Source organism: Lepisosteus oculatus, chromosome 6 (assembly GCF_040954835.1).
Source record: "Lepisosteus oculatus isolate fLepOcu1 chromosome 6, fLepOcu1.hap2, whole genome shotgun sequence".
NCBI classification, from domain to species: Eukaryota; Metazoa; Chordata; class Actinopteri; order Semionotiformes; family Lepisosteidae; genus Lepisosteus; species Lepisosteus oculatus.
This window is the reverse complement of record NC_090701.1, coordinates 34,300,456-34,538,867: the sequence shown is the minus strand read 5'-3', so window position 1 is coordinate 34,538,867 and position 238,412 is coordinate 34,300,456. Positions and strand designations below refer to the sequence as shown.

At 37.1% G+C, this 238,412-nt stretch overlaps 4 protein-coding genes and 2 non-coding genes across 7 annotated transcripts; 5 read left to right on the top strand and 1 right to left on the bottom strand.

The window, feature by feature from the left end:
* The first annotated feature begins 94,907 nt into the window (after window positions 1–94,907).
* gars1 (glycyl-tRNA synthetase 1) lies at window positions 94,908–120,516 on the top strand. The gene is made up of 17 exons (XM_069191211.1): window positions 94,908–95,204; window positions 96,895–96,996; window positions 100,237–100,339; window positions 101,578–101,719; window positions 102,743–102,831; window positions 103,493–103,569; window positions 107,336–107,481; window positions 109,015–109,164; window positions 110,519–110,681; window positions 110,807–110,971; window positions 111,366–111,474; window positions 114,184–114,328; window positions 115,244–115,329; window positions 116,811–116,920; window positions 117,054–117,147; window positions 117,550–117,740; window positions 119,462–120,516. Exons 1-17 carry the CDS (start codon window positions 94,956–94,958, stop codon window positions 119,585–119,587), a joined length of 2,247 nt encoding a protein of 748 aa, XP_069047312.1. The 5' UTR covers window positions 94,908–94,955; the 3' UTR covers window positions 119,588–120,516.
* LOC138239479 (small nucleolar RNA SNORA84) lies at window positions 99,290–99,426 on the top strand. Its single transcript, XR_011189970.1, has one exon. It is a non-coding gene; the product is annotated as a small nucleolar RNA SNORA84 (small nucleolar RNA).
* LOC138239480 (small nucleolar RNA SNORA84) lies at window positions 102,177–102,310 on the top strand. Its single transcript, XR_011189971.1, has one exon. It is a non-coding gene; the product is annotated as a small nucleolar RNA SNORA84 (small nucleolar RNA).
* Window positions 120,517–123,314: 2,798 nt separating the features above from the next.
* hhatlb (hedgehog acyltransferase like, b) lies at window positions 123,315–144,060 on the top strand. Its single transcript, XM_006634258.3, has 12 exons — window positions 123,315–123,517; window positions 125,903–126,050; window positions 132,267–132,334; window positions 132,648–132,761; window positions 135,354–135,548; window positions 135,752–135,961; window positions 137,244–137,415; window positions 137,696–137,840; window positions 139,152–139,187; window positions 140,580–140,781; window positions 142,159–142,300; window positions 143,629–144,060. The coding sequence occupies exons 2-12, from the start codon at window positions 125,945–125,947 to the stop codon at window positions 143,748–143,750; spliced, it is 1,512 nt and encodes a 503-aa protein (XP_006634321.2). The 5' UTR covers window positions 123,315–123,517; window positions 125,903–125,944; the 3' UTR covers window positions 143,751–144,060.
* A 3,215-nt stretch (window positions 144,061–147,275) lies between these two features.
* Window positions 147,276–154,475, top strand: klhl40b (kelch-like family member 40b). The gene is made up of 6 exons (XM_006634191.3): window positions 147,276–148,618; window positions 149,308–149,468; window positions 150,034–150,141; window positions 151,281–151,466; window positions 152,281–152,427; window positions 152,680–154,475. The coding sequence occupies exons 1-6, from the start codon at window positions 147,506–147,508 to the stop codon at window positions 152,789–152,791; spliced, it is 1,827 nt and encodes a 608-aa protein (XP_006634254.2). The 5' UTR covers window positions 147,276–147,505; the 3' UTR covers window positions 152,792–154,475.
* A 4,963-nt stretch (window positions 154,476–159,438) lies between these two features.
* On the bottom strand, window positions 159,439–234,908 carry zbtb47b (zinc finger and BTB domain containing 47b). 2 transcript variants are annotated; one of them, XM_015354268.2, is made up of 7 exons: window positions 234,697–234,908; window positions 213,599–213,713; window positions 187,852–189,216; window positions 179,125–179,272; window positions 173,619–173,734; window positions 168,669–168,813; window positions 159,439–168,073 (listed from the first exon to the last, which is right to left on the bottom strand). In XM_015354268.2, exons 2-7 carry the CDS (start codon window positions 213,605–213,607, stop codon window positions 167,664–167,666), a joined length of 2,193 nt encoding a protein of 730 aa, XP_015209754.1. In that variant the 5' UTR covers window positions 213,608–213,713; window positions 234,697–234,908; the 3' UTR covers window positions 159,439–167,663. The 2 variants fall into 2 exon arrangements, with proteins under 2 accessions (XP_015209754.1, XP_006634320.2); XM_006634257.3 differs by lacking the exon at window positions 213,599–213,713.
* Between the last annotated feature and the right edge of the window lie 3,504 nt (window positions 234,909–238,412).

The window sequence follows — 238,412 nt, the reverse complement described above, 5'->3', positions numbered from 1 at the left end:
ATATACACTGGAACGACAAATAATCAAAGTTTAGTTTTAAATTAACTTTTAAGTAAGGTGTAAAGATCTAGTCTGCATCCTACATTGGAATGCTAAACATATACGGGAGAAACGAGTTCTCCCCAAATGTTTGCATAATTAAGTTATCCTTATAACTACAATGGTGTTTCTTGAAACATTCCTGAAGCTCTACTTACAGTAGTTGGATCACTTCAGAAATTACATTACTCTTAATGTACATTTTAAGATTGTTTATGTAATTTGTAACTGGAGAAAAGATCATTTAATACCCTTGTGTAATTACCAAACAGCAAATAATATTTCCCCAAAATAAAAATGTATATAATTCATAATAAAACTAAGTTACTTTACATGTATTTGTTGAATGTTATGTACGTTGAAGAAATAATAGATATCTCCTGAATATCTATTATCTATTAACAGGCTGTTCCATGCTTGTGATAAGTACCTTACCACATACTATAAGAACAGGGCCAGTCAGGGGAAGTCTCACTGTGAAGACAGAGATGAACACAGTAACTCATGGGCTTTGAAAATATTGCACTAACTCCCATTGCTCTTTCACATTGATCCCTTATCAGTCAGAATTGCTGTCCTAAAGGCAAAGGCCACTGCTTTCATCAATGCTGTTTCTACATTGTATAAAGCAAAAGTAAATAACAAAAAGAAACAAGTCTCCACTAATAAATGTCCAGTGCTCCATGAATCGTTCTCAAATAAATGGTTGTTCTCAAAAGACTGTACTTACAGATATTTTCTAATTTATTTAATAACACACAGTTGTTTCTTTAAAAGTTATTTTTTGTTCTCAACACATTTACAGCAACCATAAAATAAGAAATATACAGAATCAAGGGATACACAGCATATTTTAAAATTTTCAGAATGCAACAAAACTAAGAGCTGTAAGATTTTAAAACTGCAGTTAATCTGAATTCAGAAATGCGGGACAGATTATAATTTTAAAGTGCTTTTAGCATTTGCTAATCTTATGCTAAAGAAATATTGGTTATCTCACCTGACTGTCACTCGTTCATGGAGCTAGGAGGGTAAACTACCTGCCAAACAAGACAGCAGTTACATCAATTTTTCCATCACAACTTCTGCCATGATAACTTTTAACAATTCACACTGCTGACTTATTTAATATTGTATAAATTCATTTGTAATCCATCATCCTTCTGGCGAAAGTTGTAGCTAAAGTAATTTAATGGCCTTATGCCAGCACTGCAGTGAGACCAGAATAATTCCTTTAACCTGTCACCTGCATTGCTGCTCGTCATCCACAGCAAACACACAGTTCATTAAGTTCATTTTGGCCCAAAGGCAAAAAATAAATATTTTCCATCCTCTGCGTACCTTCATATATATCAGCCAGAATATGGCTAATATAAATTAAGGTAACATATTTATGACCTTGCAAACTGTATGTAGAAGTTTCTAGCACCAATTAAGGCATTGTTATTATCGTTATCATTATCAGTCCTTTTCAGACAACTGCCAGATTAATTAAGGCAAACTGTTGCCTCATGGTCATTCATATTCTCAACTGAAGGTATTTTATAAAATTACATTGGATCTTTCTTTTGTAGTTAAGGGATTAAGGCACCAACTAAACTGTTCAATGCCAGTAGAGTTTGTGCCATTACAGTATTTTGACACCAGTTGCTTAATTTTTTACAATACAATATGTTTTATTAAACTGGCTTGGAAACAAACTCAGTTTTTTAAATATTTCCAATTGTTACTGTTAGTATAAAGAGTAAAGTGTTGGCTCTTTTCGTTTTGGGGGAAGGTGTGTGATTAAGTTTTTAAAAAACAGCCAAGGCTAGCTGAAAACTGATGAGAGACTTTTTAATATTTTATGGTATATTTATCCTTCAGTTTTTGCACATATAGATTAATTTCAACCACAGTAGTAAATAATGCAAATAAAGGAATGTTTTTTATGCCTTAAAATATGCTTACAAGAAGTGCCATGTTGTTTTAATGTACATTTACCCGTTTTCTAACCTCCTTATCCAATACAGGGTCACAGAGAGGCACAAGGCAGGATACACCTTGAATGGGACTCCAGTCCATCGCAGGACACACACCGACACAAACACTCAAACTCATGCTAACTGTCCCTGAGGCCAGTTAACCTACCAGTATATCTTTAGTCTATGGGTGGAAACTGGAGCACACAGAGGACTTGAAGAAAACATACTCCATGCAGAAAGTACCTCATGTCTGCAGCTGAACCCGGGACCCCAGCCCTGCCAGACAGCAATGCTAACCGCAGTGCTACCAACATTTTAAATCATATTGGTGAATAACAGAATCCCTCAAGAAGAAACTGTGCGTTAAATGGGTATCCTCTACAAAGCTGTCACCACCCTCAGGACCAGTGATATGAAGGGGTTGTTTGTTGGTACTTCTTAAATAGAGGTTTCCCATACCCAGACCTGTCAGCTTTCATTTCAATGCTGCTTTTAACAGTCTCATTGAACTAATTATTGGCTTAATTGGAGTAGTTTAACAGATTTTTCCTGCTCTCTGTATGCTTCTAATTTAAAGAGATCTATAAAGCCTCCTTTAATGTAGATCCCCCAGGATGTGAGCTGAGAACTCCTTTCCTCCTTAAGGAAAACTTGAATGCTTGAATGCCCAGTGCTTTCACCCTGCTTACACCTGCAGCTTCCTTGCTTTCAGCTATCCATCCCAGGTCCTCTGTAAAGACCATGCTGAAGAAACGCACTTTGTTTCTTAAGGATTATCCAACAGGCAATCCTTTTTTTAACAGTAGCCTCTTGCTATGCAACTTTTCTTTGCTAGATCCAGCTCCTAGCTGTAAGTCATTCCAATTGTCTCCAGTTCCAAACTGATATTGCTCTACAATTTAAAAATAAACTCCTTAAAATCACTGTAAACGCTGTTCTTTATTTGTGAAAGAAACATCAGAATGTTTGTTCAGGAGATGTTACCTTGAATGGAGGTTCATTTCCCTGAATAAAACTGCGAAAGGATCAAGTGCACTAGTTTAGAATACATTCGTAATGTGCTGGTTATTCCTTCCACTTTCAACCATGATTACATTACCCAGTGTTTGTAACTCACAGTATCAACAGGAAATTAATTCCTAATAAAATTAAGCTTCAAGAACTGACACCTTGGAATCGTACCTCTCTACGTCTTTAAGCACATTTAAGCACAGTTGGGTTTGGATAGTGCTGAAACAGTAAGGTAACGATCCAGTAAAGGTTAAGGTATGTCACCAAAAGTGCTATCGCTGGAGTTGTCAGTGATAGATGGATGAATCTACGTACAAATTCAAAATGACAGAGGAAGAAAATCTCAACTTGAAACATACACAAGGACCAGTTAATACAGAATAATTCATCGCCAAATAAGTCCCAAAGCATAAAAATGTACATCTCTCATTTATTTACTGTGTAATTTAATCACCAAAAGGTTTCTGATTGAAATGGACCTAAGCAATGCTTTGGAAACAGTAGATAACTATTTTATTCTGGTACTGTTTACTGTTGTTGCTGGGACAATATGGAAAGAGCTCCAAAACATGACAACAGCAACAGCAACAATAATAATAATAGTAATATTTATTAAAGTGCAGGGTGGCGCAGATGGTACCTATCGGGGTTAGCTGCCTCTCAGCACAGAGGCCCTGGGTTCAGTTCCTGGGATGCTACTTGCATGGCATTTGTATATTTTCCCTGTGCTCCCATGGATTTTCGCCAGGTGCTCTAGTTTCCTCCTACAGTCCAAAGACATACTGGCAGGTTAACTGGCTTCTGGGAAAATTGGGCCTGGTGTGAGTGTGTGTCTGTGTGTGCCCTAGGATGGACTGGCATCCTCTCCAGGGTGTATCCCACCTTTTTTTGGGGGGAGGCTGTGACTCCCCCACAACCATGTATTGGATACACTGCCATGAAAAAGTATTTGCCCCCTTACTCTGGTCTCACCCGAAGAAGGCTCCACAGCCGAAACGTTGTGTTTTCTTTCTTCTCGTTTTAGCATGGAATAAACCTACTACTCGTTCCTTTGCAGCCTACACATGCTGACCCAGCTACCCACCTGAACTATATCAATAACAACTGTACACTAAGCTGTCTTGTTTGGCGAGAGCCTTCCTGTTTTGCAGCTAATCGATTGAGTTTCCAGTTAGTGAGAATAAAGAACATGCCTGTGTTCTCATTCTGATCAATTGGCCTGTACAACAACATAAGAAACGTTACAAATGTGAAGATGCCATTCAGACCATCTAGCCTGTATGGTAGTTAGTAGTTAATTGACGCAAAGATCACTCTAAAAATGCTTCTCGAAAGTGGCCCAAGCGAGGCAGGCCCAAATATTTCACATTCATGCATTGTTTAAAATGACTACATTCGTTTAAAAAAGTAACATTCAAAATTAAAAAAGGAAAATAAAAAAGCACTAAAATGAACGGATGTTTTGTGCATGTGCAGTAAGTGCACCCATAAGTCATTCATTGTATAAAATGGTAATTTTGTGACTTTTTATCATTGATTTAATGGGATTATAAGAATAATGAAAATTCTCAGACCTTTATTAATTACAGTAAATTCCACAGATGGTGTGGTTCACACTCCTGGATTCGAATTTTATCAGTCCATGGTGAGTGATAGATGGAGAATGTGTTGGGCAATTTAATACTAGTTAATTTTCAGTGGCAAAGAAACAGCTTATGTTGCTTCATTGCAGATATATGTTGTAATGAAATTGATTTAGGCTAGTGAACTTTGTGATGTTTGTCAATCTAACAAATTGACATTCTATCATGGTGTTTTCAGGCCAGATCCACTGCTGACACAAATGACATCCCATGATCTATTTGAGCGGGTGGGGAATGACCTTTGTACAGCAGAGCACTGAAGTTAAGTGTATCAATCCAAAGGAAAGCAATTACTAGAAAGGACACTTATACCACTAATGTATGTGTCGCTCGAGCATGTACTGTATGCTAACACTGATAAATAAAAAGAAGGTGACTGAACATCTTTTTGTCTCAAAAGGTGAAAATCTAACTTGAGCAAATAGTTTCCATTCTAGACTCAATTCTGGGATTGAAAGCAATCATCTTGTCTTTGTTTTCTACAACCACTGACACAGTACTAATAAAATGGTTTGAGTCTGGATTAAATGTTACAGAACAGTGTTTGCCCTTGGATTTAGTATCGCCTAGCCCACAGATTAAGACAAAACTATTTTTTAGTGGTCTGTAAAACTAAAAGGAAGCCATGAAATCTAATCTTGTGCTAAGTGTTTTGACATTTTGCAGAAATTTTCCATAAAGTCCATAAAGAAATACCATGAGATAAACACATTGCTCAAACATAAAAAATCATGTAAGATACAAGATGTTTTCATTTTTAACTGAACCAATTTCAATCCTTTTTGATACAGCATATCTTATATATCTTTTTAAGCACACTGAGTCTTCCTACTTAGAAATTTAAATATTTGATATAAATTTTATAGTACGTCTGCCTAATCATTTACAAGAAGCTTTTCATCTGAGGGTAAATAAGTTTTAAAGAATGCATTTATTATATTTTCATTGGTTTGTTTAAAAATATTAATACAAATTCAATATCTTTTACACTGTACACACCAATGCACTATATAAATTATGTAGATTCTGTAGACAATTTTAAGATCATACAATGTTAATTGTAGATTAATGATGGAAATCTCTTTAGTTTCCATTGTAGGTCGATTTTTTATTTAAGTATCAACATACTATACACTGAGTATTATTGTTGCATGAGTTTAGTTATACACAGAACATCCACAGGTTTTCTTCCACTTATTTAGTGTTTTTGCCTTTTTATTTATACTAAAAAATAAAAATTCAATAAATAATACCACAACTAACTGTTAATTAGTTGCTTATTGATTTGTATGCAAATTTAATGCATGAATCCTCTTGGCTCAAACCTAGTTGCCTAGTGGCCAGCAGCCTGGCTCTTGCTGTGGGGATGCAGCTGTTAAAAACAACTGCATTAAGGACTGAGGATGCTATTTTAAGGAGCAGTTGCAAGGACAGTGTCATTTTTAAATTCATTATCCATCTGACTGCCGGGATCTTAATGATTCAAGAGCCACTATGAGTTGCTTCTGGAGCAAAATGATTTAATTTTACTTCACAGTGTGTCTCAATAGTGTTACGAACTTGTAGCATCCATGAGAGAGTCATAAAAATGTCAGTTAACATCTTTTTGCCAAAACAGAGTGTAAAAACAATAAGTTTCATCTGAAGTGTTAACCTAGCAGTAGGTGAGCTTACCAGAAGGTAAATACAGATAATAAAAAGAAGGTTTTCGGGTAAAATACTTTGGTTAATCATAATTAACCTTCTCTTACCCTAAGCTTATACCATGTCTATTTACAGTGCTTTACAAAAGTATTCACACCATGTAAAATGTCCACATTTTGTTCTGAGATTGCTGTCATCACATTTTCAGATAAGTCATTATCAAACCAAAGCAGTGAAGCTACAAATGGTGCCAGATTCTATATATATATAATTATATTAAGGTTTTTAAATAAAATTGAAAAATTCTCAACTGCATACATATTTAACCCTAAATCAGTTCAAATGCAAAAAGAATAGTAATGAAGGTCACAAAATTAGTGTGTCCCTCTGTTGATGGGGACACTATACTGTAAACAGGTGCTGTCCTTTGGATGAGATGTAAAACTGAGGTCCTGACTCTCTGTGGCCATTAAAAATCCCAGGGCATTTCTCAAAAAGAGCAGGGGTGTAATCCCGGCATCCTGGCCAAATTTCTCATTGGCCCTTACCAATCATGACCTCCTAATAATCCCCATCTATGACTTGGCTTCATTACTCTGCTCACCTCCCCACTGATAGCTGGTGTGTGGTGAGCGTTCTGGTGCACTATGGCTGTCATCGCATGATCCTTTGAGTGGAGTGTCCAGAAAAGCACTATATAAGTGTAAGTAATTATAATTAATTATTATTTTAATTATCTATCCATTTTCTCATCCATGAACCTCTTCATTCAATACAAGATTGAGGGGAAGTCAGAGTCTCACCCATTAAAAGTATTGTGTTTTAATCAAACTTGTTTAATCTGATGTTAGAGAAAATGGGTCTGTCTCTGTATGTTTCCTCAGATATTGAATTTTAGATCACAACTCTCTGAAAGAACACATCCACCATAATGCCCCTGAAACTTTCAAAATAAATCAGGGATATAATGTAATGGTAGAGAAGCAAAGATTAAGAGGAAGTTGCTCATCCTTTTGAGAACAGTGAAGGTCAACATTTAAAAGTGATACTGGAACTACTGAGGGACACAACTGTATCAAGTAATTATAGACTAATTAGTCTCACATCTACTACACATAACATGATGTAAACAATTTATAGAACTAAACTAGAAGATTGCTTACAGAATTTGGAAAACAGATTTAGTATCTAGAGTAGTCAGAATGGTTATAGAAAAGATTTTACATAATCTACTCTGTAGAGGTCCTTGAACAAGCAAAAATAATAAAGTGATATGATATGGTGAATTTACTTCATGGCAGTAATAATGGTTTTATATCTTGGAGGTTTTTTATTCATTACCTTGTACAAAAAAAGAAAAGCAGAGGGAAATCCAGATGTTGAAGATACCAATTAAGCATTAAAATGTGCGCTGATGTACACTCTAAATTAAGCAAGTCAGGATGTAAAGGACAGATAAGTGAAAATGAGCCTTTATGTTATCAAAAGCTGCTCATTTCTACGGTAGAATTGACAGCTCCTCTATGTCACATACTGCACGCAAGCACTTAATTGTCACCACCTACCCACAAGCACCTCTCACCGTAAACATCCACGCACTAATTAATCAATTATCACACACGCTCTTCCCTATCTATACCCTCTCACTCCACTCAGTTTCTGCTTCCCTCTTCCGAGCTCAACCCTCGCTTTACCTTTCTTCGAAAGAACACTTTAAACCTAATCGTCTTTGGGCCCTCAAATCCTTTGCTCAATCGCTTTGCGTTTTTAGGATTTGGTTACTTTTGGAACTTTACGGAACCTTTCCAGGGTTAATCTACCACAGCCTCGCATAGGGTCCTAACCAGTCGCTTCGCTGCAACTCCTGACACTCATTGAATGTAAAATCACAGAAACAACCATATCAGGAGGAATGCAATAATACAGTGTTAGACATTGCATAATATCAATTACATAACATTTCTGTCGATGCTGCTTCCAGCTTCCTAAAGCTGTGCAGCAGGAGTCAAAAACCTTAAGCTGAGGAATGTTGAACATTTTACAGTCTACATTTAAGCTATCTATGTGTCAGGCAGATCTAGAACAGAGCACTGTCTTACTACAGAGACTTGACACTGCATTACCATGGTAGTAGTTATATACATTCTTCTTTCTCACTTGTTTTATTACATATTTTGGGATCATAAAAATGAATGATCTTGCTATTTTAACCCTATATTCTAAGATAATGTAAGCATGAGGTATGAGCTGATTAACAACCGAATAGTGAAATGCATTTTGTAAACTTTGTAAAGAACATAAACATGCAATAGAGTATAACATACAATTAGAGTTTCAAATATATTTTGAATGATGTTTCTTGAGTTCTCAAGTTGCATCAATTATGTTAAGTCCCATCTACTTAAGGAAACTAACAGAACTAACAGGTTCACCCTGCTCTTATCAAATGAATATGAATTGGATTAACTGCAAGCAAAACCACAAGCAGTGAGACTCAAGGATTCAGTGTCTGACATGTGTCACTGAAGTACAGGTGATAACCAGGATACTGTCTTTGCCCCTTTCCTTCTAACCTTATTTACCAATGTTTTCAAGTACAATAAACTTTTCTGTCATCTTCAAAAATTTTCAGATAATTCACAGTAGTTGGCCTCATTACTAAAGACAATAGTACTTGGTATAGAGAGCGGATTTGTGGCTTGGAGTAAGGACAACTGTTTACAATTTAACATCTGCAAGACTAAAGAACGTGTGGATTACTTTAGAAAGAAAATACCTCCTAATGTTCCCATTAACATCCACAGGTACTGATGTAGAGACTGGGAGATCATTGTTGTACAGGTACTGTACATCCGGATAAGAACTTGAACTAGGGCAGAAATTTGGATTTTGTGTATAAGAAGGGCCAGGCGAGGCTTTTTTATGATAAAATGTTCAATGATTGCAGCAAGATGCTGCCTATAGTTTACCAGAGTGTGGTGGCTAGTGTGCATCTGTGTGTTGGAGAAGTAACATACTGTACAGTCTGTGGAAGACAGTACAAAAGTGTATCCTGAGGAAGGCCACACTTACAGTAGGAAATGAGTGGCATCCTCTCTACACATTGATTTTGGATAACAAAAGTCTAATCGATGGTCACTTTTAATCTCTCCAATGCACTACAGAGAGTTTCGGGAGATTACTTTTACCCCTGGCCATTCATGCACTGAATAGCTCCAAAGCTCTTTATACTCCTTATCTTGGACTTGTACTTTTTTAGTGTTCTTGTTTTAATAATAGTGCTGCATGGTGTCAATTGTATTATGTTATACATCTGTTGTGAAATAATTGTCATGTATGTGTTGTGTTTTTACGCTCTTTGGGCTGTATTGGCAATTTAATTTTGGAAGTTAACAAAGTGTCAAATCACAAATACCAAGAGAATTTACAGTACATGGGAAACATTTCTCTTAAGAAAATGTCAAAATGTTACACCATCCTGTTTATCTAATTTTATATTCCAAAGAAATGAGAAAATACTATGGTTCATACACAGAGTATATTTGATTTCCAACTGAGCTAGTGTATTTTGACCTAATTCTGCAGTAAAATCTGCAGTAAATAGATGAAGAAGTGCCATGTGTTATAATTATCATTTAATGCAAACAGCAGAATTCCCACCTTATAGCCTGATCTTGTTTGGGTCTGGTAAGTACTGGGAAAAGTGCCTATCCATCCATTTTCTAATTGATTTATCCAATTCAGTGTTATGGGGGAGCAGGGGTATAGGGTATATCTTTTGATGAGATGTTACACCAAGGGTCCAGACTGCTTGGTCATTTAAACTACTTCATTTTACAAATTAATTGCATTGTTCATAAGAGTAGGGATGTTAATCCCGGTGTCCACCAGGTTTCCACCAAATGACCTACCTCAAGTCCTCGTAAATTCTATCAATGAAATAATTTCTTGCTTCCCTTCCTGATGTGCTGTTGGTGCAGAATGCTGCGCTTCATGAAGAGGAACCCCTGTTATATACAAAGAACTTTGACATCTTTCATAATGAAAACCTCTGTATAAATCCAAGCAATTAATTCTAAAAATGTACATACTGGAGAGTAATAAGCCACAACAGATGAAGGCTCCTACTTATCTGGGTTGCAATAATACTGAAGGTCTGAGAGAGAATGAATAATGGTTATTAAAAAGTCACCAGTATAATATTAAATAAATAAAGTGTTCACTTTTTGTTACTAAAATATTGGCAACTTTTCATTTGCATTAGATATCAATCATAATGTATGCATGATATATACCAATGAGAAAAAATAAAATGATAAATGATAATATGGCACATTTATTAATGCATTGTTCCTTAGCTACACTACAAACCACGCCCCCCAGCTTCTGGTTAGCTGGAGGGCCAATATCTTAAAAGTTGACTGCAGAGATTTTTGGGAAATGTCCTAAGTAACATTGCTGACTGCTTCTATTGTGCCTACTGCTGAGAAGAAGACAAAGATATTGTTCCCTGGAAAGCTATATTATGCGATCTGTACAGTAGCTTGACTCCATGATTTTGCACATCTTTTCAGGACTGTATTGAAACACTGATCCTGAAGTGGATCACGCTTCTTTGTAATATTTACCCCCGGAAAGAATACACCAGATCATTCCGAATAGCTTATGTCAGATATTTTTTTTCCATTCCAATATGTAATGCCTCATTATCAGAGCTGACCATTCTTGTTTGCATAAGGCATAAGCGCACATCATTGCCTCAGAGTACTTGTACCTCTATCGATTCCCAAAGACAAAATCATCTTTTTATAGAGGATAATGGGAATAAGAAATAGAATGGCAATTAATAACAAATGCTACTTGCCTGTATTAACACCATTTAGTAGCTACTCTGTAGCTTCTGTATTTCCTTTATATGTGCACCACACACTATGGTCTTGGAAAATATTTCAAACATTTTATGCACTTTATCCTTTATTTATCCACTGCTGGATAAAGGATCCCCAGGGATTCTTTCACACGCTCTAATATTTGGTTCAGATCGCCCAACTTGCCCCTTCAAATTTATTAATTCCATTGTTTGTCTTAATATGTACAGATACATATACTCTATAGTTCAGGTGGGTAGCTGCGTCAGCATGCGTAGGCTGCAAAGGAACAAGTAATTGGTTTATTCCATGCTGAAAAGAGAAGAGAGAAAACACAACATTTTGGCCGTGGAGCCTTCTCACACCTGAAGAAAGCTCCAGGACCAAAACGTGTTTTCTTTTTTCTCTTTTCAGCATGGAATAAACCTTTCACTTGTTCATATACTTTAAATGTGCTCTCCTTTTCATGGGGCCTTTATCCTCCAGATATTTTCACTCCCCATACAACTATGTTTGACTGACAAAGGATACTAACACAATTTTACAACTCCATCTACATCACAGCTTGACTTTCTTGTACAAAATAATTTACAATGGAGGCTAACATTTTAAAAAAAGAAACTATGCACAATAAGGCTGTGCAGATTAGGTGGTTATTGGTATCATAATACTATTTGTCCTCAGTCCACATCCATGTCTGAAGCCTCTGTATCACCTGCAAGCACATATCCAACAGCACATACTGTACTGTATATGCATTGTAGTTCAAGTAGGTAGCTGCATCAGCATGCATAGGCTGCAAAGGATCAGGTAAAGGTTTATTCCATGCTGGAAAGAGCAGAAAAGAAACACAACGTTTCGGCTGTGGAGCCTTCTTCGGGTGTCTAAATTATCCAATATGCTACGGCATGATCTTAATCTTTGGTTAAACCGAAGAAGGCTCCACAGCCGAAACGTTGTTTTTTTTTCTCTTTTCTGCATGGAATAAGCCTTTACTTGTTCCTGTATATGCACTGTCTCAGTGGGGTATTTCATGGTCATCCAAAGTGTGTCACGCTTGTCCAGCAATCCTTTGTATTACATTTCTTGCAGTAAAAGTGCTTTGACACTTATTTTGGGGAACAGAAAGAAGAGTGGCCATTTCAGGGGACATATCCAGAGCAGTGAGGATTAACGTTGCTAACATAGAGCATTCATGTTTTGAAGAAAAAAGTCATTCTCATCACTAATACACATCATTTGTCATTCCTCAAAATGGGATAATGAAATATTAGGGGTGAATATTTTTGTATGGCGCTATACAGATGTCTGCCCTCAAAGCTTCCCCTGAAATATGTCTCCTAGATTTCCAAATCTTTTGGTCCCCTTTCTCTCCTCTACACATCTGTTCTCACATTCTCTTTCTTTTGTTCACATTTCCCTACTCTCTCTCTCATTCCCCGGCACACCCAAAGAAGGCTCAACAGCCTAAATATTGTTTTTTTTTTATTTCTTTTTATTAATTAGTCTGGACATTGCTCCTTTGCTTGTGCAGCTCCTTGCTCCAGTGATTTAAGGTGGTTTTGTTTCATAATTCTGCTGCAGAATGTTTCAGCCTTTAAGAAAATAATTATGTACCCAGGGATTTTAGTCTGCTTAACAGTAGGTTTTCATATGAGGCTGAAGCTCCGTAACCTCCTTTCCTACTTTGTAGATGTGTTTCTCTCTGGAAACATCTAACCATTGCTATCTGATTCTATCTGATTTCATTCTTTGCTCACCTCAGCTAGAAAGCCATTAGAGCAGAAAGAAACCTACAGTGAACTTAAAGTTAAAAAAAAGCAAATGGCTCTGATGTCATGTAGTGACACGTCATTTATTGTATGGTGATATACCAAATGCGTATGTACTGAATAATAGAGGGGAATAAATACACATATGCAGAGCCATATACAAATATAGTTTTGTTCAAAACTATATACATTATAAAAGTTGAAAACTATGGAATAGAATTTTTCAGACAGTTAGTATGTTTTTTATATACAGTGTAAACTGGCCAACTCCTGTGAGTCAAAATTCAACCATTTACGTCCACCCATCCACATTCTAACTACTTCATCCATTTCTGGGTCATAGGGGAGTCAGATCCTATTCCCCATACACACTCACACCTGGAGCCAATTTTCCCACAAGTCAGTTAGGCTACCAGTATGTTCTGGACTATGGGAGGAAACCCACGTGAACAAGGGAGAACATACAGTATTAGCCCCACACAGATACAGTAGCAGCTCAGGTTCAGATTTTAACCCAGTGCCCCAGCGCTGCAAGGCAGGAATGGTAATCTCTGATCTTACAATCCAAAATAAATAATATATTTTCGTACAATGATCATTTCAATTACTGGGTGGAAAACTAAATGGTCTTGTTTAAGGATATTCATATTCCTTAAGCTAGGATACTGTTCTACCACTAGCACATGCATAGTGGTCAACAGTTTGTCATGTGAGAAACTATTTTATTTAAGCCTTTGGGGACTGAAGATTAAGAAGATATTCACAGTATTCAAAGTGATGTAGATAAATAATGGAGTAATGCTGAGTGCTCAGCTGTCAACCTGTGAGTTATTATAAACCCGAGAGTAATAAAATATAAGGGTTCTGTGTGCTGCTAGTTTATCCTCAGAGAAAATGACACTGATAAATACATAAAAGAGGTTCTAAGGGAGAGGAGGCCATTTGGCCAGCTGTTCCATTGGTTGCTGATAGCTAATTGATTCAAGGCTCGCATTTCTTCAAAGAAGCTAGGGTATCGGCTTCGGCCAAAGGGCTGAAGAGCTTGTCCCACACTCCCTCAACTCTTTACATAAAGGCGTACCTCAGGAACCTCAAGTTCTCAATATTAAATGCACTGCCACACAGTTTCCACTCATGTCCTTTGGTTTGTGTTTTGCTGCTGTTTCTGTCTATCAGGTCAGCTTTGTCAGTGCCTTTGACAGTTTGAATACTTCCATCAGGTCCACTCATAGTCTTTTCTTTGCTTGGTCAATTCATTTAGCCTGTTAGTATGAAACATCCTTTAAAGCGTCTCTGGTTGTTCGTCTGTAGATTGATGCCACATCCGCAGTATCTTTCTTGTAACGTGGAAACTCCTTCAGAGAAATTAATAAAGAGAATGCAATGGTATGAGAAACTGCCTCTTACTATCATCTCACAGGTCATCATGGTGTCCAATGGTATATTCATGACCAGGCAGGGAATGCACTTGAGGTGTGGACACTTTCCGATAAGATTCATGTACAGTAGGTGAACTGTGCTACAGCCTCAGAACTCCCAGAGTGTCCTTGGTCACCCTTTTTCACAGAATTCACATAATTTGAAAACAAATGGGATTAGTTTTTAAGCTGACAGCAATGCCATCTGCTGTAGCAGAATTCTTAGCATCCAGAGGCTCTTTTTTTCCAGGAGTGTAATAGGATGTCCCAGCCACTCGTCCTGAGTGAATCAGTGGGTCCATGCTGCTTTGCTTTCTTTACCTCTGACAGGCAACACCTTCTGGAACTTATGACCCCTGATAAAGCACAGTCACAGGTAGTTAATGCTTATTGTGTTATTCCACCCATCCTGGTAAGCAATGGGTACAAGGCAGGACACACCCTGGACAGAATGCCAGTACATCCCAGGTCACACACATTGACATGCAAACACTCACACTAGGGTCAATTTTCCCAAAAGCCAATTAACCTACAAGTAGGTCTTTGGATTTGTGAGAGGAAACCAGAACACCTGGAAGAAACCCACATGAACATGGGAGAACATATAAAGTCCATGCCGATAGCAGCCAAGGTTTGGAATTGAACCCATGGCCCCAGCACAGCGAAGCAGCAATAATAATCACTGCTCCACCATTCTCACAGTATGCTATATATAAAATATTCTTCAGTATATTTTATTTCAAAATTAATTCTTTCAGCTATCCATTGAAAAACAAGAAAAACATGAATCATATTTGACTATAATTAATGAATGTGCAGTAACTTTGGCTTGTCTGCTTCATGCTGACATTCAGTATGCATTTCATCCTTTTCCCTTGTAGAAATTTGAAGCTGTGAATTATTACAGAATGAGTGCATGTGACACAAAATCTGTAACTGTGTTTAAAAAGAAGACAAGCAAAGTTTTTTTTTGCAATTTTATTAGGATATTAGAAGGTCATATATAAAGCAATTCTCTGTTATGTGTCTTTCCACTTTTAAATAGATAGGAAATTTAGATAGGTCTATTCTTCTAAAAATTGCCCTTTGAAGTCTTGCATTCCAGATCCGTTGCTTGCAGTTTAGAAGATGTGAAAAATGTGCCACTGACAGATTTGGTGACAGGCTATGAGAAAACACAAATAAAAACTGTTATGTGCAGTGGAGTAAGGCAGACAAGAGGTTTACAGTTCAATTAGCCCAACAGAATAAATTCAAAAACGTCAAGATGACTTCAGCCTTTCTTTTAAGAATAAAGGCAGGCCATGCTTTTTTCTTTAAATCACCTTGTGGATGGCGTATATTGTTCATATGTATACAAGATGAAAAAGGCGGCAATGACTTCCAATTATCCTTCAGCACACATTTTATTTCAGGTTGGCAGCAGCAACAGATTTTCACCAAACCTACTGTATTTGAGGTCACATTGAAATCTTTAAGATATCTGAATTGGCACTCAAAGAACCTTTTGCTGATAATGTGCAGGAAGGTCAAGGCCAGAATCAATATGGTGTCTACAATAGTATATCTGAACAGTATAATAGGTTGCCAGTTGCCAGCAGAACTAAACAAATAGATGTGCACTGTACAGATAGGTTATGCTGTATACCTGACAGCTATGCTTCTCCAGCACAAATCCACATCAATCCACATACATAAGACTTTATAATAATGTTACTATAAAAGTGAAGCATTGTCAAAGACTCACACTTTTTCAAGCCCCTGATGGGATGGGCAATATTACTATTCATTTAAGAACTGATTTCATATGCACTAGGAAAGGGGATACCATTGTGTTCTGCCAGCTATATTCTTATATATCTAATTTTGGTGCTTCATTGACTAACATCCATAAACAGTTTACATTCATCTCCCCCATAAAGTCTCCAAATTGTAAGATTCTTCGTGTTTCATGTGATAATGTTTTTAAGCCAAACCTGTATGTTTCCCAGCGGTCAAGGTGAAGTGACTAGGGAGACAATTTTCGCAATGGCTGTTCTTCTTTCTGAATTAAGCAGTCTAGGTTGAGTCTTTGTTTTGGGTCACTGTTATCTTGAAAGAAACAAAACGCCCCCAAGTCTAGCCACCAGTAATAAACACACACTTGAGATAATTGGGGAGAATTGAACAATAACAAACTGCTATATTTCCAGCTGTGTCTGTTGACATTTGGGGATAGACTAATGACAATAATTTACAATAAAAACAACAAAACATATGCTGCATTTCTTTTGAGAAAGTTTACATTTTTTACATAGCATACATGACTTGTTTATTCTGATTCAGCCTTTTCTAATCGCATTTCCATAAAATCCCCAGGTGTCACATTATTTGAACTGATAGTGTAAACTGATGAAAGCTATTGTGCTGAGTTTATTCTTACCACACTGTTGAGCTCTTCATACTTAGCTGAATCAGGTTCAGGTATCTATGATTCAATAAGAAGCTTAATCTCTAATTTGTGTGACATTCCATCTACAGAATACGTACAACAACAAAAGAAGTATTGTGCTGTTATTAACTGTTATTGTTATATTAACTGTTGTGCTGTTATTAACAACAATTAAATGATTTCAGAACCAAAAAGACTAATTGTCTTTATTTTAAAGAGTAACTTTAATGTAGAACTATATTAAAAAAACATTATGTGTGCTAAACCAGCAATCCTTCTGGCAATAACAGTCATCCATGGATTTTATCATTTATTATTCCCAAGAGGTTTGCTACAGTACTGTATGTATCTTGCAGCACGCTTTCATTGTGCATCTTTCTTCAAAAGTCAAATGCAATTTCATATGCCTCACAAGTTAAAATGAGCACTGAATAAATAATATGTGCAAAGATTCACATTGTATTTGTAGCATTATTTTTTTTTCTGGAGACAGCCAACAAAATAGCACTCACTCACACCCACTTTGTAATGCAGGTTAAGTCAAATGACCTTCCTGAGTAATGGAATAATATGTCTCCAGGATGTCTAGATCTAGAAATTAAGGGAAAATAAATGACATGTTGTACAGTACATGCATATTAATTGGGGGCCATCAATGACTTATTTGAATTATACTAGATAATACAAAATAACATTTAGCAAATCCATCTCCAGATTTGTTCCCTCTCAGCAACTGCAACAACATTAAGATCTGATCATTTTTCTCACCTACTTAGTATTAAGATGTGTATTTCTACAACTGTCTTTATACCTTACATTAAAATCGTATGTCCTGCTGGTACTCTATGCTTTAACTACAGCTTTGGATTTCTCAGTTCTTTAAAATCAGTTATGTGGGAGTTCCTTCCATCCTTTACGTAATGTATTGCCTAGTCATTCTTCAAAGCAATGCACTGTTTTTGCTTACAGGATGTTCAATTCATGAAACACATGAACACATGAATCTGAAACTCAAAGGCAAAATTCTACTCTCTGTGCAAAACTTTCCTCTAAGGGCCTACCTGCATAGCAGTTGCAATATGGAGAGTACTGCTCAAAAATGCATTGTAATTCCCCCGACAACCTTTTTTCTTCATGCCTATTACCTGGACTTCACCCTGCCTGGAATAACTAACCACTCTACCTCGTTGCCTGCTTGGATACCTCAGCTTCCGGACCTCCCCGGGAGACCCGCACAGGGTTCGTGAATAACACCGTCCTTACATAAGTGTCCTTAAGAAATGATCCATTAATACATAATTTCAAATTTAGGACTATCACCGAAAAGTATAGCACATGAAATGTACAAAAAGAAGGATGATAAAGATGATTTGATTCATAAAATCATGTGACAGTGAGATAAATATGAATTTATGCATGTACTGTATGTAGAGTAAGAGGATGTTATAATCTGGGTCACAAAATTATCAGTTACAAAAAATAAATTAGCTATGCAGAGGGCTTATAAATAATCCTGCAAGTACAGACAAAATCAATCTAATAAACTCAAGTTATGCAGTTTAACATGGGCCAGATGACCCGTAGTGCATGGAGAGAGGTGGAAAATTGAAGAGCATTTAAGATCATGAACATTTCATGAATTTTTCATACAAAGTGTGGAAGTTTGAAACACTCCCACAGCAATATTGTTGAATCTGACACCCTAGGATCTTTTGGCCAGTAATATCTTCAGAACATCTCATGTAATTGTAAGATATCCAATACAATCAACCTATGCACACAAACAAATTGCATAACCTTCATTAAAATTCTGTGTTGCAGTTGTTATTACTTTGCTGCCCATCTTCATGCTTAAAAAGTCCTTCACCTTTTCCTCACCCCTGTATGTCTGGCTCAACAGCATCTTAAATGTAGAAATTCGATTTCTAGGGGTGCTGTCACAATATTGCCGACCCCAGTTGCAGTATACAGAACAGGTCTGAGAAGAAGACGAAGATATGTCCTGGCATAGTGTTGCTGACAGCCAGGTGCAAGATGTTCCTTGCAGCAATAATATTGCACACAATTTTAGTAAAATCCTGTTTTTTTCTCATATATGTGGGGCAGCATAACAAACAACACTGATATTTTCAAGTATTAAGTAAAGTAATCAAGTAAATCAAGCTCTCAATGCTTTGGCAAGAACTATGCACATTTGCCTAATAAACCAACTCCCACAACGTTTTAAATCTTGCAAGGCACTTATCACATATTGTTTTCTTCATCAAATGGCCAAGTACCATTAGGCTCCCTGGCCAAAGCTCAATTTCAGCTAGGAAAAAATAAAAGCTGAAAAGTCCACATCTTTGTGTGTAATTTGCAACAGGACTACAGAAAGACAACCTTGGGAACAAGAAAAAGAATAAAAGAAGAAAATATAAATACATTCAGATATGTATGTTTTGTGACAAATTAAGTGTAACAGGTTAGCTGTGGGAGGTCAGGTCACTTCACTCTCAATTGACTGGTTATCCAAATCAGGGTCATGAGTACCCACAAGCTGGGATACATCCTTGAAAGGACTCCAGTTCATCGCAGGGCACACAACATACACAATCACACCAGAGCCATCATTTTTTTACAGAAGCCAATTAACCTGCTTGCATGTCTTTGGACTGTGGGAGGAACCCAGGGCACCCAGAGGAAACCCATATGAACATGCAAACTCCATCTAGATAGGAATCCCAGGAATGGAACCCAAGGTCCCAGTGCTGGGAGAGAGACAGCAATGCTACCCCCAGTATCACCACGCCCCACACTATTGGAGAATTATATATGATTCTTTTGAAATTAATGATAAAGTTAAACAAATAATGAACTTTTGAGAATTAATTATTATTGTTACAAATATGGGGGGGGGGTTATGAAAATGGTGAAAATCAGGAATGGACCGAGCGGTTTAGTCAATCAGTAAAATAATTATTCATAACCCCCAACTTGTAAGTGATTTCTCCAGAATATACCCGAATGTCTGGTATAATTAGAGGCACATTAATTCTTTATTCTCAGGCACAGCTTTGGTGAGAGGAGTAATAATCCAGGCACACTTGGATAAACAAATATTTGTTACAATGAGAGGACACAAGTTACTATTTCCACACTATGTACAAACAAGGTGTTTCAGAGGCCTAACATCCTAATCACCCAGAAAGCTTCCAGACTTCTACTAAGTAATAAACACTTAATGCCTGCAGAGGCCAAATAAGAGATAAATAGCCTTCTGACTAAATGCAATGCAACCTGCAGTTAAATCTCTGTTTCTCTCTGCACCCTTGATGCCACAAAATAAATGGGAGCCTATATCCCTACCCATAAAAATGCACCCTAAAGAGGAAAGACGTTTCTAACACAGGTATCCTTTACCCAGCAACTTACTGTAAGTTTCCTAAAAACTTAGAATACCATGCTGTCTCTAGAATGGTTCTAATACTTCACTCCAGTTAGGTTTGGTTTGGATGATCATGAAGTAGGGGCTCACACCTGGTTCAAGCTTCAAGTTCCAACTCTCTGGACGCTTGTCTGTCCTCTCCTCACTCAATCCTTCCTTGTTGTCTTTCTGTCGTCTTAATGTGATCTTATATATTAACCCATAACTTACCTATTCTAGGTATACCAAGGTAAACTTTAGAATTGCTTTTGCTCAAGGGATCCCCCACATCTCAGCAAACTTCCTCTCACCTCTCTGTCACAAACTTTATCTAAACTCCAAGAGAGACTTCCTAATCACCTAAGGCTGTAACATTATTAAAATGATCTTTTTCAAGTAGCCACTTGCATTCTTGGGAAAAACTTCACTAAAAAAACATTCCTTATCATAGCCATGTTTTCTGTTAACCTTTCAACTGAAAAGCAAAGAGACAGTAAAAGCATTAAGAAGCAGTGTGACACTACTTCATTCCATTACCTTATCAGGGACTTCTGAATGACTGTAAATGTGATTCAGAAAAGAAGGGTAAATGGCCTGCTATTACTGTGGCAATTCTGAAGTAATTTGTGCTTGTACTTGGCAGTTAACATAGAGCTTTTTAATGATTTTTAATTGGAAAGAATTCATTTTCTTCAGTTCATTGGACTGCTGTCATCAGTCATGCAAGTCGGGTCGCTTTGCGCATTAGCTCTTTGAGAAAACAAGTTAACAAAGAGGTCAGCTTCTTGGAGGTCACACGAGAATGATCTCATCAGTTGCCAGGGTGGCTTAACATACAAGTGCTGTGGTGCATTGACCATCCTCTATCTTCAACCACACCTTCCATCCATGCTGTTGTCAACAGTGGGTCTGAGCTGTCCATCAGCTGTTTTTTTTTAAGTGGAAATAATCTGATTTTGAAGTTGAAATGCCTAGTTTTAAATTATGGATCTGATGAAGAGAAATGTCGTTGTCTCAGATTACCTCTGGTAAGGCCTAATGTAGTCTGTGCACATGTCCTTACACACATGCCTGTATACAAACATGTTCTATACTCAGTTGTGTTTCATTTGTTTTGGCATTGTTTTTTTTTGTACTGTTCCATTTGCTGATATTATAAATCTGGAGGAATCATTAGCATGTGTGAGGCTATTGGGACAATACAAAAAAAAGACATTTCCACAAGTTGTCTGAGAGGTCATTGGACTGAGGTTTTCAAGACTATAAAGGGAACATGTAAGGTTTGCCCTATTAATATCAAATTAAGTCCATTAAGCAGAAAATGAGAAAAAACTCTAAAAAGAAATCTCTAAAAAGTCGATTTGACTCTGATACCAAAAAAACATGATTCATCAATGCATGGGATAGATTATCAATCCATATTACAGGGACTGTGATTTTTCCAAACCCAATCCCAGCAATGTGATGCAATATATAGTAAGATAGTGATGTATGTCATGTTCTCCTAATGAAATTGTCTCATGTTCTTGTACTGTGTGTTCTTGAATATTTGAAGGCAAAAACTAATGTTTGAAATTTGAGAAGATTATTTTTTGTTTATCATATGGCTTTATTTAACATAGATATGTGGATTTGGATATGTGGGAATATAGCTTGCTAAATTGTCTTCATCTGAAAATGTATTCCAAATATTTGGGATATTTTTACAGTACATACTGTTAAAACTTTCACATTCCTTTATAATGTAATTTATCTTACGTCTGAGCATGTTTTTCACATGTTTTAAGTATCATCTAAATAAAGGTTGTGGTAAGTGAGTGACGTTATGTAATTCAAGGACTTTTTGTTCGCTGGGAGACTCTGGACTCAGAGTTCATTTGGATTCTTCTAAAATGGCATCACATGTTTAGATATGTTAATAAATATACATTATTTTCTCAAACTAGTTAGACATTTCTTTTATTGATTTTACTAGTATTTACCCTATGATACAGTATGATATAAAATGTTGACCAGCCAATAACCAAACCTTGTAACAGCATTTGCAACCTCTCTTAGTAAAACAGTGATAAAAAGTATAGACATCATTACATTCAACTTGGTTTGTCTCAAGATACTCAACTGCTACAGTACGTAACTCCATAATAGGACTCATACGTTCTATGTTTTTTTTCATTTCTACTGAAGCTTCCCAAGAACAATTTCTGACAAATCAATTTCTTGGTCCAAGTCTTTCCAGCATTTAGATAGCATGACTGGACACGATACAAAAGGATTAAAATATTTTTAAGTAAAAAAATACACAAAACACTAATCCTTCAATTTGAATTGATATCTAAAAGCATTTTTATACGAGAGTGTAGGAAATACGTTGTTTAAAGAAGTAGGAAATGTCTTCCTCATAAATTCTCAGAAATTGATTTAAGTCATGTTTTCATCAAAAACACAAGAAATATTGTTATTGTGAACTCCTCTCAGATCTTCAAGTCAATATTAACCTGATTAAAAGACTACTAATTCAGTTTGTTGTTGTCGCTGTGGAAAACTTTATTCCAATTTGTATTATTTGGCGAGAACTTTCACAAGGATACCTTTGTGTCTAGTCTTTTTCTTTTTTAAAAAAGAAACATTATATGGAAAACAAGTGCAAGTAATTGAATGACCATGAATAAGTGACTTGGCCACATGCCATTGGTCTGAAGACAAGAGCAGGCAGTGGAATTAAGGTTATTTTGAGTGCACTGAATGATCTAATCTTTTATCTTATCACAAAGCTCAGTGTCAGATGAAAGAAATTTAGTGAATTTCTAGTACTTAGATATATGTACAGTGTTATCTGACACAATCTCCAAGAAACCTGGTAGGAGAGCCAATTCTATAAAAATACTGAAGCAAAGTGTTCCTGGGGAATTAAATAGTTATCTAGGTGGGAGTAAGATTTACAGTGTGAGAATGGGAAAAGGTGTAGTCCTTGGTTTGACGATTTTAACTCTTTTTAAAAAAGAGGTCCAGAAGACCTGCTTTTATAGAGTGGATTAGTGAATACCATTAGAAATACTGTAGGTCTGAGAGGATTTACCATGATTACTGTTAGGAATGCAGTTAAATCTCGGACCAAGACTCCCAAACCCACATAGTTTTAAGCGAGGCACGATAAACACATCTACCATCAATTTCCAGCTGTCTTTTTTAGGTACTGTACATATACTGTATAATCAATCATTTTTATGACTACAGATCCATCCACAAATCCTGCCTTCCAGGAAAGGAATGGTTCTCATTCAGGGGCAGAGATAAGTTTCACTATGTGAAAGGATACTGAAAAAGAAAACAAACAGCAGGGGTATGTGTCAAGTGCAATAAGGATTTGACCCCATAAGCAGAACTGAAAAGCAATTTAGAAATTCTAGTATGAAATCAATGGCAGTACAGTAAAGGCTGAAAGAGGAATCCTAAGCACATTCATTTATATTATGGAGATAATAAATTCAAAGAGAAATTGGAAATGGTCCCATTTGATCTGTTGTCAAATCCATGACACATAAGATACGATCACTTTATTGGCCATATACAATTTCTTGTATTAGGAATTTGTTTTCCTAATACACAGACACAGACAGGGAGAGAAGCTTGGTGTCAGAGCACAGGATCAGCCATTTATACAGCACCCGTAGAGCAGTTGGGGTTAAGGGCCTTGCACAGGGGCTCAACAGAGTAGGATTCCTCTACCAGCCGTGGGGCAAGAACCAGCAGCCTTCTAGCCACAGGGACAGATCCTTAGCCCATCAAATCCATGACCCATACAATATACAGCCAGGTAAATGGTGTTAAGTAAAAAAACGAACTTATAAAATTAAACACTTACCTGTATAATTAAATAAAAAAATAGCAGTAAAAAAACATTCCTAAGTTTCATACTGGTAAGATTAGAGTTGGAAGCTGAATGAGAATTGCAAAGGTACAAGTAAAGGTTAAATCCAGGATGACATGCAAGAAGCAAAAACATTTCACAAAATATTTGTGTGATTACCTCCTTGTTATTTAAGGGTTTTTCTAATGTGAGACCATTCTTTCTCTATCAAAGATTTTAATGAACTCAGGCTCTGTTTTGAATTGATTTGTAATGAAGGTGATTTGACAGGACAAATATATATTTTTTCAAGATAAGATTCCAAAACATTAACATAAACTCAAATTCAATGTACTGAATGCAGCCAAGGCACCCTGACCTTTAACTGCTAATTGTGGTGCGGTGCCTGAGATCTACAAAGCTGTGTGATTACATGCATGCTTTGGTTCCTCAGTAGTTCGATTTCTTAATGCCCACATTTTATCCTTGTTTCATTTATCATAAGAACTTAACCATTTGCTATGGCATTTTATTCTTCTTCCAAAATTGTATGTCTTTACGTCAAGGAGTAGAGCATTTATACAAACCCAGTGCTGGTGCTGGTTTATGAGAATCAAATTCAAGCTATGAAGGCACCAGTGAACATACATTTCATTAGATTCCTTTTTCTACATTCAAGCTCCCTTGATTTGATGTCTGAAAGGTGGTCAGGCATAGTCCAAGCACTAACTTAGACACGCGTCAGGGCAACATTAAGACAACATTTGGTTGTGAGAGTGTGTATCAATAAATCACATAATGCAGCAGTGATGCTGGGCAGCTAGCATTATGAGCTTTAAGAAGTGATCAACACCTTGGCTAGTTTTAGTAACACGAGGAAAATCGGTAGTATCAATCTTCAGATCCATGATAACCAAATTAAACTTTGCTTGTTTGACCTCATCAGTTAATTCTTTTGGAATTTCCTGTGCAAGAGACAGTATTAAATCATTTTGCATGCAGAGATTGAGATGTTTGCTTTGGGTTAGACTTCCAAGATAGACAACATTAACTTTAGCAGTTACAGAAAATTATTGTTGATATTGCCTGAAGCTCCTAATCCAGTGTGTATCCTGTGGACTCTAAAAATCAACCCTTGCTTGTCTGAGAAGAGTGTAGCATCTATAGTCCTTTGCTGTTTGTTCTCTTTCTGTTTTCACAAGACCAGCAAGTACACTTTGGTCCTTAGTAGTCTGATAATCAGTTGAAATGCATTTTTAGCTTCACATTAGATTTGAGATTTTTCCTGCATTTTTAACTTTTCAGTCACCTTGAAAAAAACTGAAAACTTACAATTAGGGTTAGCCCATGCATCTGAGTAATGTTCACTTCTTCTTTCAGCAAAAGAAGCAACGTCAGCAGCCCTACTCCTCAGACTACAGGACAGGTACCATTTTCCACATTCCTGTACTGAGAAACATTAAATCATCAATGATTGTCGTCATTCGTCATAAGGTCAGGTTTACTGGGCCAGATTAGATGAGAGTTTGTTTTGTGGAAAGCGATATAAACTCACCTTTAAAAAAATCTGTTTTAAATGGTTCTTACATGTTTAGTTTAAACACCACCTACACCTCATCTTGCTGAATAATGTCATACAATTCATCCCCACAGTTATTATCAGAGGTTTCTGAATTGCTTACAGTGGGTGTCTCATGTGTGTCTAGGGAGTCATAGGCCTTTTTTAATAAAAGGTTCAGTATCTCAAGCGAGTGCAACCTCTCTCATGCTTTCTCCTGAAAACAGTCAGAGATTTCTTAAATGACTGTCACAAGACAGTCTAGAGACATTATAATCTTTCCAAATCACATCATTTAACAAGCACGACCTTTACTGTAACAATATTCCATATGTTACTTGGTTTTAAATTTTCTGACAGTTTAAAAGATTTCAGTGCTGTGGATAACCATAATAGGTTTGCCTCTACTAATCAGCCTGCCCACACTGGATATTTAACTAAATGGCTTTGTTTTTGATTGTTTTTTTTTTCCTATAGTGGATACCACATGTGACTGCTTGTACAGTGCAAGTTATTTTTTCTTAGATGCCTGGAATACATCTTAGATTAAATATATTTATAAAGGATTGTGCCTTAGATAAATCAGGTGGCAGTAATTGGGCTCTTTACCTTGTTAGGCACCCACTTGTTCAGTGGGTGATTGAAGTAAACATGCATATGGAAGTTTCAATTGAGTAATAGTGTTAGCAAGGGGCTGTTAACAAACCCTGTGCAGGTCTTGAGACGAGGTCCGAAAGCTAAGATGTCCGAGATGGGAGACGAACAAGAGTGGCCGGTAATTCCAAGCGAGGTCAAATCCAGGTAGTCAGAACGTAGTCAGACAAACAAATTCGAGAGGGACACGACGAGAGAGAAGTACAGAAAAATCCAAACCAAAGAGTCGTAGGTGAGGGTATCCAGGCGAGGGCGAGGGCGAGGGCGAGGGCGAGGGCGAGGGCGAGGGCGAGGGCGGATGAAATCCTAATACCAAGCGCCAGTAGCGTGAGCAGAGAGTTTAAATAGCTGCAGTGAAAAGGTGTGGAATGAAGATTGAATTATTTGGAGTTAATTGGTGCCGGCTGTGCTCATAACAAATAGAGCTCTTTCATATGTTTTCGCTGCATATAAAAGATAGGCTTCTGCAGAGGACCATCTTGGATGCACGTACTGTATAGCTGGATCCAAGTCCAAGTGGTTTTTGTCTGTCATACCTGAAAGATCAAGTATTATGGATATACAGGTAGGAGATGAAAGATAGCAATTGCACAAGAATCAGTTTCACCTTAGATGTTTCAGAGTGTATTTAGCTTCAGGCTTTAACTAGAAGTAGGGAGGAGATATTCATTTTTTTCTGAAAACAATTCTTAGAATTAAACTAGCGGATTATCAGGCAGAGTAGTGGCACAGTGCACAGCCTGAGGTGCTACCTGCCTCCTCTTAGTGCTCTGGTTTCCTACCACAGTCCAAAGACACACTGGTCAATCTGCTTCCTGGAAAACTGGTCCTGGTGTGAGTGTATCTTTGTGTTTGTGCGCGTCTTGCATTGGACTGGGTGTATTCCTGACCAGGATGTATTCCTTGCACCTATTGCTTGCTGCGATAAGCTCCGGCTCTCCCACAGCCCTGTATAGTATAAAGTGAATAGACGGATGATAGAAAGTCACCTTATGAAAATAATATCCTAGTGAATAAATGTGGATTTAGAACTGGTAAGTCTTTGCTAATGTTAGAATTCTTTGAACAAGTAGCAACAGTAATGGACACACACAGGGCATATATTTGGTATTTAGATTTTCAGAAATATTTTGATAAATTTCCCCACAAAAGATTAATCCTTAAATAACAGATGGAAAGCATTAAATGTAATACAGTATGATTACTGATTATTAATAAATAGGCAATAAAGATTACAGATAATGGGTAAATGCTCACATTGGGCTGATGTCATCAGTGGAGTACCACAAGATCTAGGGTCACTGTAAATACTATACTATATAGGGTCACTTATAAACTATAAATACAATTTAGGAAACAAATTATGAAAAAGACTTGGATGTTTGTTGACACATTGTTTACATCTTCCAGACAATGTGGGGAAGCAGTAAAAAAGGCAAACAAAATGTTAGTTATGCACTTCAAAGCATGGAACTCAAATCAAGGGATGTCATGTTGAAATTGTATAATGAACTAGTTAAGCCTTATTAATTCTGAATACTGTGTACAATTTTATTTACCATGATACAAAAAAGATATTGTGGAATCAGCACAGATAAGAGCAACCAGATGCATTCTGGAACTTCAAGGAATATCCTACACTGATGGGCTGAAATAACAAAACTATTTTAGTCTTGAACAAAGAAGACTATGAGGGGATCTGAAAGAAATATTCAAAATCCTTAAACAAAATCAACCCCGTTTTTTTAAAATAGTGAAACATGAACCACAGGGCACAGGTGAGAACCATGCAGTGATACATGTAAAAGCAAGAATAGGAGCCATTTCTGTACACAAGTTGTTGTGGGAGTATGCAATAAGTTACTGTACCTAGCCATGTTATTGAAACTGATATTTTGGCTTCATTCAGAAAAATGTCTGGAACTAATCCTCGGATCAATTAACTACTTATCAAATGTCTTCCTCTCATTTGTTCTGCTATTATAGTATGTTCTTAATGTTAATGTTTGAAAACAATTCACTATATGTACTATATATTTTTTGATGATCAAATGAATAAAATATCATCCTGTGTGCACTGAATATCCTGCCAGTATACAGTAGGTCAAACAAAATACCTGTAAACTAGTGTAAAATGTATAATTCTGAAAATTTTATTTAAAACAATTTTTTAAGTGAGAGAATACTGCTATCTATTAAAATAATACTTTGTAGTTTGTTGGCATATTCTCTGACAGCTACAGTATACAGTAGTTTGCTCCAATTGCTTGAGAGCATACTGTATATATACAGTATATTACTGTATATACTGTATGTGCACTATACTTTTTTTAACATTACTGAAGGTGAGATGAATTGCAATTATTAAAAAGAACACAACACTGAGGTATATAGAAATTTGCAGTGGTCTGTGCTATATAATAAAGCATTTGCAAAGAGGTTACAGTACATAATTATAAGCAGTCATGAATTACTTATTGGGTCTGTGTAGGATGTAGCTGACGTGACTCGCAAACTAAAATGTTAGCTCTTGTAGTTTTCTCTAAGATTGCAAAATTAAAGGTAAAAAAAAACTTCACTCTTTCTTATTTTTTCCCAGTGTCTACTAGGCAAATGTCGTATAGCTACAGTACCAGCTATCACTGAGATTTTCAAATTTCAGTAATTTGTATGGTACTATCATGTGTAGTACATTTATTTGACTATATAATAATGGTAGCTTTCAGTACAAAGTTTACATATTTGGAACGTTGTAACAGAAAGATGTAGTTATCGGCTTTTTGTGGTGTAGTAAACACACAGAGATATGGGAATACATGAAACATTTTGTCTTTTGATAACATAACTACAAAGCTCTTATTGCTATCAAAAATCTTCAGAAATTGCCTTTTGAGATCATAAAAAAAACACTAGGTAGAGTTTCAGTGACACAAATGGCAGTTTTGCTGCTGAGATTTTCTCCAGAATTTGGAGGAGGAGTTTGGAGGAGGTGTGTGCACGGGTCTTGCCCTGAGAATTTTTGTTCCACCAATTTCGTGCTACGACGTGCCCCTGTCAAAGTATATCTCTTATGAAAACACACAGGGGTGGTGTGATGGGATAGAGGCAGAGAACCAAAGGGAGCAATGTGTGTGTGAATTGTAGTAACATCCCCAGAGGTGCCTGTTTCTTGTTTGGGCTATGCAGGCTCAGACAAGATGTAATTTGAATCCAGGCCAATCATTCTGACCTCAGCTGCCACACAGGCCAAACAAATGAATGTGTTTAATAATCTTGACCTAAGACATTTAGGTAATATAAAGGATGTAGATATATTTTTAAATTGAAATCTGATTATTCATGCAAAACTTCAGTTGAACTTATGAAACGCCATCAATTGTTTATCGTTTTGCGCTCAAGGGCACTGAGAGGAACACTAATACAATGTGTTTTTTAGAAGTAAATACTTCTTTTTTGTTTTATCATCAAATATTCTTTTAGAGTGCATTACCTTTTTTTCTTAAATTAAATAAGAAACTTCTGGGAAATGTGCAGTTCTAATTTTTGTCCTGTAGAGAACATAAAATATACTAAGTGATTGTAATCAAGCATCAAGCTTTAGGACTACAACTATTTATATTTACTGATGTGCAAAGACTTAGACAACTTATGCGCAATCAGGAGTATATACCGTATGCATGAATTGACTGTTGACTGTTTTCAGTCAAAACTAAAAACCACTATTTTTATTTTAACTACTACAAAAAAATACTATTTTGACTGTTTTTCTTTAGAAATCATTAACTCACATTGATCAGAATTTTCAAAAGCTTGATCACAGCAACAGGGTACAAGAGCAGCCGTTTTGAAGTGTTTTAGTGGCAAATTTGTCATGTTTACAAATCAGTTCTAATGAAATATCTAAGATTTTGAGCTGCATGTGCACTTTACCACTCGTACATGTATGTTAGAAAATAAAAATGAACACAACCGTATCAAGCCATATCTAGTCAATGTTTCCCATAGCATATTGGCAAAACTATAACACGGTACAACACCTGTCTGAAATAAGTCATTTCAGTAAAGCAAAAACAATCCAAAATATATGAACCACTTCAACACTAACACAACAAAACATGACAAACCCATGGCAGAACGCTAATAGCGCTTGGGAAAGAAAGAAGAATGTACTCCAATCAAAGTCCTTAAAGAAGCAAAGAAATATGCCAGCTCTTGTCAGCCATGTGTGAATGACATTCCATTTTAGAACACAAAAATTGCTTCATCCAAGCCTTTTCTTATGAGCATTGAATCTCTGGTATTTAATTGAAAATTATTCCTTTGAAAGTTGAATCCTCTACAGAAATTAATCTGGTCTCTGTTTAAAAAGTTGTATTCCATATAGTGCAACGTATATACATGATTTCCTTTGAAATTATGAACACTGTAAGATTTTGGTTTGATCTGGTTGTGCTTTATATATTAGCTATGTCTTCATATAAGCAGTTGCAAATTATACAACTTTTGTGTACTTACAAAAGGTCTACAGTATATACAGTAGCTGTAAAACATACATAGAGTGACTCCACAGAAACATAATACACTTTATATAAGTAGTATTCCATTTTTCCTCTCCTAAATCTTGGATGCAGCAATTAAATTCAGCAAAATTATAATTTCAAACAATAATTGTGTATATAATCTATAATTCTTACAAGGCGTTTTTATAAAAAGGGGGAAATAGCATAGCAAACTACAATAGATATTTCTCTGTTATTTTTCCACTATATTTTTCCACTATATCTGTCAGAAAAAATACGTTACAACATCCAATACAATAAGCAGACCATTTTGCTGATGACAGTAAATATGAGATAAATATTGTATGAAATGGTTCAGAATGCAGTATTCTATTTATAGTTTATGAGTACTTTATCAGTTTAACTTAATTCACTTTGGTTTATTGTACTCAACATGAGCTCTGTTAATGTTTTCTCAAGTGGGCTGTGCTGTCAAAGAGACAGCCGTTAGCTTTTTTGTTTTATATGACTCAAACTCATATATTTTTTCTGATTTGTGGTAACCTAGCAACCAGCAGGAGTTCTTGTTTATGGGGTGGGAGTAGATGAAGAATGGCTCAGGAAGAGGCCTCTCATGAGGAAAAAAAAAGCTTGGAAGGGTTTTATCTCTTGTTTTCAGTGAAAACTGGAACAAACTTCTGCTTTTGGGCATCAGTGTTATACAGCACACACTAAATTCACTGCATTCATCAATATGTTTGTGACTGTACATCATGGAGCACACATTCCATGCCAGGTAACGTGGAGACAGTTTAATTTCTTTATACAGTACTTACATTTAGCTTAGATCAGGATCACCGTGCCACTCCTCTAAGTGGGCTTCCCTGGTAAAGGGATAAACTATTAAAGGCTGTTGTTTTATATATAAAGCAAACTGTTCTTAATTATATAATCATCCCCCCAGAATCTGCTGTGTGCAGTGCTACTACGATTACAGTATGGCTTTAAAATGATTTCAGCAGGGCAAATCAACGACATTCAGTTAACACTGTTGGTTTTACAGTTTACAGTTTTTGTAACGGACAGTTTTATATTAGCTGCACTGTTCGCTTGTTCTTTCCTTACTGGTTCCTACATTTCTACATCTTTATGTATTGGGTGCCAAAATGATTCGTCTGTCGGACAACTTTAGGGAGCACTTAAGATTGTTTCTCTTAAGTATGCTTTCCATTAAGGCTAGAAAGCCGTTTTTTACTGCTGTCTATGCCAAAATCTGTCATCATGATTTTGTTTTGTTTTTCCTGCATCCCAATCATATTATTCAGGAGAATCATCCGTCTTGGATAATTCTATTAAAGTAGACAGCTGCATGGCCAGCCTATACTCTCTGTTCATGAAGAATGAACTGAATGTGCAGTTGTAGTTGGCATTCTCACAGACAGAGGCAGCAGACTTTCTAAGTTGCAAAGTATTTCTTTTAAAAAGTAGCAGTTGTATCGACACAAAGTACAGTAAGCCTAGGAAAGGGTAGCATCTGGATTATTCATAAGTGTCTCGTTAAAAAAGACACTGGTTGAATGGAGATATCTAAGGAAGTGAGCATCCAGATGGTGTGATGTATTCAGATCAACATTGTAAAATCAACATGTTCTCTCACTAATCATTTTTCCTCCTATTACTTGGAACACCTTAATTATTTTATTGCAGAACTGTTGCCGTGCAATATTGTTTTTAATATTCTAGTACCAATATTGGCTTTGTACTGTACCTTTTATTATTTTTTCACTTTGCTGTTGGTTAAATTGTGTTTCCCTATTGAAAAGTAGTTCACTAAGCAACACAGTTGGAACACACTAGCCTGCAGGATATAAAAGGTTAGTTCTGAGTGAGGTGCTCAACTTGGAAAGGTACCTACAGGCCCACCTGCTCAGTAGGGGCTGGACTAGGAGAACAGTTATTGAACTTTCAAAGGAGTTGATAGGAGTGGAGGTGACCTGAACTCTACTATTCAAAACTACTAATCAAGTATTCCAGTGAATTGTTTTTGCTAGGTATCACACTCAAAAGGATGCACAGTAGCACAGTGATTAGCATTGCAGGCCTTGGGTTCACATCCAGACCTGGGGTGCTGTCTCTCTGGAGTTTGTATGTTCTCCTCGTGTTCGTGTGGGTTTCCTCATACAGTCCGAAGACATGCTAGGAGATCCATTAGCTTTTCGTAAAAATGGCCCTGGTGTGAGTGTGTGCATGTTTGTGTCTGTGTGTGCCCTGTGATAGACTTGTGTACTGTCCATGGTGTACCCTGCCTTGCGCCCACTGCTTGCCAGAATAGTCTCCAGTTCCTTTGAGACCCTGAATTGGATGAAGCAATTAGAAACTGGATAGAAGGATGAATTTCTCTCAACAATAATAAATTCATTTTTTTCTTTTTCTTTATTTCTCTTTTGCTTTTTGACTAAAACGTATTTAAAAAAAAGTTTTGTAATTGCTTCTTTATTTCTGTATTTCCTATCCCATGGGGATGGAGTTTAAAGAGCTAAAGGTAAAATACAATATACAGTACATACCAAAATAACAATAAATTGCATGATTGATACAGTTATCCCTCAATAAACTTTATATAAATTGGAAGCTACATTGGAAGTGTGTGTAGGATTAAGAGGATCCTGTTCCCATGTGACGGATGTCTCCATAGAAAATAAAATGCTTATCATGCATCATCCACAATTTCTCATAAAAAAGCAACCCATTTGTGTTAATTAAACTGAATGTCCCCGGATGTGGAAGTAGTACTGTTCTAATGATAGTTCAAGTGGGTAGCTGCATCAGCATGTGTAGGCTGCAAAGGGACTAGTAAAGGTTTATTCCTTGCTGAAAAGAGAAGAAAAGAAACACAATGTTTCAGCTGCGGAGCCTTATTCAGCATGCAATAAACCTTTACTTGTTCCTCTGTTCTGATGACGATCGCTTACAGTACAGTACATTGGAATTTAATAAAATATAAATGACAAAAAATTGTAAGTTAAATCAGTACTGCTATTGCAGTGTACTGACTGAAATGTGTAATTTTTTGTGGGGCACATTTAATACAGTACATTGAAGTTGTTCTAAATGATAAATACACACAACTGCAATGAAAACCTGCCAGGCAGTGGGTGCACATGCATGTGAAATTCAAGTGGGTAGGGGTTCCTTGAAACAGTCTCTCCCAGAGTGTCAGAAAGGAGCCTGTGGAATGTGGCCCAGTGGTGTAAGGGGAGGGAACTTTAAATGTAGACAGTTCAATACAGCAACCAATCAGTGTTCTGAATTGAATGTTAAACAACTTTCCCTCATTCCAGCAAACATGACTCCTAATCAGAATGAGATGGGTGTGGTGTTGAGAATGTGGTAAATATTTTGATAATTGTACTTTACCTATTGTAATGATAAATGATGATAAAAACTACACAAACAAGGAGCTAATTTTATTTAAGAGGGCAGAAAATCTATTCTCTATACATAGACGTATATAGAGAATCTATATATTTTTATCATCCACACGCATTTGCTGTTTTCTTTCGTACTTCATGATAGGTAAATGCATGTTTGCTTATTTTTTCTCTTGGATGTTCTTTGTATTAAGCAAAATGCAAACTTTCAGCAATAAAAAAATCTTTATATATTTTGTTTGGCATACAAACTTTTCTTTGTTTTCATACTTTTTTCATGTTTTTTTACTTATGTTGGGTAAACAAACTAATGTACAATTATAAGTGTCTATAATGGGGAAAAATGTGGGAAAGTCCTGTAATATCACTTTCATGTATTTCTGTTGAAAAATACAATAACAATACTTGTCTAAGAAAATCTAAACTGAATTTTGAAACTTAAATTTCAGAAACATATAGTTGTTTAAAATAAAATAAAACACAAAATCTTAATTGCAGATGCAAAGGGATTTAAGGCAAAGGTAAGGTATTAAAACTTTGAAACATTTTTGCATTTTACACTGCAGGTTGAATATAAAGTCTGCTGTTACATATAATATATTACATGAAATATAACCTTTGTAACCTTGTTTGATGGCTGACATAATTTTGAGGAAAGCTTTGTCTTTATGACCAAATTAATAATAGATATTTCTGTGTTCTTAGAAATTTGCATATGTAAAACAATAATCTATTTAAGTTTGAATCACCCTAATCATCCAATTAGTTTGAAAGTATTAGAAAAAATAGTAGTAACAAAACCACAGATTTTTATATCTTTGCAAATGACTGTGAAGCTTAAGGCTGTGCAAAAGGGAAATATTGGTCCAGATAAAACTTAATTGGCCCAATTTAACATTTTTCCCAGGTAAGGAGCTGCTCATAACTTTTGGAGTCATAGAAAATCTGCTAAATTTCCGGACACTCATAATGGGAGTTAGGAACCCCTAATTTAGAACCTGGGTGTTTTTTCACTCATGAGTAAGGGTCAGAGCCTAGCAGGTTTTATAAGCCTCTATAAACCATCAGCCTTTAAAAGTGTTTAATTGTGACAGAAAAAGTAATGATTTGCTCAATTAGGTCATTAGGTTATTCAGAGATGGAAGAAAACCTGCTGACACTATTGTCTACAGTTATGTGGGGCTAATTTAAACACAAGTACTCAGGTATCTCAGGTGCTAACTGGCATTTCTTAAAAAGGATATAATCTTGATAGAAGTGGAGAGGTTGCAATCATTTTTAAATCTGAAAAAACATTTTGATACAGTCAATAATCAAATCGTGCCTTCAAAGCCAACAGTAAACTTAAAAACTGTACAGGTATGTAAAAGTAATATTACACCTTTACACTGTTGATCTAACTTAAAATAGCCCACCCATAGCAGTTATCTGGTTAGAGTGTTGTTACTTGAACATACAAATGTTTGTATAAACCAATTTAACAACTGCCTTTTTAAAAAAAGAAGCACAAATTTGTTAAAATATGAAATCCGTATTTTATGTCCTGTGTGTTCAATATTAAAACATACAATGTGTAATTTAAACTGTATATAACTGTATATAATTAGATGTGCATTAAACAATAAACTACAAATTATATATGGTGCCAATATTCCTCTGCACTTGAGTTTTTCGTTATGAAGAAGGTTACTGAAAAAAAACTTGTATACCACAGGGTTAAAGGCAATCGTGGTCACAGATGAACTCAAAAAAAGTTGATTATGCTGTCAAAAGAAAGCATAATCATGGAGAATGGTTAGCTGGGTAGAGTTAGAAATGCTTAAGCTTACATTAAATTGAATTATGTATTATTATAGCCCATCTGTTAAATGGAGTAGGTAAATCAATACCAAAGAATAAAAAAGGCTCATTTTTTTCTCCCATCTAAATTCCATCTGAAACATGAAACTACTTTTGTGGAAGATGGTGAAATAGAAAAAAAGAATGAAATTATCTTGTTCAGTGAAGACTCTTCTGGCCACAACACTTTTCTGTCCACCCATTTGTTTAATCCAGTAAGGAGGTTTTGTCCATAGGTATAAATGTCAACTTGTTTGTTATTAAATTGGGAAATCTGTATCTGCCTGAGGGGAGTAATTGCAATTTTATTAACACAGGGTCTGAAGGGTCATCTGGGATACACAGGACTCATACTGTAACTGTAATACTTGGGGTAGGATTGAAAGATCAGCACAAACGACTTGACAGACTGACAGAGTCTGACAATTCTCCACAGTGTGTACTTACTCCTAAGATTAAAATTCCCAAACTAACAGAACAGGGCAAGAGCCAAAGCAGATTCATTGAAAAACTAATAAAACATAACATCAAAGAATTATCAACCTTAAACTGTTTAAGCTTTCTTAAGAAAACAAAATGCTGTTGCCCTTTTTTGAAAAGCCTTGAAATTTAGCTTTGAAGTCCAGAATAGTCCCTAAATACTTATCAACCATTTCCACTGATTCACCCATGATGCAGGTGTGAGTGGGGTATGAGGGTTCTTCCTGAAATGAATTGCCTAGTATTTGGTTTAGAGACATTGAACTTGAAACAGTTTTGTTCACATCAAGTGGCAAACCTATCTACAACTAGCTCATGGCTCCAGTCATCTGCTTGCAGGAAACTAACAATAACAGTGGTCTGCAAATTTAATTATGTGATAACTCTGACTCTGATAAGTCATTTACGTACGTACAGGAGGTGGGGAAACAAAAGTAAGAGCAGCAGGTAGATTAAGGAGAACATGCAAGCTTAACACACAAGTTAAGCAGTACCAAAAAGATGTGAAGAAAAAGCATCATCACCACCCCAGTAAAATCAAATACATAAAATTAAAATTCTTGCAATGTGATTTGGAAAGCTATCATAATCAATTTACAGCTATTCAGTTTGAAGTTCATTTAATTCTGCATAAGTTAATTAAATGCTTGTTAACCAAACAATTGATAAGAACAAATGAAATTATGAAGCTAGTATCTTTAACAGTATCTTAATTAAAACATAAAATTAAATTATAATACTTCAATTGGTCCAGTAGTTGTTGAATTTCTTTTCTCATGAAACCTTCACAAATAAAAAAGACATCCATTCAGTGTTTGCTGTTAAAACCTTAATCTGTTTTAAACCAGACTGTGGAATCTTAATGGCAATTTGTGGCATTATGAGAAAAAAATGATAATTGCACTTTTTATTTGGATGCTTTGTCGAGAAAAGCAACAGGTATTGCCTATATGATGCAGCCCTGCAAGTGTGGAGTTTGTCTGCATCCCCAGATCAATTGTTTAAATGCAAAAATTGTAATAAATAAATATTACGGCATAGAATTAAAATCTGTTATCTACTTTAATGTTCTACAGGTGCAGATAAGAAAATGAATGTTTGCGGACACTTTAATTATCTCACTGAAGGCTGAGGGCACACGCTGTAGTAATAGGATTTGTAAGTACATGAAATATTTGAATAGAACATTAACCAAGGAGAAATCCCATTGGAATGTTATCTAACCTTCTGCACTTTGGCATTTGATTTACCCTACCACTGACAATTGAAGCCTGTGGAACAGGTTTTCAATTAAATGACAGCTTGAAAACAGAAAACTGAATATAATAATCTGTTAAGATTTTGACAAAATGCAAAAAAAATATTTTTTGAGTAAACGTGTAAACATGAGTGTAATACTTGATCATTCTTTGTAGAAGGGGAAAAAACAGTCTGTGAAATGCTTTTAAGAGAACTCAATGACAGCATTTCGAAGTTCTTGCCTTCACTTGCTATTATTACCAATTGTGTAGATTCTTCTGTAGATTGCCCCATGTACTGAATTTCAGCACAGTGATTGCCATACTGCAAGAAAGGTTGGCACCTCCTGAGTGATCTCAGGTGTACAACAATTTAGAACAAATTGGCACTCGGCAGCTATTTGAGAGGATGAGACACAATCTTGGTACAGCACCTTTGTTTTTCCCTCCCTGCGCCATGTGTTTCTTGAAAATTGTATAGGTAATTATAATTAATATTAATTAACATTCATTAACACTCTGAACAAAAGCAGCTTATAGGGATGCAATGTGGGCACTCAAGAATGAGCTTTAACACATAAATGGAAATATTAGCACAGAATGAGAACACTCCGACTTCTTTTTTTTTTACAGCTTCAATTTAATTACTGTACACATACAGTTTTGGGTATGGATACCTTTCACTTTATATGATCGCCAAGATCAAAATCTAGAGAACCTTATCTTCTGCTAATGATAAATGAATGAGTCTGATATTTGGGAGGAAGCCCAGAAGCCCAATCTTGTGCTAAATATTTTAGAGGATTTGTTGTGAATAAAAGGTATTGCTAGAATATTAGTTACCAAATAGGCCCTTAAAATACCTTGAGATGCAACCATACAAAGTGGCATGCAATCCGATGTAAGACTTAAATTTAAGGCTGTGTTTCAGGAAAGATTGATTTTTTCTTACCCACCAATCAGAGCTTGCATCTGTAAAATACCATATTCTGTGTAAAACAACAGTACCCACAATTTGGAATCGGGCTTAGAGAGCAGTGGAGGCTTTTTCTTATGTGGTGAGAGCAGCTCTGCTCTGCCCTTGATTTGATTATAGTTCTTTATGAGCTTAGATCGAAAACACACCACTTCTTAGACAATAGCTTTACTGAACCAACTAAACTGGTTCTTTTGTCCTTTTTAGGTTTCATGTTTTAGGTTTCACTTTTATAATATTCTCTATCAACTGAGCGTTGTTATACTTTCCTATATGGCTAATTTGGAACAATAGTTTCAGGAAAAAAAACTGCTTCCATTAGTTATTTGAACACGGGTGTAAAGGAAGCAGTGTTGAAGGCACAGCTGGTATTTAAAGAGTAAGTTTAATCTTGATCAATTGGAAAGGTTTAAATGTGTGTTTCTGTTGTCCTAGTGTCTCACTTGATTGTAGTACAGTTTATCCAAGCAACAAGCTGTCTGTTTAAATTTGGAAGACTAGTACCAGAGTACTGCTTATATTCAGTTCTGTACTGTCTGAGATCAGTCTTCATTAATGGGCTGGTTGTAAACACATTTGGCTTTGGCCCACATGTGAGATGTTCAGCTCCCTCTTCTTGAAAATCTGGACATATTCCATCTCCCACCTTAGTAGCGTGGTGTGTGGCAATGGTGTCCTGAAAAGAGGTTTTTGTTCTGGAGAACATATTATGTCAGTGTCCTTTAAACCCGTTAGAAACTGGCAAAAGCCATTTTGCTGAGTCCACATTTCTGAACCACCTGGTTTTAGATCCAATATTTTCATTTTGTCTGTAAGTAAACATTTTCTCTCTTTATTCTGTATCTTAACAGCACAGAGTGTTCAAATCTAGACCTTAAGACTCATGAGTTTTTTTTAATTTGTGTTATATTAGCTCTCATTTACTTAATTTACGTATTTGATCTGTAATATGTTTCCTGAAAACATTCAGGACTTGCAGCTTTACGGACCCAGTTTATGGATTCCCCTGGAAAACTAAATAAACAAATCAGCTCAAGCATACAAAGAACTAAGAAAAAAATAAATCATCATAAGAAATGCACAAGGAACTGTAGCTTTGCAGTGTCTCCTGAATGTGCAAAGAAGTGGAAAAAGATATTGATGTGCACAAAATAAATACAACACTCAAGTCTAATGGATAGAATTGATTCTTTAAAAACATATTTTAAAAGATTGACAAAAATATGTTTAAAATTATGATATGTTTTCAGAATGAGACATGACTCACTGCCACAATGACTTATTTCAGAGTTAGATTGAGTATGACCTCCCCGAGCAGCAATACAGTCCTGGTAGTGTCAACCTAATGAGTGTCTGGACAGAGTTCTCTGGGATATTCCTCGCTACTTTTGCAGATGCCCTCTGTTGATGGCGTTGGTGAGTTGGTCCTACATAGTAACGAGTAAAATCTGGCACCAACAACATCTTGATATGCTGTAATTTTCTTCATGTCATGTCATAGTAGCATAACATAACGTAGTTTTACACTGTGTTAAGAGAAAAAAGATGCTTCCAGTTTATCTCACAGGAATGAAAGGGTTCGCTCTCAGATTTCATCAATAAATTTCTGAACAGTAAGATTGTCCTCAATGTTATAGGATCTTGTGTCATTTACGGGAGATTCCTCCCCACATCATCATCTTTCCACTGCTCCATCAGATGGCTCGATCAATGCAGCAAACAGCATAATACTCACCACAGTTTCTTCACATACGTTGATTTCTGTCAGATCTGTGGAAGGAAGAACAACATTCTTCAGTAAATAAAACACTGCACTCTTCTTACTGCTGCCACCTCAGATGTTCTCCAGCCCAAATAAGTCAGCAATTAGTTTGTTAGCTGTCAATGTTATGCCTGAGCAACTTCTGTGTGTGCAGAAGATTATTTTTATATAGATAGCAAGCTACAGTCACTCTGCTCGTGGGCAGGTTATGTCTCCTGGAATTTTCTTGTGTTGTTGTAGTAGCCACTGCAGCTTGGAAATGATTATTCAGATGAATCAGACAGAAGTGATGGCCCGGGGATAATGTGGACTCTCTGCCTTCCAGGAGTGACCTGTCACTCACAAAACCAGCTGTCCTTGTTTCTCTGGACTCTGTGTCTGCTGATTTTTGAAGCAAAACGTTTAATTCTATGGGCAGCATCTCTGCCAGACAGGCAGCCTTCAATTATGCTGATAGCAATCAGGTAATTCTCATTATTCAAATAGGACATGTCACTTCTTCTGCAGTTATTGTGTGGAGCAAAATTAATAAAAAAAAATCCTAAGTAACAATGCCCCTCAAACAACCAAAAATTCTGCTTGCTAGGTTTAAGTTTCATACTATTAGCATATACATGTTGACAAAGTGCACGTGATGAGAAAGGCAGAGGGAAAAAAAATATTCCTCAAGTTGAAGTTCATTTCCTGTTGGAATTAAAAAAACTATTAATTAGAAGTTTTGAACTCATTTTGTCAAGGTGTACTGTAGCACATTATAAAGCGTTTTATCCACATCTGCTCTTGAATCCCCAACTATGCAGTTTAATTAGTAGTTACATTTAATTTATTTTGCTCATAGTTAGAACAAAAAAAATCGTTTTATTTAAATAACCTTTTTTAAATGTTCTGTTTTTCCTGTAATCTTTGTTGTTTTGACCTTAAACACAGAACCAAGAACAGAAAAACACCGCGAGTACTCTCTCGTTTTACAAGATTTCTTTATGCCAAAGGTTTTGAAACATTAAAGGGGTATAATACAAATGTGGCTTTGCACATTACAGAAACACAGAATTATTTGAAACTCTCACAAAACATCTACTGACCTTGAGCTTAATAGCGGCAGACATTTTAAATGAATTGCAATTAAAGCAAGTCAATCACTGAGGAGGCTGCTGCTTGTTATTCTTTTAGTGAAGGCCAATACTGATTAAGTCAAGCCAGGATTTCGGAGGAGTAAAATATAGCTTTAATAATTAAAGTTTACAAAAGTAATTTAGTGGTGAATCAATAAAGAGCCAGAAGGATTCTGCCTTTTTAGTTGGTGAGAAACAAATGAAAGAAGATGATGAATGGGTGTAAAATTAACAACCCAAGATGCACTACTTTTTAAAAAATTCAGTCATTTACAGTACGTTTAAAGAGGCCTGACTGGAAGATTGCAAGTTATTGCCTTCAGTGAAACAGGACTAGGATTAATTACAGTGCTGAAAATTTTAAAGGGAGCTTAGAATGCCTATGAATGGTGGCTTGCTTTAGTTTAATTTAATAATAACCATCCAGAATGTAAAAAAGTGATACTGTAGTACAAATACCAGTTCAGGTGTCCCCATAGTCAAGCTACTGTATGTTGATTTTTGTGTTTTACAGTTTTGCCAAAGTAATAATATTCAATTAACCACACTTAGGAAAAAGTCCTGGCAATATTAAACAATGAAAACTAAAATCTGTCAATAAAATTTGATGTAATCACAATTATTTTATAGATACTGCATACTAATGTTTTATTTGTAGGAAAGAATAAGGCTTCTGATAAAGGAAGTGTGTTTTTTGTTGTTTATTGTTTAGTGTTTCTTTAGAGCATCTTTAATGAAAGAAATCAAATTTTATATGAGTTTTAGTGAATGAATCATTATATCATATATGGAGTGCTTTGTATTAATTATTTAATTAATAAATACTGCAAAGGCCTCTGATGAAAGTTATATAAAGGTGTTTTTAAAGTTGACATTCTTGCTGTACTTGACGTTCACTTCCTCCACACCAATCTCTACCTGCTTTCCTGGGGTTCAAAACTGATGATCAAAACTCTATTAGGTACTATGACCTAAGCAATGGCCTTACATAAAGGCCACCCCAAAAGGTGAGGTCAAAGGCCAATGCATTTTAGCATCTAATAAATAACAAGTAATATTTCCTGTGAGAATCACTGCTTAATTTAGATGTGTGTGCCATGTGTGTCAAAAAACGGCACAGGAAAAAATGCCCCTAATTTTATAATAAAGGTCTATTAAAGTGCTTAAATAAACTGAAGCTCAAGTAAGAAACCAGAAAACAAAATAAAAAACACATCTCTGTAACCAAAGAAAGAATTTAATCTTTTATTTTATGTTGATGTGGATGGTAGAAGAAATATACTTGGTTTACTGAAAATGTAATCAGGACTAAACAGGTTCTGGAAAGAAAAACCTTCTCAAGAGTATCATGTAAAGGGATGTGATGAATGACTTAAGTCAAAGGAAACAAAACCTGGGAAGTAGTACCATGAGGTTGGAATTCATGAGTGGGTGTTATCTTCTCAAGAGAAGCTGATGGATTTGAAGCCTTCATTATAGCAAGGCAGACATTTGAAATAAAAAAAAACAGGAGAGAGGAATATCTGAAAGCATCAGAGTCACAACATCGCAGCTGGTGCTGAAGCCATGAAATAAATCTCCGAAGCTGAGAAGAGGTATTATGACATGCATAATGAATAGTGCATTATAAAATGGGAAAGTGATATGAAGAGTAACAGCTACGGGGTTTTCAAACAGTGATTTCATAAAAGTTCACATTAAATAGGTCAGCCAATTATGCTTAATTAATGTGCACAGTGTCGTTCTCAACTGTTAAAATGATTGCAGATTACCTCCTTGAAAGATGATGTTCACTTTACAGCATGCAGCTGTCCTCCGTAGTGCTGAGCGTACAGCACTGTGAGAGTGCAGTCGTGCCAGCTGGTTAACAGCATAATATGTGTGGCTGAGTGTTTCAGTCAGAAAAGCTGTGTTTATTACAGCACCACTGCTGGTGTTTAAAATGTCACTTCTTAGAAATAACAGGGTCTGACCAAAAGTGTATTAGCAATGGAAACTGCAAATTAATAAATTTACAGATTTTAGGATTAGGACAGATTTGAGAAGAGTAACATCACAAAATATACAGGTGATATTCTTAAAATGAAAAAGCTGTAACTCTTTTACCACAAAACCTTTTTAATCAACAAATGTGGAAACGAATGTTTTGATCAGGGATTCCAATGGTTCTATGTTTAGTTTAGTGGTATTGTAATAATGTCTTGTGAAGTGTGCCAAATATTTTTTGACACACACGTTTATTATTAAATTACTAAATAAACAAACTAACACTATTGCAAAAATTGTGTTTCAGACTGCTAGACTGCGTAGTATTGGAATTCATCTCTCCCATTTTCATCTTTCTCACCTTCCTTTTGATATTCGTGCCCACCCCTTTACATCATATTTCTACTCTCTTTCTTATTTCCCCACACACTTAAAGAAGGCCCCAAAGCCAAAATGTTGCATGTTTTCCTTTCTTCTAACTTTTCAATGTGGAATTAATGTCTACTGTACTTGTTGCTGGCTCAGCTCCCTGGTCTAAACACTTCAGCATACTCTGTATACTTACCTGTACATTGTGATGATTTTCTACAGAATGTTAATGTAGTGTTACAGAAAAGGTAACACCAATGTAAAGTTTTGTAATAGTGTGTTGGGTCACCATTCCTCTCAGCACAACCTGTATACTCCAAGGCAGAGCCAAAGGCAATTCTGCAGGAGGGATGCAGCATTATTCTTCCACAAGAAAGCAAGAAAGTCAATCAACCCATGGCAGGTTAATGGAAGTGTAAACCATTTTCTCAAGTGTCATATCCCACAAACGTCACAGTAAATTGGATTCAGATCTGATAACTGAACATCAGTGTTATGCTCATCAAACCACTGAGCAACCACATGTGTTCTTATCATGGATGATAGCCTTCCAGAGGAAGGAAATAAATCCTAGAACATTAGGTGAAGATGATCACTCAAAAGCAGTAATGATTAGCACCTTGTCCTATAAAGGACTGATTTCACACAAGGGTGACCTACAACACGATGGAACAACCAAAGTCCTTCACTGTTGGTCTGTGGAAAACATTAGGTTGGTACCACACATATACTCATACATTTGTTGAGGACATGGTGAAGGATGATTCATCATTCATTTTTTTCGCTTGCACTTCAAATGAATATGTGGATATCATGATCCTGGAGTGTGTGCTGCTGCCCATGGTTGCCATTTGCTGTTTTAATTTCCTCAGATTTCTTTACTGACATTGCCTTAGAAATCCTTCAGTAAGATGAGTTGTCTTGGTCAATCACTCTGCTTTTAAAGTCACTGAGGTATCCTATTGCAACCATTGTATTTATAATTATGACCCTAAGCATGCTGGGAAGTAAGCATGTATGTTTATATCACAAGCTACACCTCTGTGGAAGCCCTTACTTAATATACTTGGTGTGCTTTTTATCCACTACCTGTATTACCTGTTAGAATTTAATGGATTTTGGTGTGCCTGGCCCTATGCTTTGAGTTGAGTATGAGACAAATGCCAGTGCTGAATTTTTGTTTTCCCTTAGCATTTTAGATAGTTCTGGGGTGTAGTGGTACTTGGTTTCATTTTGGGTATCTGTGTTTTTTCATAACGGATTGGAGACTGTAAAAAAAAATAGGCTGTATGGAAGATTAATTTGAGTATGAAATTTGAGTACGAAAATTAAACTGTCATGCATAAACTTTTGTCAAACATTAAACTTAATCTTGTCGGTGTCCCCGTAAGGTTTCATTGGGAGTGCTTAAGTACAGGACACCCCTGGGTCATGTGGAGGCACCATCTTTGTTAGTCCCTTTGAGGATTCTGAATAATGTATATTACATTGTACAGTTTTATGCATTGGCTAGGCACAGTAATTAGTGCAAAATACATATACAGTAGCACAAGCACCGCTAAAATTGGACATGTCTCCGTTCTTAACTCATCCAACACATCATGCAGTGTTCTAGTACAGGGAAATTTGACAGCATTTTGACCAAGCTGGTCACAAAAGGCCAGCCTGAATCCTTATATGATTTAAAGGTATGGCTTAATTTGACAGGATGAAAGACATTTATTTCTTTATCCAACTAAAGTTTGTATACAACTCGCTTATGGCCACAGTCACTACTACTGAAACAACGTCACAGAGTTTCACACTATATACAGGGGGTACCAGGCAAGGATGCCCACTCTCAACTTCTTTTTTGTCCTTTTTATTGAGCCTCTTGATGCTGCGATATGGCAAAACATAAACATCAAGGGAATTCCATCCCTCAAAAATCTGACTTTATGCAGACAATGTACTATTATACAGTATTTACAAGACCCATAAACGCCCTATAAGAACCCATCAAGTTCATGAACGCATTCTCTAAATTATCTCATTGCTCTATAAACTGGACTAATTCTACAATTCTACCACTCAGTGGTGATGGCTGGAATGCTCTGGCACAAAAACCCTTTCACTTTAACATTAGGTATTTACAGTAGGTATCCACATTTCCTTTTCAACTAAATTTTAACCTTCTAAATTAATAGAAGATGACTTACTCCACTAGATGAACTTAATTGTCCGAATAGCAACTGTTAAAATTATCATTCTACCTAAAATCAATTATCTCTTCACAATGAATCAGACCCAACGTAAAGTTGTTAATTAAACATTGTAAAATTATTTTTTTTTCCATTCGATTCTATTACAACTGAATTCTACTGGATAAACAAAAAACCTAACCTAACCACCATACAGAAACATAAAACTCAAGGAAGATTAGAAACATCCCATTTGTACAAGTACTACCTAGCAAACCAGCTACAGTACTTCACTAAAGGGCTCCACCCTTACCAAGAGAATAATCTTTGCACAGAAATAGAACACTTAGAATGCAAGGGAATTGCACTCTCTGACTTACCGTTTTTTAATGCTAGTATAAAACATCACGATTGCTTTAAGAATACTTTAATCTCTACAATCCTGACAGTTTGATGGAAAATCAACAAAAATACAAAATCTGCATTAATACCCTGTAAATACACTCCATTCTGCCATAACGCTCACAATCAACTTGTATTGTTGTATTACACTGTAGTGTGCTCTCTGAAGGCACCAGTTCTGTAGGGTTTTGGCATTTACTGGGACAATCATTAATTGTAACAGTAAATCACAACATTGATTATTTTGATGGCTTTAGAATCCAACCATGCGATATAACTCAAACAACGCACACACACAGGTACTAATACACGAGGATACATTTATTAATACATAGAATATGCATGTAAAACTAACAGATCTTATCGAGAGGGTTATCAGAATACAAAAGATATATATTCATTCAGTTACAAAGAGTTACACACATCAAGAGGACATACGTTCAGTATATCATTCATTTAGACCGTTTCGTAAATGAACTTGGTTATAACTTCTACATTAGATACTCAAAACAAGTACATAACTCTTAGGAATTAAATTGATATCAACTGGTTGGGATAACAATTGAATTCTCGAGCTGTAATGCATTGAAGTTGAATACTCATCCAATCTCTGGGGATTCAGATCCCCTGCGGGCACAAAGAAACAGTTGCAGGCTGTTGCTGTCCAATCCGCACTCTCTGGCTCGGTGCCAGGCTGTGCTGTGCGGCTTGCAACGGTGCGCTGCAGATGCTCACTGACCGGCTAGCAAAGTTTGCGCACAGGAGAAAAGATGACTGTGGGTCCCAGCAAGTCAAGAAGAGGACCGGTTCGTTCCTGATGAAGAGCTAGTTCTGAATAGTGATTCAGCTGTCGTGTATTAGCACCTGTGTGTGTGCGTTGTTTGAGTTATGTCGCATGGTTGGATTCTAAAGCCATCAAAAGAATCAATTTTGTGATTTACTGTTACAATTAATAATTGTCCCAGTAAATGCCCAAACCCTACAGAACTGGTGCCTTCAGAGAGCCACTACATTTACATTTTGGCTATAGGAACATTACACACTTTACATACACCTTGATTAAAAGAAGAAATCAACAAAATGTGAACTTCTGAGAAAACCCTTACTAAATTATACAAACGTTGTTGACTCAACAATATTTCCCCCCAATTACAAAGTGGGAAATAGATTTATCACTCCCAATACCAACCTTCTCAATTAATTATACTACTTATATAAAATAATTCAGTATGAGGTAAATCACAGAGCACTTCTTATCCATTGTGAGATGTATAGAATGGGTTTCATAAATTCAGATACACATTCAGACTGCACACTGAACATTCCAGATAGCTATATCCATGCCATTTGACTCTGTTCTGTTCTTACGTTCTGACCTGTTCTACAACACATCGTTTCTGGCTGTCAGTCATTGATAGAGTGTGCTGCAGCATTTCATGGTCTTAAACACTTAACACTACACAATGGCTAATTTTTTCAGATAGTACACATCAGTGGAGGAATGACATCCTCTATTAAAAATCAAACCATGCATTTCAAATAATTTGGGCTCCACTTATTGGTAATCTAATTTTTTAGTGCACACTTACATATATTGTACATACAGACACATATACATGTACACTTTGAAAATAATGCATCACCTACATAACCCACTTTTTTTTTTAGGGGTCTTATCATTTCTGTTTTTTTGTTAGATTTATCTTTCTTGTTTATGTAATAGGCACACTATGCTGATTTAGCCATCAAGTTTCCCTCTTAAGCTGTACACTTACATCCTGTCTTGCTGTGCTGTTATACTGTCCTGTTTTATTCTACTTGTCTGTTTATTAAATTTTTACAGTCTTGCTGACTCTGCATGAAAATAAAGTAAAGAGAAAAAAGTATTTAGCCTGAAACAAAGTTTGTAACTTGTTCCTATTCAGCCATAACATGCTGATTCAAGATGTTAACAGCCAAACTGGACTGAAATCTTGTTGACACACCATTCTTTCATGACAAAGATTGGGATCCCTAAGACTAAGAGATATATCTTTCACAATAAGAAAGAAAAACAAAAAAACACCACAAGATCCTTTATACACCAGACATTCCACTAATTAGACCCATGTGAGAATGTGACTTCTAAAATTGAAATTATCTAATTAATTATCACACAGTTTTTCTATTTACAAATACTAGAGTCCTTAATGACTTTTAGTTGCAGGTCTGATGTTGAATGCACTTACACTTAATCTCTACTTCTGACCTTGTGTCTTTGTTTCCTTGTTCATCTTGAAACATTCCTTTCAGTCTGACTTTGTCAATATATTTTGAGATTTTGTAACCTTGAATCAAATCCCTTTGTTATGTTCAAATCAACAGAGTTTATGTTCCCTTTACCTGTATCTCTTTGTGAATGACACACTTGAAAGATCAGAACTTATTCTGATTCCTCTACTTAATACTCTTTCCGTATTCTTCCAATGACCAAAACGGAGCAGTCAATTCCAGTAATATCGTTTAACACCCTTGTCTCTGAAAATGTTTTTCTACATCAATTGCAATGACCAAATTCACTGCACAGCTTTGAAAGATAAGAGAGACCACAGTGATAACAACTCAGAAGTGAAAACCGCCATTGTTTGAAGAGCTACTGTACACTTGCATTCACCTCACATTCAGTGCTGATGTCAAGTAAGAGCAGCTTTAGTTACCCTTGTGTCAGAAGTCTCCTTTTATTCCTTGTGCAAGTAGTAGTTTGTCATGTCCCCAGTTTAGAGACATCATATCCCTTGTGCTGGTAAGGAAGTGATGGGGACCTTCTTGTTTCCTCTGAAACATGAATGGTCAAAGAAGAGTGAGCATTCAGTACAAGATTGGCCTGACAGTACAATCCTTACTGAAAGTACTGGTGCAGCCATTCTCAGCTGCAAGGTTGCTCTTGTGTGAGGATACATACACTGAGAATACTCTGACTCACACCACCTGGGAAATTCTAGTTACAGGTGGCTAATGGCATAATGATTCAACCACTTAGTATATGTTATAGTAGACATTTTTTAAAATCTGGATTTGTCATCAACATGACCCCATCTTAAACATTTGTAAATGTTATGTAGTTTTATTTGAAATAGCCATTTGTGGTAAACATCTTGTTAGGAGGAGTTTTTCAACTTTCCTGTTCATAATACAATACTTTGTCAGGTAGTGTATTGAGAAATTTTGTTTGCATTTAGAAGTGAAATGATAAATTGCTCCTTGACATTGCAATTGACAAGCATTTATAAAACTGGATGTAAAATGGTTTTTCAGACTTTTCTTTCTGTTAGAATTTTGATAGCCTTGTAGTCGTTTTCAGATCTTTTAAAAAGATCCCAGTTATGAACTAAGGTTTCAGAACCTGTTCACAACATTCCATACTTTAACACAATGTTGCAGATACAATTCCTGAAATTCCTTGTACATTCAAAGCTATTGCACCTACTGTATAAGTTACATGAAAATTGTAAGTTATGTGATACCAAGTCACACTGCTGGATTGGCTGTTTTGTTTGTGTTGGGCATTAAATCTACTGTTATTACCTCCTACACAGATTCCTTACATATTGTATACTGCCAGCTTTACTTGAATCATCTGCCAGCCTAAGCTATTTTGAATCTCAGTTGCCTTTTCATTACAGTTCTTTGCAACAGTGTTTAATTGTTTTCTTCTTTTAACCTGCTTGTAACCTAAATATTGTCCTTAGGCACAAGTAGATCAGTGAACTGCAATCTTCAGAAACCATGTCTTTTCTGCATATTGATACTCTGCTAAAAAAAACACCTGATTAAATGGATTTTAATGTTCCACATCACTCAAACTAATATACTGTAACACAACATGACAATTATTGTTTTCACTATTTAGTACCTTTTAATCCTGTGCATTGTGATACAGTAAAGATTAATCAAAACCTATATTTAAATATTTTTTATCACTGAAATATTAGATGCTATGGACACCAACTGATTTTCTGTATCTTTACAGAAGGCAGAATGGTCAGCAATGATAAGACTAACATTGCCTCCTATTCAGAAAACATATCATAGTTCAGCACATACTGTATGGGTGTTTACAAAGTCCATTTACAGTATGTCTTACCTAAGCTGAAAAAATAATTTCTCATAAACATTAAACCTAAACCTAAAGTCTTTTTTAGCATAAAACATTTTTTCTAAGCCTCTTTAAGTGCTGTCATTACAAGTATAACAATTCTGTCTCTTTATGCAGGCATAACCCAGAAGTTGCCTCAGTGCAAATGACTTATACCATAATGAGGAGGTTCACAACAAATAATAAACATTAAAATACACAGTTAACCTTCATATTCTACTGTAAATAACTAAGACAGTTAAATAACTTCTGCTCATGCATGTCCTGGATGCCTAGAAACAGACAATTTTCATATGAAGGGCATGGGCATGTGAAATATGTGAATATCTACAAATTTCTCAATGGCAACCATTAAATTGTATCCTAGTCTACCCTTTACTTCAGTGTAAATCACTAGCTGTAACAAGAAACAAAGATGGTATTCTGTCCTTTTGCTTTAAACAACATGGTCGTTTTGTTCTGCTCTGTCCCAGGATGTTAATGCTTGTAGACAGTGGTCATGGCATGGAGCCAACCAGTGCAGAAGGTTTAGAACATAAGCATGGAAGTTAGGTTACAAACAAGAAGAGGCTGTTTAGCCCATCTAGCTTATTGGTTGTTAGTGGCTAAGTGGTCTGTGGATCCCTTCCAGATGCTTCTTGAAAGATTATCAGTTTTGACAACATGACTAGGTAGCTTGTTCCTGACTCCCACAGCCATTTGTATAAAAACCTGTCTACTGGTCTCAGATTTAAACGCACTTCCCTGTAATTACCATTTGTGTCTTCTATTTTGCGTTTGAAAAAAATTCTATTAGATTGATTGGCCAATGCCTTTGAGGATTTTGAATACTATAATCAGGTTCCCTTGTGATCTTCTCTGTTCCTTTAAGCTCCTGAATATATCTGGTCACTCTTCTATTAATTGATTCTGGAACAGCAATAATCGATTTTTTTTTTGCAATGTGGTGACCACAATTGTACTCAATATTCTCAAAGAAGTCTTACTTGTCCATTGTATTGTAACGCTTACGGCTGACAGGCACTGTGTAAGAGCCGGCGTACCAGAGCAGGTGATGTCACCGCCCTTCCCTGTGATAGCAGGACTACAGCTACTGGGCTGTAGAGAGATCTCTCTTTGGCTCACGGGGCTGGGTCACTGCAGAGAGACGAGGGAGTCCCGGGTTCAAGCTCCCGACGGTGGGGGGCCGACCTAATGCGGCAAGGGCGCCCGCCTGAGCCCCCGTTGCGTTACAGTATAATTTTATTACAACATCGCTTAATTTTTAAATTTCTTACGATATAAGAAGATGATTATATTATATCTCATCATAAACACAAAGTCTTTTTCATAAATAGTTTGTTGAAATTATCCATGGTTTGTGTTTTGGCATCAGTAGTGAACTTCCCTACAAATTATACTGTACCAGAATCGAGGTTGTGAGAAATTTAAGGAAGAGCAACGGTTCTAATAAAGATTGCCTGTGGTACTCCATGAATCACAACACTGGAATCTTAGCATTGACCCCTTGCCGAGTACTCTAACTGTCCCTTCTGCTTCCCATCCACTTCTCCATCCATCCATTTTCTAACTGCTTCATCCTGTTCAGGGTCGCAGGGGGAGCCAGAGATATCTGGGCAGCGGGCACAGGGTGGGGAACACCCTGGACAGGATGCCAGTCCTTCGCAGTGTTTCCTATCCATTATCTAATCTTTACTCCAAGGACATGCTATAGCTTGATTACCTAATGCCTGCAATGTCTATATGAACAGAGCCTCCTGAGCCTCCTGAGTGACTCAATCAGTAAAGTAGATGTCCCAGCGCAGGCTGAGCTCAATGAGGGATTTGAGTCTATAGCCAGGAACTGTCTAAACTTCCTCATTGTCCCTGGTTGCAGGTTTTGCAATCAGAAACCAAGATTTAAAAAAGACAGAAATTGAATTCCAAATATTATGTATTTATGTAATTTATTTAAAAATATTTTCTTTTAAGAATTTTCAGAGTACTAAATTACCAGTATTCTGTTCAATGGTTATTACCCCTGTTTCCGTAGAATGTAGATGTCATGTTGCAGTTTACAAATGGGGCACTCTCCCTTAAGGGTGCACCGGCTCTTTCACATTTTACCTGATCCCCTGCACCTGCTTCCTTTTCCAGCCTCCCCTTTAAAAGCCAGATGCTCCCACTATTCCAGGCTAAGCTTTGGAAGCCACAAGGCTTGACTATTTTCCGGGTTGTCAGAAGTCAAGCCTTTTCCCTGACGTCCTGACCATCTGGGTCCGGGATTTGGAGCGCCTGGCCCCGTTAACCTTTTTACTCCCCCAACCCTTCTCCGGATCTAACTCCGGCTTTTAACTTTGTCTCGTCTTTGGACCACCCGGCTCAGGACATTTGCATCCCCTGGATTTCCTACGAATACCCCTCGGACTTTTTTGCCTTGGACCACGCCTCCCCGAGCACCGGCGCACATTGGACATTTGCATCCCCTGGATTTCCTACGAATACCCCTCGGACTTGTTTGCCTTGGACCACACCTCCCCGAGCACCGGCGCACATTGGACACGCCCCCCTGTACTTCTGTCCTTTTTTCCCCTGTGTTTCTCACTCCCCTCTGGATTATGCCATCTGCATAGGGTCCTGAAAGATGCTTTGTAACAGCAAGGCTCTGTGGAGCAACTGTAGCTTCATCATCTTGAGTTCACAGGAAGTATATACAGTACAGTACATCTATGTTAATAGTCATTTGTCCATTGGGGATAATATTATTTTTAGAAGACATTTTGTTGAACAATAGGGCAACATGGTAGTTAGCATTGGAGACTTGCAGCACTAGGGCACTGGGTTCAATTCTGGACCTGGGGTTTGTACGTTCACCCCTTATTTGCATGGGTTTCCTCCATTGGTTTGTTCTTGTTTCCTGTGTCCTTGAGAGTGTGTACGAGATAGGGTCAAGACAACAGACACAAGGGAGTTCTCAAAGAAATCCAATCTCTTAGGCAATGTCATGGTCAAAGAACAGGCAGAGAGGTCTAAATCCAAAAGAGATGATCAGAGACGGCAGGCTAAAATGCGAGGTAGAAGCTCAAGACGAGAAACTAATACTGAGCCTAGAGCAGTGTGTACAAAATGTTTAAGTACAGTGTGTACTGGATAGGAATTGATGAGGAACCGCCATAGGTGATAGTCAACACATGCGGTAGTGCTTGTCATTAATAGGTATGTGCTGAAGCTCATTTGCGAGAAATACTCAGAGGACCGGTGATTGTAACACCTGCCATGCACTGGTTGTTACTGGGATAGGCTCTGGCACCCCAACACTGGATGAATGGATTTGTGAAACCCAATTGCACACCAATGTCTAATTTAAGATGGACAGTGGAAGTGTAACATTTTTGCCAAAGTTTGGACTTAGCTAAGATTAGAATACCCCTTCTGGATCGTTACCTCATCGCGGTGAAGGGGCTTGCATATCTCAGTGAAGCTATGAGCTACAGTATACTGTGAAGGGCTACCCATGGCAGAGAGACTAGAGTAAATACAGTCCACTAGAGAATGTAATGGCAATCCACTCCAGTATTTGCCAAGAAAATCTGATGTTGGGAAAGATTGAAAGGAAAAGAAGGGGGTGGAATGTCAAGCTAGAACTGACTGCGGAGGATAGGGATCCTATGCGAGGCTCTAGAGTGAGGATCAAGGTTCAGAGATGATAGGCGAAGGCGTAGTCGGGGAAGTATCCGAGTCCAGAATCCGGGTAGGTGTTGAGGGAGCGTCGGTACAAAATCAGCAGGCATAGGCATAGTCGAGGAAGCAGGCAGGGTTTGGGATCCGGGCAGGCGTAGACGGAGCGGGAGTACCGAATCAGGAGAAGTAGGGGTCGTCGATGAAGAAAGGCAGGGTCCAAATATCAGGAGAGTGTAGAAGGAGCGACAGTACAAATCCAGCAGGCAAGGCGTAATCGAAGGAGAAGGTCAGTGTCAAAACCCAGAAGTCAAACCTTAGAATCAGGAGAAACATTCGTGGGAATAGAGCTCAAGGAGAAGATCTCAATTGTGAGCAATTAAAAGGGGGTCTGGTGAAGGTTTAAATAGAGGAGAAGTTGGTGCGTGCACGTTTGAGAAGGGAAGAGCTCGTGGGAATGCAGGATCGCTTGCACGCGTGAGTGCGATTCGTGACATGGAAGAGGTTAAGATGGATAGATAGAATTACTGAAGTAATTAATTTGATTTTGCAAGAGCTCAGAGAAGCAGTTGTTGACAGACAGGTCTGGCATGCTAAAGTCCATGAGTTCACGAAGAGTTGGACTCAACTAAATGACTAAACACACACACAAGATTAGAATAAATGTGGGCTACCTGATGACTAAAAATGTAATAAAAATAAACTTGGCAGAACTTTTTAAAAAATCCCTCTGTATTCAGATGCAGTAATACACAATCTCAACATCTCGTATGGCTTCATTTATATAGATAAATTAAACTATTTATACCTATTAACACAGACATAGATTTACCCCACTAAAACATTACAAATGCTAGGTGTGGTTCCAAATTAAGATACTTTTTAAACATAAATGTTTATGTTATTTCTGTATTTTTTTTGTATGATAAAGTATGCGTCAAAGCTCATCAAAAGCACAAGTAAAAACAGTCACCATGTGAACCTGATTTTAAGCATTCTTTTAAAAACCTTCAAAATAATATAGCAATTCAATTAGTCATGTTTACAAGTATGGTGGCATTACTTTTGCCATTTCCTCCTCTCACTACATTCTTTGGAGCCTCTGATTTAGCCCTCAGCTGGTTGAAAGGCTGAAATCTGACATTCACCATGTGGGTCTCAAGATCTTAGGCATTTTCACTGAGCAGAGCAGTTGCTTGTTCACTTCAGAATAAGAACTCAGTTGGAAATCTCAGTCAGCACCAATTTTTATGCAGAACTAAATGTAAAATTTATACCAGCTTTTTTCTTTGGTCCTTTCTTTACAACCCTTAAATTAACATATACTCTACTTATTGGCATACTATTTCACTCGTGACATGCTTAGAGCACCTCATGTGGGGATGCCTTCCTAGATAATTTTAAACAGCTAACTTAAGCCGTTGAATTGTGGTTATTTCTGTGTTAATGTCACATAGAGAGAATACTGTGCTTCACAAACTGAACTAATTTTAATTTTGAATAAGAAAACTACAGTTTTAAGAAACACTATGTTGTGTCATTGGAAGCAGTGAATGCTAATGAGTGAATCAGAGCCTAATGAATTTACCAGCAATTTAGCAATGTATTGATAGATTTGTAATTTTCCTAATGGAGTTGTGTCTCAGCCACACGGTCAGCATATTTAACCTGGGCCCTGACATCCTGTGTCCTACTCACTGTCTTATATATGGAACTACAGCCATCCCAGTGCCTTCTCGCAGTAGCAGAAATTACATTAACCTCAGGCATTAAAAACAAGCAATTAAAAGAAAAGCACCCAAAAGTAGGTTTATTTGGAGCCATACTCGAGGTTTTCTTTCTCCTTGTTCATAAACAATATCAGAAGCCCCTTGTACTGGCATAAGAGAAGCTCGATCCATATGTCTCACTATTGCACTGGAGTTTCCAAGTTATGAAGCAAAGAATATGTCTTCACACAGAAAAGAGAAGTCAACAAAAAAGGGAAAATCAACAAACCAGCAAAACAGGTCAAATCAATTATAGTGAACACTGGTATACAATTTCCTGAACCATTAAAATTGCCTTCTAAAACAGGGTGTTAAGACTGCAAGGCACACTGGTTTCATGAAATTAAATTATTGGCTGCTTTGTGGAATGAAGGGGATGGTGGTCACACTGTAGTACTGAAATTCTCAGATCAATATGAGCTTGCATACTTTGTGTGGCACATTATAAAATGTGTTGTGTTAGGAAATTACACATTAATTAATTATAGTATTCAAAATTTGCTTTCACTTTTTCAAGAAATTAGATTCTAAAAACATAAATATTTAGCATCCAATTCCAAAACTGTCCTTTTATGTCTATAACTGTATAGCATATTCTGGGCTAATTCAGCCTAAATAAGCTTTCATAGCATGGGTGAAGGAGAAAGACAAACACTATAATTAAATATTGCTCTTTTTAGTTCAGGTGGGTAGCTACGTCAGCATGCATAGGCTGCAAAGGAACAAGTAATAGGTTTATTCCATGGTGAAAAGAGAAGAAAGAAAACACAACGTTTAGGCCGTGGAGCCTTCTACCAGTGCGAGAAAGACAATGGCAATGTAACATAGTAGAACAAAAGCTGGGAGAGAGGAGGGGCAGGAGGCGGGAGCAGAGGACAGACAGATAGTGTGAAGTCAGGATAGGTGAAGAGAAGTGTGAAATGAAACCTACTATGAATAGAGAGAATTTAGAAGAAGTCGTTGAGAGAAGGGGAAAGGTATGATCTTAGCTGCAGGATAATTTTAGTTTCTGTAGTCTTTCTCATGTGGGAGATAGGAAAACCATCTTTGAGAACACAGACAGAGAGATTAGTATGATCACAGCCGTCAGAGGGGAAATGAGAAACAATAGGCTTGAAGAAATCTTTAATATTCACAGCCCTTACATGTTCTCTGAAGTGGCTTCTGAGTCTCCTTCCTGTTTCCCCAATGTAGATAGGTGGGCATTTACTGCAAGAGATACAGTAAATAAGGTACAAAGTAGAGGTACAAGATGTCATCTGAGTGTTCCGGAATTGTCCTGAGTGGCCTTGAATAAGTGTGGTGTTAGATATGTACTTGCAGGTGATACAGCGAATCACACTCATTCAAGGCCCCTCAGGACACTTCCAGGATATGGGTGGAAGAAAAACCTTGTTTGCCTCATTCACAAAAAGAGGTCAAATCTAGACTGCTCGAATTACCGCGAGATCTTCCTGCTGAATGTTCCATATAAGGTTTTCTCGAAAGTACTAGCCAGTTGCTTAGAAGCCCACGCTAAGCAAGTACTTGGAGACTACCAGTGTGGGTTTCGATGTAACTGGTCAACGACAGCTCATACATTCACTATCAGATGCATCTTAGAGAAGTGCTATGAATATAACATTGATGTCCATCAACTATTTGTAGATTACAAGGAAGCATATGATAGTGTGGACATAGCATACTTGAACCAGATGTTACAACAGCATAGAAGTTGATAAGACTAGTAAAGATGACCATGACCAAAACAAGTGGTAAGGTGAAGGTGCAGAACCAGGTATCACGTGAGTTTAAGATGAGGCCTTAGATAACGAGATGTTTACAATTCAACTTGGTTCTAGAATCAGGGATACAGAACATCGATATCAACAGAGGAGGAACATTACTGAATAGATTGGGACAGTATTTAGCCTATGCGGATGACGTCGATTTGTTGGGTAGGAACGTCCAAACACTTAAAGAAAACTTTATTCAGCTGGAAGAAGCATCGACCAGGGCTGGGCTGACCATCAAAATGGTGAAGACCAAATACATGGTGATGACCAGGAAGGGCACCATCACCAGCGATACACTGCTCGAAATCTAGGGCTACCAGTTTGAGAAAGTCCGAACATTTAAATACCTGGGTTTGCTGATCTCCATGAAAAATGTAATAAGCCTGGAAAGAGAATCAATGCAGGAAATCGATGCTACTTTAGTGTGCAGGACCTGATGAAGACCAGACATTTGTCAAGGAGGGCAAAGCAGGTAATATATCGAACCATTATCTGCCCTGTGGTGCCCATGTCAATGATAATGTTGCCCCTGCCCAGTCAAACACTTGATGAGTTGTAGAGTTTTATAGCAGGAGGAATAACCTTCTGTAGCACTCCCTGTCACACCGTGGTTGGATTAGCCTATTGCTGAACGTGTTCTTCATTCTCACAAGCATGTAATAGAGGGGATGGGAGACATTGTCCATGATGGCCATTAATTTGGACACCATTCTCCTCTCAGCCACTACCTCCAGGGGGTCTAGGGCAGGCCCAATGACAGAGCTTACTCTTTTGATGCTCTAATCCCAGAGCCCCAGCGGACCACTCCGTAGAAAATAGAGCTCTCCATAACTGACTGATAGAACATATGAAGCACCTTACTACACACATTAAAGGACTACTCAAGAAGTAAAGTCGGCCCAGACCCTTCTTGTAGATGGTTTCGGTGTTCTTATACCATTCCAGTCTATCGTCGATGTGCACTCCCAGGTACTTGTACGAGTCCACTATCTCCACGCCACTCCCATGGATGTAGATATGACCCTCTTCCTCCTGAAATCTATCACCAGCTCTTTTGTCTTTGCCACGTTCAATTGCAGGTGGTTCTCCCCACACCATTCCACAAAGCTGTTGATCAGTCCTCTGTACTCTTCCTCCTGCCCACCCTTGATACATCCCACAATTGCAGAGTTGTCTGAGAACTTCTGCAGGTGGCACGACTTTGAGTTGTATTTAAAGTCCGAATTATAGAGGGTGAAGAGCAATGGAGAAAGAACTCTCCCTTGAGCAGCCCCTGTGTTACTCACTACCTGTTCAGACACACAGTTCTGCAGTCTCTGTGGTCTGCCTGTCAGATTCTAAAACTGTATGCTACCTGCAGTGGAAACAGATTTCATAATTTAAAAGCAACACAGGTTTAGGCCAGCCTTGCACATTGTATACATTCAGGACAAACAGACATTTACTGTACTATCTTATGACATAAATTTTGGAAACTAGTGCTGGGCTCAAACAGGATATCCAAGACATCCATATACACACTCATGCATTACATTCATTGAAGGAATGTCTGCCCACTTTATGTATGAGATCTGTAGTAAAGAAGGGTCTTCCATTATTAATTTTCCCAAGTTGTTTAAAGTTTTCACGATACAGTAGGTACTAAAGTCTTGATAAATTAGTATGGCTTGGAACAAGTGTTAACAGTGCAGGTCAGTGTAATACAGTGGATTAAGTACATTTATCATGTAGATTTAGTGTATTGTTAACTGATTGTTAAGAAATTCCTGTTTTTTATTTTCTACTACTTTCTAATATTTTCCAGTATCAGCTGTTCCAAATTATTATGGGAAGTGGGTACTGTGTTGCATTTTAAATTATTACCTGACAAATGAATTGACTGACCACTTGGGCTCTTTGGTTTTGACTTAAGACTCTCCACTAATTATCCTCTTCTGGACAACATGTACCACTCTCCTGTTGTGGGATAGAATTTGGCAGAGTCACATACTGAACTATGTGCTGTTTTATTCATGGTTTCATAACACTTGATTGAGGATGGACACATTTTAGCAAGTTAAGCCAAATATAGAAACATTCCAGTTGCCACAAAAATTCAAATTCAGATCTGTGGTCACTGCTGTCCCTTGTTACTGTGAACAACAAGAATCTCCACCTTATGATTATTAACAGGCAATAAGGCAAACTAAGAAGATACGTTTTTTCCCACCGAGTTAGGTTTCACGCCGTTTGAAGCAGTTAGGATCTCATTATACACTTAAAACACTTACTGTCTGAATTTTAGTTTTCATCTATCCAAGACAAATGCATAAGAAAAAAGCAACAGCTTTACACATCTTTCTTTCCTAAAACTTTATCTCTTTTTCTTAAAGAACTTTACCAGCCACTATCTGTGGGAGGTTTTGGAATGATTTAAAGGTTTCATTTAAAGATATCATTTAAAGATGCCTTACTTTCAGGACTGATGAAATATAAGAATGGTAAAAAAAGAATTTTCATGTAATCTTAGCCAAGCAAAAAAACATTGAATTAAGCCAAGGCAGATCGAAAATAATTAAATATGTTACTGTACATGTCACAGGCATTTTATAACAGGTAGAGTATTTTGAAACAAAAAAAACAAACTTTACTGTGTTATAGTAAAAAAAAATCCTCATTTAACACTGTGAAAAATAGCAACTGGAAAGAAAGAAAAGTAATAGTTTACTAATATAACTTATTGTCTCCTGGATAAGGGTGTCTGGTAAGCACATACATTACATCATAAAGTAATTATATGCAGTATCACATTAGTCACTTGTATTCAGTTTAATTTCTAAAAAAGTCATTTCAGTATGCACAATGACAAGTGTAAAGGAGAAATAAGCTCCAGGTCTAAGTTTTGTACAGAGGAAGTGTGGTCCCAGTTCTGATCTCATCTTAATTCCAAAGCAACGTTTCCAAAGCAACGTTTTTTTAAGGTTGATGTTTGGGGGATGGCAACAGGATGCCAAGACTGACACCAAAGGAAAATCCATTCTAAATGAATGATGATCACCTTACTGTCCTAAACTGTCCTATACAGTACGTTGAGACATCTCCCATATTACTACTGAACAAAAAACTTACTACCTCACAGTGCTGGGGCCCTGGATTTAATTCTTGGGGTGCTATCTGTGTGGAGATTGTCTGTTCTCCCAGTCTTTGTGTGGGTTTCCTCCAGGTGCTCTGGTTTCTTCCAACAGTTGAGAGCATACTGGTCGGTTAATTGAAAAAATTGGCTCTGATGTGATGTGTGTATCTTTATCTGTGTCTGCCCTCTGATGGTCTGGCATGTTGTCCAGGGTACAGTATATCCTGTCTTGCAGCTGTTGCTTGCTGGGATAGGCTCCTGCTCCCCTGTGATCCTGTTTTGGACAAAGCGGTTAGAAAATGGATACAAAGATGGATGGATAGTACATAGAGACAACAAACACTCTTATCAGAAGTGGTCTATGCCTGAGTAGTATCTGTATTAGGTGTTTTTGCTGTTCAATTGACTCAAACTACCATATTTCTGATCTGCAATAGAAATGCATGTTTTGGTGCCTTTCTAAAGTCCATATTACAAAGTGCAATGAAAATCATTGGCGCATGAGCTATTGAAATTAGCTGTACATTAATTCTGTATTGGGGAAAAAAATTATTATACGGAAAAAAATAAAAAAAATGTTATGGAAATTACAGATGGTGTAGACATCAGTTGCTTTCCCAAATTTCATCAGCTAAGATTGCCCTAACTTTTTCCCACCATCCATCTTTTGACATGATCAATTCTGCTAAGGTCTGTCCTAAGCACTCACTGTAAGGTAGGACTACAGCCTGAACAGGACACTAGTCCATTACAGGGCACACAAACACCAGCGCAGATTAACTATTTAGAGGCTAGCCAGCATATTTTTGGGAGGTGGAACAAAAAAGTAGTACCATAAGAATACCTGTGTGGACACATGAAGAAGATGCAAACTCCACACAGAATGCACTCCAGTGCACAACAGCACTGCTGCCACACCACTGTTACTGCCCACATCCTCTCACCAGCTGAAGAACAAAATCTCTTACTGTGGTTCTGGAAGATGTCTGTGAATTCACACAGAAAATATACACTTACAGTAGATCATCTTCAATAAGAAATGTTAGCAAAAAAACGCTTAATACATTCCATTCCATTATTTCAGGTTTGCTTTTGAAATGATAAATATCCTCCTGCACATGAAAATAATAAAAATAAGTCTTTTTTTCTGTAGGGAATATGCGAAGGGAATAAAATAGCTTCACATATGCAGACTAAGCCGTTCTGTGAAAGGCAGACTACATTATCTAAGAACTCACAGTAAAGGAGATGTACTTGACCTGTCGTACTTCTCAGGTGGTTATGGTCTCTGATAAGCAGCTCATTAAAATGTACGTGAAGGATGGGGGGTGCCGGAGGATCAAATCAGCCCATGTTCTCAAAGACAACAGGCCCAGCTGCTCAGGTTCACCTGTTTGTTGTTGCTTTCTTGCAAAAACAGACAGAAAACAAGACAGTTTTAACAATAGAGCAATAGATTCCATTGAAGTGAGATATAACACTATTCAAGAAGGTCAATTCAAGAAGTGCACTACAGTATGCTGAAGTATAAAAAATACATACTGTACCTTTTTTAAAAAACTTCAGTGGGGCAATTGTTATCCTTTTTTATTCCCACCCCCTTTAAATTTTGAACTGGTAATTGTTCTGTTCTGATTCACAATTCCAATCCTCTCTCTCTCACCACTGCAAGCTCATACAGTACATACCCCACACGTCACAAGGATCACATTTGTGTAGTTAGTCAAGAATACCCCAGTTAATTCAAGCCCATCCCACCTCAGGGACACTCAGATAATTTTCTACTGCCACAAGAAGGAATGTCTCAACTATAAAGATCAATCAACACTCAGTATAAGTACACATATCCTGATTGAACCACTTCAGAGTCTCGATTCCTTCAATTTTATACTTTATTTTTAATCTTTATTGCTTGCACTTTTCTTTTCTGTAGTAATTTTGTTCCCACATCCTTTCTGTAATGTATACTGCTCTGTACAATTAAAAGGTTACTTTAGAGTACAACTGTTCTTGTTCATTGTTTAAATTAACATGTACCAGTACCATACATGTGCGACTGATACGGAAATTCCTTTTCCCGGTTGTTAGATAGGAGTCTTAAATGTTTCTGGAGCTTGTGGTGTATCTGATGTGATGACACTGTAGTGCGAATGGCTGCTGCATTCCAGCCCAGTGTAAAACAGAGAGGGAAATGGCTTTGTTTTAGAGAGAGGATCACAGTAAAAACAAGTACTACATTTTGTTCACTGGAGATGTAAAATTATTTGCTTCCTCTAGAACTGGCTTTGTGGATATGGCTATTTGGTTACGGTTTGATGAAAGTAAAACTTATAGAATTAAGAAGCACTGGTAAGTTGATTTTTTTAATTCAGATAACTCTAGAAATGTGTGTTCAAACTACAGTATGTCTTTCAGTAACTGTGGTTTAGTAGCGCTATACAATTTGCATTATGCTGTTTTGTTAGTGGACAACAGAAATAAAACATTATAGAGACTCCAAAATAAGTAAACTGCTCATATAACAAGTCTAAGGATTTAGTTTAGAAAACAAAGAATAAAAAAACAATACCTTTATGTTAAAACATAGACCACAAAAAAATAATATATCCATAAATTAATTTGAGGCAAATTACAGACTGAAAGCTAAAGGTAAATGCAATCAAAAAACACTGGAACTGGGAAAATTCACCTACTGTAGTTACAAATTAGATGGAGCTTGTGAGGGAGCACTAATGCTGCTTTAAAGGTATTCCTGACAGGAAGTTTTAATGAAGTCTGTGAAGTGTGTTGAAATCATTTAGAATTCAAATAAGAAGCCAATGTTCGCATTACCAGTAATGAATACTGGAAACGATGCTAAAATGAAAGAAAAAGTATGGGATTTCCATGACTTGACATGTTTCATCAGGTTTCCCCGAGTATAAATTAATACCTGATTTCTATCACTTATTTAAGGGGTGGAGAAGTAGGATTTTTTTTGATGGTCCAGTTTGCACATTCTCCGAAGAGTGTGACACTGGCTATCCAGAAGGACGCTCTTGTCCCTTTAGAAGTTAAAGAGCTTTACTACTTCAGTATTAAAATATTGAAATTGTATTCCTGGCCTTGAGGCTAACAAGGAAGCTGGTGACCTACAGGTCAAATCATTAAAAATCGTTATTCTGCACAGAACTGATAGACAGAGCCTAACTCTTAACAGGATTCGGGAACTGGCATTGTTCCTTAATATTTAGTTGTTTTTTCAAAAACATTACACACATTAAGACAAATTTCTCAACCACCTGTTTTATGATATACTTGAAGAGCAAAAGTCTAAATTCATTGCATGTTCAGAAAGCACACACTGTTCAGGTTGCATTCAATGATTCTAGATTTGTAAACTTTAAAGTTTATGAGCCTATTTTTGTCTTTTTTCTACTCCAGCTCAGCGTCTTAAAATGCTAACTGTATGATCTGCAAAGCAAAAATCTTCCATTAAAATATCATAACTACTATTCTCCAAGTAACTTTGTGTTCTGTACAGACCAAAGGACACTTACAAGGAAATCTTTCATATAAATTGGTTGTCAATTAGGAAAACGTTGATTCAATCTGAATGTGGCAGAGAACTGTGTTCATTTTTTTAAAATTGACATACACGCTAATAGTATATAGCATATATCCTGCTAATATCATTCATAGCGTTCTCAACATTATAAGTATAACTACTTCACTTCATTATTTGTCTTTGGTCAGTTTTGTGTTTTCATCAAAGCTCTTGCCACCATTACTGTTACGGTATGATGCAGTGTTTCATTAAAAAAAAGAGACACTGCTAACCTTACCCTGTTGAGTTAAGCTGTGAATCAAGTCATACTGTACATAAGTTTGTTTCTGTCTTAATGACACGCAGCCATTTCTGATTAAAATGGTACTGCAAGCTCTTTCAGTTTTTACAAATAAGAGCACATACAGTAACACCAAGTGTTATCAGACCAAAACAGGTAAACAGGTAAAGACTGAGACATAGGATACAATTTGGGACAATACCTAACTAAATGTGCAATATTCTACTGAAAACAATAAAGCTACTCATAAAGCTACTACATCCAAAGCTATATAACAAACAGTTTTGTGCTGGACAGATATGTTACTAATTACTTCGGAGGTTTATTATTTTGGAGCCACACTGGAGTAGTCACTTTGTAAAAGCTCTGCAGGGCAGACCTTTACATTTACAGTACCAGCATGTTACGTTGCTTCTGACACCATGATATGATCCCTGACTGCCTACATCTCTAAGGGCATGGGTCATGGCAAGCAACCACTCATAATTCTCAGTACTCTGTCACAGTTTATGGGGGGATGAAGCATCTTGTTCTGTCACAGAATACTGCTGGAAAAGTGGATGAGACTGAATACCTCATCATGCTTAGTAAAGGTTTTAGGGAAACTGCCATATAAAGAGTGACAAAACAAGCAAGGAGTAAAAAGTCATTAATATTTCACCACCAATGTGCAATGCAGTAAATTAGACTTGCCAAAGGATTTAATTACGTTCTTGGGTTTACAATTACAGCTCACAGTCTAACCCCATCATAATATCTGCATTGATACGTTTTTTTTTTGGTTTCTTAGAAGGTTAAAAAAGGAAAAAAATAAGACCCTATAAATGTAATTTAAAATGAATTTAAATAACATAAGTTTTTTTTTACCAAGGGCTTACAAAGATGGATAACTTTTTATATAAAGCACTTGTCATGACAATGGGGAAAAATCTTTTGGGTCTGTTCTCTGAATAAGAATGCTTTTTTATCTAATAGTAGCCAATTCTAAGGAACCCTTATCAGGCTTTAGTGGTGAATAATGAATGTCAATTTTTTATGGTAGAAATAATGTGGAATAAGCATGCTGTTGTGCATTCATTCATCTGCATCATTTATTGCCACAACCATGAGATGTTTTAAGATATAAATGCATGGATATTTCTCTTGTTTCTATGCTATTATTCTATCAAACATGTTTGCTCTATATACAACAAGAGGAAGTCAAATATGTTCTTGAACTCTGGATGTTTAAACAATAGCAAAGTTTAATAATAAGAAATAAGAAAGACAGTGGTGTGTTCCTGTGAGGGGGAGGATTAAGGCTGAGAATTTTGTAATTGTTCTTCTTTGTATGTTCATTTTTTGTTTGTTTCTAAAATATAAAGAAAAAAAATGATTACAGAAAAAGAAAGATAGCCATTACTATTTGTAGGCTATCTTTGTATGAAAAAAGTCTGGACTCCTTCTTACTGTATTACTACTGTATTGTACTACTACTATATTGTTAGAAATGTGTATTAAGACTAGTTAAAGCAGAGACATACTATAGATCTGAGGATTTGGTTATGGAGCATAAACATTTAGTTAGAATAAAATAAGGAAAATACTGATGATGACACGGGTTAAAAACAAATATAACCTCATACAGTGTTCAACAGAGTTTTAATCCTGCAAAAACTATCTATTCAAACCTGGGTGTCCTGGGTATTTGGAAGAATAAACAGAGTGAACAGTTTTATTCTTGGACTGCAGAGTTTATTTAATGACGTACAGTAATCCATCTTTTACACACAGTAGTTAATTGTTTCAGTTTTGGGCATTCTCTTCTCTAACCTGATACTGGTTGAAGGTTCATGGGCCACAGCTTTTGCCCTTTTGCACAATGTCCTGCCTTCCCAGCCTTTCCCATATTTAAATTATGCCTTGTTATACTGTGTTTTTGATTCGCAGACAGTATGGACATTTAATATACAGTAATAGAGATTTTGAAGAGAAAAAGAATAAAATAATGATTGATTCATACAGGAGTAGAAGAGAAAGATGCAGGTTTTAGTTTACAACACAGTGTTTAACACAATTGTATTTACACCTGGGGTCTTAAATGTTTAACTGTAGTATGTGTTATATACAGTATGTACAGTATATACAAATTTATTGGAGTGCATACATTTAATCTCAGACAAGTCTGGTACTCACCCAAAGACAAACTCCAACAAAGTCTGTTCTGACGTAATGAAGTAATGAAAGTCTCTATGCTATCCACAACAGCAGTTATTGAACCATAGACTTTAATGTCTCTGTGATCTCTGTGCTCCAGTGTTGGTTCTGCTGAACACCTTCACATGACCAGATGTTCTTCCTATTCCTGGCCTGCAATATGCAATAACCTAGGATGACAGTGGTCCTATTTCATATATGTCCAGTGTAAGTTAGACCCCAAATTGCCATAATGATGGATAGGCAGAAAAAGTCCAGTTCCATGGCCTACATAATCATCAGACCATATATCCGTAGTCCTCTTCCCTGGGGAAACTAAAAGTCATGGATTTATAGCTGTGAACCTCACAACATAAATGAGCTTAGGAAACCAATTTCCAAAGCCATTGTTGTGATTGATGCTGTAACACAGCAGAGTGTAAAATGCCCTGATACCAACACAATGATAAATGCTCATAATAAGATGGAGGTCATTTTGGACAGATGTTGCAAATTAAGGATCTTAAAAGTATTGTGTTGTTTTCATTATTCTCAATCAACAACAGATTTTCGCAATGTTAAACAGCCCTGTGATTGTGAAATGGAGCATCACAGTTTGGGGCTCTCGTGAGACATGTAGTTTTCCTTGGTATGTTTCCTTTCACAGAGCTCCCAGTTAACTGTGACACCTCTATGTGATTTATAAATCATGTCTATATTCATGTATATTATTTATTTTCATTAATAATTTATTTCAAGAAACGAAAACGTACAGTAAGGCTAATTTATCCATTGGATTCTTTGTTTGTTTGTTTTTACTTGTTGCTTCTACAGCCATCTCACAGCTCTTCAATTACATCTGAGACAAAGAAGTTGATTTTTGCCAATTTCATTTTTTGGCCCATGGCCTTGATAATCAATTTTACTAATAATGATGCATGAAAAGATCAGTCGAAATCTAGTGTTACAAAAAGTATTTTTGCCTGTTTTAAACAAGGATATTTAGAAATGTATTCCAAATGTATTATTTACCATTATTTTTTCCATTTCCTATATTTTATTGTTTTAATAATGGAGTGTTTTAATTGTTTTACACTTTGTCAAACACATGCTTGCTATTAAAACTTGATTTTGTAACAAAAATAATGCAGCTGGTATTGCCAATATAGATTGACAATGTTACATAAAGGCAATATACAGCATGTCAGGATGACAGAGGAAGCAAGATGGCAACTACATTCCCTTGACATCCATGAGGAATGACCCATTTCATTAGCTGCCATCATCCAACCTTTCAGAGGAATAAAATTGGTCAAGTGTTGAAATAAGAACAAGAAACAAAGTTTCCAAAGTATTTTCCATGTCTTTCTGCACTGCAGAGCAGAGCCTTGCAGTGCGTTACATCATGGAGTGCGGGTGAGAGGACAGTAGTTTCAGACAGGATGGCAGCTGTTGTCTGAATGACAGCACGGTCTGCAGAAAGCTGTGGGAAATGACCCGCCATCCTCAGTCACCTGACGAAATGATGTAAGACAAAAGCAAAACAACATTAAAAGCCAGGAAACTGAGGCTTCCCGTGTCAAGTCAACATCAGCCTTCTGAAGACAGAGAGCAGATCATCCTGATAGGAAAATGGCACAAAAGGGAAAGAGGGAAGGAAGCAACTGACTGACCAACCAAGCTACTGATGGAACGATACTGAGTTTTGGAGTTTCAGAGGAAAATGTATAGTTTGGAGCTTAGCTTATCTTAGAAAGATATAAGATGTGAAGAAGGGGTTAACTGATTCCTTCTGCACAAGGACTGGACTTCTTGTGACACAGGACATTCCAGGCTTAGAGTTATGCAGGAAAGGGGGATAACTGATAAGGATTCCAGATGCCCCCCTTCACAAGGAAGGAAACCTAACACTGACCATTTGGCCAAAGTCTGTGAACTGTCCAAACACCGTGACCTCTCCCCATTACCATAGTAATGAGCTACGTCAAAAGTGGCAGAAAAGGGCTTTATAAACTGGAAGTTTTGTACCGGCACTTTGAACAAAACTTCGGTTTTATTGATCCTTGCATGCAATAAAATTAATCTGTTTAACTTCATCTTGGGATACAGAACTTATTTGTCTGTTACAACAATGCTAATGAAGAGGACTGACGTAAATGTCTGGAGAGAAGCTTAAAAATGGACATAGGCTTTTGTTAAACTTGTGAGTTCTGCAGTCTTATTTTGCCTCTCACAATAAATAATAGTGCACTATCTCTTTACCTGACAGTTGGTTTGTGTGCCTGTTTTACCTAGACCTGCCTGTGAATGATCCTGTTTATGACACCCTGCTCCAGGGTGTATCACAGGAGGATAGAGCTAAAGACTTAACTTCCACAGACACACAGAATTTTTCTCCATAATAAGCAAGCATTTCTATGAAGCTGGTAAGCTAAAATGAAACCAAAAAATAATTGTTTTCTTTTCCCTCTCAGCATTGTATATAACAAGTACCCATATTGCCATCTCTTTGTCATGATCGTATTCCCTCCTCTTAAGGGTGCTCATGCACCTGCCCCCTGTTTTGTCAATCTTTATGTAAGGTGGGTGCTCCCGCTATGCCTGGCTCAGCATTGGAAGATGGATACCCAGAAGCCTGCCTACCAGCGGGTCCAGGAGGGACCCAACAGCATAGGCTTCATCACAGCGTCCTGACCATCTGTGTCCGGGGCTCAGAGCGCCTGGCCTCATTACCTTGGCTTTATTCCCTGTCCCTGTTCCAGATCCCGTTCCAGATTTTAACCATGTTTTGTCTCGTCTTGGATGGATCACCCGGTTTTGGACTTCGGATTGCGCCCTGTTTTTACTTTTTGGATTCCCAATGGACTTGTTTGCCTGCACCATGCCCCCTGAGCACCAGATCACAGCCGTCATGCCCCATCTGTTTTCCCGTCCTGCTCCTGCTGTGTTTCCTTAGAAGTCTTTTTCCAGTCACTTCCGGATTATACCGTCTGCACAGGGATCTAAACTACGCACCGTGACACTCTCCCTGTCTGCAGCTTACCTAAGTTTAAGATAGTAGGTTGTTGTCTTGGGCACAATACACTGTAGAAGCAAGTACTGTGAGGTAAATTAAGATTAATTTACCTCACTTAAATTAAGATAAGTAAAACAGATCCTGGAGAGGCTAATCTTGGAAAGACAATCTGATACACTAGATGGCATTGGTGAACTGGTGTTAGGGTTGTGTTAGCTTTTTTAACATAGCCTATTCTTCCCACCCAAAGCATTGTTACATTTTAATTTGCAACACGGCAAAAGGAAGTGAAAAGATGACTTGCAACCAGTGGAAATGGCTACGTCACTGGCTGCTCAAAGTCAGGTTTAAAAAATATTTCATATATCCACAAGTTTTTACAACACTTTTTTCATTCTTCATTAAATCGTTTTACTCCAGAAATGTGCCTTTGTACAGTGTGGAATGTGTTTACCATATTCAAAATGGCTTTGCACATGAGATATACAGAGCTGTAGCATTGTCAACCTTAGTTCAAATCAGCTCCTTTCATTAAATATTCAAGGACTTTTGAATACATCTTTAAATCAGAAATGAACTTTTCATATACTGCATTTTTCAGGTCACTAAAACCCATTAGGTTTCAGAATGTGCATACGTATTATCTTTTCAGTTTATATAAGTATGTTGGTTGTTCCCTCAAAGATTATGTTACCTGCAAATTGATATCAGAAGCTAGACCATTAATTTAATTTAGAGAGAACAAGGAGTACAAATATTGACCCCTGGTGTATCCCAGTAATTAAAAAACTCAATGTGGAGGTTTATCACCTTACAAATGTTCTCTATTTTGTCTCATTAAGTTTCAATCCACATCATTATACCAACTTGATACCTGACCTACAGTAAATATGAAATACACAGACTCGCTTACTTCTAATGTTTACATTCCTAGATTAGACACAGATTTAATTTTTAGTTTTTAATGAAAAGCTTATTAACACACAGCTTTTAATTAAGAGACAATAATAATTGTTTCAATATTGTAACAATAAGAATGGATAAACAGTTATTACCTGAAATTGAAAAAATAGTGTATCATAGTGTTTATTTTTATCGATATAATGGTTTATCCGTGGTAATATATCATTAAGTTTGATTGTTGATATCTACTGTACTATACAGAGGGGATTTAGTTTTCAAATAAAGAAATGCTCATTAAATTTCTGAATTTGTTGTTTCACAGACTTGAGTATTTCTTGGAAGTTACACAACTAGAGGTACACACAAGTTTACTTTTCTTGGTTGTAGCTTCAGATGTCAGAATGGGTCTTTGCATGCTCAGTTGAAGGCATCTATTCTTTATCAGTGGGGCAAGACTAAATGTTTATCTTATTTTGCTGGCCTGAAGACAAATATCCAGCACAATTCAAAAGAAAATGCACTTTTCGCTTAACATCTTTTGATGCTCCATTAGGGTAAACGTAACACTCGGCATGTGTGATGAAGATCTTGGCTGAACTTTGCATAACAGCCCTGCTCTGCCCAATTTAGAACAGCTTTCCTGGCTGATTTTCTGCCATTAGGCTCCTTCAGCCTTCTCGCAGAAGCCTTGAAATGTTGTGTGAGCCCTCAACCAGAAGAGACAGCTTGTTTCCGCTTTTCTGTTCTGGGCCCCAGAGTGTAGATTGCGTTTCACTCTCTGACCTGAAGACATCTTGGCTCTTGGTAAGCCATTGCAAAGGACAGTACACATTTTGTCATCATCATTTAATCATGTTGACTTCACAGAAATAGGAAATGGAGTCATTTTAGCACAAATAAATAATTCTAATATCTCTACATCGAAAAGAGTAGCAATTTTAAGGTAAAATTACCAAGCACTGCTCCATTTAAATTTCTTGTCTTTTAATATAGTAAAAATTTACAAACTATATAATGTACATTGCTCCAAATGTTAAAAAGGTAAGTATTTTAGCTTCAATGTGATCAAAACGTACATATAATGCTCTCCAAAAGAAGTGGGACTGCAATGTTGGCTGAGATGACTAAATATGTCCAGGCTACTCCATTGATATTATGCCTCATAATTTACCCTGAAGTACAAAAATGAGCCATGAGATTTTTGGAATTATGTTTTATGGACACAAGAGACCAATATAAACATTAAAGAGATGGAAAGGTTAAAGTGTGGAGAAAATATGGAGAATGGAACTGCAGGTGTTCCAAAGAACCCCACTCATTTATAAAGAATGGCAGTGCTTGGGCATGCCTGCCTCTGGAACTGACTCACTCATCCTGCTTGACTTGGTAAATAATGATGCCAGCAGCTGCTTATGCAGTACAAAATGCTTCCATTATTATCGGTTGGTGCTTCACCATGCAGCATGACAGTGACCCAAACCACCATGCAGCCTAAACAGCCATGGAGTTCATTAGGAGAAAAAAAGTGACAAATCTACACTGACCAAGTCAATCTCCTGATTTAAATCCAATTGAACAGCATTTTACCTTCTGAATAAAAAAAAGAACACCCCAAATATAGGCAAGAGCTCTGCAGGAAAGTGCTGCAAATTATGACACAAAGAGTTCATACTACATGGAACAATTCCTTCAAGAGGTATGCAGCTATACTAATTTTCACACTCCGAAATTTACTTCGAGTGAATTTCAAAATGAAAACGTTACATATATGGTTATTTTATATGTTCTCTTTGTTCTTTCTTTATGAAGGAACTGAACCAACTGAAACATCCGGTTTATACAGTATAATTGCTCTAATAATTGCTCTTTTTAATTCTTAGATTATGATTATTTCTACTGAAATCATGGACGAATATGAGATGACAATCAAAACCACAGCAAAAGCAGCTTTTAATGTGATTTACAAGGTGAGAGGGGATGTTAAGGGAAAAATGACCCTAAGATTTTGCTTTTAAGATGAGTTTAAATATAATATTATTACTCAGAATTAGCTGTGCTCATTCCTTCTTCAGAGCCACCAGGATTATAAAAACCTGGAGCTAATTTGAAGTTCTTGGCAGTGTCAGGCCTACAGAGACATTCTCTCCACTTGTTTTCTTATTCCTAACATAAATACATTTTTCATTTCCTTGTCATTTTTCCTAATGTATCATGAAAATATGAAAGAAGGGCTTCTTTTCGCTGTTTGGAAAGTCACTGTGAGGGAAAGAAATTACAACATCTCATATTACGTGACGTTTTAGGTGATATATCTACCTTATGGAAAAAGTTAAAGTATAATTACATGCTAGCTTACAGCTGTCTTTATATCATCCATGATCCTTCTAATACATTGTCAAAGTAAAAGGTTGAACAATTTCTCAATACAAAAATGAATCTGTGTCATTTACAATCAAGAATTTAAAAATGTAAACAGAAGGCACTTACTGCATTTAAAAAAAACAAGTGTGGACTTGTTGAAGTTCACACCCTGTCTTCGTTCGAGAAATAACTGGATGAAATCCTCAAAAAAAAGCGACTAATAACCAAATGAGTTGGTTGAGCCAAATGGGCTCCTCTTGCTTGTATCCTTACTGATATTCAGAAGATCACTGCTACCAAGAGACATACAGTACCATTAGTAAAGTAGATGAATGAGTGCCAGATGTAACATTGGTAACAGCAATCTCAGACAAAATGCAAGCCATCAAAGCTATGTCTTTGGTGTCTAAGAAGAACACCTTGAGCCTTGAAATTGAACAATGTCAAAGATTATAAGCAAATCAGAATAAGAGGTCTGTAAAAATAACATGACATTAGTTTGCAATCATTTCGTTTTGCTATTGACATTGGAAAGTTAGTCAGAGGAAACATTTCCGGGTGGACCTTGATTGTTCCTTGCATTTCAATAAAAAATAGCATGTTGGCTATTTATTTTGTTTGACAGATATTAACGATTCTATCTAGTACCCAAGTGCTTCCATTTGGGAATCTGCTATCTTTTGCATACATAAATCCTCCAAATTGATTGGTTTTAAAAATGCTATTGATTTAGAATTAGTTTTCTGAGCATGGTATTTGTCAGCCAAATGCAAGACAGTGATTCAGATTCAATGAGAGCTGATGTAGAAGAAGTTGCCAATTTTCTTTTTTTAATGAAATGGAATTTTTTTTCTTTATAATGCATCTGTTGAAAGGAAAATCAATTACTCTATACTGTTTGATGGTGATTTACAAACTGAAAGGTCTCTCAGCGGGCTCAGTACTGTATGTGCCTATAAAAAATGTTATTTGTATAATCAAAGTTCAAGACCTGTAAGCTTTAACTTTTTTGATAATGTTATTCCACTTTATGATCCCTATAGCCACATAATTTACAGCATATTTCCACTGGTGAGATTCATACAGTGTTTAATCAGAAATAACCTGGAAAATCAACAAATCCCAGAAGCAAAACTTAAGATTTTAAATAAAATTTACTTATGCATTGTTTTTGAATGATGGTCTCTTGATGCTGCCTACACAACATGTGTATTTGATCTGTAAAAATATTTAAAACACTGAAAAGAAACAAAGAATGGCATAATGGCACAGTCAATAGCATTGTTGCTGTGCTGGGGCCCTGGGTTAAAGTTCTGAGGTGCTACAGTATCTGTTATTGTGTTCTCTCCAGATAAAACTCTGGTTTCCACCTGACCAGGCATTACATAAAGAGATTAGAAAATGGATAGATGGATAAAAACTAACCAATAAGATGTTTGGATCAATTCACAGCAGAAAACAGTAGAAAAAAATAAACTAAGGCAAGGTTAAAAGAAGATTGCATTTTTATATTCTGAGAAGATAATTGATGATAAAAGTATTTGATCATTATTCGTGTCTACTGATATATGTATTTGGACTTACATGTTTTATTTAAAATGCTTTCTTATGATCTTATTTTTGTTTACACCATGGAATGGTGAAAAACATTTTTTTTACAATTTTATGGTCATATTTAGAGAGAATTGTGACTCTTAATTCACAACAGAAAGACATTTAGCTAAATAATCCATACAGCATGTAATTTGTCACTGAACTAATGAACTATATTAATGACCTTATGAAACTGTAATATAACATCAGGGGAAATTGGAGACCTTGCTGCCCCTACACTGGCTGTCTCATGCCATCCATTCTTTCTGCTGAACCGTGAAGTACTGTATGTTGCAGAACAGTTCAGGGAGTAGTTTATCCATCAGTCCATTTTCTAACTGCTTTATCCAATACAGGTTCACGGGGGAGCTGGAGCCTGCTCCAGCAAGAAACAAGTACGAGGCAGCATACACCCTGGCCAGGATGCCAGTCCATCACAGGCACACAAATACACACACACTCACACCAGGGGAATTTTAACACAAAATAACACAATTAAGCTACTAGTGTCTTTGGGCCGTGGAAGGAAACTGGAGCACCTAGAGATAACCCACACAAACATTGGGCGACCATATAAACTCCTGGCAAATAGTGCCCATAATTGAACCCAGGGTCCCAGCACTGTGAGCAATGTTACCCACCGTGCCACCCTGGAGTAGTTCATCTTTACTGTATATAATTTCTTGCTTGAAAGTTTGCGTAATCAACCCATGTTCATGTGGACTTTTTTTCTGGTTGTCCCGGTTTCCTTACAAAGTACATGCTGGCTAGGTTAATTGGTGTTGCTCGTGCTTTTTGTGTGTGCCCTACAATGCACTGGCACCCACCTAAGGTGTTGTCCCCTGGTTTCTGTCACAAACGCTACTCCTCCTCTTAAGGGTGCTCCAGCCCTTCCTCGTTCTCTCCCATTACCCACACCTGTTCCCTATTTAAGTTCCTCTGCTAGACCTGGAGCTTTTAAAATGTCAATTTTGCAAGGCAGAAGCAGGAAACACTGCACCTTGTTAGGGCAAGGTGCAACAACCTGATGGGAAGAACACCTTTCATCTCTCAAAACATAGTTCAGGTACAGTGTCGAGAATATGTTAGTGAACTCCCAATATAATTAGAGAATTAGTTTAGTTTCTTACCATGATATCGTTGTTTTATCGAAACTGGTCTTTCCTAAGCAACCAAATTCAAGGATTTGTAAGATGCAAAGGTGTATGAAGTAGAAAAAAAATGAATAATTAAGAAATAATAAGTTGAACCTTTAGTTTATTTTGGACAATCAAGAGGCTGACAAAAATCAAAGTGGTTAAATTATTGGATAATAAATAAACAAGGACTATAACTGTGCCAGTCCTTCCCAATATAATGGTCAAAAACTTTGCAAGTTTGGTGTTCAGCATTCAGATTAGTGGAAACTCTTCATGCCATGATCAAAGGAGATTTCAGAGCACTTCAGAATAAGTGCAGTTGAGCTCAGTCTGGAGAGTATTGTAAAAAAACATTAGGCACTCCATCCATTTTCTGTCAGACTACAGAAGGACTGGTCATTCTTCCAAGATCTCCCCAAGAGCAACCTGGAAAATCATTCAAGAAGTCACAAAGCACTCCAAAGTAACATCTAAAGTTTTAGGAAGGATATGGATATGGATTTTATTTAAATCAGACATGCTGCTAGTCCTGGAGCTGTTTTTCTGCTAGACCTGGAGCTTTTAAAATGTCAATTTTGCAAGGCAGAAGCAGGAAACACTGCACCTTGTTAGGGCAAGGTGCAACAACCTGATGGGAAGAACACCTTTCATCTCTCAAAACATAGTTCAGGTACAGTGTCGAGAATATGTTAGTGAACTCCCAATATAATTAGAGAATTAGTTTAGTTTCTTACCATGATATCGTTGTTTTATCGAAACTGGTCTTTCCTAAGCAACCAAATTCAAGGATTTGTAAGATGCAAAGGTGTATGAAGTAGAAAAAAAATGAATAATTAAGAAATAATAAGTTGAACCTTTAGTTTATTTTGGACAATCAAGAGGCTGACAAAAATCAAAGTGGTTAAATTATTGGATAATAAATAAACAAGGACTATAACTGTGCCAGTCCTTCCCAATATAATGGTCAAAAACTTTGCAAGTTTGGTGTTCAGCATTCAGATTAGTGGAAACTCTTCATGCCATGATCAAAGGAGATTTCAGAGCACTTCAGAATAAGTGCAGTTGAGCTCAGTCTGGAGAGTATTGTAAAAAAACATTAGGCACTCCATCCATTTTCTGTCAGACTACAGAAGGACTGGTCATTCTTCCAAGATCTCCCCAAGAGCAACCTGGAAAATCATTCAAGAAGTCACAAAGCACTCCAAAGTAACATCTAAAGATCTGCTGGCCTCTCTCACTGTGATTAAAATCAGTGTTCATACCTCAACCATTTGGAAAGTATGCAATAGAAATGGCTTTCATGGGAGGATTTCCAGGAAGAAACCATCGCTTTCTAAAAAGAACATTGCCACCCATCTCAAGTTTGCCAGGGAGCAATTGGACTCTGGAATTAACTCTGGACAGCCAAATCAAAAGTAGAGAAATTATTTGTGTGGCCAAAAGCATAACTGCCTTTCAACAGAAGAAACTTGTTAAGTTTTGAGCTGGTATTATCATGGTTTGGGACCTCTTTCCTCCCTCAAGACCTGGACAGCTTACTATCAGTGATGGAACAATAAATTAATTTTGTATCAGCAAAGTCAGCAGGAGACTGTCAAGCTCTCCATTCATGTGCTGAAGCTGAACTTAAAGTGAGTCATGCAGTAAGGCAATGGTAAAACATTCAAGTAGCACAATTCACAACAAAATAGTTGAAGAAGAAATTTCACATTTTAAATTGACTGAGTCAAGGTCTGGACCTGGACCCCATTGAAATGTTATGGCAGGTTCTGAAGCAAGCTGATAATGCATGGAAACCCTCACTGTATTAAGTTCTGATCAGATGAAACTCATAAAAGCTGATAAACAGTTACAAGGTCACAGGAAGAGTTACAGGAAATGTTTGGTTGAAGTCATTGCTGCTCAAGGAGGTGCCACCAGTTACTTAATCTAATGGCTGACAAAATAATACATGCATATGTTTACTGTTGGATCTATTTAATTAAATAATCCAATTATATCTTATACATCTGTGTTATACATTTAATAGGTGTGTCTTCATCTCTTTCACGAAGATACAGTATAAGCATATTTTAGATCTGTTGCAATGTGTGGCGGATGCAGAGATGTTCTGGACCCAAGTGTAAGGGCATCACAGTCCAGTCCAAGGGGAATGGCCAGCTCACTGCACCTCAGGCGCAAGACAGGATCTGGGCCAACCTGAGGCAGAACTGTCCAGAATATCAGCAGCCCACCTCCAGGAGCAGGAACGATACTGGAATTACAGACTCGCCAAATGTGCTGTCTGGGTTGGAAGCCAGGTTCCAGGATAAAGGGCCACCAGGGGTACAGGACAGTCTGCCAGGATCATCCGGGATGCAGGCAGGGTGGATTGATACCGAACAAGGAAAGATGAAAGGTCTGCACCTGGAGCTGGGCTGGATGAGGTGCATGTCATCAGGACGGTCTGCTTCAAAAAGCTTAGTCTCAACCCTTATTCTACAGTATGCGTTATCCATTCCATTTCATAGACTTCACAAATTGTTTCACGCCGTTTACTGATTTAAGGTGGTTTAAGCCATAATCTTGTTATCTGCTTTAAAGCGGTTAGTCTAAAGAGGTTCTTATCTATTTCAGAAAACAGGATCTGTGGAGTTCTTCGAAGGAGAAAGTTCTCAGGGAATAAATAGAGTTGACATTTAAAAATAAATTAATTTACTTTAATAACTTCATCCCAGAATTCTCTGTGAGTTGTGGTGAGGTAACGGAGAATCTTTAGGGTGTGAACCCAGAGTGCAGGACAGGGCTGAGGGGTCTTACCCGTGGGCTGGGCAGGGTTTTAATGGGTATAGAGATCATGTAAAAAGCTGGCTGGGTGCCATGCTGAACAGGTCGTGTGCTCATCACGTTGGTCTTCAGGACAGACCAGGCCAGTATGTGCCATCAGGGCGAACTAGGGATGCATGCCAGAGACCCAGCCAAGACCGTCACCTGTTAGGGTCTGGGTTTGAAATGGGGTCTCGACCTGTAGTCCACTCTCAGCAGCCTGAATGTCCTGGAATGTCCGCACAGGAAAAGACAGGGCTCCCAGGTGGAGTCAGGGCTAAGGAAGGAAACAGGAAGCCTAGAACAGAAGGACTCCACTGGGAAAGTGTAAGGTGTCTCGGGAAGAGAAGTGAGGTACTCTACATCAATGCCGGATCACTGAGGAGAGGCCTCAGAATGCCTGGTAGTGTGTGACATTTCACTAAAACCAAGTGCTCTGCGTATCCTGTCTCCTTGGGAGACAGGGCAGAGCGGAGGCATGGTCACCGGCCACCGCGGCTACAAGGTGGGAACCTAACAACGCAGTGGGGCTAGTGAAGCGAGGTCTACTAAAATTAGAATACAGCCCAAACCAGAGGGTTTCATGAATTTGTTTCTCAGCACTGTAGCTATGACAGTGATAACTTCATCAAAGCAAAACAAAGCACAGGAGGTTTTCTGCAGCACAACCAAGACCGTAGTCTGTTTTGTTAGTTTGTTTGGATACATGTGAGATCTTTGTGTACTTTGCAGAGTGATTTTACTGTAAGTACGTCTGCCAGCTGTTTTCCTGCCAGCCCACACTACTGTTCTCACCACCCTCCCCATTCCCTCCAGCTACCGCCCCTTCCCACCCCCTTCCCTTCGCCAACCAGCCGCTGAGTGTTGCCTATTTATGTTTTGTGCTTCAAATCCTCTCTCGGGTGCGTTATGTCAGTGGTGTGGAATGCAGCCCTTCTTGTGTAACCAGTGTAAACATTGCTAAACCACTACACCAGCTTAAAGGGACTTCAGTCTTAATTTGGAAGCTGCTATTTTTTCCAGACTTGCACAGCTTTGTGTTTCCTTAGATGTGTTTGTCTTTTAAATTCATGAAGTCTCATCCATGTCTCCTTTTATTGGAGTGACAGACAGTGCCGTACAAAACCCTGGGGTGCTGTAGACTGGCTGTTTTGCTTCAGAGAGCGGATGGTTTGTTTTAGGATGTTGACATTTTGACTGCATCAAGTCTGTAAAACGTTACAGTTTTCAGGACATAAATTTTCACTAAGACATTTACTAGTATAAGATATACTTTTTTAACTGAAGAAAACAAATTATTTCACATTTTAAATATTTATTTTTCAAAAACCATAAGAAAATTATTCTTTACAATATTGTAGCTAAAAAGGGTAAAGGGGAGTTTCTAGTTTCTAGTACTGAAACGGTACGGTAATCCAGAAAATCAGACACACTTAGTTTAGTTTGGGAAACATTCCTATTTATGGTTAGAAATCCCCCTGTATCTGACAGTTGCACAACAAGTCTAGCAATAGCAATGCTCTTAAGAACATAGGAACACATGAAAGGTTACAAACAAGCTTAAGCTATTTGGTTATTTCTAGCTAAGTGGAATGAGGACCTTATCCAGCCATTTCTTGAAAGAATCTTAAATAAAAGTTTTTATTGGTAATAATGTTTTAGAACTGTATAAACAGGCAAAACGTCAGTCTCGTGGGGAAAGCTTTGCAAGTCTCAAAAAGGGGAAAAAATCCACAGCTGGCCTCAGTGATAATCTAGCCATCCTAACATCTGCCTGTCTCACTTTTTTTACTTGGTATGTCATTACAAACACTTTCAGTCAAGTATCTGCTGACCAGTAAAGAGAGAAACAAGATATGATTCTCTCAGCAGAAATTGAAAGTTAAAAAGCTTTGGTATTATATTTTCCTAATGTAGCAGGGAGTGTTGGACAGCCAGTTTTCTTATTTTATGATTATACTGTAACAAGGTGTGGCAGTCATTAGAGTACACAGTCTTTTAATTAAAGAAACAAAAGGAAACTTTTACCAAAATACATAAAAACATGAACAAACTTATATTGTATATTTTGGGAAGAATCCCAGATTCGGTGCAGAGCACTCGACAAGAAAAGAAAGGAAAATATTAAAGCTTAACGTTTGCATTCCAAGTGCTTTGGATTTGGACTTGACCCATTGGCTTGACTGATTAGGTAAAAAGAATGTACAAGAACAGTTTGTGAAAGATAACTTATTTGTAAAGAGTTGGTAATTAACATTTTGCCCATGATAATTGCTGGCCCTGGTGTATTCGTGTGTTCTCTTTCGACTGTGTCTCTTGTGTGTCTCCTCTGAACAGAAACAATCTGGTAAATAACTCACTCCTCTTCTCCACTAGTGTCGAGCCCACGTTGGTCCCTGCAGTGTAAATCAGAGTGCCAGTGCCCTCTCTGAGCAGGGTTTTCAGTGTAGAACATACAAAAGAAATCAAAGGGGAAACACCTCCTTTGCTAGAACTAGCTGCATGTTACAACTTATCCATCCATTTTATAACCCCTTTATCCAATACAGGGTCTGGGGGAGGTGGAGATAAGATCAGATAAGATTTTATTGGTAATTTTATTGGATTTTATTGGAGCCTATCCGAGCAAACAACAGGAGCAAACCAGGACAGGACGCCAGTCCATCACAGAGCACACAGAAACACGCACACTCACAGCAATTTTTCCAGAAACCAGTTAACCTACCAGTATGTCTTTGGACTGTGAGGGTGGAAACAAGAGCACCCAGAGAAAATCCACACAAACCTGGGAAGAGCATGCAGACTCCATACAGATAGCACCCCAGGAGTTGTAACGTAGGCCCCAGCGCTGCAAGGTCTACAAATCACCGTGCAGCCCTACTACGACTTCTTCTATATACAATATCGGACATTATAACAGAAACATAACAAATGCATTAAAATCCAATCAACACATGACACATGGTTCCTACATGTGTTTATGTAGTAAGAATGGCTATCAAATTGAAGGTGCTGTACCTGCATGAGGGCTAGAATAGTACAGGCAGAGTATTATAACTTTGCTGCGTGGTGAATGATATGGATCCTGGGAGTAAACCTCGACATGACATGCATGTAGAAATCAAAGTCTTAGAGAAAACTACTTACAGGGAGACAGATTGCAACCTAAGTCAATGTTTTTGCAGGAGCTACTGTATAGGCAAAACTGATGAAGGTAAGAAAAACTAGCTCTGTTGGTAATAGGAGCTGCAAGGGAAAAACATCTTAAAGTCAAAAGGAGTGAGCAATTAGTTAAAGATGGAAGATAGATTTAGCTAAAGATAGAGATATGCTCTTTTTAAAACAATCTGTGATCCAGTACAGATTTTGCTAATGACTAAGCTGTAAGTATGTGTGTTAATGATCATTCTCAAACAGTCATATACTTTATATATATATATTGTATTAGCACACAGAGTTCTCAGAGCATGGATGGCTGCCCAGAAAACTTTGCTGAGCAGAGGTAACCATAGAAAACAACATGGGAAGAAAAAATGGGAACAAGGGGATTAGTTGTTTTATGAACATAAAGATGTACAATTTTTGCAAACCCACAAATCCTTTACAAATAGAAGAAATACACTATAAATATGTATATTCAGAAACAGAATGAAATGGGGTGTATTATATTCAATACATATTCCCAGGCAATAGTTGTGAGTCAATTCTGGTCCAAAAATAATTGCATAGATTGAAAGATTTAACTAATTGTCTGCAATTTGATTACATTTTTTTTAGAATGTGATGAAAATTACACAGAAGCCGTACTGTGTTACTGAGTATTTCAAGACAGCTACAGCCACTGTATGCTTGCAGTTTCTGCTTCATTAATAACATTGTTAGTAAATTAGTAATTATATACTGGCTCTAAGGTGCTCAAGTGTGCTGTCATAACAGTCTCTCGATTCTCCCTCTATCTAGAAACTAACTTACATATTTTTCTCTAAATAACTTTAGTATAGATAGAAATAGCTAAATATACTTTATATGGCTTTTTGAGTATAACTTGAAGCTTTATTTTGATTATATGATTCAGCCTAAAATTGTATTTCACTTATTATTTTAATTCCATTACCTTCTCAGTGAGAATGGTTTATAGCTTTTTTGACACATCATGAACTCAGAAAATGAAATAAGAAAACAGGAAACACAAGTTTCTGCTGATCAAGGGATAATTTTTAAAAACCATGTTTATTGAACATTTTTAGGTACAGACATGTCCTGATTCATCCACAAGAAATATTTGGCTCTAAACACAAACTCGCCCACAGTTTTGTACATCCAGAGCAACCTGTGGTTATGTGTAATGCCTGTTTTTTTTCTGAAATTTAAAAAAGAGATTATGCTTATTTAACATTAAAGTGTTGAACTCTTTTCTGCTGGTTATGCTGTATTTTTTAGACCAGACAACATCAGTCTCTATTTACATCCTGGCTATGTGATATCAGGCTGGTTCTCTTGCATCCTACCTCAGTGCAAATATTGTTCCTGGGTTCATGCCACATGCACAGGAAATTGTCCTCTATCCCACTGATACAGTATGTGATGGTCAGCTACAAAGACCTGATGTTGCTGTTGTATCCCAATTGCAGTATTATGGAGGAAGAAGAGAAGACAACAGACCTCCACACAGTAGAACTGTGTTTTCATCTGTGTGTAACCTCTTTTCACAGGTTCTTAACCCACTGAGGTTTTCAGTGTCTGACAGTGACAGTAAACATACTTGCTTTAATATATTCTGAAACCCTCAGCTCTCATCCTTTTGTTTTAACACTAAGACACGTCAATGAAAGCTATATGCATTTAGCAGAATTCATCATAGAAACACTCAAGGCAAACTGTTTTTATTGGAAAAGACCACTTTCCAGCCATCCGTCCATTTTCGAACCACTTCTTCCATGTCAGAGTGGCCAGAGCCTCCCCTCCAAGCAATGGTGCAACGCAGGATACATTCTGGATGGGACACCAGTCCAAGCAGGGAAAAGATCATTCTGTACTAGAAAAATCCTATTTCAATTTCCATCCCATCTTAGCTTTCACCATACAGTAGTACTCATTAGTTTGCTTGGTGTTTTCTCTTACAATGTTCAGCACACAGTATAGTAAGAATGAGTCATTATTAAATACTTTTTTACCCCTCTTGTTCATGAATGGTCTTAGAAGCACCTAGACGTTTTAAAAGGTTTAAATAAAATAACAACACAGTAGGGTGGCATGGTAGCTCAGGGGTTAGTATTGCAGTCTTGTAGCGCTTGGGCCCTGGTTCAATTCCAGCTCTGGGAGTGCTATTTTCATGAAGTTTTTATGTTCTCCGCGTGTTCATATAGGTTTCCTCTGTCTGTTTCGGTTTCCTCCCACAGTCCAAAAACATACTGGTAGTTTAATTGGCTCCTCGGAAAATTGCCCCTGGTGTGTGTACCTGTCTGTGTTTGTGTGTGCTCTGCAATGGAGTGTCCTGTCCCAGGGTGTATCCTGCCTTGCACCCATTGCATGCTAGGATAGATTCTGGCTTCTCTGCGAGCTTGAATTGGACAAAACAGTGAGAAAACAAAATAATGAAATAATGCAATATGTGATAAAAAATACTCTTGTGTTTTCAAAAGAAGCAGGCAGCTTTGATGACCTCAAATACAAGAGCCACAAAAGAAGCTCTTGAGCATGAGCACTCCTTAAAAATAATATTTCACAAGTGAAAGTGGAGTGTGTGGAACTTACAAGACAGAAAATCAAACAGGCTAAAGTTCCACACTGCAGAATTTAAGGAATTAACCCAGGAAAAATTTAAATATGCTTACCATTGGAGGAGAGGGATTATGCTCTACATTGTAACAAAAAGAGCAAGTTCACAACTGATAGCGTCATACCAAGGCCTGTTTACTTTCTAATTTATTTTTTAATTCTTGTGACATACTCCCCTGTGACAACTGAATTCTATTTTTATGAAGATTAAGATTACTGATTTCTTAATACCAGAAGACTCCTCAGTCTCAGTCACTGGCATGAGCATCTGCTGTATAAACTCTTGGGGAATTGTGCACTGAGCTGAATGCTGAAACAGTCAGTATCTGCATACAAATTACAGGCGCGAGGACAGAGAAAAGTTGCTGCAGAGTAGATCCACATTGTTTAAAAAATGACAGAATACACACAATTTTCAAAGCAGTCAAGCACAATTTAATTTTAATGCAAATATGTCATGTTAGTTGCGGTCTTTGACATTTGATTTTGCACTCATAACTCATAAGAAAACCAAATAGTTCATGATCATATTCCTCAAAGACAGTGATGCTCTGCTAAAAGCCGCCCCCTGAGTCTTAGAATAACTTTTTTAATTAACTGCTTAAATTCAATTCTGAAAAGTTTTGCAGATTTTAATTTGGCATGCCTCAAATATTGTCACAACCTCATGTTAATAAGCATACTCACGTTCACTTAATTATAAGAATTTACCTTCAAAAAGCATTAATGCAAAATCTAACAAGAACAAGTTAAGAATTTAAATTTGCAATCATTTCAATCTATCAGCATCAGGTTGAAGAAAAATGTTGAAAAAACGCAATATGTGTTTAGACTGGGATTTCACATTTTTTGTGTTGAAACCAACAATAATTAAATCAGTTTGTTGTAATGTAAGTCTGTTTTTCAATGCTTTTTGCCTTAAATAACCAATTATTTTTTTCATACAGTAATAGTAATAAATCAATGTCAACATATTCCATAATAATAAATGATGACAACATGTAATTACTCCATACTGCAAAGGATCATAATAAACCAAACATATATATTTTTATTCGTGGTCTGTGTAAAAAAAGGTGATAGTACCAATTATTGAAGTCATTTTTATTAAACTACTGTATATATTTGTAATTACAAATAAATATTAACAAAATGTTTAGGTGATAAAAAGTATTATTTCTTTTCTTTATTGTTTATTTCTTTAGGCTTTTGTTTCAGTCTCTTTAGGACTTTTCTTGTCAATATATATCTTCCTGCTTTTACATGGCTTTCAAAATGCTCTTCAAAAGTTAATGCGAGAAATGTCAGGTTGGTTTCATTAAAAATACATGAAAGCATTTGTCACCTGCCATGTTTTTTATTTATAGAATCACCGCTCACTTTTGTTATACCCACCATCCCGCTTGTTCTTTATAATGCCACAGGCAACACAGCCCCTTATTGGAGGATTAGCGCAGATTGGAGTAGAGGCGCACTACTCACTGACAACACTGCACGTCTAACAGCATCCAGGGGTCACTGTGTCACTGAAAGTCAAGAGATCCCTGGCCATCCAATCCCACTCTATCAGCCAGTTACACACTGCTGCTTGGAAACTCCTGTGTACAGTTGGTTAGGGGCCTGATGCAGGCTTGAACCCATGATCATAGATCTTCACCTGCACCCAGGCAAACCCCTTTACTGCTCAGGCTACTCAGGAAGCTCAAGCAAATGTATTTTTAACTTTTAACTTTTGTTAGGCATTGTTTTTAAAGGAAAGTGTAAAGAGAACCAGTTTGTATATAAGGGGAATCTTTATGTTGAACTGTATTAACTTAAAAACATTAATCATAACAAATATCAAGACTTTAGACTTTTCTGAAAAAAGAATCTTTGTTAGGTTGAGTGGGTCTTAAATATTCCCATCTGCTGAAGTCACGGGGAACTACAGTATATTGATTTAAAAAAAAATGTTTTCTTGATGGGTGTAACTATACAGTGTTTAAAAAAACAAAATTGCTATTGAAAAACAGCAAATAATGCCAAACTGAAGCAGATAGCCTAATACAGCAATTCAGACTGCACAAACAGTTGACACAAGAAAAACAACTCTACGCCATGGAGGTATTAGGCAAAATGCCAGCAGTCTTCCACCCACATTGGCCTAGTGCCATGTTGTTCAAATCATAGACTCCACTATAATTCACAGAGAGTGGCTACAAACCATGACTGTTTTTTCAGACAAGAGCAAGACCAAGTAGTGAATCACAATAAGAGTAGAAGTGAGGATATTTAATAAAAAAAAAAACAAATGTCATCATGTAGATAGGTGTAATTAATGCACATTTACAGTACATTACAGCAAACAGATCGTTTGCCATTGTTTTCTGTTGAGAAACAATGGGAATATACTGTAATGAGCAACCAACAGAATAGTTTTACTGTCTTGTTTTTGGAACAATTGCAGTGAGAAAAACCAACGTATCAAGTTTTAGTTATTTTTTACTCATGTAATTATTTTCATATGGCTTATTTAGCACTGCAATGACTTTTCAGCATGAGCATGGCATTGGTGGATGTTTTAGTAATTTTATGTTTTCGATTTATTAGGACTTTGTATCAGAAGCAGACCATGAACAATTACATATGCATACATGAACATACTGTAGTTCAAAGAATATATAGTCTGTTTTAACAGAACATTGTGCCACAGTTGATTATGTGATTATTGCCAATTTACTAACATATACTTACAGTTAGCATACTGTATGCACCTCACTCATTCATTTGGATTTTTTTACTACTGTACAGTATGTCTGTCCAAGGTTATACAGTTTTTTTATTACAAAAGTGTACATTTTACTGTACCACTGTACAAAGATTTACAAACTTACTTCTTTCCGTACAGAAACATCTATCCACCAATTTTCTAACTCCTTCTTCCAATTCAAGTTGCAGGGGAGCCAGAATCTATCCCACCAAGCAATGTGGGAAAGGCAGGGTATATCCGAGACGGGACACCAGTCCATTGCAAGGGAGACACGGATACAAACAAAGAAATGCACACACTTCGCCAGGGACAATTCTCCCAGAATTCAACTAACCTAAAGGTATGATTTTGGAATGGGCGGAAACTGGAGCACCTGGATTAAACCTATGCGAAAACAGGGAGAACGTGCAAACTACACGCAGATAGAAGCCCGGGATTTGAACTACTGTGTTGCCCTATCCTGTGTAGAAACATTATAGTATAAATGTCTTCTGGGATGGAACTAACAATAAGAGAAATTGGCCTATAGGGGTTCCTTTGACAGCTACCCCTGCTGTCATTTGTTACTTCTCTGCAGGCCACAACGACCTGCTTGCAAGATTAACTGTATTCCCTCACCAAAAGCCTCTGTGTGAGTTTTCACTTCTTAGCTGGAAAAGTACATTAGTTTCCTTAGCTTGTTGTTGAAAAGACTGGGAATTGAATCTTCTGTTTGAAGCCAGATGGATTTTGATCTTAACTTAAAGAGCCAGATACCAGAAAGTCTGCTGACAGACTAGAGGAGTCTATTGCACACTGGCAGACAAATGGCTTGATGCCTCAGCTTTGCTGATGGAAAACAGCTACAACTTGCTGCTTCAATCTGACTAAAACTGAGCACATCCATAGAAATTTCACAACTTGTGTGTTCCAACACTGTTGTTTCATAAGACTTCATCAGCTTTTAATATTTCTTAACTTGTTTTTAAACAATTTGAGTTCCTTTCTCTATCTCAGAGTACAGTTAATAAGAAAAGCAATATTTTTTAGTGTTTAGTTCTATATTAGCCTCATAATTTTTCCATCCCTTTTCATTCATGAACACCATGATCTGCATAATCCCAGTTTAATGTCAGAAGATAAGTAATGCATTGCTTGTAATTTGCATAAACAACATTCATGAATCTGGCCATTAAAACATGACTAACAGCCTGGACACTACCCTTTGACCTTTTCAAAAACAATGTGTCCTTTTTAGTTTGGCATGCATGTTTTCATTATTTTTTATTTAGCCGATTTGATGTTTAATTAGTTTACTTTTTAAAATAGAAACTAATTTAGCTAGTAGTTCTGCTGATATTTTGAATAAATCCTATAAGTATGATTTACTCAAGTCCTGTTTTATGATTGCATTATTTACAAGGAGTCTCCAAATGTTTCTTCACCACTACAAACATCTAAAGGATACGTTTCTTTTCTTGGGCTCATTTCGAGTGTGCAAGTCTTGTTAGCTGTGCCCTTTCTGAGGTACACCAGACTGGGATAGCTGGCACTTTCCCAGCACTGAATTCTGAGAATGAGGGATGTTGAAATACAAGGCCAAATTAGAGGGTATACCTATACTTCTGTTAATTACTTGTGACTTGGCAAGGAAAAGGAGTATTCTTTTCCTAGCAAGACACTGCCACCTGTGGGTGAAAGAAAATAATACACCAGGTTGAATTCTAACAAAAATACAGTACAGTTAGCACCGTATAAAGTGTAAAGGTTTAGTATATTATAGTGTATAATCCTTTTAATTTTAATTTTATTGTCTTCTGTTTGTGCTCTCTGAACTTTCTTTCTGTGTTAAGTTAAGATCTATTTCAAGATTTTTAACACCTCTGCCAAGGTTTAACTGGTCCATTAAATTTACTGAATTTAATAAGAATTATTTTATCCACTCTTCTTCTAACTATATCGAAAAGAAACCAAAATTGGCTTTTAGCAGTGTCTGAAATGATATCACTAATAAGCGTCCCTATCTCTAAGCATTTTTAATGTTACCTCACTAGACGTTTTAAAAAGAAAAGGTAAGATACGTCATTGAGTTTGGCTGGTCTTTCCTGAGATCAGATTAAAATCTACAGCCTCTTGCTCTTTTCTGCTCACATTGCTGAAACAAATAACAACCAGGCAACAACCTACCCCCATACAAGTCCCACTTCCCCTATTTTAAATAACCTTTTTTAAGCAGAGTGTTGATGTTATTTCTAAACTTTAGAAGCATATAAAGACATAATATGTTTTTCAGGTTATCCAGAACCAATGTCTGATTAGAATTCTGTGCATTTAGACTTGCCAAAGTATTTAGATGCTTGTACAATTTCATATTTTGTTGATTTAAAGCTTCTGGGCATGACACTTTGAGGTAGCAATATTTGCTATATACTGTACAAAAGCTACACCATACATTCAAAGAAAAAAACAAAAAGAAACAAGTAAACAGATAATTAATATGACAGAAAAGGGAAACATCGTGACTACATACTGTATGTACAGTACAGATATACATACTGCACCCCTTGGCTGAGACAAACCAGATTTAAGGGCACAAAATCACCTTACCAAAACCACACTATTAGCTGAGTGGCCTCTGTCTGTGTCCAGTAACAATGGTTCACATGATTTCACAAACAACCTGTCTCTATAATGTCTGTCAGTCAGGTAGTGAAGTAGTGTAAACCAAGCAGCTTTCAAAGCAGCTCAGAGATAAAGGGATAGAAAAACACAGATCAGGAGAAAGGTATAACACATACAAAACACAGAAGATCCCTGTGAGCACTGTGAAGCCAAACATTTAGCAGTAGAATGTGCATCATACCACCCAGACACTGCTTCAATCTGGCTGCTCTTTGTTCTGGTTGAGGAATGCAACTATGCAACTTGTGAGTCCAACAGTGTCTTGGAATGAGCTGGAGAGTTGAATGCCTGGGATGGGAGAAAATGTGCAAACAACAATATCCCAGTCACTTCACAAAGCTGGCTTGTATGGCACAGTGGAAAAGCCATCTCAGATTCCCAATGGGGTTTGCAATAAAGCATGTAAGTAAGACTGCAAACATGTGGAAAAAGGCTTTGCAGTCAGACAAGACAAAAATGAAACTTTGTGGTCTAAAAGCAAAGTGTTACATATGATGGAAAATCGGCACAGTGCATCACTCAGTCAACACCATTCGTACTGTCAAGCATAGTGGTGGCAGCAGTATGTTATAGTTCTGTTTTTCATCAGCAGAGACTGGAAAGCTTGTCAGGACTGATGGGAACATAGATAGAACAAAGAACTGGCAAATCTTAGACGAAAACTTGCTACCTACTCTAAACTAGGACAGTATTGTCCAGTAGGACAATAATGAAAAACACAAGGTCAAAGCTACACTGGAGGGGCTTAACAGTAAGAAAGTGAAGGTCCCTGAGTGGTCCAGTCAAAGTCCTGACTTGAATCATACTAAGAATCTGTGGAAAGACTTCAAAACAGCAGCCATATCACCCTGCAACTCACAACTGGCAACCCACTGAAGCTAAGCAGGTGTGAGCCTGGTCAGTACCTGGATGGGAGACCTCCTGGGAAAACCTAAGGTTGCTGCTGGAAGAGGTGTTAGTGGGGCCAGCAGGGGGTGCTCACCCTGCGGCTCACGTGGGTCCTAATGCCCCAGTGTAGTGACGGGGACACTATACTGTAAACAGGTGCCGTCCTTCGGCTGAGATGTAAAACCGAGGTCCTGACTCTCTGTGCTCATTAAAAATCCCAGGGTGTTTCTCGAAAAGAGTAGGGGTGTAACCCCGGCATCCTGGCCAAATTTCCCCATCGGCTGTTATCAATCATGGCCTCCTAACAATCCCCCTCTGTGAATTGGCTTCATTACTCTGCTCTCCTCCCCACTGATAGCTGATGTGTGGTGAGCGTTCTGGTGCACTATGGCTGCCGTCGCATCATCCAGGTGGATGCTGCACATTGGTGGTGGTGGTGGAGGGGAGTCCCCATTACCTGTAAAGCGCTTTGAGTGGAGTGTCCAGAAAAAGCGCTATATAAGTGTAAGCAATTATTATTATTATTATTATTAAAACTACTGTCCATAAGCAATCCTCAAGTAACTTGAGAGTGTTTGAGCCAACAGGAAAATTACAGCAGGCCAGTTTGAAAAGTTGATATAGACTTAGACCAAAAAACTTGCAGCTATAATTGTAGACAAACCCACCTAATATTTAATTCACAGATCTGAATACTTATGCAATCAGCAGATTTTTCTCTTTAGGATTTGCTGATATTGGCTGTAATCTACTGTATCTAAATGTTAAATAATAATAATTCCTAACACTTTCATAGCACTTTTCTGGAAACTCCTCAAAGCGCTTTACAGGTAATGGGGACTCCCCTCCACCACCACCAATGTGCTGCCCCACCTGGATGATGCAACCACAGCCATAGTGCACCAGTATGCTCAGCACACATCAGCTATCAGTGGGGAGGAGAACAGAGCAATGAAGCCAATTCATAGATGGGGATTATTAGGAGGCCATGATTGGAAATTTGGCCAGGACGCTGGGGTTCCACCCCTACTCTTTTCAAGAAACGCCCAGGAATATTTAATGGCGTTCTGCTGCAGTATGGTACAGAGTCCCCATTACCTGTGAAGCGCTTTGAGTGGAGTGTCTAGAAGTGAGTAACCAATTATTATTGTAACGCAACGGGGGCTCAGGCGGGCGCCCTTGCCGCATCTGGTCGGCCCCTGCACCGTCCGGGGCTCGAACCCGACTGGAGGTTCGAACCCGGGACTTCCGCGTCTCTCTGCAGCGACCTAGCCCCGTGAGCTAAAGAGAGATCTCTCTACAGCCCAGTAGATGTAGTCCTGCTATCACAGGGAAGGGCGGTGACGTCACCCGCTCTGGTACGCCGGCTCTTACACACAGTGCTTGTCGGCCGTAAGCGTTACACTCTCCCCTGCTTAAATCGCCGTCCCCGGCGAAGGGCTATCCCATCCCACTTCTGACACCACGGCAAGGGCGCCCACCTGAGCCCCCGTTGCGTTACATTGGTGTCTGTAGAGTGTAACGCTTACGGCCGACAGGTACTGTGTAAGAGCCGGCGTACCAGAGCAGGTGACATCACCGCCCTTCCCTGTGATAGCAGGACTACAGCTACTGGGCTGTAGAGAGATCTCTCTTTAGCTCACGGGGCTAGGTCGCTGCAGAGAGACGCGGAAGTCCCGGGTTCGAGCCTCCAGTCGGGATGGGGCCGACCAGATGCGGCAAGGGCGCCCGCCTGAGCCCCCGTTGCGTTACATTGGTGTCAGAAGCGGGGTGGGATAGCCCTTCGCCGGGGACGGCGATTTAAGCGGGGGAGAGTGTAACGCTTACGGCCGACAGGTACTGTGTAAGAGCTGGCGTACCAGAGCAGGTGACGTCACCGCCCTTCCCTGTGATAGCAGGACTACAGCTACTGGGCTGTGGAGAGATCTCTCTTTAGCTCACGGGGCTAGGTCGCTGCAGAGAGACGCGGAAGTCCCGGGTTCGAGCCCCGGACGGTGGAGGGGCCGACCAGATGCGGCAAGGGTGCCCGCCTGAGCCCCCGTTGCGTTACATTATTATTATTAGCACCAATGGCAGATCAGACCAGCACTATTAAAAACTGTGAATAACAGTGCCTTGCTTAAGCAGAAGAAGGCATTCCAAATACAGAGGAACAAGTAAAAGGTTTATTCCATGCTGAAAAAAAGAAGAAAGAGAACACAACGTTTCGGCCGTGGAGCCTTCTTCAGGTGTGAGAGAGACAGGGCAGTAGGCAAAGGTAAAGTAGCGGGAGAACAAAGGTTGGGAGGGAGGAGGAGTGAGAGGCGGGAGCAGGGGACAGAAAGAGAGGCCAATCAAGAGGTGTGAAGTCAGAATGGGTGCAGAGAGGTGTGAAATGAAGCTTCCAATGAATGGAGAAAATTTAAAAGAACAGTAATCTGTCGTTAAGGGAAGGGAGAATGTGTGATCCTAACTGCAGAATAATTTTAGTTTCGGTGGTCTTTCTGATGTATGAGTTCGGAAAACCGTCTTTGAGAACACAGACGGAGAGATTAGTGTGGTCGTGGCTGTCAGAGGTGAAATGAGAAACAATGGGCTTGGAGAGATCTTTAATCTTCACAGCCCTGACGTGTTCTCTGAAGCGGTCTCTGAGTCTCCTTCCTGTTTCTCCAATGTAGATGGCTGGGCATTTACTGCAAGAGATACAGTAAATAAGGTTGCTGGAGGTACAAGATGCTGTCTGGGTGATCCGGAATTGTCCTGAGGGGCCTTGAATGAGTGTGGTGGTGGCTGTGTACTTGCAGGTGATACAGCGAGCTATCTGTTCCAAATACAGATACAACTACATTAATCAAGCCCTACTCCTCCTATGACTGTTGCCTTCAGTAATGATGCAGCCACATGGAAAAGTGCACGAGTCACATTGTGTATACTGGACAGAGCCGAGACAAGCTGGTTGCCAGAATCGCAGTAAGAGGTCTGTGGTTTTGAAGAGAAAATGTGAACAAGGTGGAATGCAACTCCTATCCAAGAAGCATTTTTGTTTTCATTTTCTAGAATGAGGCAGTTGTTCATTGTAAGCTGTGTTGTAGAAAATGAAATACCTTAGATTCCTAAAATGTGATGTAGGATTTATTTTGTTTTGCTTACTTCTGTTTGAAAGTAAGAGGAGGGAAGTGTGACGTCGGTTGAGATAAAGAACAGAATTCACCGAGCAAAGGAAATAGCTCAGACGTTTTACAGTGACATTTCCCAGAAATTACCCCATTCCCACTGGCAACTCTCAAAGAAATCAAAATATTTTTTTTTGAGTAAAGAATTATTTACACTATTTGATTTTTATATTGGACTGAGTATTCTTTTTGACTGCCTCTTTTATAACCCAAGAAAGTGTCAAGTTATTTCCATTACAAAAGATCTCATGTGGTTTCACATACAGTATTCAATTGAATATACGTTTCTATAGAAATAAGAACATTGGCAGTTATTTACAATGTTAAACTGGAAAAACCACCTTAGTTTTAAGTCATATGCAAAAATACAGAGTTCATCTGGGGGTTTGTACGAGAGAACCTTAAAAAATATTTTAAAATATACCAAAATTAAAAAAAAGATCAACCATTATATTCTCAAAAATATACTAAAAGGGATGTAAATAGAAACAAAAATGATTCGAGAACAGATATAACTTATCAACAGTGGATATAAATGCAAATCAAAATATTACATTTCTAAATTAGATTCTAGGGCACCAGATAAATTCAAATTTGTTTGTGTACTTCTCTTAATTGTGATGATTTTAGCTTTAATTGCTGCTTCAAACTAGAACAGGTCGTTAATGTTAACATTTATTGTGATTGAAATAAAACCTTTTCCAACCTTTTTCGATTATGAAATGAGTTTTAGGTTATATATAGCCATTCAAGTAAGATTAAACGTGGGTCCTCTTTTTTCGTCGAACCTGCTAGAGCTAATTTTTCCTAGTGGAAAAAGCAGCAGCGCTGCAGCGAAAGTGCTGATCGTGTGTAGGCCCTTTGTTTACTTGTTTCCTGAGATTTCATCATTCTGTCCCTGCTTCACTACTACCGGTCTTTTCGGTCCATGCGTTTGAGAGCTGCACCCGCCCTGCTGAGGTCCTGCATCGAGACTGCTGCTCTCTTTGTAGCACCCAGGGCACTGTCAGCGCCGCATCGGCTCCACCGTCCGCACGAACACAGGCTCTTCTCTTTGTCGGCCTGCTTGTTGAAGAAAAACAAGGAAAGCCTTTGGCAACAGCTTGCAAGAGGAAGAAGTATGGACGGCAATATCGAAGAGGTGCTGGCTCCTCTGAGACAGGCAGTGAAAGAGCAGGTGGGACAATAATGAACGGTTAAGTTCCGGTATTCGGGCTGCTATTATTTGTCATAATTGATGCTGTTACGGCCTATTAACTGTACTGCCAAATTAAGTTTTAAACGAGAGATCACAACTCCTGGACATGTTGATTAATATATATATATGTGTGGAACGTCGAATATTAATGTTACTTTGACATTTGACCTCCCTCGATGCATTGTCAGGTGAATCTTTAATGTGGACAATAAAAGCATCAGTTTCCTGATTGAGTCAGTAATCTCGATGTTCTTTAAAATCACCAATCAATACAACCCAAGACGAAGGGCATGTAAAACGTATATAAAGACATGCAGTACACGTTAGCATGGCTTAAAGATCTGAACCATCTCATTTTGCATTATTTTTTGAAAATATCAGTTCAGCGGCATACCAGATCCTGACTCCCTGACTTTCTTTCAGATGTTCTGGAATGTGCGGTTGTGATTTTTTTTTGTTATACTTGAAATTACAGTTTAGTTATGCTTGTTAAGTATTATTGGAAACCCCTTTATTTCGCAGTTTTGGATTGCTGGTGTGCCCGCGTTATTAAATTGGCGCACCTGTGTAAGAGTCAAGTGTGTACAGGTAATATACACTGTATGTTGCGCTCAAATAGTCTAATCAGCAATGCAGAGGCTCTACAGTGCCACGTTTAAGCCTCCATCAGCATCACGAAGTCAGAGGGGAGGAGTGAATATGTTGGCGATTCCTGTCTTTTCATAGTTGTTCATGGCAGGATTAAATCTTTGTGGCCCTGTAGTACGTACAGCGGCGTAGTTCGGTTTTTTGTCCCCATTGTTGAAAGGAAATCTTTAAAAAGATCTTTCTAGTGAGCAAAAAGTGGCGAGTAGCTTAAGTCCCAATTTGATCAGCTTTATCAGTTTTGGTACTGATTTATTTGTCGCCGTTAAGAAAAGTGTCTTGCATTATCTAAGAACATATCACGGTGTAATTGCAGTCGGCTTTTGACAATGTCACAGTTATAAGACATGAACGTTTTCTCGCATGGGAATGAATGTCGCGCATGTCATAAATGCTTTGAATACTTAAAGAAACCCCCCAAAAAATTCTTTGAACGTTTAAATCACAATTTCTGCCTTTTGGAGGTGCGGTCTCTGCCTCTGTAATACCGTATTTACTGTTTCTGCGCGATAAAAAATAACAGCAGTTGTAATGTGAAATAAACTTTACACCTATGCAAATGAAGTCCCCACGGGCTTGGTGCCTGTTTATGATGCTCTATAACTAAGCGAGCAGGCAGGAAAACCATTAGTCCTTAGTCATTGGTGATCCAACTTGAGGTCATAACTTGAGATCCTAGCAATGATTTTAAAATGAAAACAAAATGTATTTAAAATGCATTGATCATTGGAAAAAATATTGAAAATATGATCAATTTCATTGCATTATTTAAAAGCAATCTAATACTACTAAAAGCGGTCTAATACTACTAGAATTATTACATCAGAACAAAAGTGTTGGTTGCACCGAATGCTTTACTCTGAAAAACAGAACACTATAAAACCCTGCCATTGTAAATCTGCACTGATTTTAGATCCTTTTTTTTTTAATTATGGCAGTATCTCAAAATTTTTATAATGTCTATGTAGTTTCACTAAATTTTACCTTTTTAAAGGTTGGGATGTTGTTTATGTTCTCTTCCCAGGGTGACTTGGTGCGCAGACTGAAGAGTGAGAATGCCCCTGATGTGGACATTAGCAAAGCCGTGGCAGAGTTGAAGGCCCGTAAGAGGATACTGGAGGCTAAGGTACAGATTTCTGCCTTCATACTGTATGTTAAGGGCAGTTGTTTGTCATGCAGTTGGCACAGGTGTGTTTTTTTGCACCACTGTTTTGGTGGGTTTTTTTAGTCTCAAAGTCCTGACTGGTTTTATAGTTTTTAAGGGGAGTGTTTGAGTTTATTGCAAGGTTCCAGTATTAGCGCAGTAGATATTGGTTTTATTGCCAAGAAAATAAAACACATTAATAAATTTGCAATGGATGAATGCCAAAAAAGAACTTATTACCACTAATATCTGAGTTAATCCCTGTTTTCCTATCTCTTATTGCTGTACTGGAAAAATAAATTGCTACTCCAGAGATCACAGAAGTCGTATGCAGATAGGCTTTATTTACAAGCATGCAAGAGGGATTTGCCTCAGAAACCTCCCATGACTGTAGCAGGAATTTTATACAGTAAAAGTTTTTATATACATCACTGATGTTGAATCCATGTAAGGAAGTTCCCCTTTTGGGTGAGTTTTATATCCCTTTTTCTGTTCAGTGGTAAAACATTTTTTTATAACCACAAGGGCAATTGTGGCAAAACAGTTTTAGGGAAAATGCATAATTTGCAAAACAACTCAAATTTTAAAAAATGTACTTGTACTGGCTTAGTTGGCATACAACTTAATTCCCCTCGATTAACCCACAAGACATTGTCTTTATGATGTTAATTCCACACCTTTGGTGCAAGTATCCATTTTTTTCCATAATCCCAGAACATTAAGAATGTGATTCTTCCCCTCTTGGATAGCTCATTTATTGATGCTATCTTCAGGGAAATCAGTAAAACTTAACAGTTCATTCTGATCTGCCCTTTAAAGGCCTAGATACCACCAGTTTGCCCACAACATTCATGCCTACTGTAATTCTCTTTTATACCTAAATTGCAGAACTTGGTACATTATCAGTATTGGTAATGTTTTATCTTGCCACATCCACAAACTTTTGTGCCATCATATTGCATCCCAGCCCTCTTGATTGAGGGTCAGTTAAGTTTGTTACATTTATACCAAGTTGCTATACTAGTCTCATTATTTGTTGCACTACAATTCCTACAACAGTCTCTGTGTTAATCTCACAATAGCCTAGTCAGTTCCCCTTTTTAAAGTATTAACTAACTCCAGCCACTAAACTAGGATGACTGCATTATTGTTTTCTTAACTGCAGGGCATTGTTCACATTGTATGTCGCCTCTACTCTAACCTTAATACATAAGGTGACAATATTCCACAGTGATTTTGCACCATAGAGGTGTTTTGGGAACCACTTTTGGTTAAGTTCAGATGCTGCAGATTTCTATACTCCAATCACTCTGCATTTCTTCCACTAGTATTGACCCTCCGAGCTGGGCTCTCATATACATGGGGGCACATTTGCTCATTCTGTATCTATATAAACCTTAGTTTTGCCTTGAGCCCTGGGTCCCACACCCATGCCACTGTCAGTGTTAATGCTATTAATGTCCAGCTTGTGAAATGTAAGGCCAGTGGTATAATTTGGTGTGGTTTTTAGCCTCATCAGAATGGAAAGTAACACTTCAGCCCACCTATACCTTTTTTTATGATCTTTTCAAAGGCATTCACAAATTACAACATATAGTTTGGCTTTTTTTTTCCTCTCCAACCTTTTCAAACTTGTCCCAATTTCTCTAAATCTAAGAATTCTTTGGCAGATGTCTTAAATGAACAGTTCTTTCTGAGGATGGGAAGGAGTGGACCGTAAAGCAGCACTCGTTTTCATGGGCGTCAGCAATAATGAAAATGCCCTTCGGCTGTTTTTCTCTTTTTGATATGCCAAACCAGTTTTACAGTTCATGGGCTACAGTCTAATATTCTGTGAGAAAAATAAGCAGTGGTGTGTTCTCTTGTCTTTTATTTCTCTCTCAGTTAATATGTTGTTTGCTCTTAGTCCTCAGTCAAGTCTTACACTTTGGGTTGTTGCTACCCTAAATCCATACAGTGCCCTCCAGAATTATTGGCACCCTTTGTGAAGAAAATAAGGATTTATTTTCTTTGAATAATTTTACCTCACTGAAAGGTTAGATTTCTCTCATATTTTCAGTGTAAGATCAAGCTGATACACAACATAGCCTTTTTTGCTCTGTGTATAGTGCAAATTATGCTTAATTGGTGTGTTATGTCATTTTGTGTTTGTATGTCTTTCTCCAGTATTTGTGCTTCTTTCTATGCATTATACTTGATTTGTTGTTTATTTTCATATCAATTCTGGAACTGTTTATGTAAATTAACAAGCATTTCATGTGGAGTTGTGTTTCCTGCCCTGTGGTTCCTGGGAGCTGCAACCTAGTGCAGTACTTCAGGTTATGGAAAAGGGCAAAAATTAATTCTGTAGTTTCATGCATGGGGTCTGTGCTTGTGCTAAGCAGTCTCCATAGCCCGGTTACAGATACAAATTGACACTTCCTTTATAGGAATGTTTTTGTCTTTTGTTTTTATATTTGTTTTATTTTAATTTCAAAAGACCTCTCAGTAAAACACTACATTTCTATAACAGAAATGTGTTGGTTGAAACTGATACAAGCCGAACCGTTGTATGAACTTTAAAGAAGTGGGTGTGGCAGGATACAGATTTAATCTCTAATTTATATTTAGAGAATACAGACAAGTTACATTTTTTTCTAAAGTGTTTATATCCTGTGTGAAATATGGCAACCCCAACAGCATAGTGCCTCCTGTCAGACCCAGAAGAAACAGTAGCATTGTATGATTCATTAACACCCCCACCAGTGGCAAACTGATTTTTTTTCTGAAGCCTACCATAGTACTAGCTTGGCCCTGACTTTTTTATATGTCGTATAGCTAAGTAGTAGAGATAAGCTAAGGACTGATCACCCTAGCTGTAATTCCAGTAGAAAATGTTTGACTGATAACCAGAACTCTCCAGTTCAGAATGTTTCAAACCTAGTAGAGACCAGCTAATTACAGCATCATTTTTAAAGAGACATCATTACAGTACATCACTAGTAGTACTTAACTTTTAAGTTGTTTGCTACACCAGTTCATACCAATAAACCAGTAGCTCATTTTGGGTGCAACTAACTGGAATTTAAGTTAATTTTCCATATCTGTTATGAAAAGGGGGGTTAATCTATAACTAAGGGAGAAAAAAGTGATGCATTTTTCTCTCGACAGATTGTTCAGGAATCGTTCCACTACTAGGATGCATATTTAACATTGAATTGGTTATTTTGGTGTCATGTACAGGAACTAGCCCTCCAGCCCAAGGATGACATTGTTGACAGACCCAAAATGGAGGATACTCTTAAAAGGAGATTCTTTTATGACCAGGCCTTTGCTATTTATGGAGGTAAGAATATATTGACTATAGAATTAAATCTCCAAGTAGATCTGCACCAATATAGTTTCCATTAGAATACTTGTCAATAAATATCACTAGAGATCAAGGAATGTCTTTATTTTTTTTATTTGTAAATCCAAAATAAGTATGTTTACCTGTTTCTGCACTCCTTGGTTTCAAAAATACCATCCACATTTACTGTTGTCTCCCAACTACTATGGTATTCAAAACTTGCAATCTTGCCTTAACCTTTGTTCCCTTATTTCTTATTTCTTTCACAGTGGCTCTTAATAGGTGATTAGTTTAAGATGAACAGACAGGTGGGAATGACAATATATCAAATGCTGACACAATTAACTTTATTTCCAATTTGTTAGATTTCAGCTAGCACACCTTGAATAGGTATGTTGGGTGAAATGTTTTGAAGCAGTGTTAAAAATTGCAAACCTCTACAGTTTTTTTAAGACCTGAAAGCAAACTTAAAAGCTTGCCTCAGGTGGAAACTTGAAATTAATAAGCAGGAGACTAAGCACCTGGAACAAAAATCATGAGACAGCAGGCTCCCCCAGGACTAGGGTTGGTAACTGTTGATACATAATGTTGTGTCACATTACCAGTGAGACAAGTGTATGTTCTGGATTTATTATAAAGTGTTAAATAGTGCAAACTATGTACTGCACAGATTGGCATGGGGCCAGAAAATATACCAAATATACACAAACAAGGTATTTAAAGAACCCTATATATTGCACTGAGCATATAGGTATTGTATGGGTATATATGGCTGAGTCATTGTTGGTTATTAACATTACTGTAAAACCTTAAATCGATTACCCATTAGTTGTCATGCTTTTAAATGAAATTTGTCTATTTAAAAACTTTCAGAAGACTGTTAGAGGCTTTTGTTTAGCTTCAAAGGTTTTTTGTGATTTATTTTTCTTTAAATCTGTTTTTTACACATTGTTTAATTGGTTACATCATGCATATAAGAAATACAAACTTTTATCTATATATAAACATTATTGTTTATTACTACATTATTACTACATCAAGAGTTTTTATTAAATTATTTTCACAGTCTTCCTACCGGAACATTTCTATATTTGCAACAGAAGGAACCATTACCAGATCTTGTTTAAAACTAATTATTAAAACAAGAAGGGCTTGGAGCTATTTTTTTAGTACTGGCAATGTTATTCCGTTCATTGTCTCACAGACCATTGCAATCCTGTCCTCGTGTTTTTCAGGTGTAAGTGGACTGTATGACTTTGGCCCAGTTGGCTGTGCTCTGAAGAACAACATTCTTCAGATCTGGAGGCAGCACTTTATTCAGGAAGAACAGATTCTTGAAATTGACTGTACAATGTTGACACCGGAGCCAGTTCTTAAGTAAGTTTCCTGTCTTTCTTTAAGCAGATGTAATCTTCATTTTGTGTGTTATAATAATATTGTACAGATCAGCAATGCCAGTGCACTCTCAAGAAAAGCAAATGGAAAAACAACAGGTCTATACTCCAGAAACACTTAATTTAAATTTACTGCTGAGCTGTTTGTTCTTTTAAATATGATCGTTCACAATTTCACTTCTACGGTATGTGAATCAAAAGCCCAGACTCTCGTAGAGTTTTTACAAAAACAAGTTGCTAACAGCCCTACTCAACCAACTACCACACCACATTTTCCACTTCCTATTCACATTCAGTTTCTTTGAATGTCAGTTTGAATTTAAGAATACAAAACAGATTGAATGAAATTAAGTTATGGTGTGACAGCGCAATATAAAAAGTATATTTGTATTTGATTGTGAATTGTGTATTTAAATTAATATGTCTAGCAGTAAGAACCTGCCCTGTGGTTCCTGGAGGCTGTTTTTCTATGCAGTTCTGCAGGTTGTTTTAAATGGGCAAATATGAACTCTGTGATTTCTTGCATGGAGTCTGTGTTAATTGCAGCCTCCATAGCCCGGTTGCAGGGACAAATAATTTTCCCTTTATAAAGTTTTTTTTTAAATGTTGTCTATTTGATGCCAGTTGCTGGTTTATTGTTTAGTTTGTGCCAAAAAAATCTCAATAGTTTGGAACAAAGCAGTTCACTAGTCATATTGTATAGTGCATTTACAAAAGCCCTTCCTCTTTTTAAATGAGGTCTACAAATGGGGAAATTAATAGACAAATGTACTGAATGTGTTGAATTTTTAGTTTCATGTTAATCTTAATTTTTTAAGAACATACAATTTAAATGCTTTCGTTAATGTGATTTCTTTCTGTGAAATTTATGTTCTTGCTCAAGAACTTGAAAATCTATATGCCTGTGCTTATCGTTAATGTTCTTCAGGTCATATCTGAGATACTCAACAGAAACAGGTGCATTACATCCTCTTTGGTTTTAAGTGTTTGCTTATTTATATTCCAGGACATCTGGCCATGTAGATAAGTTTGCCGACTACATGGTGAAAGATGTCAAGAATGGAGAGTGTTTCCGTGCAGACCACCTTTTAAAAGGTATTGAAATAAATGGCTTTTGCTTTTGTGTGTTCTGAAGTAATTTAGTTTCATCAGATGTGTTTCAATATATAATTTGTAACAAAAATCCAATACATTTATGGAAAAGACTGGCCAGTTAACTTTCATGTTTCAATGAGACCTCCCTCCACTACCTCTTTCTCTGTTGCTATCCTGGCTTTTATATGTGAAGTGCTGGTGGATCTTCAGAAAAAACAAAAGGGCCGTTTGAGAGACGCCACCACCCACACACCTGATCAGGGTGTTGGTTCAGTACTTGGATTGCGTCCATGTTTTGATTGCATTAATAACCAAGCCTCCAGTGGCCTAGCTAAGAGCCACAGGAAATCCCACCTAATTGATAAACCTAGTGTGGGCATCCAGAATAATTAACTTTGTATTGAATGGTATTTAATTATATTATGTAGATTATTCATTAATTATAATTTAAAGCAACCCATGTCCTCAAGTGCCAGGTCCCTACAGTTACTACAGTATTACTTCCTGGAATACACAGTTGATTGGACTTCTTAGCCTGAGATGATATGACAAGTAGGCCCTGGTTTGCCTCCTTCTGGTTTACAGTGTTTTTCAGCCCTATGTTGAATGTTAGAATGCCACATATTTCTAGAAATGCTTTGATATTCCATTTTAATTGCAGCTCACCTTCAGAAACTTATGTCTGACAAGAAGTGTGCTGCTGAGACGAAAGCAGAAATGGAAAATGTCGTGACTCAGGTTTGTGTTTTTAGACTTGTAGAATACTGCTAACACAAAGAGGCAACAAGTTCACAAAGTCTCTTGTTTATTAGATGATTGGACTAACATTGCCTGAGATTGAACTGACTGAATTAACTGATTTCAGAATATTCAATTTTTCTCTGTTTGTTTGTGGAAGAAGACTACTGCCACTCAAGTCAGTACGATGGAGGATATATATTTTTTAATCAGTTGTTAAATTTGGTGTTGGAATGCAAAATAGTGCCACACCTCATTCTTTTGTAGTGTTATTCACACTTATTTACTCTTATGTTCTTGTTAAGTCAAGCAAAGATCTTGTATTTTTTGTCTCTGTTCATGAACAATGTTTTATCCCAATAGTAACAGTGGTCAGGGTTCTGGCCTTGTAACTGGAAGGTTGTGGGTTTAGATCCTGGAGAGACAGTGCTTTTTTACCCTTCACCCAAATAATACCCAGCTATGTAAATGGATGCAAATGTAAATCTCTATGGATAAAATAGTATTTAATATTTACTTAAAATGTCTTTAATCAGTACTTGTGGTCAAAACCTTTTGGTACTGTTAAAATAACTGTTTACTCACAAATACATTTCACTAGGGAATTACAAGTGAAATATTCAGTCAGCCTTTAGCAAACTTTTATTTTAAAACAATTAATATTTCATCTTTCCTACTTGGAGGAAAAAATGTAGCCATTGGACAGCAAAGTTTGTTTTCCCTACTACTTGCATCTTGACTTTTGTAGCATCTTAAAGTACAATAGTACAGATGAAACCACTGACATCTTGCTTAAATACTATTGCTTGAGCTTTGAAAATATATTTAAAGTGTATTTAGTATTTGTCATTTTTAATTTAATAGTTTTTCAGTTTGTTCACTTCAGTGTTATTTATATATAACTGTGTTATTTACGTTATCAACGTTATTTACACAAGTGAAAGTCAAACTCACATTTTGTCACATCAGTCCTTTTAATATCAGAATCTATGCCTGCACTTTTCAAAATTGAACATCTTGATGTTTAAACCCTGCCCACAGAGAAAAGAATTATTGTGATGATAGCACTAACTAGTGGTGAGAGATGTGCTTTTCAAGAATGTATTTTTGTAGTTTGTGAAGCAGATATCCCTTGGGAAATTTGGGCTAGCTGTTAGCTCAGGGTATTAACAATATAATAGTGTGCTTTAAAATATTGTGTGATTATATATTTTCTATCTGTCCTTCTGTTGTGATGAAGATATTTATTTTTTAATTAATTGAAAATAACCAATTATTTGTATTATACCCATCCAATTTGGTGTCAAATGTGAGATTAACAAGACTCGTCTTGCAGCTACAAACCCTGTGGCCGCACACGGGGGATAATGAGGAAGAGTACTACACCTCAGACCACTTGTCTTTCAGTATTTTCCTGGCTACACTGGCCCATACTGAAGGTTCTGCTCTTCTTGGAAGAGATGTACTGTATATCCCTCTCAGACAGACATGCCTGCAAGCACTTGCAAGGCTACAGGAGGTTGCTGTGCCACTGAGAGCTGAGAAGTCCCTGGTTGATTAATCCCAGCCTCCTGTTGGCAGTTTTCAGGCAGTTGTGCGTAGAGAAAGCCAGTCACAGCTGGCTAATGACAGGGCCCAGGCTTGAACCTGCGATCATAGAGCTCACCTTTTTACCAGCCAAGCCACCCGGGAAGCCCCCTTTAAGATGTGTAAGGATATATTATTTTCTATATGATGTTTAAGAGACAAAACACCCTTCTTTAACTTCATGGTCTGAGTTTTTAGAGTGGGGAAATGTGTATATAAAGCTCTTTTGCCTAAATCTTCCCAGAATCCTCTGAGAAACAAATGAGTGGGTTTGAATAGGGAGCTGCCTGAGTGTTTAAGCTGTAAAGGAAAAGGTAGAGGTAAAAATAAGACTCTCACAGATCAAATGTTTTTTTCTTCTTTCTAATTACAGCATAGACTGAACTTCAGCTTCCTAATGAGTACATGGTGGTTTCAATGTGTTTGATTGTGAAATAAACTTTGCTGAAAGTTGGCTTACGAACTCTTGCTTATGATTTATGAAGCATAAGCTTAGTAGCCAAAAGGAGAGGACTCAACAGACTTTAACAGTTGTTTAGACTCATTGTTCTCGAAGTGAATGAGCACGTCTTCCCAAAGAAGTAAAGAGCTTTGTTTTGTGATGATAATTAGTTTAACAGATGCCTATATACGATTCAAATTAAAATATATAAAATGTACATATAAAAGTGATTATACTGATATAATAAAATAAAAGTAAGGCACAACCTGCCACTAGAACCAAATGAAATGGTGAGAATAAAAACAGAATACAGATCCTATTCATACACAGCAGTAACATAAACACCATGAATGTTTAACTTATTGATCATAATTTATTGAAAACTTAGGGAGTTACATTGGCAGTTTGAGAATTAGAAAGGTGAAGAATGTAGGTGAGAACTAGGAGACAACAGACAGGTTCTGTCTAAGCAGATTAGTTTTTAACGGGCCCTGAGGGTGTGGTCAGGGACTGTACATTCTGTTTTTAAAGATTTTTCTGGTTCGTTCCATCACTGATGATTGCTTTAGTGGTAAAAGTCACTAATCGGTTTCAACACCAAGAAAATAATTATTTGAAGTTTATCAAGTTTATCACTGGATATCCTAATACCCCAATAAGATATGATGTACAGTAGTTCAAGTAGGTAGCTGCGTCAGCATGTGCAGGCTGCAAAGCAACAAGTAAAGGTTTATTCCATGCTGAAAAGAGAAGATAGGAAACACAACGTTTTGTCTGTGGAGCCTTCTTTGGGATGATGTACAGTATTTGAGACATTATCAGCCTCAGTATCATTTTAGAAAAAGTTCTTAATAATAATAATCTTTATTTTATATAGCGCCTTTAAAGGTGGCTTCTCAAAGCGCTTTACAGGATGACAACAACAATAAATGAGAAGAATACACAAGATAAAACACAATTACAATATATAGAGGGGACCATGGATGGTGGTACTAAAAAAAGCAGAGGGGTGAAGAATGGAACCAGTTAAGTAAAGGCTTTTCTGAAGAAGAGGGTTTTGAGTTTTTTAGATCTGTTTTTCATGCAACAGTTCACGACTGGACAGCGGTCTTGGTTGTTTCCCAGCCAGGACAAAAATGGTAAAAACTCCATAGATTATTCCTTTCACCCTTGTTATACTTCAGTAGAAACTCACATCAGACAATGGCTGACAATTTAATATGCGAGATGATCGTCTTTAACCTTTTTGGTTACAAAGGTATTTTTTTGGTTAAATACAAATTGTGGGTTTTTTTTCCACTGGTGTCATTTTGGTACCAATTGTGATTCTACAAACCTTGTTCCCAACAGAAACAAAGCAGCAAAATGTCTCGAATGTGTTTGTTTACCTGTGTCTGTTTACAGTAAATAGACTTTAACAATGGTGTAAGTCTGTGGTGGCATTATTTATAATCCAGAGGATATTTCCTACTGTGGCCCTGGCACAGTTTTGCAAAATGTTGATAGTGCACGGTACAATACTATATAAGATAAAAAAAAATGACTGTGATGCTTTCATTTTTCTTACCACTTCTGAAACCCAGATGTTATTTTATGATCCTGTCATAAAATAAAATGTCGTTTATGAGTATGCGTCTCTCATAGTTCTTTTGTTTTATTTTTTAGTACAAGTGAAGTCTCAAGTATCTTTAGTGAAATCTATTTTTAAATTAATTATATTTTTCTTTTCTGTTTTAGTTGGATAATTACACCCAAGAAGAGTTAGCAAACCTCTTTGTGAAATACAATGTCAAATCTCCAGTCACAGGAAATGATCTGACTCCACCTATCTCCTTTAACCTGATGTTCCAGACATCCATTGGACCGGGTGGAAACATGCCAGGGTAGGAAAACGACCGCTGTGCCACCTATCACTGCCTCTTTTTTTATTCCACGATATTGTACTTTTAATTCTGTTCTGTTTTTCATATGCTGTATTAAACAAAATGTTTCTCCCTCTTTTTAGGTATTATCATCCAGTATTTACTCTCTGCTTTTTACAAAATTTGAAATTCATTAGCATCGATACAGATCAGGGGTGTGAAATAAGGAGGTTATGAATCAATAAGAAAATCAGGTTCTGAGACCAGCTTGCAATACTGAGGATTATAAATTGCACCCCCTACGGTCATGGATTCCTGAGCATGAAATGGCACTTGTTTTTACTCTCCTTTAAATTTAGACGCGACAAATGTACACTCATGTAATACAACATACACTGGTTACACTGTAAACAACAGTTACACTCTGCATAGACATTTACAATTCAGTGAGATTCAGTCCTACCTTCTGTAGATTTGCAAGAATTCTATCCTTACAATGTTAATACACCAACACCTTAACAGGCCATGGGAGAGATAAGCCATTGCTGAGAGAATCTCTGTCCTAATCTACAAAAGATATTCTAACCAGGATTTATTCTCTGTCTCTAAACAGATGCTTACTATAAATGGGAACAGTGTAATGCTAACATTGGAGATAACATTTTTAGTTAGAAGATTCCACAGTATAAAAAATCGGAATCTCCTAATAAGACGGCACGTTCTCTTCTGTAATGAATCTCAGAGTCTAGTACTCCTTCAGCATTCAGATTATTTGGACAGAATCTTGTTTGAAGTTTAATTTCTAGAGAGTGCTCTCTGTCAGTACAAGATTTGGATTAAGAGGAGGATGATGAATGCTGATATTCCTTTTGCCTGTCCTGCTTTCTTGCTCATATCTCTTTGTTCTGTTTCCTGCCTGTTCCTGTATATATGCTGTGGTCTACTCCTATGGAAGCTGTCTTCATAACCTTGCTAGTAATGGTCCTGTCACTGTTGAACATTTGTTTTATTATGGCTGATTTAATAACTTTGTTAATCCACAGTAAATTATTATAAGTTTGCTGAACTATCTTCCTTCTTGCTTATTTACCTCATTGCTTAAGGATAGCTACACAAATAAAGATAAACATATCCCATTGTTCCAAACCTTCAGAGTAGGGCAATCAAGATGGGATTTAAACATTCCTAACCTTGTTTAAAATCAGTGGTCCCCACTGTCACAACAATGTGGTTGCTTGAACATTACTTGTTTATAGGGAAATTGTTCCAGTGCTGTCGCCTGCCTGCACCTAAACTATTGTTCTTTTTGCATGTTTTCAGAATGGAAACCTGTATCTGTTGAGATTATACTGATCAAATGTATTCTTTGTTACTCAGCGGGTAATATAAGCATTTGTGATTCTTCATTTAAAATTGAATTTAATTCAATTCAGAAATTTGTAAATATGTATAACGTTAAATCTAAAATATTTACACAGTACAAATGAATTATGCTCTGCTGCACAAAGACTAATGTAAGTCATTCTGCTTTCTTGTGCATTTCGATGTATGTAGCTATTTGAGGCCTGAAACTGCTCAGGGAATCTTCCTGAACTTCAAGCGCCTGCTGGAGTTCAACCAGGGCAAACTGCCCTTTGCTGCTGCCCAAATAGGAAATTCATTCAGGAATGAGATCTCTCCACGCTCCGGCCTCATCAGAGTCAGGTAAAAGTGTTTTTTTTTTTATTTTTAATACAAAAATCAATTGTATCTGAATGTCAGAGTATTTGCCCCATGCCTTAAAAACATATATTTAAAATGTAAATGGAGCATATTTTTGGCGGATGTAGAGCTTCTTGTATCCTGAATAAGTGTTAATATGAATAAGTGGAATATATAGGGTTAAGGTAATGCTTGGGTTAAATTTGTTATAGGTTAAAGTTAGGGTGGAGGTTAAGTTAAGGACAAGGGTTACGAGCGGTATTAGGGGAAAGGTTGCTGTAGTGTGATAAGGCTAGGTCTTCAGTGAGATTGATTTTGAATAATTCAATTAATGTATCATAACCATTAAAGTTAATGTGGCATAGAAAAGTGGTCTGCCTGCCAATATTCATTTATAACACTTGCGTTGAATGCTGCTTTTTACCTGATTTCTAACAGTATAGTTATTCAGCATAGTACATTATAGTAATTCAGTATTTTACTCTGGTTGTAATGATCTAATTGCTCAGTGGGACTAACAGGGGATCAGGAGTCTTAAGATGAACCCACTTTCTGGGTGAGAGACGGATGAGACCCAGGGGAACTGCAGGCAGTGCACTTATAGAGGCTGTAGTGCAGGCAAAGGTAGAGAGATACAGACAGGATGGTGGTGTAGCAGGCAGGGGTTCAAGGCAGATATCACAAGAGGGCAGTGACGCAACTGCATGGCCAGGCAGCCACGTAGCGCTCACGAAGCTGCCAGCACACTGATGAGGTGAAATAACGAAAGCACTGGAGAAAAATCCAAAAGAGTAAATCCAAAACGGGTGTGAGATCTTGGCGCTAGAGAAGATCAGGCTTGGTCAGGTGATCTGGGTCATATAGAGGGTGCGTTAACGAAGCAAGACGGAGACCAAGGAATTGTGGGTAAGGAAACAAGCAAGAGTGAAGCCAGGAAAAATACAACACTTGGGAGTCTTCAAAACACGAAGGGAACAAGCTTGTGACTTGGAAGTCCGAAATCTATATCAGAGCCCTTATTAGAGTTTGAGCTGCCCTTAAGCACCCCCTTAATTGCCAGAAAGAGATGAAATAGTAATTGGCTCCAGGTGATACAGGTCTCCTGTCAACTAGTCCATGGGAACCGATGCTGAGTGACAGGTGGGTGGAGCAGACGCCTGCCACACCAGTACTAGCTCACCCCACGGAACAGAAGCCAGGGTCAGCCTGATATGGGCAAAGTGGATGTGGATTTGGAATAAAGTCATTGAGATTGAGTTACAGTTCATAATAGATGGAATGTAAGATAAGAGAAATGTTACAATAAATGCCTGATTGTGAAAGGAAAGACTAACGTATAGTCCTGTTTTTTATGCAGAGAGTTCACCATGGCAGAAATAGAGCACTTTGTGGATCCCAATGATAAAAACCATCCCAAATTCCAGAACGTGGCCAACTTAGAGATCATGCTGTACTCCTCCAAGGCTCAGACCAGTGGTCAGTCTGCACAGATGATGAAACTGGGAGACGCAGTTGAGCAGGTAAGGAGCTATGATTTCCTAGTAATGTGAACAGGGTGTGACTTTGCTTGATACTATTATTCTTCTTGTTTTCCATATTAAGGTATGGATATTTTTTGTATACCACTTCTGGCTCTCTGTTGCAGGGTGTGATCAATAACTCTGTCCTGGGCTATTTTATTGGGAGGATCTACTTGTACCTGACCAAAGTGGGTATTTCCAAGGACAAGCTTCGCTTCCGTCAGCACATGGACAACGAGATGGCTCACTACGCCTGTGATTGCTGGGACGCAGAGACGAAAACCTCTTATGTAGGTGGATTTACTGAATTGTTTTCAAACTTCCTCAAGAAAATGAACAGTGACGCCATTACAGTTTGTTACCTTGAAATTTGCCAATCTCACCCATGCAAGAAGTTCAAGTAGGTAGCTGCGTCAGCATGCGTAGGCTGCAAAGGAAAAAGTAAATGTTTATTCCATGCTGAAAAGAGAGGAAAAGAAACGGTGGCACCCTAAGGTGGCTCCACAGCCGAAACGTTGTTTCATTTCCACTCTTTTCAGCATGCAAGAAGACTTATAATTGTAGGAGGCACGATAGAAGATGTCTTTACAGCTTTTCCCAGCACGTGTTAGAATTTGGAATCTGTTCAGTTGATTGCAGCAGGATGGAAAACTCATGATTGTTTCTGACTGATCTTTCTGGCAGGGGTGGATCGAGATTGTGGGCTGTGCCGACCGATCCTGCTATGACTTGCTTTGCCATGCCAGGGCTACCAAGGTTCCTCTTGTAGCAGAAAAGCCTCTCAAGGAACCCATATCCTTTTGTGCTTTCTTCAGGGTTACACATGTACAGTAGTTGTAATTCTAGATACTTTAAAAGACTTTAAAGGCTAACAGACAAGGACCAGAATAATAGGATGGTATAATACCTGCTTTGTCTTTTATTGTAAGTAAAATATGATGTTATGATTGATAATTACACTGGGCTTGGTGGTTAAAACAAATCTATTATTATCAGTTATTAGTGTATTATTTTAGTATGGGAATTATTTGTGTCTCTAGTTCAAGAAACTTGTTTGTACAAAAAAACTTATTTCCAATTTTTGGAAATAAGTTTGAAGATTGTTATAAAATCGTGAAATATGAAATCCCCATCAGTTTGTGCCCAAATGAAGGAGCATTATGAAGTGAAGTACATTCGTTTTGTGCTGTGCTGGTTTATAATTCCCTGTATTTGTGGGAAAATAACTTATTAGTTAAAAACATTGCGTGCTACTGTTTACAGTTAATTCTTTGCCTGAACACATTTACATGTGTGACACTTGTCTTTTACGGCAGTTTTCCAAGATAGTCATTTACAGTGGTTTGACTTTAAAGATGGGTGCACACACACTAGTGATACTTGACAAAGAATGAACTGGATTTGGTACTGTTAAATTTTTTGGTCCTCACAAATAAAGCAATAAATTAAGGCGATCCCCATTATAAGTCACCACGCTATATGTCCTTTTGCGCTTAAGTTGTTAAATTGCAGACCTTCATGTAAAAAAATCCCACTGGTGTCAAAAGCCAGCAACACAGGTGGTTCATGGATTTATTTTTGTCTGGAAATGAAAAAAAAATATTGTGAATATACCATTCAAAATCTAACTTTAAACATTCTTCTTCTTGTGCACAGTGCTTTTACACTTGATTTAGGTTCTAAATTACTATGCCCCAAAGTTTAAAGTGAGTTCTTGCTATAACACAGTACGTTGAACTTGAACGGTACTGGTACAATGGAATTCTTACTTACAGAAAGTCTCTCGATTGTAAAACAAGTGTAAAAAACAAGACAAAGTGCAAACAGTGCATCAAGACAATGTAAAAACAAACATTAGACAATGTGCAAGTAAACATGTAGACAGTGTGGTGTCACCGGGGGAGAGTTTATGTGAACGAAGGTAATACTTACACCACACTTTTCTTTCCTCAGATCCGTGGCGTTTCTTCCAATAACTGTCTTCCTAATACAGTCCGTAATCCGTTCCCTTAGTCCTGATCCGTTCCGAGTTCCAAAAGTCCGTAATAAAGCCAATCCGCGATTTATCCTTAACCCGTGTCCGTAATCCAAAACCATAAACCTTTTCTCCTTGCAGTAGTACGTTATTCCTTAGCCCGATCCTTAACTTGCACCTCTTTCCACTCTTTTCCTCCAAAATGCATTCACCTTACCGGCTTCCGCCCTGTTCACTGCCTCCGGGGCACTTATATTTCGGTTCCTGATGCGTCTCAGCTGTGTCTCATTGTTTCTTAAGGTAGACCCTTTCCATCTACTGGTCAGCTGATTCTTTTTGTCCGCCATCTTGCTAAGGTCCATCTCTAGTATTTTCAGTGTTTCGGAAATAGCTGTTAGAGATGACCCTTCCCCGGGTCCTCTTACAACAGTTTGAATGTAAACAATTCAGACGTGTAAACAATTACTGGAGATGTGCAATAGATAAGAAATCATAAAGAGGTAGATGGTGTAGGTGTGGTCCGAGGGGGATGGCTAAATGTGTTCGCCAGTCTCACTGCTTGTGGATAGAAGCTATTGAAGAATCTAGTGGTAAGTGTCCGTATGCTCTTATATCTCTTGCCTGAGGGCAAGCTCATGCCCGGGGTGGTGACTGTCCTCTGTGATGGCCAGAATTTTACCACGGCAGCGGTCCTCATAGAGCTGTTTAATCTCGGTGAGACCGCACAAACACTGTGGTCAGCTGGGCTGCACATTTCCTCAGGATGCGAAGTGGTATCCCATCAGGCCCTACAGCCTTATGGATTTTCACCCTGCTCAGAGTCTTCTGCACATCCTGCTCTGAGAGTTTCAGAACAAACTCACCCTGCACACTTGGGGTCTTCTCAGCATTGCCCGCGTTCAGAGCATCAATATTGTTGCTGTTCAGAGCATCAATATCGGACACATTAATAGCGTTGCTGATCCAACCAGGTTTAATCAGGCGGATAAAGGTTTGATCACTCACCAAATGCAAGAACAGTATGTGGAAAGAAAATTTAATCTTAAACTGCTAATGACTTTTTGGGTTTCTATGAAACCACTATTTTAAAGGAGTTGGTGATGCCATCTGTTTCTATTTGTTTTTTATGGGTTGTGTGTTCATTAAATGTATATACCCCTGTGAGAACTGTTTGTTGGGAACGTATCTCAAGATAATTACATTATTCCTAACAGATTAGTTCCCCCAAGTCCTGTACACACAAAACCTTTTAATAAATTTGCACTTATGTATATTCCTCTATAAGTTAAAAAAAGGTTCTTGTAGATATCTATCCAGTGATGAAGAGGGGGGGGGGGAGGCCATGTGTATCTATGGTTCTGGAACATACTGTTTCAGACAATGGTTGCAGATAACATGACTTGTTTGTTTTCTTCATGCATTTTCAGTCTAATGCTACAGAGGACACTTATTTCAAAAACATTACCTTGGTCTCTGCTTACTCTGCATTGTTTGGTCTTGATTTTAATTCCTTAACTACGTCACACAAAACTGTAAATGTTGTCCAGTTTGAGCCAAACAAGGGAGCAATTGGAAAAGCATACAAAAGGGATGCCAAGCTGGCAATGGACTACCTTGCAATCTGCGATGAATGTTACATCACAGAGCAGGAAAAACTCCTCAATGAGAATGGGTAGGCCTGCCTTTCATTAAATCTTAAATTGTACTCAAGACCTTTGCATGTGGTGCAGAATCCTGAAAGATAGCTAGAGGCAATGTGACTGAGAAAGACAAGATGTAGAAGCAGAAAGATCAGTACATTACAATTTACCTTAATCTTAATTTAATTTGAGGTTCTGTCCTTTAGATTGTAGCTTGATGCCCCTGTATGTGTAAATATTCAGGTATGTAGAAACTCCTGTTAACCTAGGCCCTAAGCCCAAAACTTGCCTAGGATCCAAGAGCTGTGAGACTCCAGTGCTAGTTTTTGCTGCTTTGACTTAATGTTCTACGTTATGGATGCTCAACTTGTAGTTATCAAATGTATTGGACATTTTGATCAGTTCGAGACATTAATATCTTTTGAGAAAGATATTAAAGTTCAATTAAAATGTTCTACATTTTTTCTAGTGTTGTATTCACATAAAGAAATGTAGCTCTAGAGCGGCACAAACGTCATGCTGTGGAAAGGCGCAGCAGAATACATTGGTTTCACTGTACTGCAGCCTGTCTGTAAAGAAGTGAATCACATGAAACTGGTTCTTTGTCAATCTTAATTATAAGTCCTTCTAATCATTTTTTGTTGTACCATTGTCTATATTGAGGTTTCTGTTAATTGAAGATCAACATGTTTGATTTTTTTTAATTTTGACCAAATATTCTAGCATTTTATTATTTTCATCTCAAATTTTTCCAGTTTGAGCAATGTTGCTCTTAGCTGTGCATTATTATTCAATAAATTCTACCGACTTGTTTGCCTTTTCTGCAACAGCAGACCTGCATGTATTGAAGTAAAGAACTGGATTCTGTAAGAGTGTTGGCTCTACCTTCACTTTTATCAAATGGCTTTGCTTGAACCAATGATCTAATGATGTTCATTCCCTCATAGTGAGTTCACTATTGAAACTGAAGGAAAGACCTTTAAACTGACCAAAGACATGGTCAGTGTGAAGAGATTCCAGAAGACCCTCCATGGTAAGAGAACACTCTCATAGAGCAGATTATAAATGTAGGTACAGAAGAAAAAGCTTTAGTATGCTATAGTGTGCTCTAAATGCTTTCAATAAGAATAATAAGAATACTGGGAGGAAATTATGTAGAGGAAATGGGTGTTACTACTAATAAAGATTAAATTAGAAATTAACCCTGTACTAAGTAATGGCTTTTCATTTGTGTAGTAGGAAGAGGCCTGTGGCAAAGAAAAAGGCTTCTGTTGGATATTACATAGGTTGTTTGTTATTGGCAGGTGTGCCAAAGTTCTCCTTTAAACAAGGCTTGTCAGCATGAGGATACTCTGGCATTAAGTGTTACAGGGTGCATACCAACCTGAAGAAAAAAAAAGATTAAGCATTTAGATTCTTCGTTTTTGAATTGTGGCAGTTGATAGTGGTATTATACCTATAAAGTTTGGAGTTAATTATCCAAAGTATTGCCCTAGCATTTCAGGGCTTGTTTTGCCTTAAGAACATGGCATTTGCCTGATCTTTCTCATTAAGTAGCTATTGTAAGTGAATCTAAAATTTTGTCCAGCAATTTCTTAAAAGTGCTCAAAGTCTGGGCCTTGAGACCTGGCCACAGAGCCTGTTCTGAATATCCACAACTCTTTGAGTTTATAACTGTTTCCTATTCTGTGGCCCAAATAAATTTACCTTACACTACGTTTTCCAATTGGGACTCCTTGCATTTGTTTCACTACTGAGAGTGAAACTGTACCCTTGGTTGAACCTATCTGGACTCCTTAGGATTTTATATATTTGGATCAAATCTAAGGCTACAATATCTTTATAATATTAATTTGTTATCTTTATTCTGTAATTTAATCTCACTTGGTGTGGGCATCTAGAAATTTGCAGCATCCTGTGACAGCAGCCTGTTAATTTTGGTTGATACGTAATTCAGATGTTTGTTCCAAATTTAATGGCTCATCTTTGTATACTAGTCACCAGGCTGCCTTGCCTACACACCAGCAGTTAATTTATTTGGCTGATGTACATTTTTCGTTTTTCTGGAACAATGCAGTTCAACTACCTTTCTCAAGTGTGCAACTGGTGTATCTCACCTGGGAATTGAATCCACAACCTTTCTGTTGTCCAGAACCCTAACATGTGCTCTATACTGCTTCCCAGTTTAAAAAAAATCCTTATAGTTTCTGGGAGGTTTCCAGTCCCTCTCTAGAAGCTTAATGTGCATGTTTCCATCTTCCTACTATTAAGGGCTATTTCTAACTGTTGGCAAAAAAGTGAGCTAAAACAATATACAAAGACTGCTGGAGAAGTTCACACAGGATTTATTAATTGACTAGAAGAAACCATTTCAGTTTCCAGTCCTCCTGTTTTTCATAGTTAATGTGTATCAGCTGTCATTTCACTTAAGATAGAAGAAGGCAGTGATTTTCGGTTGTTTTCTGAATATTTTATTTTGTCTCTAATCGTTCTTACTACTGCTCTTTCCTGTAGTGGAAGAGATTGTTCCCAATGTTATTGAGCCTTCCTTTGGAATTGGGAGGATAATGTACTCTATTTTCGAACACACATTCCATGTCCGAGAAGGTGATGAACAGAGAACGGTATGTATTTGTAAATTCTAATCCAGGTTGTATCAGCAGTTTTGAATTCTCATTTTGGTAGACACCCAACCATTGTATCAGGCCCAGCCTGCCTCAACAATATCTTATTTACCTTTTTTTTTCTCCTTTTCAGTATTTCAGCTTTCCTGCCACAGTAGCTCCATACAAATGTTCCGTCCTTCCTTTGAGTCAGAATCAGGAATTTGTGCCTTTTGTCCGTGAGCTTTGTAAGTACAGAGTACATTCTCTAATATTTCGGACAGAATAGTTGACCAATTTTATTTTAGCCAGAGGAAAACAGTTTCAATAAGGACCCACTGAATTGGTATTATTTTCAGTCATAACCAGAAGGTAACCATCAAATTCCACAGACTGTTCCACTGATTATGGATTTATTCTTAAGGAGCAAAATGTTGTCGTCTAGTTGACTAGTTGAAGTTTTAGCTGAACCACGACACACTCATAACCTTTACATCCTGTAGGCGTTTGGGGTAAGAATCTGAGAGAAGTTCACCTTGAGGGTCTTTTTGATGTGGTAGTCTGTTTCAGAAGTTATGGTGTTTTAAAATATTTAGGATAATTTTTATTGGTAAAAGTTCTGGAGCATCACCTTTAAAATTTTCTCACAGCTGAAGCCCTGACTAGAAACGGCGTCTCCCACAAGATCGACGATTCTTCTGGGTCCATTGGGAGGCGATATGCCAGGACAGATGAAATTGGTGTAGCTTTTGGCATTACCATTGACTTTGACACCGTCAACAAGACTCCTCATACAGCTACTCTGAGAGACCGTGATTCCATGCGCCAGATCAGAGCTGAGGTAAGTGCGCATTTTATGTTGAAAATGAGGCTAGGCTCAGTCAGTGGGTTAATAACATCTCTAGAGCTCTCCAGATAAGGCTGTTTTAATCAGAAATGGATTACCTAGTAGCACAGTAATAGCACTTTTAAGAACACATTAAAGTTCTTCTAATGTGAAAATGTTGTTTTAACATCTAACACTTTTGTCAGTGATTAATAGTAGCTTTCACATCCATTTTAACTGTACAGATACTTAAAAAAAGATTCAAAAGAGAAGCTGCTTACAGAATGGCTTCAAAGGTTATATTACACTCAGAAGTTGATCCTATATTTAGAATCACAAGCTGCAACAGCAGAGTTAGTGATGTAAAAATATAATGATTTCGTGTCCCTTAAATTATTTAAAAAACTTTTCAAGTTTTCATTTGAACAAGTAGAGATTAAATCCACATAAAAAAAGTACAAATAAAGGAAAAAAGCGGCCAAAATGTTTTTGTTTTTTATTGACCTGCATTGAATTTACTTCAGCTTGTTCCCTTGCAGCCTGCATACAGATACAGCTTCCCACTCAAATTATTCATTATCTTTCTTCGCTGATCAGAGAGCTGGTGTAAGACACAGTTAACACAAATAGTTCAAAAAGTTTATCTGCTAGTCATTTCTATAAAATGGAATTCATAAAGTTCATGATACTCTGATGCTTGCATAGTTTATTTTTTAAATGTTTTTTTTTTTCTGAATTGGCTAAGTGTTGTTTTATTACTCCTACTGCTATTAAACCTGATTATTACCTCAACCATAAAATGCTTTTTCACATTTTGTGAAATTCTTTATTTTTTGCAAAAAGTCTTCCCTGTCTAATTTGTGTTATTTTGGAAACTGTTTTAAGCTAAGCTCAAATGCCAAAAGAAACATAAACTACAATTATAAAATGGGGAAACTTGTAGCTTGAAGAGACTACTTATGAGATTTAAATGTTTATAGTAACTGATATTGTTGTAACAAAAAGAATAAGGTTCTGGATCCTGAGATGAAGTTAAACAGATGAGTTTATTGCATGCAAGGAACAATAAAGCCAAAGTCTTGTTTCCCGCAAGAAACAACAAAACCGAAGTATTGTTCGATGTGCCGGTACAAACTTTTAGGTTATATAGTCCTTCCTTGCTGCTTCGGACTTCATTCGGTGTTATGGTAAGGGGGGGTTCTGGTATTTGGCCAGTTAAGAGACTCTGGCCAAATGGTCAGTTTAAGATTACGCCGCCAGGGGGTTCCAAGCTCCCATCTGGAATCCTTATCAGTTAACCACCTTTCCGTCCATAAACCCCTGTTGCATAGAAATCTAATTTTCAGGCAGAACTGACTTAAGTTAACCCTTTTTACATCTTGTCCCTTACTTCAATATGTACTGAGAATATGAGAAATTTAGTTATAATAAGGTTGTGCAATTCTTAAATAAGCTGCTTTGTTACATTGTTGAAGCTGATTTCTTAAGGTCAATTTGGTGGCTAATAATAGCAACCCAACTGGGTTGGATCAGTAAACGTCATTATCTCTGATGTAAGCTTTCTTACATGCTTGTGATTTGACATTTCAAATTAAATGCAGGTTAAACTAAAACCAAAGAACATGTTTTGACTGTTATCAATATACGAGTCATTTTATAGCCTTAAGCTCAATAGAAAAAGGAAAAGGGGATCTTTTTCAGAGTTACAGTTCTCAAAATCTGTTTTTGCTTCACAGGTTTCAGAGTTGCCTACAATTGTGCGCGATTTGGCTAATGGTTCCACCACATGGGCAGAAACAGAGAGCAAGTACCCCATCTTCGAGGGACAGGAGACAAGCAAAAGGGAAGCTACAGAGGAGTAATTGCTGGCTACCACATACAAAAAGGAACAAACATTTGTACTGTTAAATGTTGATAGGAAACATTTTATCTGAACTGTAATTTGTTAAATTACAATGTACACCATTTGAAGCCCTCCTTATTTTACTGCTGCCTTCAGAATTATTATATAATAAAATCATTGGTATATAATTACAATGCTTTAAAACAAATGAAAAACTGCCTGCTTGCTGGCTATAAATACATTATGTCCAAAGACTAGTAGGATATTTAGTTATGGGTTAAAGTACCTTTGAACCTACAAAGGACTTAAAATCAGCACAAAATGTTTAATGCCAAAGCCTGGCTTGTTGTTAATGAATGGCTGTTGATCTTCAAAAAAAAAAAGGGTTAAAGAGTCCTACTGGTCTGGTGGAATTGCAAAAAACACTGATCCAGTTTTCGTCGATTTACAAAAATTTTGATGAATAATAAATTCACATTCAGAGATATCTAAAAGCCCAGCAATTTGATTGAAGCTGCTATTTTTCTAATTGGGTGAAGTGATCAGAGTTTGTGTCCGGTTCTATGGATAACCTAGTTATCTGAATGGGCAAACATAAAAAAAGAGTTATAGAGATGTAACAAGCATGTTTATGACACCTTCATCATGTCAGTGGAGAGTGTACTACCCATGTAATAATAACATCCAATGAATACTATTAAAGTAATTTTTAACATTTAACTCAAACGGTCACTCTTTGCTTGGTGTTTAGTTTTCCCCTCTTTTCCCTCAGCCTTCACTTGCTTTTGGTTTTGGGCAGTACACTGCCGTCCTACCTGGGGCTTAATGCCAGTCAGACTTGCCAAATATCAAGGAGTTATTGGGATGGCAGACGTACCTTAAGGGTAATGCCAAAAGCAAAGTGTAATGTATTGTCTAATAAACCTTGTACGAGTTCCTCTAAATAAACATTTGTTTGTGTAATTATTTATCCCTCGATCACGTCTTTTTTTATAAAATCACCCTGATATTCACCAGAATTGGAACCTGTGTAATTGGGAGACCGAACCTTTCAGCTGCAAACCAACTTCCCAAATTAAATTCCTCACTTTCTTGGTGATCTCTCAGGAGATATAGAGCTAAGATGTGATTTTCTTACTTAAATCTGTTTGTTTTGGTAGAAGTTTACACCATCCACTGATTAATTAAAAAAGTGAAAGAAATATTAAATACAAGTGGGAGTTGCTGCAGCTTCACGTTTTTGAAGGTGGGAGTTTGTTTTTTTTTTCAAATGACTACCATTTGATTTTGTTAATGTACCTATCCTTAAAAACTTGCTTCATACTTTAAAAACTGTCAATACAATACATACAGGTTTCTATCAGTATATGATGCAATCTTCAAGTTAAGTTTAACATCAAATCTTACAGTATGGACTAAAATGTATGAATGCATGTAATGGTATTTTTAAAATACAATTTTAAACACTTTTTTAAAATATTGGTGATAGTAATCTTAAAAGCATTATTGAAGTAGGACACATCAACTAAGACTCAAGAGTTGCCACTGTTGGTCATTGCATGAAATTATGTATTAATATATAGTAGGTGACAAAAACATTTTTTTACAATCACTTTTAGCTTACTACATATTTGACAATGGAGGTTTGTTAATGCTGTCTTGTGTTTTTGGGGCTGCTCCAGTTCTCCTGCATTAACTATTAAGGGCTGTACATACAGCAAATTACATCATAGGTATTATCTAGGCAATAAGTGCTGGTAATGTAGGTCTGCCAGTGGAGTCCTAGAAACCATCCATCCATTTTCTAACAGCTTTAAAATATTTTCCATTCTGCAGTGATCCATCTGCTTAGATTTTAGCCAAAACACCCGAATGCGGGGTGTTCCAAAACCCATTGACTGATACAAAGGTTGATACTAATTACAATCCCGTTTTTGTCCTGTAAAGTGCTGAAAGTGAATTTTAAAAATAAATGTGCCCAAATAGAAAACTGAAATCAAATAAACACAACAGCAAATCTCCTAGAGTCTCTACCAACTTGGTGCAATTTTTTCTTTTTTCTTCAGGCAGATTTCCTCAAGTCTCTAAAGTTGTGTGAGAAGCTTAGAGATTGCTTATAGACAGCAGTTTTCAAGTCAAGGGGATTCAAGTCAGGACTTTGGGCCACTCATTCACTTACTTGTTCTTAAGAAACTCCAGTGTGTGGCAGCCCTGCCAAACTCCTTGGAATTCTTATTCCACTGAAAGCTGAATTTTCACCCCAGTTTTTAAGGCTTTAGACTGAAACAGGCTTTCTTCTAGTATTGCCTGTACTTTGCTCCACGCATTTGTATTTCAATTGTAATTCATTTTCCAGTCACAGATGAGGAGAGACCTCTCCTATGCATGACAGTAAGGATGGTTTCGCCTTTGAGAAGTGCAGTGTTGTGTCTCTGTCCAACATAACACTTGGCGTTTCAACCAAACAGTTACACTTGTTCTATTGGTTTGTTCTCATCTGACCAGAACAAACGCTTACCATATTTTTTCAGGATTACTTAAATGCTTTATTGCAAACTCTGAGCGAGATGTGGCATGGGTTTTCTTATCTGCCACACAGACTGGTTTTGTGACAGGGGTATTGTTACAGTAACTGATGAACATTTTCTCCAACCTCAGCCATTGAACTCAGTTTTTACTAACATCACAATGGCCTACTTCAGCAGCTTCCTCCTTAACCCAACTGCTCAGTTGCATTTCTTGATGATTGACTCTAAACTGACTGTGCGTACAGGTATTTTCCAATACTTTGATATCTTTAATTTCATCTCCTGTTCTGTGCTTTTAAAAACCTCTATCCCTCAATTGCTTTGTAAAACTCCTTAGTTTTTATGGTTGAATATTTGCTTAAAGGTCACAGAAGTTCTCTGAAATCATAAGAAATTTAACTCATTTGAATAAGTGAGTAAATATTTTCTTTGAATATGTGGAGTAGGTTGTGTGTATTACAAATATTAAATACTTCTTTAAGTCATCACTGCAAGCTTTAAAGCAACAATATTTGATAACTAAGGTTTTGAATACTTTTGCAAGGCGCTGGATGAGAACAATATGTACAAATAAGACTAAGGCACTTCAGAAACAATCACTGAAGACCACCATCTGTGAAATAGAACTCATCCAAACTTGATTTTGAAATGATCATTTCTGACATCATCGCAACATCATACTGTACTCAGATGTTTTGAACCTGTACATTGTTGTTGAAAACTTTCTGTTCTTAACATTCAATGGACTGCTACAAAAACCGTATGTAAAAATTATGTATTCATAATCATTTAAATTTAAACTTAAATCAGTTCATTTATTCATAATGGGATAGTACATGTAGTAATTTGAATACACTGTTACTTTACTGATCACCACATAAACGTGTTAAATGAACACAATGTAATAAAAAGTGGCATTAGTGACTTCACTCATTACATTTTAATCACGGGTATTAAAACTTGTCAAAAATTAATATTTTTAAAAGCAAAAGAATGTCTTTAACACAGAGAGATGGTAACTATTTTTTTGTGTATTTTGAAATGTATTTTAAAATATGCGCTAAAACATGATATTATCATAACACATCTATACTATGCTAAAAGTTAAATATACTTGCACTGTCTTAATGCATTCCAAACATTATAATACCGCCTGTTTGACTGACAGCTTAAGAACCAGCCCTCTCTGCAGTGCTGGTCAAAAATATAAATATATCCAGCAGCCACCCCCTCCTCACGGCTCTCTCCATCTATACCGGCTGCTGGTGGGCAAGGGTGCCTCATCAGCACAATAATAACGGGACACATGCATTGCTAAAAGACCACTGCCCTTTGCTTTTTCTTCTTTTTATTTCTAAGAGGGGGGCTCCACATTTCCTTTCTCGAGGTTTGTGACTGACAGCTGCACCACTGCATTCAAGGTCAGTATAACAAGTGTTAAGAAAGACAACGAAAAGAAGAAAAACATCATTATCTACTTTGTAATTCAGTGTCATTTGCATCACAAAATAAGCCTCATTTGTATGTATCACACTGTGTCTTCTTGCACCATCCATTTAAAAAAAATGCTTGAAAAAATCTTGTGAAGACATTCAAGCAAAAAAAAAAAGATTCTTATTAAGACTTTCATTGCAATGTCGAAAAACTAGATTTAAATCTTGTCAGTAACAACCGGATATTTGTCAGTGCAGTTAACGAGTCAGCGTTTCGGTTGATTTTCTACGCAATATTCCTAATTCTTACTTTTAAACCGGCTGTATTGCAGGATCACATAGCACTGCAGCAGCTGTATACAGTAATTCAGACCAACTGCAAAGCCTAAAATAGTCAAGGGGTATATGGCGCAGCTGACTTAGCTGTTTCTTCGGAGCTTGTAGTCGTCGCAATCCCATTTAAGTAACTCGCACAGTTGCATGTTGAACAATATAGAAAATGTCCTCGGCTCTTTTTTAAGTGTAAACTATTATTGTTTTGTAGTGATCCCTGTCACTTATTTGCCTCAGTAAAAGCGCTAGTGCTGTCACTTTTTCTGTTGTCATTTTTTGTTGTTTAATGTTTAACAAATACATATAACACATACAGGTATAATATAATACATATAACAAATGCAAATACATTCATGTAGTGAGATAAATGACTTCCCAGGTAAAATAATCAGGTAGTATTGTATTTTGAGATTTTGTCATAGAAAATTAGAAAAAAAAGTTCTAAAAACTTCCGTTAACATTCCAGTAATCATTTAAATTGCACACCATGTGAAGTTCTGCAGGAAAAGGTTTTGAATTGCTTTTGGAGGGGTAATATGTAATAATACACATGTACTAATAATTTGTAGAGAACCACAAGCATTATCTGTGAAACAAGCTAAACTGGAGACAGGAAACATACTGTAGTGACTAGAAATTGTAAAACTGTTGTCTAACACAGGGCATCATTTCAATGCACATGACTGATTTGTGATATTTAACTAGGAATCATGTTAAACAACATACCAAGAGTTTCAAATGACTGAATTCACTGTACATTAAAAAAAAATCTGTGCTAGAACTAATAACTCTTATTCTACAGTGCAGATCCAACAGGTAATTATAAAAATGAGACAACACCTCCTGTTTGTTTAAAGTCTCCACAATTGATCATTGGACACTAATACAGGTTTTAAGTTAATACAATAAAATAATAAATTTTAACTAATGCACATTGCTAGTAAAATCTTCATACTAACACTGATGTCATTCTGTAGATATACAATACAATATTTTTCATATTTGTTTTGCTCTTTTATAATGTTAAGACTTATTGATGCTGTAGAAATAACACTATGTTAGAAACACTAGAAATAACACATATAATGTTCTATACCCTATGGATTTGAAACATGGATTTCATATTCCTAGTTACTAACCTATGTTTCCTAGTAGTTTTTTTTTTTCAGAAATTTATTAAAATGTATCTACATTTATTTTGTTACATACTGGTATCTATGATCTAGTAAATAACATGGAATCACAACTGGCGTCTTCACTCAGAAACCAAATATAAATTAATCAAGGTGTCAACATATTTTTTTTTAGTTTGACATACATTCAGTATTATTACTAGTTCAAGATTAAAAAAGTTGCTAGATAAGCATTTAGCTTATCTATCAACAGGTTTTACACAATTCAGCAAAGGCAGTCGAGATAAATTAGTTTATTTGCCATCTGTACAAGTTCAATAGGATTCTTACTTCGGCTGTTCTCTCAGGACGTGCACAGTACAGCAGATAACACAATACAACAGTCCTTTTAGTCTGTTCAGAGAAGTGTTTGAAAACTAAGTTTAATCTTGAACTGAAAATTAAACTTCTGTAAATATTTGTTGATCTTGTATAACAAATATACATATACATATGCTGTATATGTACATGTGCTTGCAAAACCAGGCAGCTAAAAACAACAAGGGACATCTGTCATACAAAGCTGGATTATGAGGCTTCTAGTGACAAAAATAAAGCACTCTAAATTTATGTTGGCAATTACCCTAATACTTCAGACCCCCTGAATACAATAACGTTGTTATTAATAATATATTTTTCTGAAAATGTTGTTCAGAGCAACAAAATCTATATCCACTGATGCAGCAATTTGAAGATAGTACTGTACTGTATGTTCTTAAAGGTGGTTCTTGAAGGGTGGCCCGACAGAATGTGGACCCAAAACCTTCTCATTACAAGTCCATAACACAAAACACTATATTCTTGCCTATAATGTGCATGCCATAAAATAACAAATATGCTTTATATACTGGTATTCCTTTTTATACAGGTATTCTGGAATTTCTCTCTCTTCTGGTGCCAACATTTCAAAATGGGGATTAAAGCTGCTCTTCCCAAGTATGAGCTGTATTTCTACACCAGTGTCCTGTCCCTTGCACTTCTCTGGGCGACTAGCTGGATTTTCGAAGCATCTAGTGGTAAGTAGAGTTAAAAAAAGGAAAATCCTCCTCATGTTCTTCAACAAGGACTGTTGGTTTCTTCTTTTTATTTAGTGCTTTCAAATTTTTACAGTTCATGTCTTTATTTGAAGCTACATCAGTTTAGCTGTCATGAACATGACTTTGTCTATTCATCTACAGAAGTAGAATAGCGATTTTTTTCTGAAGGAAGAGACTAAACAGACTGCTGTGACAAAAGTATCCATCAAGATTCCTCTAGATCTACCAGCAATGGAAAAATTCAAAGAAAAAGAATTCTGTGGAAGAAAGTCATTGAACTAAAAAGCGTCAAAACATTATCGTGGGTCCTAGAAATCGTCATAGGACTATATCATCTCAAATGTTGCAAGATTTTAATGCTCCTTTATTTCAATTATATGTCAGTTTATTTGTAAAAGAAATAATGGACATAGTTTACAGTATATTATTTTTGTTTGATCAAAATGTGATAAATCTGCAGAAGACGACGAATATTTTCTGTTTCACTTTGGGTTTTCTGTTAAAAAGTACTTCCATCATTGACTCTGCTCATTCGGATTTAGTGTAGTTATAGAGCTCCATTATAGAGCATGATGGCAAAGAAATAAGTTGGTTAATAGTGTGATGTGCAGTAACTTGGCAGTTACCTAAAGGAATATACCTTTTCTCTGAGTTGACCTATGAACATTTTTTTAATCCTTCCATGCAGTTACCTATGGCAGACACCATTAACTAGACCATACAAATTGCACACCTGTGAATACTTTTGTGATATGTCTCCAGTGCTGTGTGTTACATGTTGATTCAATATATTAGAACAGTGACACTCACTGTTTAGAGTCCTGTAGGTCTTATATTGAATTCCAATTCCTTAATAACTTAAGACTAGGAACCAGTTATAGTTCAGACCAATTAAGTCAATAATTGACTGAGTTATGAGGAGAGATTAAATTTAAAGCACAAGAACTTGTGGCTCTCCATGATTAGAGCTGAGGCAGTAGTAAATTGGTTCAATTTCTTCACTGTAGTAGAAGAGTTAGATGAGTTGAAAGACACTTGTTCCTGAAGTAGCATCCAGACGTAGGAAAACCTTTGCAAACCAATTGTATCAATTAAACATTTATGGTGCTTCCTGCGTGGCGCAGCCAGTAACAGTTGAGCTCTATGTCCACAAGTTTAAGCTAGGATGATGGCACAAGCTAACTGTAACCCGAATTCTCTAGGCGACAGCACACAACTGGCAAAGTGCGACTGATGATAGAGTAGGATATTTTGGACAGGTCTCTCTTGACTCTCAAAACACTCTGTCCCCTGCGACCTCCTGAGTGCTAGCAGACATATGGTGCTGCAGGTGAGGGACTCACCTCTCCTCCTCCTCTAGTGTGAAGCTCAGTACAGGCTGTGTTGCCTGTACTGAAAGATGATTGGCACGGGGGTCTTTCTACAACACTTATTGTTCCAGGTGTGCAGTCATGGGGCCCGTATTGTGAGCTAAGATGTGAAAGACATAGAATTTAACATGTGGTGGGTATAAAATAATTTGATTCTAACATTATGAAAAGTGAACATTTATGAGGTCAGTAGGTTCTGCTGAAAAACAGGCCAACCAAACTGACCTCTTTCAATCCAAGTCATGGGGTGCAACAAGGTATTCTGTTTTTTCTTCCAATTTAGCTCTTCAGTTACTGATTTACTTAAACAGAATTAATTTAGACAATAACATAAAAATGGAAGGAATGGTTTTTTTTGTATTGGTCTACTTTGTCATATATTTCACAGAACCAGTATTTACACAAATTCTTATTTGTGTTCAAGTTACATTCTTCAAGTTATTGGTGTAGCCCACTGTTCTGAAGATATTATCTCCTGGTAATTTCTCACTCTCTCAGAAAAAGAAATGAACAAGCTTTAAAGAGTAGGCTTTACAGTAGGGTGGCATGATGGTGCAGTGGTTAGCATTGCTGCTTCACAGCGCTGGGGCTCTGGGTTGAAATCCGAACATAGGGTTGATAGCAGCGTTTAAATGCCGATAGTGTGGGTTTGTTCAAGGTACTCTTCTCTCCATCAGTCCAAAAACTAACTGGTAGGTTAATTGGCTTCTGGGAAAACTGGACCTGGTATAAGTGTCTGGGTGTCTGTGACTGTGTGTGTCCTATGATAGACTGGCATATCATCCAGGATGTACCCCACCTTGCACCCATTGCTTGCCAGGATAGGATGATTCATAAACCCTGGAGGACTGAAGTTGCCCAATCTTGATATTGGGAATAATAACTTACTTCCTTCTCACTAGAGAGTATCATCATGTTTTCATGATTCATGTGATGTACTAAATTAGAAAAATAAATTAATGTGCCTTTTAATTCAGATCCTAAGTTAAAAGTCTCTTTTGTGTTAAAACATGTGGTGAGTAAGCAAATGTACTTAATATTTCTAATAAAAAAAGGATGTGAAAAGCTCACATTTTCACATAAAACAACAAAGGTACATTAAAATCTTATGTCTTCCCAGCCACTGACTCATTGAACACCTTTTGTTAAAAAATGTTCACATTCTGAATTACATTATACTGTTGTGCTAGAAGAACCTTTTTATTATTGGATAGAGTAGACTATGAGGTGAACGAATACAAGCACTCAAAATTGATATCTTCAGAATCACCTATGGAGTACAAAGCTGAGGATAGATATGAAAACTAAGGGAAAGTGCATTAGAATCTGAGAACAAGAAACATTTGTGGGAGTCTGGATCAAGATATCCAACCATGTAACTAAAGCCTATACCATTGTATCTTTCAAAAACCAGCTGGACTAGATTCAGAGATCATTAAACTTTGAAAAACAAAATAAACTAATGTAGATGACTGAATGGTCAGTATACTGTAGTTTAGCTCAGCATCTCATCTGAAGCATAGCACCTCCTACTGAACAGTGTGTTTTAAGTCATACCAACTCAGTCATTTGGAAATTCTGGTCCAGGTTAAAGAGTGCTTCCTACTCTTTTTTTACTGATGTTTACTGATGTTTACTGATGTAACTGATCCACAAGCATTATACTGATCCACAAGCATTATTTGGAGCAGCAACCTGTTTTTTTCTTGGAGATTTCCTATCCCAAAACTGAGCAGGACCAGGCTTGTATAGTTTCTGAGATTTGACAAGTACAGGCTACAGGGTGATAAAATTGGTATCTGACAACTCTCAGCTCCAAGGTTTGATTGCAGACCTGGGTGAATTCCCTGTAAAGCTCACATGATCTCCATTCAGTACTTTTACTGGGTTTTATCCAGATGCATTGGTTTCCTACCATGATCTTAGTCATGCTGGCTGAGTAAGTTGGTATCTCTAAGAGGTTACAGGCAGTTGGACAAGTGATGGACTTGTGCCCTATTCTTCCAGGATAAACTCCAAGTTGCTGCAACCTTAAACAGGAAGATGGAGCTTGCCGATAACAGACGGTTATTCCTGATCAATATGAAAAACTATGGAAAATTTAATTTGCCATTCATTATTTGAAGTTTATTAATACAATGAATGTCTCCTATTGAAAACATTGACATACTGTATGTGGGCATTTCTACACTGTTTATGAAGTTACAACAAATGTTCAGAGCTGCCATAGAATGTTAAATAAGTAGAATGCAATATGAGGAGTACCAACCCCTAGGCCATGATATGTAACTCTGAGCCAGAAAGTAACCAGATTATAGGAGTGCATCTTGGCACTCTGTCATCATTATTGACTTCTGGAACCCTTCTGGGCTCTTAGAATATACCAATGGTCCCCTTTCAGAGAAGCCTGCACAGTCCCAGAACCAGTCCATCACAGATATAATGAATCATTATATTCCATTTCTTCTTCAACTTCTGCAGGTCGACTCTTCAGGTCTTTAATCCACAGGAGAAAACAGAACTGTAATTCTTCACACTTCATTGGTCTTCTTCCAAAAAAAAGATTCAACATTCCCAGGTTCATGCTAACACTGAACTGGGCTCATCCTCTTAATAAATGGCCATTTAGTAGGAAGATATGTCCCTCATTTCCTCAGAGATATACAGTACCAGCAAGCTACACTGGCTTAACCCCATTGGCACCCAGTCTCCAACTATAATCAACCACTCTACCACTCTACCACTCTTCAGAGCAGTATGGAGGATTCATATTATATCCAAGAATAAAAAGTTACTAAATTCACCCTGCATCCTTCAATCACCTATTTAACTCACTCCAAAACAAACTCATACTTGCAAGTTTCATCATCTCTTAAATCATTCAAACATCATCTGGGTTAGAACTGGAGGGTGCTGATATTAAATCATAGACATCCATTATCAACTCCTAACCTAGCTAAACTCTCACCCAGCACTGCAGGAGCTAAGATACAGCCAAAAGCTGTATGGTCACCTGGCTGCTATTATAACCATAGATTAAATCCTGTGGAATGTGGAATTACTCACTGGACCAATCAAGTTCGTACTAGTGGCATTCCAGTCACACAAGGCACTAATCAGGCAATCAACCCTGTGTGTCCAGTTTTCCCTAACGAGGGAGGCCCTGGCCAAAGCCTTGGCTTGCACCACCACACGCAATCAAATTATGCTTTAATTGTGAAGGATATTGCATATGTAGACTTCAGTGATCATTGATACAATTTTAATTAAAATTCCTATTTTGGAAATAACTTTCAGTTTTCTCTGTAGGTCTACTTGTCAAGTGGCATGCTATGATGATTTGAAAGATGCAGAATTATTCCAGATTGTCTGTATAATCCGAAGACTAAGGAAGGTGGCCTGGAAGAAGAATTCTTCTAGACTTAGAAACTTCCTGGAAACATCTAAAGATTTGGCACTGAACAAAAATGGAATAGATTAGCAAAACTGTGGTTAAATATTTAAATAATTGAATCATTTAAAGTAAACAAAGAACTCTTCATAAACTCGTATTTAAAATGTCTTAGTATAATTGTAAAACATGGAAAATAACATTTATATTTAAATATAAAGTGAAATAAAACACAAGCTTTTTTACAGTAGTCATTATTCCTAGGAAGCTGTGATAACCCTGGCTTTTCTAGAACATCCTTGGAGATGCCCTGAACCGGCATAATCTACAACACCTTGTTGAATATTGTTTTAAAATGCAGGCATTTTTTAAAAGGATGATTACTCATAATTCCATATTTCATCATGACGTCCACCTTTGTTGATATATTTTTGTTTATGCTGTAGAATTGTTGTCTAGCACAGGTATGTGGTTTGGTTGCCACTGTTTAACATGCATGGTCATATGATGAGTCATTGCCAATTCCCTTGTTGAGGAAACCTTTGCTTTTTGGTATTCTTGAGTAAATTGAAATTTCTATTCCTACCATAGAAGTGTAATACACATCAGTAATAAAAAGCAGGGTCGGAGAATTGCATTATGGTCAATTGCATCGATAGCACCCTACTGATTAAAATAGTTTTTGGTGGTTTTTGCTATGATTTCTGAGTTATTTTAATCTTTTTCAAATTTCTTAAAATGTGAATGAGTGTGCATTGTGCAAGGTATCATCTTTGTGTTTGATGCAGGGGTTTTCCACCGATGCAGCTGACCTATGCAATATTTTATGTTCTAGCCATTAGACAAGGACACATAGTGAGAAATTGTACTGTACTTCAGGAAAACACTATAAGAATATAGTCTTTAAAAGTACTGGATACTGTTTAAAAACTGGATATTTGCAACTCAAACCAGGTGTTTATGTGGGCAATTAAAACTTAATTGCTAATTTGCAAAATCACTTAACGTAACAGTATGAATCACCAAGTTTTTTGTGCAATCTGTTGTGAATGTGTTTTGATAAAGTGGCTCTGAGGATTTTATTCCTTAACAACAATAGGGCCCGGTTGTAGAGAAGGCTTGACAATATGCTGCCAACAGGAGGATCAACATAATTGTGTTCTCCCGAGACGATGTTTTTGGTTTAAGTCATAAAACAGCTTTTTACAATTCAGATGGAAGTGTTGTGGTCTGCTTTCTAAGGCAGGATAGGCTTTTGTGTTAATCGGAAACAAAAAATAATTGATTTTGACATTCATCAACTCTTTTGCTCTGGCCTAACTGAAAAAGTTTTTCAAGCTAAAAAAACATGCATATGATGCACAGAAAATAAATTCAGAAAAGACCATACTGGAAGACAAAGAGTTAATTCTGAGTCTGCCACTTAAATTTCAGAAAATATGAACAGGAAGGCATTCAGGGAAAGTGTCCAACCCGGATGGTATTACTTCGGTAGAAAAATGGTGAGTGAACTATGTATAATACATAATTTCTCTTGGAAGGAGTTGATTTTTTGTAGATCTTTATTTCTATATAAGATATTGAAATAACATTAAAATATGAATTATATAAGATAATTTATAAAATGTAATGGTTATATGTTTTAATTGGTAATTTCGAGTATATTACATTTTACAATTTTCCAAGTATTCAAAGTTAACCCAAGGGACTTTCTCAAAATGAAGATGAAACACAAACCAGAGTGCACAAGTGGAAACTCCAGTTTATGTATGTATTTCACATATTATATATTTTTGTTTTTTGCATCTCTTATAGGATGTAGCTGATTTTGAATGGGTGATGTGGTTTACAAAGTTCCGGAACCATATTGTCTTCGCTCTCTCCGGTCACGTCATCTTTGCTAAGATCTGTTCCCTTATAGCGCCTCAGGTGGGTGCAGAATTCCTCTGACTTGAAACATTTAGTTTATTCTTTCTTCTTGAAAACAGGCGCAGGTAAATTTGTGTCCAAGGAATAAGAGTTCAGCACAGCTGGACCTAGTCAGAATGTGAACAAAGACAAAGTCTTGCTCTGGACAAAATGATGTTAGGGACAGAGGAAGAAACGTAATCTTCACTTTACTCTGTACAGTACTTGATGATTGTCAGGACATTTCAAAGTGTTTGGAAGAATGAATTGATTCAGACAGCAGTCCAAATGTAGTCTCCAATACCTATTATGCCGTTTTGATTGAACTAAGATGTTAATGTCTTAATTCAACTGAAGTATCACCCAGCTGGGTAATATTTGGGTTTGGAAGTTCATCACCTTGTTTTCTCTGTGGAACCTGCAATCCACAGAGAATAATGCAGGATCACAACCACCACAGTGAAATACAGAAGGTCAATCAGTCCTGGAGCTGCTACAGTAACTGTGAAGGCTTGCTAGGAATGCGGAATTCTCCATACTCAGCGAATGGGATTCTGCAAATACTCTGCAAGTCCTCCTTGGCAGAAGATGATGTACTGTACCACCTTGGATATCTCAGTGACTTTTCTGGCAGATGCAGGCTGTAGTAGAATGAGATATCCAATCTTCTTTCCATGATTTCCAGGCAATTGTATCAGGATATGTGTGGAAGCTGGTGCATAGATATCTTCCTTTCCCAGCACACTCTCCAAGTCCTTGGTGACCAGGTAATGATAGCAAGAACAGGACAGTGATGCCAAGAAGCTCATAATCCATCTTGGAAGCTGCTGTTACATGGAAGGGTCATCAAGCACGTGGGATGAGACAGAAATGCAATTCGGCAGCTCTAACTGTGACTGATCAACCCTTTTTAGAATCTGTTCTATTCAGAATTAGTCTGGAAAAGGTGCACTTAAAACAGTCTTCTTCACCACTGCTGATTGGATAGCTACGTGCAGTGGAATAACCTTTCTGTTGTAAAAAAATACTCCTGTAAATTGGTCTCACCAGTCATCTTTGGGTTCATGGAAGACAGTCGTCCTTGGTTGCAAAGGATATTCTATGAATGAATGGTTAACATTAATATATAAAATATAACATTAATATATTTCCCACATCTTTAATGATCTAAAGAAACCTAACTGATGTGAACCTCTAGAACAAGAAGACGAGGCCTGTAGTTCTAAGAAGGCATAGGGAAACACAGAGAATGTTTTTGTATAAGGAAAATCACTGTATTTGAAAAGAAACTGTTGAAAAGGATGTGTAATTTATACCTCTCTCTCTTTAAATCTTTATTTCTGAAATTTGCATTAACATATAAAATGGCTTCGCTATAATTTATAATAAAATAACGAAAGAATGCAAATTTCAATTAGAAGTCAAAAACATCTGCCTGCCCATACTAAAAATGTTAGTATACTGTATATGTTAGTTAATAAGTCTCAACATTGAGATTTATGGGCAACTTTTCTATTTACATGAGATGTAAACTTGCGGTCAATATAAGTTACAAGTTCTTTTAAGTGTCTGCTGTTATGTAATTATTTATCAATCAATGTCATAGACAGAGTTTAAAAGTAGCATTGAGTGCTAGAATTGAATGTTAGAAAAGGCAAGGTCATGTATTTAGTCTCAAATACAAACACAGATGAATAATCCTCTTAATATAGCAAATGAGCTGTAAAACAGTCAACATGAGACAATACCTGCTGTCTGTCGCTGTTAGTTTCATATCCAACTTAAATACCAATTCATCAACACATTATGTTTGTTACGTGATATAAGATTAAGATGACTTTATTGTCCATATACAATTTCTTGTATTAAGAATTTGTCTTTTCGCATACCCCAACTTGCTCTTCATGAGACACACAGACAGAGAGTGAATCTTGGGGTCAGAGCGCAGGGTCATCCATTTATATGGCACCCCTGGAGCAGTTTGGGTTAAGGGCCTTGTTCAGGGGCCCAACAGAGTAGGATTCCTCTGCTGGCTGCAGAATACGAACCGTCAACCTTCCAGCCACAGGCGCAGATCCTTAGCCACAAAGCTCCCCTTTCAAATAAAGATTTGAAAGATAATTTTAAATCTTGGAACCTTTGCTGTGGTATATGGTAAATTGTTGGTAAAGCATTAGCACCTTTGCTAAAAATATAACTTTTAGAAAGTTCTCTGTAATTGAATCTCCCTGAGAACATTTCACTAGCTATCACAAAAAAAAACTTTGCTATCAATCATATAAGGCAAAGCAGAATATCCTGCCCACTGAAAAAAAGCAGTATTCTCTCAGGAAATCACATAATATAAACTGTAATCTAAATAAATCATATTGGTAAATAAGAAAAAATAAAGTTGCTTTATGTCTGCTTGTGATTTCAACTTTGTTGTTTTAGGTTGGAGCTTTTTTCTATAATGATATTCTTTAGATTCTCCACAGTAAGAAATCCCTTTAAACAAACTTTGTTCATGTTCGATTTTGCAAATGTAATAGAAATTCATTGAAGGCTTAGATTTTAGCCCTGTCTTATAAACCTCCTAATATTTAATGTAAAAATTATTCCTCTTCCCCACAGCACAGATCCATCCTTTACATGATCTATGGGATGCTTGCTGTCTTCTGTACCATGGGACTGACCTACATGATGTTGATTTTATCCCACTGTGTCCTGCTCTACAGCCTTGCACTACCCAAACAGAAATGGCTGTGTTTTGCTGGTGGCCTCATTAGCCTGGCTACTTTCAGAATGGAGCCTTGTAGTTCCTGGCAGGTGGGTCATCTGCATGTAACTTTCTAAAGTAAACTTCATTTACTATAAATCTAATTTATTTCTCTCATATGATTCTTACACCTTATTTTCTTACATTAATGGGATCATTAAGGAGAATGGAGACACATTACAATTTTAAAAGAATTCTGTTTTTTTCTTCTGTTTAGAGTACAGATCAATGTTTTGGTATTTTTTTTCTCTAGAGTGGATTTGTCTCTGGTACTTTTGAACTTCATGATATTCTGTTCTATGGAGGAAGTGGGTTTACTATCATGCGCTGTATGAGCTTTGCCTTGGAGAATTATGAGAAGAAAGATGGGAATTACACCTTTCTGGACCTGCTCAAGTACAACTTCTACCTCCCCTTCTTCTTCTTTGGACCCATAATGACTTTTGATAAATTCCATGTTCAGGTGGGTGATAGGATGGCTGATCTCACACCTAATAATGTGTCATATTGTACGATTTGTGTAACCAACATGTGGAACTTTTTGTCCTCACCTTCACAAAAATGGTGCCTTTCCCCGTCCACCAACTACCGTATACTCACTGAATATTTGTTTTCTTGGTCTTGGAGCCATTTTGAAAAATAAGTATGAAGGAATTTCTTGGAACTCTATGTTGGGTTATATCAAGCTCAAATGATTGGGCTGAAATTTGAAGGCATTGACAATCTTTTTGTCAAGGCTTAATCAATTATATCTTCTCGGACCATTATAGAGTACTTAAAAAAGAGGTCCCCTGAAAGTATTTAGTAACATTTCATGTTCTCATGGTGCAGTTTTACAGTACAGACATAAGGATGAAATAGTTTATTAGTTTTCTTGTATTGCTGTTCAAAATAAAGCAGGCTACCACTGTAAATGTATTCTGCTTAATAATCTTAACAAGACATGGTGTTATGTCCTCAGCTATTATCCTTGCCAGGCAGTTTTTGCTATAGCAGAAGCAGCTGTATCACCTACAAACACATATCCAGTATCACACATACTGTATACATGACCCATCAGGCTTCTTCAGAATCACTCAGGGAAGATCATGTGTACGTACTGTAGTCATCTCATTTACTGCATTGCAGAAAATGCTCTGTCATTTACATCAGGGAGAAAGGAAGGAGCCTACCATTTCAGGGAGCATGTGAGAGCAGTGAGGATCAGAGATGGGAGATTAGCCTACCATTTCACATCTCCTGGTCATAATTTTCACTGACCTCTCTGGTTTGAACACACTTTCTCACTTACTCAGTGTTGTTTTTTCTTCTCATTTGTCAGTGCAGTATCAACATTTACTTGTTCCTTCTCACGGTATTTAACAGGGAGTCGTTTAACCTCCCTCATTACCTTGTCCACATAAACAAATTTGGTTGTTTTGACACCTGTGAGAATAGATGTTAATAGTGTGTAATTAGATATCTCTGTCATCTATCACACGTCATCATATCACTATTGCAGTTCTCTATTTCATCACTGACAGTATTACATCATAGATATCTGCTCTGATAATGTTTAGGCTGGAACATTTACTGGTTGTTGTTGTCCATTTTTTGCATATAGAATGTAAAAAGGAAACAACTTGAGATTATCCAAAACAAATGTTTTAAGATAAGCAGTATTAATCCTGACCTTGTGAAAATCACTTCACGTCATCATATATAGCTATAGTAGGAAAAATGTTTTTTTTTTTTGTGATTATCAGGCTAATAACCCCAACTTGACTCGAAAAGAGAGAGAAATGTGGAATATCAGGGTCCATGCACTGGTACACTTGGGAGCCATCATTGTGGTGGATGTGTTTTTCCATTTCCTCTACATTCTGACCATACCTTCTGACATGAAACTTGTGAAGCAACTTTCGGACTGGTCGCTAGGTCAGTGACTGATCTCTTAAAGTAGAATTTGTGAGTATACTTACATTGAACATATTGATTGAGGTTTATCAAGGGTGTACTGTATATTATTTTATTACTGTTATTGTTAGTTGATTTAATGTTAAAAATAGAATGGTATCCCTTTCATTGTTTTTTTGTTTGTTTTTTCTTCCAACAAGTATCTTTTCTTGTTTTTTGTGGTTTTAATATTCACCGTGCGAGGAAGCCTAACTTCTTCTTCTTCTTGATATTAATCAATATGCCTTTTCTTGTAAAACAGCTGGCTTGGCTTATTCTAACTTGGTGTATGACTGGGTGAAATCTGCAGTGATGTTTGGGGTCATAAACACTGTGTCCAGGCTTGACCATCTTGACCCACCTCAGCCTCCTAAATGTATCACCATGCTCTATGTCTTTGCTGAAACGTAAGTGTTCTCCTTTGGGGTTACATTTACTCATAATCTCATTCAAATATACCATTCATCATCTCTCGGGACAGTGTTATCATCATTGACATCTTCAAATGTGATTCCTATAATTAGTCCAGTACCATTTATGGCCTGCTTTATCCAACAATGGTCAGGAGTTACAATGATACCAAAACCACATTAAGCTCATAGATGTCTTAATTTAATTGAACTGCATTTACTCTATCTATACAACTTATAATAATTTCCATACACCGTGCAATCATGTCTGCAATTTGTACAGACAAAGCAAAAATAGATTCATAGATTTTTTTTGCTCATGCTTAGCTTCTCCTAAAATTGAACTAGCAAAATTACATTTTAATTGGCCATAATCCCACAACTCAAAATAAACAATAGCTACACTTTGCTCTGATTGTCCATTATGTTCATGTCCACCATCTCTTCCTTTTATCATGGCCCCCTGAAGAATGTACAGCAGGATATTCTGACCTGGACATTTGATCATTTTCAACATGCCATCTGGTGGCATTCCCCACAGTCACTCAGAGATCTGAACTCTGAACAGATCTCCAGGAACAACAAGTCAACAAGTCAAGTATCTCTGAGGCTTTATAAGCTCTTTAAAAATAAAGTTAAGCCCAGTAATGCTACCAGCCCTGGAGAGAGATATCACTACGACCGCCTAATCTCGAATTTGGAAAACTGTTAAACACACCCCGAGTGCCAGTTCTGTGCCCATCACTGTTCATTGGATTTTATATTCCTTTCAAGACTGAAATCACAGTTGTTTCATATGCAGTTCCAGTTGTGCAACTGATCAACCATTTACAGTATGTACCACTGCTTAGGGGAGTCCCATTCAAGATCTCTATGCCTTTGTTAATTGTGCTGCCTGAGAGTCTCCTTCGTTCATTTTTCATTCTTATTCTCTTGCAATTTATTGGGACAGTTTGAACGATGACACAAATGGCCTTAACATTCAAAACCATTTGCTACGATATCATATTAATTTTTATTATTAATGGGAAAGTCTCCTTCCTGTCCAGTCAATAACTAATCATTATTTTTTAACTTTTTCATTTTTGTATATGTTAGATCTGAGTAGTAGAATGGTGAGAATAAATTCACTGCATCTAACCTTACATTAGCTAATGCATTTTGTAAAAGCTCACACATTCTTTTTCCCTTAATGGAATGTACAATCTACTGCATATTATGTTAAAGTACAGAATTTCATATACTGTACAGTATATGAGAGGAAATCTAGTGCTGCTAAAACTCAAATCCCTTTTGTTTCCTTTACAGACACTTTGATAGAGGAATAAATGACTGGCTGTGCAGGTAAGTAAAATGATAAAAATTACCCAATTCTGTAATACATAAAATTCTACAAAATATGCAATAATACAGCTTTTGTTGCCTCTTTTCTGATCAAAGGCTGACGCTATATATTAAAAATGAAGCCTTTGGTATGATCTGGTCAGGGGATAGTTTTTTTTTTTCTAATGACCAAGCTATAGGGTGGTTCTGAGAAGTAGGCTCATCAGTGCTATAACATACAGTACTATAGAATAAATCAAAATGACCAAAGCAAAAAAGATCAGTTTCAGAATTAAAAGGTTTGTCTTACAGATGTTCAGTGGGAAATAACCTAGAAGGTTAATTTGGAAATGAAGTGGTATGTACAGTATTTACATACAGGTATAAACATATTTGTTGAGCTCTTGAAATTCATATCTGATGCAGGTGGCATGGTGGTGGGGAGTGTTTGTACCTCACAGCTCTTGGGTCCTGGGTTTGATTCCGGTTATGGGTGCCTTCTGTGTGGATGTTGCATGTTCTGTGTTCTTTACATATTTATGTGGGCTTTTGCTGGGAGCTCTGGTTTTCTTTCACTTTACAAACACACGCTGTGTAAAGTAGTGGGTGTTTCTTGTGGATAGGTGTTGTGTCCTGTGATTGACTGGTGTTCAATCTATAGTGTAGACCCACTTTGGTTTCTAACTTTTAGATAGAGGATGGATAAAAGCTGATTTTTTTTCGCTACCCTTCAGAAAAAAGGTACTCTTAGAATACCGAACAGGCCTTTATTTCTTACTGATTTTTCAATAAAACAATTATTATTGCATTTTGAGCTAATTTGACACTCAGAAGTATCCATTCCAAATCTTTAAAGTTCAACTCTCATTACTGTATGTCTGTGAAAATCTCTATCTATGTCTGTGGAAGTAAAAGAAATACCAACAATTTAGAACTGAGGTTCGGGAGGCAAATTAGATCCAAATCTCACACACTTCTGCTCGCCTGTATATGTAAGTCTTGCACCCAAGTATCTTTCCTTCAAGAATCTCTCACACCCTCCTTGCTTCCCTATCTACACCCTTTTAGCAGTTCCCTAGCTCAGTCCTCGCAATAATGAGGGGTCTGTCCTCTCAGTTAGGCTGCCATACCCTTAGATAGGTGAGCTATACAAAAAACTTCATACTGTACATAATGTATTCATCTCTATATCACATTTATTAGGATCTCACCGAACTATTGAAATCAGAACAACTGAAGATTTTATAATGCAAGCTTCAAAAGTGAGAATAACATAAAACCAAGCTCTTCTTTTGCCTGACATGAATATCTTAAATGTATAGTACATTCTCTCAGTTTACAAAGCATATGTGTGTGTAATCCATCAAAGAAAATCCTAAATTCCATTTTAAAAAATGCCATTTTAATCGACAGGTATGTGTATGACTACCTTGGTGAAAACCATGACAACATTTTCAAGGAACTAATGGCTACTGTATCAACTTTTGCCATCACTACGCTGTGGCTGGGTCCATGTGAGATTGTGTACATCTGGTCTTTTTTCAACTGCTTTGGCCTGAACTTTGAACTGTGGGTGGCAAAATTTTTCCAGCTGCAACCATTTGGCTCAATAGAGGTGAGTAGTTAATGAAGACCTTTATGTTTCTTTCAGTCAGTCTTGGTGCCAAGAAATACAAACACTTGCCCGGCAGTGTTCAAAACAGGTTGAGATATTTATGATTCAGAGCGATTCCTGTGAGTACACATGTACAAATTAAGTGAGGTTTCTAATTTGTCTTGTGGTAAAGTCCCATCTAATCAATGTAAATAGATTCTATGATTGGCTGCAGTCCTTTGCATAATGAAGAATTTTGAAGCAATATAGAAGTGCTAGTTTTTCAAATGTTTTGCTTCTTTTAACATTTCTTAAAATTTCAGCAAAATCATTATGACCAAAATACTACTAATGTTTGCTAATCTCAACATACTTTCATTACTTTGCTACATAAACGTTTCTGTCCCTCATGTAATTCTTTTCAATCCAGACACATAATCCACACATGAATTCGATGGAATGAAGGTACTAAAGGCTACCATTTTATAAAACAATTAGAAAATTTGAAAGTAATCTTCAATTGTATTGAGTCATTATCAAGAATAAAACGACACTATAATGAGGGTGATTCCATAATTAAAGATATTTAGAAAGAAGGTTGTTTTGCCACCTACCACCCACTGTATATTCTGTCTCTTGTGCACCTTCAAAGTTATTATTCCTACAAAGTCACAGTTTGCTCACTTCTTTGTCTCTGGGCTCCTCAACTTTCCAAGGACTTCTGACTGTACTGTATATTAGGTGACCAAACCTTTTCAATGGTAGCCTCTTGTCTCTTCACGACAAATATTAAATACTGTATTCAGCCTCTACTGAAACTCACCCCAATGGCCTTCAATCCTTAAACTATTTCTTTTCTTTCTCAATTTCACATTTATAATTGGTTTTACTGTATTTTTTGTTCACTGTATTTTTTTATATGTATAAAGTGCCTCAAGAGTGTTCTGCATTAAAAAGCACTATACTGTATAAGAAAAAGAGTTGATTGGTTGACATATTATAGAAAAGACAAGCCTTTAGCCCCTATACTGACACTTTACAACTATAGATGAGATAGCAAAGAACTTTAAGTTTGAATATTCAGTAGGAACAATCATGGCGGTTATATTTTTATTTTAATGGTAATGAAGATTTGAAAGAATCATATTTGGCTGTATTCACTGCTGTAATATGAAAGGTAATTTTAAAATTATACATTTATCTTTGAACACGGGACAGTGTGTTGATATACTGGCTATGAAATGTAAATGTACAGTACTAAAATTGCAAGCCATTGTTTCTGCTACTACACATACTATACTACTACGGAAGCTATTAGTACAAGTGCTATGACAGCTAAGAAATTCAGCATTAACTTTGCTATATTGTGAACTGTTTGTAATTATCTTCTGCCCACAGAAGGCAATGTCTGAAGCCATGTCTCGCAGGATCAGAGGAGTGTTTAATGCAGCAAACTTCTGGGCTATTATTCTCTACAATGTCCTGTCCCTCAACAGCCTGGCGTTTGCCAAACTGGTTGCTAACCGACTTATCATCAAAGGTATTATCTTTCCCCTTAAAAATGTGTTTACTGTTTATTACATTTGTTCCTTCACTTACAATACTCATGCATAAGGCCATTTACCTCACAGGTAAGGATCCTACATTTTCTGACTGCAATTTCTGCTGCTGAAATCATGTTGATCAAGTGTAACTGTTCAGATCAAGTCATCAGGTCCAAGTATCAGTTTGTTAGTGGACACAATTGAGGGGAGACATTCTTAAAGCTATTTTAAGGTAATTTTCAATTAGTCTCCTCATTCAACACATCACAACTAACAGTTAACTGAAACAACAAAAAAATTATGAGCAGTGGTTAACAAGGTTACATTCCCTGATATTTAAATTAGTGTTACTGATGGGTGAAACACTCCTGAATCTTCACCTTTAAACAGACATCCCAACAGTACATTTTTACTGAGTGAACAATTCATGTGTTTCTGTAATTAAAAATTCAGTTCCTATGGCTGCAGCACATCTTTACCAACTAGCATACTGTAGTTAACAGTTTTAGTAAAAATATATAGTAGCAGCATTCATTGTGAGTTATGATTGTTAAAAGATGCTTTTCTCCTTAACCATCAACATGACTGAAGCAATGTGTAGGGGAAGGGAAAATAAATCTTTAAAAATTTAGAAGAAATTCTCTATTACAGCAACAATCCAGGGAGACATTTGTATAGCAGGGCAATTTCAGTGAAGCACCTTACTTGAGGGTACAACACCCGCACATAAACAGGAAACAGTCTGGAGGCCAGAGCCCTAACCTGCTAAAATGTTTTTTAAAAGGTGAATGACTGGGATTTAGCTTTTCCTCTCAATCCAGCTAGTAGCTAGTTAGCTACTTTCCCTTGGCAGACTCTTTAAAACATCTGTCATAGCCTAATATTTCACCATTGGTCTTCTGCAGCTTTTCCATTCAAAAGAAAAACATTGTAGAAAGGTAAGAAACATACAAACACTATGAAAAAATGTTTGTTTTTGTAACCCAGAAAGTGTGTTTTGGAAGTCTGAGGCCATCTTAGTTTTGTATTATTATTGATTATAACACAAACTTTAATAATAATAATAATAATAATAATAATAATAATAATAATAATAATAATAATCAGTATCATCCCCACCATAATTTTCACTCAACCAGATAAGTCAGTTGAAAACACTCTCTCATTTACGATGATGACCTGGCTGAGTCGGCTGCCAGAAATGACATATCTGCTTCTTGCGCTATAAGTAAGGGTGAGAGCACATGAAATGTTGTCCTTTCTCCCCTCAGAAGATCATTTGAAAGAATGTGATGGTTTTCTGATGACTGATCATTCTCCACAGGCTTCCCATTGTCCACTCTGTCTGTCCTGTTTGTCACCTACTGTGGCGTGCAGCTCATCAAGGAGCGGGAGAGAAGGCTGGCCCTGCAAGAGGAGGGAGCCGCAAAGGAGAAAGCCGAATAATACCGACCTGGTTGTCTGCCTCTTGACTACTGAATTCCAATTGCACTTTGTGGAACTACACTGTCTCTTCTGCGAAATCTCAATCTAGGGTCACTATGTATGGCTTTATTGAGTCCATATTGAAAATATAACGCACACCTACTGTGCATCATTCTGAAGTGCACTTGCTGTACATAAATGTTGTGGGCCCCTAAATATATACCACTTGATGCATTTATTTTTTTTTTAACATAAAGTAATGAAGATGTCAGTCGTTGGCTTAAATATCTGCCATATACTCTATAAATTAAAAGTAATATATTAAAGTTTATGGTCTGTGTGTGTGCATTGTTTTATTTTTTATTTTTAATGGGGTGTGATGGTAGTGAGCACTGCCATCCCACACATCTTGGGTGCTGGGTTGGGTGCTTTTGTGGGGGGGGGGCACCATCTGCGTGGAGTTGCATTTTCTTCTCATGTTCCTGTTAGTTTTTTTCAGGTAATCGCCCTTCAAAGACATGCTAACTAGGTTAATTGGTTTCTCTTAATTGTCCCTGTGTGTGCCCACCTTGTGATGGGCTTGTGCCCAGTCCAGGGTATAGTCTCACTCTAGATGGGCTAGTTTGGACACCAGCTTCTCATGACCCTCTATTATTGGATAAAGCAACTAGGAATAGTAGAAAGATAATTTTATTACTTTATGTATACAGATCTATTGCGCATGCTTTTTTCTGCTTATTGCTGTATACTGTATGAAGTTACATCACAGTAAATGACACATTAAGTATTTTACACAGACTCAGAGTAGTCTATTCTTGCTTACTGTAAATAGCTTGGACACTGGAACAAGTGAGCAATTTTGATAAAATAACTTTAGAATTCTATGCATGGAACCAAACTTTGCAAGGAGAACTTAAACCAGCATAATTTTCTATATTAATCGCAGTAAATCACAATCATTGCAATGCAGGCATCTGTCTGAGGTTTAAGATTCAGCTCACACATACTGAATATATACTGTAATATGTTTAGCATAAAATCTGGTACTACAGTACTTGTGGTATTTTTCACATATTTCTGTTCTTTACTTCATACTTCTTCAGTAAAGTGAAGTGTTTTTCTGCAGATTTAGATATTGGTCATGATATTGAATCAAAGTTTTATCCACACACGCACACATTCTCTTATTCTGAATAACATTTAATGCCAGCTTTTTCTTTGCTGCAGGCTTCTTGCTGCTATTCAATAGAAAGACTTCAGGACATGATTTTGGACATTGCTTAAAACTGAAAATAGATTTAGCACAATGAAGTTTTCATGTGTTCTGTAAAAAACATATGACACTGTACTCTTCTTGTACTTTGTGATGCTATTGCAGCTGTTAGGTTCAGGCTGAGTTGTTATGAGTGAGATAAGATTAACCGTACCTTTTAAATCCTGGTGTAATGGTACTGAAACCTGTGTGATTCAGTCTTGAATATTATTTATGTGATGTTCTGGCCTACATTAAGGTTTGAAAGATGATAGGTTGTCTATAAATATGTCTGAGTAATCTTGTATTCCCTCCCATCATTACTCACTTTAAGGCACATTATTAAGCTCAGCTGAAATGAGCACATACCACTATTATTCTGTTTAATGCTTGAACAATTGTGCTGCAATAGAAAAGAGGCTTGACTCACAGACCTATCATTCAGACTCAAGCAGTACATTCAGGTTTAATTTATCTTCAATAACGTTAAATTGGACTTTAAATGTGGTTACAACACACCAGATGACCACTAGCAAAAGGGAGAAAAACATTTTTTACATATTCTATTATATAAGTGAACAGAATGAAAAGAAAAAGTCTGGTGTAGACTCACCACATGATTTGCCATTTGGCTATACTTCATGGAGGAGTTCATGGTTACCAATTAACACACAGTAGAAGAGAATAGGGAATACTGTCGGCCCCCGTTAGAAACTGTTGTATCCCCACAATTCATTAATGTGGCAAATTTGAAGCGAACTAATTTTATGTGGGCTATTGCACTCCTACACATTACACAGCTTGTGAGAACAAAACTGTTGCATGCATTTGGAGATCATCACATTTAACTGAAGGTTTCCCTCAAACCTGATATATAGATCAAGCCCTCAATCACGATATATTGATCTGGTGCCCAGGCTGTTGGGCACCAGATTTTGAAGTTGCTATCTGACATGTTTCTGTCTTGAACAGTCCACATCTTACTGTATGTACAATGTTCTTCCACAAATAATGCAGATGGTGTTAAGACTTGGCTTGTATTTTCCCCTTATATACTATATGCATCTGCTTGGTCGCAAGAGTACGCTGCTCATGGATGCTTCAGAAGATTTATGGAAGATTCAGAAGGCCAGCACACTTTTACAAGCATCCTGAACATCACAGATAATCAGAGTAAACCATACTGTCAGTACCTTTTCACAATCAGCACCATCCAATTTAGAGGGATATAATTGCATTGCAGTGTGATAGTGTTATAGGGCAAGTACAGTAGATTAACAGAGCTTTGAAATGGTACTCACCACATAGAAAAAATGTTAAAACAGGAATGTATAACTCGAAGATAAATTATCATTCCTTTAGTATTTGTGCTATTTTAAGAAGTCAGCTTGTTAACTAATGAGATATTTATGTTTAAAACATGAGCTTTTGTGATTAGAATACTTTTTGGAGATTGGAGTGTATACAGTAAATGAACCTCATTAGAAAGGGAAACAGAGCTCACAGCAGTACTGTATAATTGTAAATGCAAGTGGAATAACTACAGTATATGCAGCATTTATGCAAAAAAAATACAACTAAAAGATTTATGTGCCTTACTAATCCATTAAGTTCTGTGTAAAGGTAATAGTAAAGTGACACTAAGTCATCTTCATATGTACAACTGTTTTACAGCCAGTTAATGTTTTCAACATTGAATCTTAATGCAAAGGGATAAGGGAGGGTGAACAGTTTTTTAACAAAAATGTTGCACACATTTATAGTTCTTAATTAGTTCTAATTATTTTAAATACCACCTTTGCTCCATAAAACACAAAGAGGAAAACACAGGAAAATAACTTAAATTAGGATTAGCGTCTTTTGATCACTTCAGGTATGAGGTCAAATCAATGAAAAACTAAAAACTGATGCTGGCATCTTTAAAGAAACAGCTGGATGTGATCCTCGCTTTAATTACTAGCAACCCATGATCTAGATGGGCCAAAGGGCTTGTAACCTTTCTTTCTTGTAACCTTTCTTATAATGTGTATCACACATTATATACCTTTTATAAATTAACATTACCTTTAAAGATAACATGTTAAGTGTGACTGCTTTGTTAATTGGTTTGCTCATTTTCACATATTTGAAAGAACTATCACTCACAAGTCACTTGGAAAGACAATACCCTGCTTTTGGACCATGATGTCAGCGAGTAGTGCTCTCTTGACTCAGGCAAAGACAGCTCCTCCCTTGGGCTCTGCTTCAGCTGCCTCCTGTGTGTGACTGATGGCATATCTATAAAGGGGATCACATTACACACACCAAAATAGATTCCTCAGCTTTGTGTGACTCTGTCTATAAATAAAACCCTGCAGAAGTTTGAAGAACTTAAGCAGCTGGGCTACCAATCTGTGCTGAATTCTGAGACCCATACCAGTTTGAGCAAGACTGCTTCTTTCTGGGCTAGGCTTTGAATGAGACTGTGTTCTCCCAGAGAGAGGTGACAAAGAAACTCCATTATTCCAAAAAATATTTCTAAAAAATGGCTCTACCTGTAGATCCTACTGAAGAGCCCCGGATGTACCAACAAACCCTCCTTCAAGATGGGCTGAATGACCTGCTGAAAACAGACAAGTTCGTTGACTGTGTTTTAAAGATTAAGGACGAGGAGTTTCCCTGTCACCGGTTAGTGCTGGCAGCCTGCAGCCCTTTCTTCCGGACCATGTTCCTCTCAGACCTAGAGGAGAGCAAGAAGAAGGAGATAGTCCTTGAAGATGTGGAACCTGGAGTAATGGGAATGATCCTTAAGTATATCTACACGTCAGAAATCAGTATCACAGAACAGAATGTCAAAGACATTTTTGCGGCGGCAAACTTGTTTCAGATTCCTTCTATTTTTACAGTTTGCGTCTCCTTTTTGCAGAAGAGGCTCAGCTTGAGTAACTGTTTGGCTATTTTCCGGCTAGGCTTGATGCTTGATTGCCCACGTCTTGCCATATCTGCTAGAGACTTCATCTGTGATCGTTTCCATCTGATCGTAAGAGACCTGGACTTCCTACAGCTAGCCCCCACTGAATTGGCTGCCATTATCACCTCAGATTCCCTTAATGTTGAGAAAGAAGAGGTGGTATTTGAAGCGCTCGTGACGTGGGTTTCCCATGACAAGGAGAACCGGCTAAAGGATCTGTCTGATCTCTTTGACTGCATCCGCTTTCGACTGATGCCACATGACTACTTCTCAAACAAAGTAGAGAAACATGGACTCGTCAAATCAAACCCAGAACTCATGAAGAAGCTGCAGATGGTGAAAGATGCCAATGAGGGTAAGCTTCCTGAATTAAAGAAAGCTGAAAGTAAAAAGCCTGGTGACAGGGGTGATGTTGCCCAAGAAGAGGAGGAGAATCTGCTTCCTGGGATACTCAATGACAACCTGCGTTTTGGCATGTTCCTCAAGGATTTAATGTTCATGATCAGTGACACAGGTTCAGTGGCCTATGACCCAATAGGAAACGAATGCTATATAGCCTCATTATCCACCCAGATTCCTAAGAATCACTGTAGTCTGGTTACAAAACAGAACCAGATCTTTGTAGCAGGAGGACTTTTTTATAACGACGATAACCAGGACGATCCTCTCAGTTCTTACTTTTTACAGGTGCGTGATCAATTAATTTATAAACATTCACTGATAGGATACTGATAGGATGAAATGAAGAGTTTCAAAAATATAGTTATTTTCTCCCAATGTATTTCTAAGCATGTGGTCTTTATTTTTTTGATATGTGACAAAAAATGCAAAGGGACAAATCCATTTCTTTGTGATGGTATTCAGCCCCAATAGAGGAGATCAAAAGATATGATACAGTACTGTATATACTTGTGTTTACTTACCTGAACCAAAACATAAATATCTACATAATTCTGAAAGCAAATCAGTTTATCAGGCAATTTCAACTATTTACCTGTAAACACAATTACTGCTTTAAATACTGCTAAGTCACTGTTATTACTACAAAGACATTCTAAAGTAAATTGGTTTAGAGAACCAACATTATACAATTTTGGCTATAAATGGCTGGGTTTTTCATTGTAGTGACAGTAAAGTTTATGACATTTTAAGCTTTCAGCAAACCTTATGGAACTTAATGAATTAAATTAAAATGTTACATTCTTATATTATAGTACTATATGTTTTACACTGAGAAGACAGTGGCCCTACACCATCTAGCATGAAAACACTTGTCTTATAATGTTTGTACTAATATACAATGCAGAATACAGTATGTAATTATTCTTTTAATTCTTGAGGAAAAACTTAATAGAATCAATGTGTTTCACTTGCAGTTTGATCCCCTAGATTCAGATTGGTTAGGTATGCCTCCCCTTCCTTCTCCCCGCGCTCTGTTTGGTCTTGGTGAGGCAGAAAATTCCATCTTTGTCATTGGAGGAAAAGAGCTAAAGGAAGGAGAGAAGATTCTGGACTCAGTCATGGTCTATGACAGACAGTAGGTTTGAAGATTCCAGGGTGTGATTGAAATGATGTCAAATTTAAATTATTGGAATGTGTTTCAAAAACAAAATGTTGGCAATTCTGTGTGATTATCAGCACATCAACACTAAGAACAGCTATTGTCTTGTTGAAGAGTCATCAAAAGTACAGTTTGGTTCAGTTTAAATTTAAATTATGCTCTCATTTATGAAAACAAATACTCACAGGTAGCCTATTCTTTTTAACTCGTCTCCTTAGTTAACAACATATTTTTTAAGGCTTCAGCGGAACAGACTTCAGGAGACTTGTCACCTTTTATAAATGATATTCGAAAGCTGTCTTATTACAAAAAGCTGGACCTTTATACTTTGTTTTTAGTATAAGCATTCTGAATCTAATAATCCACCACAGTGAGAAATAATAATAGGAAATATTAAAAAAATGATTATTTTATTTATAGTAATGCATGACCAAAAATGATTCAGGATATTCCAGCTATCCAGATAAAGGAAAACAAAAATGACAATTCTAAAGTGTTAATTGCACTCAATCACTCTTAACCTTTTTCCAATCATTTTTAGATCCTTCAAATGGGGAGAGTCTGACCCTCTTCCTTACGCAGTGTATGGCCATGCGACTGTGTCATACAACGGACTAGTCTATGTGATAGGAGGAAAAGGAGATAGCAAGTAAGAATTCACTTTGTTCTTTTTTGTTTCACCTGTTATATTGTGTTTCTGTCACTGTTTTTCTTAAAGTAACAGTATGGTGGAGTGACAAATGCTTTTAGGAGCATCAGCAAACTCCATTTTGATTGTTTTCGGTTCATGTCCCATTCATGTAGTCCATATGCGATAATACTATATTCCACTTCATTTTTCATTTAAAAAAAATAAAGCAAGTATTATGTTATGTAGTCAAACACTGTTTGAGTGGGTTTGTCACCAGGTAGTGCACTGTCCCACAGCCCAGAGACATACAGGTTTATCCTGCAGTACAAATGGTGCTGGGAACAAAGGCAAAATTTACCCTTCAAGAGCACTTATATCAACAACAATCCTGCACTCCACTTCCCCCTGTGTTATATGTCAAATGTCATGCCACCTTGCACCATCTTGAACAACCATACAACCCCACACAACCATCTCGGGCCCATATGGCTGCCACATACAGCAAAAAAAAAAGTACAAATCCGACATCATTTTGGAGTGCTTTGGTACTGTACTTTAACAAAGAGTGAAGATCAGTGACAGACATGCAAAATTAAATTACAGCCATGTCTAACATATAAAGAAAACAAAATCAATACTTCACAGCAGGAAGATGATTCAATGGTCAGTTTCACGCATGCTGCACTTGGACAATATTACTGAACTGACCTTTGGCTCTCCTCTCCAGCTGAAAGCCACCTTCAGGAAATGATTACTATATAATATTGTATAAAAGCAAAGTCTTCACTTGGGCGTACTAAACCACCCAAAACTGTGGTTTAAGGAAATTAATTAGATGTATTAACCAAGAGGTTTAAAGCTGTTAATAAATATTATAGTTCTTTTACTCTGTGAACTGTGAATAGAAAATACCATGTTCTAATAATATTCATATAACACATTTCATGTACAACATTTTGGATCCATGTATATTTAAATGTTAATACGTATTTTCTTCTTATTGTCATGCAGATAAGAGACTATGAGATGTCATAAATGAATATTAAACAGATTTATGAAAATACATTCAAATGTATTGGTTCTTTTTAAAAAATGTGATCTTACCATTTAAAGGGCACCACACAGGTTAAGTGTTTTTTTTTTCCTCTGTCCACTAGAAAATGCATCAAAAGGATGTGTGTTTATAATCCCACAAAGTTTGAATGGAAGGAGCTGGCTCCCTTGAAGACTGGCCGATCTCTGTTTGGTGCCACTGTACATAACAACAAGATTTACGTGGCTGCAGGCGTGACAGACGCTGGACTCACCAACTCTGTGGAGGTGTATGACATTACAAGTAACAGGTAAGATGAACATCAATGCTACGCTGTGCATGACTAAAATGTACAACCCCTTATGTGCATAAAACATTGATTTTATATTATTTGAGAAGCACTTCATATTTTAATTCAGCTTTTGGGTTATGTTCTTTGATTATAACTGTTCTATCAGTACTATTATACTATGCTGTGCCCTTATTGGCCCAAATTTAAAGAATGTTAGAACATTCTCTAAATAATATTATTGAAATCTAAAAGGAGAAGATATTTGAATATACACTTTGAGTGTTGTGCAAAATCTTTTGCAATTAAGAGGAATTTAGCTTGTAATTTATCCATATGAGTTTTGAATCCAGCCAAATGCTTAGTTTATAAACAGTGACATGCCCCAAATTGATCCTATTTAAAGTAAAACTTATGTGAACATGGGAGCAGTTTATGTTATTATTGAATAGGATAACTTGGTTGATTAATAATGATGAAGTGGGTCCGGCTATATTGCAGCTCTGTGGGACCTCCCAGATCACCCCAGATTTTACACACTGAAAGTTTTTGTGAATAAGTCTGTTACCATAAGAGAGTGTTTATATCAAGGCCCAATCTACACAGCTTCAAAAGAACTGAAAGGCTCCCAGTATCACAATTCTAAGCCAGATCTATGTTTGTATATATAGATAATGTTCTACTGTATATTACCTTGATATTCTGGCCAACGATGTTAGGACAATGTCAAGCAGATGAGCAAATTTACTTTAGTCCAATGAAACAACTGATGTTGGCCTAGGACATCCTGGTTATATCAGGAGCGTCTTTTCATGGAGCTGTCTCTGCCTTGCAGGTGGGAAGACTTTAATGAATTCCCACAGGAGCGTAGTTCCCTGAGTCTCACCAGTCTGGCTGGCTCAATCTACGCTACTGGCGGCTTTGGCATGATGCCCAATGACTCAGGAGAGCTGGTACCCACTGAAATGAATGATATATGGAAGTAAGTACAATGATGGTCACGATGACATGAAAAGTAACATTGCATGTAGTACTGGTAAGAATTGACGTGAAATTCACTTCTCATTCACTCGTTATTTAAATGTGTCTGTTTGACAATTTAAATGTATAGGGAAACCCATGATAGCGTTTAAACAGTGATGACATCAAAAATCAAATCACAAAACATTTGAGAAACTATCCTATTAATTTAATTTAAAAAATGAGCTCCTTTACCTCTGCTGTGCTTTCACAGGTATGAGGAGGACTCGAAGCAGTGGACTGGCATTCTCCGAGAGATCCGCTATGTTTCTGGTGCTACGGTACTTGCTGTGCGTCTGAACACTCTTCGACTCACCAAAATGTAACAGGCATACGGTGTAATAGCATTGCATAGGACAAAGGATGCTTCTATATGCATTGTAAATGTGAATGAATGGAAGATTAATTGCACAAAGGTGTGATCGCTGCAGTCAGGGTTCTCTAATCAATAACTAGGCTGGATTGAGATCAGTATTCTATTGCACCCAACCCAAGGAAGAAGCTCCACTTTATTGGCTAGTCAGAGTACTGACCATTGACCACTTCACTTCAAGGACATACTGTTTTGAAGATAGGTAAGATAAGGCCATAAAGGCCCATGGGGAATGGGGGGCAAGGGCCACCATTTTTCTTGACCATCCGACACTGGAGGTTAACCCCTGGTACTCATTTAGAAAGCAGGCTGAGTGAACCTGGGAGCTGCCTGGAAGCAAGTGATATCACTTGCCCTTACCTGGGATTGAACCTAAAACCTTCTGATCAAGAGCTGGACACCCTTGCTGTCTGAGCTACCACAGCTTCTACGGTTTTAAGGAATCCTCAAAATAAGCATTTGTGGTTGAGATAGTTACTGTATTATTTTACCACTTAAAAACAAATTGATTTTGTATTTAAAAGAGGTTTCTCTTTAGAAGCAACATAAGTTTGCTGTTATAAAGCAGGAAATCACAAGCCAACAAGATTTAGAAGCCTTTTCCAAGAGATCCTTACACATTCCATAAAATTCAGCCATACAGTACATCCATTTTCTAACCTTTTCATTCTAAAGAGGGTCAGGGGGAGCTGATGCCTAATACAGGCCACAAACAGATATAAAGACACATACACATGCACACCAGGGCCAATTTTCTCTTAAGCCAGTTAACCTACCAGTATGTCTTTGGAGTGTGGAAGGAGACCAGAGCAGCTGCAGGAAACAACACATTCAGAGAGAAAACATACAGACTCCACGCAGATACAATAGCACTCCAGGAATTGAACCCAGGGCCTCAGAGCTGCAAGGCAGCAATGCTAACCACTGCCCTATAAAATTCATAAAAGTTAAAATCGTATATCATAAGTGTTAATATGAAAAAACAAAGATGAGTGGGGAAAATATTTGTGATATTATACAGTAGGTTGTTCATTGCAAATTGATTTATTGATAGCATTTGAGTGTTAATAATATCCACGTGTGTATACCTACAGTACATGAAACTTGTTTCAGACCTTTGTATAAAATGTGTATGATGTAAAACTGGTTAAGGTGTATTGATAAGTCAAGTGTCTTCTGCACAGCAGGGTCTTAAACTAGTTATCATCTATTGCTCTTCAATGCCATTATTGTCAAGATCAAACCATGATTGGGGGAGGATTCCCATGTGATGGCACTGATGCCAGGGCTTCCAATGTATCCAGGTTTTATTAATGTCAAATAGCTAGCAGACAGCCTTTAATCACAATGCTTGGCATAACTATGCATGACTCAGTGTACTCAGAAGAGCTCAAGAGCAGTATTTGGAAGAGCTTCTTTCAGCTACTGTTTTTTTAAGCTTATAAGGGGATTAGGGGTGTGTAATGTAATCTGACCGCAAGTACTGCCTCTAGAGGGGGACCAACAAAGTATGAATTTAAAAAGATTTCACCCCTGTTACCTGCTTGTTTCAAAGATTGTTGAAAACAGTTCACACATAGCGTGATCAACAGCCGCCATTGAACTTAATATGTATTCTTAATAAAAATGAAATATAATGCCAGTGTGTTTTCAATTCAATTACACGGTTTTGGGATACAGTAAACATTAAGTTTTAGATCTGTTGCAGGTGACAGTGCATGTGCTCTCTTTACACAGTACTTACTCCAGGACCCAGCGTGAGTTTTAACTGTCAGATGCAGAGACTTCTATTTAAATTTATCCCTTAGTAATATCACATACCCAGAAAAGCCTTGAAATTTTATTTTTCTTGATAACCCAATACAGTGAACGTTTCTAAAATCCTTACTAAAAGATCCCAAATCTCCAAATAAAGAGCTCTCATCAAGCAGTGCAGTATCTCCTTCTAGGCAGCAGAGGGCACTAGGACACATGGAATCACTCTTTATGTTCAAGTTGTTTGAACAAAAGCACTGAAAACTGGACAAAACATGTTTGAAGCATGCTTTACATTTTCAATAAACACTAACTAACAACTTCATTAACTTAAAGTGCTATTAGATACTTGCTAAAGTGCTTCATATTTTCAAAACTGAATCACTCAAAAAAGTGACAGGAAAGGGCTGTACCGTGACAAGAATGCATTGAATAAGAAAGAAAATCCTATTTTATATATAGAGTAGCTATTAAAAACAGACTTATTTTACATCACATTATTCTCTAAAGATTTTTAGTACTGTAATTACCTATCTGCAATTGGGATCAAGGTTTTATTCCAGTCTGGGGCCCCTTGTGTGTGAAGCATCAAAGTTTTCCCCATGACAGTGTGGGATTTTGGCAGGACCTTCAGTGTCCACCCACTGCCGAAAGACATCCCGTTTGTCTGTGCTTAACTTCCAAGAATAGTCCCCTGTATGCACGTATAAGTGGCAATGTGTGTGCTCAGCAAAGGACTGGCATCCTATCTAGGGAGTCCTCCATTTTATCAGCTGTTGGTTAGGTCTATGGCTCACCACTCCCTGTATTGAGCTCAGCAGATACGCATAATGGATAAAAGTTAGTTTATGACAAATGAACAAGAACCCAGGGACATGTGGGAAAAGAAAATACATTCAGGAGTAAAACTTTTCTTCACACATACAGTTCAGGAAAACATTATCCAATGTTATTAAATTAACTCCTTGGTTGCTTTCAAGAAATGACTGTCTGAGGCCAGATTGTCCTAACAAGGTTTAATCGGTGGAATGGCTTCTTCTCATTTGCAATTTCTCTTTCAATATTAGCAATGTTCTTCCTTTATTCATTCAGAAAACATCAAATATCATTAAAGTTATTCAAGCAGGTGGCCGCGTCAGCATGAGCAGGCTGCAAAAGGAACAAGTAAAGATTTATTCCATGCTGAAAAGAGAAGAAAATAAACACATTTTGGCCGTGGAGCCTTCTTCAGGTGTGAAGAAGTTAACCTGTTATACATAGTTAACCCTAAAACCATTAAAGTTAACCTGTATTGCTGAGACACTTCTTAAATCATGGAATTACATGAAGACCAGTAGCTTTCTCTTTGATGGAGGTAAATATCTCCTTCCTAGCATTTGGTTCTGTGGACTTCTGAAATGTAACCCCATTGAGTAACATTGAATCTACATTTATATTATACAGTATATTTATACATTTACTTTTCCACAGGAAGTAGACAGGGTGTACGAGTTAAAAATGCATACAGCGCATCAAAAGAATCCACACTAACTACAACAAATTCACAAAGTGATCAGGAACAGGACAGCATTTTTTCATAAGTGGCACACTGACATCTTATTGGAATCTTATGCTGTTTTACATATGTCACAGTTAAACACATTATGCTAGCTGACGTGTCTTCACCTGGATCGATCCATAAGAGGTCTACTGTGAATGTAGTGTGTGGCCACAGTTGGAATCAATACAAGCTGTACATCTGTGATGCTTGCTTTGTACCAGTTTTGCAAATGCTATTCTGTCCAATTTGCCCCGGGACAAGCATGAGGCTTTTCACTGATCTCTGAGCACTACAACTCACATGTTGTCCTAGACCATCCAAAAAATGTAAAATGGGGCTCAAGTCTGACAAGCAGGACATACAGTATACTGTTTATCCTGCAAAAAAGCCATAATTACAGGAGAAGCTGGAGGATGTGTGTTACTTTGATGGAACGTTGTATTGTCAGGATGAGACCATAAGAAGGGCAGGGATTGAGGCTCTGGGAACTATGTAGTGCCATAGTTACACAGCCATCATTCACTACAAGTGGAGTTCTGTACTGCCTTGACCTCCGTAGTTCCCCATCGATTAGTATGTTGCATGCAGAAAATAGCATACAGTTCTGAACATCTGAAATCTGCCTGACATCCATCTAGCCGTTCTACACTCAATTCATCATTAGAGGACGAGCTCCACTTCTAACAAGTTCACCTGAGGTTCTGCACCACCATAGAGTACATACAGTATTAATGGGACAAAAGCTTTGTTCTCTTAATGTGAAGTGAAGTGGACACATTCTTTCTTCATTCTCACTGGGCTTGACACTCTTCAGGTTAAATCATCTCATCATCGGTGCTCAACAAAACTCTTTCTCATTTAAGTGTTATAAATATCAGACCTGCATCCTTTGTCAGAATACAGTACAGTATGTGCTACAACACAGTGGGGGTCTGTGTGGGTGATTCAGTACTTAAGTGTCCTATGCTAAACATAAATAACGAATTAATCAAAAACAACTCCAAAAAACATTTAATCGTATTTTTCTAAAAACATTAGTGTATACGAGTGATACTCGGCATATTCTATATAATTGAATACTTTTTTCTGCAACTCTATAGATGTCTTCTGTGTATTTTAAAAATGATAAAGTTAGCAGACTGTATTCTTTTATCTCTTCGAACCAAAAATTCATAGCTTAATTCACTTCCTTTCCCTTGAAAGGAAAAATACTTTGCAGTCATAAGCATTTATTGACATTACAAGACTGTGATAGTTGTTCTTCTAAGGGAATTAAACAGCTGACTGAGTGAATGCTTAAAGTGTCCAGTGTGACTTACCCAGAGAGATTTGGAGTACTTGGGTTCTCGCAAGTGGAAGATTAAGTAAAGAATGATAATCTTGCTACATAAAACATGTAACAAATGAAAGCTAATGTTGAAATACTTTTGCCACCATCTATTTTTTGTGATTAATTCCTTGCCAATCCTTTTGTGTTTTAGATACTGTGATTTTGACCTTGCTGGTGGTTTTTAAGACCTTTAAGAACTTCAGATCCTCCTCAACACGAAAGGTCTTGTGCTGATTGCAGAGATTGCTGTAAATTTCAAGACATTCTAATTAAAACTGCCACAACCCTCACCGGGAAAAGCAGACTGAAAATGAATGGATAATTAATAAATGAACACTCTTTAAGTGTGACCAACGTTCTAACTTTGACATTTTGAAAACAGTCTCTGAAAAGCAGTAACTATTTTGTACATTAAAACTGGACTCAATACAGTATTTATACAGCAGCCTTATCACCCTGCAACTCACAACTGGTAACCCACTGAAGCTAAGCAGGTGTGAGCCTGGTCAGTACTTAGATGGGAGACCTCATGGGAAAAACTAAGGTTGCTGCTGGAAGAGGTGTTAGTGGGGCCAGCAGGGGGTACTCACCCTGCGGTCCATGTGGGTCCCAATTCCCCAGTATAGTGATGGGGACACTATACTGTAAACAGGCGCCGTCCTTCGGATGAGACGTAAAACCGAGGTCCTGACTCTCTGTGGTCATTAAAAATCCCAGGGCGTTTCTCGAAAAGAGTAGGGGTGTAACCCCGGTGTCCTGGCCAAATTTCCCATTGGCCCTTACCAATCATGGCCTCCTAATAATCCCCATCTATGAATTGGCTACATTACTCTGCTCTCCTCCCCACTGATAGCTGATGTGTGGTGAGCTGCTGTTGCGTCATCCAGGTGGATTAATGAAAAATTCTATTAAACAGCAATCAAACCACTGCCAACTAAACATTCCACAGTTACTGGTAGGAGTGGTACTTTTGACACTTCGTGCCCAGAGCAATTTTGTCAAAAAAGGCCCGTAAAATCTTAACTGAGAGAGTGGAGGTTATTTGAAATTTGATTGATTGCTTAAAACGTGAAAAGTTTTAAAATGCAAAAAAATCCCTCAAAAACATTGAGACTACATACTCAAAGACCACAAGCAGCCAAAATAATATTATGCAGTATGCTAAATTTCATCAGAAAAACAGCATGATCTGCTTCTACACATTTTTTTTCAGTTAAAAAAGAATGGCAAAGGTAAGAATTTATTGCAGCTTGATCTAGCTAAACAGTTTTTCTAATTATTATATTATCTATACATTATTAGGTTTTATAATATTTGGTATTTTTAAATATACAAAGGAATTTGTCAAATGAAATGTGGGGGTTTGTTGTCTAAGAGGTTTTATGACAGCACTATCATCCTGACCTGCACACTCCACTCACTCTCCTCTTAGCTTCCTGTTTCAGACTGTAAAGTCATTACTGTACACTGATCTGAATGTGAAGCTGATGTGCTCCAAAACACTATCATAACAGTCAAGTACACTGAAAGCTGAGAGAGGAAAAGACATCTGGAGAAAAACAATTCACGTGAAAAAGAAACGGCTGGTTCTGGCTCACAAAGATCTGTTCAGAAAGTGCTTGGTGAGCTGATCAAGCTCTGGACCAAGCACATACTTCACAACTTATACTTCTTATACAGATTTACTTACCTAGAAGCTTCATGAAATGTGTGACAGGATGTAGTGAAATAAGTTCTACATATGTTTACAGGGGATTTAAGCCCCTCTTATTCCGGTCAAGAATCAGTTATATGGTCCCAAATTAATAATTAATTTTTTGGCAATGTGCGCAATGAGAAAAAAAATACCTTCCAGCACAGAAGCATTCTATTATTCCTCTACAAAAGTATGTCCGTGAAATATTAAATAACTTATTTTTCTCTATGTTCATCAACAGAAAAGGAAAAGAAAGGAAATAATCACACAAAACCACAGTTTGGAATAATATATATCTATATTGTTTAATATTGAAAGAAATCTTTTCGCTCTTTCCTGTGTTACAGACACTATACACTAGGCAATACAATAAATGACATAGAATATAGACTAATAGTATTAGCACCTCTAGACAATCGTCCTTGTATTGTTTTTATTTTCCGTTTATATAACCACAACAGCTACGGTCTACATGTAGTCTATGTACACGGGAGTTAGCTAAGACATTGTGTTTACATAGTAAAATATAGAATCGGCATACAGAGGACTGACATATATATATGACTTGCTATGTAATTTAGGGAGAGTGAGGGCAGGAATTGAAGTTATTATTGAAACCCCTCTGTCTAAAAAAATACTGGCTTAAAGTTTATTAAAAGTCAGTAGTGCTGTAGTCTACATGACCATAAAACAACAACAATATTGAGTAAACCTGATCCTTCTCATTATGAAAGATGTAAGATATATTTAACTTTTAAAATGCTAGCCTCATCTCAAGACAACTGTTAGACTTACAGATTATTTTCCTTTGGAATTCACAGGCCTGGCAGTCACATGACTGCAAGTTAAAACAAAAAACAGTGTAGTGAGTGGATTCATCCAGTTCAACGTTTTGTCATCTAGCTTATCATTTATGCATTATTTGTCTATAAAAATGAATGTCAGAACCCTTTTATGTACATGGTAGCTTAATTCTGGGGCAGAAACACAATGTTAAAGACTCTCTTCCTCAAACTGGTTGTTAAAGCAAAAAAAAAATCCTTTTGGTCTGGGTTCAAAGGCCACAGAAGTCACTCACACAGGGTGAAATTCCCAACTAGCAGCAAATAAAACAAAGTAAAAATCCAAACATCATTGGAAAAAAGAAACATCACAAGTCAATGCTAACAACATCCCATGTAAACTCCTAACAGATTTAGGCACAAAATACTGTATTTCTCTTGAGCAAAACAAAATGATATTTCTTTATTTTTGCACAAGCAAATATACTTGCACATACCCACAAATGTCTCTAGACTTTACTTTTAATTCCAATTTAAAACCAGAGAAAAGCGTCACATCTTATTTCAAAGCTGCCAGTCCTCAAAGGTAATCTTTCTTGGGAAATAAGAAACAAACTATTTTTTAAATAAATGAGATTTAACTAATTTGGTTTCAAATTAAATTAATTTTCAAATTAAAAAAGTACATTAAAAACTTTTAAATTACAAATGCCAAATAAAATTTTCTAGCAGCTTAATGTTTGCCCACACCCCTTTTTAGTGATTTATGACTGTGACAGATGCACAAGGAACCAGGAGCTTCTAAGGCAGAAAAAACAAAAATTAGCCTTTAGTTTAAAAAACACCTTAGAGTGCACAGGAAGCAAATGTCAAGTGCATCTTTAACTCCTCATTTTAAGAAAAATTATATATGTATACTAACATCTTAATATGTTACAGATTTGTAGGAATTTAATGGCATCTGTACTGCTTGTTGAAGTAGAGATTATCTACATATGAGCTACATGTGGATATATCTACATATATATCTATAAACATATCCAATCAAAATGATCAGTGTTCTGCTGCTCCTGCTACACTAAATCAGAGCTATATCTTGTCAATAACGGATGTAATTGCTAGTCATTATTCTTAAGACAAAAAGTGAACAGGACTACTTTTGCTAATTGCAGAATGCACATGTAACATATAATGAAAAATGCAAAAATGAAAAATAAAAAAATCTGGCATTTTTTGACTAATATCTTCCACTGAATATTCTTGAATGTCTCTTCACCTCATGTCTGAATTCTTGGCTCTATCTAAAGCAATACAGCCATTCCATTACACCTTTTGCTGAAATACTAGTTTTAAAAATAAAAGCTTGAGGTCATTTAATATATACTAAAGTGCACTTGGGGACAGACAGAAACCAAAACCATTTAATAAACCTAAGTCTGGTTTAAGCTTATGTTAAGACAGTCAGTTTAGAAGAGGAATTAAACTCTTCTTAGATGAACACTTCTTAGATGAAACATTCTGTCTTTCTCTTGTTGCGACAAGAATATGAAAAATTTAACTTAAAACAAGTCACTGTTGTTAGTAATCTTAGAATATCATTTTTGTTTATATGCCTGATTTAGGTTACACAATTAGAAGATAAACATTATATACCGTTGCAGACTGCAAATGTAAATTATTAACAATACAATTGCTAGGAAAACTTTGAATGATATAACTCTACCCCACTTTTGTAACGAAGATGACCCATTTGCTACTGCATGATGTAAGTGGGCTATTTGCCCAGAGAATGAGAAGTTTTGCTTGAATAATCAACAAACAAGTTCACAGAAATCAGGAATTATATTCCTGGAGACAGGCTATGTCTTGGAAGGTAAAGGATCACCACTTTACCTTCAACGACTGTCTTGTCGCTGTAATCGTTGTTAGACTGTAGTGGCTATAGACTGCAAGGAATTACTGGATAAAATAATAATGTGGTCTCCTTGAAATTCTGGGGTAACAGTAAAGGCTCAGAGTTGAAATCACTATTTTCCACCAGTAAAAGCAACTGTGAGAGAGGCAGTGAGTTATGAAGTGTTTTATTCACTAATAAATACACTCATACCCCGGTATAAGAACAATAGTACATGGATTTTTGCTAATCCGATCAATTATGAAGGAATGAAACGTAAATATGTCTCAATAATTATTTTACATCTATAGTTGGCTTATTTGAGTAGAACTGTGTTGTCCACTAAGCTTGCTATAATGGTCTGTATGATATATTATGTTTAAGGTAGTTTTTGAGTGAACTTGTCTTTGGTTTGGAATGGGGTGAAATTTTCCCCTTAAGAAATGATGGAATTTTTATTTTCAATTTACAATCTCCCAACTTCCGAAACAGATTTTCAGAAACAAATTAGGCTTGGATACCTGGGGCATGAGTGAACACTTCTGATATGATGGAGACATTGTTGTGAATGTTATCGGTGGGGCAGAGGAAGTGTGATGGAAACAAAACTCCTTAACACTAAGTACTTTTGGCGCAGACTGAAGCAAACCTGTAACTGCACAACGAAACCTCGACAAAACCTTAGATCCAAGTTTTTCTGTTGCTATTTTACCAGTGTGGAAATATTGATTTTCCAGCAGGACAATTCAAGACTACACAATGCTCGAATTAGAATTACATGACTTAAAAAGCAATGGTGAGGCCAGGAATTTTTCCTTATCCGAATCCAACAGAACATCTGTGGGAACAGCTCGCCAGTCCCATCAGCAGCATTCAACCACTGGCTACCCTTCGCCAGCTGGCTGCAACTGTACTGGAAGAGTGGCATGCAATCACACAGCAGACGATCCAGACCCTGATCAGAGCTGTTCATCGGTATTTACAGGACTGTATCGATGCTCTGGGAGATCATACTTGATAACACCATAAGGTATTTTTCTTTTGGCAGTATCTCAGGTTTTATGCAGAAATACTTTTTTGATCTATATTTGTGTTAATATTTTCTATATTTGATATCTGTTTAAAATATTTGATTTTTGATTACATCTATAAGAATTGAATGCTACATGACTTTTTTTTACATGAATTTATATTAATAATTTAAGGGTTACCCATAATATTCTTCACTCTCATTACAGTGCCTCTCTATACTCCCAGAAATACAGTTTAGATAACAGTACATGTTGTCACAACACAATTACGCTAGCACCCATTTTTATTGAGTTACATGGAGAGGCTTCCAGTGGCTTCACTTGTTGACATTTATCTGTGGCCCAACATCTCCAATGTGAAACTGTGCTTTGGTTTTTACAGTATATTAAAACTGAATAAATGTTCTAAAACAATTAAATAAAACCCAACAGCAACAACAAGAAAATGTAACACTGACTGAGATTTGAAGTTCCAAGATCTAGACATTATACATATTATCTTCTGTTCTTTTTCCAATAATGTGTTTTTTGACAATGTCCTTTCAGAAGGTGCTCCGGAAATCTAAGATGGAATTTCCTCTTTAAAAGAATTTCTGGACAACAAACTGTTAAACACCTCATCGCTTTATCCATCCTAACTTGCTTAGTTGACATTCATGGCCAAAACCACTGAATTCACAGAAGTAGTGGATGTTTTACTTTAGACCAGCCATTCAGCATAAGGACGGAAGTGAAGCTGTATCTGAGAAAACAAAATTTTGCAAAAATGTCTTATGATGTCAATACCTAATGTTTATCGGCAAGTGAATTTCTCACCTTTCTGTTCAACTACATAAAGTGTTACAGGAGTTAGACATTTTATCCTTCCATACAAACATGAGGTGTTCACTTGCTCAAGCACCATGCTTAAGGCTCCCTACTGATTATTAAGAAAAAAAAAAGGCTCTGGTCCATATTTATAATGTACCAATCTGAGATAATCAAGGTTCTAGAAGCTTATTATATACTCCACTTTACACAAGGTATAAATATGACATTACCTCCAGCCAAGAAAAAGTACAGATTAGAAACCCTGGCCATTGACTGAAACCAGTATGCATAAAGCACAGGGCATTTGCTTTTTTCTGAAGTTTGTCTGTTTTCTGCTTGTTTTTCCTTTTAAATAGGAAACTAACCCTGGTTCCACACCACTGTTTTACATTTGTTCACACAAAACATAAAATTGCAAAAAAGATTAAGCATCCCTTTGACACTTGAGAACTAGATTAGCTCTGCTTATGGAACAGAAGAGGGTGATGTTGCTCTACAGAGTAAAGTGCGGCCACTCCCATAGGACTGGTGTGTTGTAGAGTCCAATCATCACACCCCAACATACTGACAGCCTCAGATACCAGCTGTGATCAAGACTCAAGCACAACTTGTTCCTTTCTCCATCAAAAGGGGATTCAAAAGAATCAAAGGCAGAAATTCCCCAGAACACTGCCACAGTGCTCAGATACAGGCATTATCTTCTGAACCATGTACAAAAGCAGCTATCAGAATTAAAAAAAAAACATTTTTTAAAAAGTACCTTTTGAAAATAATTTGGTATCAACCTGTGAGCAGATGACTGCTAGCTTGCCTCTGCAGTTTTCATCACACTTAAACTTCACACACTTTCCCATTATCATTATTACTACAGCATAAGGTGCATGAGAACATTTTAACTAAGAAAACAGCTTACTATTTAAACTCGTACAAAATTTTCAGTACCAATACACAATAAAATGAGCATTCCCTCCTACAACTTTGTTTTATGTGTAAGTAAACAAGGGGAAAACAGATGTTCACTAAAGAATTATGAATATTACAGTCATAAGTGCACACTTATATACTGTACCAAAGGCCCAGTACACAAAGGCTTTTGCTTCACCTTGTTATAGTAATATTCATAAGGAAGCATTGCTTTTTTCATAATTGCCTACTATGAAACAGGACAACCAGGTCTAACCTGGGTTTAAAACTTAAGAATTATTTTAAAAGATTGGGAATAAAGAAACTACTTTTCAATAGCTTTTCTTTAAGCCTTATTATAAAGTTTTTAATGAAAGTGCATGTGTCTCAAAAGAAAATTGCACTTATTTCTGGGGCATTTCTCCCCATTGTGCAGGCCTTTACAGTAGCTTTTTAAGCCAGCTGGACAACTGAAATGATACCAGACTGCTTACGTTCCCTTCTACAGGGTAGATCTTATTAAGACGGTTGCTAAGTGATCTGTAAAATGATACAATAATATGTTTAATAATATGTTAAGGGGCATTTTTCTAAAGACTGTAATTTGTTAATGCTATCCATACATTTTCTAAACATTCCCATTACATTATAGTGTTGAATTATCAAAAAATACATCTGATTTATATTGGGATTTAAACAAAGCTACTTGCCTATTTGTCATCACATTTCAAAACCATTCAGTTCAGAAAGGTTTACATCTACATTTTAGTATTAGAGCTTCAACTCTTCACTCCAGTAATTCCTACTGATGACAGGATCTGGTTTATAAATCATATCAAAATAAAAGTCACAATGCAGAACCATTTGTTTTGCATCATGGAAACTTCACTAAAGATTGACGTCAGGAAAATAAGTTAAATTTGTAAAAGAAAAATCATGGATTCAAAAGTCACGGACTTTTATCAAAACTATGACTTTTAACCCTCCTAGCGTAAGGGGGTGGGTATCTGATTTTGTTTTACCTTTCTTTACAAAAATTAGAAAAACTGCAAAACTGGACCAACCAATCATTTTATACAAATGATATTTTGAATTCGAAAATTAACGTAACACAAGAGGAAATACAGGTAATACAGCTATCTCTTGAAATGACCTTTTTCATTGCGGAAGATATAATTATAAAATTTCCTGGCAGAGTCCAAAACCAGTGTGCAATATCAACAAACAAAACATATTTTATAGGATTAATGGTTAAAGATCTTTCAAAACCATCAGTCTTTACTATCTAAAGAAATAATTAGTTCCATTAATAAATTGCAAACTTAGACCAAACAAAACTGAGTAGTCCATCACTGTTACACAGTATCACATTAATGAAACCAAAAGCATTGGAAAGTCAGCTACAGATTCAAAGAGAAGCTTTTAATATATCCATGAAATCTGCTGTTGAAAGCTTCTTTGAGGCACTAGGAGGGCTAAAGTGAAACCAATAGAAAAGTGCCAAGTTACGTCACAAATAGAGGAAAACAAATTGCTTAACATAAGCAAAATTAGTTTGGCTTGGCATCAAGGCGTTATACCCTGCATTGTACCAACCTTTAGCCTTGGGAATAAAAGTGTTTGGTTAATAGATAGTAACATTTTATGACCAAAAGGCCACACACTTATTCGTTTCGTAGAGTGCTTACACTGTACATCCTTATGCTACATAGAACAACATACCTTCGTATATTTCACTGTGCACTGCACAATGTTCTTAATCCTAGCTTTTACAAAACCTTTTAAAAATGGCATTTAATGCCTAACATAATACAAGAATTGGTGCACTAAAATAAAGATGCATGATTAAAGGTCTGAGAACAGTACATAATAAATATCATGGAAGAAAGCTGCAGTACAGAAAAATCTAATGCAACACTGCCCTTACGGAGAACTCACAGGATTTGGTTATTGCAATGCAACAAAACTTTATTCTAAAAAATATCAGCATTTGGTTATTGTTGGAGCATCTAATAAAAATTGTTGGACTGGCTACAGTACCTGTTAACCTGACTATGAAACTTAATGGAATACTGTAACATTGTTAGCTTTCTATTGTGGGTGTTAACTCTTCATCACCAATGCATGTTTCACTACATAGCCATCCTATGAAGCCTCTAAGATTTCAGTGATGAAGCACAGAAGTCCAACTCCTTTGTCTGCATCTTTTTGTCTTTTAAAACAGCATCATTTTGAGTATCCATGAAGCAATTCATAATAACACTTCTACGTCCTGCCAAGAATCTGTGTACATCCTCTGAAGTCTTTGAGGAGCTTCAAAAATCGAAGAAAGAAAATAGCAATACAGTTATCTGTTACACCCTCCAAACACTCATATATAAAGAGGCTACACCTTCCAATGTGTAGACAAAAGGCATCTGTCAAGAACGTACAGGGATAAAAATAACATCTTCAGCAGGCATTACTTCCATTCAGTATGTCCTGAGCCTCTTGAGGTGGCACCACACGATTTTCACTTTTTGGAGTGTATGACAGATACACATTTCATACCAATTTCCTTATAAAGATTTAGCATGAGCTTGGTAATTTGGAGAGCGGTGCAAATCTTAAAGAAGAGCTGTACATATCTATGGCATGGATTGGCAGTTCATGGAGCTGAAAAGCAACAAGCGGCAATGGAAGAGAAAGATAACTGTGTGCATGAAAAAAAAAAACCCAAGTACTGACATTTCCACTGGGTTGTTACTGTAGGATACAGTTTGTGGGATTTGGTAAAAAGACTTAAACTCTCATACACCTGGCTGTATGAGTAAATTATGCATTATTTAATTATGCATCTCTTTATAGATACACAGTTTAATGCCTAATACTGATAGTTTGCCTCTGAAATATAAGTTGCAAAGAATAAAATATTAATATCAATGGTTATGAGTTTTAATGCAAATTGTAAGTTCCCTACAGTTGACACACTGTGATATGGAGTTTATCCCAACTGAGGTAATGACTAAGAACCCACTACAGGTACTGTAGGCAATTTGGACTGTCTGATCTGTGGGTTTGAGAAAAAAAAAGGATTAACTGCTCTTAATTGTTGCTGGAGTTTATCCTCCCAGCAGGAAACAATGGCGGTGGAGGGGGTAGGTGAGGAGGTGGTGGGAGTGTTCCCATGGAATGGAGCAAGGGAAGAGGGAGGGACATAGCATGGGGTGGGCTAACTATGGCTCCTGCTGCGTTTGCTTGGTTGGCGAGCACATCTGAGTTGCTGCCCGGTGAAGAGGGGTTGAGGCCGAGTGGGTTGGCATCAGAAGTCATGGGATTGTTGACCCGAAAACACTTCTCCTTGTGAGCCTTGAGCATGTTGGAGAAGCGGAAACGCTGGCCACACACGTCACAGGGGTAAGGTTTCTCGCCAGTGTGGGTGCGCCGGTGGCGTTTCATGTTGGGCCGACTGGTGAAACTCTTCCCACAGATCTCACAGATATACGGCTTCTCTCCTGCAGAAACAATAGCAACTCTCTAAAAAATAACCATTAAGCAAGTCGTGTTGTAACCTTTCCTTTGCAGCCTTCAATGTAATCTTACATTTTTAACCCGTCTGACATGGGCACAATAAAATGGACAAACTAGAGATACAAAGCTGCCAAAAACAAAACTGTAGCTTGTTTGTATAAAATTAATTCTTAATACCATTCTCAATTGACTAAATGAGGAAATATTCAAAGGAAACATTAGCAGTCACAGTCACAACATATTAAACAGTTCAGAGACTTTTGGCTAAACAGATTTTCAAGCTGTTTTCTAAAATAAACAGATTAGATTCTAAATGGATTAAAATCTTCCTCTGAGAGATATTAAAGTAGATAGTCATTTATGACCTTGTACCAAAAGAGAACTATATTCCAAACTCAATGTGCACCTGGGCTACATACTTTATACTAATACTAACTTATACAAAAAAAATAATCATTTTTTATGTAAAAGGGGAATATTATAATTTGCAACCCAGAAGAATAATTTATAATTAAGTAACAGCAGTAACAGCACACAATTACATTTTCATTTTCAGAAATGAAAAAAAAGTGCTCTTACCAGTGTGTGTTTTCATGTGTTCATCAAAGTACTGCTTCATGTTGAAGTCTTTCCCACACCATTGGCACATGAACTGCTTGTGTCCTATATGTATACTCATGTGTGAGCGCAGCTGGTACTTGTATTGAAAACGCTCACTGCAGTTCTACAGAAAAGGAAAAAAATTGCATTACAATATAGCATAATCCACACTGTTACCGAATCCCTGCAAAATGTAAAAATAATTACTTAAAAAAAATAAAAAGATGGCCAGCATCATTTTTCCTTTGGTGTTCACATCACAGACAGAAACAGTACTGCATCACTTGTAAGTGCTGTGTTTTTTTTTTTGAGAGAACACAGATTTTGTTCTATGTTCTTAAGAAGTAGCAATGATTTAATTTGCCAACACAGCAGAGTAATTTACCTTTTATTGCAGAGAAGCCAGGAGTAGGCAGCACACCTGGCTCTCACTGACATACAGAATGTTCACTTGCTTGCTGCCAGCTTCACCAAAGTTACAGTCCATGTCCAGAAGACACTTACTCCCACACTCATGGCAGCTTTCCAAACAGGGAGGGAACAAGCAGGAATAATGATAACTGAGACCACAAATGTTTTAGACCACTACAACACAATAACAGTTCTGTCAGTCCATAATAGAAGTCCATTAGACTGCAATCGCAATGGCCCTTCTGACACGTTCTTCAACCAGAGGGCTTGCTGCGTGGTATCCAGTGATATCCAGAGTGACAGAAGTTTAGAACATGACCTTATACACCTCCCACTCCACAGTCCCATAATCCTGGTTTGAACCCTCCCTCCCTCCCTTGGCGGGAAATACCTGCCCCAGCCCTGCAGGACCAGAAGCCTGCTTTAGACTTGTCAATAGAGGTAGGGTCAGAGGTCAGTCTAGTTGATGCCAGTCACATTCCAAGGCAAAAGAATCAAGCTTGCTGAAACAGCGGTTCCCTGGGTGTGCAGGAGGTTCTCGACAAGTTTCCTCTTCCATATAAGAAAATGATAGACCCTGGCTCTGCAGCAGGCTAGTGAAAAAGCCTCACGTTTCACTCCCACATCTCTCAGGTGGTGCTGCAGCTGCCTCTACAAGGTTTCAGTTGTACGTTCTATCATATACAAAGACGTGGTGGGGTCCAGCTGTGTAGGCAGGGGCGGGCTACATAGAAGAGCTGCCTCCCTCATTGTATCATCTTTCAAGGCATGTGGCATCAGCAAGTAGCACATTCCTAGCAAGCTTTTTCCTATTGCAATAGGCAGCATGGAATTTTTCCAGGGAAGGGTGGTCTGCCAGCGCAGACATTACCAAGGGATGTGGCTCTGTTACGTCCCAGTGTGTGTTCTGTGTGTGTTTTTTCTATGTTCCACACTGCTGACCCTTGATTGTTCTCCCTTCCCCATTGGCCAACCATCACACCACTGTTTCAATATGATGTCATCATCAATCTGCCCTCAGCCAATCAGAACTCATTTTATTCACTATATAACATGGAGGCCTTCAGGAAGAAAAGGCCTTTCGTTTGACTTCCGTCCTGTTTGGTTTTGGTTTTTGCTTAGCTTCTGGTTATTGCTTTGGCTTCGTTTGTTGGTTTGTTGTTTTTTTGTTAGTTTCTTTGTACTTTCATTTGTTTGTGTGTTCATCCTTGTTTTGTCATTACCTTGCCCCAGTGTTACATGTTCAACTTTTGTGTTCTTTTGTACCCTGCTCCTCTTGATTACTCTTGTTTTCCCTTATTTGTATTCCTGGTTCACTGTTTTTGTGTGAACTTTTGTATATAAGGTTAGTTAAGGTTGTTGGGTACAATTTACACACTTAGTTGATTTTGTATTAGTACACTAGTTTAGTACGGGTGAGTGCTATTTGTCTTGTATGGTTTTGAGTAGTCAGTGCAGATTACCTAGGGTGTTGAAGACACCGAAGACCGTGTGTTTCGGGTTTTCTTTTTTAGTCAGATTAGCTTTCCCTCACTGTCCTAGCCAGCTCCATTTTGTTTGTTATTTTCTTTTCTTTGGCACCACTCTAGTTCCTTACCCGTATCACGCTTCCTAGTCCCTAACCAAAACCCACCTGCTTCCAAAAGAATTATCCTAAATGTTACACCCCTATACCCCTAGACACTTGGGGTCGTAACAGGCACAGTTCTTTGGTCCGGTGTCTCCAAAACTAAGTCTTTCATGGTACTTGCCACCAACTAATTCCTTACAGGTGGTTCTTTGATTTGGCTTAGGAGGTCCCTGCATTGCTTTGTTTTGAAGGCAACTCCACAGTTTTATTCCCATGTATCTCACTCACTTGGACACCAACACAGAGCTTATACTGTAAGTGGGTTCGGGAGTAAACTGAAATGTAGCTGAAAAAGTAACGGCAGACACTCACAAGGAGCAGTAAGGCCCCGTTGATTGCAAAGAAAAGCAGTGAGAGCAACAGGTAGCACTTCTTACACTTATTCACATACTGTAATCACTGAAAGGCTGCCAGCTGTACAGAGGTCCAGGCCTAGAGGCAGCCACACTCTCTCAAACACTCACGGAAGGGTTATAATCAGGGGAAATTAATAAAAATGACAAGAAAACCACGAACATTTATTATAATAAAAGCCACAACAGCCCTGTCAGTTGTAGTTAGATCCCCTTAATTTGTCCTGACACTTGAAATACTGTATGTGACACAGAGTCCTGCAGGTGCCTGCCACAATATAGGTTGCCAGGAGCGAGCCAGTCCAAAAGGCTGCCTTCCAAAAGCACTAATTCCTAACATTATCTAAACTGATGGCCATTATTTATTCTTGGAAAGTGAGCTTTGTGTTACTGTAAGCCATTGTGGGCAATTCGCACAGGCAAATACAAATTTAAAACGTTCCGTGTTGAAAGTCAGACATTACCTGTAAAACGCCTCAGCTGACAAGAAACCCAAGTGAGGATTTATAATGTCAGTGGAGGTAGGCCACCAGCCTCATTGCATGGAAATAAGTTGATGTTTAGAGTTTAGTTATTTTGCTCAGAATTTAGCAGTGGCTTTAAACTGACAACCATGAATCCAAAGTAGATGTTTTACAGCCCTTTAGATTTGAGGCCATTCGAGTTTGAAGTCAGAAAGTCAGAAATGCTCACTGAGACATTGACAGGCTGCAAAATAAGGAGTTGTACAGTAGGTCATTTTCAAGAAGTGCTTATGAATGGAAATTTGACTTATTTTGCTCAGTTTATTCAAGTAAGATTAATTATTCAATTTAAAAAAACTGTAAAAGGAAAATGCTGTATAAACACTGGCCCTGTGCAGGTATGTTTTACCACCACTGATAGTGGTAATGGGAAAATATAAAAAAGCCTATGCTGGGCTGTTTACTGTTAAATTGATGTTATGCTTTTATTTTTAATGTGTTAATGCACATTGTGATCCCCCATGTCGGTTGTTGAAGAAAACAGGGAGACGGAAAAAGTCAATAAGAAGATAGAGGAAATTTCATGTTTAACCCTACAGGATTCTTGGATGGTTGCCAGTCTGTGTGTACAATACAAAACAGCACACATTGCTTACAGAAAGGAACATTCATTTTTTGAAGAACAGTCTCTCAAAATAAAATGTACATTAAAATGTTTAATACGCTTCTAGTGGAAACCCTAAATACTATCACCTTTTATAGGAATCTCTGTTTAGTTTAATATAAATCATATGGACTACTTTAAAGACTTCTTAGCAATTAACAAAAGCCACAACAAATCAGCCAGTTCATGTTAGGGGAGATATTTAACATCAACTAGACTTCAAAATTGTAAACAACTGATTAAACAACAACAAGCGATGAAACTTTTATCATGTTCAATTTTTTTAAAAAATTTGGAGTTTCAATTATGAAATTGAACGTTTACAGTGTTAATTCCAAGATACTGATTCCACAAATCCTACAAGTGTTAAAACGAAAAATTCTTAGATCTTTAAATACACTTAACTTTGATTTGGTATTCAGTATTATAGTCATGTTTTAAATTATACTAAGCACTTAAGGATCATGACCTAATTTAGTGTACAGATTCGGTCACTTAATTATAAAAAAAATGCTCAGAGTGAGTTAAAAGAAAAGCAAGCACGTACCTTCCAAGACTTAAAGGAACTTTCTGCAAGACAGGTTATAAACTCAAAGGTTTTAAATACAATCCGCTGAATTTCCATCTGTGTCCTCTGGTTTATGTTTCACTGCTGATTCTACAGTTTTTGTCAGTGCCTTTATTGAGGATTTTCAAGTGTCCTCCAAGGCTTCTTTGTGATGAAACAAGTGAATCTACAGATTTTTGGATCAATTATTTAATGAGAAGCTAGATGGAAGGCTAAACGGCCTCCTCTCCTTGGCAACCTTGCTTTTGCTCTTGGATTTCCACTAAGCATACTACAATTTGGAAACAAAATTGCTTCTACATCTTGATCAAAGGGTATAAAATGCAATGGCACTTTAGTATTTAGTAAAATACTAAAGTAAATACTTAAATACTAAAGTAAAGTAATACTTTAGTAATTTAGTAAAACTGTTTTGATTTTGATTTTTCACTGAACTGAATTGATATTTGTGTCTTCTTTTACATATCTTATTAATAGAAAAACAGCATTTGAGATAGTCCAAACCTTCAAATAGTCTAGTGCAGGGCAATTAAACCTGTGGAACCTCTAATCCATTCATTTTCACAATGTTGATCTCCCGTCTCCTTCATTATTTAATTGATAAGTAGCAGGAATACAGAAATTAAGAATCTGGTTGTAGTCCTGCAATGAAGAGGAATAGAGGTCCAAATGTGGAGTGAGCTTGGTCTGGATATGAATATACAGTATTGCTTAAGCACTGATGACCTGGAGTATTGTTGGTATTAAACATCTGTTCTCCAATTGGACAGAGAAAGACAAAGACATGTCTTTCACATGAACTCCCGAGCAGCCCAGTCTGAACTTATTGCCGGTCTTACCTCACATTTAAAAGGCTTTTCCCCTGAGTGCTGGAGAGAATGCACCTTGAGGGACATGCTGCGTTTGAAGGATTTCCCACAAGTCTCACATGTGAATGGCATATCCTTCGTGTGAGCTGAAAATGCAAAAGGACAACAACACATAGCTGGAGGTCAGCAAGATCAGCAAAGTAACAGCAGCAGGACAAATGTTGGTTGCACAGTTATTTCAGAAATGATAAAGACTGATCAGGAATTATAGAGGTGGAAGTCAACGTCAGTTGGAAATTCAACATTTAAAATGTGCTGTAAGTGCTTCATTATAATAGGACCACACTTCATTAAGATTACATTCACTCTGGCTATGGCTTGAGAGACTGTTTACATTTCCAACCATCCATTATCAGAAAGCCAATTTATTCCCAGAAAAGGTCATGGCAACACAGGAGCATTGGACTAAAGGTGGGACTGACAAGGCACACAAGGAGAATTTAGAAAGATTAAGTTATATGTCTATGGAAAGTGGGAGGAAACCAGAGAAAACAAAAAGATAGGGAGAACACCTCAACTCCACTGAAGTGACATACAGTACAATAGAATTAGCCACCATGCCAGTCATGCTGATATATGTTTAACATATGTCTTTTAAGAATTTAGTGTTAGGCTGATAGTTGTTTTACATTTTTCTGACATTTAATGATATTAATAGTTTCAAACGGCAACTGTTCTGAAAAATAAAAGTTTTGGCTATGAGTGGTGTAAACATCTTTACTCTAGTCATCCTCAGATATATACTATCAGGTTACAATTTAGGCAGTTAAGAAAATATAAGCTTATCCCGTTTTCATACTTAAAATTAGTGTCTTAATTGACAGAGTAACAAAGAAGACTTCATCAGAATACAGTTTTAGCTTAGCAATAAATCCTGCACCAATTCAAAGTAAAAATAGCTGATGTAGTGCAAAATGGCCTTGCACTTCATTTTAAATAAACTTTTATTTTAAAAAAGGGAAAATACCATGATTCAACACAGTTCTTATTACATTTCAGCATAATTTACACATTACATCTTATAAGATCGACTTTTCTCTCTGCACTAGAATTAACAGTAATAAACTGTATCTTTGTAACACAGAAAAACTTATCAATGTATTTTAATGCCTTTCCTAAGAACATACAGTAGCTCACAATTCCCAAGAAGAAAAAAATGAACTGACATAGTTTCATTGATGTAAAATCACCCTGTACTTCAAAAACAAATGAAGTATAATAGATTGGTATATTATAATTGTGACTAAAAAGGGTTCTGTACCTACATAGTTCTTTAGAAGTTATCTGGATAAAGATTTTAAGTTTATCAAACTTTAATAACTAGGCCCATTATGTGATATAGTAAGAATAAAAAGCAGTCAGGTGTTGCCTGCAAGCTTCACTAGGCATCAAATTACTATGTAGGTTATCTAAACTAAAAATTCCCTGTGCAGTTTCAAGCAGGCCTCTGTGTGTTTCTGAATGTGTATGCCAAATATCTGTCAAGCTGCCTCAGCTTCCCCGGTCAAACTTCCTGGGAAAAGCCTGTCCCGTAGGACCTGCCAAATAATTATGTCTGTGCTGTTCTGGTACTTTGGCCAAGCACAAACTGCTAAGTTCTTTGAAACCTGTGACCTTTCCAAAGCCCACAGTTCAGAATTAAGGATTGAAATTCAAGTGCAGTCCTGTGCAAGAAAAACCCTGTGGAATAATCCAGGAGGGATATCTACTTTAACCTTTTCATTTTCAAGGTCAGTTTTGCTAATTCTTCTCCAGCAGCCCTATCGCCACTACTGATTACAGTTGTGGGTCTAGAGAACCATCTTAGAAGAGCTCCTCTTTTTAAGCACCATTTCCTTTGCTGAAATCATACCACTTATCACACTGATTCATTTTGCATGTGGTAAATTTTAAAGGACTGAAAAAATTCAAAAATGGTGTTTCACCAATTATGTGAAGAGGGAAATACAAATACAGAAGAGAAACTGCAACGGAAATCTCTAGGGGTATTAATTATAAAACATGGTAGGACAGTGCTTAGCCTTCAAGGAAGCTTATCCCAGATTGTCAAACACCAGTTGGAATTTTAAATCATAAACAGGTGATCTCTGTTTTTCTCTGGATATTAAAGGTGTCAGCAGCAGGACCATTTATTTTTTTAACCTATTTCTGTCACCTTCATTTGTCCCATTTCTACAGTGTTTGCTACAGAACTAAGCACCTACTGTAGTTCTAGTATTTGAAATTTCTATTGAATACAGACCTCTACCCACTAAGAGAGGACAGGAAACCTGATAACGAAACTAACCAGGCTGATGCAAAAGGGACTGGAAACCATTGAAATTTGAAAGACCTACAACAGTCCTTTATTTCACCTGATAAGTCTCATTTAGAACGGTGACCTGGTCAAGAGGCTTACACCGTTGTTGCACAGATAACAAAGCAGTTAAAGAAAGAAAAGAAGTTCAATAACTGGAGCTATTTAAATCAAACTTTAACTGAGGGACAAGACAATGTTAAAAAGTGGAATGCCAGGCAGAGATGATTTAATTCATACAAATGAAAAGGCATTTACAAGATATGAAGATGGAAAGTTTTAGCACTGGCAGCAGCAAATTGAAATGACTTGCTTCCAAAGTCAGGAGTTGCTCTCATGGGGCTCAGTTCGATGAAAGTACTAGATCTTAAAATGTAGAATACCACAGAGAACTGCAATGAATTATGAAGATAAGAAGAGGTTTTCCTAATTTAAGATCTGGAAAGGAATATAAACCAGTGAAGCATTTGTCTAGTATGCAGAGATGTCCAATAAATCAGAGAACAAAGGTCACAATGATGAGAGTTTATACTGAGACAGTAACAGTGAGAAATTTTAGGGCAGAATGGCCTAATATAGTTTCCCAATGAACAGCTCTAGACACCATTCTGTAAACAACATCAACATTGTCCAAAATAGGGAGTATGGGCATTTGAACCAGTGTAACCAAGAAGAAAGTGTAAAGCAAAAATGATTGCAATAGAGGAAATCACGTCTTGATTTTAGCTTGCAAAGTTATTAATGTTGAGTTCTGAAAGTAAATTAAGTAATGAACCAGATATTAAATATGTATACATAAGAAGGTTTTGTGTGGAACTGTCACTTAAAGGTAAAACTATTATGATGAGGAAAAGTCAGACATTTTTATTGAACAAAATAAGTCTAATTTATCAGAGTTAAGCAGAAGTCGCACTTCATAATTTAATTTAATTAAAGGTGCAAATCACTGATGACAAAGTGAATGCAGTATATGAGTATAAAACGGTGTCTCAGGCATAAAGGTGGATAGAGTTCCTTATTGGCGGAGCAATAATGTTAATATACAGTTACCTCCTTAAGTATTGGAAAGTGAATGCAGCAAAGTATGATGTGCAAATGATTACACTAAGGATTTAGTGAGGTCAGTGGGGTCACTCGACATCGCCCTGTTGAACATAAAGTATGTTTTTGCGCTAATGTGATTAATTTTTCAACCAAAAATAAAACATAACATATTGCACTTATCATTCAGAGTCAGACAATGACAGGTATGTATTTCTTGAGTCTAAATAAAAAAAGCTTTGACTTTGTGATCCCAATACTTTTGAGGGACAGTGTATAGTAACTACTGAGCTTCTAATCTTACCTGCTGTTCATGTTTTGAACCACGTTTTGAAATGTAAGAGACAACATTGAAGAGGGAGAACCTTGTGGGACTCCCTTATCAATTGGAAGATGCTGTGAAGCACAGCTGTCAGAAATTACAGCTGGTAGATGAAAAAGGAAACACTTTGGTTAATGAGGGACTCCAAGTATAATGAAATATGTTTCACAAGCAAAAGTGTCTTAGATGATGAAAGATGATGTCAGTATTGAACTCTGGGGGAAAACATCATCAGTAAAAGGTATCAGAGGGCAGAAGCGCATGCTCCAGAATCATCATATCCTTTCATTAATTAGAAATAAACGGAAAAACAGTTGAGCAACTACAGATGAATTGACTGCAAATGTCAAATCAGTTGACACTCAGTTTGCTAAAAAAAAATTGTCCATCGAGAACTCAACAAAGTGGGATAACATGCACAAACCGCTCGTCACACCTGGCAAGAAGAAGAAAGAAGAAATGTGACCCAGTCAAATGAATCATCCTTCACTGGGATTATAACAAATAAACAAGTGCACATGTGGTGCCAAGCTTAAGAACTGGTTCCAACAGTACAGGGTAACAAAATCCCTTGGATAGGTTTGGGTAGGCTCATTCCTTAGAATGGCAGGCCAATGCTAATCACTAAGTAATGACAGTAATGACACTGAATGAAAACCTTCACCCCATTTTGCGGTATTTCATTCCAGCCAAGAGGAGTGTCTTCTTTGTTTGCCAGGTTGCTTAAGTGGGCCAAAAATGGGCATTTCAGCATGGCAAAAATCCAAAGCATACACCCAAATCAACAAAGGAATGGTTAAAAGTCCTGCACACAAAAGCAATTCTCTTGTTGACTGCTATCTCAATCTCCAGACTTCTATCCAACTGAACATTTGTGATTCTGAAGTAAGATGGCAGTTCATTAACAGAAGCATATGAACTAAAGGGAATGAAGGACATGTAAGTGTAGGAATGTTCAGAAACACCCCCTCTAAAGTGCCAGAACCTCATAGCACATTATGGGAATCAGCCCCTTCCAGTGAGCACTTACAAAATATTCACTAAAATCTCAGACTCCTCTCTTCTGCAGGGGGTTGGTTTGACACCAGAATGAGAGATTTAACACGCCTTGGGATGGTTGTTCTGAAAACGCTTTCATGGAAACATTTCCATAGTTCTAAACCACATGAATGCTGACTTTAAAATATGACAAAATATTCAGGAATACAAAAGCAGAACACATACTGTAGAATTTCAAGCATTGTGCATTCAATGGAATAAGAAACTCAGAAGCAATGATATGGAACAAATCTGCAGATTTGCCCAAGACTATTGGTGCACTGAACTCATAAAATCAAATCTTATTTAATCTTTTCTACTTCATATATTTTACAGTATTACTTTTTTAGCAAGCAAATGTTGTTTATTGCGTGAAAAATTAAGGCAGATGCTGGCATACAGTACTTCTTCAGTCACATAAATGTTTTAAATAAAGGCTGGTTAACTAGTTATGATGACTAATATACTCTTCCCGGAGAAAAACAGAGGAAATAAATATCAACCCTACGTTTTTGAATTTTGTGCTGCAAGACAATTTTCTAACTTCCATTACGGGGGATTATCCAAATCTTGCAAAATCTACATATATCTTATCTTTCTGTGAATGCCAGTTTAAGCCAGAGCATGAACGGTTGGTATTCTAAGCAAGAAGCATGATTATATCTACTCTATAAACTTCTCTATACCAAAGTATGACTGACAGATTATAAGACTCCATGCATGAAGTAAATACATGACCTTCACATTGCAGTTACATACTGCCAGATTTACATACTTACCAACCATGTGCTTTCTGACGTGAGCCATGGTGTAGAACTTCTTTTCACAAATTTCACAGGAGAATTTCTTTTCTGCATATCCATGCACAATTTTATTATGTTCATGGAGGGACCATAGTTTCTTAAAACCTTTCCCACAGGTAACACACTGAAAGAAAGTTAAAAATCCAAAGAACAAGAAGCTGTAACATGCACACAAAAAGGTTTCTCATCACTTGTAAACAAAATATGAATTGATCAAGTGCCTCTATAACCCCTAAAAAAATGCATTCAAGTTGTATTCTGTTTCTAAAGGCCAGTGAGACCTTTAAACCAGACATTCAAAACATCTTAGTAAAATACTGTACCATAAAATTAGATCAATGCACATCATTAATGTCATATAGGATGATCTATACATTTATCCTTCCAAAATGATTTTTAAAATATAGGAAAAAATACTATTGAGCTTTGTTGTACATACTGTATGGCCACTAAGTAGTTGCTATGTGCACAGGTTGTGGACAAAAATGGAAACTGCTTGACAAATGAGGGACACTGTATTCCACACAGGTGTGGCTCATGTGAAAATTAAGCAAACATTCCAGCATGGTAAGAGCCATGTACAAAAATGCTGGACAGGTTTTTAACAAATCTAATATAGCTACAAGGGGAGACCTCAGTAATTTTGAGAGAGAGGTGATTTTTGGGATATGTTTGGCAGGAGCTTCATTGACCTTAACCTAGTGATGTTTCCAGGGCAATGAGGTCTAAGGTGATGTCAGAATGAAACTCCACAGAGAGTAATGCTCCACAGAGCCCACCACTGCAACCTGACCCGATGCACAAATTGCTCACAACACCCAGAAATATACACTTACAAACCCAGTGGTTCAAAGAGCACAGGCAATGGACTCGCAAGCAGCGAGGGGAATGTGATATGGTCAGATGAATCGTATTACCATATTCTCAACAAACACAAGAGTGCTCATGTGGCAACGACCCACAGAACTCTACAAACTTGCATGCTTGGTTCCAACAGTGAAGGGTTCTACTGGTTTTGTAATTTTATGGCACATATTTTAATTACGGCTTAGTTTGTGTTCAATTTAAAATTAAAGTCAGACCTTCACCCCACGTAGCAGTACTTCTTTCCTGCCAGCAGATTTGTTTTCAGGAAGACAATACCTCCACCCACAGAAGACCTGTGGTTGCCCAGTGGTTTGATGAGAAAAACACTGATGTTTTCCACACGTCATAACCTTTTAAGTCACCCAGTCTGAACACAGTTCATGGGATATTTTGGAACTGTGCCTGAAACAGTGTTTTCCAGCTCCATCAACCAGTTGTGAGCTGATTGACATTCTTGTGGAGGAATGGTGCCACATCCCTCCTGAAGAATTCCAGATGCTGGTTGACTCATAGTACATACTAGCCACACTGTCTACATGTTATGAGTCAACACCCAATTAAGCAATTTTACATTGGTGTCATTTTGTCCACTGTTGGTAAATCCATCAACAATTAATCTCAATTCTAAATCAATCTGCGCTCAGAGACATATCAGTCCTTCATACATTCAACAACATTTTGTAGTATACAGTATACCAATTTTTAGATTTTCAGTTGATACAGAAATAAGTACAGTTCCAAATACTGTGGCTGTAGTACAGGCTGCCACGTTGGGATTCTTTAAGAAATGTCTTGAATTCTTGAATCATTAAGCCACTAGTGCCTAAATGAGCAATATGCTCATATAGTCTTGATTTGAAAACTTTTTTGGCAGAGTGCAAACTATGTTTTTAAATGTGAAGTGCAGTTTTTTTAACTGGCGACACAGCAGAGCTTCAATATTCACATATAAAATAATGACACATAATGTATAAAATAGAACTACTTCAATGTAAGCTCCTTCAGGATTTCAGTTTTCATTTTTAAAATTATCGAGTTGGATAACTGTACCAGTGGTCTTTTATGTAACATTTCAGAATGTTATCATGACAATGTCAGTTTCCTAAAAAAATAATCTCTTATGTCTGCCTTTGGCTCTCTGACACTTGCATTCCAAACTTCTGTCATACATTAGTAACCTTGACTTATCTGTTGAGTTCTTAGTACATTTGTTATTGAAACATTTACCAACATGGAATTTGAAAAGTGTTACAGTTCTTCCAAAGACCACAAATCAGAAGCTGTTCCAGATATGGCTCACTCCAGATGTAAACTAAATATTAAAGTCAAGATTCCATTTTAGGCAAATAACTGCTTTTCATTGTATTAGAAACATAAATCTTGTTTTGTGTAATGGTGACCAGCTTCAATTTGGACATTTTTTCCCATGACTTTTCAAACACTGACATTCACTCTTGCTTTTTTGTTCATTTCCTTACAAAACATTTTGACATTAAAGCTATTTTTACAAGTACTGCATGTAAAAAGATTAAAATAAATTCAAATATTATGTCTGTTTCAAGACTATTGTGACAGATTTTCAAGGAGTACACAGATTGTGAAACATCTAGACCTGAGCCCCTTGTCACCTCATGCCCAATTCTAGCTTTGTCAGGCAGCTAGACATTTTTTGTCTTCCTAGTTACCTTTGTTAGCAATACTACTACGTTTGAATCCCTTTCAGGATTCCTGCTCTCAATCTGGTACCCTTAAATTAAGGACTGAGCAGACTTCTTCCTCTTATTGATCTTCCCTAGTTTCTTTTCTTATGTCACACTCTTCACATACATATTTTCTCTTAAATTAACAGAAAAAATATGTATGTGGAGAGTGTGACATACCCTAGCTCCACTCTTCTATACACACTGCAGTAATCACTCTGTCCTCTTCTGGACAGTTTGCTATACCTTTCCTCTTTTACACACCTTTGGCTGCCCATTCATCTGCAGGATGTTCTGATGGCTCTGTGTTATCTAGACCCTGCTCTTCCACGGTGAGAAAATGCACTCCACTTTTCTCTCTTCAGGTCCTGATGTGTCCTGTTAACCTGGCAGCACGAGTCCAACACTGCTGTCTCCAAGGTCAGCCTTTCAGATCATGGCCAAGAGTATAGAGCCAGAGATCAACATTCTTAATTTGCATTCTTAAATTATTGCTGTTACAGAGCCATGACTCCAGATTTAAGGCAAATTTCAGCTTAGATAAAATGTTAAAGTTCCAAAGTTTCCCACCATTTGATGGTAAGCTTGTGAAAGGGGTGTAAACCTAGAAATAGTGCATAACAGCTAGGCTTAAAATGAAGGGGTACATTGAAGCTAAATAAAACTGTACCTTGTTAAGATGAGATATGATGGAATGCTGTATAAAGAAAGTGAGAGTGATGTGAATCAGTGCATGTAGTGGCATTAAGCTAGGAAACAAGGAGATATTCAAAGATTTTACATTTACTGTATATTCAAACATGAGGGAGGTACTGTATATGCAGTCCAATGAATGCTGACAATTTATTTTTCTCTTCACAGCATCAAAGCTGTTAATGTGAAAATAGAATAAATTATTCACACTTCAAGATACAGAGCTTCGGACTGCAGTGTAGTCAAGAATATGGATCCCTGTATGACTCTAATTTTCATAATTTTGTTCTTAATGGCTGGTCAGTTACATTTCTGCCCTCCATGACTGAAATGTGGATTTTATTTTGTATAAGAATTTTCTGCATTCTAATGCTAGTGCTCAACCCCCAACAAATGTTTTGTGTTTTCTTTTTTGTAAACAACATAATCTAAAAGTCCAAAGCAACTTTTTTTCTTGTCTTTTGAAGCTCTCCAAGGACAATCAGTTATTGGCACTTGCTTTAATAAATGCTAAAACCAATAGAATCAATGATGTAGATCAGGAAATGCTGCAGTCCTAAAACCAATTCCTGTCGAACCTCACTAATGATCTCATTTCACTCAAGAGGCTTACACAGAAGAAAAACAAGAGAAAGAAAAGAACTAAAGTAAAAAAAAAATAGGACAAAGCCGAGAGTAGAGTTTCTCTTGGGAGGTTCAGTTTGATAAAAAAAATACTATAGTTGTCTTAAAATGTAAGAAATACCCTCTCTTTCCTGAATTTTAACTGTCTCCTTAAACATGTGCACAAAGTATTTTGGAAGCATTGTAAAAACATCCTCTCCAGCGGCAACTGGCCAAGACACATTACATCCTATACTTTTAAGTTAACTCACTATTGTACTTTCTTGCTTAAATCAAATAGGTAAGTTATGGGCAGTATCTACTCTTTTCTATATGCAAGCTAAAAATCTCCTAGAATACAGATGCTACAGTCGCTCTTCTAATTTTACTTATTTTTCCCTAATTTGGTTTTTAAACTATTTTATGAACAAAAATACTATTAGATTTGCGTTTTCAGTCAGTAAGCACAACCCCTAAACTGAGCTGACTCAAAAGTCTACTGAAATATCTTACTGTATACAGTATATATTGTATTGTCATACTGTATGTATAATGTTCTTCATTTCCACATGTGCAGGTTAGAAAACATCTTCTATTCCCTTATATATTTCTGTACAGTATATACATATTCTCTGAGTTCTGAGATTACCACCTCATCCACTGTCAAACTGTCTGAACCTTTGTTTCCTCTTTTATTATGAACACCTTTGGAAAAAATACCTTGAGAACATTCAACATTCCCTATTTTGTACAATAGACCCATTTGCATGTCTAAGACACTTTATCCATCACTGATCTTTTGCTAATGTATCAATGAAAAAAAAAGCATTGGCATTAGTTTTAGCCCCATCGGCTTATTTCTTTTTTCTCTCAAATCTTCTTGAGGTGCCTATGCAAAATATAAAAAGCACCTGTGAAAATAATTGAACCTCCTTACTGCCTACAGTATATAATCTCATCTGTAAAAGATACAATGGACATGATGAGCTGTAGGAGCTCTTCATATCCATTGTAAAAGCTGTGTTTGCCCTTAATCAGAAGTAGTGTAATATTTACTTTAAATGTGGCAAGAGTGGAGAGTCATTGCACAAAGTCTTGGCCTGTCAAATGGATGCATTTATATCTTTACCATCCAGTTTAATGACAAAAAGTCGACACCCATCAAAGTGTAATGCCACGTGACAAATGGGTACAGATACTGCAATTCACAAAGACCCTTGTCATAGATCGTCAGATTGCTGCAGAAACAGCACACAAAGCAGGCTCCTACACAGGATGAGCTACCAAAGGCATGTACATAGGAAAGATCACTTGTTGAGTCAAGCAAAGGTAAGATTGAAATCTTGTGCAACTGAAATGTGAAACAATTATGTGAAGGTCTGAGGTGACTGTTCAGAAGTTCAGCCCCAGCAGATGTGCATCAGTGTGGAGAAAGTCAGGCAACAAATTCTTGTTTGTAGAGAATAGCCAAACATGGTGTGATGTCTGTGACATAGTAGGGGTTGCCATGTTTTGGTATGGTGGTCCACTGGATTACCTCCAATGACTCTTCCATCAAACTATTTAATTTGCGATTGACATCAGCCTTGTAGGTCTCATCAAGGTGATGATGCATTAAGGTGTGATAACAACCACCTAGGTCTAGGTTCTGTCCCAGGGGGGCGGCTGTCCTTAGTGAAGGAGTTCAGGTATCTCGGGATCTTGTTCACGAGTAATGGAAGAGGGGAGCGTGAGATTGACAAGTGGATCGGGGAAGTGTCAACTGTTCTACGAGCACTGTACCGGTCTGTGGTGGTGAAGCGGGAGCTGAGTTTGAAGACAAAGCTCTCGGTTCACCGGTCGATGTACATCCCTGTCCTCACCTATGGTCATGAGCTGTGGGTAATGTGGATTCCAGGAGGAGCTGGAATCTGTTGCTGGGGACAGAAAAGTCTGGGCTGATCTACTCTGCCTGCTGCAACCGCAACCCTCACCAGGAAAAGCGGAATAAAAATAGATGGTTGGATGGATGGAACAACCACCTAAATTTTAATACCCTTAAAACAGTGGAAATGGTTGTTGATTTACAAAAACACTATCCAAAACCTCTCTTCCTGGTAATGAATGATGTGACTGTGACTGTGGTGGAATCCTTTAAGTTTTGGGGAATTATAATCTCTAATACCCTTAAATGGAGCATGAGTACCAGCAGTATCACAAAGAAAGCACAGAAGAGAATGCAGTTTTTCCAGAAAGTGAAAAACTTTGGTGTCTCTCAACCAATTCTGATACAGTTTTACAGAGCCATTATTGAGAGCATTCTGACGGCCTCTATCACTGTTTGGTTTCGAAACGTGTCTACCCACTCCAAAGGCAAACTGCAGTGTGAGGTTTGCACTGTGGAGAGGGTCATTGGGTGTCACCTGCCTTCCATTCAATGATTTCTACAACTCCAAAGCAAAGAGGCAGGCAGGAAAGATTGCTGATGCCAGATTACCACCTGTTTCATTAACTTCCCTCAGGAAGATGCTTCCGTGATATTTAAACTGGATCCACCTAGTATCTGAACAGCTTCTTTCCTAGTGCTGTCTTTTTGCTTAACCGGAATTCATAGTTATATGTGCACTGTGTTAGTGATATCTATTAGTCTTATTTGTGTATAGTATATGTAGAATATTTTGCAGCATCATTTATATCAAAAGTTCTGCTCCATGCTATCTGTTTCAACAAATTGATTACTTTGGCCTGTATGAAGACCCATCTTGGCGAACTGATCCTTTGGAATTTTTTGACTATGAGTCTTATCTAAATTATGAAAAGATTGTTGTGGACACGATTGTTGTGGAAACAATTTTAACTGGTAAACAGAGCAGCCATCCATGTATAGTTAGACTCCCTGGAAAAGTTTATAAATTAGACTCAGATACGAGTTATTTTATGTTTAACTCTTTATTGTTCTTTTCACGTTATGAAAGTTTGATGGATGAAGAATCTAATAAATACCGACATTTTGAAACTGGCAATTGCTGGTAAACTGGTAATTATGGGATTAATGTGCTGGCCATTGTTCCCAAAAACCCCACGTTTTTTAAACAATCCAGCCCTGGTAGATTTAGTAAACTGATGGCACTTGCCCCACAGAAAAAGTAACAACAGGCAGACAACAACATGTAAGGGAAAATTATTACTATTAAACTATTAGTGCGAGGCCTACAAAGGCCATGATAAAATCCCTGCAGAACGCATTTGGGAGCATTTAAGAGCAAATGAAGGGCATATTCTTTCATCATACCAAAAGCTGGATAAGAACACAGTTCTGAAACTGGAAAAATAGGTAAATACAAGAACAAAATATGTATTTACCTTAAAAGAATAACACAGGTGTACTGTCAGCATTAAAAGGCATTCTTTTCATTCTGCCGTGGTACTGGAATGCATTTATTTACTTGTAGTCTATCTGATCTGCCCTGTCCCCTCCCCATCATATAAAAATATAAAAATCATTTTTAAAATGCTTTTCACTATTAATATATTAAACAATCATTTGGTAAATTTGCTTTTGACCCTGCCTCATGTTTCATTAGGTTTAACCATTTATTCTCTACCAATCAAAGCAAACAACATTTTCAGTTTACCATTATGTTGGCTGCTTGAAAAAATTAATGTAAAGCAAATGCTTTGCTGGCACTCTGACAAGGTGAATTATAAAGCATTCACCATATCAATAATTTCAAACATATTTCTCCATCCAGGTGGCCTATCCCAATCCAAGCAAGGGAAATTGAATTCCCCTTCAGCAAGATCTCATCCTTGCTACATGCAGATTTGATTATAAAATATAATAAGGCATCATTATGACTGCTTTGTTTGATATATAACACACTCTTATCACTATGTTTCTTAAATATACAGTATATTCTTAAATTTGATCTAGAAAGATTAAGGGACCTATATACTACAGTAGTTTACATTTTTCATTTCCAACATCTGTAGTTTCTGTCAGCCATGTTTCTGTAACTCCTTTGTCATAGTCGCTTGCTGACATTTTTGTTGCTTAGTCCAGTCTAGTTCTTAATGTTCCTGACATTTAGATACAGACATCTAAGGACTTTCCTTCTTGGGCCATTTGCTTCCACGTGTGTTTTGCCTGGTTGGCCTTTCAAAATTTCCTCCTCATTGAGTATATATTCAGCCTTCCAAACTAAACCTTTTTTTTCAAGCTGTGTGCCTGATGTTAATTTTACTCTCAGCTATATGTAATAAAGCCGATTTCCCTTTATTACACCTCTTTCCCTCATTGGCTCACTGGTGCTAGTTCTTGCAGTACTCATTTACAGTACCTACTCAACGAATTTGTAGACCAGCTTGTAAAGGTCCCATCTGTTCCCTAATTTCACACAAAACTAAAGCCTCATCAGCACCACAATCTGAACCACATGGTAAAAAACAGTAAAGACCCATAAAAGGTTCTACATCTAAGATTTTGGCTTTTAACTTATTTTACAGATCCTCAGATCTGCCTTTGTCTGTTATCGATTTAATGAGTGCAAATGACAATTGGATCTATTTTGATTCTGGGTTATTCCTAACTTGAACACTAAACAGGCAAGTAAACATGTCAACCAGCATCCAACATGCTGTCAGGTGACTGGAAACTGATCTTGTTATTATGGTAAGATTTTTGTAACAATATTTACAGTATATAGTGTCTTGTTAATAGTCTGCCTATCTATGTTTAAACTATGTTTAGGAAATGTATTATTGTCATCAGAATAAGCAGTGATTCAATATATATATATATTTAGAAATTGTTTTGCATTATGTTGTTGCTACACATGAAAAATAAGGGGTGAAAGCCTACCTGAATGTTCTTCTCACAGTCTGTTTGATGGTGCAGCAAGAGCTCACTTTCCAGAAGAAATCTCTTTCCACATTTGTCACAGATCTGCATCCTGTTGTGTGTTACATTCATGTGTTTTTCCAAGTACCAGCGATTATTGAAAACACGAGGGCACTTCTTGCAGGGAAAGTTCTGCTTCTCCTCTAGTTTCACCTTTTGACCCATGCTTTCTTGGTCCTTCTTACTCTTACGCCCTCTCCGTTTCTCTATCCTCTTTGAAGTGCTGTGAGTTTGTCCGGTGGACACCGTGGCCTCTGCCTCTTCAGAAACTTTGGTCCTCCTTTGGAGCCTTTCTGCTTTTTCCTTCTTCACTTCCGGAATGTCATTGTTTTCTTCTTCTTCATCGTCGTTCTCCTCGCTAGTATCCCCCACGTCATCTTCTTCACTTTGATCTTCTTCATCATCTTCTCCAACATCTGCATCCTCGTCTTCCTCATTATCGTCTTCGTCCTCTTCCTCTTCTTCCTCCTCCTCATCAGTTTCCTGTTCTTCACCATGGCACCTCCCAAACACTGCTGTAGCCTCAGTAGAGGAAGGCTTCCCCTCCATTCCTTTGGAAACATTCAATGTTTGGTTGTTGAGGTTGACCTCCACAATGATCTGCTCCCGGTTGAAGGAGGCATGGCCGTCCGAGTCCTCTGATTCCTCCACATCTCCCTCAATCTTGCACACTCCCCGTCCAGCACTTTCCTCGTTCTTAAAATACTGCTTTGTCTGAAGATTAGCACGGTGCTGCTTGATTGTGTTGTCCTCAACCCGAACTGAATACGGATTGTTACCCTCTCGAGCATAGATCTTTGTGTGAGTTGGATCAACTTCCTGCTTGATCTCCCGATAAAACTGGGATGGAACAGTATTGCTGCGGTTATCCTGTTTGGACATATCGCCTGCGATGTTTAGGTTCAAAGAGTGACTGCTGATGAGCTCCTGACAGGAACTGGCGATATTACTCATCTGAAAGACTGCGGCAGCATTCAGCACATCCTGCACATTGCAGGCGTTCACCAGCAGTTTGGAAGTATAGATGAAGTTGAGTATCTGCTGGAGACCTTGAGAAGTGAGAGCCTCCAGGGAGAGCTCCACTCTTTGCAGCTGCTTGTTTTGTGTAAAGAGTGAGTGAAAAAACTGGCTGTAGGCTGCAAGGACTCCCTTGTGAGCAGGAAAGGTGTTCTTCTGCCGAACCAGGACAATGTCTACATCACAGAGATCTGGTTGAAACAGCCGCTGCTCATTGAGCCTGTCCATCAAACACGTGAAGTGGAGAGCAACATCCTCCACCAGAGAATACTCAGTGGAAGGGTAGTCAGATGTCTTTTCCACTATCAGCTGAGGAAAAAAAACAAAGGTTTACCATGAGTGGAATAGAAAATCCATTTATGCACAAAAAAGCTAAACTTAAAAAAACATGAAGGATAATTTCCTTATTGATAACCATTAACAAATGAAGGTCAAGGTTATATCCAAATCAAGAATAAAAAAACAGCTCTGGCAGTCTAAATGGAGATGGATTGAAAGGATAAAAGAGCGAATGCAGTTTTGAATAACTAAAGGTCACTTAAATGATTTTCAAACTCAGTAAGGATATACTGTAATTTTCCTGAAGTACTTTTACCTTTTCACAGTGAAACATTTCTCAAAGAGCTCTCACATTGAATTATTGTGATTTGCCTCCATGTTTCTGCTAGTATAAATAAAAAATATATGGTCACCTCCAAAATATAGTCTTATAACCCATTCTCACACTCGGCCTCCATTCAGTTAAGTGTTAATGCATCAACTGGCTGTTAAGTGTTAATGCATCAACCTCCCATCAACTGGTTATTACCTAATATGTAATATGTAACTTTATTTCATCATTGTTTCAAGGAATAATATGCCCAAAAGTGTTATTATCGACAGTGAAATCATATTATTACATCTACCTAGTACAGAAAAGCTGTTATGCATCTGCTTGTCAGACTAACACATGCATTTTGTTTACATCTAGAATTCCTGCTAATAACAGATTTTTATGAATCATTTATTATTCTTCTATCCAAACCAACTGCACAAGATATACACAATATAAGTGTGCAAAAACTGCTTCTATTTATTTTTACTCTTTTCTTAGGCCCAGAAAGTGGGACATCTAACTGATATCATACTAAGCTGACAGTTTGGTTGAATGGTTGCAGAATACCTTTAGATATTAGAGAAGCAGAAAAAGTATCCTGATCTTGAACAGGATGAATATCCTTCCCCTGTCATAATTTATGAGCCCATTAAGCAAGCCATATCCTATAAATATCTCAGAATATACACAGATGCTAAACTGTCTTGAAAGGACCATGTTAACTTTACTGTATTTCTAATAAAGTATAACAGTGAACTTATTTTGTCTTAGCAGGTTCTAGGTTTTTGGAATTTATAGTCAGATTCTGTCCTTGTTGTTCAGTGCTTTGATACAAAGTGTCATGCAGCATGGCATCATTGTCTGGTATAAGAGTCTTTCTGTGAAACAGAAAGTCAAGGTTTGCAGACTCTTGGGGATGAGTTATAAGATAGTTGGGCAGCCACTCGAGCCCGGGCCGAGACTTGTTCTACATAAAGAATACCAACTGATGCCTCAGACGTTCAGAGTCCTTCAATGCAGATGTAACAAAATGAGGAATTGCTTTATCCCACATTCAATAAAACTACTCAATATATGAGCTTACAATTAAGGAGTATTGGTTTATGGGCAAGTGTAATTAGTGGTTATGTGCAATTATGGGGGCTTAGGATGACTGTGGGAAAGTAAAGCTAAAGTGGTAAACTGCATGGATTCCTGTAGGAGTCATAATGTAATGTTTACATTGTTTATATGTTTTTTTGTACGTGTCTCTGTGTGTTAAACAGCTGAAAGGAGGCAAAACAAATCAGAAATCAGATAAAGTTTCGTGTTTTAACAACATTTGTTTAAACAGTATTGTAAATCTTACATGTTGTTTCTTGATCAATGTACTGTCTATATTTTGGTTTTACTGTGCAGTTTAGATTTATTTTAAATTATTTTGGATAACTGCTTTCTTACAGTTCATTCTTTACTTTCTTCCTACACACTTGGAGCACAGGAATCTGTACAGAAACTCTGTTGTAAAAATAATTATTTATACGTTGCAGAGCTTTTATTGTGATTTTAACCAGGTTTCTGGTGAATGGCTTTGTTTTCTAAACACATTACAATACCACTCCAAGTATAGCAAAATTATTTTTTTCTGATCAGAGTATAAAAAGGGAGCATAAATTTACTCCTGGCCTTTTTGCATAGTCTGCAACTTTAAGCTATATTGTTTATATAGCTATATACAGTATGCTCCTGAAAATTTATCACCTTAACAATGCTAGATATCCTAAAACCTTCCAAGATTCTTATTATGAAAATGATAAGCACATTATATGGGCTAATGAAAAGCTTCTTAAAAATACAAAACAAAGGACACCAAGCAATTCAAATAAATGAAATTAATGAAAGTGACTGCTTTTGTACAGTGAATTAAAAAAAATTAAAAACATACCATTACAATACGTTTAGCAATGTTTTTTAGCATTAACCTGTAATTAACTATGATATATACTCTCCATTTTATTGCAAAATACACTTTTGAGAAAATAAATGGAGAGAGGCTCCCTATTCTGTTTACAAAAGAAGTGTAAATGAAACCAGGCCCTTGAAATGTAAAAAATGTCTGATTTTTTTTGTGGTCAACATCTAGCTTGCAGTAATAATAATAATAATAATAATAATAATAATAAACTTTATTTTATATAGCGCCTTTAAAGGTGGCTTCTATTTGTAGAATGAGTACCATTTGGAGTTCTCACACTGATCAATTAAATAATCTGTTTTACCTTGGATTATTAAGTTCTTGGTAAATCACTAAGAGTTATAAACAGCCCAGGAACACAGGATAATAAGAAAGGGGAGAATAAGGGGAAGACAGAAGGAAGACAGGACAGACAGAAAGACACAGTTCTGATTAGACTTCAAATTCCAATTCAAATTAAGTATTTAAACCTTTTAAGAGAGCTTTCCATTCTGTTGTTTTTAGGAAACTGATTTTATGATTTCAGAGAGAGATTTCATTGTAGGTCATATGCTGTTTAGTTTGGAAGGTAGGTTTATCTCTTTTGTTGGCTAGTGTAGGTGATTTGAATACTTGAAGTTGTTTTTTTTATTATTCAGCAGGATGCAGGCCTCCAAAATGTTTTGTCTGTATATACAGTAGAGTAACATGTACTGTATGCTTGTATGTACAGTAGTGTATTCTTAGTGTGTGTTATTTTTACTGATATTTGTTTAACCCAATTTGCCTGATTTAATACTCTTTCGCAAAAGCTGTGCCAGAGATCTCACGTGTCTCTAATTATACTTACTGTTCGGGTATATTCTTGGCAGATATGTTACAATTTGGGGGTTAATGATTATTCATTGTAGTAATTAACTATCCACCTTGGTCTATTTCTGGTATTCTTTATTTCCATAAGCCCCCTTTTTTAACAGTTTTTTTTTAAATCTTTTCTTTAACTTTACGGCTTCTTTTTTAATGTTGCATAAGTGAACATATAGAAAGCAAATGGTGCTTCAGAACTGTTACTAGTTACCAAGTTTAACAGAATAGCTGTAATGGCTCCACAACTGGATAAAGAATTTATGTCGCCAGATCCCAAAAACAAGGACTCCATCATACAGTACCTCCCAAACACATTGGTCATTGGCCTTTGAGGATGTGAGAGGACAAATCCTTACAGTCTGAGTTTTTCTGTAAAGCAGGAAATGATTAGAAAACTTTGATATGTAATCTCTTTCATTCACGCATAGTGATTATCCGTCTGCATGGCTTTTGCATGTTGTAAATGATGACTATGCTCCCGTAGAAAGTGGTGTCAACCAGGAGAGGTACTATAATATAGTATTTTTTGTACGCTGATGAATCATTTTGTTCTTTCGATTTTTTGCTTTATGCAGACCTTGAGCTCAACGGTAGTGGTTTATGGTAATGAAGGGATTACAGCACTTGAATCTTTCAGGAGAATTACTTTTTGATTGAGCCTTTTTGAAATTACACCTTTTGTTAAAGCAATGTCAGTTATTCTCCCAAGTGCTTGTTTTCCCTCATTCTGTAATAAATAATGCATACAGAGGTTCCTGATTGAGCAGAGGGCTAGAGGTGGAGTTTTATTATGAAGGAACTGAATGACTTGGAACAGGGACTAATTTTGACATTTACATGCAGACAGGGAAACAGTGATGGAGATTAGATTTGCTATTATAATTCCAGATATTATGCATGCTTTGTTTAGTTGCCTTGGTTACAAAAAGTAATACCCATGGTTTATTCAGGCGACTCAGAATACATTCTCCTTTTTAATTGCAAAAACAGACTGCTGTTATTTCTCTGGTCATGTTTTCTGTCACAATTGGAGTGGGGATACAGAAAACAGACCTAAAGTCGACTGCCTTGTCTGATCATTTTACCCTGCTGCAACGTGCACCCTACTCTACCTTAAAGCATGGTTACTAGATACACAACTGGAGATATCGAGACGAGGAAAGTAAAATATTTACTGTGCATGTCTACAGCTGATCTAGAGGAGTGTTATTTCTGGTGAAAATCTGGAATTTCCAATTCATTAGACCACCCATCATATTCTAGCTACAGTATATCCTAGCTGCACTGTGATTATGTAACCACAGCTAAAACATCCCATTATTACATGTTGAAATCTAAACAAACAGTATGATCTCCTCATGGAACTTCTCATCAACTAGCAATGTATTTAGTCTTCTTTGTTACACTCATCATGGCACAGCACAGAGTACAGTACCTCTGCACAGAGTACAGAGTTCTGCAGGAGTCATTCCACAGCACCCCTTATTCCTAGTTTTGATGCTCCAGGAATAGAACCATACAGGCTGAAGCATTTCACACTGCCTGTGATATACGTGCGCTCATCCACTGCAGTATCCCAGCAACTTCCCAGGCTGCTTCTCTCAGGGGGCCTCCACAGAGAAATTCATTTCCATTCCACAAGTTATTGCATTAACAATAATAATTTTATAGCACAATCTGAAAAGATTGAAATCTGAAAGCTTTCCCATGGTTCAGAGTTCTAAACTAATATGACCTTGCTGCCAATAGCTGACCATGACAGAGTTTTAAAAAATGTAAGCAGCTTGTCATGTACATCACAGTGTGCATGGATTTCATCATGCCATAAAAAGTGGAGGCAGTAAATAATATAAATGCTAACATTAATCAGCAGGAGCACAAAGCTTTTTCCTTAAAATATTTTTACAATTCATGAAAGCTTTAATAGTAAGAAATGCTTTATTCTTTGTGTTAAAGTGTGAGGGGATGGGCTGAGAAGCTAATACATATTTTAAGGTGTACACCCCCAATACCTTTGAAACTAAATGGGCTCTGTGCCATTAGAAAGAGATAGAGTAAGGGCTCTAGGTAACAGTAGGAGTTACTATTGGGTCATCACACCAGCATAGGAGTGTGGTTTTTGAAAAGTATAATTGTCTTTCTGAAAGTGCTGAAATAGTGTGGAGAAAGTGAAGAAACGTTGTCTAAGATCAGTTGGCACAGGATATACCTGCCTTGCAAGATTATAATAACATAGGTTAACAGATAAGAGGAGACCATTTGGACGTCCCTATTCTTTTAGTATTCTTTTGATATGCCGAGCACACCTACAGTGTGCATCTAAAAAGCATACAGTGAATAAAGACAATCAGCTTAAACTACATGGCTATGTAGTAATAGCTGAAGTAGTCCTCTAGCTTTGATTCTATTTGTATAAAATATTATCTCCTCTCACTCTTATTTGTTCTAGACTAAAAAGATTTAGATCTTTTAATTTGCCTGTTGATGACAGACTTCAATTGTTGCCCTTCTTTAATCTCTCTGACATAATATTGTCATGACATTAATATTAAGATACGATAACCAAAACTGAACAAAGTATTCTTAATTAGGTGTTCTAGAACACTGTAAAGCTTGAGCATAACTTTCCTTGACTTCTCTAAATATTTTGGAAATCACTCCACTATATCTGTTTTTTCCCCCCTCACCCTTATTTGTATGCAATCTGTAAAAGTAACTGGTCGTGGAACTGCAACTCTAAATTTGTTGATTTAGGAATGATAAGAAAAAAACAATGGGCCAAAAATGGATGTCCTTCTGTACACCACTGCCTACATCTGCTCAACGACAGCTCATGCATCTTAAATGCAGTTTCCTATTCATCAATCAATTCTTTAACCATGTTCATGTGCATGTACTGTATTACCTTGAAGCTTTGAGCTGGAGAATTTCTTATGAGCATCTGTAGCAAAAAAACGTTTTGGAAATCTAAATATATCACGACATATACTCCAGTGATATGAACTTTCTCTGTTGCTTGCTCAAATATTTATATCATGTTAACTGAGCAAAAATATTTTATCGTAACAGACACTATAAATTGTTTTATCTTACATGGCTCTTGTCCCACCAATTCTATTAAATACCACTCACATACAAGGTGGCCAAAAGCATCTTTGACATTTTAACACCACAAGAAATGCATGCAAAATCTGCCAAGATGTCTGTGTGCACTGAATTAGCTTATAAGGATACAGCTATGATCTGCATCACATTTTATTTTACAAGTGAAAGGGTTATTTTGATATAATCACAAAAGTAGAACAGACTACTTACTGAGGGATAGTTTTCCACTTCTCTTCCTATACAGTAATAACAATATGATCTACTGTACATAGTACCTCTTAAAACCCAATAACAATTAGGCATGTGGATACACTGACAACTAATTAAGATGTTTTCATTTTACTTACCAATATAACTTTTAATGAAATTAATCATTTTGAGCAGGAAATGTATACTTTACCTAACAATGTATGCTTTTGAATATTGCCTTTATTATTATATGTTATTACAATTTGTCCAGTTGAATATTATAGTTCAGAAATCAATGTACTAAACTCAGTATATTCTGTTCTTGTTTATTCTTTTGGACTTTTGTTTTTGCATTACAGCTGCACTTTTCTAAGTACTTCTCTTAAGTATTTAAGGTCAGAGAAAGAATGGAAATATAATTTATTTAGATCACATTCAAAGTGTATCGAATCAAAGACAGAAAATACCTGGTTCTTTGGTTTGATAAATATAAGCTCTTAAAGTACACAGTTGTGTCACAAAGGAGGCTAAAGTCTTAAAGCTTTATTATTCCTTTTCTCTTGGTTAAAAAGAACACTTCAGATACTTTCCCCACAGATGAAAGAGGCTCCTGCTGTGTGATATACACAGTATGAACTTTGTAGAAATCTTTGAAGAAATCTGTTCTGGCCCATCATCAAGGTACTACATTTTCACTCTTAGTTACAATATGTGATGTGTATGTGACCAGCACAGAAATGCGATTAAATAATGTGTAGCACCAAAAAGAATAGTTACTAATAGAGTAAGAGTCTATTAAGAGTAAAAACCAATAATGCAAAAGTGAGAACTATTTAGAGCTAATATGAATTAAAACATTCTTGAAAATCACACATAATCAGTAATATGTAAAACAAATGTTTTTTCTAATATGTATTTTTTTTCAAAGGAGGCATCAGAAAGATGACCACAAGTCATTATCTGCTGTAAAATACTCCTTTATTTTTTTGATTACCAAAACTGGGCAGCATGTTGAAAACATAGCCGTCTTTTCAATTGTTTAATTTGGAATAACGGCAGTTCTATCACTGCTGTTGACTGAACTCTCATTGGCTTTGGAACAGCACATATTCTTTAACTGCAGAGTTTTTCAATGTCCTATTTCTTCCATGTAAGCCTCAGGGGAACAAAGTATTGACATGACCAACAGGAGAGCATATTTCTTAGTGTAGTTCATATACTGTGAAAATACCCCATGAATTATTCTGCATTCCATTTTGTACAGACTGCTAATACTCATTTCAATATATCCAGAGAATATGTACCTGTATACAGTATGTATACAATTCCTCTCCATAAAAAACGTATATAAGACATATTCTTACATGGTACATGCTGTACATGGTCCATATTACTGTAATTTTACTACACATCTATTTCATGTGGATTTCAGATTCAATCTCACCCTTGCTGTTTCAGCAACTCAACTAGAGCAGGTCAACAGAAGAATTCAGTACAAGCTCCAGTATGTCCATCCCTTGCCCTACCTATATTGCCTTTACACCTCATTGGCCCAAGCAAAGTGTATACATGAATCTGGGGAAGGGCATTTCAGGTTCCTATGCACTCATTTTCTATACATTTTGAAACATGTTAGAAATTCAAGTGGTATTATGGCACAGTAATTAGCACTGCTGCCTTGCAGCAATAGGTCCCTGGGTTCAATGCCTAGGCTTATATCTGTGTGGAGTTTGCATTCTTCCTGCATATGAAAAGGTTTTGGTTGGGTGTTGTTTTTGGGAAAACTGGCCCCATTGCAAATGTGTGCATGTTTGTGTCTGTGTGTAACCTGCAATAGACTGGCGTGCCATTAAAGGGGTATCCAGCCTTGTGTGTGTTGCTTGCAGGGATGGGTTCTGGCTCCTCCATGATCCTGAATAAATAATAATTTCCTACACATATAGCACATTTCTGGACACTCCACTCAAAGTGTTTCAAAGTTTATGGGGACTCCCCTCCACCACCAACAAGGCGCAGCACCTCACAGATGATGCAACAGCAGCCATAGTGCACCAGTACTCTCACCACGCACCAGCTATTAGTGGGGAGGAGAACAGAGTGATGAAGCCAATTCATAGATGGGGATTATTAGTAGACTATGATTTGTAAAGGCCAATGGGACATTCGGCCAGGACCCCGGGGTAACACCCCTACTCTTTTCAAGAAATACCCTGGGAATTTTAATGCCCATAGAGAATCAGGACCTCGGTTTTACATCTCATCTGAAGGACTGCGCCTTTTTACAGTATAGTGTCCCCCTCACTATACTGGGGCATTAGGACTCACATAGACCACAGGGTGAGCGCCCCCCTACTGGTCTCTCTAATACCTCTTCCAGCAGAAACCTTGGTGCAGGGTGATATTGATACTGGCTATATACATGTACTCTATATATACAGTACAGTATATATGAATTGGATTAAGTGGTGAGGACATGAATAGATGAATGTTAGAAAACAACAAAAATCAAAAAGAAACAGAAATCATATAGGGTTATTTTAAAAAAATGAAGTTATTATTATTAACAATTTACCTGGCAAACATTTATCTCCTTCCCAAACTGTCATACCTGGACCTTCCCCTTGACAATGATCAGTATAACATTCCGCATGTCTGCTCCACTCTCACATCAGGGTGGTCTACATAAAACCGTGATTCATTGCCAAAGACAACTTGGCTGCATTGCTGCCAAGACCGTTTGAGGTAACTCAGTCCAGCTTCCAAAACACCGTGCAAAGGCATTCTTCTCTGAAGATGAATGTCCTGGCCTCTGGCTGCAGTTTTCAGTGATTTTAATTAGAATTGATATCAAAAAGTTAAATCACCTCATCACCTGTGCAAAATCAACGCTGTCACTAGTAAAGTAATTATTGCTCATAGAATAGTTAAAGTCACAGGCAGGTATGAATGATTGATTAATCAAGAAAGTTCAATGTCCATAATATGTACTTTTCTAGATATATATATGTGTAAAGTGGTATGGTACTTTGGATACTCAATATATTAATTTCTGGAATAAAAGTATTCATTCATATAACATTTTTTTCACTTTTAAAAGTGTTTACTTTTACCCTTAGATTCATTTGTAGTGAACATTTTTTTTAGTGTACAACAACTTAAGAAAAATCGTGCTTTTTATTGTCCAATGAAAACTCAAACCATCACAAACAGCTAACATTTACAGAAATGAATATGAGCTCTGAATTTTCTGTTTCTATTGTTATATTGGAAATGTGTGAAGACATCACCTGAATGCCTAATAGTGATGATAAAGATCATTTTTATAATTGGATAGTTTTCTGCATGGTTTTAATGTGTGTGCTTGGAAATTTATATTGTATCAATTTATCATTGTTTTTAATTAAACTCAAACTGGGGCAAATTAAAGCTGCAACAGAGCTGCACAATACAACAAGAAATCATTAAGATAATAATCTATAAACTCTAATATAGTGGGTTTAAGTTTAAATTGTCAGGTGGAAATCCCAAGATTAAAAGATAGTTTACTTCATCTGAACCATAAAAATAATAATGTGTTTGTGACTTTTAGAAACTGAGCCAAACACTTTTGATTGGAGACACATCAGAATTGGGGAAAAAAAAAGTTCAAATCAAATAAACTACTTTCTGTTGTATATGTAAGACCTTCCATTCTTGGGCCGCAACAAAGAAAACTGGGATCAGAGTGTGACGAGGTAAGCAATGAATGCGACACCTCAATTTCTTTATTTATATTTCTGACAGAGCAATGCAACATGTTTACAAGCATTAAATACAAAATTAGGGCACAGATCACTAAAAGTCATGCATGTGATAATTGCACAAAAGAAGACCCCAGATGGGAACGAAGAGTTGGGAAACCTGCCAATATAGGGATCAACAAATTCACATTCAAATATTCTTCACAAATATTGAACTGTTCATTTTTCTTAGAGAACGTATAGTATATACAGTAGCACTCTTTTGATTGGGACAGTCAAACATCCAGTGCAAACGTTGAGTCTGCCATAAACAGTAACTCATGCCAATGGGTTACACTGTAAAGAGTTCTTGCTCTGTTTGCCCTAGGAGTCCTACCAATCATCTTGGCCAGCATATGCCATTAAGAGTGGCAAGCTGTAGGATTCAGAAGGAAATGCCTGCATTATTTCACTGGCATTTTTCCATAGTAACTGGACTCCTTCATGAAGGCATGTTATTCATACAGTACCATTTCATTTCTCTGGCACTTACTGTACTGCTGTGACCAATTTACTTGGTCGCGAGTCAAATGAAGCCCTGCTTCATTGGGCCACTGAATCATTAATACAAAAGCTTGTTATATCTGGGGGAAAAGACAGGACTTAATCATTCAATGAAGAAAAAAGGAAAAAAAAACAGGAAAAGAGTACCAAAGCCTTAGTTAATTTTATTTTTTAATTTTAATATCTTCAGATACAGATTCAGGTACAAGCTTACTGAATACAGATTATGATCAGTCTGTTGTGCTGTAAAGCTCCCACATATTAGAACGTATTTCAACCATTTTTTTTCATAATTTCATAATGTGATGTTTTACCAAATATTAACTTTGCTCCTTTGTTATCATACAAAAATAAAGCCTTTGTTTATTATTTCTGATCATTAAAACATACTTGAAGACTCTTACCTTTTATTTACCTCATTCTCAATAATGTTTTATGCTATTTACTGTTGCATCACATATGACCTCACAGTGACCTGAAGATAATGACCTCAATGAGCTACAGTGCTGGCTTAGAAACATTTCTAGCGCTCTCTTCAGAGCCTTAACTGAGTCACTTAAGACGGAAAAACTTCCACCTACTATCATATGAAAATTTAAAGAGAGTTTACTAAGAAAGCAGTGGCACCTCAAATCCAAGTGCTTTTCGTTTTTTACAGTTTACCAGTTTTGTCAGCATCCACCTATCACCAGGACTTTAAAAACTATGCCACAGAACTCGTTGAGCTGTCAGACCTGGGTGAGTTTTAGTCAGGCAGTGGCTCCTCAGTTCTTGGCGAAACAGTAGGTTCAGTCTGCCTAGTGCATGAGAGCTTGAAGTGGTGTCAGAGAGATGTGCCATTCCTCATAATAGTTCTAACCCTTCTGGAAGGCACCGTGGAGCTCAGAGCCTGTCAGTGACCAATGGCTCTGACAGATGGGCAAGGAGTGTGCTCACAGATTAGCATTCCCTACATGTGAAACATGGGAGGCACCAGTAAACTGAGAAGTACAGCATATTCTAGGGTAGATGATGACTAAAATACAGTGCGGCACAAGCAAAGTATACAACTGAACAGCAGAACAAACATCTGTGAAAATATCCAGTCAAAAACATCCTTTGAATGTAAATGCTAGAATTACTGCATTTTATCTCTGGTGATGTAGAAACAATGAACTTATAATTAAAGGCGGTGACACACATGTAATAATATATACTGTAAGGTTGTTATCTTATTTCTATCCATTTCTATCCATAGCCAGGGATAGAGACACCCTCACCCTGATCCATCTTTAGGATACTAGATTTAATTAAATTAAAGCATTATTTAATAGAAATTGTATGGGTACCGATATGAGATCTGTATATTTTTTTAACTCATGTAATTTTCTTACAAATTAAATAGCTAAGGGTTTTTTTAACTTACAACTATTCAGTACACTCACAAAAATTCCAATGTAGGAATCTAAGATACCAAATACACAAAAGACTTAAAAAATAGGCCAGATATGAAAAGTTCACAAAATTATCAACAGAAAACTGAAACTAGTGAACAGCTCAAAATTTTAGTTCAAAGCCTTAGGGACAAGACACCAAATTATGTAATTACTTCATCAAGGCTATGAAACACTTATTGAGAATCACACTTAAGTTTTACATCAACTTTTAATATACTTTATCACTGTTTCAGATGTTTCAGGACAGATTCCAAGAATCCAACAAGGACCTCTCAAATAATGCTAAAATAGAAAGCATACTATTTTAGAAAATATAAAATACAATAGGCTTAATTGCATCTACCCATAGCACATTTTAATTATAAATATCTCAACATTGTTTTGATTTATCAAGGGAGATGGAACTACACCCACTTTCCGGTTGCTGCTAGAGTTTCTATTCCTAGCTGCAAGGATATGTGAAACAAAAGAAAGTTATACAGGAAAATAAAAACAAAGCTTATGAAGACTATACTGTATATTGATATCAATTTATATGACTATGTACAGGAAGAAATTTTGAAACGAATGTTAGATTTTTAATTTACCATCAATTTGATCAATCTTATTGCAGCAAGGACTGCTGTGCCCAGAGCCTGTTCACACAAGCACACTTCTGAGAAACCTCATTTCACTTAGTCAACATGGCTGCGGGAGTCGGGATGACACTAGAGCATCCAAGCAAAACCACTGCAAACATGATGAGAACATGCAAACTACTGGAAGGGCCCTAATCCAAAAGTGAACCCAGCATACATGAAACACCATCTTGCAGACTGTCTCCATGACTCCAATACCTGGGAGCACGAGAGGTGTCCCATCATTCTCCCAGTGTGGTAAAGTAGTTGAAGCAGCAAACCAAGTACATTAGAGAACCTGGGCGATTCCAAATGTATCAGATATAAAAACTCACACTGTTAATTCTATATTCAAAGGAAAAAAATCAATACTTTTCTAAGTGTTACAAATGGAGAAGGATAGTTTAACCCCAAATGTCATCGTCCTTTGGTATATATACAGAAGCAAACACTCACATATGCCACAGCAACAGACCTTAGAAACCTGTTGCAAGAGGGTATGATTTCAACAGTCATACTTCATGAATGGGGCTTTCAAAACCTTTAAATGTTAAGATGACTGTACTTCGATCAGTCCAATGCCAAATAAAATGTTCTGGCAAAAGTGCCCACGCTTACAGTAATTCCTTGTGACTCCATATAAATAACGTCCATATACACAACTTTACATCCTTCAAGGCCATTCTGAGATTCAGCTGGAAGGCCATGAAAAAGCCACTTCAGCATGTTCACTGACAGGACTTATTCAGATGAAAGTCAAAGAGAATCAGTCTGGGTCTCTTGTGAATGTGCAATGGTAAGACCTTTCTAAGAGTTGACTCCAAGAGCAATAATCCCGAGACTGCAGCCAAACGGACCCTTTTTGAATGACACTGGCCAGCACAAAAGTAGGCATGGTGTCACAGAGAATCTTCATCACTTGGGTGGAAATTAATAAAGTTCATGGCGGCAGATGAAGGGATACATTGCTTATCTCAGATAAAATACCTGGGAGAATTCCCGATTAAGAAACTCTGTCCAAGTAGATTATGTGGTAAAAGCTATAGTATATAGAGTTTAGATACCAAATATACATATAAGAAAAATATCATTATTAATAACCGTGATAGGATTCAACCTGTTCAATTAAAAATGCTTACAGTTCCATACCTAGCAAACACATATTCAATTTATAAACTAAACTTTCATTTATATTTGAATGTTTTCTATAAGCAACCATAAAGTCCTTCTATAGAAAAGTCTGTAAACCAGTAAATGTCCTTACCCTCCCTCTGTAGGGAGACAAATGTTTATCACTGTTTAAGGAAAACAATTATAAAATTGCAAAGCAGTCATATTTATTCCAGACTTTTTTCCACCAGTGCAAAGGCAATCCCCGAGAAATGTAAAGATCTTTGGCAGACTGAGAAAATGTTTGTTTCTGGAACAATTATTTGGTATGTCACTTACACAAAGATTACTATCAAGGTGTGGTTTATCTCTTCAGAGTCCTGACGGGAGTTCATAAAGTTAACACTGCACTGAAAGTAAAACAGTTCATTTTTATGTGACAGACGACGAGGCCATGTTGTTGTTCTTGATTTTTAAGGATTTTTAAAAAATTAATGAAGTTACAGAATTAATCAGCTACCAATACCTAATTAATGACTGACTGGCCAAAGCCATAAACCACAAATCCAAAACCACTTCAAAGCCAAAGACGTGGCAACAAGGTGCTTGTTGACAGTTGCAAACCAACCCACATAGACAAGCAGCTTGCCAGGAAAGTTAAGCAAGAGATTCACAACAGATGATAACAGCCACAGCAGCTTCACCTATCCTGAACTGATTGCAGCGATTTCCACCCTCAAGGCAGGGAAAGCTCCAAGACCTGACCACCTGCATCCTGAACAGCTTATCGACCTCTCTGCACCTGTCTTAGAATGGCTATTAGCATTTTTCAACACCTGCCTATTACCAAACAAAATGCCTAAGATCTGGAGAACAGCAAAAGTAATCACTATTCTGAAACCAAACAAACCACTTGAGGACCCAAAAAGCTACCGGCCAATCAGCCTCCTCTGCATCACCTTCAAGCTTATGGAAAGGCTAATATACAACAGAATAAGCTCTATCGTACAACCAAATGAACAAGCAGGTTTCAGGACAAATAGATCAACGAACGACCGACCAGGTCTGCTGTATGGTTGATGATATCGAACAATGCTTCCAAGAAAAAAAGAAAGCGGGTGCTGTTCTTGTGGACTTAACAGCAGCTTATGACATGGTCTGGCATAAAGGACTCAAACTGCTTTGTATCATCCCAAACAAGAAAATAGTCCTCTTTATCCAAGAACTAGTCTCAAACAGATCATTTACCTTAACACTGGGCAACAATTCCTCCAGGAAATTTTACCTTAAGAATGGCGTCCCGCAAGACTCGGTGCTGGAGCCAATGCTGTTTAACATCTACGCAGCTGACCCGCCATGTACAACTGCTAAAAAGTACATATACGCAGATGACATTGCTATTATGCATTGCTCCACAGACATCAAAGTAATAGAAACTACACTATCGACTGACCTGAAAAAAGCTGAACTGCTACTTCAAAGACTGGAGGTTAAAACTTAGCATCACCAAGACAGTGAGCAGCATTTTCAACCTCGCCAATCGCCTTGCTAACATAACAATCAATGTCAAGTGCGAAGACAAAACCATTCCATTTGAGAAAAGCCCGAAATATCTAGGAGTTGTCCTTGACCGCTCACTGACCTTCAAGCAACATCCAAGCAAGGAACGACCTCCTGGGAAGACTAGCTGGCACTAGCTGGGGTACAAATTTCACCGTCTTAGAGTGCTTTCTCTAGCCTTCTCGGTAGCCGAGTACTGCTCTCCTGCCTGGCACAACAGCACCCACACAAAGAAGGCAGACACAGCCCTGAACAACAGTATGCGCATTATCACCGGGTGCATTAGACCTACGCCCACTGAACTGCTTCCGATTCTCAGTGGCATCTCTCCACCAAATATTCGCAGAGAAGCAAGTTGCATCAACCTTGCACTGAAAGCCTCGGATGACCCCAATCACCTGCTGCACAATGCCATCTGCCACCGGAACGCCACGATCCTCCGACTAGAAAACCGGCATTCACCTTCTAACACAATGAGGCGCCTTATGAAAGAAGCAAACAATGACAATGGCACCAACTGGGCTAACATAAAGATGCATGGAATAACAACCACAGACTGAAACAGTTTATCGACAAAGTATCTAACAAACCCGCTGGAAATGACCTACCCAGACAAGCCTGGGTCAAGCTGAACCGATTAAGAACCGGACATGGGCGTTTCCGGGCCACCCTACACAAGTGGGATCTCACTGATGACCCAATTTGCTAATGCAAGCGACGGCAAGGAGCAGACAGCTGACCACATTCTATACTCCTGCCCTCGCTTCAGGTGCCCCGGCAACTTCACCGATTTGGATGATGCCAGCCGCGACTGGCTGAGGCACTTTACAGTGACAATATAACTATGTAACTTCTGCATGTTAAGCTCATAAGAATAATAATCCTAATTCATTTTCTAATTTGGCTATATAATTATGGAGAAATGTGTGGCCATCTAAAATATAATTTGAGGAAAATAGATGTTATTTTTGGTAGGAGATATCCATCTAACTGAATGCATCATGTGAAAGTGAATGAGTCAATACAGAAAGGAAGACAGATGGGGAACAGTACTTTACATAGGCTGTGGTGTAAGAATGTATATTGTACAGTATATTGTTGTATACAGTATACATATATGCCCAGTGAAAACAAGTGACTACTGTATATAATTTGAAGACTGCTGGATTTTAACATTTTAGAGAATTTGTTTCCTCAGCAACTGACACCTGCAAGCTCCTTAAGGTTGACAAATTGCAAGGTGAAAACCTGAATGCAGGTTAATTCATTAGGAGATTTTCACTTGTCAGTTTAAAACCTGAACAGTACAGAATTAACATTGTCGGTACATCCAAAGGAGACAAGAGTCACTTAAGAAAATACCAAACTTAAATGCCTTGGCTCAAATTATTGGTCGGTTGTTTAAATTCTCTCAAGCTTCCCACCAACAGAAAAGGCTGACTTGCCAAGGCTGTAAGAAAACTGTATTTCAGATGGAGGGAAAAAATGCCTGGAAGGCCATTCTGCAAGGAACACACAACAGTTCTAACACAGAGATCTGCACTCTCTCTTGCTCTGCCTCCCTCTCTTGTTTAGTTACCAGCGATTTCCACCCTCAAGGCAGGGAAAGCTCCAAGACCTGACCACCAGCATCCTGAACAGCTTATCCACCTCCCTGCACCTGTCTTAGTATGGCTATTAGCATTTATCAACACCTGCCTATTACTAAACAAAATGCCTAAGATCTGGAGAACAGCAAAAGTAATCGCTATTCTGAAACCAAACAAACCACTTGAGGACCCAAAAAGCTACCGGCCAATCAGCCTCCTCTGCATCACCTTCAAGCTTATGGAAAGGCTAATATACAACAGAATAAGCTCTGTTATTAATGAAGCTCAACAATATTAATGAAAATATTCTGCATTCCTAAGCTTCTGCATACCTAATGATTTTACTTAATTTCATAAAGTGAATTCCCAATGTACTAGCATGCACATATAATAACACTATTTGAGTATTTCCAAGTAGATATACATTATTCTACTGTTTCTTTAGACCATGCCTACCTTAATTCTTCAGATAGGTTGTTCCTTTAAGAAAAATATATCAGAAATTTAAACAAAGTGGATCTGGATCTTCAAACCTCACTGAAACCACCTACTGAAATGAGCTACTTTGAATAAATGCCTATAAACACATGCTCTGACATTAACAAATTACACCAATTATAGTTCCATGCAGACTTCGATGCATTTAGTAAAAATACTAAAAATACAGCAGGACTGCTATTCTATTAAATTGACATGTATGTGAAAAAATAATGAAAACACAGCAGTCCAGGTTTTGCTGTATATCAATAGCTGTGTAAGTACACTTACACAACTATTTACATTATTAGCAGATTTGTTGATTCACTGCAATGCATTGCTCAAGTCACCTGATTCCAGAATATCAGATGATCAGGTTTTGTTATTTGACTTGAGCTAAAATTACCAGAAAGAGTTGATTAGGAATCTGCATAAATAGCTGTTCAAAAGACATGATTTTCAATGCAAGAACAGTTACAGATACAATCATGCCTTGATTGAGTAATGAAGATCACCCATTTGTGAGAGAAGCTAACCTGGAAAAAAAAAGAATCTGCTACAACAATTAGCACAATAGCCAAAAGAAACGGCTCTGTGATAGATGAGCTTTGTTCTGTTTGGCAGGGGGATCACCACACTAGTCTAGGAATCTCATACTTGCCTGACCCACCTGTATAATAATTTATAATGGTTTCTGCACTCCGGTACCTACAATGCAAGATATTCTGTGAATAAATAATAAGAGTCTTATGTTTTAGGTTGTACTACAGTTCACCACATGGAAAATAAACAATCTGTATTCATGGAAACATTCAGGGGTTAAAGTCTGGCTTTTAAAAGATGAAATAAGCATAGTCCGATACCTACAGAGCATTTGTATTGGATAATTTTAGCCTTGTTATCCATACCAATACCATTACTTCTTTCAAGATGCTGGATTAGATCCTTGGACCAATTAGCCGCAAGCTCTTGTATGTAACTCAACTTATATTTGTAAACACATTTTCAGTGCTGAAACTCATCACAGAAACAGTGGAGTGTTAGAAAACAGTCTTGGATTCCTATCAAACAACCAAAACCATCCAACCATTTTCTAAGTGCTTCATCTAATTCATGGTCATAACTGAGCTGGACCTTACCCTGGCAAGCAACAGGCAGGAATCCAGTCCATCATAGGGCACACACAGACACGAATACACTCACATCAGGGCCTATTTTCCCAGATAACCTACCAGCATGTCTTTGGACCGTGCGAGGAAACCAGAAACCCTGTGTTCACAAGAAACCCATGTGAACACAGGGTGAACATACAAACTTGATGCAAACAGCACCTCAGGTCCAATATTGAACCCAGGGCTCCAGCACTGTGATGTAGCAATGCTAACCACTGCACCACCGTGGCCCCCAAAAACCAAAACCACTTCACACATTACGACAATACTTTGAAGATAACACACTTGTAGACTTCAGTAGATTTCTATTATTAGTAGATTTTCTATCATTGAAAATTTAAATTGTTTGAAACAAAAAGAATCAACCAAAAAGTGAAAATGAAATCATTACCCAAGTGAGCAATTTCACTGGGCACAGGAGTGAAATGCTCTGATCACTACAACACCAAGCTGCAACACAAAAGTTTGTCAGCAAAGTGTGAAGTTGTTTTCAGAATGTTATATACCATGCTCAATAACATACTAGCTGTCGTATAAAAGCAATTTTTAAAATAATATTTTAATGTCAAACTTAAAAATATTGAAAACAAAGAACATCAACTATATTCAGAAGCTTGCTTTCAACTAAGTGACAAAGCACATTGAATCACAGAACCTTTAACCTACTTATGTAGCCAGTAGCTCAGATATCTACTTATCATATTGTCTTTATGATATAGAATACCCTCCCTTCACTGTCAGCTAGCTTTTCTTGTTGAGGATCATGCCACCTAAAATAAACTACCATCTCTAAAGTTAGTTTCAACACTAGTAGGGGTTTGAATTACAAAGATTACTCTGAATTACAAACCGTACTGTATATCCTGGTATACAGCCTCATCCCACCACAAATAATGTGCTCGGCAAAAAAAAATTAGAACTGCAAGCAGCAAGTTTAAATATGTGCTGTACCCAAAATGCATGTCTGCACAACGTATAAATTCTAAGGAAAAGGAACTCACTAGGGTCTCTTCCCCCACATAACATCACTACAAACAGCTGTGAAAGTGCAGCTTCAGCTTGCTCCCAGTAATAGGATGTGGGCCTCATGCAAAAAGTATGTTATAGTGTCCTTTCCACACAGTTCTACATCATTGTGAAAATAATGTCCATATAAAGTCTCCCTCAAAGGATGAAAGATTCCTGCTGGCTAATAAATTGTGTCTTTTTGGCTATTCTCCACCAAACATACTGTGCCTGGGATTTATGAGACTGATCGGTAACCTCCCAAATTTCAGCACTACAGGTACACCGCAATAAGAGGAGCAGAGTGGAAACATACATTCAGAACACAACTGTATTAATTTAGAAACACCATACTACACATGCAGCATTTATATGGTTGAACCACTGCTGACCAAAGAAAATGTCCATGAAAACTAAGCAGCTGATACAGCAGTTCAAAAGAGGGGAGCAAATAATTGATATACAAGGGGAGCAAATAATTGATATACAAACACTAAAGTGTAACAAAGTGCATGGGTAGAAATGGAGTGCACTTAGACATTAATGACAAGTTGAAATCAACCTCCACATTAATAGCTGTCCAGTGAGGGCAGCAGAGATTTATTATCTAAGCATTGCCTTCCAAATGTATCCTTAACACTGATGAAACAGGAACAATAAACATTAAATAAAGATACAGTCTTATGCTTAAAAAAATATAAAAATGTTATACACTACTCTGATTAGCATTGCATAGACAAAAGTCATTTGCCTTCAGTTCAGAAAACATAAGAATCACATTTACTCACACCCCTGTAGTTAGTATTTTGTAATTTTTTCCCTAGCTTGGATAACATTAACCAGACATCTCATGTACTGTATTGTGCTATGAGGTTCTGGCACTTCTGAGGATAAATTTATGAACATTCCTACTGCATGTGTAGAATTTTTCTATCCTCTTTTTGTTTCCATTAGTGTATGGCTATCTTAAACAGAATCAGAAACATTCAGTTATATTAAGGTATGGAGATGGCCAGCTGAAATTTTAACAATAAATTTGTTGAGTTGAATTATACTTTGGATTGCTGTCATTCTGCAATTTACCTTTCATACCAAACCCGAGTGTCTGGACTGTACCAGGTTTTTTACCATATTGTGCTGCATCTGCTTGAGCTCACAATTTATCCTGTTTTGTCAAAAGATCCAGGACATTTAGACACCAAAAAAAAACAAAAATAATACACCCGCCACATTTCACAGTGAATTTCACAATGGGCATCTGTATTTCTTCCGATACGAATTGAAGTTTTTTATACAAAGTTTTTCTTCCGAACATAATACTGAAGAACGTCCAAAACTCACAATTTTCATTTGATCTGACTATAGAACAGTGTTTCAACTGTCAGTCAATTGACATTAGGCAATTCTGAGTATAATCTTTTTGTGGCTGACCCTCAGAAGCAGCTCATTACTTGCACCCCATGAAAACTACATTAGTGTAAGAATCTATGAATTGTAGGTCATTTCATAACAATATGTATCCTGAAGATGCCAGTGGCCTGTAGATCCCTGAAAATGCAGATACTGTACAGGCGTGAATAAATGTGACCCTCTTCTTTTCTGGTATTTGATTATTCAAAATATAAATTGTCACTTGGTGCAATTCTATTATGATTATAGTGTAACATTATTAGATGTTTTTCAAGGGAGACATTATTCAATTCATTACTTGTTCCATGATGGTTTTTTCCTACTTCATCACATGAAGAAAAAACTAGAGGTCGCTGTACATAAAAATAATGCAGGGACGTGCAGTGTGCACCTTTTTCTTTTTAAAATCATCTCACCATACAGTAGATGCTGTTGGAATGCAAAGACAGTATACAGAAGGACAGCACAAAATGCAAAATAAACTACTGATCATAGTGATGCTGACCCATGAACCACAAATCACAGCTCTCGGTCAGATTGTCACCTGAAAATGTGCACATTGGAGCAGCCTGTCATTAAGTCTGGAGGACAAAACCCCTCGGGACTCCACTATGTACTAGTGGTGCCCTTTCTTCACACAGAGATTTTCAGAAGAAAACCCCAAACTATTCCTCTCTCATTTGTTCAGATTAACTCTTCCATCTTCAGTCACAGGAAGTCTGGAACAGGAGAATTCAACAACTCAATTTCTTTCAATGATATGAAATACAGCCTAGACAGAGGACACCTGGCACACTTTGTTCGACTTAACCCTTTATGGACAGTCTTCCAACTTCACTTTCATCAGTTCTAAATTACCTTCCATAATGAGACACTGAAGCCAGATAAACTAAATACCAGCATATTCTGTTTGAGTGACATTGAGCAGCAAATCATTCTGTATCTTTCTTTCACTAATCACCCTTCTACCACATGGACTGTACACCTATCCACTAATGCACAGGATCCTGCAGGACTTCCCCTGTGCACTTCAGACTCTTATTTTCTTCCGAGTGCTCACTCTCTTCCTTTCCTGCAGGAACCTAAACACAGATTAGCTGCCCTTTTCCTTTTATCTGAGCATAAACACCAGTTTTCTAATCCAAAGGAGTGGCCAGTCACTCACAGAGTCGATTTGTTTTCCTCATTTGGAATCCCAGTACCACTGGATGCTAATTAACTATTTAAACCAGGTGTGTCTCATTTACAGTCATACAGGTGGTTTTCAAATAAAGAGCACTCTTTCGTCCTCACACTGATAAGTCTGAGCTAAAATGATCTTATTTCTATTAAAGCAAACACTGCTACAAACAGTTGATGAATGAAATGCCTTACTTTTTCATTAAGGTCCAGACTTTTTTGCAAACAAAGCAGTTGTTTCATAAAGTAATGCAATCACTGTTTTTCTTAATTGACTTAATTTTAAAATGACATTCTCCCTACAGTATGTTTGTGCTGTTAAATTGTTAACAGGGTTATTATTCTCATTTTAGATTAAATAGGTCAATTAAATGCCCTATCCAGCCCTCCTTCACAAAAAGTGAAGCCAGTTTGCATTATTAAATATGAGCCTAAGTTAAATTAGATTTTATATTTGTCTTTTTAGCAAACTGCTCATCTTTATTAATATCTTACTTGCTTTGCCAGTAGTACCTTATTAAAACGTGTGTTATTTTAGTAAACCATTTGAATCAAAAGCATAATAGTTTATTTCCTAACAATGAATTTTTGGATACCAACATTTTTCACAATTATTTTTAAATGCATTACTTGCTACTTGCAATGTCTTAATTTACTGAAGTCAACTTATGTTTTAGAATTGGATATTCTCTTTGTTCCAGCTGCAGTCCAAGATCTGAAACAACCTTTTGACATTTAAAAAATGAAATTCCTAAACTGAAAATGGTCTAGGGAAATCAGCCTTTTTAATAACTAATACCTATAGAGCATAGTTCCAGTTCATAGAAGGTGCATTCACTATATTACACCTTACATCCTAAGAAAAAAAGAAAACACAAATCATTGAAGAGTCTCCAATCATTCCTGTGGTACAATTCTTGACTGTACAGTTACTTTAATTAGAAATGTAATCTACCCTACAAACATTTTGTAATACTTTCAATAAACAACCAAGAGCATTATATAGTACTGTACATAAATAATACATGCAGTACATACCCCTGACAACACTTGCTAAAAAGCCCATTACAGATTCCATATACACACAGGACTGACTTTTTTGTACCTATGCAGAACATTACACCCAGGGCCATCTGACAAGTTTGTTCCTGTGTCAGATGCTTGTCAATAGACTATCAATGGTATCCACAGCGTCTTCATGTTGTCAATAACAGTGTCAATTGCAAAAAGGAACACATATGTTTTCTGGTTGTAATTCTCAAGTGGTAGGCTGCATGACTGTAAAGATTAGATGTAAAGCCTACAGGAGCCTTGTTTGATGAATATGAGCATTTTAAAATTCCAAATGTCAATTCTCATTTGAAATGAAACTTCAAACTCAAAATGGACCTGTGGGGATGATTGCTTTGGTAACCAGTCTTTTGTTTTATCTTGCATCAAATGCTATGATGAAACCCCACTGCTTAACTTTTCACATAGGTAATTTACTGGGCTTTAAGCAATGATATTCACATATAAAATAAAAAAACCCTTTGAAAACCCTTAGCCTTCAAAGCAAACACCCAGCGTTACGTTTATTCTGCAAGACTCACACAGGCTAAAGATCCTCTTTATTGGAAAAAAATAAAAAAATAAAATGTATATCCTGCTATAAGCAGTGTCAGAAAGACTGTCAGATTCACTCTCAAGAGTCACGGCTGTCAGTGCAGGAACAGAAGGGATGTTTTATAACTGCTAAAAGTACCCTGTTGAAACAGGCACATTTTTAAACCACCTTAAAGCAAAAACATGCAAAAGAGGCAGAAACAAGGAAACAGAGACACAGATGATGACATTCATATCTTAGGTGGCCCTAGGTTTTTGTAGGTGTGCAACTTCTTTATCTTTAATCATTTTAAGAGGCTTTTTTCTTTTGATTCAGCACAATTCTTTCACAAATAGGTTACAGCTGTAAAGTACTCTTCTGCTTAAATAAATACAATTAATTTAGCCGAACCTGAACATCAAAATTTTCTCACTGATATATTAAAAAAATTAAAATTATGTATTACAAGTACTAATGTACAACATCGAAAGGAAATCTTGTTTAGAGGGGTAGAAGAGTTATAGTGCCAAGTTATAGTGGGTTCCTTTCATATGAAATATTGAACTCTGTATCACTCACCTGTCCCATAGATTAAGTAAAGCTGGAGGTGCATCATGTGTTAAGCGGAGTTCTAACTGGCAAGGGACTCTCTTGTCCAGCAAAGAAAGCATGGTCGATTCTTCATTGGCATGGACTGCGAGATAAAATCCACAGAAATGAACGTTTAAAAATTGTTTAAGCTTTTTTTACAGGGGGTCTTATAAGGCCCTTTATGGAATTATTTTTTTTAAATGTTTGTCATTACCCATAGAGGGCATACCAGTCACTCTGACAAGAACATTTTTATCTTGATTTCAGAATACTTGTCTTCAGCGTATAAAATGAAAAAAATGTCAGTTTTTATGCTCTAGGTCTCACAACCTAGATATTTACTGTGATTTACAAGTTCATCTCATACAAATGTATGAAGAATGAAATCTACTGGACTTAGTTTTGAAAGAAGCTATATTAAAAGGTCAATAAGACTTCTTCATCTATATGTTAATCCATCTGAGTGACTGTCTTTTATGGAATAAAGATGCAGCCTTTCTTAATATATGCAAATGCATTCATTCAGCTCATTTCTCATGGTTTAAGACACTGAATTTCTATGTAATTTGACATGTGAAGCACTTTCCATAATTTGAAAGCAAGCTGAATGACAACTACTTCCTTGAAGCAAGAAATGTAAAAAACTCAGTTTAGATATGTTTAAATTAACAGCTTAAGTATTAAAATAATATACAATTTTGTTCCAGTACGTAGGCCTAATGCCATTTAACGCCATATATAACACTGTGTTGAGTGGCAGCAATCTGTACATAAAGGAAAGTTGAAGGACGGGAGATTAGACTTGAAAAAAGGCTCTAGTTCCTCAGTTCTGTAAAATATTGCTGTTAGGTTCTCTATTCTTAAGCTTAAATTTCATAAGAATCTTATTCTTACAGTGCCGAGAAAAAGTGTGTGAACCCCAAAGGTAAATATTAAAATTTCTTCCATGATAGCTTTCATGAATCAAAACCTGTCGTAGGGGATGTTAAAAACTAAGTGAACCCTAATTTAATTAGCTCAAAGAAGGGAATCATTAGAATCTGGTTATTAAATAACTAAGTAGATCTTGACGGCTGAGTTTACAAGGCCCCCACCCTATATAAAAATCTCCACCCTACAGAAACGTTGCGAGTTCAGTTTTTACTATATACAGAAGGTGTGTGGAAGTAAGTTATGCCATGATCTAAGGAAAGCTGAGGACCTCAGAAAAAGTGTTATTGATGCTCAATGTCCAGATGCTCAATCAATCTACTTCTCAGGATTTGTGGCTTCATCAATCCATTAATCCATTGTCAGTCACAGCACACAAAGGGAGAAAGTTCAAGACCACAGTTACTCTACTAAGGAGCGGGCGTTTTACCAAAAGCTCTCCAAGAACAAATCAAAAAATCATTAGGAAGTTCCAATGAACCCCAGGGTAATATTGAAGGAATGGTAGGCCACTTTTGCTGTGGCTAATGTGACTGCTCATGACTCAACTATTAGAAAACAACTGAACACTGAAAAAAACACTGCTCAGCATATGAAGTTCACCGAAGAGCACACAGACAATCCACAAGGCTTCTGGAACAATGATGTCTGGAGAAACAAGTCAAAGGTACTATAGAATGCTTTGGCCTCAATGAGAAACATTTTCTTTGGCAAAAACCAAACACTGGTTTTGAACAGAATAACCCCACTCCAGTTGCCAAGCATGCTGGTGGGATTTTGATGGTTTGGAGCTGTTTTGCTGCCTCTTGACCTGGTCAGCTTGTCGTCATCACTGACACTGACACAACCACAAACTCTGTATTGTATTAGAAGTTTCCAGAGGAGAATGTCTGTCAGGTCATTCCATCCATGACCTGAAGCTGAACCAAAAGTGGGTCTTGCAGGAAAACAATGTTCCTAAACATACTGGCAGATTAAACAAAAGAACAGCTGTAGAAGAAGAAACTGTGTTTCACAATGGCCTAGTCAAAGTCCAGCCCTAAACACCATCGTCATGTTACAGTAAGGACAGCTCGCTTCAGGTCCTGCAAGGCAGCTGTCAATGGTCAAAGTTGAAGGAGTTCTGTGAGGAGGAATGGGCCACAATTCCCTAAAACAACAAACATTTAGCTGCAGTCATTGCTACTCAGTTACTGAATCTAACTGTAACTGAGTATTCATATTTTTTCTAATATGGATACTATGCGTTTCATTATATGAGTATAGATAAATGTTGAAAGAGTATCATGTTTTGTGTAATTTGTTTTTCAGATAAACTTTATCTATTATTAGGACATGAGTTAAAATCCAATAACATTTTAGGTCTGAAATATGTGAAAATACTAAGGGCTTCATAAAACTCTTTTCACGACTCTGTACATGTAAGATAAATTAAGAAAAACAGCTTAATATACAACTTGCCTACAAAAAAAATTAACTCAGGTAACTCGGGTCAATATTTGAGTTTATTCAAGCTCAGGTGATGAATATGCATGACAAGTTTCAAGGATAAGAAGCTGTTATTGGACGAGTAAGATTATGTTAATGCATGGAATAAACATGAGTGCAGTTATGCAAATGTATATTTCTAATTTCAACAATGTTACGATACAGTATAATTTTTAACCCATCCTTCTCCTGATTCAATGTATATACCAAATCTTAGCCATGGAATAGTTCTCAAATTGAATGCTTTCAAATATTTAGCATTTTTAAGTACATCATGATAAATGTAACGTACACACACCTGTACAGTATGTGAATATATATCCCTATATGTTAATTAAAGCCAATTAAAATCTTAATGACACAAATGACACTAAACTATGCAGCTAGTATATACAGTTTGTTTCAGATGTTGAACATGTCTCTCTCTCCTTTTATAGGAACTTTTTAGAAGTTCATTTTCTCTACTTCACTCACAACTAAGTAACATCTACTGGCCTTGACAATTAAAAAAAAAACTACCTCTACGTTTACTGATAGCACTTCTGGCTATGTGAGCAGCACTCTTCTAATCCTCCCTACCTGGCACAGTGTGCCAGCATGGGGATTATCCTACACAACAAAAGCTGGCAGCTCAAGTTACTCAACCACAGTGTTTTCCCAAAAAAGTCTCTCAACCCTTCAGCAACACATAAAGAAACCCCAGGGCTCAGTTATCTTGAGTCATAAACAGTGTTACAATCATTAAACTGAAAACTAATTACAAACAGAACAATTCTCTTAATACAAACAGTAACAATAGGCATCTCCACATCCCACTTTCATTTTCTTCCTACAGATCTCCTCCAGCTGTTCTTTTATTGCACCACACCAGCGTTCATAAACAACAGCAATTTTTTTTCTTTTACTACATATTCAGAGCCAACTACCAATTTGACATTGACTGAGACTGGAAGGGAAAAGCTGCTATTTTATGAGCCACAATGTCAAAGGATGTGTACTGGTTTTAATCAGTCTTAACCCAACAGAATAACAAGCAAACACATACTGTACCTAGTACGTCTCTGAGGATTTGACATTACTAACACAAATATAATACATTTCTATAACAGAAAACGGGGCATTCAGTTATACAGTACATGTCCCTAAAATGTATTATACTATACATTATGTAAAGCCTGAGATGATGAACGTGTCCATCATATCTCAGTTTCAGATCCACATGGAGCCACGCATTGACCAAGGGCTAATTGGAACACTGCAGGGAACACACATTAGAGAGGGTCAAAAACAAATAAGAACTTTTATAGATGAGAGGGAACCATTCCATCCATCAAGCTGGTCTGTTCTTGGTATCAGATTGATCTCTTCCTGCCATTTGTTGAAAGAAAAATCAGCTTCAACAAAATGAATGGGTAGCTTATTCCATTCCAACAAATGCTTCTGGGAGTATGGACTAATGGTGTTTCATTTAAGCTTCAGAAATTCTATAATAATTCGGCAAAGTCCAAATAAATCCCATCGGTCCTCTTACCTACAGTATACTGTATATACTGTATATATCTTGATAATTTGTTTAAAACATGAAAAGCAGATAAAATTAGAAGCTTGGGAATTAATTTGTACTTGTGAGAGTAATATGAATCAGTACTATTAAATATACATTTTATTTTTTAATGATTCCAAGCATACATTTGGTCATATTGGAACATAATCATACTTTATGAAACAAGTAATAGGTTTATTCCATGCTGAAAAGAGAAGAAAGAAAACACAATGTTTTGGCTATGGAGCCTGTTTCTTCTTTCTTCTCTCCATAGCCGAGACGTTGTGTTGACACCCAAAGAAGGCTCTACAGCCAAAACGTTGTGTTTTCTTTTTTCTCTTTTCAGCATGAAATAAACCTATTACGTTTTCATTTGCAGCCTATGCATGCTGACGCAGGTACCCACCTGAACTAATCATACTTTATGTTCACCTCAGTAATTTCAAGTGATCATAAATACTGGGATACATTCACATTAAGCAAATTTCAGAGTTTGAACTCAGTATTTGGTTTCACCTCCATCTGAGGCAATAACTGTATGAAACCTGCAACCCACTCAGCTCAACTAACACAGTGCATCATCTGAGTTTTGCGGCAGATCCTTTGTGTTCTTCCCTATTGTTGGGGTGTTTTGACCTCAAATATCAATCCATAAGTCCATTTTCTAACCCTTTTATCCGATATATGGTCACAGGAGATCAAGAGCCTATCCTAACAAGCAATAGGCGCAGGCAGGATACACCCCAAAGAGGACACCAACCCTGTGAGCCCTGAGAGAGGAAACTGGAACACTCAGAGAAAACCCACACGAACATAGGTAGATTAACTTTAGGCACACAAACTCCAGGCAGATAGCACCCCAGGTCCAGAATTACACCCAGGGCCCCGGAACTGGGAGGTAGCAATGCTAACCAATGGGCCATCATAACCACAACTTTAAATATTTTCTTTATTATGTAAAATACTTCCCTAAATTTGATTAAAATCTGGGAGGTGACTAGGCTAGTCTAAGATTTTCAACTTTCTTATCTTTGATAAATTCTTGTGATATGTTGGGTGTTGTGGGAAATTGATCATCAGAGGAGCAGAACAGTTTTATTGAGCTCAAAAAGGACAGCAACATGCACTGGGATTGCCCCGCAGAACAAACAAACCGCAAGGGTTTTCCATCTCTTATATACTTTATACAGGCTCAGAAAGACGTCCAGGATTAATATTGTAGTGCTGGATATGTTTATTGGGCAGTTGTCATGCTGTCCGATGAAGCACCATCCATAAGTATGGAAACACACAAAATGTTTCCATAACCTTCAGAATTTATTCTGCTACTTCCATCATTAGCAATGAAGAAAGGGGTTAAGAGCATATTAGAGCTCTTAGCTGTTGTTGGGCAGAGAAACTGCCTGAGGAGTAACAGAAGTTGTCAGATAAGATTTGCGGAGCTGAAATTGTGCCGGACTTAAAAATAATGTTCAAGGACTAGTGGGGGGTGGATATCTGGAGTTGTAAATAAGCTGGCTTTGTTCTGCAGTATCTTTGCTTAATACCTTATTACACAAATATGTTAACTACGCCCTTGGAGTGGAGGTATCACTCCTCAGGAAACGCTTCCTCCTTTGTGCTTGTTTTTGTGTAAACTGCTTGCCTTTATAAATAGGAAAGTCCCAGCTTGTACTTTGAATTGACTACGGCTTTTGTGGCTGGTGGCTGAGCAATAACTGTATTAATACATAATAAACTCGCTGTGCCTTTACCACAACGAACCTGACTTAGAGTACAGGTACAGGATAAAGATGAGTGAACAAACTCCAGAAATGGCCATGATTGCCCAGGCCATCACATTACCCCCATCTCGATTTAAAAATTTGCTCAGACATACAAAGATGAGGCATTAGAGTTTAATTTAAATGTTCAGAAACATATAAACTAAAATAAAATAAATAACTTTAAAACCCTTTTATTATTTTGATCCTATTAGTTTATGGACTACCTATATGATGCAACATAGATGCCTGAAAAAACTGCTGTTCATATCTTATTAATCCATGACTTATTGCATGGCATGTTCAGTAAACCCCAACTCTGCTTTGATCCTCTGTCAAATTAAAAAGCTTTTCTAAGAGCAAATAAAGATAAGTGATAAGAAAAACTATATGTTGGTGAAATATCAGGACAAAGAATTCTGAAATACATATATACTGTATATACATATACATACACACACTCTAAAACCAAAACTGTATCCTTTGGCATCTTGTCTCTGTGAATTTAAGACATTTACACTGGTGAAATCTGGTTATGCTCTATGCAGATATTTTTTAACTGTATAATTTTATTCTAGATAATTCTGTATGTTCAAATTTCTCTGTAAACAAAGACTTCTTACAGAAAACTCAGAAACGTATAGTTCTGGTCACACTGATACACATACTGTACCATGCTACAGATGAGCCAGTGCCACTGCTCAAAAACCCTCTCTTTCCATAAAGAGTATAATGATTCTTCTTAGCAGCATATAGATGGAAATAATTCTTCCTAACAGTTTGTCTGTAGGATGGGCAGGCATGACTGGTAACAAAAATTCTCCTTTTCTATATCATTTCTTTATCACGGAACAAATAAAGTCAATTTTACAAAATTAAATTTTCTGTTGGAACTTTGCACTGTAGAGGAACAACCCAAAGCAGGACCTCGCTATCTTATCCCTAAAACCCAAAGTTTTAAAAACTTGCGAATCTTTCAGAAAAAGGAAGAAAAACAGTACAAATGCCATTTACTAACCTGTCAGAATCAGCCATGGTCTAAATCAAGACTACACTAATAAAGAGTTACAATAATAATTCTTCAATATGCAAAACAGAAAAGTAGTGTCTGCTTAGGAGGTGCCAAACAGTGAAATGCACAGCACTGGGTGCAACAAGTATTTCAGCAATAAATGTAGAATTGACAGAAGGTTGTCAGATGAGTCTTTCAATGAAAATTATAAGAAGCCCACAAGGATGTGCTGGTACTACAATATTATTAAACAATGAGGCTCCTATGAACAAATGTTTTCTTTCAAACCTTCCTGAACCTGAAAGCAGTCTGCAGAGGAAACAATCCAAGCACAAGTACAATCCTAATGGCTTTAACTATTAATTGTGACATTTAAGACTAATGCTACTATAGCTCAAAGGCAAAAATGAATCTCAATTTGCCCGTCAGAATTAAATAAAACCAGGTAAAGAAATTACTTGGTCATCTGATTTGCACAATATAACTTCCTGGTTTGCAGTTGCATCATCATGATTCATAAAATCAATCAGAAAAATTATGGCTGAACTGCATTATGGATTCAATAACATACTTTGCAAATTATCCTAAGCATTAAACTGTTAGTGTGGAAAAAAAGCCAGCCTGCTCCCATGTTTGAGATAAGTTTCCATTTGTATCTCCACATCCTCCTGGATACTTTCAAATTTGAAACAAAGGCTGGGGTTAACAAAATTCATTATTTTCAATTGATGACCCCTCTGTCATCAATTGTTATCTTAACTTACTGCTCCACAGCCCAGAAATAATAGTAGTCTTTTTTTTATTTTCTCAAATGCATGAACATTCGTTTTTGTCTTTAGACAGCAATATCTTTGCTAGTCAAGACAAATATTATTCTGTGTAAAACATATAGACTGTACAACTTCATAATAATCATGAAATTTGCATTCTATATTATTAGAAAGCCAAAACATTCCTTCTGTATTTATATAAAAAAAAGTGAAAAAGTGTTTGCCCCCTTCCTGATTTCTTATTTTTTTGCATGTTTGTCACACTGAAATGTTTCAGATCATCAAACAAATTGAAATATTAGACAAAGATAACACAAGTAAACACAAAATGCAGTTTTTAAATGAAGGTTTTTATTATTAAGGGAAACAAAATTCAAACCTACATGGCCCTGCGTGAAAAAGTGATTGCCCCCTAAACCTAATAACTGGTTGGGCCACCCTTGCAACAACTGCAATCAAGCGTTTGCGATAACTGGCAATTAGTTTTTTACAGCACTGTGGAGGAATTTTGGCCCACTAATCTTTGCAGAATTGTTGTAATTCAGCCACATTGGAGGGTTTTTGAGCCTTAACCACTTTTTTAAGGTCATGCCACAACATCTCAATCGGATTCAGGTCAGGACTTTGACTAGGCCACTCCTTCAAAGTCTTCATTTTGTTTTTCTTAAGCCATTCAGAGGTGGACTTGCTGGTGTGTTTTGAATCCCTGTCCTGCTGCAGAACCCAAGCGCGCTTTAGCTTGAGGTCACGAATAGATGGCCGGACATTCTCCTTCAGGATTTTTTGGTACACAGCAGAATTCATGGTTCCATTTACCACAGCAAGTCTTCCAGGTCCTGAAGCAGCAAAACAGCCCCAGATCATCACACTAACCACCACCATATTTTACTGTTGGTATGATGGTCCTTTTCTGAAATGCTGTGTTACTTTTACACCAGATGTAATGGGACATACACCTTACAAAAAGTTCAACTTTTGTCTCGTCAGTCCACAGAGTATTTTCCCAAAAGTCTTGGGGATCATCAAGATGTTTTCTGGCAAAACTGAGACAAGCCTTTATGTGCTTTTTGCTAAGCACTGGTTTTCGTCTTGGAACTCTGCCATGCAGGCCATTTTTGCCCAGTCTCTTTCTTATGGTGGAGTCATGAACACTGACCTTAACTGAGGCAAGTGAAGCCTGCAGTTCTTTGGATGTTGTTGTGGGATTTTTTCTGACCTCTTGGATGAGTTGTCGCTGCACTCTTGGGGTAATTTTGGTCGGCCGGCAACTCCTGGGAAGATTCACCACTGTTCCATGTTTTCGCCATTTGTGGATAATGGCTCTCACTGTGGTTCGCTGGAGTCCCAAAGCTTTAGAAATGGCTTTATAACCTTTTCCAGACTGATAAATCTCAATTACTCTGTTTCTCATTTGTTCCTGAATTTCTTTGGATCGCAGCATGATGTCTAGCTTTTGAGGATCTTTTGGTCTACTTCACTTTGTCAGGCAGGTCCTATTTAAGTGATTTCTTGATTGAGAACAGGTGTGGCAGTAACCAGGCCTGGGTGTGGCTAGAGAAATTGATCTCAGCTTTCCAAAGATCTGATAAAACACAGTTGATTTATGTTTTAACTGGTGGGGGCAATCACTTTTTCACACAGGGCCATGTAGGTTTGGATTTTTTTTCCCTTAATAAAAAAAACCTTCATTTAAAAACTGCATTTTGTGTTTACTTGTGTTATCTTTGTCTAATATTTCAATTTGTTTGATGATCTGAAACATTTCAGTGTGACAAACATGCATAAAAATTAGAAATCAGGAAGGGGGCAAACACTTTTTCACACCACTATATTTCTGCTGCTAAAAAGTAATCTGCTTCAGTGTTCAGATCTTTTTTTATTTTTCTAATAATGTCATCATTCTGACATTATTTTTAAAATATTTTATAACAATAATTTATGTATATTCTGTTCTACCACCTTGGGTCAATTTATAAGATGAAATAAAATAAAAACTCAATCAACACAACAGTGCAGAAACTGGGTGTACTAAAAACAGCAATATAGACATACTGAAGAACAAAGAAATACTCAGATACAATAACCAAAAAGCCAGGACTGGAGTGGACAAGTGAAACATCTGCAGTTGATAACAGAAAAACTAACGGAGCTGTCAAGAAAAACTCTTAAGACATCTATCAGACAAACATCACCAACAACGTCCAGAATGCAGGGGTTAATGTATCCAATTTTAGATATTTGGAAAGCAGAATTACACAAAAAACTACACCACAACAGGTAAACCTCTCATCAGCACCAAAAACATTACAGGCAGATTAGAGTTTTCCTCGAAGTATAAAGATAAGCAAGCAGAGTTTTGCAACAGTTTTAAGGACAGGTGAAACCGAGACAAATGTTCACCAAAGTGATGAAAGAGTTCAAATGTGGAGAAAGAAAAACTGCAGATGCTCTAAAGAACACTACCTCATCTGTGGAGCATGGAGGAAGTAATATATATATAGTATATATGGTGGAATATAGCTAATACAACCAAAAATTTCATCAAGATGAAACAAAATGGAAAAACTTCAGACTGGCCAAGTTGATCTCCCGATTTAAATCCAAATGAGTATGCTTTTCACAAGTTGAAGAACAAATAGTCAAAACAACTCAAAGGAGCTACAACAAAGCTGGTGAGGTCAATGGGTTTTAGACCTTATATATTATCTTTTAATCCCTGAAAGTTAATATGTCCTCATACTTATAGCCACTTGAAATCACTGGTCTGAATACAAAGTATGTTTTGTTTCAATAAGATTCAATGTGTGCAAAGAAATGACCAAAAACGTTATTATACTGTACTTAGCATTCAGAGTATTCTTATTATAACAGATGCAAAACCGCTTGACTGTAAAGAAAAATAACAGTTTTGACTTTGCTGTCCCAATACTTTTGGAGAGCACGTGACTAAAATTGTGAAAGGATAATTGTTTAAAAGAGCTGCTTTCATTCTTAGTAACTGTATGTCTACCAATAATGTCAACTATAATCTTCTCATCTTGCCTGATTTAACTGAAGCTAACGTTTCAGTATGCATCCCAAAGTACAGTATGTACTGTCATCTAAACTTCAGCTGCCTTTTATACTATTTATCTACATCAAATAAGCCAAGAAGGCCATTTCTTTTTAACATCTACAGTTATGGGGGAAGAAATAAACAGAATCAGATATAAAATGCAACATTGAGAATATCCTCAAATAATTTTATTAATTCAACAAAGTTCTGTAAGCAGTAATAATCTGTTTACAGAAAAAGTGCTTAAATGTTTTAATAATCAGTTAGTTTTTGTTGTTAAAATGTTTTTGTTAGTAGTTTAAATGATCCCCTACTTTAGTAATTAGTGTACACAAACATAATAGGTAGCTATTTGATTGATTTGGCCCATCTAAACTGAAGGCAGCTTAGCATTCTCCTTATGCTTCAGTAAATGGTGGTACTGTAGGAGGTGAACAGGATGAAGGAAATGCAACTTTTGTGTTTCTGAGGGGCCAAAGTGAACTGAGCATTTCAAATTAATAAGCAGGGAAAACAAAACTGGGATTCCTAAACTATGGTACATGTGCATTGTAAGCCACTTACTATCAGTGTAAACAATATCACCTTTCTTGTTCATGACAGTATTTTTTGGTAACTGAAAAATCTCATCTACAAAACGCACACAACTGGCAGATAAACATCGTCTTCCTTCACCCCAACACTACCCTTGGTAAAGGGATTGAAGTGAAAAAGGGGGTGACAATTCACATATACATCCATTAATTTTTTAACCACTTTATTAAATATATGGTTTCAGGGGAGCTGGAGCAACAGGAACAAGGCAGGATACACCCTGGCAAGAACTGCAGTCCAACACATGAGTCCAACTCACACCAGGGACAATTTTCCCAGAAACCAATTAACTTACCAGTATGTCTTTGGACTGTGGGAGGAATCCAGAGAACATGGAGGAAACCCAGGCGGATACAAGCTCCACACAGATCGTACCACAGGTCCAGAATTGCTTAGCACCTCCATACAGCCCTTCACATATATGGTGCTTGATAATATTCACATGAATAATAAAACTACCAGAGTCCAAGCAAGGTTACACATGAGAGAAAACCACTCTTTGGATGAGAAAAGCTTTTCAATCAGGGAGCTCCAACAATCTAGTTCGTGAGCGAGTGCAGGAAATCAGCTTCTCGAGGATTTAATAAGGTTTGTTCTTAAAAAGCATAGGTGTTGTATAAATACGCGCATCTTATTCTAATGTTACTTAATCTTAAAAGTTACAAAGTATCAGAAGAGAGCTACAGTAATCCCCAAATACTGGGCAACAGCAGCACACTCATCCAGTCTCTGCTTCACACTGTACAAGGCTCAGCCTTGCTCAGCAATGAGATAATGTCTGTCATGCCTATAGACCGGCTGATTTGAAACCATATTTACACATCCTCTCCATTTGTACTCTGCAGCTCCTGGCTCAACATTCAATACCTTACAAAATATACAAGTCGCAATCAATCTTACGTCTTACCTAATTTAAGCAATGTTCCCACCAAATATTTTACATAAAAATGTGTGGGGAAAATAACCGGTTGTACAAGAACTGGAAAAGCAAAAGAATGAGTACAAGAACAACAAAAAGAAAAATAAGCTTTAATGAGGTTTTCAATCAGATGTAGCCTAAGAAGCCAATTTATATATTGTTGAGTGTTGAGTATTGAGTGTAAGAAAGCATAAAAAAATTTAGATAAATCACTGCATCTAATGCAGTAAGGGAAATCTGTACCCATTGACTCAAAGAAGCCAACATGTTTAACTCCTTCTTACATAGTTAATTAAAGGGAATTACAGTACTGGTAAGAATGACTTGAACTCTACAAAGTATGACGTTATACCTACAGTACAGTATATAAGCATGTCCCAACAATTTTGAACAGTACTAAAAAATCAGCCTGCTTTTCCTACTACACCCTGATACATTTTAAAGTTTCCAGTTTTAGTACATTGCTGTATCAAATTGGCCCAAAATAACAAGCGCAAATGGTTCCACACTGCATTCTCACAGCAGAATTAGCCAGACTGCAAAAGTAAAGAGGCAGTTCATCAAAATGCTGCAAGCTCACAGACGCCTGGCAAGACCTCAGGGATATACTTGTATGTTCAAGGATATACTGTACCGAATTACCCAGGCCCACCAAACCTGGTGGGATCAGCCCAATTTGTGCCAAAACTCGCAAAATCTTGCAGATATCAAACAAAGAGCTTAACCTGTGATTCAACAGGGCAACTTTACTAGTTGAGTCATTCGGGAGACCTGGTATTGTACAACCTTTTTAAAGAAGCAATCCTAGTCAAACCACTCAAAACACTTTCAAGGCATTACAGACCATACAGGTTAGTCATCCAAGCTGAGTGACATCATCATACTTTTGAAAACAGTTTTAAACATCCATCTGCAGTCTGAAGAAATACAGCTTGCCTTTGAAGTAATTGCAATGTTAAATAAGGTAATGTGGCTTAATGTCACATTAAGAACAGCAATGGTTCATAGAAAAACAGTGTCAATTTGTTAAGTCTCAGTAAATTTTAGCTAAACACTACAATTTATCATTGTGAATTGATATTACTAAATGGTTACAATATAGACTACAAATTGCAGGATTTTGTGTTCAAGCTCTTTTTAAGGACTTCTTCACCAGTTTCACCTGTGTATACTCTTATGTTGACAGATCTGGTAGAGATGATGCACAGCACGTATTTTCAGGTTACAGCACTGCAGAAAGGTCCCATGGCACTAATTTCAATGACAAAACCGAGGTCAGATGAGAATCAGCAAATACCAAGGTAATTTTTACTTGAACCAGCCAATACCGTTGCCTGTAAAACTGAACGTGAACACATCAATGGTATAGCTTCAAAAACCATTGCACGATCAAGAATTGTAACCTGCCAAATGAAGATTAAGTGTTGTTGCAAAAGGATAGTCAGAAAAACATCCTCACAGCTAAAAAAATGAAATTGAATGAATCTTCATAATCTGTAAACCTATTTTGTTTTACAAAACAAAGACTAAATGAAAGCCACCTGGATGTTTAAAATTGTATAGCGAAATTTTAAAACAGAAGACACGAATACAAATGGCTTTTCTTTTTAAAAATGCCTCACCTGTACTTTGAAGAAGGACAAAAAACAATTTAGTTTACAACCACACTATTTAAAAACAGAAATAAGCCTGCAAATTTTTTTTTACCAGTTCAGTGATTATTTGGTAAACAATGTACCAGCAGCATAGGCAAGGAAATTAAATAAAATCTCATCATCTCCATTGCAAAAGGTACTGCTCAATGTTGAGTCTGATAAATGATAAGGATAATGTGTTAGTTCAACTAACCAAATATGTCTTGCATGTCTTCAAGTTCGAACGTGATTTTGCCATCAGAGTTGGTGACTTTATCATAAAATATTCTGAACTCACAGTCTATAGTATATGGCTGCAATACATCTACATGCAGTGAAAGAATGCCTGAGAAACAAAGCATTAATTATCAGCTGTTAGGTAGAGTGAAGCCTATACAGTGAGCAGAATGAGCAATTAACCTGCAGTTTAACCTCTCCGTGATCTTTAGTTTAGGCAGAATAGTGCTGTATGTCAAGCACATTAGAAGTAAATGGAGACTGGAGGCTGACCCTTTTCACCAAACAATTCAGACAACCTCAAGTAACCCACAGCTCCTTTGTCAAATAACAGGTCCCTTTAGGACAATACAGTATGCAACAAGTGTAGTTCTATGTACAATTGTGAGTCCTATCATGGCGACACCTAAACAATCTTAAAACATCAAAGAAAAAGCACTGATCACCAATTCATATAAAATATTTTAATATTTTAATTGCAATTAAAACAAAAAATGTTTGACTAACAAAATAGACAACTTAGGGTAACAATACAAGTAGGTCTAAAGTTTAAAGCCTTTCATATTATGCTTTAACCGAAGACTGCAACATAAGTGCAACAAAATTAGATTATTTAATTATGCAGTGATAGACAATGCATGTGTTATAATAAACGAGACCAATTTATTAATCCATCAACCTGTTTTCTAACCGTTTCTTCCAATTCAGAGTTGCAGGGGATCCAGAGCCCATGCCTGCAAACAACAGGTACAAGGCAGGGTACACCCTGGACAAGACTCTATTCCATCACAGGGCAGACAGACATCAACACAGGCACACACACTCACACGAGGACCAGTTTTCCTAGAAGCCAATGAACCTCTGTGAAAGGAAACTGGAGGAAACCCACTCAAACATGGCGAGAACAAACAAAAAACATGCAGATAACACCCTAGGTCTGGAACTGAACCCAGGGCCCCAGCACTGCTAATTACTGCATCACCATGTTGCCCCAAACAGAGTTACAGTATGTTCATTTTAACTGTAAATGTTTCTGATATGACCAACAATCAACAGAATCAAATCAACTTATACAATACTCAGAGAACCTGGTCTAATTCGTATCCCTCATGTACTCAACACTGTTATAAAACTATTTTTATTATTCAGTCACAGAAAGTTAACTAGACACCTTTATGTTGTACATAACATACCAATAACTAATTTGTAATGTGCATATTTGTAAATTAATATAAATGTCATACACAATAACCAACTCTGTCCTAACCCCCAAAATATTTTTAATAACTTTAAAAATAAACACAATGAAGGATCTCAACACAAAACAGCAGAGCACAAATAAGACCTATAAAGAGGTCACTGAAACAACAGCATCCTTAGAGGGAGTGAACAATAAAGACTATAGTGGTTATCCTGGTATTTGTCATGAAAGTACAGTGTAATCTTTCTACATTCTTGGCAGTGTTTGACAAAGATAATCAGAAGAACACAAATTTAATTCCAAACAGCTATCATTCATGGTTCTTATTTAAATACCACTGCCTGCCACAGACCTAAGAAGATGAAAAATACAATAACAGCATAATTGCATAAGCACACAGTCAACATTGTGGTTTACAGAGGCTTGCTTCTAGTCATAAATCAGAAGCATCTTCCTCTGTTTTGGAGGAAAAAGCAAACTGTCTTCTCGGCGCAAAAGTCTGCTGGCATTTAGTTTTCAAAACATGGAGGCTGCACTTGCCACAAGAACTAAAGTGACCTCATCTTCAGAGCTGTATAACAGCCAAGCTTGAAAGTCAAGGGTGGGCTGCTTGCCCTGAATATGCGGTTATGTAAAAACCAAGCCTGCATCAATATAAGCCTCAGTGAGCAAAGTCAAGTGTGCAAGTGAATTATTTCAATTCCAGTGAAATAACAAATCACAGTGACTGCTTTGTAACAAAACCGGGCACCTTTTCTTTTCATGATATCATAAAGATAACTGAAAAGATTCTTCACCTATGTAGAGATATGAAGAAATTAACAATACACAGTATTTTATTTGTCAAATTCCATTACTTGTCATTGTTAGAAGATCACAACGGAACAGCATTGAATACAAGTGTGCTGCATAAAAAAATGTTTTCTACAATTAGGAGTTTTCCTTTTTGTGGACTAATATTGATATCCATATGTAAGTATTCTTCCAACTAAAAAAAAACAAAACTCAGTAGTATTATAAACTAAAAGGGACATGCAAAAGAGAGTGGTGAAGTCTGACTCTTAATTATGCATTTATTTCACATGGAGCACATTCTTATGTTCTCATAATACAAAACTGTTTGTATTACTATACTGATGTCCTATTGTCTACTGCCGTTTCCAAAGTCACAGAAAAACACTGTAACCCCCCCAAAGAGACGACACAGTTTTGTGGATGAAAAATCTATTTCTTTATCATAAATTAAATAAACCTGAAGGCAGCTACCACTGCATCATCGGTGCTACCCTTGACTGCCATTGTGACTGGGTGTTTTCTGGACTAATGCCAACAGCCACTGCAAGCAGATTTTAGTCCTGATCCGAACACATCTTTCCCATGGCTATACCTAACACTCAATTTGTAATGCAAGTACACATAATAATATTTTATTATCCTGCAATACTGCAACATATGAACAATTTTATTTTATGGGAATGTCATTTTATACAATTACTGTATAATCTTTCTCTCTTTATTATTTTACCTAAAACTACAGCCTTACAATTGACCTACAGCTCCTCTCTTTTTAAGTGCATATGGTAAAACCCAATAAAAATTAAGCATCAGTACAAGGGCTGTTTTCAAACAAAAATATGAACAGCTTGTGGAAGTCATTTCTGATCCAAGCATTATATACAAACCCCCACATCCCCAAAACTTTAAATCTAACAATTATTTACACTAACATGCATTGTTATATACAGATATTTTTTAATAATTCCGCATTTCACTCTTTTAACAATCCCCCGAGATATAAGATAAGACATTTCTTAATTTGGGTAAATCTTTAACCTCCATGGGAGAGAAAACAAAACAGGGGTGACAAACATCCTATTTCAACTCAAGGACACTTACATACTGTAATAAAAGAGAAAGCCAAAGAGGAGAGCGCTTTACTGAACAGTTTAATTCATGTGTACTGGCAGAAAAATTCACAAAATAATGGAAGGGTGACCATGGTAAATAAGACTATGTGTGATCCCCAGAGACAAAGGAAGCCAGGATACATTCCTTAAAACTTAATCAAGAGTCTCCCGACTTTACTTCTCCAGACAGGGAAGACACGCCTCTACTTTACCTCTATTTTTATAGATCATGGATCTATTTTTTTGAAAACAGGTAAGCATTTAAGGGTTTGAGTCCAGAAAATATGAAGGACGGCAACACAGTTGTGGTGCAGTGGTTAGCACTGCAGCCTTACAGTCCTGGGGCCCTGGGATCAAGTCCAGACCTGGTGTGTTATCTGCGTGGAGTTTGAATGTTCTCCCCGTTTCCCTGTGGGTTTTCACCAGGTTCTCCTGTTTCCTTCCACAGTCCAAAGACATACTGGTAGGTCCACAGTGCAAGTGTGTGTCTGTGTGTCTTGCAATGGGCTGGCATGCCCTCAAGGGTGCATCCTGCCATGTACAGTATTTTGATACAGAAAGAAAGGTTTCAACTGGCATTGCATTCATATAGGTAGTGATGTTGTCCTGATTAGGGTCTTTTATTTTATTAGAAACAGATTTGTGCCACAAGCTCAGGGATCCTTTCCTGGTTCCTGGTTCTGGTAAAGGCTGGGCCCTACTGTACACCTCTCTTTAAACAATAGTAGCAAATGTTTCTGTCTATTAATACTTACAAATATCTAAATAACACGTTAGTGCCTTTTAAGTTGGCTATCATGGGCTTTAGAAACAAAGAAACCACAAGTGTTTATATTTGGTATTCCCCCAAGAAAAGAGGGCATACAATTATTTTTTAAATTTTGGAATGCATTTGATGTCCGGACCCAATTTTTTATTATAATTTTTAACCTCTTCACTTTCATGTACTTCTCTGCACCCACCTCTCCACCTTTGACAATAAGTAAGGGCTTTTATAGGCTCCCAATAACAGCAGCTGACACTAACAATGACCACCATATTCCTTGTATTGGAATGTTTACATAACACGGTCTCACAATACAATATACAACAAGTATCCAATAATGCTGTTTTACTCATTCTAAACATTGGTTTTATCAAGCGACCTCAATGAAAAAACAAATAAAACAACGTTTTTGGCCTCAAACAAATGGGTTGTGGGAGGGATTTAAATTTTTGCAACTAATGCTCTTTTCAAGTACAATTGGGAGTTCAAGGCTCATTTCATGTGTTACTTGACCCAGTTATTAACTAAGGCCTCCAGATGTGAAAGGCTATAGGATTATTCTGCTGCGCAACCATTGCCTTTAATGAAATGTCCTAAAATGACCTTTCTATCCACTTCAGCTCAGAGGGGTTGCACTGGGTTCATTAAAACATAGGTAAGCTATCTTACATTCAAAACAGTACATTGATCTTTTCTGTAACAGTATTTTAAATTATCATTAAAGGTCCAATGCTGTTAGATGAAACAGCAGAATAGTTATTTTTTATTTTGAAAGGCAACACAGAACAGTGCTTGCTTTGATGTAACAAACATTCTGATAGTGAAAATTGGTTTTGGCAAACAGAGTATCATTTGATTAGAAATCAGGCTATTCCAAACATTTTGCTTAAGGGGTCAGTACAGCTAAATGGACATATCTTATTTTTATGTGCAATTTTCTTAAATCAGTGGCTTTGAAATATAAATTTATTTGTTATGGGGGGGGGGGGGGGTAGATGCATTTGATACTCCTGTTTGGGATGTGAAAGAAGCCATTTGATTAAGTCAAGTTGGCTTGACTCATTTTAGATTTGCTCGAAAAAGGAAAAATATTTATGGCCGGTGTAGTTGGCAGGTGTACCAAACACTTTCCACTCTGTATTTCACAGGTCAATTTGCGCTGTAAATGGAAGCAGCACATTAGGCCAACCGGGCAACATTTCAGAATCATTTTACATAATTAAATAGAAAACCGTCTGCTTTTTATCATTACAAAAATTAAGTGCTGCCAGTCTGAACTAGGAAAAAAAATCTGAGTCATGAGAGGCGCTGGGCATTTGTCATGCACGCCTTGACATCGATTGAAACCAAGAGGCACCGCAGGTGAGACCACACCCTCCTACTTTTGCGAACGCAGCAATTTTTCCTGAGACTCCAGTTATTCTACGGTTATTCTACAGTTCACAGAGAGTGACCATGTACGGCTCCAAGAACATTTAGAACCGGAATTTGCATTGACGATCCTGAAAACCAGAGCATGGAATATAGCATATGGAATACAGAGTATGGAAATCGGCACGAACTGATTTTGTCCACTGGAAGATTACGCTACTTGTCACGGCAGGTCATAAGAAATGTTAATTAAACCGTAGTCTGTAAACCTAACTCTTAATGTATGTGCGTCAATGTATGTGAACAAAATAAAAATGCCTACGTTAGAAAGCATTTTTGAGGTAATTATTCAACATTCAGTACAAATTACATGAAGAAAAAGCCTTCTGCTATATAAAAACTTCAGATCAAATCTTCCGATTATAACATTCTAAATGTTGTCTTTCATATACAAACTTGGAATGCTTATTTCTCATAGAATCAAAACGAACAGTACATAGTTATTTTAGTGTTAAAGCATAACAATGTTATCACCATATGCAATGCAAAGTAACTAGTTTTAAATGAAACATCAGGAATGACGGCCTATAAGACTGTTTTTTGAGTTGTGTCAGAAAACTAGCTTGTAATTTCTGTCAAAATAAAGGTTTCGGATTTCATTTTATAAACTGTATATATATCCCTTAACCAATGGAGGTACACCCTATTATCAAATCACTGCAACTTTCAAAATTAGTTGAATTCTGCATTTTATAGCTATAACTAGTTGACATTTCGACCGTTTCAAAGAGAAAACAGCGCATTTCAAATACTAACACTCCATTATTGCCTAACATTCATTTGGAGATATGCAATAAAGTGCAAGTTACAATCACGCTTTAGCAGTCCTTATAGTGCACGAGTTTCTGGATAAACAAAAACTTGACAGTTATAGGTTTAAGTCAAACATCGAAATAAAGACATTATACCGTCGCTTAATGATAATGGAGAACAATTATGTTTGAACTATTAAAGTTATTCATAAATAGTTCAAACAAAGTTCAACCTATTAAAGATTTTCCTAAAACAACCCAATATTGAGCAAAAAAAAATCTGTAAAGTTCCTCTTTACAACGTTCAAACAAAATAGCTGCAGGAGACTGTAGTAAGACCACTTTATCAATCATGCAAAGAAAGGGACAGTGCAACCTACTGTACTTGTGCTTACCAGACTGTCAAAATCCGCCACTTCTTGCCAATACCATAAGACTGATCGAATCACTGATTTTTAAGCATTAGGTAAAACTTAACGTGTAGTTAAATAACGATACTCACTATCCATATAAAAAAAATATGAGCTCAGATTTTGAACTGGTGTGGTGCATTCGTTAAGGAAAATTCAAAGTAGTTGTTTTGCCTAAGTTTTCTTACTCTCCGTTTTTTTCCATAAGAAACTGTTATTTCCAGTAGAAACAGTCTAAAAGCCAAGTACAGTACTTGGAAAAGAATGACAAGTATGTTATTTTAAATGCGTTTACACTGGAGCGTGACAATTCGGTCTCGCCACTTGCAAAACAAAGTCCATAAAATGCATCAGTCACGACCTGATCCTTGCTGAAGCATCCTGATACGAAGGAATTTAACTCTTTCTTTTCAACAATGTAGCTATTGTTACTGTTGAATTCTTGCAATCAATCCAACATTTTTTTCTTGATTCTTAGCTCAATGCAAGTTGCTAACTTATTATAAACCCACAATTGCACCGCGATCAGTAAGAATCCCCGTAGTCGCTGAAAACAAAGACATTCGAAAGCAGCTTTAGGCAAATTTCAGGTAAGTTTCAAAGGCCTAACTAGCCCAAATTTGCAAGAGATCAAAAGGGAAAAGAAAAATAAACAGAAATATGCAGCGCACTACCATTTTGATCCAAGGTTTTCTGGTGCAAAGGAGTCCAGATTCCCCTCCTTTTGCATCGGACTTTTGCTCTCCATGAAAATGTTTGATGTCGTGATTTCACATTTCTTCTGTATCTTTTTTTCTTCACATCAGTCTTTTTTTCGCCATGTTAGCGTTTAGAAAAAGACAAAAATGCAGAGGCTGCCTTTGCAGAAGAAACTGATGATTGGAGCTCGGGGATCATATGGGGCTTTTTGTCTGGAGCTTTAAAGGGACAGGGACTTTATATTCTATGGAGCTGATAATATTAAGTGAAAGTTCGTGTCATTTTTGGCAATAAAAACGTCAAAGAAATTGTGGGTTTGGCCACTACTCCTTGCGCCACCACGCCATAACACCGTTTATTAAATAAATTTAAATAAACACACATTAAGTGAAAGGATAAAGTGTACAAATGTGGAACTCATGTCTGCTTAAATAGAAATGCACCTGGTACACGGATTTTAATGTCTGGGGCGGGTGGTCTGACCAAACCTATTGGTAAAACATCACCAGACCAGTTAATATCACACCATAGTCCTAGGACGGAGTAGATACTTGGTACAGCTATTATTAAAAAAAAAAACAAGAAAGCAAAAGTTCATAGTTGTGTAGTTAAATAGGGTTTTAGACGGTTCAAATGTAAAACGATAAAATGTGTATGTTTGTGTAGCAGATGAATAAGGAATCTTATTCATTGTGCATACTGTATACAACCTTAACTTGTTTACTTGAAATACAAGAATGTCCCTAATACAAGGAGACACACGTTGCTCTCGATTTGCTCTTTATTTTTTGTATGAATGGTTTTGCGAATCTGGAAGAAGCAAGCCATCCGTGAACCCAGTATCCTGATTTCTTTCATGAAACAGGTGGAGTTGTTCCTGGATGAGATGCTACTAGCGCCCAAAAGAGCTAGTTAGGCCAGAAGACCTCTCGTTTGTAACCTTTTTAATGTTCATGCTTCCTACACCTGTGGATTTTGGATAATCCTGTTTCTTATTCTTCTGAATACGTCCTTAAACACGGAGTTCTTGATCTCAGTTTTATATTTGGAGCATATTTTTTAAATTTGCTTTTGAAATGCAAAATGGTATTTGAAACTGAGTCATAGTATCTGAATATCTTTAAGAATTATTTTTCTGTTGTGTTATCTGAAATGTATCCAATTGGGCTTCAGCAATAGGAAAAAAATAAACACTGTGGAAATATTTGACACATTGTCATTCTAACTTGTGTATGCTAATCATACATTGTTCACCTATTAATACTGTAGTTAATCAGCAACAAGGGTAATACGATTGAGGATAGACTTGTGTACTTGCTTGCGTCTAAAGCCTTGTGTAGACAAAACCTGTGGTTAATATAAGACCACACTTTGCTTTGTTTTTAGTATTTTTAAAAAAGAAAAACAGTTTTTATATTTGTTTTGAGCATCTTTCTGTGCTGTACCAAGGTCATCTCTTATACATTTACAGTATAGTCGTGTTTTGTGTGCATACTTTCACAAATTAATTTAATTACAAAGTTAATTAAATTTGTCTTATTTATTTTAAAGGATTACTTAAAATTGTATTGACTGTTTTTTACAGATATAGTTTTTTTATAGATACTGTATTTTGTGATGTGTATTGTGTATACTTTATTGTATAAAGTATTATATACTGTATATAACACTTTATACACTGTTACAGTTTATATTTTATTGAAATGCCTATTTCTGTGTATATTGTTATTTATTATGCCTAGTAACCACTCCACCTAAAACAAAGTAGTTTCTGAAGAAATTGGAGTCATTCAATGAGCCATAAATTAGTTAATGAGCCCCAGCACTTTATAACCATGATGCCCACAAATCTGCCTTAGGACCTTAGCCCCCAGGAACGATTACCATTCATTCAATGTAATATAAATGTTAAGGATGCTGAGTACCACTACAGTGGCATCTTACACAATGAATTGCATAGGGAAAGAAATTAGTGTTGCGTAAAGATGGCATGCATCAAGCTGGTAGAAATCTGCATGTAATCTCCTCATTCAGGACTGAGACGTTTCATCAGAAGCTATTATTTGTGAACAATTAATGCAATAAATAACTGTGTCAGCAGGAAATAACAATGCAGAATCTGAGAAACGGAGAAGATATGGTGGCAGAAATAAATATCCAAACACCAAATGCAATTGCCAATTGTACCCCCTGTGAAGCTTGAGATATGAAACTCTAAATGCTGCAAAACGTACAGTAGATGAATACAAATTGTTATTCTCTATCTTTTAAGTACATCAATGTACATCAAAGAGGAAGACAATTCCATTATATAGTGTAAAATTAACTTTCATGTAAATATTATCATGCTATACTTACATAAAATAAAGAGAAAATATAGAGACATCAGGTATTAATTAAATACTTGGACTTCGTAGTGATTTATTGATCAGTCGTGGCTGACCGTGATAGAATTAAGTGACTTTGACTGTTGCATAAACTCTTAATCACCTCTTCTGTAAGATATTAGATTGGGCTCATTTTATAAGATGGGAGGTCCAATTGTAGATGCCCTGAGAAAGTGTAGCTGGTCACTAAAGGACACCATTTACAGTGATTGATAGCGAACTTACTGTACAGCACTACATTTCTAAAGTCCCTGGACCTCACCTGCTTCCTTTCCTGTAGTTTTATCCTGATATGAGAACATTACAAATTAACACCAAATGTACTCAAACTGCTCATGTAACAACAGCATTTTCTGCAAGGTCAGAATGTGAGAATTAATGTTTGCCAGACGTGAGCCCCATTGAATATTCACTTCCCGAGATAAGCAGGACAATGTGCTGCATTTAGGGCTCAGAGACCAGTGAACAGGCACATGTTTGCTCAGGCTCCTTGAAAGAATGGGGCCAGAATCCCAGAGGACATCATCTGCAAACCATGCGTCATAGATGTACTGCTTGTAATGCTTCCAGCAGTGGCTACACACGACACAAGACCCCCCGTTGATCAGCTCTTGATGGCAAATGTTAACATAATGAATTTACCTGCGCCGATGCTCCTGCTACAAACAAGACTGTGATATTTTCTGCGTACTTTGTGAACTTGTTAAAATTCTAAGCAGTGTTTTCTTTTGATGCTCAGTATATAGTTTTACGAAATCATTATGCTGCCATCATAATGATGCCATCACATTCTAGCATTTTCAATCATTACTGGTATCCCCAGGGTATCTGCAGTATGAAATGAAAGCATTGAAGTAATAAGGTTTATTACCTCAGATCTCATCACTCATGTGAAGGGGGAAAAGACATGAGTTATATTCACCTAAGATGTACTGTAAGAGAGAATGAAATCCTAGGCAATGACAAAAAAAACTTTCAACAAATACACAACTGCAGTACACGTACATGGTGTAGAAATTCTTAACAGGAGACCAAAGACAGGATGAAGTGCACTCAGATGCTGTAAAAGCATCCTGCACATTTGTCTTTTGGGGAAAAAAATGACCAATCTGTCTTCCATATCCCTAGCTAATACTGTGAAAGTAGTTACAGGACAAACCATCGAACAGTTCCTAATGACTCAATGGAGAAGGAAGATGTAACACTGTGTCTCACATGAAGAGACAGGTAGAGCAACAAAAAGGCTAGAGAGCACATGAGGGGAGGAGGAGCAGTAAAGAAAGTCAAAATGAACTCACTACAGT

What these genes read in the sequence shown, in the direction of transcription:
- gars1 (XM_069191211.1), top strand. Translation starts at nt 94,956, where the DNA reads ATGCGTTTGAGAGCTGCACCCGCCCTGCTGAGGTCCTGCATCGAGACT. An exon ending in TGCAGACCACCTTTTAAAAG is followed by an intron (nt 102,832 to 103,492) that starts GTATTGAAATAA and finishes TTTTAATTGCAG; the next exon opens with CTCACCTTCAGAAACTTATG. An exon ending in CAGAGACGAAAACCTCTTAT is followed by an intron (nt 110,972 to 111,365) that starts GTAGGTGGATTT and finishes TCTTTCTGGCAG; the next exon opens with GGGTGGATCGAGATTGTGGG.
- hhatlb (XM_006634258.3), top strand. Translation starts at nt 125,945, where the DNA reads ATGGGGATTAAAGCTGCTCTTCCCAAGTATGAGCTGTATTTCTACACC. An exon ending in TTGATAAATTCCATGTTCAG is followed by an intron (nt 135,962 to 137,243) that starts GTGGGTGATAGG and finishes TGTGATTATCAG; the next exon opens with GCTAATAACCCCAACTTGAC. An exon ending in ACTTTCGGACTGGTCGCTAG is followed by an intron (nt 137,416 to 137,695) that starts GTCAGTGACTGA and finishes CTTGTAAAACAG; the next exon opens with CTGGCTTGGCTTATTCTAAC.
- klhl40b (XM_006634191.3), top strand. Translation starts at nt 147,506, where the DNA reads ATGGCTCTACCTGTAGATCCTACTGAAGAGCCCCGGATGTACCAACAA. An exon ending in TCAGTTCTTACTTTTTACAG is followed by an intron (nt 148,619 to 149,307) that starts GTGCGTGATCAA and finishes TTTCACTTGCAG; the next exon opens with TTTGATCCCCTAGATTCAGA. An exon ending in GAAATGAATGATATATGGAA is followed by an intron (nt 152,428 to 152,679) that starts GTAAGTACAATG and finishes GTGCTTTCACAG; the next exon opens with GTATGAGGAGGACTCGAAGC.
- zbtb47b (XM_015354268.2), bottom strand. An exon ending in CGTCAGAAAGCACATGGTTG is followed by an intron (nt 173,735 to 179,124) that starts GTAAGTATGTAA and finishes TTGCATTTTCAG; the next exon opens with CTCACACGAAGGATATGCCA. An exon ending in ACACATGAAAACACACACTG is followed by an intron (nt 168,074 to 168,668) that starts GTAAGAGCACTT and finishes TTGTTTCTGCAG; the next exon opens with GAGAGAAGCCGTATATCTGT.